The sequence below is a fragment of the Pseudorca crassidens genome, chromosome 6 (genome assembly GCF_039906515.1).
Source record: "Pseudorca crassidens isolate mPseCra1 chromosome 6, mPseCra1.hap1, whole genome shotgun sequence".
Lineage (NCBI taxonomy): Eukaryota > Metazoa > Chordata > Mammalia > Artiodactyla > Delphinidae > Pseudorca > Pseudorca crassidens.
Window position 1 is genome coordinate 90001263 of NC_090301.1, and position 288358 is coordinate 90289620.

At 37.2% G+C, this 288358-nt stretch overlaps 1 long non-coding RNA gene across 1 annotated transcript; it reads right to left on the minus strand.

Moving 5' to 3' along the window:
• Positions 1-25129: 25129 nt before the first annotated feature.
• LOC137225888 (uncharacterized) lies at positions 25130-199693 on the minus strand. Its single transcript, XR_010944073.1, has 6 exons — positions 199567-199693; positions 196351-196479; positions 175724-175825; positions 28356-28582; positions 26195-26326; positions 25130-25267 (listed from the first exon to the last, which is right to left on the minus strand). It is a non-coding gene; the product is annotated as an uncharacterized lncRNA (long non-coding RNA).
• Positions 199694-288358: the final 88665 nt, after the last annotated feature.

Here is a 288358-nt window from a genome sequence, read left to right on the forward strand (position 1 = left end):
ATACAAATAGATGGAGAGATATACCATGTTCTTGGATTGGAAGAATCAACATTGTGAAAATGACTCTACTACCCAAAGCAATTACAGATTCAATGCAATCCCTATCAAACTACCAATGGCATTTTTCACAGAACTAGAACAAAAAATTTCACAATTTGTATGGAAACACAAAAGACCCCGAATAGCCAAAACAATCTTGAGAACAAAAAATGGAGCTGGAGGAATCAGGCTCCCTGACTTCAGACTATACTACAAAGCTACAGTAATCAAGACAGTATGGTACTGGCACAAAAACAGAAACACAGATCAATGGAACAGGATAGAAAACCCAGAGATAAACCCACGCACATATGGTCACCTTATCTTTGATAAAGGAGGCAGGAATGTACAGTGAGGAAAGGACAGCCTCTTCAATAAGTGGTGCTGGGAAAACTGGACAGGTACGTGTAAAAGTATGGGATTAGTTCACTCCCTAACACCATACACAAAAATAAGCTCAAAATGGATTAAAGACCTAAATGTAAGGCCAGAAACTATCAAACTCTTAGAGGAAAACATAGGCAGAACACTCTATGACATAAATCACCTTTTTGACCCAATTCCTAGAGAAATGGAAATAAAAGCAAAAATAAACAAATGGGACCTAATGAAACTTCAAAGCTTTTGGACAGCAAAGGAAACCGTAAACAAGACCAAAAGACAACCCTCAGAATGGGAGAAAATATTTGAAAATGAAGCAACTGACAAAGGGTTAATCTCCAAAATTTACAAGCAGCTCATGCAGCTTAATAACAAAAAAACAAACAACCCAATCCAAAAATGGGCAGAAGACCTAAATAGACATATCTCCAAAGAAGATATACAGACTGCCAACAAACACATGAAAGAATCCTCAACATCATTAATCATTAGAGAAATGCAAATCAAAACTACAATTAGATATCATCTCACACCAGTCAGAATGGCCATCATCAAAAAATCTAGAAACAATAAATGCTGGAGAGGGTGTGGAGAAAAGGGAACCCTCTTGCACTGCTGGTGGGAATGTGAATTGGTACAGCCACTATGGAGAACAGTATGGAGGTTCCTTACAAAACTATAAATAGAACTACCATATGACCCAGCAATCCCACTACTGGGCATATACCCTGAGAAAACCATAATTCAAAAGGAGTCATGTACCAAAATGTTCACTGCAGCTCTATTTACAATAGCCAGGAGATGGAAGCAACCTAAGTGTCCATCATCGGATGAATGGATAAAGATGTGGCACATATATACGATGGAATATTACTCAGCCATAAAAAGAAACGAAATTGAGATATTTGTAATGGGGTGGATGGCCCTAGAGTCTGTCATATAGAGTGAAGTAAGTCAGAAAGAGAAAGACAAATACCGTATGCTAACACATATATATGGAATTTAAGGAAAAAAAAATGTCATGAACAACCTAGGGGTAAAACAGGAATAAAGACACAGACCTACTAGAGAATGGACTTGAGGATATGGGGAGGGCGAAGGGTAAGCTGTGACAAAGTGAGACAGTGACATGGACATATATATACTACCAAACGTAAAATAGATAGCTAGTGGGAAGCAGCCGCATAGCACAGGGAGATGAGCTCGGTGCTTTGTGACCACCTAGAGGGGTGGGATGGGGAGGGTGCGAGGGAGGGAGACACAAGAGGGAAGAGATATGGGAACATATGTAGATGTATAACTGATTCACTTTGTTATAAAGCAGAAACTAACACACCATTGTAAAGCAATTATACTCCAATAAAGATAAAAAAAAAAAGGACACATGCACCCCAATGTTCATTGCTGCAAAAAAAAAAAAAAGAAAAAGTGGTGGAAGGGAATGGAAATATTTTAATTATTCCTATTTGTATCTTACATTAGGCACACTAAATGTATGTGTAGAGAATATATATAAAAATGGTTTATTGAACCTTGACTTGGTATCTGCTCAAATTTAAATGATTTCACTTTGTAAAGATAATTTTGTGGTCTATCCTTCTGCCCTCTTTCTAAAAATAAGGGCTTGCAAATAAAATCCAAGTAATGGGTCAACTTCAGGAAAGTGAAACAAATTGAAGTGGTCTCCAGTATTTAGAGAACCAAAAAACATGTGACAAATCACTCAAAAAGTTACTATACAATCCAGAATAAAATTCCTTTGCCTTTTTGTAGTACCAAAACTCCAGGGAAAGGGAGATGAATCCAAACCAGCCAGTGTCACTTTCTTAACCTCTGGCTGTCCATGAGAATACTCACGTTGTCTGTGTAAAATTGAGGATGTTTGTATCTTTAGTGAGAAAAAAAATTGGTGAAGGAACATACATACTAAACTCATTCCTTATCTCCTTCTTTCATATATTATGCAAAGACCTTCTCTACTGTAGAACTAAAATTTTTAATATGAATTATTTAGAGTCATGTATTTTGCATATTATTTCTTGACATTTGTGTGTGTGTGTGTGTGTGTCTGTGGTGGGGGGGAGAAAGGAGAAAGAAAAGGAAGGAAGGAAGGGAGGGAGAATGGAAGGAGGGGAGGAGAGGGGAGGGAGGGAGGGAGGGAGGGGAAAAGGGAAGGGTAAACAGTTATTTTTTAAAGATATTAAAATAATTTGGATGATTATTTATCTCTGGGTTTCCCACTAGCTTAATAACTATGTTTGAATATAGGGCAATGAATTATAGGGCATAGAATTTAGATAATAAGGATAAAAAGGGGGCACATCTCTCATTTTGAGACTAAAATATCATTTGGTGGGTTTCCTCAGAGTAATGAGACATTTGCCCTCCAAGAACTCACTACCGAGATTGTAAAGTCTGGTGCCAATTACGATGTGGGTACCTGACTATAGGAAATGGTATGATACCACTAACTCATTTCACCTGGGCTAACAGGAAACTGTCATACAAAAAGAGCTCTCACCTCAGGTTATATCTAAACCAGTTGCCTAGAGCTGAAAGATTAAATACATCACACTACTGATAATTTCACCCATCTCATTTCCCTGAACTGAACTCATTCCAAACCATGGGGTTTGAAATAACTTCAGTGACGTCTCCAAAGAAAGTAACAATGGTCAAATTTTAAAAGAATAATCCAAACATCCTAGGAAACTTTTTCATGTGTCAGAACTTTATAGGATTTTATCTTAAAGATTAATGTCAATGGCAAAGGAAATATTCTGCATGCCAATGTATATAACTAAATAATAATTTCACTAGAAAATATGAAGGCTGAAAGTATGAATTGAAACCAAGGATAGTCTAGTAATGTCCTTCATATTAAAAAGAAGTAATGGGCAAAATGAAGTATTCAGGGTAGATATACTTGAAAATGGGGAAACATTTAAGCGAGGACAACTCGTGTATGTATGTATGGTGTTAAGAGCAAAGACTCTAGAATCCGACTAGTGGACGTGAATCCCAACTTCACCACTAACTACCTAGCTAATTTTGGATAAATGACTCACTATCCGTGCCTTAGTTTCCCCGTCTCACAATTGGCAGTGCAGTGGTACCGATAATACGTTCACATAAGAATTGCAAATAAAATACTTAGAGCAGTGCTTGGCACGTAGTGAGTGCACACACACACACAGAAAACAGTATAATTAATAAGACACAAAGCATCGATTTTAAAGAAGAAAAATTTCTATACATTCATGTGGTTTTAAATTTGTCAAAATATGGTTTTATTAGAGTTTAGTCATATTGCTTGCTTCTTTTTGGCTGTCACCATCAAATGACAACACCAGTTATACTTAGCTCTAAGGATAAACTAGAGTTCTCCTCTTCTGTCCCGACAAAGCGAGAAAATTCAGAGAAGGCTTGCCTGTATGTGAGTGTGAGTTTCACACACTCTGGGCATCTGATGTAATGCTGAGTCCTTGTCTTTGAATTCTAGTGTTTGTCAATTAAAAGAAACCATCATTTCTTTCACCTATAGCTAAAGTTCATCAGGCAATAAAGGTGATGAGAAACAAACAAAATGAAGTAGTAATAAGGGAAGGAGTTTCTTACTGCTATCTGCAGTCTAAGAGATAAACTAGGAACAATTTTATTTGATTTCATTACACATTATTTACTTTCTGAGAACCAGTGGGATAAAAATTATTCCCCAACATCAGTATTAAAAGTTTTTATGCTTTCCATGAGCAATTTTTCCCCTTCTACAACAAGAACAGTTCTGGGAGCCAATATTTATTAATTACTTGTCTGAGTTAACAGTTTCCAACTACCAAAGAGTTATTTTCAGATTAAAGAAATTATTATGTCACCTAACTTTTGGAAAAACATGCTAAAAGTTGTTAAAATAATATATTAAATGAAAAAGAATAAGATTTTGCTATTAAGAATAAATGCTCACATACATAAATATGCTCTAATTTGTGGATTTTTCTTCTATTTTATTCAATGACCTAAGAAGGTAGCAACTAAACAAAATTATGATTGAAGAACATAGAGATGCAGCTCAATATTTTAATAATAGTTGAGAAAATATAAGCGAATTGAACAACTGGCTACTAGTTATGTTACTTTAGGGCAGGTTCAGTGATTATAGTAGTGAAATCTCATCCTTGGTTCTGTGCTTATGTCTCAATCCTCTAGAAAGCCATCAATTACCTATTGCAATTCCTTGCAAATGATACCAAATATTTAGAACTTGAAGAAAATAAGCGTGAAATTCTTAGAGAGTTGTAAGGAAGACCAACACTTTGGGTTATCTGCCTGTTCCATGAGAACATTCCTTGTCTGTTCTCATCCACATGGTCACAGGATGAACTAAGAACCTGCCATATCACTTTCTCTTTCTTTCCCCTGTTGTTTTTTTCGGTTACTTTTGTGCATTCTCCAAGTTCCTATTTTCCTTTCTTCCCTGAGCTCCTCTCCTCCTTGCTCTCTCTCGAAATTCCTTGTTTATTTTCTTCATAGCACATATTACAATATAACATCCTCTTCTTTATTTGCTGTATACTTATCTATTTTCTGCTTATACTCTCTCTACTCTTGAGTGTTTGTGGACAGAATCTATCACCAATAAGCTATCCATAATATCATTTTTGAATGAAGGAACTAATAAAAGTACTGATTAACTCTCCAGATGGAAAAATAAAGCAAGTACCTTTTTTTTCCCTATATAAAGGAATTATTTATGAACTAAGATGAAGACTTCAGTAAAATACAATAAAAAGGTAAAAATAAAGTGCATAATTTACGAATACAAGATTTTAAAATTTATAGACAATTACATATTGCACTTAAAAAACACCAGCTACTTAAGGAGCTAAGACATATTCATGAGAAAGGCACACAAGAGCAACATGGGACCCAATGATTGCTTAAATCAAAGATAATAGGATAAGAATTACAACCAAAGTTCTACTTGGAAATACTTGGTGTTCTTACTTTTTAAATAATGATAAATCAAGAGTATGAACAAGTTATATGAAGGACAAGGAAAGGCCGTTATCCTTAACTTAGATATTTCCAGTTATATTAAGTAATGTATTCTAATCACTGCTTATTATCCTAATCTTTATGATGTACTGAATTTCAAAAACCTTTAAAAAAAGAAAAGAACCATTGATATCTGCTTCTCATGCAGATTTCTAAATTTTACCTTCTTCGAGAGATGACAGACATGAGTCTAGGACTTGAAGTAGCCTGTGATTTTCCCTTTAGTCAATAAATGTGCATTAAGTGAATGTTTAACACACTTCGGCCTCTCTGGCCTCTGCTTGACTTCCCAGTTCTCAGACTCTCCTTTCTGCTGTTGCTAATAGAGGCCTGGACCTCCTAGCCATCCAGAATCTTGATCTCTTGATTTCCAGACCATTCCCTGAGCCTTGCTTTCTCCCTCATGCCACACCCATCCACCTTTGGTCCATACAGACCCTGAACTTTGCCTATGAACTGCTGTCCTACCCTCCACCCTGCTTGGACTAGCTCCTCTGATGTCCACTCTAACCTTTCACCGTAAAAAACATACAGCCTTTTCTGCATAGAGCTTTTAGCATCTAGTCTAATAAACAGCCCAACTGAAACTAGATGAAGTGTTTGACAAAGGTCTCTTGAATCAATCTTCTAGCTGTTTAATTTCAATCTTAGGTTTGTTGGTGCCATTAGCAAGTGATGATAAAGGGTGATTTCAGTAGATTATGAAGGATTCCAGGATTCAAAATCAGTCCTTTTCAATTGAAGGATGTCACACAGAGATATTTCAGTCCTGAGTCTAAGGATGCTATGAGTGAGAGATGGAGTAATTTGCTAATATGAGCCATGTCTTTTAGACATGATAGACTGATTTGTTTCACACCCCCCCCCTTCTACTTGACAGAGCATATATTTACATAGCTTCATTTACTTATTCATTTACTTTTATTTCTTTATGGCATAAATTAAAATTATGTGTAAATTATAGAGTTTAAAAATAGCCCCTATAAACTCCAAACCAGTTTATATCTTATCACTTGATTACCAGTGTATAAAATATGTTTGTTGTGTTGAAAAATTTTTGACAGAAAAAGTGCTGAGAAAATGTACCTCAAATCAGTGGTAAGTGAGATCAAGGTTATTAAGTACTATAATTTGATTGGAAATGTTTCGGGGAAATTGACACAGTGCTAAATTAGAGAGGAAATGCTTCTCTCTTCCTCTTCCATCTTTTGAGGTGTCTCCGAACTTCATGTTGATGTAAACTAGTTATGGTTTTCCCCCACATATTCTAACATGATTGACTGAACAAAATCATCCCAATCATCTCAAACAAGTGAGAGGTTTTATCACAGAAAGCTAAAGTGTCAATATTACTTTCTAGACACTGCACCTCAGGTCAGCTCCTAAGTCTGATTTTTGGTCTCCCATTCACTGCACCAAAATATTCTAGGGCTGCCCTCTGTTAGTCCTTCCTTCCTGTATATTTCTTAGCATTGTTTCCTGCACCAGAACTTCCTTCTTCCATAGTCAACATTTGCCTTTTGCAAGCGTCATTTATGCAGCCTACTCAAATGACAATTTAATTAGAGTTAAAGTGGTAACAGGTAAAAAGGATATTAAAACCACTTATTGATAACAAAAATAAATATTAATGTGATTCTTAATAAATTTAATATTGATTCAGTCTTGAAAAATGCAGGCCATGTGACAGGGTGGTTTGCAATTCTTCAGGATCTCTCTAAACAAACCATTTGAATGAATGCCTTCAATAACCATTATAAGACCTAGGGCCACCAGATACAGTTGTACTGGTTGTTCACTGCACAACAGCATCCAACTGAGGGAGCAAGTGGGGACTGGAATTTAGACTACACTCTGCTTGCCAAGTACACTCCCCAGCACAGGCCTACATCAGGCTAGAATACGGGGAACCTTTTCTTATTTCATACAAAGAAACTTAGCTGTTTGCCAAGCAGTGTATTCCCAGAGGAAAATCTGCTCAGAGAGGATACTGAGTTTTGTTAAATTTGCATAAAGGCTCTAGTAGTGACCCTGTTAATACCAGGTCTGCTGCTCCTTTGTATAATGATTATTTCTTCCATTTTGTACTTCTGTGGATATCATCAATATGTACAATTCTCCTAATTGTTTCCTGCCGAATACTAGATTTTGGAATCTTTACAAAGGTGTTCCTTACTACTCTTTTTAATACTTTATTTGAATCATTCCATGTTTTTAAATATTTACTTCATAATTCTGAACACTTTAGGTTGTTTCAGCACAAAACTTTCAATTGTTAATGGATTTGGAAACATTTTAAACCTGTACCTAGACTACATTGCACATTGAGAATATTAATTTGACTTTATGAGTGAGAAAGAGTTCTGTTTTAAAAAACCACTGCCAGGACAATACATATGTGACAATTATGAAGTCTAAGATATGAAAGTTCTGTGATAAATTTTTAAAAGTTTATGTTATAGTTCTCATACTGGTATGGGTGTTATCTAGAAAATGATGTAGAAGTTAAATTTTTTCAAATCCTTCACTAGTCTTACCTGATATGGTTGGTATTAGATATATGCCTATAAGAAAATGTGCCCACAAGACTATAATCTGTTAAATTATCCAACTTCTCATTTCATCCGAAGTTAAGGAAATCCAGGTGTAATAAAGTCATTGAAATAACTGACATCAGAACTCCAGGAAAGGTTGAACTATCAGCCTTAGCTGATATGCTCTTTCTCCACCAGTATAGGAAATACTCAGAGTGGAAGCTGTGGATTGGGACACTCCTCCACTCCCCAGGAGGGTTAGTTGCTAATTACACGGAGCTGAGTCCCTTTCCAGGAGTTGCTCTCTATCAGAGGAAGCTTGCCCCCTCCTAGAGGGCAACCCACACCCAATTACTGATGAGGGGAATACAAATGCCTCCATTAAGGAAAACTATTGTATAGCACAGGGAAGTCTACTCAATACTCTGTAATGACCTGTGTGGGAAAAGAATCTAAAAAAGAGTATATATAACTCCTGTTATAATCTCAGGGTCATCGTTAAAACTTTCACCAGTAGTGAAACTGGTACTGGAATCCAGCAGAAGGAAAGGCACTAGGAGGTGATGCAGTATTGTAGGATTTGGGAGGCCCAAGGGAAATTGTATGCATAAAGATTATGGAATCAGATAGATGGGAGCCATCAATGGACTGGTTAATCAGCAATATAAGGTGAATTAGAAGGGGGTCTCCTTAGCAGTGAACCACAGGATTCTCATCTCATCAGCCGAGGACAAAACCTGTTGATGTTCCATCCCAGGACAGAATCCTAAGATTAGCAGAATTCCAGAAGAGGATGAACCATCAACCTTAACAGATCTGCTATGCTGATTCAGGGCCCTGATGGTGAAGGAATAGGACCCGGAGACTTGAAATGGTTACATCTGTGTGGGAGAAGCTGGAATTCCTGAATTCCCAGATATGTCTGAACACGATAGGTCACCACTAGCCTATTCCTCTCTTGTTTAAAAGCTTTAGCATTCTCTCCTTGCTTAAATATGATGCAAAGCATTTTGTTGGATAATGTGTGCTCCTTTCAGGATCTACTGCCATCTGCCTTCTTATATATCAGACCACTAAACAGGTCAACTCACAACATAACCCTGCCTTGCCAAGGAGTCCGGGGCTTGCTAAGGAAGAAAATGAGACAGTGTGTGAAGGGAGCTATGGGATCTGGTCTATACATAGGGGCAAGAACACGGAGAGTGTTTGTGGTATTGGATGCTGAGAACGTTCGATCAATGGAAGGCAGAATGCAAAGTAAAATGAAAGAGACTATCAAGATGAGAGCATTCACATGTAATACAAGATTTTTTATCCTGGAGTTATAACCTATAAAAAGTCCCCTGGGAGATAGTGCTCATACACCCTGATTGGTTTTTAGAAGCTTGGATAAAGAGATGGCAAACACTAAGAGAAGTAGAGATGCTGCATCTATCATGGGAAAGAGTGGAGGAAAGGATCAAATGTCTCAGATGAATGAGCATTCTAGAGTGGATGTACTATCTGAAACCAGAACACTAACTAGCTGACTACAATGGGAGACCCAGAGGACACTCTATTTACCAAAGTGCTAATGGATGTGTTGCCCAGATAGACACCAACATCATTAATAAACCCAGTGAAGTTGTCCTCTGCAGACCAGAGATACTGCTGAAGGACTGGGCAAGGTCCTGAGAGCAATGTGGGAGTACACTCCCCAAATCCTAGAGGCTGTGTAGTAGCACTTGACCGTTAGAAACAAGTAGGATGCAATTATCCCCATGAGTATCATGGCTAGACATAAAAAGCAAACCTGTATTCCCTACTTCTAAAAATATAAACTAGGAACTTTGTTTTTTCATCATCCCAGTTAACAACCGTGAAGATTCAGAACTGGGTTAGTACAATGAACCACATTTTTGCTAAATCATTCTTAAGAAGGCAATAGAAATTGAATAAAGGTTACATGGATTCCAGGACCATGTCTTTTTCCTTGATCTATAAGATGTAATTCAATAAAGCCTATGCAACACACAGAAGGTAATACTCCAACAATGACATCTGTGAAAAGCAACTTTATTTCTGCTAACAAGAAGGTAAGACCATTCTTCTGATCCTTCTAACAGATTTCATCTTCCTTTTGAAAGACTGACATGTACACACAAATTCTTAATTTGATAGGATGCTCAGAAATGGGAAATAAAACTTCTATAACCATTATAGGAGGTAGGTGTGGAAAGATTTATATTATCTTAACAGTGGATATTTCTAGGTATTAGGATCACTGGTGTGTTGGTAATTCTCTGCTCTTCTACATCCGTTCTCTACCCTTCTTTGTCCTGACTGGTGCTTGGGTGTTGTTTCCTGTGGAATTCATCTCTCAGGCTCTCTTGCCTTCTCTTGGTTCAGCCAGTGAGAGGCAATCTCAGAGTCGAACAGTGCAGAAAATGAAGGTTGAGTGATATACTTTCCTGCCTCCCGTTCTGGCCGTAGTTTTCAGTTCTATGTATGAATTCATTTCCTATTGGATGGCCACTCTTCCAAGGTTATAATTCTAGTCCAGTTTCAGTAATACTCTTCCCTCCCTGTGCCCTTGTAAACAGAGGAATTGTAATCATTTCCCAGGGATATTAGGCTCTGGGTGTGTAGGGTCCCTTTTCGGTTCCCTTAACCCTGCCCACACTCCTATAAATAATCCCATTGTTAACTCCTTTCCCTTAAATAAACCCTTTGAGTATACCATCTGTTTCTGGGATTCTGACAGACAAAGCAGGTAAATTTCTTTTTGTTCTTTATCCATATTTGTTTTTACTATAAACATGTGTATTTGCAATGAAAAACCAATGAAATTTCAAATTTCATATTATCATGCTAAATTTACCTCTCACCTTGAGGGGGAAAAATGAGAAATTTGTGACAATAATATTTTTCTTGAAAATATTAGTCACATTACACAAGCTGATGCAATAGCTATTTTTGGTTTGGCTTTAATGGTTGATTCCAAGTGAAAACGATTCAGGGAGGTGGAAGTAGGGAGTGGAGGGGTTACATCTTTAGGTTTTGCTTTGTTATGCCATGGATCACAGCGAAGTTCAAGTTTGTTTCTTTCTTCCTTCCGGGGTTTCTGTCCAGAGCTAAGAGCTTATATTACTGACAGTCAAAGTTATAGGTGAACTAAGATGAGCAGGGCAGATATCAAAAACTGAACACATTAAGTTGTTTAGTTCTTTAAAAAATAAAAAAGGCAGCACATGCAGGATGTTTGTTCTCATAAGCTTATTGCCATATCTATTCATCTGCTTCATCTCGTTGCTTATTTGAGGTAGTGCTTAAAAATACCCCATTGTCACATAATAATATACATAATAATGTATGCAAACACAATCTCTTCATTTTGATTTCAAGCATTTTACTAGAAAAATAAAAGTGCTGGCTATGTTTAAAGTTGCCTAGATTAGGAAATACTTGTCTAATTCAAAACCCTAGCTTGGATTTCAATACCTAGAGACACTCTTTCTCCCCCATGTTTTATTATGAGAGAAGTAATTAAGTTCCTGTATTTAGAAAGAATTGGTTTGCTGTTTAGACACATCATTTACTTTTTACTCAGCTGCTCCCTGGGAAGGCACAGGTAGAGCTTCCTATGCCTGCCTCTGCATCTGTGCAGCGTGTGCAAAACAAACACCCAAACTCTTTGGGGACCCCTCAGTTAGAAAGGGAAATAATGAAAATATTTTATCAGGAGAGAAGTATCAGTTTCTGACAAGCTCATCTCTGTGGTACCCCTTCAGCTGACATATTAGAGAAGAAAATACATGGGCATATATCTCATACAGAACCCTTAACATTATGATTCTCCCATCCAAGGATGGTCTGAAATGAGGTATCTCCCCACTATAGGATAAGACATCACTATTTAGCGTTGGAAGAGACGCAATAGGGATCATGTTGTTCAACCTCCATCCCAACACACACACATTATGGATGAAGAAAATGAGACTCGGGTTAAGAACATTCTCCAGGGTTACACAGCTACTTAGTACCAGCACACTTGTCTCTCTGACCAGTTCACCCAGCACATCAAGCTGCCTCCACTGCTGTAATTTAACTTGGTTTAACATCTTCTTATGTCCCATTATGCATCCTTTTCAGTTTCATTCAATACACATTTATTGAGAATTTACCATGAGCCCAACGCTGTGCTTAGTGCTAGAGATTTTATGCCAGACATTGGAAACTTGGGCTGAATGACAGGCAGTATTATTAGGAAGGCAAATGTCAAAAAGGAATCAATATCTCTTAACTCAGATCAGTAGGAAGGGTGTGTTGAGAACTGCAAATGCATATCTTTTGAGATGAATGAATTCTATGTTGAGTGGCATTCACTGGTCAGTTACACTCTGAACCATCTAAATGTTATGGACAGGAATATAATTGTAAGTAAATATTGATGGCATGGCAAAAAGTTCTCATCAGTGACACCTGAAGCCATAGTTGTTGGTAGATTACCGAGGGAGCTTTATAGAATAAGAGAAGGGAAGGAAGAATCATAGAACTCTGGGAAACATCAACATTTAAGATGTAGTGTCAGGAAGAAATGCCTCAAATAACACCAAGAAGCCACAGCCAGGAGGAGGGACTTAGAAATTCAATTGTGAGTGATAGATCCCAAGCCACAATTAGAAAAGGGCTTTTTGTTCCGTTGGTTTGGTTTGCTTAGCAGAGGGACTCAACAGCATCGTTAATTATGCAAGAGATTAAATCATCAAAGGACTTACTAGTGTCCTCCAATTTCAGCATTTATAAAGATATCACGGGACTTCCCTGGTGGCGCAGTGGTTAACACTCCGTGCTCCCAATGCAGGGGGCCCAGGTTCAATCCCTGGTCAGGGAACTAGATCCTACATGCATGCCACAACTAAGGAGTCACATGCCGCAACTAAGGAGCCCACTTAACACAATTAAGATCCAGCCCAACGAAATAAATATTTAAAAATAAATATTTTTAAAAAGATATTGTTTATATGGACAAGAGTAACTTCAATGAAGTTGTAAAAGTGGAACTACAGTTACTGTGAGATAAGGAGTTAAGAGGAGGTGAGAAGGTGGTGGCAGGTATTCGTCATCTCCTTTTTAAAGAAATTAAGCCAGAGAGAAATGTGGTTGAAGGAAAGTATTGTCTGTAAGAAGAAAGAGGTCTGGGACAAGTCCTGGATTTAGAGGCAAAAGCATATTTCTTTCTGTTCTGTTCTTTTTTGCCCCTAAACATCCCTAGTGAGATAGTGACCAAGGAAATATACATTTCTTCTAAATAACATATAGACAAATGTGTGTGTGTGTGTGTATGTGTGTGTGTGTGTGTGTGTGAGGGTACAATGGAGAAGGGAAAAGTAGTTCTTAACTCAGTCTGTCATGTCACGGCATCATCAGTACGGGCGCATTAGGCTCGGTGATTTTGGGAGTCAGTTGTGCTCTTACATCGCGGCTACCACAGATGGGAGTATTACCGAATGTAACCATGGTGATTAGCCCTGACAACTCAGTCCTGACAGATTCACTCAGATTTGCTGTTGTGAAATGATTCAGAGCTGAAGAGAGAGATTTATCAACAGAAAACTGCCGAATGACACTGAGGGATTGAGGTTAAAAAATAAAGCACAGCTCCTTCACCTGAGCCACCCATCTCAGATTCCTGCCACGTGAAATGGTCACTCTGAACCGCCTCCAGACAAAGTAGAAGTCTGATAGTTTCCCCAGTATGTCTCCAGTTACTGTAAGGCACCCCCCTTCCAGGAAGAGAGTCACAGTATTTCCGTAAGAAATTAAATCATATACCATTTTAAATCATACACCATTTTAAATCAAAATTAGTTGCATACTCAGGAACACTAAAATTTTCAATACACAGTGAAAACCCTCTCAGCATGGACACATTCCATGCAAAGAATCAGACTGTCTAAAATTAGCTCACATTATTATTCAATGATGTGTCAAATGAAATGAGCTAAAATAGATGCATGTTGCTACCTGGTCACTGGGATGCAGCAAACTGCACCACAACAGAATCAGGTGGTGATGCTAAAATAGCAACATTCAACGTGTGGTGTCAGTGGCAGAGCAGTATCTCTAGCGATTATGGACACTACCCGCCATATTCTATGCTTCCCTGCCCAGTATCAACCTACCACCCCTCAAAATTTAGGAATCCCTGGAGTTCCCGGGGCTTCAACTGAGATGTTGAAGGTCTTATTCCTAATCCAGTTGCAGAAAAGAGAAAGAATGTTTCACAACTTCCTTGTGTGTTCAGTTCTTCAGGGTTGAGTGAGTACTAGTTTAATCCACATTGCCTAGAAAAAGTAACAAGGGTGAGTCAAATTTTTCTTGAGATCTTTGGAACTTCCTTCCTGCCTCCCACTATCCCAGAGACTCTCCAAACTTCTGGCCATCCCAGTCCTAACATGAGCCACCATGACAAGGAAAACAGAGACTGAAATGGCAATGAGCCAAGGTCACTCCCAGGTGCCAAGGACCGTTCTGCTTGTCTATGAAGTCACTCCTGGCATCAAAGTCTGACCTGTTCAGTGAAGAGATAGAAATGGAATAATAAAAGATAGCTGCTCATCCTTCAGCCTTACCGTGTATCTGGGCTTCTACAAAGCAGTCTTTTCACTTGAATTCTAGCATTGAGAGAGCCAGACAGTTTTGAAGCTTGCCACATTATCAGGGATCTGAACAAACCCCAAGTCTAGAACAATAAAGTTAAATTTGGGGTTAAGGAGAACATTAATGCAGTTCTTTATTACTTACTAAATATGTAATTCTGGCTGGATAGTAGGACAGTAGAGGATGCTTTGATGCTCTGCTCTGATCCACTGTATTGGACCACACACCCAGCACCAGGTGCTATGAGTGGGAGGTTTTAACAATTTACTATCCATCCCCCTGCCCCATGGGCAGCCAGTGACTGACTGAGTTAGGGACACGAAACACCAGTTCCCTTGTGTCAAATTGGGAACAACTCCGCGCACAGCACTTTCTGTGCTCCAGCATTTCCTGTGGAATCAGGCTGATACGAGCCACGAACAGACACCATGTTTTGCTTAGTTTTTTGTCCCTGCCCTGTCCTACTTCTTTCACTTACCTTCTTTGAGAACATTCCCTCAATAAAGTCACTGTCTCAAGAGCCCCTGCCTCAGGCTCTGCTGCTAAAACTCCCAACCTAAGACAAGTACCTACTCCATAGGATTAGTTAAAAAATAAGCAAGAAAACACATGTAAATCCTATGCTTTAGAAAAAGGTTGCATATTATTAATAATAAACAGGAAGATAAGAGTCCAAGGAAGCAAGTGCTAGAGTGAACATTTGTACAAGGTCCAAAATTCTATGCAATCGACGTTGGCCAGTGTGCCAGGAGATAAAAGTGCATATGAAGCAAGGGTATTTTCTTTTGAGGGGGAGTCCCTTAAATCCCCAGGGGGAGCAAGAACTGACAGCAGGCTCCGGGGCCAAAAAGCTCTCTGGATTGGACTGGCTAAGGATGGGGAGCAAAGCAGGTAGGACCTGCTTACTACTGACAGAAGTATTTATTATTTAGAAACCATAGATAATATGCCATGAGAGTCCTGAGAGATACTGATTACATAATAATATAAATCATATGGTAAGTAAATTCTGATTTCGAAATCTGCATTAGGAAGATTGGGCAATTATATTTTATAAAAGAGGAAACAAATTTTTCAGTCTTTCTTTTTTTGTTGTTAGAAATTGTACATGGTAAATATATTGATACATCCACCAAGAGTAATGATAAATCCTACAGTGAAAATAATTGTACTTAGGCACAGGCTCATCAGAGTTAAGCGATGTAGACATCATTTCTCACTAATTTTGCGTCAAAAGAAATTAAGCTTCAGGCTGTGGAAAAGAGCTATACATTTTAAAAGTTTTATTTGAAAATGATCCTAAGTTAAAAATCTCCTCATGTAGACTCGTAATAGTTATAATCCTAGGTCCTAAAATCTCTGATCAGATGTCAGTTCCTACAGAGATAAAACCTTCTTTTAACTGATTCACTTTGTTATAAAGCAGAAACTAACACACCATTGTAAAGCAATTATACCCCAATAAAGATGTTAAAAAAAAAAAAAGAATTAGAATATGGTCATAAAAAAAACTTTCTTTTGGAGGTTTTTTTTATCATAGTTGATATTCACTAACTGCTTTTTGATAAGCCAATGAATAAATAAGAATTAATTAATGTAGGATTTCAATTGGGACACTTTTCCATCTTAGTGAAAACCCTAGATATTTAAGAAGTTTCTCAGTATTTAATTATGTAATCCCATATTTTAAAATATGGGGAAAAAATCCCATATTTTATTTAACCTATCTTCCAGAGATAAGTATTTGGATCTTTTTCTCTAATTTTTTACCAAGAAATATTGTCATGAATAATTTTTCATATATTTTTATAAATCTCAATTTTCTGTAGGATAGATCCTAGAAGATACATCTCAAATCGTATGGATATTGTTAATTTAAATAGTTTTAAACATAATTTCAAGTGTCTTTTTAATATTCTGTTCTCTTGTTCGTGTCTCCAGAGAGTTTATGAGACCACCTATTTCCTTCTACCTTCCACAACTTTGAATACCAGTTATAACAGTCTTCAGAAAAGTACTCTAACAATTCCTCTCATCCGTTTCCACATATGCCATCCCTCCCGTCAAGAGGGGAGGCTAATTCTCTCCCTTTGAATCTCCACTGTTTGACTTGTTTTGACCAGCAGAATGCAGGAAAGGAGGCACTGTGCCGGTTCTACGCCAAGCTCCGAAGCGACCAGCACCTTCTACTTTTGGTCAGGAAAGGCAGCCGTGATGCTTTAAATAAAAACAAGTTCAAGACTGCTGAATAAATGCTATGATATCACATGGAGAAAGAGAAAAGCCACATGAAGGAGCATAATGAACCAGATGTTACAAGTGAAGCCTTCTAAGACTTTCCAGTCCAGCCCAGCTGCCAGCTGAGTTCAGCAGCATTGGTGAGCCCAGCCAATGCCACTGGAGCGAATTAACTGATCCCCATTCAAATTCCTGAAGTACAGAGAGGAGGAAAAATAAGTAGTTGTTGTTTTAAGCCACCATGTTTTGAGAAGATTTGCTGTGCAGAAATATATATGTGAAAAATTATTTAATATTTACCAATATGATTGTCAAAAAGAATCCTTTGTATTAATTTTAGTAACAGATATCAGTGAAGTTAAATATCTTCTCATATCTATTGGTTATTTCTATTCCCACTTTCGTACTCTGCCAATCTCAAAGTTTTGTCCATTTGCGCTCTGCCAAAATTTGTATTATATTGTTCATCTTGTCATTATGGAGAAAATAAATCTCTGTAAACTTTTATACTAAGGATTTAATTTTCTGTTATGACTTTTGCAAAAAAAATCACATATTTTCCTCAGTTGGCACGTGGTACGTGTGGTGTGTGTGTTTATATGAATGTTTTGCATACATCTTTATCATATATTTCCTTTATGATTTCACATTTAAAAATGTGGTATATGATAAGACTTTTAAAATATTCAACCAGTTTTATTCCATCCATAGTTTTATTCTTAAAGTTTATATTATGTGATACTTAAAGCTAGCCAAATATCTCAGTGCCATCTAATTAAAAACCTATGCTTTCTCCATGTTTAGTAATAAAGCACTTTTACGTGTGGCTAATTCTTATCATTACACCTTAAAAAATTAAAAAATAGAAATATTCTAAGTATATTTTTATTGGTATTATATTGGATTCATAGACCATTGTAGAATAACTTTTTAGGATATTGGGTCTTTCTAGAAGATTCTTTTGAAATGTCTGGGATTTGTTTGTTTGCTTTTGTTTAATTATGTCCGTTTGAATGAGACATTCTCTTTTTTTTTTTTTAACCACTTGAGGTATAACAGACATATAAAAGGCTGTACGTATTTAATTTACACAACTTGATGAGTTTGGAGATATGCAGATTGTCCACATTTCTTTTAATATTTATGCCTAAAGAGTTTATGTTGTTTACTGATGTGACTACAATATATCTTTATAGTTTGTTTTCTAAATGATTATTGGTTTAATACAGGGAAAATCAAGCATCGATCTGCAGAAGAATATAGGAAAAGGAAATTTGAGGGAGTAATTTCAAGTTTGGGAGGGTGTTTCTCTAAGAGTTATTAAGGAATGCTCTCAGGGGAAAAAAGGAAAAAAGACTTCAGTCTGGGGAAGAGCCAAGTTCAAAAGGAAGGAAAAGTGAAGCCTGCATGAAATTGAAGGAATAAAACCAGGATAAGTACCAAGGTCCTGGGATTTAGTGAACCTAAAGAGGCCACAGGAGGATGGGAAAGAGTTAGACAATTCGTGATTTAAGTCCATGAGTTCTAACCCTGTACCTGAATGATCTTTGATTCAAGGAGTCCCATGGGTCCTGTCAGAGCTGGATGAATCCTGAAATATGGTAAACTGTGTTAGACACGACTTTGCTAACCAGTCATGGTCCTTAAATTAAACTGAGCAACCAGTGAGATGACTCAAATAGCAGTCAAATTACCACTAACATATCCTGGATCATCCTTGTGGATTACTCCATCCTTGTGGAGTTAGAATCAATTCTGAAACAAAGACTCTAGGTGATGATACATTCCCTGACACTAGCAGTGTGAAAAGGATACAAAATGTCAGCACTTTCATGAATACTTAAGCACAAAGGATAAGAATTTCTTCCACACAAATTTAGGTTTGCTAGTTTTCCTAATATTTATACATTTACAAATGAGAAAATTGAGGCTACAAGGGCAAAAAGTTACCACTGATTGCTATTACTCTTTACAATAACAAGGTATTCATAATATGAATTCCAGTCCCTTTTGGAACAGGAAAGAATATAAAAATAAATACATTAATAACAAAATGGAATAATCAGAAGTATTGTGAATACTATAAGTACGTGGGTGAGGGTAATGTGTGCTCCCACAAGTGTCTCACAAGGAATTGCTGGAGGTTGAAGAAAATGGATAAACATGTAGCAACAGTTTGATGAGGACATTTTCAAGAAGCCAGTCCTTAGACTCCATCCTATCTGGGCCAATGACCTCTTGGTAGAAAGTTCTAAATAAATGAACAAAAAGAAAGAAACTATAATTAAAAACATATACATAGTTTATGGAAATCAAGGTAGTAAGCGAATGAAAGGCTTAAAAGCCAAGTGAGAAATCACAGATGTGATCTGTTCTGCCCAATCAAACCACCTGAGGGTTCCCAGAGGTTTGGTAAGACATTTGGCTTATTTTAGAGGCACTGGATGTGAGTGGAATTTTTTTATGCACAGCTATTAAAATAATTTTTTAAAGCAACGGACTAAAATAGTAGTGTTCCCCAAAAAGTTTGCAGGTGATGGGAAGCTTGAGAAGACAAAGTATCCTAAAATGAGGAATCCAAATGAGCCTCAGCTAAGGGGACCTGCATCCAGGTCATTGCCATGACGAGACCTCCAAATTCCATCCGTTTGTGAAGACAATTCAGCCTGACTCCCAAACACATCCAAGAAGAGAGATCTTCACATTTCTCTGGGTCTCATCAACTCCTCTAAACAGAAAATTGATTTCCGCTATTTAACTGCGTTTAGAGATCACAGGACCAAAGCTAGCAAATAAGTCTAGAAAAATGATCATATGCTGCTCAGGAGAGCCCCTAAATCAGGTGGTGAATGTGAAGTCTCAGAATGAGATGAACACAGAAAGTAATCAGGAAGTGCCAAAACAAATTAACCTTTTGGGCTCTTGTTACTAATGGAAAGTTGAAGCCTCCAGCACTGTGTACACTTGTCAGGTCGGACAGGTGCCCTTTCCTAAGTCATAACCAACAACAGCCTGGGAGGAATTCTTTGACTCAGATGCTCTGAGCCGAGCAATATTCTTGAGAAATAGGCAGCTGTGTGCCCTGATTCTCATTTTCTCTTCCTCTCTATAAAAAATAATTTAAAATACCCGCTTTCTACTTTTCACAACAACCCTGCCTCAGAGCAGATGAAACAAGTGCGGCCAATTCCCCTAAAGCCGGTCAACCAAGCAGAACTTCCAAATGTCGCTGAACACCAATACTCTGTTCTCTCTCTGATGAGCAGGTTTTCCCAACAGTCAGTTGGCAATTATTCAATGGCCCCCAGGACTGTCTAAGCACAGCTCAAACTCCAATCTTATTTCATCAGAAACACATGAAAAATTGACAGCAACTAGAAATGACATTCAGTAAAAGCAATCCTTAATATATATTGTATCAGCGTATGAAAATAGAAAAGGTTTCATAATATTCAGTCCACTGACCAGAAACCCAGCACCAGATACTTTCTACAATTTGCATGTTTCAATACCTCTACCTTCATAGAAAGAGCCTAACTAGAAGTGATTTCAGGTAACAAAACAAAACAAAACAACAGATTTAGAATTGGAACACCAGGGATTATAACTGTCACCTATTGACTCATAAAGTCATTGAACTGTTATGAACAAAGTGTTGAGCCCAGAAATATAACCTCTTTGATGCAACTAGGGTACTTATTCTAAAGTGCAAATCATATCCATCCACAGATTGTCTACAGGATAAAGAACACATTCTTAATATAGTTTACAATTTGCTACTAAAGGTGGGTGTATGAGAATCTGTTAGAATTGCAGAATCTGAGGCTCCACCCCAGACCCCCAGAAACAGAGTTTTCATTTCTACCCAGCTCCCAAGTTATGCTGAAAGTGCCAATCTGCTGACTATACTTCAAGAAGCTCCAGTTTATAAAGACTTGTGTGACAAATTTTGATTTCTCCTCCCGCCTCATCTGTGTCCACCTCTCCCCTTCCCAGGTATGCTCCAAGCCCCAGACACACTTACTTACTTGAAGTTCACCCAAAGCAGGGACTGCCAGGATTTTATTTCTTTAAAAGCAAGTCTGATCCCACTTCTTCCCCGGGCTTCTGCCCTGTATGAGCTACCCTTCCAATTCACCCTGTCTCATTTTCAAATAGCTCTCCTCTTCTAGGTGTCCAGTTAGAAGCCACTCCTTTCAAGAAGCTTTCCTTAATACCCCAAATTGGATGAGTTCCCCTCCCCTTTCACTCCCATAACACCCTCTTCTTACCTCTATTGGAAAAGTAGCCCTATCTCTGTGCCTGCTCATGTACTCCTTTACGTCTGCCATTAGTCTTTAGGTGCTTTTGCGCTTTTTGTCTTGTTTATATCTTTATCATCAGGACTTGATAAAGTCCCTGGCAATACAGAGTGGCTAAATAGTTAATTGTAGAATAAATGCTTAAAAGATCTTTCAAGCATCTTCTCTAGGGCTATTTGTGTGTTAAGCATTTTTAAGTCTTAAAATAAATGAAAGAAAAATTTCTCTAAGGGAATTTAAAATATTGAGAAACAGGGGAGGAATATGCATGGGGAAGGATGGATTCGGCAGGACCAATTCTGAGGAAAATCTGGTGATACTCATTTCGATGAATTGCTACCCCAAGTCTCTGGTGTAGAGAGGTGCTTCCTAGGATAAAACCACAACTACTTTAGAATACGCTGTATTGTATTTTCTGTACCAAACAGCAGATTTTAAACTCACAGACTTATTTTCTTCTGCTGCTTTATGCTGCTTGACCGAGGACTGCTTAAACCTGGCAGTTTGCTTTGGATAGAAAAGTCTCAGCAAGGGGGATATTCCAATAGCACAACATAGTTTTCAGCGGTTGATATAAATGCATTGAGCTCACAGGGGCAGAGGTATTTAGATAGATGTGTATGTTTGTCTTATTTCTCATGGAGAGGGTTAATGTACTGTGTCTTATCTTTTTCAGACCATACGAACCTCTATTATATTTCTGTGTATCTTTATCGAATCATTTATCTAGATTTCAGTGGCAACCTGGGTACCTCACATAGCGCCACAAAAATATATATCAAAGTAATAAGAAAGTAGTTTCCTTTATTGTTTAGAAACTCAAAAAAAAAAAAAAAGAAAAGAAAAACAGCTGTGCCTAAGGTAGAAGGAGAGCCATCTCTTTAGAGATCTGATTTGGATGTGTGAGCCTGTTTATCTGTTATAAGTTTCTTTCAAAGTGACAGTGGTATTTTAACAACAGGGAGCAAAAAGTCTTGGGTAAGTATGAGAGAACAGAAAAAGAAATACATAAACTTCCAAGTAAAACAATTTCTCCATGTGAATTATGACCAACACACATCTGTTATTTTAATCTTTTTCTCCTTTGCCACAAACTGTTGCCCAATCAAAACTGAGAAAGATCCTCTTCCAATTTATTAAGTCCATATGAAAGCATTGATCGATCATGATAATGGCTCCTGATTTGCTATTCTCGTCAAATCTACTTTTCTTCTAACCCTAATTTTCTTTCCTTATTAAACCTTCATGTCTTCTAAGAGTCTTAAATGAAGGATTAAAGGTAGTTTCATGTATTTTCTAATAATCCTACAGAATTCTTCGTCTCCCCCAGACCAACTTTTAATTTTCCTATACAAAATATAGAGTCAAGGATGTGGTTTTCAAATTTAATGACAACTTCAACACCACTAATATTTACTGAGCTTTTAGGAATTGATGTTCTAGCATTTGATTTAGTTGCTCTGACATGTTTATTTACCCTGACATATAGTTTACAGAAATACTGACATTTTTAATCTGAGAAAACTGAGGCTTAGTTACTAAGTGATTTGCCCAATTTAAAAACTAAAACCATACGCAGAACACCCTATGACATAAATCACAGCAAGATCCTTTTTGACCCACCTCCTAGAGAAATGGAAATAAAAACAAAAATAAACAAATGGGACCTAATGAAACTTCAAAGCTTTTGCACAGCAAAGGAAACCATAAACAAGAGCAAAAGACAACCCTCAGAATGGGAGAAAATATTTGCAAATGAAGCAACTGACAGAGGATTAATCTCCAAAATTTAAAAGCAACTCATGCAGCTCAATATCAAAAAAACAACCCAATCCAAAAATGGGCAGAAGACCTAAATAGACATTTCTCCAAAGAAGATATACAAATTGACAACAAACACATGAAAGAATGCTAAACATCATTAATCATTAGAGAAATGCAAATCAAAACTACAATGAGGTATCACCTCACACCAGTCAGAATGGCCATCATCAGAAAATCTAGAAACAATAAATGCTGGAGAGGGTGTGGAGAAGAGGGAACCCTCTTGCACTGCTGGTGGGAATGTAAATTGATACAGCCATTATGGAGAAAAGTATGGAGGTTCCTTAAGAAACTAAAAATAGAACTACCATACAACCCAGCAATCCCACTACTGGGCATACACCCTGAGAAAACCATAATTCAAAAAGAGTCATGTACCACAATGTTCATTGCAGCTCTATTTACAACAGCCAGGACATGAAGGAACCTAAGTGTCCATTGACAGATGAATGGACAAAGAAGATGTGGCACATATATACAATGGAATATTACTCAGCCATAAAAAGAGACGAAAGTGAGTTATTTGTAGTGAGGTGGATGGACCTAGAGTCTGTCATACAGAGTGAAGTAAGTCAGAAAGAGAAAAACAAATACCGTATGCTAACACATATATATGGAGTCTAAAAAAAAAAAAGGTTCTGAAAAACCTAGGGGCAGGATAGGAATAAAGATACAGACGTAGAGAATGGACTTGAGGACACGGGAAGGGGGAAGGGCAAGCTGGGACTAAGTGAGAGAGTACATGGACTTACATATACTACCAAATGTAAAATAGATAGCTAGTGGGAAGCAGCCGCACAGCACAGGGAGATCAGCTCGGTGCTTTGTGACCACCCAGAGGGGTGGGATAGGGAGGGTTGGAGGGAGACGCAAGAGGGAGGAGACATGGGGATATACGTATATGTATAGCTGATTCACTTTGTTATAAAGCAGAAACTAACACACCATTGTAAAGCAATTATACTCCAATAAAGATGTTAAAAAAAACCCCTAAAACTAGCAGAACTTGATTTGAATTTGGGTTTCCCAGTGTCAAACCTCATTCATACCATTGCAATATCTTAATTAAATATGCCAGTGCACAAGGAGACCCTTGATGTAAACTGTGTATTTCGTTTACCATATCAAATGTATTTCCCATGAAGAAATAATGTGAGCTTATATTTTACATTCAGAGAAAATATTGTTTAAAATTAAAACTTTGTCCAATTGTAGAAAGAGAAAAATTACCAACAATTTTTCCCTAAGACCCATAAATCAGCAGGTGATGCAGACATTTCCCATTTAGTATAAATCTCATTAGCTCTGTAATTTGTTCAATAGCACAATAAAAAGAAAATTCCAACTCATTAAAACCTTCTCAATCCTCACTGCTACAAGTGCCTGATGAAATAAGTAAACAATTCAGCCTGCTTGGAAAGAAATTTTTTTTACTCAAAACCACAATGAATTTAACATCATACAAGGTCAGAGCCAATAACTGTGTGTCCGTACTTTGAAGAAAAAAAAAGAAATGGGCCATATATGAATCAGTAGTGGCTGAAGCACAAAGCATGAAGATACACCCCATGGGAAAAAAAGAAAACCTTATTGCCAAGGTCTGTGGTCAATTATCATTATATAAGGTGTCATAGGTCCTGATGGTGATTTACACTATACATTCCAAAGGGAAATGACTAGTCATTTCCCTTTATTTTGACAGGTCCACAGGGAGCATTTTAATATAATGGAGGGAACACTCTATATCTATGTGTTGATATGACTTAGGGCAAGTGACCATCTTCCTAGGGGCAGTTTCCATATCTACCAAATCATCTGTGAGAGCATTCTCAGTTCCACATTATTATGAGGCAATGATAGTATATCCTTCAACCTACAGTTACTACTAAGATGCATTTTTGATGGTAAGATATACTTAGAATAAAAGGTGAAAAAATGTCTTTAAATCATTTACATATAGTTTGAAGGTATAATCAATTACATATCACATTACTGTGTGACATGATTGTTTTCCATGATATCTATTTCATTCTTAAGTTTCCTGTGTATGCACATTGATTTTAGCACAATACACAAAATCAGTGTACTGAAATGAGGAAATAATCTTACCTTTTTATTGAATATGCGATGCATTCTGAAGTCATCGGTGCAATAGCTTCCTTGATTCTCCTACTGACATCTCAATATTCCTCGTGTCCAGGTCCCACTCACAGGTCCCAAACTGGGAAAGTCTATTAAGTTGAGTTCTAGGGACTAAATCAGATTGGGTAAGATATTAATTTAAAGAAGTGAAAGTAGAGTTAACAAAGGAATTGACCCATGCATAGCATCAAAGAAAGGAACCAAAGGAGAAGAATCCAATGCCAGGTCCGTGTGGTGAGGCTAAATCCTTCCTTCCTTAAACCATTAATTGTGGTTCTATTGTGTTCCAGGTCTGTTAGTTATTACGTACCCAGTGGTAAAGAAAACAGATGTAACTCCTGCCTGCATGGAGCTTAAAAGTCTAGTAGATATGGGCAAGACAGTAAGCAAAACAGCAGTCCCAGATCAATCTAGTGCATAAAATCCATGAAAAGGCAAACAGTTCAGTCCTTAGTAGCCAGAGAGGTCAGCAGGGCTTCAGGAAGTGTAGCACTGAATGGGAATTGTTGATACAAATTGTTCAGCAGGACATGGGTATTAAAAAAAGGAAGAAAGGTTTTGTTCTGATCATTTACCAGCCACGTTAGAACAGAGGCAGCCGGCCCTTTAAAGCATTGGGCCAGGCTCTACCCACCAGAGCTTAACTCCACTCTTGCCTCTGGGAATAAAAAGAATAGTAGCTGATACCTAATGCTTATATTTTATATTGTGCCAGACACTGTTCTAAGACCCTTACATTTATTATTATGTCATTTGATTCTAAAAACACTCCTTTGAAGGAGGTGCTATTATTATCCTCATTTTACAGATGGGGAAACTAAAGCAAAGAATAGGTTTAAAACTAATAAAACAGGTCACACAGGTGGTAAGTCGCAGAGCCAGGATTTACATCAGACCTCTGGCGTCAGAATTTGGCGCTTAATTGCTGTGCTGTTTTGCTTCTCAGTGCCATTTTATTCAGGCCAGATTATAAACAGCAAGTTCTACAGGATGAATAACCAAGCATCAAAGTGTTATCTTTACTATTCCCATGCTTACCTTCTGTCCCATCTGGTGTGATATCTTGGCATGTGCCTCGTGGCTGGGACCAAATGCTCACTTTCAACCACAGTTCTGGTACTTGGAGGGAGCCCTGCTTCTTCTGCATTCGAGCTACTGCTTTGAACCTGTCTGGCACCAAGGTGTCACAAAACCAAGACTCAGTTAGCCTCGTTCTCACAAGCGTTCCAAAATCACATGTCCTGTCTCTGAACACAGAGTGGCTGGTGGGACTTGCAATCATCATTTATTTACTTACACGTTAAATATTTTGTAATTGTTTACCATCTAGACATTACCTGCTTGCCTTGTTTTCCCCACACTTACATCCCACGTGGCTTCTTATCAGGGTCTACCTACCTTACTACTGTAATAGTGCAGAGTTTTGGGAGATGAACTTTTCAGAATATTCAGGAATAGATGTCATCAAAAATCTCAATTTAACATGTATGTCTGCTAGTCTGAGCCTCTGACCATTGCCCACAACCAGACCTGTCCCCTGATGCATGGGGTCACACCAGTGGAAGTATCAAGTGTCCAGATTATGGTTCTTCCACATATTTCTCTTGCCTCATGCCCACCATCAACTAATATAGAGCTTGTACACTCAGAGAAGCAACCACCATTAGGGACAAGCAGAGAGCAGTGGGTGGCCCACATTTATTTCTCAAGCTGTAAGCCTTAGGATCTGTGTTTCCCAGAGGAGGAAGCCTTATCTACTCCTTCAGATTACACCAGGAGGCTACCTTTCTCCAATTTTCATGAAAGTGCTGAGTAAAGATAGGTTAATGTGCCAGTAGCTTGGGTAACTGTGCAGACCTCCAGTGATGCCCAGGACCATGGCACTAACCCTTGGCCAAGATAGGGATGAAAGTTATCAGCTAGTGATCTATAATGTGATTTTTAAAGACCAAAACCCCTCCGAAGGTACCACGTACCCATGTGTTTACATTGTTTATTGAAAAGCTGTAGGTTGATGATTTGCACCTGATATGTATAGTTACACAGTCTGGATTGAGCTGCATTTGGCAGTACTTTGGATCCCCTGAGACTAAGGTAACTTGTATGTTTCTTGCAGGTTCATGATTTGAAAATAAAGCATTTCCTGTGTTACTGAGAAAGGTCCCAGGAGCTGTGCCTGGAGGTCTTGGACCTCTGATATATGCCTAGGCTTTCTTTCTCCTGTTGTATCCTTCATCTTAATTAAAGCCTTATACGGAGTCTTATGGGTCCTTTCAATTATTTGATCTCATATAATTGCTATAAGGTGCTACATATGCAAGCTGTACAGCCCAACAATTATTCTGATGATTTCAAGTTTTTATTCTAGTTCTGTTTTTTGATATACAGTAAGAATAATAATATCTCCCATTTATTAAGCAAATATCACTTGGTAGGCACTGAACTATCTGCTTTACAAAATTATTTGATGATTAAAATATATATTGAACATATCTGATGTGTCAGACAGGGTGGTAGATTTTTGGGGAACAGTAGCTACAAGAAAGTTTCTCTGGCATCTGCAGAACTTCTAACCTACCAATCAACACAGATGATACTACTTTCAGACTCACTTTCTGACCATACAAAAATCACTCACACAATACCTTTCTCAAAAAAACAAATTATGGTTAATTTCACAGGTAGGTCTGTAGTAAATGCTTTTCCTTCTACTATACAGCCTGAATGCTGATAAATTTACTTCAACAATATTTTTAGCGATATCACTCTATTCTCCATATGGATGCATTTCTAATTACCTAGTTAAAATAGTTATTAGGTCATTTAGATGACTTGCTTTTTGTTATCTAGCTTTGATATGAAAAAGCATATTCCCACAATTTCAGAGCATGGAACACTGTCTCTGATGGCGGTGGAGGGATACTTAGCTATGTTATCACTGATAATACCATAACAGCCCGAGGCAGGGATTAGTAGGTATAAGCCTTAATAAAGCCAGCAGAAACATTCCACAACCCTGTTTTGGAGGTCATCCAAGAATAGTAGTTATTACCCTTCTATTATCATCATCTCTTGAAACTCCCCACTAGTTTATCTCGGAAAACTAGCAGATTTTAGTCATTAGATTGCTTGGTGGGGAGAAGGAGAATGCCTAGACTTACTTCCCAGCCTGAAAAAAGTTCTAGAGGATTCTACCAACCTGTTCCATCTTTCCTGATTTAAGTCTTGAACAATCCATGAAAACTGAGGCAACTGAAGCAGAGTATTGCACAAATAAAAATTAAAGAGAAAAGTGCAGAGGATAAAACTGACTCCCAATGGTAATTCTGACTGTCTTCCCAAAGATCTTCTATTGTGAAGACAAGAAACAGTTCCAAAAATGGCCTTCCCTTTGGGGATCTTCTTTTCTCTCTTCATATTCTTCACCTATAAGCACAAAGACATATGAGTCTGTGCACACACACATACATGATCATCTTTCCAGTAACAAAACCCCAAAGTTAAACATTCTACAGCCCACCCTCCATATCCATGGTTTCTACATCTGTGGATTCAACCAACTGCAGATCAAAAATATTTGGGAAAAAATTTAGAAACTTTCAAAAAGCAAAACCTAGATTTGCAAATATTTATACAGCATTTACATTGTATTTACAACCATTTACATAGCATTTATATCGTATGAGGCATTATAAGTAATCTAGAGATGATTTAAAGTATATGGGAGGATGTGCTTAGGTTACATGCAAATACTATGCCATTTAAAAAAATTATTTTATATTGGAGTATAGTTGATTAACAATGCTGCGTTAGTTTCAGGTGTACAGCAAAGTGATTCAGTTATACATATACATGTATCTGTTCTTTTTCAAATTCTTTTCCCATTTAGGTTATTACAAAATAGAGCAGAGTTCTATGTGCTATACAGTAAGTCCATGTTGGTTATTTGTTTTAAATATAGCAGTGTGTACATGTCAATCCCAAATATGTGAAATCTAAAAAAAAAAAAAAAATGATACAAATGAACTTATTTACAAAACAAAGAGACTCACAGACTTAGAATACTATGTCATTTTACATAAGAGGCTTGAGCATCTATGGATCTTGGTATCTACAGGGAGTCCTAGAACCAATCCCCCACAGATACCAAGGGATAACTGCAATGAGCTTTGTGACCCCAATATAATACCTAAAGTTGCCACGATGGGAAGAATTTGTTTAGGTAATTAAAGAGATGAATAATTCCTATTTGTGAAGATCCAATCTAGGACTTGACCTAAGCAATCATTCTAGGATTTGCTAAGTTGCTAAGTACTCCCAATTCTAATGCTATATTTAGCAAATTATATACATTCCATAATAGAAGACCAATGAAGCCCAGGCTATAAAATCACCAGGGAACAGATTAGGCTGTATGCCACGAATAAAATTTAAATTCAATCAGAATATCAGGTCTAAGTACATATCCCTAACATAGTGTTTTTTTTCCTTCTACCAATTATGAATACCTCCTGACTTTTATAAGGTAATAATAAATCTATTTCCAAATAGTTGTGCAAGCAAAACAGCTGTTAGCTTTTACAGTTACATGACTAGATTATTTTCCTTTATGATATTCACATTTTTATCAAGTGCCTTGTAAACCTGATTTATTTCAACTAATATATAATAAAATCCTCATTACCTCAGATTATTGGCAGAATAAACTGTTCAGAATATGTACCATTTATAAGATAAAAAATTAATGCATATGACTGACATCTTTGTAGCATGTAACATCTTAAAATAAATGAGTTGAAAACAATTCAATGTTTTCTTTTTTTAAAAAAAATTTATTTTATTTATTTATTTTTGGCTGCGCTGGGTCTTCATTGCTGCGCGTGGGCTTCCTCTAGTTGCGTCGAGCGGGGGCTATTCTTCCTTGCAGTGAGGGGGCTTCTTATTGTGGTGGCTTCTCTTGTCGCACAGCACAGGCTCTAGGCACATGGGCTTCGGTAGTGTGGCATGCGGGCTCAGTAGTTGTGGCTCACGGGCTCTAGAGCGCAGGCTCAGTAGTTGTGGCGCACGGGCTTAGTTGCTCCGCGGCATGTGGGATCTTCCCGGACCAGGGCTTGAACCTGTGTCCCTCGCATTGGTGGGCGGATTCTTAACCACTGCGCCACCAGGGAAGCCCAATGTTTTCTTTATTGGGGTAAAACCTAAGAATTTCCCTCAAAATTCATTTTCTACTTCTCTGTTCTATACATTTAAATCCCCCAGTGTCTGTATGCTTTCTTCTACTTTTACCTCATTTCTTTTATTTCCCATCTATTCCCACTACCTAACCATAAAGTATTTATGTTTGTCTTCAATCTAAGATATTGCCCACCTTCCAAAAGTATGTACTTTATTCCTTGAGAGCCTTTTATTCACTAGATAACAGTTAGCCAATCTAGTAAGTTTACCTTGTGATGATGTCGAAACTACTTAGTTTTCCTGTGTACGTGGTATAATGGGAACTTTCCAAAGTCACTATGCAACCCAAAGATGGGAGAAGGAACTCTGAAATCTGGGTTCCATCTGAATTTTGCCATTGACTCCGCATTTAACCCTCAAGTCTTTTTTTTTCTTCCTTCTTGTTGTTAAAATGAGGGAATGAGACAGAGAAAAAATTTAGTTCAAAAATTTAGTGATTAAATGCTAACAGGAAAATTAATTTGAATGTGAGAAAAATCACACTGTTGATGGTCACTGACTGTAACTTTGCACACAGGCAGAAGCATACTAATATCCTGAGATACCAAAGTGTGCAACACACCTGTGGTAGATTTAAGGAGGCCACATTTGTTTACACTTTTCTCACTGAGAGGTAGGGTCAATGTTCCTTTTCCTTGGGTAACAGTGGACTGTGGCTTCTTGGCCAATATCAGTATGGTGAAAGATGGCTTCTGCCAATTTCCAGATCTGTAAGAGACTGGCAGCTCCCACTTCCTGTCTCCTGAAACACTCACTGCTTAAACCTATGTGTTGAGACAGCAAAGGCAGTACCATGGAGAAGCCCGTGTGGACAGGAAATAGCCCCCAGCCAATATCCCTGACTGACCTCCCAGTTAGAGCCAGTAGCAATTCACCAGGCTTGTGAGTAAGCCATCTTGAAAATGGATACTCCAGGCGCAGGTGAGAAGCCCAGCTGATGTTTCATGGAACTGAAATGAACATCTCCACAGAGACCTGTCCAAACTGAAGATCTGTAGCAAAATAAATACTTTTTAAGCAACTAACTGCCTCAGGGCAGATGGATGATTGGGATATCACACAAGTACCCTCCATAATTCTCATTCCTCTCAATATACAATATAGGGATATTGTCCAATGCATGTTTTTGTATGTATGTGGGTAAAGGGAATTAGCTTTGGAAGTAAGAGATCCAGAAAAGTACCAGAAACAGTGGGGCAAACAAGTAAAAAATGACAAAGAGATTCAGTGGCATTTTAAACAGTTAAAGTATAATCTTGGGGAAAAAAAATCACAGGAAATCCATTGCTAATTTTAACATAGTTTTTCATCTTGTATTTTATGTCTCTTACTTCTCATTCAACCAAAGTTGATAACGGATAGTTACGCTGACAGAATATGCTATCACATGTAAAGTTAAAAAGCAAAACATGAAAAAAGTCAAGGATCCAATTTCAAATACATAAAATTAATTTTAAGGACAAATGGCTATTTCTATCTAGCATTTAACAACCAAAAAAAAAAAAAAAAAAGATACATAGTCTTAAAATTCATAAGCACTTTACTGTGCTCAACTTTCAGCAAAACACAATGTTTCAGATTATGTTATCTCCCCAAAACAGTGAACAGCTAAAACGTTTAAAATACTTTTGGAAATCAAGTGCTCAGACTAAATAAGATAACAGTTCAATGTCAAATGCTTTATTGTTATTATTGTTTTAATTTCCACTGAACTCAGCCTAACAGTTTTGAGTCTGTGGGACAAAATTAGCAAGAACACTCTAAGATTGTTTTCCCTTTGCCAGAAATACCTGGCCAGAGGCAAAGGCAAGTTGCCAATGGCACCTCTGAAGGGAGAAACCCAACAGTCATCACCTGGTCACTCTTCATCTTCTCCTCATGTCTATCTCTCAGAGGCTCCAGATCCCCCAAACTGGATCCTCCAGGAAAACAAAGTCCATTGTTCATCACAAGAATGTCAAAAGTCTCCTAGACTGTGATATTCGCAAATATGAGTCCCTAACAATTTCACTGGCCATTTTGAAGGCAAAATTCCAATCCCAAGTCTCCTGATTGGCTGTCAGTGGATCAGGTTTACCTCCATCTTACAACTACACACCATTGATCTCCAATGTACACTAGCAGAATAATGCTAAATTTTAACTTAGGTTTTTTTTTTGAATTTTATTATTTATTTACTTATTATACAGCAGGTTCTTATTACCCATTTTATACATATTAGTGTATATATGTTAACTCGGTTTTACTTAGTTGAATTTATTAATTAATAGAGATGGAATTCAAAGTTTGAGCATTTTTGTGGTTTGTACTAAAATAAATTTTTAGCCTTGCTCTTTTACTTTCCAACATATAATGCTATTGCTTAGGAGTTAGGGTAAGCTGAAAAGAGGTGTTGATATATTCTTGCAAGGTAACAATCATTGCTGATTTAGTGGCTGCACACAGAATTATTTCTTCCTAAAAGAACTCATCTATTGTGCTGTTGCTACTGTATTCACATATTGTTATTTTCTGGCAGTGGCCTTCATTTATTAATGACTAGGATTTAAACTATTCAGTCCTATAAAAAACCCAACTGTTACTGATCACTCCAAATTTGGGCTATATTGTTTTCTCTGTTTGGCACAGACCCAAAGAGATTTTTAGGAAAAGGCTTCCAAATTGATGAAAGTTCATCTCTTCTCTCTCAGAAGTTCCTAGATTTGTCTCTAACAAAATTCCGAATTTTGTAGAAATTGGAATAATTTTTTATTGTGTTAGAGCTGGGAATTCTGTCTTTATCTTTCAAATATTTAAGTACCAACAAATCAGCAACAGATTTGAAATGTATTTAGACACTATAGGAACATTAGAACCATTTTCTATAGTTATTTTCTCCTTATGCTATTTTTTCAGAGAAATCCTATATCTTTAACAATTGCAAATTCTATTTTGCAGAACAACTGAGTCTGTCTCATTCTTTGTTCTTTTTTAAAAATTCTGTTCTTGAAGAAATTATGTGACAATTATAACATTTTGAACACAAAAATTACCTCTGTGATGTATTTATGGGAAAAAACAAATGACATTTGTAATGAGATATAGGTCTCCTACCTACATTTAATCTAATGTGTTTTTGTAAAATAATGTGATGGAAGCATTATTTTCTTTAACATGCATAAAAATTCACTGCCATGTTTAAATGTTAATTCTAATGGCTTTGGAAAACTTTTTCACAACTTTTCTGGAAAAATAGGTAGATTTTCATGTAGGACAATCTGGGAAGGAGGTAAAGCTCTTTTATCATTCCTATCATACAACACTGAATCATAAGATGGTACTCTTACATACAGGGGCTCTCATATCTAATGTCACCAACCAATAGATAATTTTTTAAATAGGAGAAGTCATAAAGAGTGAAAAATTAGGAGATTATTTTCTAACGTAATTTTGATTCTTATTATGAAATTTGACTTCTGCAAAGCACTAAAGTCCACTGATCAAATACAAAGCCCCTTGTTTTATGAACTACATTTGATTCCTCTCTTGTGGAATCACCATGATAAGTGCATGCCACATTTACTATAAATCATTGAGAACCTTGAACATGACATTACTCAGATCCCTATATAAATTAACATAGAATCCAAAGAAAATATAATATTTTATTTCCTGAAAAATTTGGTGGGCTTTGTCATTTCTGATGACAATCATAAAATCAATAATGACTTCTATTTTCTCTGGTTGCTAGGAAGTTCAGGATCAAATTATCCTGAACTTTATGATAGGTGTAATTGTATCCTTTTCTTGGATCACAATTTTTACCTTTTTATATTACTATTTTATTATTAATCATCAATGATCCAGCAAAAAAAGCAGTTTTGCATTATCCTGTTTCTGATTATTCTTAAATTGTTATACACTAAAGATTGTGTTATACTCCAACCACTGAATATATTTAAATACATTAAATTTTATTTAATAAGTTAAAATCCTTGTATTAAATTATATAATTTAAGTTAAGTAGGGTCCAACTTAAAGGATACAGGAAAGCTGTGGAAAAGATACTATGTTCTGGGAAGATAGATATGCAGTAAAATAATCTGCCTTAATATCTCAAGGCAGTTTTTTTTTGAATTGACTTTTGATCTGAGACCCTTAAGGCTGGAAGTTGTAAGTAACATATTCCTTTTTATTCTGTGATGTCAATTCTCTTTATAACCTTTCATGAAGCAATTTGATTTGGGGATGCAGCTCACATACAAAATCAATACAGGAGAGTACTATTTTCTCTAAATCCTTATGCTTGATTGTATTGCAAGAAGAGTGTCAGGGTGAGGAATCATTTAAACAAAATCAAATAAGAAATTGAATATACATTTATAATAAGGTTATTCACTCGGCATTTGTTTCTGTGGGTACAAATCAGCTCTATTTCCTTTTCATTATAATTTATTAAATTTATATTTATAATGAATTTAATTAATTTATCTTGTCATTATAACAGAGAGGCAAATGATTTCTTGAAATATTATTGTTATCTTAACATACTGTATTAGTTTTGTATATAGTCATATCAAGTATTACTTGAGAAAAAGCAAACAGGTTGTCCTTCCAATGTGTTCATGTGTCCCCACTGTACTCTTAAGATGTCCCTGAACTGCTGACGATTCATTTTTCTGCTTGGAATAAGAAGGATAACTCCTCCATCTTGAGGGGGCTGGGAAATGAAGTAATAATCCTTCCTGTTCTACAAGTGACTCTTCGATGCTAGAACAAAAGCCCATGAGTACTCCAAAAGTCTGCCCCTGTGAGCAGAAGGATAGCATATGAGTTGAAGTTGCCTGCCTCTTGCCTGCCTATAAAGAGAAATTATAAGTCAGTGATATTTCAGGAAGCTGGTAGCAATTTCAATATTATTATATCTGAAAAAGAAACCTTAAATATTAAACAAAAAAGTATATTAAATTGGAAAGTGGCTTCCAAATGAGGACACTAGAAATGAAGGGCTTCCCTTGGCATATGTCAGGAAGTTACCATCCATGGTACTATTTAACATCGCATAGATAGCGTCACTTTAGATAGATACACTAATTTGAGGTTCCCTATTAAATTTCTATACTTTAGTGGTGTTAATTATCCATACAGCTTTACTCTATTAAGGTTCTCCTTTGCTCCCAATGCTGCATAAATATAGCAAGGCAACCAGTACCTGGACTTCCGATATTTGTACTGAATTGGCCTTCCACCATACCCACAAACTGTCTTCTCTCTGCTTGCCTCTCCCTGCCCAAGAGATTTCATCTCTTTACTCTTTGCCATTCTGGTTAATCTACTGCTTGATTTTGTGTGGACCTGTTAAGTTTCTAGTTAACGGCTCATCAACTCTTCTCTAAGATGACTTTTGTTTGGGCTGCCTACACATTATCATTAACCTGACACCTGACCTCAGCCACCCTCCTGGAGTTTTTCCTCCTGGAGTTTCCTCCTGGAGTCCTACATAGCCTCTTTACCAGGTCCAAAGGCCTGTGGTCCAAGTGAAATCCTAAACAGAATCTCCCTTCTTTTGTCCTTTTGTTTGTTTGCTTTGATCATAATCCTTCCCTGGGTGTCCTTAGCAGAGCATCACACCCCAGCCTCACTTTACTGGACCTGAGCCCTATATTCACAGCCTACTTTTCCTCTTTCTCAGAAATAGTTACTTGCAGTCTCAGTTGTATGCAGGAGCCACATCTCATCGACTCAAAAGAGGTGACTGTTCAATATTCAGAAATTTTACAAGATGGTTGTTAATCCATCAGTAGCTTGCAGTCAGCCATGGTAAGAGGATTTACACCACAGAAACTGTCAAATGCTACAGAACAAGGCTTTTCCTCCAACCAATCCCCAAACGCACTACCCACCTCCCCCCTTCAGCCACTTTATCAGCACACCGCTGGTCTTGTTCTCTGAGGGTAATCCTATGAGGCAAAAATAAATTAGAAAAAGTACTTCAGTCAAGCACATTAAAGTATAACAGTATCTTATCTCCAAGGGTCATTTCTGTTTAACATGAATCCACTAGAGAATCGCCTGAACTTAGTATTTCTCAAACTATCAGAATCACATAAGAAGCACATAAAATTGCAGAAGTCAAGGCTCAATCCCAGACTACAGCTGTGAACAATGCAAGGGTTAGGCAGTTGAAAATTGGTGTATAATTTATAGTTGGACCTCTGAGTATACACAGTTCCTCTGTATAGGTGTTTCCTCTATATCCTAGGTTCAGCATCCACAGCTTCAGATACTGTAACACCGTAGTATTTACTACTCAAAAAAATCCATGTGTAAGTGGACTGACCCAGTTCAAATCTGTGTTCTTCAAGGGTCAATTGCACTTGCAAACAGACTATTCTGCACGTGGGCCTTGGGTATTTTTATTGTTAACAAACTTCCCAGGTGAATCAAAGTCCAATGAAGTTTGAGAACCACTGAAAAAATAAGTCTCAGGTGGTGAAATTAACACTATCAAAATGAGGAACAGTCGGACTTCCCTGGTGGTGCAGTGGTTAAGAATCCACCTGCCAATGCAGGGGACATGGGTTCGAGCCCTGGTCTGGGAAGATTCCACATGCCGCGGAGCAACTAAGCCCATGAGCCACAACTACTGAGACCATGTGCCACGACTACTGAAGCCCGTGCACCTAGAGCCCATGCTCCACAACAAGAGAAGCCACTGCAATGAGAAGCCCACGCACCGCAATGAAGAGTAGCCCCTGCTCGCTGCAACTAGAGAAAAGCCTGTGCACAACAACAAAGACCCAATGCAGCCAAAAATAAATAAATTAACTAAAAAGAAAAAACAACGAGGAACAGAAGAGTCTTTCAGAAGAGCCCTTCCCATCACAACTTGAAGATGAACATCCGTTCTATTCTAACCACACACACGTGCATATAAAGTAAACAATGATTTTTTTTTACAGTTCAATGAGTTTTAATAAATGGACTCAACCAGGCAACTACCAGCACAATGATGACAGAGCATTTCCATCACCCCCAAAACTGTCCTGCCCTTCTGCCTTTTTGCAGATAACCCCCTCACTGATTCCTTCATCCACGACCACTGATCTGCGGTCTATCACTCAATGATATTGAGCCTCTACTCAGCATAACAATATTTATGTTCTTTAGTGATTTATCCTATAAGGAATTCCTGAAGAGTGACAAAAGGAATCAACACTCTTATTTTCAAACTTGAAGAACCTCCTTTTAGATTTTAATAGCTTTATTAAGTCTCTCTACGTAAGTGAGAAGTTTCAATTTTTTAAGACTCTCCTAACTGAAGACCATATTATGATTATTTTGCATAGATATAATCCACAAAGAAAATGCTCCTAAAGATATAAATATTTCTATGTCGCCTTGTTTATGCAGGGACAAATAATCACTTTGATTATTTTCCCCAAAATTTGGGTTTAAATGCTGTTCTTTAAAGGTATTTACCCATTTTTTCCCTCCTTATGACCCTCATTTTAAAAGAAAATGAATAGAGGAAAAAATAGGGGAAAAAATGGTTAACACTGAAAAGGAATATGGATGCAGTGATCCCTGAAGTTTAAGTAACAAGGCTCTTTAAATCAGTGCATTTTTTTTTGCCCTTTTTTGACACTTTGAATAAGATGTATATGCGAGTGGATGTCTCAAGTTTTAAATGATGAACCAAGGAGTATCATATATCAGAAGAACATTCCTCTGAAGACATTTTTCTGAATGAGGAATGTGCCACCCAGAATGTGCTACAAAATGTTAATGGCTTCGAGGGTATACACATTTGAACTTTATTGAAATGTGCTAATAATGTGAAAGATCGTGAAATTATATACTGGGTTGTAGAACAGTAGGATTATGGCAGAGAAAGCACAGGGAACAATGCATCATCTTGCCAAACAGGAGGACCCCAGGCATTCAGCAATCACGGGATGGGTACCACTAACCTTTCTCTTGCTGTGATTTCTAACAAACCTTAGCAGCAAGGGAATTTAGCGTGACTTCGATAATGAGATTAACAGCTAAACCAAGAGGTAGGAATGGCCAAGGGGAGCCAGTAGTTTAAAAACTCATATTTTCTTGAGCGCTAATGTCAATGGGCTAGTCACTTTTAACCACCCTGGACCCCTCTCATCTTCAGTCCAAATCAACAGAATAACCATGAAGAGGAGGCAGGGATAAAATATTTTACTTTCTACTCCATCAAGGTTTTGAAAGTCAATACCTGTCATTTTTTAGGAAACTAGAAAGAGCCTTACCCCACCTTGATGGTGTAGGTATCACAACTGGTTATGGTGATGCCTCCTTCTGGCTTCCTGCCCAGAAACCAAGCATGGTCTATATGTTTTCAAGTTTATATTTCCATCAAATTCTATTCTTTTGGACTCTGACTTCCAGTTTCATCAAGAAAGCACTCCTTTTAAGTTTCCATTCATAACTATATTTGAAAAAAGATTTATTTTTGTTTCACTTTCAAATTGGATATTACCTTCTGACAAAATATAGTAGGGGTTTATAGGGATGGTCTACACTCCACAGAAATCATAGTTAGTAATCCTTTAGTTGATTCTCATATATTTAGGTTTTGCCAAAAGTAAGCTTAATGAATGGGATACCACTGAGATGGCAATAACAGTTAAAAATAGGAGATATGATTTTAGACAGATGGAGCAAGCTAAATCCCTGTTCCCGTTCTGGCTTTTGTTAAGATACCACCTTTGCTTTTAGCTATCCATTATTCACCCTCACAGAAATGTTAAGTTGGAAAACGAACCCTGCCATTTATCTCTAATGTTCACTTAACAGAAATAAATGCAGCTACCACCTTCCAACTCTGTATTATATGAGATGGAGTGTCTGAGTGACTATAACCTTGACAAGGTGTCTCATCACTTGTCTGAGAGACACATTCAGTCAGCATCTAATCACACACTGGGATCAGAAATAAATTCTTGAACACTTCGAATCCAGCGTGGAGAATGGAGTTCATATTTGGGGAGCAATTCGATTGGTTGGCAACAGATCGCAGATTAATGCAACAGAACTCTTAAGGACTGGAGAGAATTACTGACTTAGACTCCTGATCACCTATTTCCATAATATTTTGTTATTTTGCTGTTAATAATCACCATCCTGACATCCAGCTAACAGCATTTCATTCAGGCTTTTTCCTTTCTTCCTGCATGATCTTAATCTCTTTCAAGGGGGATATATGAGGTCAGATGTCCTGGGGAACACATAATGAATTCAAAATTTTACTTAGCTTAATTCAGTTTAAATACACAAAGGACACCATAATTTAAATTAAAAAAAAATACTCATCTAGATTGTAGACCCATAAAAAAGGTAGCTTCAGGCCAACATTGTGAAGCAAAACTAATCAACCTTCTAAAATAGTATTTGTTAAATATCCAAAAGCTTCCACCTCTGATTACCTCCACAAGATGTGGAATAATTATGTCTGTCTGAATCAGAAATCAAAAGTATTGGAAATGTATGTGACTAAAATATTACCCAGTCTAATCCATTATTAGAGTTTAAATTAGCAATACATTGTGAAGATATTTGTTTAATAAATACCTACATAGTGCTAATTATAAGTCATTGCTCTAAGAAATCCATAAATAATCACTTTAGTTTCACAACAAGCAGTGAGAATACTGTTATTATGCACATTTTACAGATGAGTAAACTAAGACATTAAGAGACATAAAGCAACTTGCCTAGAATCACCAGTTGGTAAGTGGCAGATACAGGATTCAAACCCTGGAAGTTTGGCCACAATGTCATGCTATTCTGTGACTCATGAGAGTTAAAACAAGAACTTTTCATGCTCGGTAGATGTCTTACTGGCTGACTTCAGAGGGCTGGTGACAAAAACTCAATTTTCCTAGGTGCCATTATAATGATCTAGCTCAGAGAGGGATGATTGCTAATCTTAAGTAACTACCACCATTGTTATATGAAAGGGATTTATATGTTATCTCATTTAATCTTTCACAGCCAACCTGCATAGGCATTTCTAATTGTATTTTACAATTAGGAAACTAAGAATCAGAGAAGTCAAGTAACTTTCCCAAGGTCACAGTGCAAACAAGTACACATTCCAGTCTGCCTGACTCCAAATTTTCCTCTCTGCCACATACTGCATTTTCTGAAAATTCTGTACAACTGGATGATATGATCTGTGGGCTTCTTTAGGAAAGTAACTTATACTTTTGTTTTTCCCTAAAGACACTAACTACTGTCTTGTACTTCACACTTACCCATGAGCTCAGGTACTGAGGTACAGATTGACCACAGCTAGTCACTAAGAAGGGCGAAAACCTTTAGACGGGGCCATTGAGAAATGTTCACTAACCAAACATACCTAAATAATATATTCTCACATGTGAAGATTTAAAGCAATTGAACAAATTAACATTGTCATCAGTTCAAATAACCATACAACTTATTAAAAACCTTCAATAATTTGGGTCAAAACAACAACTCTTACCTTTGTCCTTAAATTTTGAGACCCACCATTTTGAGGACCTACTGCCCCTGTGCTCAGGGTGATTGTCTCTTGTTCTACGCAGTCTAAGGGAAATGGGACTTCTAGGATGTAGAGGGAGAGAGGTAAGTTCATGGACTTTATAGCCAGGTGGGCTGGTTGTGAATCCTGACTCACCACGTACTTGAGCAGCTATGCAAAGGCTCAGTGCCTCAGTTTCCGTAACTGTAAATGAAGATAATAATACTGCACCCCTCATAAGGCTGAAATAAGTGTTAAGTGCTTCATGTAATAAATAAAACCTGACACGTTTTGTTTGCTACTATTATAACTGATATCACAGTATTTTTATCTTATTTCCTACCAATTTTGCTCTCGCTTAGACGGATGCAGTGGGAAACATTGAGTTTATAGGGATTGAATTGTTTCCCTGACACTACCTGATACACCTAAAAAGTCAGTATCCCTAACTACCTGTACACAACCTAACTACCTGTACACAACCATGACTGAGTATCTAGCTTTAATGTGTGTCACACGCATAAGTTTTTACAAATCTAAATTAAAAGCCCTTATTGATATAATATAGAGCTATTTGCTTTTAATTTCAGTAAATTACTATCTTAAATATTAGTTGTCTTTTGTCTGTTTGAAAGATTATTTAAAAAGGAAAACTGGATATGAGTGAAATCTCTATGTGCCTTTGATCGACATTTGTTTCATGTTCCATAGTCCTTTGTCAGGCACGGACTAACTTTATTTAACACTGTTATTAATAAGAAAGTCACATATCTCTCATATTTCAGGATTTCTGACCACTTGGTCCAGTGCTAAATAACATTTCAATGCCTCTACTATAGAAAATTCTTAAAGACTAGCATTTACTCAGTTGTAAAGACACCTAGGCAGTTGCTGTAAGATCCTAAACAATGGGATAAAAAGTGAATGATCTCTGTCGCTCAGCTTTACCCAGTAGTATACCATCTTAGCATTCATAATTCAGCATGATCACCTGGAACTCTCACTTATGTGGCAAAGTACTTTATCTATCTATCTATCCATCTATAATCTATATCCATCTTCTATAATTTCTCCTTTTGCTTCTCTACTTATCCATTATTCCTAAATTAAAGCATTGAGGCCTTTCTAGACTCTCTGCCCTAAAAGAGACATTTGACGGATTAGAAGGCAGGGAAAAAATTTGTATTCTGAGATTTTATCTCTACAAGCTTTGATTCTTAATATAAACTGAGAAGACACCAGGTGTATAAATTAGGAAATTTTCAGCTATTATTGGCAAGGCTTCTATTATCCCTGGCACTATAATGGCCTCAAAAGACCCAGTTCAGTCTATTTCTAGTTGCTGTAGTGGTCTAACAAAAGTCAGTCCCATGTTGAAGGACAAAGCAGAGGAGAAGTTTAAGATCCTAGTGGGTCCTCAGACGGGGCATCTGCACTGGGAATTCCTGAAAGAACCTTGGGAAGGAGGAAGCCCTCCCAGAGCAATTCAGGATCCACTTACTGCCCGAGGAGCGGGTCTAGACTAATGAGGAAGAGATGGCCCCACTGAGATTTCTGCTCCGCAGGGAAACAGGTCATGGCAAGGTAATTCCCATGACTCCAAGTATGTCACACGTGTGTCACTTAGAGCAGTGAGGCACAAAAGGGCTGGCTGAAGAGCAGTAAGAAATGACCTGGCATTTACATATAAGGTCTGAGGGTCAATGCCCAGGCAGGATGATGGGCATCTCATTTGAGTGAAGAAATGATAACAGGGTCCTCTCACCCTTTGGTCCTCCATAAGGCTCCTGCAACTCAAACCCAGGTTTATGGATAGAAAAGATCTCTGAGAAATGTTTACTTCCGTTTCTTCCATTCCAGTTGAATGAGAATGAAAAAGAATTAACAGAAAATTGAAGTCATCGTCCTTAATATACCTGAATTCTGTGACTTGTACCAGCTATACATATAATCAGAGTTATCTTTGTTGTCCTCTTTGCTATTACCACTACCTCTGCCATGGCAGACTTCCTGTGCTCGTTTTTCTCCTCCTTCACTGTTACAACCAGTTTGTTCTAAAGGATGTCCCACTGCAGAACCAGATCACAGTGTCATATTTCTTTTATGTATATCAGTTTCCTCGTTCCCAAGTGTACACACTCAGGAAGAGGACTGGGAAAGAAAAGCGTGTGTGTTTGTGCATTATGGATGTGTGTGTGTACGTGTGTATCTGTCCTTGAATGGCCAGATGGTTAGACACAGTCTCACACCTTGCCATGACCCATCACTCTCGGCCTGCAGGACTTGATGTGGCCCCATCTCCCATACTTCCACTTCACTCGTGTCTATTTTTTTTCAGGGAGCCATGTTCTCTCCCTCCAGTTCCACCCCTTGAGCAAAACCTTGTCCATCTGCCTAGTCGATATACTTCTGATTCACAATGTTAATTTCTAAGTCTCTCCCAAGCGTACCTTTGGACACACAGCAGGGGCAGAGCTGGGCACCTGTCTCAGGGTGCTGCTCAGTTAGTGCAGTTTAGTTAATGAACACTCAGAACATTCTACAGCAGTGAGGGAATGGACCTGCCTATGGAACAAAGAGGATCTCTTGGGGTTTATGCGGCCTCACTACAAAAACCAGTCTGACTGACTCTCATGGCAAAACACCAAATCCTGTGTTTCATGAAACATTTTAATTCCTTCATTAAGGTGGCTTCCGTCTTTCAGAACCACAAAAAAGAAGTGGATGAGAGAATAATTTGAGGTTTTACCATTATAGATAGTTTGCATCTTACAATGTGTAAAGTTACTTCTTTTCTCCAATGAGTAACTCAAACACAAACTCAGGGTAAATGGCTATTTTCTGATAAAGGAAAAATGCCCTTGTGTCAAGGTCATGGTCAAGGTCTGGAGATTAAGTGCCCTTCAAATACCTTCTGTCTTCCCTAGTAGTGTTTTGATCCGTGAGCTGACCTTGCTTGTGTGGTTAACCGGGCTGATTTCTTACAAACAGGACAGACGATTCTCATCTATTAAACTAGCGAAAGCTCCCCGATGAAAACATAGTCTTTCTGAATATACAGTTTAAATGGATTGTAATCCATTAACTTTCATTATTAAGTTCTTTATTCTCTTGTGTTTAAGCCCTTCAAGATGTGAATTTATTATCATAACCATAATTTAGTTAAGAAGGGTTTACGATGTGAAGAATCTGAGTCTTTATCGCTACAGAAGGGATAGATATTAATTCTCTAGTTGGTTGCTGAACATAGGCACACATGAATTAAATTAATGCACATTCATACAGATTTCAATATTACATTTCCCTCAAAATGGTACTACAAATGCTTACTTTGGAAGAATTCCATTTTACAAAGATCAGCTTAAAATGAAGCTAAGATACTTATATTTCCCTATTTTTCCCAAGTCTCTACAGAGTTAGTTTGTAGGTAAAAAAATGCTTCATAACCCAAATTATTTTCGTTCTTAATTCATGACAGCCTGGTACCAAAAAAGTAGTTACTTTTCTTTACATTATGACTGACCAAGTCCCTTGAATAAATGGCAACATTATCTAAGCTCTGAGATTTCTTCTTAGGGTAGTTTTCTATTATGCTGTTGATTATTCCTATAACCTATCAAAAAATATCACAGTTGGTAAGACTCTCAGAAGAAAAACCTGGCTTTTATTTTTCTCATAAAAGCTCATCAGAACTTTGTAATATTTTTAAAAATATAAGAACCATGGGAATCACCATAATAAAACCCCTCCCAGTGGTGGATTAAGTACCAAATTCTTTAGGCTTTGAGGAATTTTCTTTTTCAAGATAAGATGTTATATTTATTATAGTATTTATGTATCTTTTGACCGCTTAACAAGTGTAAAACAGTGCTAATATTTTAATTATGTTTCTATCTTTTTATGGGTCACCAACCAAGTTTTTGAAGGCATTATGCTAAGTGAAATATGCCAGACAGAGAAAGACAAATACTGAATGATCCCATCGTATGTGGAATCTGAAAGGATAGAAACTTATAGAAACAGAGTAGAATGGTGGTTGCCAGGGTCTGAGAGGGAGGGGACAATGGGGAGATGTTGGTCAAAAGGTACAAACTTCCAGTTATAAGACAAATAAATTCTGGGCATCTAATATACAGAATAATGACTACAGTTAACAAAAAATGTATCATATCCTTAAAAGTTGTTAAGAGAACAGATGTTCAATGTTCTCACTACAAAAAAAATAGTTGTGTGAAGTGATAGATGTGCTAATGAAACTTATTGTGGTAATCATTTTACAATATATATGTGTATCAAATCACATTTACACCTTAAACTTTCAGAACATTATATATCAATTAAACTTCAATAAAGTTGTTGTGTATACATATATGATCCTATAATGCTACTCAATTTGGCATAAAATTGAATTTGGCATTTTGTACATATTAAAAGCATATATGGATTTTGTTTTATTTTTCAGTAACTGACAAAAGCTCAAGCTCTAATCCATTTCTTTCTGAGAATCTGCCTTATCTTTTCTAACATTTATTGTGTCACAGTGATCTTCAGAAAGCAGTCAAGTTGATCTGATAAACAAACGTTTGAGACATGACACTGCTCATTATTGTAAGAATATTCTAGTACCCATGCTTACAATAAGCACAAATAGAAAAAGAATCCTTCCTCTCTCCAGCCTCCTTAGAATTTATATAGTGGGTCAGGCTGCCCTAGATGGCCAACTGCTATCTATTTAGTAGTCTATATTTTCACACAGTTCTAGTTAGAGAATTGATTAAATCTTAAAAGAAGGTAACTGCCAATCCCTGGAATCACTCCTGAGGGTCCAAGCAGAATAGAGATGTGCCCCTCAGTTGTTGGATAGTGGTCTTCATTGGAGTGGCCTTTGTATAAATGTGAAATAGGCAAAAAGAAGCTGTAGGGCACTCAATCACGCCTCTCTGTATTCTTTCTGCTTCTGTGACACTCCTCTCTTTTCAGTTATTTTTCTTCTCTATCCATCCCTTCCTCAGAAAAAAATGCTCAAAGAGATCTAATACTCTCCATTCACTTTCACATAAATTGAAGTCCATATATACTCTCTTCCAAAGTATTTACCTTTCACACCTCATCTATGATAGAGAAATATGTAATTCCATTGTACTAATGGAATTTCAGGTACTGGTATACAGAAGCTGCCGTGGAGGGATCATATAAAAGGTCACGCTTACTATACTACTACAATGTAGCCTGAACGTATTTTATACATTCTGAATTTTAAAATATAATATAAAGGTAAGAAAAGGGGTGTGTTACATTGAAAATTAGCACAAGTTTGGTTTTCTTTTTTATAGTGTTTTCATAGCATTAAAATAAGTTAAATGTATGTCAGGGTTCTCCAGAGAAAAAAAGAACCAATACAAGACATATCTTCACTTTCTCCAGAGAACCCTGACTAATACATTTAACTTATTCATATATGTATATTATTTACACAATACAATATAGGCTTATATTACATAAATAGTATATACCATACATATTATGTGTGTATAATTTATATTTATCATTAGGAATTGGATCATGCAATCATGGAGGTTGAGAAGTCCAGACCTAGGAAAGCCGATGGCATAGTTCCACACCAAGTCTGACCTGAGAACCAGGTGAGCTGATGGTGTAAGCTCTAAGTGTAAATCCAAGTCTAAAGATAGGAGAAGACCAATATCCTAGCTTAAAGACTGTCAGGGAGAAAAAATTCTTCCTTACTCAGCCTTTGTATTCTATCCAGGTCTTCAGTGGATTAGATGAGGCCCAGACACACTGGGGAGGGCAATCTGCTTCACCAATCTGAATGTTAAACTCACCCAGAAATACCCTGATAGACACACCAGAAATAATGTTTGACCAAATATCTATGCACCCCATTGCCCAGTCGAGGTCACAAATAAAATTAACCATCACATTATCAAAAATCTTTTAAAAGCTTAGTACCAAATTTGGGCGGGGGGACTCTTAGATTTTTATGTCGTTACATAGCACACCATGTATATTAAGTAAGTTTTCACTTCTCTGCATTTTGGGGGAGGGGTGAAGCAGGGGAAGGACTTCTTTTCCTATAAATCAATTTCAAATTGATTTTCAATTTTCCTGTAAATCAATAAGTTACTATCTTATAAGATGCTTATATATTTATGATTCAAATTAAATTAGAAATTATTTTATATGGACCCATTTCTTGACAATGCCCTTGTAATTATAATAAATAATCAAAATTAAAGATTTTGTTTGCCATTCTTATGCACTCTTGGAAAAAAGAGAAATGATAAAAAAAATTCTATTATAAGAGCTCTTAAAATCTCTGGTGGAGAAAGTCAGCCTTGGGAATACTATTGTTGTCTTAGATAAAACATTAAAAATACTGACTTTATCAACAGCATTTTATGTTTTGCCCTGATTTTCCTAGTAAAGCCCATATTGGATAAATCCCACCATCATAATAATCTGGACATCGGAGACACACTTGGCATTCCTAGTTTAAAAAAAAAAAAAGGAAGAGAGATGGCAGAAACAATTAACACCACAACATCATGAAAATGGACCATGAACACGTGTGTGTGTGTGAGTGAGTGTGTGTGTGTGTGTGTGTGTGTGTGTGTGTTAAAAATAAAACTTTTCGGTGCTTCCCTGGTGGCGCAGTGGTTGAGAGTCTGCCTGCTGATGCAGGGGACACGGGTTCGTGCCCCGGTGCGGGAAGATCCCACATGCCGCAGAGCGGCTGGGCCCGTGAGCCACGACCGCTGAGCATGCGCGTCCGGAGCCTGTGCTCCGCAACGGGAGAGGCCACAGCAGTGAGAGGCCCGCGTACCGCAAAAAAAAAAAAAAAAAAAAAAAAAAAAAGAAAAGAAAAGAAAGAAACCTTGACAAAGGATGGTTTACAGTTATCTTGAATTCTTCTGAGATAAAGGCTTAAAAAAAGGAATGCACCCATATTCCTGTTCATGTCTGCATCATCAAGATTACATACAATATCCAATCTAATGAACTCTTTACCAACAGACTTAAAAAAAACTTTTTTTGTATGCAGGCATTGATTTCAACTGTATTCAGCACCAAATCTAAACCTAAATTGTGCTGTTTTCAGAAAGAGGCAATTATTCATTTAGTATCAGGTTTATTACCTTTTGTAAATTATTCCTGCTAATAAACAAGAAAAATGAAGTAGAGAAGAAAAGCAAAATAAGATATACTTGCACTTTTGTTTCCAGTTGCCCTTTGATTTTCTATATGGCTTTCTTCAAAGAAAAACAGATGGGAAGCTTTCAAGGAAGTCACAAGATGGTAGAGAATTTACAAAATAAGATCTATGTGCGAAGGTTAAGAGAACTGTGCATGCTCTGTTTGGAGGATATAGGAAGACAGAGTGAAACACCAAAATTGTCAACACGTATTTAAAAGGATATCAGGGCAACATGTTGTTGCCATTGACCAGAACCAGGAGGAATTGAGTTATACGACAGCCGGAAAAATTCTGGAGAAAGGCAGGCCTCACTCCCACCCCACCTTCAACCCATCCTAAATCAGTGCTACCAAATTCTCATGCAAAGAAATGAAAAGGATCAAGCCATTATTCATATTCGGTAAGTTCTGAAATAGTTCAAGTCCAGTGATGACAACCAAATGAAAATAGATAGCCAACCCGAGAACTTGTTCTAAGTGCCTGGCATCCATCTCCACGTACGGTTTGCTCTTCAAATTGAAAGTTAGGTTGAAAGGATACTCTGGATGTGAAGGGGCTGAGGGGCCAGGACTTCTCAAGTCTGTTATATTAACTAGTCTGCAGTTACTAAGAGCACATCCTTCTGCACAGAGGCCCCTGGAAAAGACAAAGGGCCTTGGCCTGGCCATTGAGAGAACTGAGCTTTGGTTCTGATATGTAGTTAAACAGAGGGTCCCATCAAGAAGTGCTATAGAGGGATTTCCCTGGCAGTCCAGTGGTTAAGACTCCGTGCTCCCAATGCAGGGGGCAAAGGTTTGATCCCTGGTCAGGGCACTAGGATCCCACATGCCCCACGGTGTCGCCAAAAAAAAAAAAAGAAAGAAAAAAAAGAAGTGCTAGAGAGTCACTAACTTTCCTTCCAGCTCTGCTGCCCAGAAAGAAGGTAGTTGTTTGGAGAAGAGCCTCTATTTGTTTTATTTTATTCTCCTCTTATTAGAGCAGTTGTGAGCTGCTGTTTAAATATAAAACCTATATTTTATAGCCCTTTGAATTCTATAAATTGCCCCTTTCCTATATATATTTTTTAAATTTAATTAATTAATTAATGTATTTATTTTTGGCTGTGTTGGGTCTTCGTTTCTGTGCGAGGGCTTTCTCTAGTTGCGGCGAGCAGGGGCCACTCTTCATCACGGTGTGCGGGCCTCTCACTGTCGCGGCCTCTCTTGTTGCGGAGCACAGGCTCCAGATGCGCAGACTCAGTAGTTGTGTCTCATGGGCCTAGTTGCTCCGCGGCATGTGGGATCCTCCCAGACCAGGGCTCGAACCCGTGCCCCCTGCATTGGCAGGCAGATTCTCAACCACTGCGCCACCAGGGAAGCCCCCCTTTCCTATATTTTATTTTAGTGGATTCTTACAACTTTTTGAGGAAGACATTATTATCCCCATTTTAATGACTCAGAGAGTTTCAAATAGAACATTATCAGTAAGAGCAGGTGCAAGTAGAATTATAGAGTAGAAGTCTTGAGTAGCTGTGCTAAACATGAGAGTGCTGAAACCCAGGAGAAGTGAAAAGAGAGAAGAAATAACAGACTTATGAGAAAGGTGGAGGTGACGGAGTTGTTGAAATAATGTGCTTACATATATAATTTAATCTAATTTTATATTCTCACAACCGTATCAGCTGCTTTATCAAGATATCAGCAGAGTCATCCTGTCCCTTGAGATCTCCACAGAGTCAAATGTAAAATAGCTAGTGGGAAGCAGCCGCATAGCACAAGGAGATCAGCTCGGTGCTGTGTGACCTCCTAGAGGGGCGGGATGGGGGAGTGGGATAGGGAGGGTGGGAGGGGGATGCAAGAGGGAGGAGATACGGTGATATATGTATATATATAGCTAATTCATTTTGTTACACAGCAGAAACTAACACAACATTGTAAAGCAATTATTCTCCAAAAAAGATGTTAAAAAAAAATCCTATTCATATGGAAAGTCCAATGCCTTCTCCAACATTTCCACTAATCCCTGCAGTTCCAAATTTGCTTGCATGCTCCTGATGGATTCTTAATTTTCTTTTTTGTAAATATATATTTCTTTATTTTTTATTCTTTTGGCTGCGTCGGGTCTTAGTTGCAGCAAGCGGATCTTTCGTTGCGGCGCACGGGCTTCTCTCTAGTTGTGGTGTGTGGGTTTTCTCTCTCTAGTTGTGGTGCACAGGCTCCAGAGCGCATGGGCTCTACAGTTTGTGGCACGTGGTCTCTCTAGTTGAGGTGTGCAGCTCAGTAGTTGTGGTGCTCAGGCTTAGTTGCATGTGGGACCTTAGTTCCCTGACCAGGGATAGAACCCTCGTCCCCTGCATTGGAAGGTGGATTCTTTAACACTGGACCACCAGAGAAGTCCCTCTTAATTTTCTATATGTATCTAATTGCTTTTTACTTATTGACTTACTCTTAGGACCCATTCTTCAACTCTTGATTCCATGTTCCCTCACCCCCAAACTGCCATTCGTAGGAGATACAGAGTTTGTTATAGACTTTTACACAGAAGAGATTCAGGGGATACTGGAGCCGAGCACTTCATTGCAAGACTATATAGCAGATGATTTAAAATAGAGTATTATTCTCCCATGTTACACAAAGTCCCTTGGCAATTTTTACCAACTTATCTGAATAGATGGGCTCTCACTTTCCTCGTTTCCTACAAACTTATGTGCTTAAAATTTCACTATCTCTACCCCAGTTAGAACCTGTTCTTAAATAAAGACATTCATTCTTTAAGAGAAATCCTGGTGTCAAGCAGGGAAATAATTTTAACTAGGCTTACTTCACAGATAAAGAATTTCACAGCAGGCATAGTTAATTAGCATGTTTTAGGTGTTCTCACTTACGAAGTACTGTATTCTCACTTACAAAGTACTAGAAGAAACATATAAATCCAACTCTTCCAAACTTTTTTATGTATTTTTTTGCGGTACACGGGCCTCTCACTGTTGTGGCCTCTCCCGTCGCGGAGCACAGGCTCCGGACGCGCAGGCTCAGCGGCCATGGCTTACGGGCCCAGCCGCTCCGCGGCATGTGGGATCTTCCCGGACCGGGGCACGAACCCGTGTCCCCTGCATCGGCAAGCGGACTCTCAACCACTGCGCCACCAGGGAAGCCCTCCAAACTTATATAGCCAAGAGAAACATATTTCACCTTATGCATAGCTCACTCTAAACAAGCCTAACTCATGTTTAAGAAACATGTTGTAGTAGAATCTCTATTACATATCTCCTCTATGGAACACACTAGGCATATGGAAAATCTTCTAATCCTTCTCCAACTATCCCGACCTCAGCCCAGTGATTCACTAGTTCTGCAAGGTTGACATGAGGATCTCCATTCAGTGCACATATATTTATAATTCCTTCTTTTTTGCTTGAATGCTCTTTGGAGGTAACTTATCTCGGACTAACTTGGGCCTCACTACAAGTATGTGGAATTACAGGAAGGATAGCGGTCTGACTTTTTGAAAACTTCCTTAACCCCATGACTGGGCAATAACACCTGAGCTTCAAGGGCATCCCCTCTCCAAGGGCTTATCTAGACCTTTCGCACTGTTCTTCTAGCATTGGTGAGCTATCTGTGTGATCTGTGATGGAAGCAAAGGATTTTGGAACATACCAACCAATGTGCCAGAGTTCTGACAGAGTGTCCTTGCCTATGCCTTACTCTAAAGTCCTTTTTCTTTAGAGCTTTTTTTTTTTTTTTTTTTTTTGGTTACACTCTTGAGAGACATTCGTGTAATGTGAGGGAGAAAATAGATATCAGGTCAAAACTACCGTGGTATCACTAACATGCCCTCATGCCTTTTAGTGGCCCTTTAACACTCTAGATCAGTAAATAAATGATCGTTAAGAATCCTGACCTCATGTTTTTTTCTTTTTCTTCTTGTAACTTAACCAGCAATTCCAACGAGGTGACCCGATAAGAAGGAGCATGTGCCTAAACATCCTTTTAAAAAGCAAGGGCAGGGGCTTCCCTGGGGGCGCAGTGGTTAAGAGTCCACCTGCCAATGCAGGGGACACGGGTTCGAGCCCTGATCCGGGAGGATGTCGCAGAGCAACGAAGCCCGTACGCCACAACTACTGAGCCTGCGCTCTAGAGCCTGCGAGCCACAACTACTGAGCCCACATGGTACAATTACTGAAGCCCGCACGCCTAGAGCCCGTGCTCCACAACAGGGGAAGCCACCGTGATGGTAAGCCCGCGCACCGCGACGCAGAGTAGCCCCCGCTCGCCGCAACTAGAGAAAGCCCGCACGCAGCAACGAAGACCCAACGCAGCCAAAAATAAATAAGTAAAATAAATATATTAAAAAAAAAAAAAAAGAAAGGGCAGAGGCAGGGCTCAGTAGAGAAGGGCTTATTATCAGAAATGAGGATGAATTAAGTTAAGTTTTAAATTATTTCCCTTTTCTAATTTCTCTCTAAATTATAATGAAAATTATTCATTAGCTTTCCAATGGAAAAAAATGCCTATTTTGAGACATTTACTAGGTACCCTCTACATCATTACACAGTGGAGAGAATCTTGAAATATGCTGTGCACAGTCACTAAAATTTTTCCCGGAATATTTTAATAGCATTTCTAGAGTATTTTGGGATGATGACATTCTGTAGAATGATTACGAACTGCAATAATAATCCTGAAAAACAGCTCTGATAGTAAAGTATCTTTGAGTCTAATTTCCTTACCCAGTGCTCTCTTCCACTTAGTTAAGGTCAAATGGGACTTTACAAATGATGCGAGCAGAATAAGGTTTTGTTGTTTCTCCCACGTAACACTTTCCCTTTTTCAGAAAGAATCATTTCTACCCTTCTTCCTGGTGACATCCTGCTGCCCACCGGGCAACAAGGACCCAAAAAAGCAGCAGCCATTCAAGAAGACCTGATGCTCACGTGAAGGAGTAATCTAAAATTCCCACCCGAATCACAGCAAAGAACACCTACATGGGAGATGCTCTGCAGTATGCACACACCCCTTCTAGACTCTTCAAAATACAAGATAATTCAAAGGACCTCGTGAGAGATTAAAAAGTTGACCACTCCATTTTCAAATAATGATACATAATCCATGGTCTACTTTTAAGAATGTTGAGTTTAAAATAGAATCCTGAAGTACGCTGCACACAGTCACTGAAAACTCTCTCATCTCTAGCGTCTTCCTACAGGATGATCTTCTGTAGAATGATTAGAAACTGGAATACAAGTTGTAAAGCCTCTCTGATTGTAAGAGATCTTTGAGTCTGTTTTCTCTCTTGCAGTACTCAGTTCCACTGAATCAAGGTCAGTTAGAACCCTTAAAGTATGTACATGCTGGCTGATCAGTTAACTTTAAAGGCATTAAAATAGCTATAACATGGTGGGGAAAAGGTAAGATAACATACATCAAGGTGGTAAAATGTAAAATAAGGTCTTTCTCCCCAGGAAGGTACAATCTCCCTGGCAGAATTGAGAATATAAACCAACATCACTCACGCTAAAAAAATTTTACTTTTCACAACTGCGACATCAAGGAACTCCTGAACTATTTTTTTCAATTACTCCCCTCAGCCCTTCCCCACCTTGCATTTTTAAATTCCTTTGTGGATATTCTGTATTTGTAAAGGAGTCTGACTAGTTTTATTCTGACGTTTATCTCATTAAGCTCCTGTTAGCAAATTCAAACTTTCTAGGAATTTAATTAGCAGACTCTCAACTCTCCTCCGACTATCCATAATGTACAAGTTCTAAATAACAAAACAAAACCATCAGAAGTTCTAGTACAGTTTACCACTGATGACCAAAGACTACATGAAGTCATCCAGGGGTTAAATATCATTTAACTGAAGGTGGGAGGTGCTTCACTTTTCCTAACACAAATGCTAGAAATGGAGGTCCTGTCAAGTAACCAGTTGGAAATGATCGATTATGAAAATGTACTGCTGGGCTGACAGCCCTGGAGAAGATGAATTAATGACTCTTTGGTGAACTTTGTCTGATCCCTTCCCTCCAAGATGGGAAGCTGTATGCTATCTCAGCAGTTGTAATCACACCTCAATGGCCTTATTCTAATGGCAAGAAAAATTAGTTCCCAGAATTTGTTTAGTTGTCTATTGCATACAACTTATTAGGCACATATTACAAACGATGCTACTTGAGCAAAACCTTTTGAAAGAACACCTAAATATGAATATATCCCCATAAACAATATTCATATTTTGATCAATTAATAGATTATCATCAGCTTCTATAGTGAAGGAAAATGGTGAGGACATCTGTCAACAGCTCCAATAAAGCCTTGCTTCCCAACAGTTTACACTTGGTGCACATGGAATGTGTTGATATTTGTATGCCATACTGCAACAAAGGACAGTGCTCATGGCTGGAGCTCTTAGCCCCCAAGTTCATCACACTGAAGACTGATTGGTTATCATGAGCGTCCCTGGATGCAATATAGCACTTATCTGAGACAATATATTTAGTCCTGAAGAAGAATTGGGTCTACAGATGACAAATGGCTCTATTTTATGGGTCCCACCTCTTTATAATATTTTTTTTAAATTAACAAAGCATTTTATAAAGTAAGATATTCACTTTCCTGCTCTTATTAAAAAAAAACACACTAAACACTTCTTCCGTGATGAGACCTCTTGCTGACAGAAGTTCTCTTATATCTGTCAATCCTCAGGCTTTATAAATAGTAGATTCTCCATAAATTTTAGTAGAATAAATAGAAAACAGTAACTTCAATAAGCTCTAATATAGCAATACCCCCTGCATCGATGTGCCGTGTGGACTAATGCTTTCTCTCTTCCATCATGGACGCCTCTGCCTTAACTTCTACCAGCCTTATCTCTGTCTGATTCTTATTATTCTTACACCACTTCTCGTCAACTCTTTTTGGTCTAATCTGTTGTCTCTCTGCTCTTCTGAGTTTTTCTTGTTCATTTTTATTTGTCCTCAATTCTCTTCTTTCCTATTTCCAGTAATTTCTTATGAAATAGATAGATGATAGATAAATGGATGAATGGATTAGATAGATAGATAGATAGATAGATAGACAGACAGAGAGATAGAAAAAGACGATATAGATATCCTCCAGGCACTGTGAACATTCTTTTTATCTAGTTTATTAAAAAGCCTGCTCCCCTGAAATTCCGAGTAGGCTTGGTGGTACAACAAGAAAGAAAACCATAGTTAACATGTTTAAATGCTTACTATATGCCAAGTGCCCATCTAGTGTTTTTCATGAATGAACTTAATCTACCCAATAAACCTATAAAGGAGGTAATATTATTATCTCATTTTATAGATCAGGCAAATGAAGCACAGTGAGTCTATATAACTTACCCAAGGTCATACAGTTAGTTAGTGGCAGAATCAGGATTCAGGATTATAGAAATGTGCAACTGTGAGTAAGCGAGAATTTTATCTTATGTAAGTTAGACTTGTGAGTGATGAAATGTTCCTCCCCACATCATGGTCCTGGTATAAGGAGTATTTAGCATAGTGAGCCTGTAGTTCTAGACCCAGCTTACCAGGCAGGTTTCTCTATCCAAATGGGCTGCTGAGGATTTAAACCCTGGGATACACTTCAGTAAGGAATAAGGGAGGCACTGGGGATCCCTTTCTCCTCTCTGCAACACGTGTCTGTGATTTCATGCACGCCCTTCACATTGTTTGTGTCCTAAATTTACAGGAATTGAAAGTGATTTCAGCCAAGGTCAACTCATTCCTCTCAACAATTCTCAAACCTTGACCAGGCTTTGCAGTCTGGCCTAACTCAAACTTTTTTTTAACCCATGGTTTGAATCTTTTACATTAATGTATTATTTGCTACATTTAAACGGCTTTGACCAATGAGGACCCTCTCTGAGTGTCCCTGACTGCATGTGAATTCACCTTCTATAGCTCACTAACTGGGAACCTAGACATAAAGATCCTCCATTTACTTCCTACATTTGCTGTTGATCATGTATATCCAATCATGTCAATAGTATAGACCCTTTGCTGATTGTCCAAGTTCAAATTCTTGGACTCATGTTTAATCCCTTTCTCATTTTCTCTCCACATTCATAAAGGTTTTATATTTTATAATTTCAAATTTAAAAACTCACTCCGGTCTGTTTACTTCTATTCATTAAAGTACTTTTATCCATGGTTTTCTTTCTCTCTCCTAAATACCATTAAATAATATTTCTGCCTTCATTTTTTTCCCCCAGGATATGGAAATATATTTTAATATAAATTATAAAACCATGCACGTGTATTGTAATATGACAATTGAAACGTAAAGGCAGAGCCGCAAAATATCTCTGTATTTCCTTGAAATTCAGTTTTCCAGGAAAAGCTGCTAAAATTCTAAACGTGAATTACTGGTAATTTGTGTCTCTGATAAACCACCAAAATTATGACGTTAAATTATAATAAAAAGATAACCCACTTTCATAACTACTAGTATAATCTCAAGAATATCACCATTTAATAATTATTTTACTGATGTCACTTGAAGTATGACATTTAAGAAAGTGAAGAAATCATATTTGTAGTAAAAGCTAATACAGAAATTGCCCATAACAGCTAAGCCTGTGCGTTGTTGTAAGCTTCACTTATAAACAAATGTATAATAAATTTAATTAGACTAAGCGTGGATACATCTACATTATCCTTACTAGTTTCATTAATGAAGCAAAAAATGCTTAATGTTCTGATCTTAGTTTAATATCTTTGGTAATATATCTTTAATAGCAAGTCAGTGGTAGGAAAATGCCACTATTAAGACAATATGCAATATCTCTGAGTATAAAAATAAATATGGGTTGCGTTAAGTCCACTTTTTTCACAAAATAACATGGGAAAGGATGAGGAACTGTTAAAATTCAATCTCTGTATCTCTGTAAATTTATAAAATGGAGAAAAGCCATTCAGTAAGCTTTGTCACAACGAGTATCATTCACAACTGAGCAATACAACCACTTTTATGTGACTGGCAAAGAAAAATAAGTATAATAAAAATATAATAAAACACAAATCAATTTCTTGAACCAAAGGTAAGAGAAATTTTTCTTATTAAAAAATGTGATTATCTATGCATGCCACCAAAACATATTGATGGAAAATAGGATAAAATAAGTAAATGCTGTTTGCTGAATGATTATTTCTGCTCCCTCAGACTAGCTTCTCCATCATAAGCTGAAATTAGTTTAGTCCAGCATGACTTACACTTAAAAGTGATCACTGATTTCATTTCTAAGTGCACATAAATCATCCCTTTAATAATATTTGTTAAGATCTTTTCCAAAACTAATATCAGGAGTTGCAAACTCAAATGTCTAGAGACCAAGAGGACGACAGAAACAAAAGGGCAGGGGATTGCATGTCTTTTTAAAGGTAACAGAAGCGACTAAGCTCTGGCCAACGGTGGAGATGAAATCTGATTTCAGATGTCAGCAATACTTTTGGTTGTTCACTGTTTTTGTTATGTTTTCGACATTGGGAGAGCCTAATTGCTTTGATTAGCCAGATTCCCTGACACATGGCTTACACCAAGAGTCTGTTTTCATCAAAAACCTCCTTACAACGACCCCTCGTGTGCCCCCCTCCCCTGCACACACACGTACACACGCTGCCAACAGGCAAGACAATCAATGAAAATAGTCATGAAAATTACATACAGATGGCATCTGACATTGTGATACTCTGAAACAATCTGCATTTGGAATTCCCTATAAGGGTGTAAGCTACTGAGAGACAGTCATTCAATTAAGAAGTGAAAAATTACTTACATTTACAGAAGAGGACACCAAATAATTAAAAAAAAAAAATCCTTATATTTGGGCTCTATTTTCACAAGCTCAAAGCCACCAGTTAGTGGATTTATTTAAGGAATTGATTCTTCTTCAACAAGCATACAATTATTTCATATTTTACATACTTCATTATGGTAGGTGTTTCTAAGTGAAAGATGAATCAAATAAGTTATCTGACTGAACTCACTGGCCAATTTATTCAGTTCTTTAGTGGAGAACTCTAATTTATTAAATAATCTAATTGCTGTACCACAAATGAACAATTTTGTTAATTTCACTGCCATAAGCATCCTTCCTCTGAGCAATTTTATGTTTAGCCTACTTTTATTGTTTAGAAACTTTTGATTCTTTCACACTACAAGGCAGAAAAACTCTCACTTTCCTCTTGAGCTGTATTTTCTACATCATGTGCTTACCCTCCTGAACATGAGAGAACTAATCTTATCAGTAATTTTTTGCTCATGACCATATGGATTCTAACTGTGAAAGAGAAAGACAGAATGGAGGAGTTTATGTAAGATCGTTTTGATGTTTAACTATAAAACACAAAGTAATTTAGACAGTCAGGGTAGAAACCGGAGGCATCTTTATCTTTCCATCCTGCCTCGATCACCCTTGATTTCAGCTTTTCAGCAATGCCATCCTTTTCCTCATATGGGCTCAGATATCTGAGTTGCACCTAAGATGACTGTAGACCATGACCTGAAATAAAAATGTTCTGACTGCTAAAGTATTTCTTCTAGCGCAATCTCAGTTCCATTCACTCTCTGCACCCACCTCCACCCCACCCTGCCAACCACCCTTCACAGTACAGATTTATTTTTTTTTAAGGCTCAGTGTTAGGCTTCACTTCAGTTCTTTTCTCCAAGGCTGTATTGCAAAAATTGCTACTCCAGCTACAACATCTTCTCCGTCTCCTCATCTTTCTCCTCAATTACCAGCTTTAACCTTTCAAAAGTATTTGTAATAGTTGTAAATCTCAGAATGATCTGCACTCTGACTTGGCTTTCTGGAGAGATCATAGGATTTTTTTGAGGCATTCATAATGTGTTTCCATGATTTCTTTTCACCTAAAGTCTGTTTGTGAGGATGATAGCTAAGGTTAAAGAGCTGAAGGGACCAATGTTAGCTGATCCATAAAGACACTGGAATGATAACCTTCACACTGCAGTGCCAACTTTTCTAAACAATTTTTCTAAACTTCTCTAAACCAACCCACCTGTGGTAGCCAAAGCCATCTGTCTAAGAATACTCATCCAAGATATCAAAGATGTGCTCTTAAGTTGTAAAGGGGCTCAGTAAATGTTTCTTGAATAAATAAATACTAATGTTTATTCATTTTCTGTCAATGAACATTTTCACTTGCGCTAAATAGTTATGGTGAAACCAAAATCAAATTCATGTTTTCTTCTTTACTTCATGATTTACCAAATATTGTGATTAAAGAGAATGGGGAAACCAAAGCGTTACATTTTAGATTATAAACTGGCTAATCTATTTTTCAAGGTACTTTTCTTTCTACAGCATATGTGTATTATGCAAAAATATACACATACTAAATCAACATTTGTAGCATAAAAGCACCCATGGTAGAAAGATGCTATTTGCGAAAATGTTGGTGAGATTCAAAGGCGTGTGGGTGAATTGGGTGATGCTAATTTGGAGAATGCAAACATAAGCCACTGCCAGGCCATTAAAATGCATGTTGGAGTACAAAGGAAAGTGGTGTCAATACATGTAGCAGCAGAAAAATATAACCTTCATCATCTTTATATTAGTTGATTTCCAAAACATACATTACAATTTTATTACTGCAATGCTTTCTTCTACTTTAAACGTCAGGCTGTTCATGACAGGAGAAAAATATCAACTCAGCTCTGCAAGTAAACAGTTTGAATATTTTAAAGTTTTTATTTTTCCTAGAGAGTGCTATCAAAACTTGATAGACTGGGAACTTTTAATAATATTTAGTAACATTTTCATAGTCCGGTTAGGAATCCCAAGGTATGACATTTCTATACTTTTGTCATTTAGAATTTGTCGGAAGTATAACAATCACAACATTAGAAACAGAAGAAAATGTTAAAATAGAATGCATCCCTTCTTAAGAAACGAACAGATATTTAGGTATTTAGAGATATTTAGAGATCAATGTTGATCTCTCCATTTGTGATGACTTACAGTAATCATGTCATATACTCTATATTTTGATATCAATGATATTCAATTTAGTGCTTTAGTGTTTACCCCTATGATAATTATTTTTTTTGTAAACTTGCTTTTCTCTGTGCATGACGGCTCCACCAAGCATTTAAAATTTCCTGAGGGCAGAGAGTTTCACATAATTCAATTATATTCCCCCTGCAGAATCTAACACATCTCTGGTCAAACACTAGGAGTTTAATAAGTATTTGTTTAACTAATTTGTTGAAAAATTGAATAATTTATTCATTTATAAATTAATAAATTTTATAAATTATAAATTTATAAATTAAAATTTATAAATTATAAATTCATATTATGAATTAATAGTGTAATTATTATATATGAAGCACTATACTAAAATTGCTTTTTCCTCTCCTTAAGAATACAAAATATATTTTTACAGTTAGCTTCACAGTATTCCTTTGAAATAAGAAATTTCTAGAAGATTTTCAACTGATGATTATTCATAAGGTAAATTCTTCTGAATACTGGTTTCCTGCCTCAAAGATAATGTTTCTGTAGAAATAATGTTGTTAAAATATGCATGCTCTATTTTCAAGACATTTGTAGCCTAATGGAGATTTATTTTAAGCTATTGTTACCCAATTATTCACAATAATCAATCAATGTTTAACTTTAAGGATAAAAATGCATTTTCCAAGTGAGCATTAAAAACGTATGAATTTAATTGGCTGACTTTCTCAATGATACTGTTTTTTTGCATCCAAAAGCCCAGTTGTCTTCCTAGGTTCAAAAATCTGTATTTTTTTCCTAGATAAATTATTCCATTTTCCAAATATGTTCCCAATCTCTAACTTTTACAAGGACACATATCACCCACTTATATGCCTTAGCCATTTATTATAACAGTCATCAAGGTACTAGTATGTTAACAACACATTTCTCACTAGCTGCAGCTTCCTCCAGTAAAGATAACTACACTGAACTCTTAGTGGATACTCAACTTTGGTTATAACTGGTTATTAACTGCTTTCTTATCAGATAGTTGTTTCACAGAATACAGTTATTTACAAGGTGTGTACGTGTGTGTATGTATGTTCATAGATACCCCCTCTTTAGCTTTTCAAGTTTTTCCCGCTTCGTAAACTGTCACATATGGGGTGGAATCAGCGTCCCTGACAGGCTTATCGCAGGTTGAGTCAAAGGAGCATGTCACATCTGAGGAGGCCAATGTTATCGTCAAGATGAAATTGATTACAATAGTTATGACTCAAATGGCTGAGTGCGGAGTCTTAACCACAGCTTAGTGGTTAAGACTCCACGCTCCCACTGCAGGGGGTGCAGGTTCGATCCCTGGTCAGGGAACTAATGCAGCACAGCCAGGAAAGAAAAAAAAAAGAAATAAATGGCTATTGTCAAGGATGAGTTATGAAAATATGGGTGTATTTTCTAAAGCAATCATCTAAAACTCTCATGGTCTTTGAAGGAATGGTGGTAGAGGGGAGAGAGGCTGTGAGAATATATGCAAAGGTGGATTCAGGATACAACAAATAAATGTCGATGGATCAGATGATTGATTGTACAAAGAATTATATGAGGCACTGAGGCACAAGTAATATACGCTAGCCTCCACTTGGACAACTCTTTCCCTAAAAGATAAAATAGCACATTATAATATTTCTTCTAGTCTCCTTCTCTTTAGCTGTTCCAAAATTAACCCTAGTCATCTAGATTTATCAGAAATAGTTTAGCAAATTACTCAACATTGTCTCCAACTTTCTTCTAAACTTGAACATGCTAGCATATTTTTAAAATCGTTACACAGCGATACAAGATATCCATTTTCTTCTGTTAACAAACTGAATTAGGCAAGTCAGGGCCTATCTATAATATCAATTTATTCATTCAAAAAGTTTCTGTGACATTTGAGGACTAGACAAGTTTCAGCCTTGGACCTTCAGTGAGGAACTAGGTGACCCAGTACCAAATACAGCATGAGCTAACACATCTTTTTCTTGGGCATTTGAACAGGAAAATGTGGAGAAAAGTCAGTAAGCAGCAGATACTGAATTTTAACCCAAATTATATATGAACATTAAATGCAGAGAAGAGCATATTATTTTGGTTCAGAATTACACATAACTTCCATTTTTGAATATTGTGGTCAAAGTCTATGCACTCACTGTCTGAGCTCACAGTTTCTTCTGAGTCACTCTTGGTCACAGGCATCCATAGATAGTGACATGGTGACACTGACTGTTACAGTGCAAGCTTATGGTTTTTATCTCTTTACCATTCTTCAGATGACAGTACAGATTTAAGAATTTTACTGTTTCATTAAATATAGTTTCATTTTTTTCCCCCTGAAACTTAAAAAGCTTCTCTTGAGAACCATTCAGAACATCCAATAGATATATATCCAGTGGCCAAATGTCAGGACTTCATGACACACTGATTGGTTGTTTTATCTTGGTTTATTCTTGAGACTTGAAATCTCTCCCTATGTTGTTACTGCTTGGCTTAAATTGAATACCTTCTTCAAGCACAATAACCCTTTGACTTTTATTATTATATTAAGGAATAATGCTTTTCAAGGCATCTTAAAAAACAATTAAGGATTCAAATTCTAGTTTAAATATATGAACACTGTCTTTATCAAAGCAACTAACATAACTTAGATGACAATAAAGGAACAGCTGTCCTTTCTGTTTGGCTAAGATCACATATGCACAGGAGGCCAGAAGTTGTTTTCTCTTTTTTGTCATTTTGGATTTCCGGAAGATTTGAATTCCATGAGATTGTTTTATGATCTCACTCTCTGTACATATCCCTCACCCTACTTACTTAACTTGAGTGATCTTGGCATCCAAAAGATTTTAACAAAATTTGGAAATAAATTCGAGCCCTTCATACAATTTCTAATACCACGTTAAAAAACAGCATCACATAATTGTAAAAATGATATCGTCCTGTGCTTACCAGTATGTTAGCCACTAGCTTTGTGTGACTAAATTGACTAAAAATTAAATTAAATTAAAAATTATTTTCCTTAGTTACATTAATCACTCTTCAAATGTTCAATAACTACATATCTAGTTGCTATAATTTTGAACAGGGCATATTATAAAATATTGGCTTCATCACAGAAACTTCTCTTGCTCAGTTCTGACTTAGACAAGCACAACCATTTTACAATTAGGGAAACCAATACACCTTAAATGATTTGCCCGAGTAATTCAGCTAGACTGACTGAGAACCAGGCATAAATTCCACATCTTTGAAGCCTGAACCAAAGTTATTTCTCTTGTACACGGATCCAAACCATTTTCAAAAGCAGCTCATGCATACACATTCTCTCTCTCTCTCTCCACACACACACACACACACACACACACACACATACACACACACATCCCTAAAAGCATCAGGTCTTCCTTTTCTGTCATGCAGTGTGAAGTTCACATCCAATATGCAAACTACAGATGGTAGATTCGAGAGGAATGTTAGACTGTGTTCATGATAGTGAATCAGTAATACCAACTGTTGCAGTGAAAGTGCAACATTTTTTCGAGAACACTGGTGGGATGGGGCACTGTTGATCAGCATTAGCCTTAAAGAGCAGAAGAAACATAGAATGTGCATGATTGATATTGTTCATAAGGGTCAGTTTCAGGTACTCTATTTTCCCAGAAAATTGTTTTGTTATAAACTCACATACAAAGACCCTAAGCTACTTAATATATTCTGTAAAGACTCTTTAAGTTTTGAATTAATTTCAAACATACAGAAAGGTTGCAGGAGCAGTACAAAGAACCCTTCATACCTTTCACCCATATCAGTTTTTTTCTTCCTTTTTCTTTCTCCCTCTATACCTCTCTCTCTCCTCCCCCTCCTTTCTCTCTCTTTCTCTCTCTCTCTCCCCCCCTTCCCTCCATTCCTCCTCCATATATTTTTCCTTTTGAAGATAAGTTGCATAAATCATACCTCTTCAATACTAAATACTTCAGTTTCTGACATTATCTTACATAATCACGGCAAAACTATCAAAATTAATCTTGAAGCATAATTTTTATTATTCTAGCTCTTATTTTTACACAATAGACTCTATAAACTCCCTACTGAGCAAAAGAAAGACATCCTTTGAAAGTCTTAACTCAATGCTACTTTTCCCACATAGGCCTTGTTTATATAAAGTATTTTTTTCATGACTATAATTTTTTAAATTGTATAAATCAACAATATTATCAGCAAATTTTCCTTTTTTTTTAAACATCTTTATTGGGGTATAATTGCTTTACAATGGTGTGTTAGTTTCTGCTTTATAACAAAACTGAATCAGCTATATATATACATATATCCCCATATCTCTTCCCTCTTGTGTCTCACTCCCTCCCACCCTCCCTATCCCACCACGCTAGGTGGTCACAAACCACCGAGCTGATCACCCTGTGCTATGCAGCTGCTTCCCACTAGCTATCTATTTTACGTTTGGTAGTGTATATATGTCCATGCCACTCTCTCACTCTGTCACAGCTTACCCTTCCCCCTCCCCATATCCTCAAGTCCATTCTCTAGTAGGTCTGTGTCTTTATTCCTGTCTTACCCTTAGGTTCTTCATGACATTTTTTTTTCTTAAATTCCATATATATGTGTTACCATACGGTATTTGTCTTTCTCTTTCTGACTTACTTCACTCTGTATGACAGACTCTAGGTCCATCCACCTTATTACAAATAGCTCAATTTCGTTTCTTTTAATGGCTGAATAATATTCCATTGTATATATGTGCCACATCTTCTTTATCCATTCATCCGATGATGGACACTTAGGTTGTTTCCATCTCCGGGCTATTGTAAATAGAGCTGCAATGAACATTTTGGTACATGACTCTTTTTGAATTATGGTTTTCTCAGGGTATATGCCCAGTAGTGGGATTGCTGGGTCATATGGTACTTCTATTTGTAGTTTTGTAAGGAACCTCCATACTGTTCTCCATAGTGGCTGTACCAATTCACATTCCCACCAGCAGTGCAAGAGTGTTCCCTTTTCTCCACACCCTCTCCAGCATTTATTGTTTGTAGATTTTTTGATGATGGCCATTCTGACCGGTGTGAGATGATATCTCATTGTAGTTTTGATTTGCATTTCTCTAATGATTAATGATGTTGAGCATTCTCTCATGTGTTTGTTGGCAATCTGTATAACTTCTTTGGAGAAATGTCTGTTTAGGTCTTCTGCCCATTTTTGGATTGGGTTGTTTGTTTTTTTGTTATTGAGTTGCATGAGCTGCTTGTAGATCTTAGAGATTAATCCTTTGTCAGTTGCTTCATTTGCAAATGTTTTCTCCCATTCTGAGGGTTGTCTTTTGCTCTTGTTTATGGTTTCCTTTGCTGTGCAAAAGCTTTGAAGTTTCATTAGGTCCCATTTGTTTATTTTTGTTTTTATTTCCATTTCTCTAGGAGGTGGGTCAAACAGGATCTTGCTGTGATTTATGTCATATAGTGTTCTGCCTATGTTTTCCTCTAAGAGTTTGATAGTGTCTGGACTTACATTTAGGTCTTTAGTCCATTTTGAGTTTATTTTTTGTGTATGGTGTTAGGGAGTGTTCTAATTTCATACTTTTACATGTAGCTGTCCAGTTTTCCCAGCACCACTTATTGAAGAGGCTGTCTTTTCTCCACTGTATATTCTTGCCTCCTTTATCAAAGATAAGGTGACCATATGTGCGTGGGTTTATCTCTGGGCTTTCTATCCTGTTCCATTGATCTATATTTCTGTTTTTGTGCCAGTACCATACTGTCTTAATTACTGTAGCTTTGTAGTATAAAGTCAGGGAGGCTGATTCCTCCAGCTCCATTTTTTGTTCTCAAGATTGCTTTGGCTATTCGGGGTCTTTTGTGTTTCCATACAAACTGTGAAATTTTTTGTTCTAGTTCTGTGAAAAATGCCAGTGGTAGTTTGATAGGGATTGCACTGAATCTGTAGATTGCTTTGGGTAGTAGAGTCATTTTCACAATGTTGATTCTTCCAATCCAAGAACATGGTATATCTCTCCATCTATTTGTATCATCTTTAATATACAAAGTATTTGCCAAAGTTTTCCAAGACCTCGTCATCATACTTGTTTTATCTCAGGAGTAATCCTCAGACTAAGCAAATGTTTAGCCATGCTAGTCATTAGCATATTCAATAATCTTCTCCAAGGTCAATCACCATACATATCAGCCTTCTAATTCCATCAAAAGTAGACTATGGACATTTAGAAATTAAATTAACTGATTCTACTCTCTAATGAAAGAACTGTAAGTTTCCAAATCCCCCTTTTTTTTCTTGGTCTTTTCTTTTTTGTTACTGTGGTTTAAAATCTTGTTGCATTGATGTTGACAGTGGAAAACTGAAGATTGAGACAGGAAATGTAAAAATAAAATGTCCTATCATCACTTGGGAATTATGCAGTGTGGCTTCATTTCGTATTCATATATATATATATATATATTTATTTATTTATTCATACACATATAATATTTAACCAGACATTAGTTTTATTTCTCTAACACACATATTAAATAGAATATTTAGACTGATTTAAGGTCTAATATTCTGCTTCCATACTGTGGCACATAAGTCAGCCACCCTTACGCAAAACACAAAGCCTCCCATTTTGGAAGCTGTGCTTACCCTCTCCACCAGTAGGTTAGTGCAAATACTCTTCTGCTAAGAGTATGTTCAGGGTAAATGACATATTAGGCCTACGTGCTTAACTGTATTTAGGTTGACTATTGTGTCTGTGCCCATAGTTTAGAAAGTACTGTTAATTACACCCTTATAAATTCATTGTGGGAAAACAGAATTAAATATATGTCCTAAAGGATGTTCCCAATACTAAATACATGAAAGTCAGCAGTTCTTCACTTAAAAAAAAAAAAAAAAAATTGCCTAAGCATTCACTGCCTATGCCTCTTGCCTTTTGGAATCACCGTCTGCATTTGAAATTTTGTGATCTTGGCATTGCCAAAGCGTAAGCGTGCGTTTCAATGTTTGACATTCTGTGATCCATGAAGTCCACTTTGTACCTGGGAAAGAGTTAGCGAGCTCGTACCTGGCAAAGGAGAGCTCCCCTTGGCAGAGAACAGCTACACATTCTCACAGTTCTTGTTTCTGAAGACTCCGTCTCAAGAAAGTTTTCTTTTTTAAATTGTAGCAAACCCAAACATACACATATTGTAAGTAGATATAAAAATATAGCTTTTTGTCTCTTAACTTTTTTGAGGAAAAAAAACCTTCCCCAGACTTGAGATCCTGCTTTGTCTTCCTGACAGTGGAGGTGTCTCATTCTGTGCAGTCCCCATGGGAGCGCTGTGAAACCTTCCGGTAGAAATTGGTTGGAGGGGCATAAAATAACTACTAGGTGCCCAGTTTTGAGATCTGGGGGAAAGTCTCATTTCCAACTCTAAACACTCTTACACTGAAAGAGAAGAACAGCGGCAGAGCAATTCACAGTGAAACAAACAAAGGGATATTGGTCTGAGTCATCTTGCTGCTTCTGCCAATGTCCCTTTCTCTCCATTTACTACAATTCCTTCCCACAGCTCATTTTCAACACTTTTAGAGCTTGCTCTCTCGTATCAACTGCTTTGCAAAAGTAGCTTTGATTTGCCCATGAGAAAGGATCCCAATGCAAGGTGGATATTTGTGTGTACGGCAACAGTGGCAATGCCTCTGGTCCAACTTTCCCTGATTGCCCAAAGTCTGTCTGGATCACCAATGATGAACAGCATGCATTGTGGTATCTGGGACACTGTTAGAGTCTAGACATGTAAAGCTTGAAGGGACTTAAAAGTTTGTCTAATCTAATTTCTTCCATAAGATTTTAACCACTTAGGGGGCTTCGTGCCTTGTTTCTCATTTTAATCTTCGCACCCAGTATAGTGCCCAGCTCACAGCAAGTACTTAAAAAGCACTGACACTTGATGGTATAAACCAAGGCCTTTATTGCTTTTATAAAAAGGTAAACTGAGATCCAAAGAGGAAGTGATTTCTTTCATTGACGCACAGCCTGTTAACGAAAGAGCAAGGTGTTAGAAGGAAACGGGTCGGTATTAATTCCACTGTGCATCCATTCCACTGCACAACGTTGTTTTAAACACAAGCAACTGCTACAATCACCCTCTAGCAACTCAACCATTTTTACTAAGTATCACTGTTCAGAGAGTGTTAGTTTTTCACTCCAAAATGTGAAATAGCACCGTATTTGGAATCAAAATACCAGTTTACAGATTTGCCCATTAATAGCTACGTGAGCCTTAGCTTCTTTGTCTACAAAATAAAGATAAGAATTCTGGCAATAATTTTAGGACGAGTCTGAAAACATTCTTTCACATGTGATCATAGATGTCCAACTATGTGAGCCCTAGAGTGCTCAAAAATACTCTACTAATGAGAGATTAATATTTATTTTATAATATTAAGCGATAATATTACATAAGTAGTCTCCCCAATAAGAGAATGATTATTATAATTTATATAATGTTACAGATTTTATATAACATAATATAAACATATTATATATAATGTAAATTTATAAATTCTTAATTTATCTTTCAGCATCTGAGTCAAAAAAGGGACTGTTAGTCTTATAAACATAAAGAAATCACTGCTAGAAGTTTGAAATATGGCTTAGTATGTGGGTATACATTTGCTCACAGGCAATGTCAAGTAAGTCTAATTAACACTAAATAGAAACCTCCTTCTGATTTTCTTTTTGCTCCTCCGCTTTCCTATGGTGCCTTATGCAGCCTGACTTTCCATGCTTCACCACCTTCCCCAGGCCCAGACCTCGTGAACCAGGAGAATATTATATGCTAAGTTGTGAAAGCAAAAACTCCTGGTGTGAGACAAAGAAGCACAGCACTGGGAGCCATTTAACAAATTATGTCTTCCAGTGCCTATACTGACACCGTGGTACCCCCTGAAGCTCAATGTTCGTATCACTTAGCTGAGGAACTCAGTCCCAGAGGTCGTTTCCTTCATGCCCACTCAGGCCATGAACTTCCCTTTAGAACCAGAAAATGAGCAGACCCAAAATAGGCAGAAAAGTTTTTGAAGCAATTTCTTTAGCAGAGAAAAGTCATATGCTTAGAAACTCTCTAGCTGTTTCAGTGTGGCTGTTTTCAGCTGTTTGTGCCATTTACTTTTTAATTTTGTGTGTGTGCGTGTGTGTGTTTATATGTGTGTATACATATATATATATATGTATTAAGTGTATATACTGAGTGTATATATATACACATATATATACACACATACACACTGAGGTCCCTAGTGTTTGCTTCTAGCCCCTTTAACATATTTTTGCAGTAAGAATAATAAGTAACTGCACAATAAGCTTTTTTCCTTAATATTTATTTATTTATTTAACATCTTTATTGGAGTATAATTGCTTTACAATGTTGTGTTAGTTTCTGTTGTATAACAAAGTGAATCAGCTATATGTATACATATATCCCCATATCCCCTCCCTCTTGCATCTCCCTTGTCACCCTCCGTATCCCACCCCTCTAGGGGGTCACAAAGCACGGAGCTGATCTCCCTGTGCTATGTGGCTGCTTCCTACTAGCTATTTATTTTACATTTGGTAGTGTATATACGTCAATGCTACTATCTCACTTCGTCCCAGCTTACCCTTCCCCTCCCCGAGTCCTCAAGTCCATTCTCTACGTCTGTGTCTTTTTTCCTGTCCTGCCCCTAGGTTCTTCATAACCATTTTTTTTTTTTAGATTCCATATATATGCACAATAAGTTTTGACTTCAAAGATTCATCTCCTGCTTTCCCTCTTTTCTCTGCTTTTGGTGACCTCTGAAGTCTTTTCTAATCCTGAGAGTGTCTGACTGACCTAGTTATTAAACTGCAAACTGGGAAGAAATTTCTTATAATGAGAATTCTAAAGGAGGAAAATAAAATAGGCAAACTAGAAAGAAAAAGGAAAGCAAAAAGAGAAAAAGAGAAGGTTTGAGGCAGCTAAAAATACTCTTAGGGAAGTGTACAGAAATAATAAACACATTTACTAAAGTCCTGGGGTGTTTTACGGCAGCATGGAGTGTTTTGTAAGAAAAAAAAAACATGACATGGTACTTTCTATAAATACAGCACTTTTCTTTGGTATCTCAAAGAGTAGTTTTTCATTTATTATTCAGTTGATCCTTTCACAATTTGTATAACGAGAATCTGAAATGATAAAAGATTTTCCCTAATTTTCCCCTTGTTCCTGTGTGGGAGGGTGTGGGGGATGAATATGGGTGGGAGATAGAGAAGGCAACTGATCAACAGTTCTGTGCCCAATAACTTCCTCTGGGGCAAGGGACAGCGCATTATAATTACAGGCATCTTGACCTCTTGAATAACTGAGACCAATGAGAGGCGTGATAAACAAGGGTTACATCAAGTGAGGTTCCAGCAAACTTCATAACTCCCAGATTTCAGGAGAAAGCCTTCCCTCCCATATAACATTCAAGCGTCCAGTGTCCTTGTCATGACCACTTCCTCTGGTTTTCTTCTTTTCCCCCCTACTCTCAAGCAATTCTTATTTCTGGCACAAAAGAAAGGATGCATCTTAGAGGGCATACATGAAATAAACAGACACAGAAGAAAAAAAAAAAAACACCTCACAAATCCCCCATGGCAAAGGAGAAGAAGACATTTCAAGGCAAGTATGTACTCCTAAAGGAGCAATTGGTCTGGCCTGATGATGGAAGGGAGGATGTATAATTCCTGGAATTACACAGTGTTTGTGTGGGGAAAACTGGAACCGGGAAAAAAAAAGAGAGGCAGAGCAAAAAAGGGGAGGGAACTTATAAGGCATTCCTCCTCTTTCAGAATTCTGGCAGACTACCTGGCTTCACAGACCTTGTCACAGTCAACATCATGAAACATGTTGGCTCTGCTAACGTGCTTCCCTTCTACTGTCTTATTGTGGCTAAGATGATGTGAGGCTCAATTATACATCTGATACTCAGATCAAGTTTTATTTTCCAGTCCTAAGAAGATAGATTTATACCTTCAAGGAGTAGATTCTTTCTTGGCCATTCTATGCCCAACACTCTTCTCAGTTATTCTATGTCAAGGTCATACTCTTGAATATAGGAACCAAAAAAGGACAGGAAAAAATGGAAAATAACAAATCTTACAACACTTTATGCAAATGGCTTTGTACTATTTTCTGATCCTAAATCTGAGTCAATAACGTCTCCCAGACAATTGGGTACGGGGTTGAATACAAGAAGTTTACTGAACTCTAAGGAAGCATTTTAATTACTTTTGTGATTTATTATTTACTGGGATAATTCCTGAGAGTCAGTAGCGTTGCTCACGAGAACTCTGAGAAATTGCTGGTTGTGAGTTACAGGTGAGCCACATTAATCATTGCTGGGGTTTTGTCAGTGTGGGTTTTCACCCCACGAAGCTTCTACCCCAAACGCTAAGCTATACTATGCTAACCCTGCATCACATCACCCTTCCTTCAGACCAGAAATGAAGTGAACTTTATTCCTCCCACCCCAGTTACACTTTAGAAAGCAAAATTATCATCATATGAGACTGATGTGGCTAAAAGGCAATGAAATGGGTCAGATAACGTCTATCCTAAGTTTGAATACACTTTATTAATTCGTTTATTCAACAAATGAGTTTTGTTTTGTTTTTAGTGCTTACTCGTTTTTTGGTTGTTGTTTTTTTTCTTTTTTTTAAGTGCACTATTCTAGGTGCTGGGGCCACAGTAGAAAATAAATTCAAGTGCCCACTTTCATGGAGCTTACATTCTAGTCGGGGGGAGACAAAGATAAGTACATTTATAAAATCCATTGATGATAATAATTGGATAGAAGGTAAGAGCGAAGTATGCTATTTTATATGGTGTGGTCAGGGAAGGTTTCTTCGTTTAGGGCCTAATTGTGCAGAGATCTACAGAAACTGAGGAAAAGACAATGAGTGAGCATGGAGAAGAGTTCGCTAACCAGAGTACTGAGTACTCAAAGGGCTTGAGGTGAGTGTGTTTAAGGGCAAACAAGGAGGATGATGTGGCCAGAGGCTAGTGATCAAGTAAAGGAGTGCTAAGAAAGGGAGTCAGAAAGTAGGCTGGAAGAGGAAACATAGAGGGACAAGAACATAGTCAGTTGAAGGTTTAAAAGGGAAGTGGTAAGATATGTGTATTGTGTTAGTACCATTTTAGCTGAGGCAGGCAGAAGATATAATAGGAGGATTTAGGGATGGATTAGGGAAATTATTTGAGGAACTACAGCTAATAACCATGTGAAACATAAAGGTGAATGGAAGTGGTGAAGAGTGGTCACTTTTGTGTACAATTCAAAGGCATATTTAAGGATAGATCAGCCTCAAGTGTAGGAGAGAGTAGCCATGATCACAAGGTTTTTAGCCTGATCAAATGGTAGAATAGAGATCCACCCAATGGGATAATCAATCAGGGAAAGAGTAGGTTGGGTACATTTTGAATTAAAGTTTATTTTTGAGCATGTTAAATGTGAGGCTCTTTATAGAAATCTAAGTTGAGATGTCAGGTTTATTATGTATACGTAAGTCTAGATTTCATTAAACAGTATAGATTAGAGAAAAAAAAAAACTTTGGAAATTATCAGGTAGAATGATGTCAGTTATGGAGAGAGAATAGAGAGGGAAAAGTTAGCAAGACCAAAGCCTGTGGTACTCCAACATTTAGAGTCCAGGATAAAGAGGCAGTAAAACAAACAAACAAAAAATAAAATGGAACAAAAGAAGCTGGTATTTAGAGGAGGAAATAAACCAAGAGTTTTGTGTGAACAAACTGCTGTGATTACAAATGTGCTGTCGAAAGGTGGGGTGAGATGAGGGCTTAGAACTGTATTTTGGATTTGACAACGTGGATGTCATTGCCGATATTTGGCAAAATTCAGAGAATCCTCCTCATCATTTATCTCAAGAAGCAATCAGCCACATACATTTCATTTCCTATTAAAAGCCCAAAGCATTTTTTTAGAAAATGTGGTATCAGAAAGCTAGCTAATACCAGCATAAAAATTACACCCACGTAAAATTGACAGGAGAGGAAATAATAATAAATCAATGAATTTTTCTCGTTTGCAGATAAGGTCATTTTAATTTTGCAATCATATAAAGAAGATGAGGCTTTTCTCCAGCTTTTCCTGTGAGAGGAAAATATACATTAGTAAGTAAAATTATTTCAATTTGGTTGAATTTGTGCCAAATCTAAGCAAGTGAGTCAGGCATCCAAGAAAACTAATTTGAATGGTTGATCATTCAAAGGAGTTATTTTTCAGCATCTGAATCCAGTGTCACCAGTTGAGGGATGTCCTTTTCTCTTTTGTAATGATGCCGGTGGCTTAATTTTGAATATGCTCTATTTATTTTGCATTTTTCTTCCAAATGAGTTGTAATTCAGTGATTAGATCAATACAAATTATAGTTAAAATCTTTTTCTTGGTAGGGTTTGGTTTTCTTTTTTGAATTTTATTTATTTTTTTAGACAAGAGGTTCTTATTAGTGATCCATTTTATACACATCAGTGTATACATGTCAATCCCAATCTCCCAATTCATCACACCACTACCCCCACCCCCCGCTGCTTTCCCCGCTTGGTGTCCATACGTTTGTTCTCTAGTTCTGTGTCTGTATTTCTGCCCTGCAAACCAGTTCATCTGTACCATTTTTCTAGGTTCCACATATACGAATTAATATACGGTATTTGTTTCTCTCTTTCTGACTTACTTCACTCTGTATGACAGTCTCTAGATCCATCCACGTCTCAACAAATGACCCAATTTCATTCCATTTTATTGCTGAGTAATATTCCTTCGTATATATGTACCACATCTTCTTTATCCATTCGTCTGTCAACGGGTATTTAGGTTGCTTCCATGACCTGGATATTGTAAACAGTGCTGCAATGAACATTGGAGTGTATGTGTCTTTTTGAATTATGGCTTTCTCTGGGTATATGCCCAGTAGTGGGATTGCTGGATCATACGGTAATTCTATTTTTAGTTTTCTAAGGAAACTCCATACTGTTCTCCATAGTGGCTGTATCAATTTACATTCCCACCAACAGTGCAAGAGGGTTCCCTTTTCTCCACACCCTCTCCACCATTTGTTGTTTGCAGATTTTCTGATGATGCCCATTCTAATTGGTGTGAGGTGATAACTCATTGTAGTTTTGATTTGCATTTCTCTAATAATTAGTGATGTTGAGCAGCTTTTCATGTGCTTCATGGCCATCTGTATGTCTTCTTTGGAGAAATATCTATTTAGGTCTTCTGCCCATTTTTGGATTGGGTTGTTTGTTTTTTAATATTGAGCTGCATGAGCTGTTTATATATTTTGGATATTAATACTTTGTCCATTGATTCGTTTGCAAATATGTTCTCCCATTCTGAGGGCTTTTTGTTTTGTTTATGGTTTCCTTTGCTGTGCAAAAGCTTTCAAGTTTCATTAGGTCCAATTTGTTTATTTTTGTTTTTATTTCCATTACTCTAGGAGGTGGATCAAAAAAGATCTTGCTGTGATTTATGTCAAACAGTGTTCTTCCTATGTTTCCTCTAAGAGTTTTATAGTGTCCGCTCTTACATTTAGGTCTCTTATCCATTTTGAGTTTATTTTTGTGTATGGTATTAGGGAGTGTTCTAATTTCATTCTTTTGCATGTTGCTGTCATTTTTCCAGCACCACGTATTGAAGAGACTGTATCTTCTCTGCTATATATTCTTGTCTCCTTTGTCATAGATTAGTTGACCATAGGTGCGTGTGTTGATCTCTGGGATTTCTATCTTGTTCCATTGATCTATGTTTCTGTTTTTGTGCCAGTATCATACTGTCTTGATTACTGTAGCTTTGTAGTATAGTCTGAAGTCAGGGAATCTGATTCCTCCAGCTCCATTTTTCTCCCTCAAGACCGCTTTGGCTATTCGGGATCTTTTGTGTCTCCATAAAACTTTTAAGATTTTTTGTTCTAGTTCTGTAAAAAATGCCAGTGGTAATTTGATAGGGATTGCACTGAATCTACAGATTGCTTTGGGTAGTACAGTCATTTTCACAATATTGATTCTTCCAATCCAAGAACATGGTATATCTCTCCATCTGTTGGTATCATCTTCGATTTCTTTCATCAGTGTCTTACAGTTTTCTGCATACAGGTCTTTTGTCTCCCTAGGTACGTTTATTCCTAGGTATTTTATTCTTTGTGTTGCAGTGGTAAATGGGAGTGTTTCCTTCATTTCTCTTTCAGATTTTTCATCATTAGTGCATAGGAATGCAAGAGATTTCTGTGCATTAATTTTGTATCCTGCAACTTTACCAAATTCATTGATTAGCTCCAGTAGTTTTCCGGTGGCATCTTTAGGATTCTGTATGTATAGTATCATGTCATCTACAAACAGTGACAGTTTTACTTCTTCTTTCCAATTTGTATTCCTTTTATTTCTTTTTCTTCTCTGATTTCTGTGGCTAGGACTTCCAAAACTATGTTGAATAATAGTGGTGAGAGTGGACATCCTTGTCTTGTTCCTGATGTTAGAGGAAATGCTTTCAGTTTTTCACCATTGAGAATGATGTTTGCTGTGGGTTTGTCGTATATGGCCTTTATTATGTTGAGGTAGTTTCCCTCTATGCCCACTTTCTGGACAGTTTTTATCATAAATTGGTGTTGAATTTTGTCAAAAGCTTTTTCTGCATCTATTGAGATGATCATATGGATTTTATTCTTCAATTTGTTAATATGGTGTATCACATTGATTGATTTGTGTATACTGAAGAATCCTTGCATCCCTGGGATAAATCCCCCTTGTCATGGTGTATGATCCTTTTAATGTGTTTTTGGATTCTGTTTGCTAGTATTTTGTTGAGGATCTTCGCATCTATATTCATCAGTGATATTGGCCTGTAATTTTCTTTTTTTGTAGTATCTTTGTCTGGTTTTGGTATCAGGGTGATGGTGACCTCATAGAATGAGTTTGGGAGTGTTCCTTCCTCTGCAAGGTTTTGGAAGAGTTTGAGAAGGATGGGTGTTAGCTCTTCTCTAAATGTTTGATAGAATTCACCTGTGAAGCCATCTGGTCCTGGACTTTTGTTTGTTGGAAGATTTTTAATCACAGTTTCAATTTCATTACTTGTGATTGGTCTGTTCATATTTTCTATTTCTTCCTGGTTCAGTCTTGGAAGGTTATACCTTTCTAAGAATTTGTCCATTACTTCCAGGTTGTCTAGTTTATTGGCATAGAGTTGCTTGTAGTAGTCTCTTTGGATGCTTTGTATTTCTGCAGTGTCTGTTGTAACTTCTCCTTTTTCATTTCTAATTTTACTGATTTGAGTCCTCTCCCTTTTATTCTTGATGAGTCTGGCTAATGGTTTATCAATTTTGTTTATCTTCTCAAAGAACTAGCTTTTAGTTTTATTGATATTTGCTACTGTTTTCTTTGTTTCTATTTCATTATTTCTACTCTGATCTCTACGATTTCTTTCCTTCTGCTAACTTTGGGTTTTGTTTGTTCTTCTTTCTCTAGGTTCCTGTAGGTGTAAGGTTACATTGTTTATTTGAGATTTTTCTTATTCCTTGAGGTAGGCTTGTATAGCTATAAACTTTCTTCTTAGAACTGCTTTTGCTGCATCCCATAGGTTTTGGATCGTCATGTTTTCATTGTCATTTGTCTCTACGTATTTTTTGATTTCCTCAGTGATCTCTTGGTTATTTAGTAATGTACTGTTTAGCCTCCATGTGTTTGTGTTTATTACGTTTTTTCCCCTGTAATTCATTTCTAATCTCATAGCGTTGTGGTCAGAAAAGATGCCTGATATGATTTCAATTTTCTTAAATTTACTGAGGCTTGACTTGTGACCCAAGGTGTGATATATCCTGGAGAATGTTCTGTGTGCACTTGCAGAGAAAGTGTAATCTGCTGTTTTTGGATGGAATGTCCTATAAATATCAATTAAATCTATCTGGTCTATGGTGTCATTTAAAGCTTCTGTTTCCTTATTTATTTTCATTTTGGATGATCTGTCCATTGGTGTAAGTGAGGTGTTAAAGTCCCCCACTATTATTCTGTTACTGTCAATTTCCTCTTTTATAGCTGTTAGTAGTTGCCTTATGTATTGAGGTGCTCCTATGTTGGGTGCATATATATTTATAATCGTTATATCTTCTTCTTGGATTGATTCTTTGATCATTATGTAGTGTCCTTCCTTGTCTCTTGTAACACTCTTTATTTTAAAGTCTACTTTATCTGATATGAGTATTGCTACTTCAGCTTTCTTTTGATTTCCATTTGCATGGAATATCTTTTTCCTTCGCCTCACTTTCAGTCTGTATGTGTCCCTAGGTCTGAAGTGGGTCTCTTGTACACAGAATATATACGGGTCTTGTTCTTGTATCCATTCAGCGAGCCTGTGTCTTTTGGTTGGAGCATTTAATCCACTCATGTTTAAGGTAATTTTCAATATGTATATCCCTATGACCATTTTCTTAATTGTTTTGTGTTTGTTTTTGTAGTTCCTTTTCTTCTCCTGTGTTGCCCACTTGGAGAAGTTCCTTTAGCATTTGTTGTAGAGCTGGTCTGGTGGTGCTGAATTCTCTTAGCTTTTACTTGTCTGTAAAGCTTTTGATTTCTCCATCGAATCTGAATGAGATCCTTGCCAGGTAGAGTAATCTTGGTTGTAGGTTTTTCCCTTTCATCCCTTTAAGTATATCATGCCACTCCCTTCTGGCTTGTAGAGTTTCTGCTGAGAAATCAGCTGTTAACCTTATGGGAGTTCACTTGTATGTTATTTGTCGTTTCCCTTGCTGCTTTCAATAATTTTTGTCTTTAATTTTTGCCAATTTGATTACTATGTGTCTTGGCGTGTTTCTCCTTGGGTTTATCCTGTATGGGACTCGCTGTGCTTCCTGGTCTTGGGTGGCTATTTCCTTTCCCATATTAGGGAAAGGAAATATATAATCTCTTCAAATATTTTCTCTGGTCCTTTCTGTCTCTTCTCCTTCTGGAACCCCTATAATGTGAATGTTGTTGCATTTAATGTTGTCCCAGAGGTGTCTTAGGCTGTCTTCATTTCTTTTCATTCTTTTTTCTTTATTCTGTTCCGCAGCAGTGAATTCCACCATTCTATCTTCCAGGTCATGTATCCGTTATTCTGCCTCAGTTATTCTGCTATTGATTCCTTCTAGTGTAGTTTTCATTTCATTTATTGTATTGTTCATCTCTGTTTGTTTGTTCTTTAATACTTTTAGGTCTTTGTTAAACATTTCTTGCATCTTCTCGATCTTTGCCTCCATTCTTATTCCGAGGTCCTGGATCATCTTCACTCTCATTATTCCGAATTCTTTTTCTGGAAGGTTGCCTATCTCCACTTCATTTAGTTGTTTTTCTGGGGTTTTATCTTGTTCCTTCATCTGGTACATAGCCCTCTGCCTTTTCATCTTGTCTATCTTTGTGTGAATGTGGTTTTTTTTCCACAGGCTGCAGGACTGTAGTTCTTCTTGCTTCTGCTGTCTGCCCTCTGGTGGATCTAGTTCAAATTTTGATGGTTACAATCTACAATTTGTTTTTAATTATTTCAGTTATTTTGGTGTATGGATGACATATTTTGTCTTATTTATGCTTTTAACTTATGCATTTGGTTTTATGTAGAGAATAGTCACAACACCTCGTGGTGCCCAATAAATATCTGAAGAGTAAATACTTAAATGGTTGAATGAATAAATTTCCGAAGTCTATTCCCTAAATTTCAGGTAGACATGACAGAATTCTTGGCTTACTCAATTTTGATGCAAGAAAAAAGCTTCTAGGTAAAACAAATATTTTGACTCCATGTTTTTTTACCAGAAAATAAAAATTCAAACTCCCTAATGTGAAAATTGTGTTTAAAAATTAGTTATGTGGAATTACATTCACAGAATATTGCCAAAAAATATATGAAATTCTATATGGTCCACTAGATTTTATTCTTGCTATTATTAAATGTTTCCTGTAATTCCTTAGGACCCAACCCATGCTCTTCAGAAGTCCTTCCCTAATCTACCCATAAGGCTCAATCCACCATCCATCAAGTTTCCCATCCAGCAGAACACATTACACACATTATATTTTCTTATATCATTGCACCTAAACCACATTATTGATATAATCTGTTTTTTTTTTTTTTTTTGCGGTACGCTGGCCTCTCACTGTTGTGGCCTCTCCCGTTGAGGAGCAAAGGCTCCGGACACGCAGGCCCAGCGGCCATGGCTCATGGGCCCAGCCGCCCCACAGCATGTGGGATCTTCCCGGACCGAGGCACGAACCCGTGTCCCCTGCATCGGCAGGCGGACTCTCAACCACTGCGCCACCAGGGAAGCCCCAGAATCCTTTTTAAATTTTTTTCTCATAAACCTCCAGAGTGTTCTTATTAGCTCATTTAAAAAAAGAATAGATAGACTACCATCTAAGAAGGCTTGGATATTCGTTTGTTCTTAAAAAAAATCTTTTGAGTTTCCTCCCAGGTGTGTTATGCTAGAATGTTCTTATTCCTTATGCTGATGGAAAGAAGTTCTAAAGTTTTGGACCAGTGAAGAAGAATGAAGGCTGTGGGAAAGTCACTGTATTTAGAATTGTTTGTAAACAGCAGTAAGCCAAAGAAGACTGCCTTCTCATCTAACCCCATTATATACATTTTCCGAACACTTTACAAATTTAATTGTAGAAATCAAAGGAAAACACTCTGTTATGCCTCTCGTTGTAGCCAAGGGTACTCTTAAAAATGCTAAAACAGGACAAAAGGGGACAACTGGAATATGAGCTCTAGTTTACTTTACAGTGAAACAAATTCACGTAGAATTGAAAAGGATAAATATCAGAGAGTAAATACTCCAAGGGCATACAGAGGCTTGAGGGGCATTTTGTACATGAAGTCAAAAAGTTGGAAATATCCACAGTTAATCAACAGATCTCTAAATATACCTCAACGGCCAAAGTAGTCTTGACATTTCAGCTTATCTTTAGGCTTATTTTTAACTATTTGGGTTAACTTTACATAAAATCAAAATACATCACACAATTTCTGTATCATAGAGAGCAGAGGAAGATACAAAATCTATTGGCAAGAAGCATGTGTGTTCAAAATTCCTTAGCATTCTACGTGTGATTATCTCACCTTGAGAGATAAAGGCACATGAGCATCCAGTAGCTTCTAGAATTGCAAGTTCCATAATCAGAAATCAGTTGTAACTATCTTGTAATCATTACTGCCTATCAGAAAAAATGTGTTAGTTGCTCAAGCTGCTGAATTTACCTATACTAAGAAAGAAGAATCAGATCAATGTGAAATAAAACCTTGGTTCAATGAAACAGTTTTAGGAGATAAAGGAACAAGGAACAAGCCCATGCCTCTGGTGAATGGATCTGAAGGGAAACTTCTCTGCAGGACTGAAACTTGGTCACAGCCTGGGGCTCATGCTATATATGTCTTTGTTGTTTCCAATGATGCCTTGAGATTCTGTTTGACTTCTCAGCTTTCCCTTAAACAAGCAGCCAAGTTGGGAGGGATCTTAGCAATAGCCAGTGCAAGATTCAAAAGTTATATTTATCAGTATATCCTTTAGCAGCTAAATTCACAATTGTGAGAGTATATTGCCTTACATCCAATGGTCACAAAAATGGGAATATCACAAATTGGTACCAGAAGTAGACATCTGTCATGTTTTTCTGCCCAATTTACTTTTATCCATTGGGGAGCTACCTCTTCCTTTCCTATTATTGCTTGCAAAACTGAAACATTTTAGGCTTAATAAATCCCCTGGCCAGATGGATAGGCACATGACCCAACCCCACTAATCATGATACTCCTTACCCCTCTGCAAAAGTGACTGGTCCAAGAATTAAATATGAACCCCATGGGAGCTAATTAGGGTCCTTCTATGTGATTTGATAATTGTTTCTAGAAAAGAAAATACTTTCCTCTCTTGGGGTTATCTGCCGTTAAGGTTGTTGGTTTGGAAATATTCAAGGCCATCATTCTTATTCTGTGACACAAGCCTGACTGTGACAAGGCTAAAATGAGATCAATAAACAAAGAGAAATAGAAATGAACAAAGCTAAAAAGAGAGAAAAAGAAAAATTGTAGAGACAGGATCCCAACATCGTTTTTTCAGTCCTTAATTCTAATAGAGAATATGATCAGCCCTTAGGTTTCCTGGAAGTGCTGGCAAGTAAACATCTCCCATCATTCTTAATCTAAGTCAGTTTAAGTTAGGTTTCTGGAGTTTCCAACCAAAAAACACATCAATTTTACAATGCCACTACTTTCTATTTTTTGAATTTTATCCCTAAGAAGTAAACCCCTGCTTCTAAGCCTTGGAGAATTTAATTTCATCCATCTAAGTAGATGGCTTGAGAAGGACTGTGATAAATGACTCATTCCCTCCTCAGTCTACTATATAAGTCAGTTCCCTCCCAAAACAAGTATGCTAGTTCCAAGTCCTCATTTCTGTATGTAATGGAATGTCACTTAGTAAGAACACCTGTATTTTTTCCTTGATTTCTCTTGAATGGTCAAGAGCTCAGACCACTCTTATGCAGATATCCCTGTAAGATCTCTTCTGATCTTCATTCTAGTACCTAGAATAGATTAGGCTGATTGGAGAAACAGAGTTTCTTTGATACTTTCAGACTAACCTTTGAAAATCCTTTTCAGAGAATCCCCAACTTGTTGTGTTATGGTCATTTCAGTCTACTATGGACATTCAAAAGAAAGCCAAATTTGGGTAAGAAATGGGAAGAAGTTAAAAGGATACCAATCCTACTTGGAATTGGCTTCCTTTCATAAGGAGCCTTCACAAAAAGAAAAGTATAAATACTGACTTCCTGTTTAGGACCCAAATACTGAAAGTCCTTTAACAAGGCTGAGCTCTAGAAAGAACACAGTAAAATTTACATGATCCGACTGTATATGCTAAGTTGAAACCTAAAATAATCAGGTAGCTGTTCCATTAACTGGTGGTTCAAAAGTCAACAAGACGTATGCCATTCATCGATCATCCCAGAATTTCCTCAGGTCAGACCTGACTTTTCGGCAATAACCCTTTAGCAGATATATATCCAGTTCCAAAGACTGAAGAAACTGTATCCTTAGAGACAGGACATACAGCCTTCAAAAAAATTAATAATAGTCCCTATATAATATACTTCTGTTGCCATGAATGTGTGTGTGTGTGTGTTGAGTACACTGCAAAATTCTGGAGATCACTTTGCCTATCACTGCAAATTACTCACAGATTTTGCCAATAACTGATTCTTAAGGTGTGAATATTTAAGGTTGGATGAAGAATTCTGCTCTGTCACGTAGCATCTGACTCACCCAATTCTTTCCTCCATTTCATGACTTAAATTTTATTTTTATTTTACTTTTTTTTTTTTTTGGCCACATTTTGTGGCTTGCCGGGATCTCAGTTCTCTGACCAGGGATTGAACCAAGGCCCCCGGCAGTGAAAGTATGGAGTCCTAACCACTGGACTGCCAGGGAATTCCCACTAAGTTTTATTTCTGGAGTCACACTTTACAAGACATCTGACTTAGTTCATTTATTTAGGGCTTTGGTTTTCAATTCTCCATCTATTTGACCTAAATTATGAATTCTTGAGAGAGCCGTCTATTTGAATCATTCAAAACTTTTTTAATATGAGAGCTTTATAATCATCACATTATATAGTGTAACTCAAGCATGTATATGTTCAAGGACCCCTTTAGATCAACACACACACACACACACACACACACACACACACACACACACACACACACACATTTTTAAGTGGAATGCAAAGGTTCCCTGGGATTGATAGAATAAAATTGCTCAGAACTGTTATCTCCCATACATAGAGAGTAATGTCTGGCCTGGGTATGATTTTCTTTATTAAACCTAGAAGAAAGCACTAACATAGTCAACATACATCTCTTGATCTGGATCTAAAACATTGATCGCAGCAATCATGCTCCTGACATTAATTTCCGATTGGATACCATATAATTATCATGCTCCATTACCACTCATAAACCATTTGATTGAACAAAAGTTAAAATTTTTCTCTTTATTAGAAGATGCCAAAGTCATTGGCAATTAAAATATACTTATGCTATAGATACTGCAGTGACACTTAGGCATAAATTATTTGTCACCCACTATCATCAGTAACTCCTCAAAAATCACTGAAATGCCCTTTTGTCATTTCCCCCATGGCTATTAGCCTCTCTCTACCCAATTACAATCATCAGTACAGATTTCCATGCACTCATGTTCTGCACCCTTAACCCCTCACTTGGTTGTACCCTTTTTAAGGGCAGAGGCTACATCTGTGGGCAAAGCCTAGCACGGTGACTCTGACTTAGAGTCATACTTATTTCTTTAAACTGGGAATCGTTGACCAACAGCAGAGTAAGATGAGTGTGCTTCACTTTGGTATTATAGAGGAAAAAAGTTTTATTATCAATTACATTGGTGAAATGTTAAATTTTTAAAAAATATAATAGATGCTTAAACTTCAGAACTTTCAGTGCCTTAATAGATGAATATCTCATGTGACTCACAAAGGTGGAGTGTAGGGGACAGCACAGGTTAGAGCTTACAGTATTTCTCTAATTTATTAGAGATATTTGTTCAGACTGCTTTTAAGGACCTAGTTCTGCAGACCTCATTTTGGGAAATGGTAGTGCAGTTGTCAAGAGTATGGGCTTTTGAGTATGGGCTGCATTAGGCCTTTATCTCTGCCATTTACTAGCTGTGGAATTATATATATATGATTCCACAGCTAGTTTTATATATATATATATATATATATATATATAAATATAAAAATATATATAAAAATATAAATATATATATAAATATAAAAATATAAATATAAATATATATATATATATATCACTGAACTAAGCCCTAATATAGCTCTCATCAGATTCCTAATGTGTAAAATGGGAAGAATAGTAACTACATGATTATACTTTAGGGGCCAAATACAATAACATACGCAAAATGTTTATCATAATGCCAAATATTTAAAGTATTACTAATTATAACAAAATTAAATTGAATTGATTTGCATTATAGATCATCTTAGTATTATTTATTGCTGGCTATTAACTTTCTTTTCTACTCAGCCATTCTTCAATTTACCCTCCTATGGTAATCTCTTTCTTTTCCCGTAAGTCTAGACCTGTTTTAAAGGACCTTGTAAAATATCTAAGCTCCAAGAGCATATATGAATCAAGCCCAAGCCAAAAGGCTTTACCATGGTGAATTTTAAAATATCCTTGGGGAAAAGTAGCTCTGTCGAGCTCATGATATTTCAGTTCTTTACGCTGCTGACCAATCAAGCTCCTTTCCCTTATAGAATAGTGTTTTGTTTTCCTTATGGGACATTATTTACATTGTTTGACCAAAGTTCACCTCATTAATTTATCCTTGGTCAAAGAACAAATCCATTGTCAACTATACATTCCAGTGACTCTGCAAGCTCTGCTCTTTTAAGAGCAGCTCTCTCCTTTGCAGAAGGTTTTGAAGAAAATGTGCTTTTTCTCTAGCTATTTTCAGAGACTCTCCTTTTGTTTCAGAGACAATTCTGTTTAATTTTGGCCTTCTGTGCACGTGCAATAGCAGGTTTAATCCAATCAAGGGACAGCTTTCCTTCAGGAGGTTATCAACTACAGCCAGAGTGAAGGGCTATTGTCTGGCCATGGACCTGACTTACACGATTTGCATGCTGCCTAATTACAATTCTATTCTATCGTACTGCTGTACTTTACCTTCTCAGCTGTAAGAAAAGTCAACCAAATGCGGCAGTGTCTCAATCAACGCAGACAGAATCACAAAAACATGCCTAAACCAAAGGTTATAATGTGAGCTCAGAAGCTTTGAAAGTAATCAGCAGAGGAAAACGAAAACATACATAGTATTTTCCCCTCCTATTGCTGCATTCTCTTTTACCCTATCCTCCTCACACAGTAACCCTATTCATGAACAAAGTAGTACGTACCCATCAGCATGATGACTTTCCATTTGTGGCAAACTGAAAACTAGCAACTCCAATAAAGAGAATAGTCACAGAAGAATATACTTCAGCAGGAGAATAAAAGTCTTTCGCAAAATGAACAAGAGGTGCCCGAGAAAGAGATAGATGCTGTATAAAGAAAAGAAATATGTCACGAGGTCTGTTTCTCTTGCCCAGGATCATTTGACACTGAGTTTTTTCTATTATAATCAACATGTAAAGCATACAAAAATAGATAAACAGCAATACCCTGGGAAAGGAGCATTTGTTTGCCAAGGAATAGATTTTAACCCCAGCGGCAGCAGCTGAGGGATCACTTAATGGGGGGCAATAGAGACATGGTCCAGTTGACACTCAGTCTAGGAAATGACAACAATCAATTTTTCCCTCTGCAATTACATCTATCATTTACAGGTGCTTGTAGGCAGAGTGCCTTTTACACATTATTATCACATTGAAGGAAAGTGAAACAGCCGACATGTTCTGTGTTGCCCAGAAACTGATATAGCAAAAAGGAGTGAAAATACACAGTAGGCGCATTAGAAACAATTCAAGAATATGATTTGGGGTCATAAAACTCCTGTATTTGAAAGCCTCAATTTTGAATGCATCCAGGCAGTAGTGGCAAAAAAAACCCAAACTTTATAATTGATATTCTAATGCAAAAGAATAAAATGTAAAATGATTTGTCTGATGTATAAAGGTAGACCAATGTAAAGTATTGGTTCTAGAAATATATATTGAATGCCTACTACCATACTAAATGCTAGAAAGTCAATGTGTGTTCAGCAGGATTCGAATCAGTACTTGGAGAGTTGGGTAGATTTCCTAACCACTTGACTACAAATTCTGGTCAATATTAGTGGATGATGCCAATTACAATGGACCCAGAGGAACCTGAGTCAAAACAAAGACAGTTTTACTGACACCATAGTGTGGCAGGTTTGGTCCTTAACATCAGACACGATATAGTTATATCCACATTTTATTTTTATAGACAGGGAAGGAGAGGGATAGAGACAGAGAGAGAATTATGCTTAAGCTAATTATTTACTCTATAAAAAGGATTGATATTTTTCTGGTATTAATTAACTATCCTATGATTATTATTAATACATCAAGTTAAAAATAATTCTCATTGGGCTTCCCTGGTGGCGCAGTGGTTGAGAGTCCGCCTGCCGATGCAGGGGACGCGGGTTCGTGCCCCGGTCTGGGAAGATCCCACATGCTGCGGAGCCACGGCCGCTGAGCCTGCGCATCCGGAGCCTGTGCTCCACAACGGGAGAGGCCACAACAGTGAGAGGCCCGCGTACCCACCACCACCCCCATAAAAATTCTCATTGTCTCAATGAGATGGACTGAGAGTTTGGGGTTAGTAGATGCAAACTATTACATATAGAATGGATAAACAACAAGAAGGTCCTACTGTATAGCACAGGGGACTGTATTCAATATCCTGTAACAAACCATAATGGAAATGAATATAAAAAAGAATATATATATGTGTAAAACTGAGTCACTTTGCTGTACAGCAGAAATTAACACATTGTAAATCAACTATACTTCCATAAAAAAATTAATTAAAAAAATAATAATCCTCATTGTCAATATCCCTTGTGGTATCTTTCATCCAGGATAGCTGCTCCCAATTCCCTCCATCTCTGTATGAGCACCACAGCCTCAACACATCCCCTCAAATGAAACTGAGCTACGGCACCATCACTGACATCAAAACCTGAAGGATTAGATCTGGCTGTGATTTCTGAAGAATGCTACCACATGTCCTGTTGATACATACATCCTATCTCAAGATGAGCATCACTCGGATTTAACCTGGTTCTTCTAGTTCCAGCTTTTAGTCACTTGATCTTATTGACATAAAAATCTAGTGTGGAACCAAAGGAATGTTCCTTCTTCCCTTCCATTTTACCCAACAGATTTCTGCTATAGTCATCATTTTATTTTCAGGCTGCTTAACTGATTATATTCTAGTAATTTCCGGGTTATGGTTTTATTGTATCTCTAGTATACAATAAATATGCATACAACTCTTCAAGAAGCCAATATAAATTCTGATCAAATTGTATATACTTGTCCAGTTTCAATCATGTCAATACTTCATAGACAGTAATTAAATTGGCTGAAAGTTTCATTTTACTTTTAACAGCCCTGTCCATATGCTGTCCTTCTGAAAATATGCTGACCTTGTGAACCCACTAGTTTCTAGTTCCCCCCCGTCAATTCTTGTAGAAGAAACATGAGACTGGGTCATTCACCTACATAAATCCCTTCTATAGTAGGGCTACCTCAACCTCTCCCTAGGAATCTAAAACTTCACAATCTAGCTCTTTAGCCTTCCAGGCATGTAAAACCAGATAGATACAAGCCCATACATGGCCTTCTCTCTTTTTTTTTTTTTTTTTTGTGGTGGGGGCAGTGCCGCATGGCACGCGGGATCCTAGTTCCCCATACAGGGATTGAACCCGTACCCCCTGCAGTGGAAGCACCAGGGTCTTAACCACTGGACCACCAGGGAAGTCCCTGGCCTTTTCTTCTTTGTACTCAAGTTTTAACCTATGTGTTGGCATCCCTTTTTTTATTTGTTCTTTTTAAAGATACAAATTCAAAACTATCCTCTATAAATCCCATTTCCTTATACTTCATTGTAAATCCCTTTTACAAAGGGACTATCATTCAGTACAATAAACAGACGTCTTATCTATGCTCCTGTCCAATGTAGCCGGTATCTTTATTTAGAAGCTGTATGTTCATGTAATCTTGAACAAAGACCCGGTATGGTGTGAGAGGGACTTGAGTGAGGGATTTGAGGTCCCTGAAGGGCTAGAAATCCATTAGACAACAAATAAATAAACGAATGAATAACACACGAATGAACACATACGAATACTATTAACATGTTCTATATTAGATTAACTAGCTCACAACCACTCACAGAAATAATCCACCTTAACTTTTAATTTTGAATAAAAGGTAAACACATCCAAATGACAAACCAACAGAACAGTAAAACCTATGCAACTCTCCCTGTTATCCTGGCTCTTTCTGTTTGCCATGAATCAGTTTGTGTGTCCCTGCCATTATTATCACATTATATCTTGCATAGCGCTTTAGAGACCAAAAGATGATTTTACTTATGGTATCTCATTTATGCTTCACAGCCAATTTCAGAAACAGGGAGGCATAATATTACCTTTCATGTTTTACAAATGAAGAAACTGAGAGAACTAATTTTTTTTTTTTTTTTTCCTGAACTCATCCTATTAAGATGGAAAGCATACACTAAAATCAAGTCTTCTGATTCTGGGGTTAGTGCCTTTCACCTAATTCATGTCATTGGCAGAGAGCTAAAGGGCAAGTTCAGTGGGCTTGGACAGCCCTGGATACCCCCAGATCACCATCTGTTTGCAAGAATGATATCTTTAAAAGTAAATGTACTCAAGACCAAAAATTGGACCTAGAGATGAGCCATGAAAATGGCCCAACATATGTAAGGAGTGAGATATAGCATTCCAAGAAATCATTCATATTCATTTGTCATGAGAAGACTAGGCTGGCAATTGAGGAGTAAAGGTTGGATGGCATGAGTCCCAAGGTCTAAAGTAAAACTGACCATTACTGAACACAAAGACAACACAAATTAATAAATCAAACTGACTCAATTTATGAGGTTTATAAATTTTTAAAAATTGCATGTACCTAAAAACAGAAGTGTCTCTGATTTTTGGTCTTGGCAGTGCAGTCAAGCTTGCGTGACACTCCCTTTGACCCTGGAGCATAGGCGCTATTGCTTGGGGCCACTTAACTGCTTTATCTACTGGGGACTATGTCAGCGGGCATATCTCCCCACACAGAGTAGTCAGGATGAGCAAGCCCCGGGCACATCCCCTATTTTTATCTCTCAGTCAGCACTGCACTGTGAGGCATGCAGCTCCCTTGTCTCCAGCCAGTGGTGGAAGCACGTGGTGGTGACAGGTAATTATAACAGTTAAATAGAGTTGGCATTGTCATTTTCAGAAACTGCTTGCAAGGCACACAAACTCCATTTGCTGACCTCCTCCCACTTCAACATCCAAGACAAATTAAAAGGATTTTTATTTAGAGTTTCATGTTCCACAACCATTTTGTGGTTTCTTTTTTCCTCCCTACAGAGAACTTGCATGTGCTCTGAGTAATCGTTCTTGTTTTGTGTTCTGTTTATTTGTTGGTTTGTTAACCAAACAATTTACTGTGGCTGACCAACAGTCCAGATTCTTATAACCAATTAAGAATAAAAGATGGAGAGGCTTCAACCCCAGTGATGCAAGAGATAATGGAAAAGTTTCCATTCAACATGCTTTCAAAGTTTTCCCGTGCAGGACTTTGTTTCTTAGGCTGCCATGTTAGATTTGGACAGCTTTTCCATTTCCTGAGGTCTGTTGATTTAGATAGCAATCCAACACAGTTTTCTCTATTCTAGTATTGGGGGGAAGGGGAATATTATTTTTGTAAAATGTTTAGGAACATATGGTTCAATTTAAAAGAGCAGAAATGCTCTGTACTGGCTTGTCAGTTTATTTATATTAAGGGAAAACATGTTGGTTACTTACATGCCTTGGTCCTGTTAGGATTCTTCTTTTTATTTCCTGGCTTTTACAATTTTAACTTGAATCATAATGAAAGAACTGTTTTCTTACGCCCTCCAAATCTTAATCAAACTTTGAAATGTACACATCTCAGAGCTGTCAGTAAACACAGATTTTTGCTTGTTTGCAAAGACAGAGTCAGATCCTTCCATTCATAATCCTTGCCCTTTGTTCCATCTCACTTGTTTTCATCTATTTACCTGCTCAATAGTTTTATCATATAACTCAGTACTCCAAGGTGGTGAATGCAAATACAGCAATGAAGGCATTGTCAATTCTAATTTGGGGACAGTTGCTGATCTTAAATCTTGAGGGTGTCTGCATGGCACTTAAACGTGTAATTGAGTGTTGAATGCCGTTTTTCAGGTTCTCTGATAATCCAAGTCTGGGACATCCAGTGATAATTATGTATACTGATTCTGTGTGAAAAGACTTATAAATTTGACTTGGTGTTCAGAGGTCAGTTCAATAGGAGAGTCAGAGAAATCAGAAGATTGTCAAAGTCAGACATATGCCTGCGAGGATTCTGGTAATTCAGTTTGCTGCCTGAGCACCTGATCATTTATTTAGCTTCCCTGAGAGATTTGGTAACGTATTTACCTGCTATTTTGCAACTGGGATTTTTCCACAGAGCTTGTGGAGGGGGACGGGAAAGATCAGAATTAGTTAGTATCAACAAATGCTGAAGCATCTCTTTAGGGTACTTAGAATAAATTGCATTCCAAAACAGGAAAGGGAGGAGGAAAAGAGACACAGGACACTGAATGAGAAAATGGAGAGATAATGCTGTATTCCTTTGCATTAAGCCGTTGGTTTTCCATTGTGTACATCATAACAAGCAGGGCAGAGTGAGACAATTAATGTAATAGAGTTTCAGGGACTAACAAAGGCCAAAGTCTAAACCTTTTGGAATTTAAATGGACTAGAGTATGTATTCTCCAGCAGATTAAAATAGCAATTTATTGATGCCAGATCTACTAGAATAATGCCAACGGGGTCAGGTAGAAGAACTTTCATTGAAAACGTGACCTACCCTCATGGAAGCCAGAGAACACAAGGGTGACTGACTGCCTTCAACGCTACCAGACAGGAATCTCTGGGTTGTGTGTACTCTACACTGAAATGCTTGATTAAAAGAAAACCTCCAAATCAATAATGGATGGGCCATTTTTTCTGCCAAACGTTAGGTTTCTTGGAAAGTATCAGACCACAGGCCTCCACTGGGATGCAGATGGAGTCTTGGTGAATCTGCTCTCAAAGGCCAACACTCTCTCCTTCAAGAGCAGAGATGGCAGCTGCCTATGCAGGGGGTTTGAAGGACACGAAACATCCTCTTCTTTTGAAAAAGACCTCTTATGATAGTGTCAGAACATCTCACACCATCATTTCATGCCCAGTGCATATTTCTTTTTCTCCATATGCCAGGGAACTGTTGGCAACCTGACTCATCCAGAAGTTGCTCTTATTACCTCTAAACTGATAATCCAGCCTTCTACTCATAGCTCCAAAAGTTTGTACCAACTGTCTCCTGGCCATCTTTCTTGACAGCCAGCAGAACCTCCATCCCAATACACCTAAAACCCAAGGTATCACATGTCACACAAAATCATTCATCTTCTGACTTCCTATTTGCTGTGGACTTGGGAAAATGTGCATTACCTTTTGATTCATCTTTCCCTTCTGTAAATCATATCTAATAAGTCCTCAATGTCTTCCAGTTTTACCCTTTAAAGAGAATTATTCTTATCTCCACTATTCTCCCATTGCCTGTGTGGTAGAGGAAAAATAATTTCCCCCCTACCCTTCTAGGTTCTTGACTGAGACGCCCCTGTAATAAACAAACAGATCAACAGGAGACGAACAGAAGTTTAATAATATGTATACCTCCCGTATACATGGGAGATGCCCAGGAAACCCGAGTAACTCCCCCAAATGGCCCAAGCCACCACCTTACATACCATCTTCAGCTAAAGACAAAAGAAAGATCTTAGGGGGTGAGGTGAGGTGGGGGGGGCACTTATGGGAAGTTACTACGAAAGCACAGAAAACAAGGGTTTAGTTTGCAGATTTGTTGGTACCTTCTCCATTGATAAGAGTTTCTAGAGATTTGGTCATCCCTCTCTTCCTGGTACAGCTAGACAGACACACTTACAAATGGAAATTTCTCTTATACATGTAAATGTCTCTTACAAAAGGGTCACTTCTAATCAATTTTCAGAGCTTCTCCTGTGTCTGCTGTTTCTTAAAAATTACCAGCCTAAAATAATCCTTATGCAAAAGAGGCATATTTTGGGGTGATTAATGCTGCTCCCCTTCATCTGATTTAACTTTCTAAAGTACTGTGGAACTCAATGATATAGATGCTTTGCTCTAAATCCTTGAACGGGACCTACAGAGAAAGTCCAGTCTACTTAAATGTTATTAAACTCCTATCTTGCCAATTTCCAGGCTTATCTATCACTACAGCCCTCACACGCTACTGTGGGCTGGATCAAGGTGCCCCCCCAAAAGTTTATATGCTGTAACCCTAATTCCCAATACCTCAGAATGTGATTGTATTTGGAGATAAAACCTGTGAAAAGGTGATTACATTATAATGAGGTCAACAGAGTGGGTCCTAACCCAATCTGACTGGTGTCCTTATAAGAGGCAATTTGGCCAGAAACACATGCTCCCACAGAGGAAAGACCACCTGAGGACACAGCAAGAAGGTGGTCACCTGGCAAGCTAAGGAGGCCTGAGGAGAAATCAAACCTGCTGACACCTTGATCTTGGTCTTCTGGCTTCTAGAACTGAGAGAAAATAGACTTCTGTTGTTTAAACCACCCAATCAGCGGTATTTTGTTATGGCAGCCCTAGCAGACTTAAGACTCACATTTTAAAATACGTAAAACAAAAAACTATACTGTTCTCCCGTTACAGAACCACCACTCCAACATTTCTTGCTCAACATTTTGTACATCCTTTTTGGTATTCAATGTCTTGCCTTATCCCTAGACTTGCTGTCCTCAATACTTAGCTCAAATGCTCCTTTTTTTCTGGAAGATATCCTAGATTTCTGAACTTGGAGATCCTCCTTCTACTGGTCACCAATGGGGCCTGATTTGTAACTCTAGTGAAATAACTACCACAGCCTGACACATACTATAATCATGTGTTTGCCATTTTCCCTAGTGCACTTCCAGTATGGAAAAGCAAGCACCTTGTCTAATAAACTGTGAGCTTCAACAGGACCTTCAACTGGGCTCTGTACACAGGAGGCGAGAACTGTAGGTTCCATCAGGAAGGGGCCATATTTACCTTTCTCATCATCTAGCCTTCAGCCTCAGCACAATTCCTGTAGGAAATAGTACTCGGCACATATGTATGGCATGAATATATGCTCAAACAAATTGATTCAGAGGAAGCTTAGAAACCACGCAGTTAAATTTCCTCATGTGACAACCAACAAAAATGATGTATGTGAGTCAATGCCTTTTACTCTTCTAGTTAATTCATTGTCTAGCTAAGACCACAGGTTGGAGTTCCTCAATTCATGGCTGTGTTCATAACTCAGTATTGCCCTCCTGCAATAATATGACCCTGTTAAAAAGTCAGTGTATCCTCAGAGTAGAAAAACAACATGAAGTTGTTAATACGCATGATATTTTGTTTATTTTATTATCAGTTTATTAGAGTCCAAGGCCTTGAGAGAAGAAGACCTGGCTAATCAGATGTCTAAGGAGTGACGTGCTGGATGATAGAAAATGTAGGTTGAAGCCTGACCATTTTCTCAATTATGATTCCTCATGGAGATGCCACAGTTTGTCAGGAGTTGACATTAAGACACCAGCATTTCTGTGTGTGCCTGCACACATGCATGCATGATGCCATGAAAAGAAGGACTGAAAATGGAGTGCAGAAAAACAACAGGGGGTTGGGAAGTGCTCTGATGACAAACTCAAATTATTTGGTTTGATTTAGCAATTGTTATGGTATAATAAGGACTCATACCATAAAGAATGTTCTAAATTTTCAAATTCTATTAGGTCAGCATATTTGCAATAGAAGTCACGTTAAGATAAAGATAATGTGTTTTTCAACAGCTAATAGTTAATGATGAGACTGACAACTTCTCTAATGCTTACCCTCATAATGCAAAGCTTCTCAGCCTCGGCACCATTTGCATTTACATTTGGGGCCAAATCGTTCTTTGCCGGGGGTAGGGGGCAGGGGGCATCCTGTGCATTGTAGAATGTTTAGCAGCATCCCTGGCCTATACTCACTGCATGCCAATAGCATCTCTCCCCAAGTTGTGACAATCAAAAATGTCTCCAGACCTTGCCAAATGTTCCTTGGGGAATAAAACTGTCCCTGGTTGAGAGTCACTGTCATAACAGAAAGGTGTTTTTGAGGTTCTGTTATTTAAGGCAGGTTAACTGCTGTTCCAAAAACAAACAAAAAACAAAACCCACAATTCCAGGGGCTGAACATAGTAGTTTAGTTCTTGCTTTAAGACAGGTTCATGTGGGTCTGGACTGGGAAGGAGTAAGATGTGGGCTTGTCTCATCCAGCAACCCAGGTTTCTGGTGACTCTGCAAAGTTTAAGGTTACCCTGAGTTGATACACAGTCAGCAGATGGGGAAAGACTTGGGAGGATCATGTGTGGTAGATTTCCACCAGCATGGCCTGAAATTGGAGCATAAATTACCCACTCACATTGCATTAACATTTGAAGAAGTCGAAAGTCAAAAACAAAAATGGATTCCAATGATGGATAGCCCTTTGTAAATACAGTAGACATTTATGTTCTCAGGAGGGCAGAAGGTGGAATCTCTTTTCTAGTTTTTGCTTTGGTTTTCATTCGTGGGAAATACATATCCATTCCTCCACTGAAAACAAATACATAAAAGAGTCAGCTGGAAAGGAGAGAGTCTTGTCTGTAACTGTGGAGCAGGACCAAGCCAACAGATCACACAAGGATCAAATCTGTGGCCCCAAGCCCATGACATCTGTATTTTTACATGTGTATGAATGAGCTGACCCTAGATGAAATATCTTCCTTTCATATTTTTGGATAAATTCTCCCCTCAGGAGCTTTGTACCCCACCCCAGGGCGTTTTTTTCAAACTGTTTCCTCTCTGTCCAACATACATTATCAACAAAAATCTATTCCAAAGCACATGCCTATGCCATGGGGTGAGGCAAAAACACCAACTCTGCTCTCTAGAAGAGAGTTGTCCTGCAAACATCTAACCATGTTCAACATGACAGAACAGCCTAACTATAGCAGCTTTCACATACTGTAGAGTGCAGGTGATGGAGTAATTAGTTTAACTGGGGGACTACTAGCAAACGACTCAGAGAGAAAAGTTTGAGTGGAACTTGAAAGGTATATAACTTTTAATAAGCTGGGGATGGAGAAAAGATAATCGTAGGCTGAAGGAATAGCTTGAACAAAGGTGCGGAGGTATTTTTATATATTTGGTGTGCTCAAGCAAGGCTAAGCAGTTGGCAATGGAATTATTAGTACAGCCAAAGTCCTGAGCTAAAGACGATCCATGGACTTCTTTCACTCTAGCTGCACCATTCCTACTTAGCCTCACATCCTCTACTTCCAGAAACATTCCCTAAATGTACTATTGCCATAGCTTTCTTTTTCATTTCCATAACCTTCTTCATGCATTTTCACACCAACCAAAAATGTGCTACTTCTAAAACTACATTTAATCTCTCTTCTCCTTGAAGTTATGCCCTTTGATACCGACTTGCTCCTACTGACGCCCACCCCTCACGCCAACCCTAATTCACACGTATTTATTTCCTTCTTCCTGGACCAGCTTTTAACATCTAGAGACAAGTAAATTCATGCTGCATATGCTCTCATTTCTGCAGCTGTGGTATGTTTCCATCTTTAACTGAGCTGTAAGATTCACGTGGGCAAAAGCCATGGCACATTTATTGGCAGCATCCTTCACTTCCACGAGTGTAATTGCCATATAATTTGTTCACAGCAAATTTTCAGTTAAATGGGTCAGAATTTTGAGGTGATAATAGGATCAGTTTTGGCTTTTAATTGTAACTTTAAAATGGTAGCCCAGAAAGGTTAGATACATGTGGCAAACATTTACCTTGCATTTGGTAGTTAGTATAATTTAAACTCATCACTAAATGTCCCTCTGCCTACTGTGTATCTTTTGTTGATCTAACAGAAGAGCTTGCGTACTTAGTCCATTTTCTTTGCCCCCAGGAAGAAATTCTGAGAGCAATGTTTCTGCGTCATCTAACAAGGAAGAGAAGATGGCATCTCCTTCAATTCACGGAATGTATCTGAAAACTCTAAAATTACGGCAAGCAAAGAAGGTTTTTTTTGAAAAATAGAACCCAGACTGGGAAAGAATTAAAAGGACAAATATAATTTTTCTAGTTTTGTTTACATAATAAGCCAAGTTTTACATGCAGAGGAAGATGTATGGAGGGCAATTCAAGTAATCAGATTAAGTCAGATTAAATCCATAGACTTGAGAAGTGATCTACTGGAATTTGAATCTTGCTTTTGTGGTTAGCAATTTGCCTGTGCTCTCTGTGCTCAATTTGTTCACCTGCAAGATGGGTTATAATAGATGGTAGAACTAAACTAATGAACTTGAACTCACTGAACTCTGAACTGAGTTAATACGTTCAAAATGCTTAGAGCAGAGTACAGCACAAAGGAAACGCTTTTTAAGCATTAGAGGAATCCCTGGGCCTATAGGATTCCTTCAGGAAGAGTTTTCATAATTCTAAAACAGAATTTCTCTGCATCTTTCCTTTGACTGCTTGGTTCCAGTGAGTTCCATGTTAATAGCAAATAAACCATGCTAAGATTTGATGTGAATAAAGGACTGACATGAATAAATGTTTGATGTAGATAAAGAGTTCAGGGCAAAGATCACAGAATTTCACAATTATGGCGTGGCAAAAGATCTACTGAAACATGTAGAGAGCTCACTAAGGACAAAAATAAATTTCAAATTAAAATTGTTCAGAATCAGACATAACAGAGGTTTGGTCTGCTTGATGTAATACTTCTATTTTAAAAAACAAAAACTAAACATTGCACCACCTTGGGAATATTTGATTAGTAAAATAAAATATATAAACTTTTCTAAACTTGTATGGCCAACATCTATTCTCAGGTTCCTTGTATATGTCACATGTACAGAGCTGCGTTTTTCCAATCACAGAATAAATTCCTTAATGGGCATTTGGCAATTAATGGTAATATTTGGGGTGGGTCCACTCTGAGCTGCCTCCAAAGATTTCTTGTCTGCATCTGTGAGAGTAATTGTAAATAATGTCTCCTTTAGTTCTCTAGAGAGAATACTTTTACTGAAGTGTCCTGAAAAAGGTGACTGAAGGACTGAACTCAACATACTCTCAAAGGATTTAGAGACATCGTCATAATCCAGGGATTTAAGAATATAATCCAGTTACTTTTCTTCTCCTTACATAATGTAAGAAAATAATACATTAGAGTTTAATTTCCCTAGTGCTTACAGCAAGTGCTTAATTCTTAAGTAAAGACTAACTCTCCATTTTCAAGCTGTTTCAGAAAAGCTTGTTTCCAAAGAAAATGGCAGAAGTCAATGTGCTATTTAAGGCCATTTTAAAACTACCTGTTGCTTATGTGAATATAGTCGATGAAATTTTCAACCAGCATATACATGGCTATGATGAGGGCTAAAACCTGTAGCTTTCTTCACACAGAAGAGAAAATGACTGTATTTAATTCATCTATTTAGGACAATAAAAGATGAGCTCAGTTTATTCGCCAAGACTATCTACAACATTGTTATTCCTTTCAAAAGTAGAAAACAGTAACAAAAATATAGTGCTGTCTCAGTAGCTTTAGGAGGAAAAAAGGCTTCATGTACAAAACAAAAACAAACAAAAAAAACAAACTCAGAATGATAGCAGCATTTTATGTTTTACCAAAAAAACTCTCTGTTTTCCTATCTTCAGCATCCATATCTCTATTATGCATATTTTATGGAAATTCATTTTTATAGTATTAAACTTGAAGCATTGATTTTACATTTTTAATAGCCACACATATTTTGTTATATTTTACATGAAAACATAATATATTTAAAAATATAGACCTATTTAGGAGAGGCACTAAACCCTTCCAAAGCGATATATTTTCAAGGTTATCAGATACATCTTGATGCATAATTTGGAGACGAGTGTGTTCTCTGACTGCAATTCAACTACATTTGGGCTGTGGTTTACATAAAAATACAATTTTTAGAGAAAAACCATCATCTTATCAAATGTTTCTGGGGATAGCTTGCTACCCAGTGATCCATTCCCACAGATGATGACAGATAAACTGAATACATTTAGAGGCAAGGAATGACACCCTCTGCTACAAGATGAATTAATTTGTCAGGTTTTCGCCTTAGGTGGTCCACTGGTGACTAGATCTTAGGAGCTGGATCTCTTCATTGCATTTATGCTTCAGGAGAGCAATCTTCATCATTTCTCTGCTACTACTTTCAAATTACATAGAGCTCTGTTCAAGAAAAAAGTGTAATGTATGGCTGTGGCCCTAAACATGTGTATATAGCTTTACCTCATGTCATAAAATGAGAATCCTGTGCAGGCAATCATTATTTAAGCTGCTTTACTATTGACAGAGGACACATGCTACATCTAGATTTTTAGCTCTTTTTTATAGAGATATGCAGAAACATTACTGAGAGTTAACATGTTTCTATGCAGGGGATGGATTAGTTATTTAAGGGAAGATACTATAGTGGATATAAGTTAGCACACTTTAAATTCAAGCAACTAGACGAAAAGACTTTCATTACAAATAATATTGGGGTGTCTGTTAATGAGGAAGAAGGGGAAAATTATCCCTTGCATAAAATCTACAGCGTCCACCAGAAATAACACCAAGACAGACCTGAGTACACAATTCAAACAAACCATGTACTAATAACTTGATTGATTAATGGCAAATTATCGGCTCTTAGAACTCATTTTTCATCTGCAAAATGGGAATTACAATGCCTTCTTCCTAGCACGGTTGTGACGATGGAAAATAATATATGGGTACCATTTAGCACAGAGCCTGACACTTATGTAGATACAAAAGTACCTGCTGAAAAAAGGTAGTGAGAAGGAGACATTAGTGGTTTTTTGTTACTAAAGTCATAGACTTTAATTCGGACACTCTGATTGCAGGCATACAGCTAGGAGAGCAAGTTTATTTCAAGGAAAAACCAATGTCACTCTCTAGAATGTGCCTAATTATCTTGTAAAGATGTTCATCAGAATCTACTGAGACTTAACCATTTAGAAAATAACTATATAGATCTAGTGCCAGCAGATGTCACTTCAGAAATGAGTCAGGGACTCCGGGGTCCTGGCTGTTACAATGCCAGCCATCATCCTGGCTCTCCATCCTGCCTGGGATGGGAGGGATGCAGAGGTTCAATATCTCCTGTGGGCCCCAAAGTTAAATAAGGTAACATGACACGATAATTTCCTTAGGGAGTTCTTCTGAGTTACCAACACCACCACCGCTGCCCAACATAAATATATTATATATTATAATATATATTATAAATATATTTCATTATATGTTTATATATTATAATATATAAATATATATTATATTATAGATATATTAGATATATTATAAATATAATTTCAACTGATTAATTTGGCTTCCCTCTTATTTCAGGGAAAAAGTGATTATTGACTATCTCTTAACTGATACATTTACTAGTGTTGTTTAATGCAGTTTTAAATCTGTGAAATGTATTCTAATGATATCCATCTGTTCTTTCCTTCTTCAAAAGTGTTCCCTACTTCCCATTATAGAATATAAATATCTTCCAAAAACCTTTCTGTTCTTAGTGCAATAGGATGCATTTTATAATTGATTCCTATGCCAACAAGGTACAAGTTGATACTTTAATATAAATTATTTCCCAGACAATGACTCACTCATGGCTTAATTCAATAGATCTAAAATATATTTAAAGCCTGTCTGGCTAGCTTCCTGCAAAATGCTGTAATGAAACTTCTAACCCCTTCCTTTTATACTTTCTTATTTTTATCTCTTTATTCATATTTCAAAATGCAACAGTGCTGTGCCTCCTCGTCACTCCCTATGTGATATATGATATACACATTAAAAGGTAGCCATCGACTGCAGGTGCATTGATTAAATTAGACCCTCATGAGGAAGAGCGGAATGAATTTTACATCTATTTAAGTTTCTTCGTCTACCAATTCTGCCTGCCACTGTCTTTCATAAGATGTTTGTTTTGGTTTCAGGGCATAAAACATACATTTTGATTTATAAATTAAATACTTGAGAGAAAATAAAATAGTTTATAATTGTTTCTTGAAAAATAGAATTGCCACATACTTGGCCTATGGAGCAGAGCAGATATTTGAGTTTAAAGGAGTCGTTTTTGAGCATTAATAAATCAAAGAAGGAAATTAAAATATATTAAAAGTACACTTAGCTTACTTTTTAAAAGATTTAAAATTTAAGGTACCAAAAAAACATAATTGATAAAAAGTAAAAGAGAGTTCCACAAAAAAATAGAAAGGTAAGTATGTCAAAAATCTAGATGAAATATATATTTAACCCTTGTCTTACATGCCTTATATATAGCTCAGGCTGCTGTAACAAAATACCATACACTGGGTGCTTAAAAAACAGACACTCATTTCTCACAGTTCTGGAGTCTGGGAAGTTCTAGATCAAAGTGTTGGCAGATTCAGTTCTTGGTGAGGGTCTTCTTCCTAGTTTGCAAATGGCCGGCCTCTGGTTGTATCCTCACATGGAGGAGAGAAAAGGCTCTGATGTCTTTTTCCCTTCTTATAAGGGCAGTAATTTTTATCATATATATTCCACCCTCATTCAAACCTAATCACCTCCCAAAGGCCCACCTCCCAACACCATCACATTGGGGATTAGGGCTTTGAACATGAATTTTAAGGGGACACAAACATTCATTTCATAATACCACGTGACATAGCAATCTCATGACTAGATGTTTATGCAAAAAAAAAAGAAAAAAGAAAACATGTCCACACAAAGATCTTTACATGAGTGTTTATAGCATCTTTATTAATACTCATCAAAAACTGCAACAACCCAAAAGTTCTTCATCTGGGAAAGAGATGAACTCTTTGTGATCCTACTATAATATAAAATACTAATCAGCAATGTAAACAGCAAACTATTGATCTATGTAACAACATGAGTGCATTTCGAAAGCACTGTGCTAAGTGAAAAAAGGCAGACAGAGAAGCAGCTACTGTATGATTCTGCTTATGGGACATTTCAGAACAGGCAAATTATAGGGACAGAAATCAGATCAATGGTTGCCAGTGGCAGGGGTTAGGGAAGGGGATACTGGCAGGGGTTAGGGAAGGGGATGGACTACAGGGGTGCGTTTAGGAAATTTAGAGTTTATGAAAATATTCTATATCTTAGTCATGCCGGTGGTTACACAACTATAAACATTTTTCAAAATACATAGAACTGTACATCTATATGAAAATTGTACCTCGAAAAAAAGCCCACATTAAAAAAAAAAACAAAACACCCTAGACTAGCATAATCAAAGGATGCCCTTAGAAAACTCCTTTAAACAGACATCAACTATCACCCCAGTAAACGGAATATTAATTTTTGAGAGTTGGGATGACCAATATGATATACTAGTTTCTACTTGTGAGAAATGTCACTTATTACCTTGTTGTCTCAGAACTCCAGAACTACCTTAATGGACGCAAGGGATTACCTAGGCAGAGGCAAAATAATTCTAACTGTATGACCATGTATTTAAGAACATCAGGCCCAGCCTGTCCAAAAGTCTTCCCCCATGGCTTGCCATTGGACATGAAATTTTCATCAGTATCTCTCTTTCAGATTAAGATACTAGAGCAAGAAACTGGGATGGGAATTTTGTTGGATGATACCAAGGCTAACATGACTCATTAAGAAGCCACAAGAATTAATGAGACATTCCATAAGATGCACATTAAAGGAACATTCTAAAACACATCTGTCCTGCTTCTGATCTGCTCTTTTCATAGAAAAACAATATAAGATAGAAGTGATATAGAAGTGATTAAGAAGGGGGATTTTAAGTGCTGACTCTGCCCCTTAGAGCTCTGGCATGTTAGTCAGATTCCTTAACTACTTCAGGTCTCAATTTTCTCATCTGTAAAAAGGAGAATAATATTTACCATTCAGGATGATTTTTAGAGGACACCCACACATACATGGTGACATTCAGTACATATATATATAGTAATTCGCACATAGTAAGTGCTCAATAAATGTGAGCTGTTGTGAATAATTATTACATCATCCCTTCCCCCCTTAAGTCCTTTTAAACATTACTCAAGTGTATAATATGTTAGTGTTTGCCAAATAACCTACCACTTCAATACTTAATGGCTTAAATCAAAAATAATTTATTATTATTTACAAGCCCATGGGTCAGCTGGGCAGTTCTATGGCTATGTGCCAGGCTTCACTGGTCTAAGCTGGGTTTGCTCTTTTATCTTTGGTCAGCTGACAGAGTATCTGGAGACAGGCTCTCATCGGGGGTGACAGTGGTTAGTGGGCCTCCTGTCTCACTATCCAGCAGGCTAGTTTGGGCTTGTTCACATGATGGAGGCAGGTTTCAAGAGGGTTGATGGAAATGGGCAAAGCCTCTTGAATTCTAAGCTCGTAGCTGGCACAATATCATTTCCCCATAGACTAGCTCCTTCTTTCCTAATGCTTACTCTTATTCTTTAGCCTTGAGATATTCCTTGTTTTTTTTTCTGGTTCTCATCAGCTTCATAACATATTTCTAAGCATATCTAATACTGTGCAGGCTGTAGTCCTCACACACAGCTGCTCCAAACAAAAAATGATGCATAACAGATACTAGCATAACAAAGTCACACATCTTACATATTAATTGATTAGTGGAGATTGCACTTCACCACTAACCTCTCATAATTCCTTATCTATCATCTTCTTTTTCAGTATATTACAGTTGTTTATTGTATGGCATGACACATTATTTATGGAAGACAGTGAGTGATTCAATTTAATTCTCTTTGTATCCCCATTGTCTGGCACATTTAATATGTAGAGCATATATTTGTTAAATACACACTATTAGAGCCACCACGTAGCAAGAGAGAGAGATGACTTTGATCAGGGATTATCAAGGAATATTCTAAGAATGGAGGTGAACCACAAAGCCTGAGAAGTAATTACGTTTGGGGAAAAGTTTTAGTGAGCAATCGAGCCAGCAAGAAGAAAGCCTAGTGTGGTTAGTAGGCAATGTGGGTAAAATGGGCAGAGAAGACTCATTTATTTGGTTGGAACAAAGTGTGTGCCTAGAGCATTGATGGGAGTTGGGGCCGAAAACAAAGTCAGGAAAAGAATCCAAAGAGCCTCAGGTTATAGAGTTTAGTTTCAATCCATTTATTATTTAATTAAGGAGAGATAATTAACACATTAATTAAATAATGAGAGATAATTAAGCCATTAACTCTCGTTGCCCATTAAGCTTTATGAGACTAGTTAGTCCTTACTTTGATAAACAAGGACATGGACAAATTTAGCCCAGCTAATTACATTCCGAAGAAGGAAGGTGGCGTTGATGGAAAGGGTCAGAGAATAATGTATTATATGGAAAAATTAAGTTCCTTTGTATTATGGGAGTGACTAGGAATACCTAAGAACTTCAAAGACTTGAAAAGAAAGTGATGTTGAAAGAAAAAGAAGCAGACTCATAGATACAGAGAACAAAGCAATGGTTACCAGTGGGGAAAGGGAAGGGGCAGGGGCAATACAGGGGGAGTGGATTAGGAGATACAAACTATCAGGTATAAAATAAGATATGAGGATATAACGTACAACATGGGGAATACAGCCAATATTTTATAATAACTATAGAAGAAGTATAACCTTTAAAAATTGTGAATCACTATATGGTAGACCTGTAACTTACATAATACTGTACATCAACTCTACTTCCATAAAAAATAATAAAATTTAAAAAAAAATTTTTTAAATAAATTTCATGAAACTCCAAAAAAAAAAAAAAAAGGTAAGTGACAGATTGTGAAAATCCTCTGTATTGGTGCCCTCTACTGACAGTCTCTGAAGCACAGAGGCAGAGTTACGAACATACTTTATGGTGCACATAAACTCCCTCTCTGTTCCATTGGCCCAGAACCTAGTTGCAAGGCCCCAATCTCCTGGAAGGGAGGCTGGGAAATGTACTCCTTATTTGGCTCATACAGTTATGATTGCTTAAGACATTACATAAAAAGTTACACAACACGGCTCAGCCTTTTTAGCAGGGCACAGTGTAACAGTTAGCAAGGTATGTTCCATACACCTAATATGCACAAAAACATATCATTTGACATTTATAATTTTGAATGTCTCAGATGGAGCTTCCACTCCAGTAACTCGTTATTTATAGTTGGGGAAATAACATGACTGTCAGTGAGTCCTAGGAGAAAAAGAGGGATGTATGTAAGGAAAAAATAAGCTAATAGTTTCTAAATTTAAGCACAGATTCAAATCATTTGGGGATCCTGTTAAGCATGCAGATGCCAGGGTCTAAGCCCAGAGGGTCTAATCCATTTTAAGAAGCTCTCTAAGGTCATCAGTATATATACACTTTGCAAAACACTGTCCTGGACCCTTCCATTATTGGATGATTCACGGAATGTAACTCCCTGATTCCTCCACGTCTGCTGCTGAAGCTCGTCATCATGGTAATGACATTGGCCAATCTAAAACTTGTCCCGCTGCCTGAAGGCAAACAGATCACTGACTTTGTAAGCCCATACCTTAGTTCTCATATTTTGCTTTACTCTGGAGGCCGTGAGCACAGTTTCCTCAAAGGAACTGTTGAGAGAGAACCTGACATTCTATAAAGCTTGAAATGAAGACCCACTCTTATCTAACACATAGTGTCCTCTTATTATAATGCATTTTTTTCTTTTCTGCCAAAAGTAATAAATACTTTTTCAAGGTGTTTGGGGTTATCAGGCTTACTTTTGACAAATACCAAAAGAAGGGAAAAAACTTATCTTATAGGGTTTAGAAGACAGGGAATAGGATAGTACAAAAATCAAGATTCCTTTAGTTGCCAGGCTGGAGTTATAGGGATGGATGGTCACACCATTGAGTAACCATTCATTCATGGGTCGCTAACAGATGCAATAGCATAGTTCACTCAATCTGTCATGCAGAGTAACTCCTGGCTCACAGTATATCACAGTAATTTAGCATATCTTAACTTACCCCTTTCTCTTTACCCTTGTTGCCTACTTCATCATTAAAGTTTTGCGTTTTGTTATTTATTCTTTTAATTTTTATTTTATATTGTAGCATAGTTGGTTAACAATGTTGTGTTAGTTTCAGGTGTACAGCAAAGTAATTCAGTTATACACATACTTGTGTCTATTCTTTTTCAAATTCTTTTCCCATTTACGTTATTACAGAATATTGAGCAGAGTTCCTTGTGCTATACAGTAGGTCCTTTTTGGTTATCTGTTGATAGTTGAAATATAGCAATGTGTACATGTCAATCCCAAACTCCCAATCTATCCCTCTCCCCCATTTTCCTCCTCCCACCAGGTAACCATAAGTTCGTTCTCTAAGTCTGTGAGTCTGTGTCTGTTTTGTAAATAAGTTCATTTGTATCATTTTTTAGATTCCACATGTAAGTGATATCACATGACATTTGTCTTTCTCTGTCTGACTTACTTCACTTAGTATGATAATCTCCAGGTCCATCCATGTTATTTATTTTAACATAAGAGTTACCTGAGGGCTTTAATAATCTCAGAAGAACAGGATTTATATACTTCTGAAGGACTTCTTTATTAATAAAAAACTAATAGAGGTATGTTTTCATATAACAAATCCTGAATATAAGCTAAAACCTAAGTGTATCTTCAAAACTTTTCATTGTCACGTCAACAACCGAAGACAGACTTTTTTCTGATTGAAAGAATTATTTCTTAACTGATATCACAGTCCTTTGCACCTTTAATATATGTTATATACACAAGCAGCGGCATTCCTAAAGCCCTCCCTGCCTTATGCTACCTCTCTGCTCAAAAATTTAATGGCTTCCTATCTCCTCAGAAAGAAATATTAATCCCTTAGCCTTCCCTTTAATGCTCTCCAAATTCAGACCCTAAATTTGTCATTGCCTAAGTCTTTTAGCCAGGCAGGTTGATTCATCCCCAGACATACCTTACATCCCTTACTCAGCCTTTCCCTTTGGGTTTTACAAGCCATGCAGTTCTTCCATCTTCTTCTATCTTCCCACAAAATCTAGAAGTTGACGTAGACAGTGGATTTCTCACTAAATCAGGGCAACCTCATGAATCACCTTTCAGTAAATGAGAATTCAGCCTCTCTCTGTTTCTGCCTCATTGCTAGTTCTAGAAAAAGCAAGCTTCCTTGGTTCTACAACTGATTGTATCCCAGTTCCCATTAATCTTCCCAAATGAAGAGAGTGGTTTATTCCTGTGGATTTCTCCCCAGGCAAAACCTGGAGTCCTGATGCTGAGCCTTAGTGTATTTCCTGAAGCCATCTTACCTACTGTTTTCAGACTTTCCTCCCATTGACTTCCAGCGGAGAATGATGAATGCACTTGGACTGTCACAAGTGCATTCCCCCCCTAACCGTCAGGTCATCCATTACTGCAGGTAGGAACCCCTGATGCCAGCAACTTCTTTGATTAATAATTCTTTAATGGAGCTTGCTCTCTGGGTGGAAACAGAGATGTGATAAGTTCTGCTCTGAGGCTAGTCGCCAGGGGAAAGAATTTCATGAAAATGTTGTAAGCAATAGGTAAGATCTAGAAGCTCAGACCTAGACAGTATTCCATGGGAAGAGGCAGGAAGTTTGGATAGGGCAAGTGTGATGTTCAAAAAGAGAATATAAAAGAATGGATTCTAGAAATAAAGCTATAGAAAGAAACAGTGCAGAAATAACAATAGCTAACATTTATTGAGGGTATACTCAATAAGTGCCTTAGAACAGGCACTTACAAGCTCTTTACTGCATTAATTCACTTAATAATCACAACCATCCAGTGAGGTAGGTTCTGTCATTATGCACATTTTATGGATAAGGGAGAGGACTCACAGACATTATATAAGTTGCCCAAGACCATACAGTTCATAAATGGCAGAGCTAGTGTTTCAAACAGGGGTAGTTTGATTCCAGAAACTTCATCCTTGAACATTATGAAATACTGCCAATATGTGGAGTGCAATTTCCCAATTTTCTTGAGCACAAAACTTGGCCATATTATGCCTATAATAAAGATCCCTGTGATGTCTGTTACTGCTGTTGCCTATTAAACAGTAAATTACGGGATGGATCAGTTAACATTTTAAGGTAAAGTTTCACTTTAGCTCTATTAAGTTGTATTCATTTTAAAGGAAACATTGTGATGCCTCTTCTTAAGAAATTCTTCTGATTATCCTAATCCCCAATTTTTTACGAGAAGTAATGGAGCATTAGAGAAGGGAACAAGAATTTATGGAAAACTCATGTTTTAGGTGATTTTAAAATTGTGAACAAGGCTGACACTGCTAAAGCATTTATTGAGGCTCCTGAGCTTGGAGGGGACCTCACAGCTGTGTCCACTACGACACGTTTGCAGCCAAACGTGGCGCAATGGAACCCAAGCTGGAGCAAATGTCCTGGCAGCACCTTCTCCCCCATGTTCATCCATGACTCTAACTTCCAGCCAAATGATGAAAAATTCCTGGAAGAGAGAATCGTGGAGGACAGAGGAGAGGAAAGTGAAACGGTCATAGGACAGAGGTGGGCTTGGAGCAGTGGGGATCTCAGCCTTATTATGATCCTGTTGGAGTCATATTCAAGTACACCTTGAGCCTAACTCTCCAGCTGCACTGAGAATCCATGGGAGCCTATTAAGCAGCTCTAAGAAATCACCCACATTCTGTGCTTCGCAGGGCTAAAGGAAGAAGGTCTTTTTGTTATATGAGCAGATACCTCCATCGTTAGACTCTATAGAACCTGATTTAGGTTGTTATGTAACTGATACTATGTCAGGAGCTTTACACAAGATTTCTCACTTAATCCAATAACTGCAAAGCAGAATTTATCATTTCCCCATTTTTAGTGGGGAGAAGAGCAAAGCTTAAAAAGTTTAACTTTTTTTTCCATTCATTCTAACATTTCATATCTGGTATAAGTGGCAAAGCGAAACTTTGAACTTAATACTATCTGTCCAAATCTCGTGCTCTTTCTGCTAAACTGTGCTTCTTTTTGAGAAAAGAAGTATCATTGTATTCTGTATGCAAATCCTGCTTCTACTCTCTGCAAAGAAGTTAAATTGCTTGTGGGGAAAAAGAGCAAGCAGAAAGTACAGTCCTCTGATTAGGGGTGACAACATAGGAAGAAGTTACCTTCTCTGTGAAAAACTCTTCTAGTATCCATTACTACTGCCTTGAGGAGAGAAACAAAGTCATAACCTATCTATGAAGGCATTCCTTGTCGCAAATGGTCCGGGTAGTATTCATAAATAATGAGTGTGGGTTGTGTGTATGTCTGGGTGTATGTCTGTGTCTCTGTGTTTCCCTGAGAGGAAAGGATAGAGAAAAATACCCACGTACAAAAGAAAAAAGTAAGAGTATGAAGGTTCAGAGTTACCTGGATACTGTACTAACTCTTCATAATTATTTTTACATGCAGAGTTAATTTCAACGCTTTCTGTGGACTGAATCTTTGGTAAGGTTACAAAAGAGAACTGGGATATAGGTCAGGTGAAGAGAAGATAATTGACATTTTTGGAGTATCTTTTCTGCTCTGTACTATGTTAGCCACCTGGCAATGTATAAGTTTTATGTCCATTTACAGATGAAGAAACGGAGGTTCAGAAAAATCACTTTCCCAAATTTATATAACCAGAAAGATTTAAATCTATATCTGAAAAAAAAAGTCATGTCTGTCTTCCTCCAAATTTCATCCTCTTGCCACTAAAGATACTTTAAGTTAGATCCTTATACATGTTGCAGAGGGACAGGGCGTGAGAAAATATTCACATCCCAGGTCTCAGGATGGGCCGCCAAATGAGGGTCCTTGGCTTTGAGAAGGAAAGAATTCCAGAGCAAGCCGAAGTAGAGTGAAAGCAGATTTATTCAGGGAGATACACACTCCACAGACAGAGTGTAGGCAGTCTCAGAAGCCGAGAGGCCCTAGGGTACGGGGTTGTTAGTTTTTATGGGTTGGGTAATTTCATAGGCTAATGAGTGGGAGGATTATTCCAACTATTTTGGGGACGGAGTGGGGCTTTCCAGGAATTGGGCCACCACCCACTTTTTGACCTTTTACGGTCAGCCTCGGAACTGTCATGGCGCCTGTGGGTGTGTCATATAGCTGATGTATTCCAATGAGCAGGTTACGAGGCTCAAGGTCTACTGGAGGTGGAATCTTCCACCGTCTTGGGCCTAGTTGGTTCTAACCAGTATTTGTCCCATTCTCAACGGCTGTGTCATTCTTTTAGCTGTTGTGCCCTGCCCTTTTTCCCTTCTGTCTCATACAGGTATCACTTCAAGTAGACCTAACTTTTTTTTTTTTTTTTTTTTTTTTTTGCGGTACGCAGGCCTCTCACTGTTGTGGCCTCTCCCGTCGTGGAGCACAGGCTCCGGACGCGCAGGCTCAGGGGCCATGGCTCACAGGCCCAGCCGCTCCGCGGCATGTGGGATCTTCCCAGACCGGGGCACGAACCTGTGTCCCCTGCATCGGCTGGCGGACTCTCAACCACTGCACCACCAGGGAAGCCTGAGACCTAACTATTAATTAATTGCAAAATTACTGAAGAAATCTCCTGTTTGCCTCTAATATTCTTATGCTTCAAACTTTTCCTCCTCTGTTTCCAAATATAAATGTTCCCAGTTCTCCAAAGATAAAATCCACAGGTCCGAATCTAGTCCCATTGCAGCTATCTAGTTGTATCTGCCATCTCTTACCACCACAACCTCCTCATCAACTGATCTCTTGAACTGTTAAACACAAACCACACACTCTTTCCTTTGAACATTTGTTCTCTCTCCCTCCACAGTCTGGATTATCTTTTTCTTCTCTCTCACCTTCAAGTTCAGATGAGTATCCCCAACCTTGGCACTTACTGTCTTCACCTTTTATAAGTATTACTTTGTTTGCTACTTCTTAGATATATTTATGTTTTGTTCTGCCATCTGACTTCCTGCTCATAGAGACAGTAACTTTAGTTTACATTTTAAGTGAATTTAACAAACGCCTTTTGAGAATGAATTATGAGCCAAACCATATGCTGGATGTTTTCTATAAAAAGATACAGCATCTGCCTACAAGATTTACCCATATACTTGTCCCACATAGTGTCTAGGGTCATGGTTGTTATATAGTAAGTGCTCAATAAAGATACTTACGAAGGGAAAGCTAAAATGACATCAGGAATGATCTTCTATTCTGAAGCGTCTCCAAATTGATTTAAGTTTTCATATATTTAAGTACCCAGATCATATATGCCATCGATGTCACTCAGCTGATTGCATCCTTGGCTCATTAGTTCCTCTGTGTAGTACTCTATTTTGTGACACAGGTTTTCATCAAGTTTAATGGGTTAACATTATTAATTTCCTTCGTGGTATGCTTCTGCTCAGGTGGTCTGAATGACAGTTTGCTTCCTAAATGTGAATTTGACTCCACCAGGCTCCTCCCCTCCCATTTCCTGTCTTCTCTTTTTTCCTTTTATCTTTGCCACTAAGGATGAACATTTGCCTAAAGAGAGCCATCAAAGCCAAAAAAGAACATAACTAACAACAACAACAACAACAAAGGCAGATTGGGCCTGAGTACTCTTGGTTTTTAACAGTCATGAGGATAAATCATAGCTATCACAGCCGGGGGTCTGGATACCCAAGACCTATTTGTTCTCTTCCTTCTTAATTGTTAAAACTAAAATTAATAGCCTTGTGATTTCCAGATCAAGTTCTTTCACTTCAACTCCTGAACTTAGGCTTGATTCCAGGACTCCTCTGCAAGACTTTCAGATACCACCACCAAATGTTTTAGAAAAGGACATTTATAACTCCTTTTACACTTCAGAAAAATAAAAGTTCTTTAGGAATAATTATTTAAGAGCCATTTCAAAGAATCTCAGCTTAATAAATACACTTGCTAGTAAATCAGTGCATAATAACAACACCTAAATTCTATAGTTTCAGAAGTTTAGGACCTCCCTTGGGGGGAAAAACATGCATGGGCACGTGCACATGTGTGTGTTTATGCATATATACATGCATGTACATGCCCACACATGGATGGGGATATACACACTGCACATATGTGTGCATGTACAGATATACGTATGTATATACGTCTGGTGCACATACTCATACTACATATATTTATATTAGGGTGTCGTATTTGTAGTATATTAATACACTGTGCTATATTCAAACTCTATACCTGTTTGCAATATCAACAGTAATTATCATTTATTGAATACTTGCAATTGCCAGACACTACGCTTGGGATTTTACAAACACTCTCTCAGTATGTTCTATGAGAAACATTATGAGTTTATTATTCCCCAGTTTGCAAATGAGGAAACTGAACTGCCTCAATATTTTGCCTACAAAATCTTTCTCAGTTCAGCTTTTTCCTTTGTGCTTACCTCACTTTTTATTTCTCATCATCCCATTATTTTCTTCCATACCCTCCTCTTATATTAACGTCCTCTATATCTTCTTTCCATTTACAGAAACTCATTTCACCTTCTACCACTATCAAGTTTGCAAACAACTCAGGGACAAAGAGTAAAATTTGGTAGTCTTAAAACTAAAAATACAGTACTTGTGCTTATGTGAAGTGCTTTTAAAAAACCTGGCATCAGGGTTTCCCTGGTGGCGCAGTGGTTGAGAGTCCGCCTGCCAATGCCGGGGACGCGGGTTCGTGCCCCGGTCCGGGAGGATCCCACATGCCGCGGAGCGGCTGGGCCCGTGAGCCATGGCCGCTGAGCCTGCGCGTCCGGAGCCTGTGCTCCGCCACGGGAGAGGCCACAACAGTGAGAGGCCCGTGTACCGCAAAAAAAAAAAAAAAAAAAAAGAATCCGGCATCAGTAACTCTACATTCTATCTATTTATGCTGCTTGATCTAATTATTTTTATTGTTATTCCTCTTTAAAAGTCTACATCATCCATAACTTGAAAATAAACTATTTCAGTATTGCCAGTCTAAACAGGTTGTTCTTACCACTCAAATATTGACACATGCATAATTAATAATGTGTAAAGAGAAGAAAAATAGGGTTTATAATTTTGTTAGGAAAAAAAGATTTTTAGAATAGTAAATTTGCAAATGTTGATAAAGTTCCTTCTGTGTGTGGGACAAAAGATTCAATGAAAAAGAAAAAAAGAAAAAATACAGCAAAGCCCCTCACCTTAAGGAGGCTTAGAATATAGTTAGAAGAGGAAAAGAACATTGTGATGTGGATGGACAGCAAAGACCTTTAGGAGCTGATGGGATTTGCATTAAGGCCTTAGCTGATCTGATGAATTTAAATAAAGGAAAGAGGAATGTGTTTTTATCCCAGATGACTATTAAAATGTAAACTAATGTTTGAAAATAGTGATGAGCTAGGAAGATTCAAAGAATAACTAATAAATTTGTTTAGATGGTGCATATTTTATGTATATGTTAACCAGGAAAAAATGGAAATGTAAATTAAACCCATATAACATATTCCTGCGGATGTGAAGCTAAGGAGTTTGGACTGTCCTATGAATTAAAGAAAAAAATCATTAAAAGAATTTGTATAATGAAGTAACCTAACAAATAAAATGTTTAAATGAGACTTGTCTGGAACGCTGCTCTAAGTCAGGGAAAGAATAGAAGGATCCCATTAAGAAACTATCATATCATTTGCTTTCAAAAGGGACCAAAGCCCTTTAGAGAAATGGCTGATTCCATATTTAGGCAGGAGGTATATAGTATGAAATATGCAACATATCTTGACATAAGAGAAAGCAAGAAAGTTCAAAAAGACCACTGTCTTCATGTCAGAAGGATTCAGAAACCATCCTGAAGATGCTCCCTTTATCAAACATGTGACAATTTGAACATCGATAGAGAAAATAAGGGCAATGGATCGGAATACATCAAATATTTTAAAATCTATTTATATGTAATAATACTAAATATTTGGGGGATACTAGAGAAACAAATTATTCTTTTTTTTAATTAATTTTAAAATTTATTTTGGGCTGCATGGGTCTTCGTTGCTGAGCTCAGGCTTTCTCTAGCTGTGGAGAGCGGGGCTACTCTTTGTTGTGGCGCGCGGGCTTCTCATTGCGGTGGCTTCTCTTGTTGTGGAGCACGGGCTCTAAGCGCGTGGGCTTCAGTAGTTGTGGCACGCGGGCTCAGTAGTTGTGGCTCACGGGCTCTAGAGCACAGGCTCTGTAGTTGTGGCGCATGGGCCTAGTTGCTCCGCACCATGTGGGATCTTCCCAGACCGGGGCTTGAACCCATGTCCCCTGCATCGGCAGGCGGTTTCTTAACCACTGCGCCACCAGGGAAGCCCCCAACTTATTCTTAAAATAATAAATAAAGGGAAATAATTATTATCTCTATTTCATGGTAACTATTTCATAGTGGATGAGGGAAGTATCTCTTTACAAAGTGCTTCAGCTAACAAATGGAGAAAAAATGATAGAATTATAATGCTGCCATTTTGAAAATCTAACCAATTAATGGAATCAACAGTTTCTAACATGACTAAAAGAAAAGTTATCAGAAATGATACGCCTCCTGACTAAATTACACCATGTCTATGAGGTGGTCTTGCCAAATAAATTGAATTTGCTTACAAATTTAAGGTGCATACAAATCACTTGGGGATCTTGACAAAATGCAGATTCTGATTCAGTAGGGCTGGCGGCATAGCGGAGATTCTGCAGGTAACACTGGGGCTATGAGTCCCAGGACGCACTGACTGATCCTGTTTCATGGAACATGTCATGCTTTTTCCTAGTTCTGAACCTGTGCATCCTGTACTAGTATTTTATGCCTGGAATGCCTTTATCTTCTCAACTCTTCTCCTGGCTCACTCCAACTCATCCTTTGAAATCTAGCACAGGAATCAGCTCCACTGAGAAATTTTTTTCTGTCTACCACCTCTACATTCCCCTTCTCTAGGCTCTCCTAACACCTTCATTTCTCTATCCTACATTTTACCATACTATCTGTTTATTTTCTTCCACTGGCTGTGATCTCCTTGAGATTAGCTTCTCTTATATACATATTTTTTTAACTCCAAGATCTTAAACTATTTCAAAAAAACTAGGTAGCTTTGATTAATGTTTTTGAATAAATGATAGACTTTGTTGACACAAAATCAATTAGTTGTTCTTGCAGAAAGTCAATGAATAAAAAGATTATTCTACCCATCTATGCACACATAACCTTTTTCTTATCAGTAGCTGCGGCTATCTTAAAGTCATGGGGTAACTTAAGGAAAGCCAGATATCACTGCAGATTTCAGAATCTTAAAGAATAATTTCCTCAGGATGCCAGCCAACAGTGTGACAGTAGGTGATGGAAACACTTAAGGAAAGGACAGATTTGAGCAAAATTTGGCTAGGTTAGATTATTAAATGAAATATTAACTCTCACCTCCATGAGGAGAGTGTTATACATGCATTAATAACATATTCAGAGAAGTATCACCTCTGTGTTGCAACCTGAGTATAGTCCTTTCCCATCGCCCCTCTTCCTTCCCTGTCAGCAGCTCTGTTCCATCAGCATAATAAGCAGCAAACTACTTCGAAGAGAGGCAGGGCAACTACAGCCATCTTTCACCCCCAAACTGGGAATGTCTGTCCTTAAGTGGTATCGTAAGGCAATCTTGCCTTTCCTTTCATAGGCTTTGGGCTGAGATAAATCTGAGTTCTGTTCACATACTGGTGCCAGTTGAATCAATTAAATACTTATAAAACAAAAAGCATAATAAATCCCAAGAATTTCAGCTCAAACTTCTTATCTATATTCCAGTCATAAAGGAGACTGTAAAATGCTGAATGATAAAAGAGAATCAAAATGATAGAATGATAAAGTGATATTTCTGAAATCATATGAAAGCAGAATTCTGGTCAAAGCAGGCCAATTTCCATCTTCAACTGTGTATCAAGTAAAGCTTATCTGATTTGTTTATCTGTTTTTAAACTCCCACTATAACACACATTGCTTTTTGAATAACAAGGTTGCAAAAGAAATGGAAAACAGAAGTGAAAAAAATCACATGCTAATATGGAAGAACCTATAACATGTGAGAGAATATGGTTATAAAATTGTCCAAATCTCTGTACCTCCTGAGATCAGTGAGGAAGATCCCTTTAGTCACAGCAAACAACTAATTAGAAAGAATTCTCTCTGATGCTGTCTGAACATGTGAATGAAGAAAGCTGGTTCTGAAATATAAACTGCATTTTGACATACAATTAATATTCACATTATGAAAAAAATCAGCACATTTACTATGCATGTCCCTATTTAAAAAATCCTCTTAGACAATGCTAATATGTACAGATTAACCACTTTCAATTTCCATATTTTTTTCATTTCCTAATGAATTAAAATTCCATTTTTTTCTTAGCTTGAATTCTTTAGGTAACCTAAGAGGAATTTATGCTTGCTCTTGTTTATAAAACTGTGTTCCTTTTAGATACTTATTTCATAATTAGACAATTGCTCTAATTTTTCTCATTTTGATAACAATATATATTTGTATCATTATGTATGTTTACATCTCCTATGCAAGTTCATAGTTATTTTCTACTTGCCTTAAACATTTGACTTGAGGGCAGGTTCTACAGTTAGGCTCTGTCCAAGCCTAACAACACTTTGAAAATATGTTTTAAAAGTTGTTTCTTCTCCATCAAATCTGGTATAGAAGTCATCCGCCTGTCTCAATCACTTGTGGGAAGAGGTGAAATGTTTTGGCAATAACTAATCAGGAGGTTCAGCTCATGAGATCTAATTAAAATAATAACCTGACATGCATGTTCCTCTTGGATTAGCGTCTTATGAATTGCTTGTTCACTGCTTTCCAGTGCCAAATCAATACTGTCAGAGCACAACTGCTAATTAGAATGAGAAACTGGCTAATTCACAATCAGAAAACTGTTGACTTAAAAACATAAATGTCAAGTGTCAAGTGTAATGATTCACTAAAAGATAGAGTAACGTTAACTCCTACAATATTGGAAAAAATGTTTTGCAATCATATGAGAAGTCTAAGAATAATATGAAGAAAAAAAAGAAGGTGAAGAATGAGGAGGAGGAAGGAAAAGAAGAAGAGAAAGGAGGCGGAAAAGGAGAAAGAAGAGGAGAAGAAAGCAGACACGTTATAAATGCATGTAAATGATATCTGCAATCAATATATTTCAATGCCCCTATGTGGAAACTCTCACCAAACTATATGAGAGGTGAGCCTTAGAAAGGCTGAATAACTTGCTGGGTAACACACAGAAAATGAGAGAGTGACAGAATCAGGAATAAACCGTACATTTACTGACATTATTATTTTATATTTCAATATTGGTTCCTTTATACATAAAAGGAGTCATACATCTAGATAACTAAAAGGTTGCTATCAGGGGACAATATTAAAATAGAATTTTACTTTATTTTCTGGACAATGAATGTCTATATAATAATTTCTACTATGAAATGCAGCACAGAGACTTTGGAGAAAAAAAATGTGTGTTTTGGAATTAGACCATGATCCTAGATCTAAATATTAGCACTTCTGCTTACTAATCAGAGAAATCCTTAACTTCTTTAAATCTCAGTTTCTTCAGCTTTAAAAAAAAAGAAAACTCCAACTTCCAGAAATTTTTTCAAGTGTTAAATGATATATGTTTCATGACTACTCAAAAACTATTTCTGAATTGTACTTATTGGAGATATTCTGCATTAGCTTTGCTACTTTCTTGTCTTCACTTTATTACTACAGTTGCCCAGGCTTCCCCTTTTAGCATTTGGTTATATCACTGTGTAATAAATTTTCTGGGCTGAGTCCTTGCAGCTGGCTTTCATTTCAACAGCCAGTCCATCAACAATACTGATTTGAAGGCAAACTAAGAGAACTTGTAACCAACAAACTAATCTAAAAGAATGATTAAGTTTTGAAACCAAAAGGAAATGATAAAAAAAAAATAAATAAATCATGGAACATGAGGATGGAAGAAAGAACAATGGAAAGAACAAAAACATAGTTAAATAAACAAGCTTTCCTGTTTTTGGTTTCCTAAAACATGTCTCAGGGGTGAAGCAAAAATTATAGCATTGTCAGATGTGGCTCCTCAATGAATACAGAATATTTAAGAGAAGTATATTATACATGAGGGAAGGCAAAAGTATTTAAAGGGATTTCTATACTTTACTGGACCTGGCAAAGTATTAACAACAGTAGATTGTGAGAAACTATGTCTAAATATACATAAACTTTGTAACACCTAGAGCAGTTACTAACAGTTTATACTAAGTGGTGTACACAAAATCACTTTAGACAAATCAAAATGTGATTTTTTTAAAAAGTTCAAGTAACCCACAGAAAAGGCAGAGAATTGAAAAACAGAGGGAACAGACAGAAAGCAAGAAAAGAAATGGCAGACTCAAGCTCCAATACATCAGTAATTACATTAAATGTAAATGTTCTAAATACATCAATTAAAAAGCAGAAATTGGCAGAGTGGATTAAAACAACAACAACTTTATGTAGCGGCGTTAGCTTAAAAAGAAGCCAATCTGAAAAGGTCACAAACTCTATGATTTCATTTATATATCATTCTTGAAATACTTAAGTTTGGAGAGGGAGAACAAGGTAGTGGTTGCCAGTGGTTAAGGATGTTTGGGAGAAGGGAAAGTGGGTGTGACTATAAAGTGATAGCATGAGAGAGAGCTTTATGGTAATAGATTACTGGTATACTTTGATTGAAGTGGTGGTTACATAAATATACACAAGTAATAAACTGACATAGTGCTATACACAATTATTGTACCAATGTCAAGTTCCTGGTTTTAATATTGCACTATTATTATAGAAAATGTAACCAATGGGGGAATCTGGACCAACACTTCATGGGGACCTCTCTGTCATATCTTTGCAAATCCCGGTGGATCTATAATTTTCAAATTAAAAAAAAATTAAGAAAAAAATATCAAAAATTTAAAAAGAAGAACATAAATATTTTGGCTTCAAGAAACTTGGGGAGAGGGGAATTCAATATGGCAGAAGAGTAAGACGAGGAGATCACCTTCCTCCCGACAAATACATCAGAAATACATCTATATGTGGAATAACCCCTACAGAACACCTACTGAACGCTGGCAGAAGACCCCACACCTCCCAAAAAGCAAGAAACTCCCCACATACCTGGGTAGGGCAAAAGAAAAAAGAAAAAACAGAGACAAAAGGATAGGGACGGGACCTGCACCAGTGGGAGGGAGCTGTGAAGGAGGAAAAGTTTCCACACACTAGAAGCCCCTTCGCAGGCAGAGACTGCTGGTGGCGGAGGGGGAAAGCTTCAGAGCCGCGGAGGAGAGCACAGCAACAGGGGTGCGGAGGGCAAAGCGGAGAGATTCCCGCACAGAGGATCTGTGCCGACCAGCGCTCACCAGCCCGAGAGGCTTGTCTGCTCAACCCCCGGGACAGGCGGGGCCTGGGAGCTGAGGCTCGTGCGTCGTTCAGATCCCAGGGAGAGGACTGGGGTTGGCTGAGTGAACACAGCCTGAAGGGGGCTAGTGCGCCACGGCTAGCCGGGAGGGAGTCCGAGAGAAGGTCTGGAGCGGCCAAACAGGTAAGAGACTTTTTCTTGCCTCTTTGTTTCCTGGTGCGCGAGGAGAGGGCATTACGAGCGCCGCTTAAAGGAGCTCCAGAGACGGGCATGAGACGCTAAGGCTGCTGCTGCAGCCACCAAGAAGCCTGTGTGCAAGCACAGGTCACTGCCCACACTTCCCCTCCCGGGAGCCTGTGCAGCCCGCCACTGCCAGGGTCCCGTGATCCAGGGACAACTTCCCCAGGAGAACGCACGGTGCGCCTCACGCTGGTGCAACGTCATGCTGGCCTCTGCCGCCGCAGGCTCACCCTGTACTACGTACCCCTCCCTCCCCCCTGCCTCAGTGAGCCAGAGCCCCCGAATCAGCGGCTCCTTTAACCCCGTCCTGTCTGAGCGAAGAACAGATGCCCTCAGGAGACCTACACGCAGAGGCAGGTCCAAATCCAAAGCTGAATCCCGGGAGCTGTGCGAACAAAGAAGAGAAAGGGAAAACCCTCCCAGCAGCCTCAGAAGCAGCGGATTAAATCTCCACAATCAACTTGATGTACCTGCATCTGTGGAATACCTCAATAGACAACGAATCATCGCAAATTGAGGAGCTGGACTTTGGGAGCAAGATACATTATTTTTTCCCCTTTTCCTCTTTTTGTGAGTGTGTATGTGTATGCTTCGGTGTCTGATTTTGTCTGTATAGCTTTGCTTTTACCATTAGTCGTAGGGTTCTGTCTGCCCATTTTTGTTTTTTCTTTCTTTTTTTAGTATAGTTTTTAGCCCTTGTTATCATTGGTGGATTTGTATTTTGGCCTTGGTTGCTCTCTTCTTTCTTTCTTTCTTTTTCTTTTTATTAATTTTTAATTATTTTAATAATTATTTTTAAATTTTTATTTAATAACTTCTTTATTTTATTTTAACTTTTTCTTTCTTTCATTTTTTCTCACTTTTATTCTGAGCCGAGTGGATAACAGGCTCTTGGTGCTCCACCCAGGTGTCAGGCCTGTGCCTCTGAGGTGGGAGAGCCAAGTTCAGGACATTGGTCCACAAGAGACCTCCCAGCTCCACGTAATATCAAATGGTGAAAATCTCCCAGAGATCTCCATCTCAACGCCAAGACCCAGCTCCACTCCACGACCAGCAAGCTATAGTGCTGCACACCCTATGCCAAACAACTAGCAAGACAGGAACACAACACCAGCCATTAGCAGAGACGCTGCCTAAAATCATAATAAGGTCACAGACACCCCAACACACCACCAAACATGGAAAAACCTACAACAAAGATTACTCTACCCAGCAAGGATCTCATTCAGATTTGATGGAGAAATTAAAACCTTTATAGACAAGCAAAAGCTAAGAGAATTCAGCACCACCAAACCAGCTTTACAACAAATGCCAAAGGAACTTCTCTAGGCAGGAAACACAAGAGAAGGAAAAGACCTACAATAACACACCCAAAACAATTAAGAACATGGTAATAGGAACATACATATCGACTATTACCTTAAATGTAAATGGATTAAATGCTCCAACAAAAAGACATAGACTGGCTGACTGGATACAAAAACAAGATCCATATATATGCTGTCTACGAGAGACCCATTTCAGACCTAGGGACACATACAGACATAGGGACACATACAGACATAGGGACACATACAGGGGATGGAAAAAGATATTGCACACAAATGGAAATCAAAAGAAAGTTGGAGTAGCAATTCTGATATCAGACAAAATAGACTTTAAATTTACAAGCAGCTCATGCAGCTCAATAACAAAAAAACAAACAACCCAATCCAAAAATGGGCAGAAGACCTAAATAGACATTTCTCCAAAGAAGATATACAGACTGCCAACAAACATATGAAAGAATGCTCAACATCATTCATCATTAGAGAAATGCAAATCAAAACTACAATGAGATATCATCTCACACCAGTCAGAATTTCCATCATCAAAAAATCTAGAAACAATAAATGCTGGAGAGGGTATGGAGAAAAGGGAACACTCTTGCACTGCTGGTGGGAATGTGAATTGGTTCAGCCACTATGGAGAACAGTATGGAGGTTCCTTAAAAAACTAAAAATAGAACTACCATATGACCCAGCAATCCCGCTACTGGGCATATACCCTGAGAAAACCATAATTCAAAAAGAGTCACATACCAAAATGTTCATTGCAGCTCTATTTACAATAGCCCGGAGATGGAAACAACCTAAGTGCCCATCATCGGACGAATGGATAAAGAAGATGTGGCACATATATACAATGGAATATTACTCAGCCATAAAAAGAAACAAAATTGAGCTATTTGTAATGAGGTGGATAGACCTAGAGTCTGTCATACAGAGTGAAGTAAGTCAGAAAGAAAAAGACAAATATCGTATGCTAACACATATATATGGAATTTAAGAAAAAAAAATGTCATGAAGAACCTAGGGGTAAGACAGGAATAAAGATGCAGACCTACTGGAGAACGGACTTGAGGATATGGGGAGGGGGAAGGGTGAGCTGTGACAGGGCGAGAGAGAGTCATGGACATATACACACTAACAAACGTAGTAAGATAGATAGCTAGTGGGAAGCAGCCGCATGGCACAGGGATATTGGCTCAGTGCTTTGTGACAGCCTGGTGGGGTGGGATAGGGAGGGTGGGAGGGAGGGAGATGCAAGAGGGAGGAGATATGGGAACATATGTATATGTATAACTGATTCACTTTGTTATAAAGCAGAAACTAACACACCATTGTAAAGCAATTATACCCCAATAAAGATGTTAAAAAAAAAGGAAAAAAAATAAAGACTATTACAAGAGACAAAGAAGGACGACACAAAATGATCAAGGGATCGATCCAAGAAGAAGATACAACAATTGTAAATAGTTATACACCCAACATAGGAGCACCTCAATACATAAGGCAAATGCTAACAGCCATAAAAGGGGAAATCAACAGTAACACAATCATAGTAGGGGATTTTAACACCCCACTTTTACCAATGGACAGTTCATCCAAACTGAGAAGAAATAAGGAAACACAAGCTTTAAATGATACATTAAACAAGATGGACTTAATTGATATTTACAGGACATTCCATCCAAAAACAACAGAATACACTTTCTTCTCAAGTGCTCATGGAACATTCTCCAGGATAGATCATACCTTGGGTCACAAATCAAGCCTTGGTAAATTTCAGAAAATTGAAATTGTATCAAGTATCTTTTCTTTCTTTTTTTTTTTTTTTTTGCGGTATGTGGGCCTCTCACTGTTGTGGCCTCTCCCACTGCGGAGCACAGACTCCGGACATGCAGGCCCAGCGGCCATGGCTCACAGGCCCAGCTACTCCGCAGCATGTGGGATCTTCCTGGACCGGGGCACGAACCCGCATCCCCTGCATCGTCAGGCGGACTCTCAACCACTGCGCCACCAGGGAAGCCCTCAAGTATCTTTTCTGACCACAATGCTATGAGACTAGATATCAATTCCAGGAAAAGATCTGTAAAAAATACAGACACATGGAGGCTAAACAATACACTACGTAATAACCAAGAGATACTGATGAAATCAAAGTGGAAATCAAAAAATAGAAACAAATGACAATGGAAACACGAACACCCAAAACCTATGGGATGCAGCAAAAGCAGTTCTAAGAGGGAAGTTTAGAGCAATACAATCCTAGCTTAAGAAACAAGAAAACTCTAAAATAAACAACCTAAACTTACATCTAAATCAATTAGAGAAAGAAGAACAAAAAACCCCCAAAGTTAGCAGAAGGAAAGAAATCATAAAGATCAGATCAGAAATGAGTGAAAAAGAAATGAAGGAAACAATATCAAAGATCAATAAAACTAAAAGCAGGTTCTTTGAGAAGATAAACAAAATTGATAAACCATAAGTCACACTCATCAAGAGAAAAAGGGAGAAGACTCAAATCAATAGAATTAGAAATGAAAAAGGAGAGGTAACAACTGACACTGCAGAAATAAAAAGGATCATGAGAGATTACTACAAGCAACTCTATGCCAATAGAATGGACAAGCTGGAAGAAACGGAAAAATTCTTAGAAAAGTACAACCTTCCATGACTGAACCAGGAAGAAATAGAAAATATGAAAAGGCCAATCACAAGCACTGAAATTGAAACTGTGATTAAAAATCTTCCAATAAACAAAAGCCCAGGACCAGATGGCTTCACAGGCAAATTCCATCAAACATTTAGAGAAGAGCTAACACCTATCCTTCTCAAACTCTTCCAAAATATGGAAGAGGGAGAAATACTCCCAAACTCATTCTATGAGGCCATCATCACCGTGATACCAAAACCAGACAAGGATGTCACAAAGAAAGAAAACTACAGGCCAATATCACTGATGAACATACATGCAAAAATCCTCAACAAAATACTAGCAAACAGAATCCAACAGCACATTAAAAGGATCATACACCATGATCAAGTGGGGTTTATCCCAGGAATGCAAGGATTCTTCAGTATACGCAAATCAATCAATGTGATACACCATATTAACAAACTGAAGGAGAAAAAACATATGAACATCTCAATAGATGCAGAGAAAGCTTTCGACAAAATTCAACACCCATTTATGATAAAAACCCTCCAGAAAGTAGGCATAGAGGGAACTTACCTCAACATAAGAAAGGCTGTATATGACAAACCAACAGCCAATATCATCCTCAATGGTGAAAAACTGAAACCATTTCCACTAAGATCAGGAACAAGACAAGGTTGCCCACTCTCACCACTCTTCTTCAACATAGTTTTAGCCACAGCAATCAGAGAAGAAAAAGAAATAAAAGGAATCCACATTGGAAAAGAAGAAGTAAAACTGTCACTGTTTGTAGATGACATGATACTATACATAGAGAATCCTAAAGATACCACCAGAAAACTTCTAGAGCTAATCAATGAATTTGGTAAAGTAGCAGGATACAAAATTAATGCACAGATATCCCTTGCATTCCTATACACTAATGATGAAAAAACCAAAAGTGAAATTAAGAAAACACTCCCATTTACCATTGCAACAAAAAAGAATAAAATACCTAGGAATAAACCTATCTAAGGAGACAAAAGACCTGTATGTAGAAAATTATAAGACACTGATAAAAGAAATTAAAGATGATACAAATAGATGGAGAGATATACCATGTTCTTGGATTGGAAGAATCAACATTGTGAAAATGACTATACTACCCAAAGCAATCTACAGATTCAGTGCAATCCCTATCAAACTACCAATGGCATTTTTCACAGAAGTAGAACAAAAAAATTTCACAATTTGTATGGAAACACAAAAGACCCTGAATAGCCAAAGCAATCTTGAGAACGAAAAACGGAAGTGGAGGAATCAGGCTCCCTGACTTCAGACTATACTACAAAGCTACAGTAATCAAGACAGTATGGTACTGGCACAAAGACAGAAATATAGCTCAATGGAACAGTATAGAAAGCCCAGAGATAAACCCATGCACATATGGTCACCTTATCTTTGATAAATGAGGCAAGAATATACAATGGAGAAAAGACACCCTCTTCAATAAGTGGTGCTGGGAAAACTGGACAGCTCCATGTAAAAGAATGAAATTAGAACAATCCCTAACACCACACACATAAATAAACTCAAAATGGATTAAAGACCTAAATGTAGGGCCAGATACTATCTAACTGTTAGAGGAAAACATAGGCAGAACACTGTATGACATAAATCACAGCAAGATCCTTGTTGACCCACCTCCTAGAGAAATGGAAATAAAAACAAAAATAAACAAATGGGACCTAATGAAACTTCAAAGTTTTGCACAGCAAAGGAAACCATAAACAAGGCAAAAAGACAACCCTCAGAATACGAGAAAATATTTGCAAATGAAGCAACTGACAGAGGATTAATCTCTAAAATTTACAAGCAGCACATGCAACTCAATATCAGAAAAACAAACAACCCAATCTAAAAATGGGCAGAAGACCTAAATAGACATATCTCCAAAGAAGATATACAGATTGCCAACAAACACATGAAAGAATGCTCAACATCATTAATCATTAGAGAAATGCAAATCAAAACTACAAGGAGATATCATCTTACACCGGTCAGAATGGCTATCATAAAAAAATCTACAAACAGTAAATGCTGGAGAGGGTGTGGAGAAAAGGGAACCCTCTTGTGCTGTTGGTGGGAATGTAAATTGATATAGCCACTATGGGGAACAGTATGGAGGTTCCTTAAAAAACTAAAAGTAGAACTACCATACCACCCCGCAATCCCACTACTGGGCATATACCCTTAGAAAACCATAATTCAAAAAGAGTCATGTACCACAATGTTCACTGAGACTCTATTTACAGTAGCCAGGACATGGAAGCCACCTACGTGTCCATTGACAGATGAACGGATAAAGAAGATGTGGCACATATATACAATGGAATATTACTCATCCATAAAAAGAAACGAAACTGAGTTATTTGTAGTTGAGGTGGATGGAACTAGTGTCTGTCATACACAGTGACGTAAGTCAGAAAGAGAAAAACAAATACCGTGTACTCACACATATATATGGAATCAAAAAAAAAAAAGAAAAATAAGTGGTCATGAAGAACCTAGGTGCAAGACGGAATAAAGACGTAGACCTACTAGAGAATGGACGTGAGGACACAGGGAGGGGGAAAGGTAAGCTGGGACAAAGTGAGAGAGTGGCATGGACATATATACACTACCAAACATAAAACAGATTAGCTAGTGGGAAGTAGCCGCATAGCACAGGGAGATCAGCTAGGTGGTCTGTGACCACCTAGAGGAGTGGGATGGGGGAGTGGGAGGGAGGGAGACACTAGAGGGAAGAGATACGGCAATATATGTATATGTATAGCTGATTCACTTTGTCATAAAGCAGAAACTAACACACCATTGTAAAGTAATTTTACTCCAATAAAGATGTTAAAAAAAAAAAAGATAGCAAAATTAATCTACAGGTCAACATAATCTCTGTCAAAATCCTAGCTCGCATTTTGGCAGAAATTAACAAACTGGTCTAAAATTACTATGAAACTTCGAAAGACTCAGGATAGACAAAACAATCTTGAAAAAGACTGAAGTTGGAGGATCCACACTTCTTGATTTCAAAACATAGTAGAAACCTACACTACAGTAACCAGGACAAAGTGATACTGGTATAGGATAGACATATAGATGAATGGAATAGAATATAGAATTCAGAAATCCACCTTCACATTTATAGTCAATTGACTTTCAACAAGGGTGCCATGACAATTCAATTCGGAAAGTATACTTTTCAACAAATGTTACAAATCAACAAATGGTGCTGGGACAACTCAATATCCACATGCAAAATAATAAAGTTGGACCCTTTTCTCATACCATACACAAAAAATTAACTCAAAATGTATCAAAGACCAAAATGTAAGAGCTTAAACTGTAAAAATATTAGAAGAAAATGTATGTCGACTTGAGTTTTTTTGTTTGTTTGTTTTTTGGGGGTTTTTTGGCCATGACACATGGCTTGGGGGGATCTTGGTTGCCTGACCAGGGATGGAACCCACACCCTGGGCAGTGAAAGCACAGAGGTGGACTTGAGTTTGGTAAAGGCTTCTTAGCTATGACACCAAAAGTACAAGCAACAAAACAAAAACAGGTAAATTGGACTATATCAAGATTAAACCTCTTTGTGCTTCAAAGGACACCATCAAGAAGGTGAAAAGATAACCCACAGAATGGAAGGAAATATTTGCAAATCATTTATCTGATAAGAGAACTGTATAGAATATATAAAGAACTCTAACAATTCAACAACAACAGGAAAGAAAAGAAAAAAGAAAAATAACCCAATTAAAATTGGGCAAGGATTTGAATAGACATTTCCCCAAAGAAGATATACAAATGGACAACAAGTACATTAAAGGATGTTCAACATCCTCAGCTATCAGCAAATGCAAATCAAAACTAGAATGAGATAACACTTCATACCCGCTGGAATGGCTGTTTATAAAATACAGATGCTAACAGTGTTGGTGACGACGTGGAGAAATTGGAACTCTTGTACCCTGCTGGTGGTAATGCAGCTGCTTTGGAAAACAGTCTGCTAGTTCCTCAAAAGGTTATACATAGAGTTACTATATGACCAAACAATTCCACTTCTAGCTTTATACCCAAGAGAAATTAAAACATATGTCCATACAAAAACTTGTACATAAATGTTCACTGGAGCATTATTCATAATAGTCAGAAAATGAAAACTCAAATATCCATCAGCTGATGACTGGGTAAACAAAATGTGACATTTCCATATACTGGAACATTATTTGGCCATAAAAGGACTGAAGTACTGATACATGATACAACACGGATGAATCATGAAAATATCATGCTAAGTGAAAGAAGCCATTCACAATAGATATATTATATCAGTTCATTTAAGTGAGAGGTCCAGAATAAGCAAATCTATAGAGACAAAAAGTAGATTAGTGGTTACCTAGGGCTGAAGGCTTGAGGGGAAGTGGCGAGTGACTGCTAATGGGTCTAGGGTTTCTTTTGGGGTAATGAAAATATTTTAAAATGGACTGTGGGGAATTCCCTGGCGGTCCAGTGATTAAGACTCCGTGCTTTCACTGCAAGGGACCTGGGTTCATCCCTGGTCAGGGAATTAAGATCCCACATGCCGCACAGCACGGCCACAAAAAATAAGAATAAAATAAAATGGACTGTGGTGATGTTTGCACAACTCTGGGAATATACTAAAAACCACTGGATTTTATACTTTAAATGGGTAAATTTTATGGCATGTAATTTGTATCTCAACAAAGCTGTTATATTAAAAAAAAAATTGGGTAAAGGATCACATAGCACAGTGCATGCTAGGAAAAGCAATGTAAGTTTAAGATGACCGGTAAGAAAAATTATTGGTTTGAAAGGGCATGGTTGTGAGTTGTGCCACATTTATGGAGCCAATAAAAATTATATTTAAAATATCTGTAAAGAGAAATGTAGTGTGTGTGTGTGTGTGTGTGTGTGTGTGTGTGTGTGTGTGTAAGTATCAAGCCATGGAAAAGAGTGAAATGGAAATAATATAGTGTCTAATTCTTTAGAAAAGATAAAAATTTGTGTTTTTTAAGTTTCATTTTTATATAAGAGAATATATTGAAATTTATCAACTGAATGACCTGTTCACTTCCTGAGAATAAACATTTTCTTCCTGAAGGGCTTTGAAAATATTTTGTGATCCATATCAAAGAGTTTAGTACAATTAAAAGGATTTTTGTAGTATCTCTTAGTTTATCCCTTGAGATCACTAAATCTGCAATACAGCCTACTTCTAAGAGATACTCAGCCTTTGAATTTCAATTTCCATCTACACTTTGTCTTTGCAATTAAGTATCCTTCTACCACTTTGTCGGTGGTAAAAAGAATAGTGGAGATATAGAAGCAGCCTAAGGGTCATGGTAATTTTCTGCTTGCATAAGATCTATTTTAACAAGTGAACTGAATAGAGAAAATAACTATAGCATTTTTTAAAGTATATCAGAGCTTAGTTTGACTTCATGAACAGGAAAAAATTGTTGCAATTCTATTGAGATAATTTTCAGAGAACCACTCAGAGAAAATAGAATATCCCTTCAAAGGAAAAAGTTCACCATTTAGTTTTTTTTCTTCAATCATCATCAAAAATATAATCAGTACACCTATGAGAGCAGCTTTGGCTATATAAGGTAAAGGAAATTTTAAGAACATAGTTTCTAGCGTAGAGGGGTTGAACATATCAAATATACCCCCCCCCAAAATATATATATATACATACATACACACCCAGACCCAACTCAGCTCAAAAACGACAGACAAGCAACCAAATGAAGTTGATAGGTTATGGATGTCACTTAATTTAGTGATGGGAAATAAAGGTTTAAAAAATTGGTAATAGAGGATAGAATAGCAATATCCATTAGAATTCTACAAAATGGAAAACCATGGCTATTTTGAGGAATTATATGACTGCTTGAAATCTCAATTAACAGTTGCAGGACTGAATGTCTAGACTTCTGGTTTTATCCTGAATCACATCTCCATAGCAATACATTGGTTTATTTTGAGCATATCTCATCCTCAAGTTTATTACTTTTTTAATTTCCCTAATCATTTTTCTCTGAGAAATTTTTTACAGTACTTGCTAAAATATTTTTATTAATCATTTTATTTCTCTCTTTTCCTAGAAGTATGGTGAACTCTCCCAACACAAAAAGTATATTCCAACCTTCCATTCTCTGGCAATGAGCTAAATAATTTTTCTGAGTCTCCCCCCTTACTAAAGACTCAACAATGTTCACACATGCATACACGTTAGCTAAGCAACTGGGTCCTCCACACCAAATAAATAAATTTCAGAATTACAGTATGCTGAACTAGATCATTATGTTTGGATCAGAGATACTCTTAATTCAAAGCAGACAATGGAAAAGATTATATCATATCCTTCTGATGATTTCTGACTAACAAGATAAACCTCATAGTACAGACAGGATATAGTGTAGTGAGTTACGTAACAAAAGTCTTGTTCATTCATTTACAGGCAAAGTAACTAAATGCAATTTCATTTAAGTATGTCATAACTTAGTCAAATAAGTAACAATTCATTATAAAAAATAAGTTTTACAAAATTCTTTGGTTATCGCAAATTTCCAGGATTTGTATGATATTCCTGGGAAACCTGTCTTTCACATAAGTATAAACTATCACATAGTTTGGGAGAGAAACAAAGATTTCATAACATTTCCTTCACCACGGACAAATTAAGAACAAGTTTGAAACACTGATTTCCACATGCTATAATAATATATGCTATCAGCCTTTTTTCCTCACTTAATAGAATTTCATGGTTTTGCCTTTTTTCTCTGTTCTGAACTTAGAAAAGCCTGGGTCACTTCTTTCCCAGAATAACAGGTTAAATGACTGTCTTTACTTAAAACTAATTGCCAATCTCATTGCCCTTCTCTCTCCATTAGAAATATTCCCTAAAAATCACATCCAATGGTGCATTCTAAGTAGCTCTTCATGCCAGAACTTCAGAAATAAACCAGCTTGAACAAAGAGGAAAGTGAAGCATGCTATAAATTAATAACTAGTATTCTTTATGGTTGTGGGAAAATGTACAGAATCCATGTAATTTTAGGCAAAGAAAATATACCCACAGTTGAGCTTGATGATGGTCTCTTTGAAAGAATATCATATAATTATTTGCAACTGAATATTGTCCTGATTCCATTAAGGATAAATTCTTATTATACATTTATTATGCATTTGAAGGGTCCAAAAATGTCACCTTGAAGTAATAAACCAATTGGTGTAACTGCAGAAATGGATGCCTATATAGTTCAGTATTGTTCAGCAATTTTCCAGAGGGACAGATTTCCAAGTCTAGATGGGCTATGTCTGCATTCAGGTTAGATTTATGTTTTTTTAAAAACTCCCTGCAACTGTTCATCCCTCCTGCCTCTGACCACATTAGAAAAGATACAGATTAGGTCCATACCAGGGAGAGTAAGCTTGGAAGTTCAGGAGTAGGGTCCCAAGAGATCGATAAGACCTAATCAGTTACAAGTCACTTGTAACAAATGCTCAACATTATTTCCCACTGGCACTCATCACATATTTTTTAACTTAAACTAACACAATAACTGAAAAGATTCTGTCCTGGAATTAAGAAGTGGAGGTGGGGAGGAGACAGATCTATGCAGGCGATTCCACAGATGTGTGTTTCCATTCTGCTCTTGTCAGATCCATCTGTTCTTGCCTGCACTTGAAAATCTAGGGTGTTCAAAGAAGCGCTCTCTCTCTCTCTCTCTCATCACATATATATATATATATATATATATATATATATATATATATATATATATACACACACACACACACATCTGTGCACCTGAACATGGGATCCTAAGCACAGACATTTGCCTTTTTTTTCTTTGCAAGTTTTGAATAATTTATTCTACCTCTAGTTATGCCTCAGGACAAATTGAGAAAGGTAACTGTGCTCCCTTGCTTACAGTTTTCTTTTTTTTTTTAATTAATTTATTTATTTTTGGCTGCGTTGGGTCTTCGTTGCTGCGCACGGGCTTTCTCTAGTTGCAGCAAGCGGGGGTTACTCTTCATCGCAGTGCGCGGGCTTCTCATTGCGGTGGCTTCTCTTGTTGAGGAGCACGGGCTCTAGGCACGCAAGCTTCAGTAGTTGTGGCTCACGGACTCAGTAGTTGTGGTGCTCGGGCTTAGTTGCTCCGCGGCATGTGGGATCTTCCCAGACCAGGGATCGAACCCATGTCCCCTTCCTTAGCAGGCGGATTCTTAACCACTGACTGCACCAGCGGGGAAGCCCTTGCTTACAGTTTTTACATCCTCTCTCCCATCTACCCAGGGCAGCACCACCCCCACGTACTTCATTGTGTTTATTGCAACTGAACTGAACAGAATACATTTCCCAGGACCCCCTCTGCTGCCCTGCTCCTAATCATTTAGATAAAGTAATATACTAGTTTAAATGAAAGTATAAATTGCTGAGTTGCCAAGGGGACAAATCAATAAATATTTGTTATTATTATTAGGTGGTGAGAGATCACCTTTTACCTGGCCCAGATTTCATATGTGGAGCCAGGAGACTCTAATTCTAAAACAATGAATAGAAAATAATATACTTTTTGATTGAAATGGTAAAAACATCTCTCACAATGGGATTTCTCATACCTGTCTAATACTTAGAATCACCTGGAGAGTTTTACAAACGTAAATAAGTCCCCCAAGACTCAGTGAATCAAATCTGTAATTTTTAAAAAGCCACACATACAATTCTGATGTATATCTAGGGTTGAAAACCAGTGTTCTAGACTCTTGCCACTGAAAGTGTGGTCCTGCACCAATAGCAGCAGCATTACCTGAAAGTTTGTTAGGATTTCAGAATCTCAGACTCTAGCCCAGACCTACTGAATCAGAATGGGCCTTTTCACAAGATCTCCAGTGATTTGTATGTATATTAAAGTCTGAAAAAACACTGAGGTAGAAGCAGCTACACCTGCTAGACCTGATGAAGTAAGTAGCTTTGACTTAAAACAAGCAGACAGTTCTGAAAACGAATCTACACTAAGAACTCTTACTATGGCAGCTGAATCACCTTATATTCCTGCTAAGTGAGTTCTAAATGAAGGTCTTCCCTTAATGGTCTTTTCTCTAAAAACAGGCAGTTTCAATGTGAATGTCATCACATGAGTAAAGTTATTCCATTGAGCTATAATCAGCTCATTCAAACAATGTATCTATTCCAAGAAAGAGAGGGCCACGTGGTTAGCAGTCTCAACTTAGTTTTTGAACTTTTCTATGTTCACCCAAACTTAAGCTCCAAACTTTTTCTTTAATATGCAATGTGACTAAGTCACACAGGAATACAGAAAATTAAAATATTCAACACATTAATATGCATAGCACATCGTATTGTTAAATATTTATTAAGCACTAACAAGGGCTAACTCTACAAAACAGATTTAGATTCTGCTGGGAAGGACAGTACTGAAGACGATGCAAAACAGTAACACCTAGGATAACAACCTCAGCTCCAGCTCACAAAGCACACAAATTTAAAATGTGTCCTTTGGACCTGGGCATCCTTAAGCAATTGATTTCGTCTCTCAGGCGGTTTATGTTCATACAATGAAGAGTCTTTCTCTCTATAATGAGCACCCTTGATTTCACACTGTATACTTCCGAAAATAATCAAATAGTCAAATATTGTGCTCCTAATTCTGAGATAATGTTTAATTATTCTCTCTCTCTAGAACTTCAATATCTGTTGTTGTCTAACCCTAAGAAATCTGTTCAGAAAAACACTCTCTTACGGTAAAACAAAATTGTTTAGTGATTACTATGTTAGGAATATTTATTTAATTCTAAATTAAGGCATAATAAAACTAATAGGATACAGATAATTTTCAAGGCACGACTTTGTTTTAAAAAATCCTCTTTTCAAAGTCTGATCAAGAACAAGTGATACAACGTAAGGAGGTATTTGTAGTAAGTCTCAAACTTTTAAAGATATTTCCATGGTTTGAAAATAACAACTGCAACAATAACAACAACGAAAGTTGTGTTGAAACGAAACATTTGCTTTTCCAAACAAACACTTAAAGACTTCTTTTCTGAGCTGATTAGTCCATCTGTACCTTCTCTGTGAAATTTCATCTGTCTGCCAATCTTGATATTTGCCAACACTCAGTCAGAGTACGATGCATGAATTGATTTCATTTGCTGTGACTCTACGTGGTGGAATTTCTTTTGGAACATGGCTGGCACCTGGATATATTTATTTATATTTGTACTGTATTTCAAAAGAAAATGAAATTAGGGTGAGGAAATTAGGGTGAGGCTTGCAGTATTTGCAAGAATGATGAGTGTAGGGAATGCCCGCATAAATTCTATCATCTGTCTAAATGCATACATGATTAAAGTAACCAGATTACCATTCATTCATTCATCATTCATTTAGTAATGCATTTAGCAAAATGCCAGTCCCTGTCCTGGTGCTAAAAATACTAACTTAAAACATACCTACCATTCAAGGAACTTGAGCTCTAGTAGAGAGCCAAATTAAACTTGAATACTACTTTAAAAACTAAAAGTCTCCATATTTTATAATCTGGAATGCAGTCATTCATTCATTCACTAGCATGAATCCATTGTACTTATATAGGACGATGTCTTTCTGGTAGAACTCAGTGCTTGTGAATTAAATAAGATGCTTGCTGTTTGCTTTTCAGGATGGAAGATTGGTGAGGGAATCAAGAGAGGAGGATTAGAGAACAGTGCATTCTCATTTCACACCATGTCTGCCACGACAGAAAACTAAGAGAGTTAGTAACATCTTCTGATGGTCATACTTTCATCTCTAAATCTGCTGCTGCTTTCAACTCTAAATCTGAAGCTGCAATCAGAATACTGGGTTTCCTTAGTAACAGTGTTACCATTTCTCATAATGCTTTCAAATCTCCTTTGCTTGGTTTCATTCTGCCATGTCCATCACAGCCCAGCTCCAACTTTACTTTATCCACAAAGGTTTCCTTGGTTGTTTCAGTCTGTGTTGTTTTCCACTTTTGTTGCTCCTCAACTTGTGGTCAAACGACATAAGAGGTTAGGTCTTATTTGTATATGGACTTGTAAATAACTACTTCACATATTTTCTTTATCCAATTGAGTTTAAGCTTTTAGGAAGAGCCAATGTCATTACATCTATGGTGTCTCCTGGTTGTGCAAGTGAACGCTTACTGCACATACAATAAAAACTCTAATTACTTATTGATTAGTGAATGGATCGATTGATTAATTGCTAAGTAGCTGCTCTTGGGGTCCTGCTTCCTTTAAATATTCATCACATAAAGAAACAAACAATATCTACTGCTACTGCCACCTCCTCCACCTTCATCCCTCCCGGCATCTATTGCTGCATATCTCTAGGTCCTTGATTTTGATCCTTCCAGGAGACACTTCTCCTAAGATTTCTGTAATTTAAAATACTGTCTCTGAGAATAATGATTACTTTGGGTTTCTGAGGAAGGAATAATTTGTTTTATCTGCTCAAATACTCCCTCGTTTTTCTTATCATGAAAGTTTTTTTATTGTTTCTCAATTTCTATAAATGAAACCAATAATTTTGATACGTCACTTGACTCAAATGATCATAACCCTAAAACGGTACCTTGTTCACTCTTCTCCACCTTTTGCCTCCCATCTCACCTTTGTGAAGCAGCCCCCCGATCCAACCCCCTTATATTAGTGTTCTATTACTGTATAACAAATTACCACAAACTTAGCGGCTCAAAACAACACACATGTATTATCTCACAGTTTCCATGGGTTGGAGGCCAGGCCCCACCTAACTGGGTCCTCTGCTCAGGTTCTCACGAGGCTGTAATCAAGGTGCTGGCTAGGGCCAAGGTTCTCACCTGGGGCTCAGGGTCCTCATCCAAGCTTACGGTTATTAGTAGAAGTAATTTCTTTGTGATTGGAGGGCTAACTCCCCTGCCCCCATTTTCTTAATGGCTGTAAACAACTGGCTATTAACTTCTAGAGACCTCCCTCAATTCCTTGCCCCACAGACTCCTTCTCTCACAACATGGTAGTTGGCATCATCTCCTAGGCCAGAAGGAAAATGTCTCTCTGATCCTTCACCATCTTTTAAAGGCCTCATGGGATTAGGCCAGGCTCACCCAGGACAATCTCCCCCTTGATTAACTCCCAGTCAACTGATACGGACCTTAATACCCTGTAAATTCCCTTCTGCTGTGTAATGGGAGTGAGATATCATTATATTCAAAGGCCTTCTCCAAACTCAAGGAGAGAAGATTATACAGGTACAAGGTCATTAGGGGGTCATTTTAGAATTCTGTCTACCACACTCTCTTACCCTGTTTAATTTTCCCCCTTTTCCTCCATAATATTCCTCACATGGTATAAGACACACATATTTATTATATTTATTGTTATTGTCTATCCCTACTGGCATATAAGACTCTTGACAATAGGAATTATCTTATTTTTACACACATACCACAAGACCTAGGATAGAGCTTGCTCCATTTTAGGTGCTCAATAAAAAAGTAATAGATGAATAAATAGAGGATCATGAAAGTGCTCTACAATCAATACAAAATTATCTGGAGGAGATATCTTATTCAGATAAAGACAGAAAGCTCTTCCTTTGTTTCCCAGAAAGCAAATGTTTAACCATTGTGTTTATATACAACATTAAAGAAACAATTAAATAAGCAATACACAGCCCATAAAATTCCACAGACATACATAAATAAAAATTTAACTGTAGTTTGGGGGTGAGGTAATTTGTTTCCAAACATTTGTCCTTGTTTTCATTTTTTACCTACTTTTCTACAAGTCAACATCACTCTTAGAATTGTGAAAATAAAACTTCCTGTACTAAATCTTTAAGTACTTGTTTTGAAATACAAACTTCTTCACAAATGTCCCTTTTGTTATTTTGCCACTGGCTGTATTAACAGAGTAAAACTTGTTCTTCAATGTCATTTTATTATATGAAGGTGAAGTTGATTAGTAGTTGCTCTTCAAAGGGAACTTAGTAACAGGTTCTATACAATAAAAATGGGAAAAGTTCCCCCAAATGATGAAAACTGAGGAGCCAAAACATTTTGTACCTTATAGAAGTTGCCAAGTGATTCTGAATATGCACCTGCTATCCAATGTGGTGTCCGGTGACCTAGCACTACATAACGTTAAGGAAAGCTCGTTAATTAAAAATGGACAGTGTCTTTATCATCGCTACCTAAAGGAATCTTAGGAAAATGACGTGCTCAAAACAAAGAACTCATTCAGCCCATAAAAAAACAATGGAAGTTACTTGGAACAATGGAAGTTAAGACTTGGATATTGACTAGCTATTTGACTTAACAGCAATTTTCTTAACTTTAAATAACTGCTTTAGTACTTACTAGATGTGGACTCTTGTGAGATATTGAACCATGCCTTGTTCTTACCATGTGCAACGCAAGCATAGGAATGGTACATCTCTTGTGTCCTGAGGATAGAACTGAATGTGAACATTTATGTGAAGTGCTAGGACAGTGCTGGACATAGTATAAATGTTCATATCTTATTTTACTGTGATAAATATAATAATAAATACTATCAGTATTATACTTCAGTGCACTTATAAAATTTTGAAGAAACACTGACATTTTTATATGGGAAACTGAAAGTTAAAACAATACTGGGTTTTGTTATTATTACAAGAAATAACTACAATGAATTTGCATAAAGAATATTTTGAAAGCATTCATTTTATATTTTCAAAAGGAATTAAACATTATTTTTTTTCTATAACTAGTGTCTATGAAATGACACAGGGTTAGTTTTCTATCTCTTTCTATTCAGGTTTAAGCAGGATGTGGTTAGGAGAGTTGACTAATTTTGCTTTCCTCCAATCATGTAAAAGACAGACGATTCCTGAGCTCACAAATATTTTGGTTGTAATTCTTCACAGGAACTCACTTGATTTTCTTATGATATCAGTAAATCACAACCTTAATGTATTTTCATGAGTTTCTGTGATTAAAATATGCTTTAAGAGAAAAGCACTCTTACAAAAACGTTTATTTCCTCTGCTTTTACTGAGAATTCAGAAAACTTGATACAGTGCTGTTCACTCTCTCATCTCAATTTCTATCTCTAGCTCTATGTTTCCTAGCATACTATCCAAGGTATAGGAATATCTTTCAACTTTCAACTTCAGTTGGTAGCTCAAGCAAGAAATCATGACATTTTCTGCTTAAATAACTATTAGTCAATTAGTATATACTGGTAAATATATACTTTAAAGCTATAAATGTAGATATAGATACAACTATAATGGATTATATATAGACTCACCATGACTGAGATAGTTGAACACATACTTCCTGAAATTTCAAATATATTTCTAAGTGGAAAAGCTCCAAATGACTGTCTGCGTCTCTGAGACGAGTCCAAGCATATCCAGACAAATGAAAACATTCAGATGGACAATAACAATACTATTATTTTGATAATGCTACCATATAGTTTTGATGGCCTTTTTGCAAACTCAAAGAATTGTCATAAATGTCATCTAAATTTTTGCTGCAATTATTAGCTAACTTTTAGAGATTTACATTACTGTTACATATTTTAAATATGTAAATATCAAAGAATTTCCCAAGCTCACAAAGTAAGCAAAGAATCCTCCCTCGTCTTTTTATTTCTAAAGTCTTCTAGGAGACTACATTAGTGTAACATTTACTCTCAAAAGTTAAACATCACCTGAGTCACAGAAGAGACTATACGAAGCCTATGCAGAAAGAATTGAGCTAATGTGCTAGTGATCCATTACAGCCATCATCATTGGCTTTCACATATTTGACATATTTCTCAAAAAAGTAATAAAATTCCAGACAAATAAACAATAAGTTTGAAAACATAAAAGAGAGGTTAAGGTATAGAGGACAGAGACAGTGTTACAGACTGCATGTTTGTGTCCCTCCAAAGTTCATGTTGAAACCCTAATCCCCTTGTGATGGTATTTGGAGGTGGGACCTTTGGGAGGTGATTAGGTTTAGATGAAGTCATGAGCCTGGCGTCCTCATGATGGGATTAGTGCCCTTAGAAAAGGAGTCCAGAGAGCTAGCTCTCTCACTCTGCTTTCTCCATCATGTAAGGAAAAGAAGGCAGCTGTCTACAAGCCACAAACAGGGCTCTCACCAAACACAAAATTGTCTGGCACCTTGATCTTGGACTTCCCAGATTTCAGAACTTTGAGAAATATTTGTTGTTTAAGGCACCAGGTCTATGGTATTCTATTACAGCAGCCCAAACTGACTAATACAGACAGCTAGGCTTAATGTATACCTAACCTGATTTCCCAAAAAAGAGGCCCCAAAATATGAAAAGAGACAATATTCAAAGAGATCCTAGTTGTGAAATAAGAAGCATAAAAAAAGGAGAAAAAGAAAAAGAAACCTATGTAGTACTAATAAATCAGAGACTAAGGGTAAATAGTGGTCAACCCAGAATTGTATGCCCCATAAACTTATATTCATGACTAAGTATGAAATAAACACAGTTTAGACAAAATTCCCTATGGACATAAATCAAGAAAAAGGAGAATGATCCCAGAAGGGAATTCTGAGACGTGAGAAGAAATAATGAGCAAAGAAAATCATAAATATGTTCCTGGATCTAAAAATAAATGAATGAATAAATGAGTGAATAAACAAAACTTATTGTATAAAAATAGCAATGACTAATGTGAGTCATTAAAAGGATAACAGTGCAATTTTTAGGTTACATAGCAAAATAACAGAAATAGAATGTATAACCTCCAAACTACTAAAAGGATCAAATGGGATGAAGAAAAATAGAGGAAAAAAATAATCCAAAAGAAATACAGATAAAACAAGACAAATAGAAAGCACAAAATTAGTAGCAGAATTGAATCCAAATACATGAATAATAATTGTGCTAAATTCCTCAGTTTTTAGAATAGTTAAAGAAATAAAAGATAACGTTATACTGTTGACAAGAGATGTCTCTAAAATGAAAAGCCACAGAAATGAGACTGGAAAAGATTGGAGAAAAATTATACCAGGAAAATCTACCCAAAAGACTGCTATTGTTGCAGACACACAGGCATGAAGGTAAAATAGCATGGTTGAATTAGAAAGGATCACCACACACTGACAAAGAGTTCAATTTACCATGAAGATACATAAATTCTAAAGTGGCATTACCTAATAGCTTTCAAACAACTATATAAAGAAAAATCAACATGGAAGTAGCAGGCAAATCCTCAATCAATATCAGACATTAAAATACCTCTCTCAGTAATTGAGAGATCAAATATACTAAAAATAAAGCAGAATTAATAAACTTGCTTTTATGGATATATAAGACACTGAACCCAATAAATTAAAACCTCATTTTTTAACCTCACATGAAACATTTCAAAAAGCGTCTAAGTATGTGGTATTAATGCATGTCTAACAAATTGCTAATGATTGATGTGTACATATATATTATACATATATATTATTATACATAAATATATTTTCTAACCACAAGCAATTAATTTATAAACCAATATCCATAAATAACTAATTAACACAACCATATTATTAAAATAATGAGTATTTATCAATAACGATAATGAGAATTTATCAAGGGTGTCAGATGCAAAATCAGTACATCAAGTTGAATTGCATTTCAATATGCCAGTTTGAAAGAAATCAGAACATAAAATTTTAAAAAGAATATAACTTATAACAGCAAATAGTAAGATATACAGGAATAAACCTTTCTGGAGAAAATTATGAAAGTCAATTAAAAGACACTTAAAAAGACCTAAATAATCTAGAAAGAAGTAACATTTCGATAGATTAAAAAGACTGAATATAATTAAAATTGTCCATTTCCTTTAATGTATAGAAACACAGCAAGCTTATTTTTTATACCACCAGGGTATTTTGTGGAACTTGATAACCTGGTTCTAAAATGTATAGGAAAAAAGTTAAGATAAATGAAATGAATAGGAGAGAGCAAAGACTCAAAAATATTCCTGAAGCAGAACTAAGAGCCTTGCTCAGTCAGGAAACATGATTTATTACAAAGCTGTAGTGATTAAGATGCTGTTGTATTGGTATAATGTTGGACAAATAAAACAACAGAAGAGAATAAAGAGCCCAGCAACTGATCTATATGTATTAGGGAACATGAAAATATTGCCATCGCCAAACATTAGAGAAAGGGTAGATTACTGAAAAAGAAAAATGGTGCTAAGCCAATTATTCATATGAGAAAAAAATACCAGATCACAACTTTCTGTCACATAAAAGCATATTATGGAGAAGAGTACGGAGGTTCCTTAAAACTAAAAATAGAACTACCATACAACCCAGCAATCCCACTACTGGGCATATACCCTGAGAAAACCATAATACAAAAAGAGTCATGTACCACAATGTTCACTGCAGCTCTATTTACAATAGCCAGGACATGGAAGCAACCTAAGTGTCCATCAACAGATGAATGGATAAAGAAGATGTGGCACATATATGTAATGGAATATATAAAAGAAATGAGCCATAAAAAGAAATGAAATTGAGTTATTTGTAGTGAGGTGGACGGACCTAGAGTCTGTCATATAGAGTGAAGTCAGTCAGAAAGAGGAAAACAAATACCATATGCTAACACCTATATATGGAATCTAAAAAGAAAAAGAAAAAAGGTGAATAACCTAGGGGCAGGACAGGAATAAAGACGCAGACGTAGAGAATGGACTTGAGGATACGGCGAGTGGGAAGGGTAAGCTGGGACAAAGTGAGAGAGTAGCACTGACGTATATACACTGCCAAACATTAAGTAGATAGCTAGTGGGAAGCAGCCGCATCGCACAGGGAGATCAGCTCAGTGCTGTGTGACCACCTAGAGGGGTGGGATAGGGAGGGCGGGAGGGAGGCGCAAGAGGGAGGGGATATGGGGATATATGTATACATATAGCTGATTCACTTTGTTATACAGCAGAAACTAACACAACATTGTGAAGCAATTATATTCCAATAAAGATGTTAAAAAAATTAAAATAATTTATTTAAAAAAAAAGCATATTATAGAGCTTCAGAACCAACAAGATTTAGTTATTTTAAAGTCAAGATCTTAAACTTTACAAGGAAATATAAGAGAATATATTTATACCTCTGGGCAACAGACAATTTTTAAAACAAGACTCAAAAAAGATCTAAGGAAAGATCAATAAATCCAATTAACTGAAATGAAAATCTGCTCATCAAAAAGTACTGTCAGTAAGTTAAAAGGCAAACTGCAAGCTGGGAGACTATATTTGTATTCATATAAGCAACAAACAATTAGCATTTCAAATATATAAAAACTCCTTTAATCAATAAGACGTAAGTCCAACAATCCAACTGAAACATACCCAAAATACATGAACAGATAATTTGCAGAAAAGAAAACACAAATTTCCAATAAATAGAATGATTGTCTGATCTTTAGTAATCAGAAGTAAATCAAAAGCAAAATTCAGTATTATTTCAGCACCACCAGATTCACAAAAATTTAATTCTGACAATTCCAAATATTGTCAAGGGTGTAGAGAATTGAGAACTCCTACATATTGATGACAGAAGTGTAAACTGCTACCACTTTTGAAAGCAATTTGTTGGTATGTAGTAAATGTGCACTTGGATGTGCCCTATATTCTAGCAACATCATAGTAAAGCAGGGCTTCTAGCATTTTTCAAGTCCATAGAAAAAGAAAATATTTCCATAGCATACTAGGGTAATGAACAAGGCTGTCTGCAGCCCCAGGACTGAAGGGACCAATAACCCTGCACATCTATAACCCAATTACTAGTGGGGAATACTGCCCTAAAGAGGACCTTGCAATTTGCATCTAGAGACCTGTATGTTTAGAATGGTCATGGCAGCATTTGTTTTAGTAGAAATATAAAAATTAAACTAATGTACATACCAATTGGTAGTAGAATGAACAAATAAGTTATAGTATATGTATACAACAGAATAAATATGATACAAGTGTCAACAAAGATGAATCTCAAGAGCATAATATTGAGTAAAGAATCAAGTCACCAAAAATGTGTGCTATATGATTACGAAAACCAAAATCAAAACTAAAGCATGATTTTAGCACAACGTACATTTGTATTGCTATGGGTTGAAATGCGTCCCCCCAAAGTTTCTATGTTAAAGTCATAACCCCCAGTACTTCAGATTGTGACCTAACTGGAAATAGAGTCACTGCAGATTTAATTAGTTAAGACAAGGTCATACTGGAGTAGAGTGGGTCCCTAATCCCACATGGCTGGTATCTCTATAAAAAGAGAAAATTTGGAAGCAGTCACACCTAGAAAGAGAAAGTTGTGTGAACATGGAAGGAGAGAGAGGGTGATGCATCTACAAGCCCCAGAATGCCAAAGTTTCCAGCAAACCCCCAGAAGCTGAGGAGAGCCATGGAACATATTCTTCCTCACAGCCCTTGGAAGGAATCAACTCTGCTGGCACCTTGATCTTAGACTCCTAGGCTCCAGAACTGTGAGACAATAAATTTCTGTTGTTTCAGCCAACCAGTTTGTAGTACTCTGTTACAGCATAATATATATAATTATTATATATAATACATAATTACATATCTTGTATTATATAAATATGTATATGTTTAATATATGTATACATAATAAACATATATCACATATAATATATATTATATATCTAATATAAATATAGTAATATTATCTACCTTATAATAAATAATACATGCAATTTAAAATATATCATATATAAATATGTAATTAAGTACATAATTTTAATATATAATTTTAAATCTCTGATATATTTGATGACCGTTTTTTCATCCAATGTACTTCTGAACCTTATAATGAGTAACAAGTTATTCATAACTGATTTTTAAAAACTAGTGATGTTATAGGAAACTTTGCTCTACACCACAAGAGAAAAAGTTGAAAAGTAATATAGATGTCTGTGTAATTGAGATAATTATATCTATCTCAAAGGATTGTTTGAAGATTAAATCAGTTAATGTAAGTAAAATACTCAGAAAATTGCCTGAAGGTCATGATGATTGTAATGATTATTAGAACAAAAACACAAAATATATTTTTATCTAACCCAAAAAATCCAATACCAATTTCATATCATATAGTATACAATTCACATTAAAATTTACCCAATTGTGAAAGGATGTCCTTTGAGCCTTTTTTTTTTTTTCAGAGGGGAAGAGTTTGAAGACTTTTGAATGCCTTTCAATAGCCTTTCAGTACTTCTTTGTCTCTGACACAAAAAGGTGTTTCAAGCTCACCTTCTACCTTCCACATGCTAAATCTGGAATCTGTTATTGTTCCATGAAGCTCTGGCTCCTTTTCCTAGGAAGAGTAGTTAGAAACCAAGATAGGGGCACTAAATTGGCCTATTGCTGCTGGAATGCCATAACTTCGGGGTCCTTTTTGTGGACAGAGCTATAAAAATATTTTTTTAAGTCCTGACTGAGTTCCATTCCCAGCCATCCTGAAGTAGCTAGTATTGGACTTAACCCTTTACCTTAAACAACTGTAAAACTGGACAAAATATATGATATAACTGCTTTTAAGCTTTGGACAACACACAGCATCCATTTGTGATTCCATGAGACAAGGGAAAAGCCTGAAGTGAGCTTTCTGCCCAAGGGCACTTTCCTAATGCAGACAGCAGAATTCTTCTGGCCAGAGGCAGCAAAGTGTAGTGCCTGCCAAAGAGAATGCATAAATCTTCATATAATATAATGAAACTCTACTGAGTAAAGATGAATGAACTTTGATAAGGAGCCAAAAATAAAAGAACATATATCCAGGATTCCATTCACATGAAGATCTAGAACAGGCAACACTAATCTACGCTTAAATAAATGAGAAACAAACTATATCATATGCTACATTTCCATATGTACTAAGGTTCATTTCTAAATTCTCCATTCTATTCCATTGGTTCCTGTGCCCATAACAGACTATACTTGCAATCACCTTATAGACAGCTTTAAGCTCGGATAGAGCTATTTGTCTCCCAAACCACCATTGCTCTTCTTTTTCAATATTTTCCTAGCTCTTCTTGATGTTTATATCCCCATATAAACTGTAGAATCAACTTCTCCAGTTTAATAAAAAGTTATTGGCATTTTATTGATTCCTTATATTTATATATTAACCTGGAAAGACTGACATCTTTATGATAAGAAAAAGAGGTATCTTTATATTCAGATCCATTTATGTGCTTTAGGAGTGTTTTAACATGTTCCTCATACAGATTTTTGCATATTTATTCTTAAGCATTTTATTTTATTTTTTGCTATTATAAATTGTTTTTCCTACTATATCTTCTAAGGAGTTATTGTTTATATATAAGACGACTATAGAATTTGTGTATTCATTATAGCATCTTGCTAACTTACTGATTTCTTTTTTTAATTATAAATTCTCTTAGAATCTTGACGTATACAGTCATATCATCTCAAATAAAGATGGTTTATCTTCTTTTCTTCTACTTCTTATATTTTTAACAATTTTATCTTACCTGATTTCTTTGTTGGATACTACTAATACAGTGGTTCTCAACTGAGTGTAATTTTGTATCCCTAGGAACATCTGGAATTATCTGGAGACATTTTCGGTTGAGAAACGCTATTCTAACACAGTATAGTATTAAACAGTAGTGAAAATACCGAATGTCCTTATCTTATTCCTGACTCCACGGGAATGCCTCTTGTGCTTCTCCATTAAGTAGAAATTCTGATCTCATTGCTGTTCCTACTATTTTTGAAAGTTTTTTTTTTTTTTTTTTCCTTTTCTCTGGAACAAGATAAGTGCCATCGGGATTATCTGAAACTAGAAAGTTTAGTAGAATTGCCCAGTGAAACTCTCTGGGTCCATGTGAAGTAAACGTTATTTTCCCTTAGACATGCTATCTCTGGGAAGGAGAACTGTAGGGGAACAACTGGGAGCAACTTATGATTTTCAACATTTAAAAACATAATTTTAGTTTAAAAAATGTGACCTGGAGTTTTCCTAGGCCCATTAATTCAAGAATATGTGTATGTGTTTATACATGTATATATGCAAATATACGTATGCCATTTAACTCTTTACAGAACTAGTGTGACCAGTGTATGCACTGGCAGATAGATATGTGTCTTCTGTGATTCATGAGTGCTAGCTAGGAGAGTTTCCTCGTTTAGGATAATGTACAACTAACCTGTTCATTTATGCCTAAAATGTAATCCAGGAAACTCAAGTGTCTCTAGTATTTTCCCATCAGTGGACTACCCCTTTACAATCACCAAACGTAGCCAGATTCATTATCCAGTTTGACTAGAGGAAGTCTGATCTTTTCACCAAGCGTTTCGGAGAATCCTCTAGATGTCTTTCTATATCAAACTGTTTTTCTAAAGATGACACATATTTTTAAAGGTAAAAAATTTTAAACTCCATGAGTCTATTCCAACTATTATTAATGTAACTCAACCATTGTAGTCATTGCTATGAAAACATTTAAAAACCTCGAATTAATTTCATCTAAATTTTGTATATTACAATGAATACTGATAGGATGAAGGCAATGGGATATCAAAATGTCTGCTAAGTTATCAAAGAAAGATTTGATTGTGCTTAAAAGAGTTTATGTTTTAAAACATTTTTATATTAACTGTTTTAATTGTTGGACATGGCAAGTTATACGTGAGAACTCCACACAGAACGAACGAGTATCCTATTTTTAAACCGGGCTGTACAGCTAAGTGTTTTCATCAGTTTTTTAAAGCATGATATGTACTTTGCAATAAATATTTTCAATGATTTTTCAGTAGTCATGTACTGCAAAAGTTAGTAGAGAATATTGATGTGCAACAATAATATGAATGCATAATAGATGTTATTCTGTTTTATTTTAGAACTTCTTTCTTTGGCAGTTATTTGCCATATCTTCATAACGATGCAACAGCATGAGCCCAGAAAAATCTCCATCTACATTTCATGTATTATTCATATTAATTTAAAAAGCAACTAGCTTTCAAAGGGTTAGCTCCAGAGAACAAAATTTTATGGTCACCTTTAAATTACAGTAACATGGCCAGGAACTAAGGACTTCAGTTGTATTAAACACAACCTAAAGCAAATTCAAATCGATGTTTGATAAATGTCTCGTTTTCTCAGTAAAAGCCTTTTCTAAATCTCTTATGATATCCTAGAATGCAGACGGGTTACTATGCCTGACTTCAAAATGGATAAAGGGTTGCCAATGTCCTTTTATAATTTTCCTCTGAACATCCAAAAAAGGGATAAAATCCTAACCCAGTAATAGTTTTAAGTGACCAAAATATATAACAAATCACTAAACTGCAACTATTTAACTTACTTTGAGAGAGACTATTTTGAAAAGTGTACCATATAAAATCATGTTTTAAGGAATCTTCCTCACCTTAAATGGTATGTGAACATTGAATTGGTAATATTTCATTTGGTCGCATCCTGTTTTGCTAAAGCAAATAGCTAGCTGGAGGTTTAAACATATGCTGTGCACATACGTTAGAGTCACTGAATGAATACTTGCTTATTAATGGATGAAGACATTTTGGGGTGTGATGTTCGGTTATGAGTTTAAAAACTGGCACTAATATACCATTTATAACTCTTCATTGCAGATGATAGAAAACTTCGGCAAAGGAGAAGCCTTAAGCCAAAGAACAGGGCCAGCTTTAAGAGGCTTGATTTGGTTTCAAACAATTTTTTTTTCAAACAAGATTTCTGATAATGTTTCTCCTTCTGTGTGGTCTGGGCTTTTTTTTTTCCTATTTTTCTTTCTTCCTCTTTTCTTTTTTTATTTTCTTTTCCTTTCTTTTGTTGCTTTTTTTGGTGCTGGCCCCATTCTGACAAAGGCTTTGCCTCATGCTGCCAAGATGTCAGAAGGGACAGCCCTTCACTTTTGTTGGATTTTATTCATCAGAAGTGAGTCCGTGAGTCCAAAGGCACACAAGCTGAGGGTATTACGCAGAGACATAATAGAAAGCAGAAGACTTTGGGAGCCTTTAAAGAAGCTAGGCAGCCACGAAATAACAATAACCCAGAACAAACAGGGCAGGCAGCAAGCTCTCTGAACTGGCAGGTGTATCTAAAGAAGGTGAGGGGTGCGTGTTTTGAATTTGCTGTAGGTTGTGCTTAATACAGCTAAAGTCCTTAGCTCCTGGTTATGTTAATATAATTTAAAGGTGAGCATAAAATTTTGTTCTCCTCTTAAGTGTTGAAAGAAAGAAAAAGGAAAGAAATCTTAAAAAAAAGAGGAAAATATCTTTAAATTCCTTAATTGTATCTGTTCTGGCAATCCAGTGATCACTTCTGCATGGAATACTGGTGATTTTCTTCTTTTCATGTACTTGTACTTTCCAAATGCTACATAATGTGTATGTCTTATGTCTACTTATACTTTCAGAAAAAATACTTAAAACCTTGAAAATAATATTTAGAGTTCAAAAAATTTTTACTTTGTTTCTCAGACGCTGGGAGGCGCTAATTTATCTTTAGTAGTTCTGCTGTTTTATTTTATAGACTGTTCCATCTTTTATTGTTTTCAGATGGTTTAAGAGCACCGTACCACCTGTGGGTGAGAGAGCTTATTATTCCATAATCTCCTCGACATTGGGAATATTAATATGTTAACAAAATACTTTTTACAAAATACTAAGAGATTCGAAAAAAACATACAGTGATGTTGAGAAGCATTCAGCAGTAGCAGCTGAAACATCTTTGCCAGGGGTGGAACTGGGGGAATAGGTTTGGTAGATATCACCGGAAGTGCTCTGGCATAGAACAAATGGGAGAACTGATTTCACCTCTACATCTAAGAAAAACTTCTAGGGTTCTTTGGTCTTGATTTTTTTTCCCAATAGTGCTTAATAGCATTTCTTGTGACTACAGCACTCAACGGCACTCCAAAAAAATAACGCATACCTGGAAGCCTCAGTTTAGACATGCAGCATCATTGAGCATCACACATCACATTTTGAGAACATATATCTGGACAAAAGTTTAGTATAAGAAGCTGCTGGATCAGTGTAGACAGCTGGGACCAGCACATTGTAAGAATCAAAAAAAACAATCCTGCCCAGATGACATCTATTTTCTTAGTTATGCTGGTTAAGGAATTAGTTTTCAGCAAGGAAAAATTAATAATCATCAAGTAATTAATAATTAATTGTTACATAATTAGCCTTCTCTATATGCATATATGAGCAATGTGCTATACTTTTCCATATGTTTTTACATTCGATGCCTACAAGACACTTTTTCATCCCTGTGTAAGGAAACTGAGACCCAGAGTGTTTAAAGTACCCTATGGTCACAGGTAGTGAATTGGAATTTGGGGTAACAGATTTCTCTCCTTCTTTCTCCCTCTCCCTCATCATTGTAGGCAGTAAAGCAAAATATTAAGAGCATGAACTCTGGACTCACAATGCAGGGGTCTCAATTTTTTTTCCAGTGTTTGTTATCTTTATAAATCTGGGCAACATACTTAACTCTCTATGGTTTGGTGTCCTCACCTATGAAATGCAGATAATAACAGGACCTTTTGTATTGATTATACTAAAGGCAAAACAAGACAGTACTAATGAATACAGAACACTAGTATTTACTAAATAATAAAATACAAGCTTATTTTAGGACATTATACTAAGGGCATTTATTTTTCTCATTTAAAAATTATAAAAACACTTCAAGGCAGGTGCAATTATTATTAACATTTTAGAGATGAAAAAAAAAAGAGAGAGATCATGCAAATAGCCCAAGATTGTACCACTGGCAAGTGGTTAGCCAGGATTTAAACCCATACAGTCTAAGTCAGAATCCTCTATACTAACCACTGAGTTCCATCTGCCTGAGGTCAAAAGACCTACTCTTTTTTTTTTTTAAGCCCTGTTCTTTTCACCCTATTCCATTGCCTTGTATTGGTATACTGCTTTCACTTGCCCAAGTATTCCATTATGTGTCTCACTTAATTTTTAAGATGTTTTATTAATTATTATATTTTCCCACATCTTACAGATAAATTGAGACTCAGTTAAATTAAATACTTTCCCTGCTAACCTAGTTCAAAAGTGGCAGAATCGAAGTCTTCTGACCCTACAAAATGACATCCCTGGCCTCACAGCCTCATGTTCAAACGTCTGCTGAGGCTTCACCTGCTTGCTAACAGGAAAAACTCCTGGCTTCTTCAAAGGGAATCAGGCTGAGTGGGAAATAGATCGGAAGAGACAGACTGACATGCAAAACAAGGCAGACTGTGACTAAACACAGAATCTATCATTTGTTCTGTCTTTCAAATGCCCCCTGGAATTTATTGCATTATAGTAGTCTAATTGATTTTTACACTGATGGTTGAGTTTTATGACTGGCCAATCACACAAAATAAAGGATGAATTTTGGAGAGGCTAAGAGAAAATGCTCAGAGAGAATTTTTTAAAGAGAGAAAAACCCCCCATCTTTCAGAAGGTGGAAGAAGCATTATTTGACTTTACTACCTTTTTATTAGAATAACCAGTGGAGATGGCTCCCGTTTAGGAAAACATTAACACAGGTGGATGTTACCCAGGCCCTCCTCTACAGCCCACAGATATAAGGACAAGACTTTCGGCCACTTCTTTTATCTCTGCAATGCCGATACCTTGAATGGTTCTTATCACACAGTAGACACCTAAACAATTATTAAATAATTGTTAATTAATTAGTCTGAAAACTGTGCACGCCTTCACTGATTGTCCTATGGTTAGTGAAGATTTCCAAATACCAGTGCCTTCCTGTTGTTGAATTGGAAGACTAGGGTTTGCTCTAACTAATGGATTATGTATTCACTGATAAACCAAAACCACATAGAACAACTCCCTAAATGTCTGTTTTCATTACTTTACTGTTATGAAATTTTGGTTAAGGCATTTAAGTTCTCTGTGTCTCAGTTTCCCACTTTATAAGATACTAAATATTTTTATGTAGATTAAATATGAATAAACATATTATAAAAAGAAGATAATGACAGCACCACTTCGTAGAGTGATTCTGTGATTCTGACTATTAAATAAGCTAAAACAGGTAGAAGCGTTTAGGTCATTGACTGGCAGATAGTAAGCACTCAATCCATGTTAATTATAATATTATGATCATCAGTACGCACGGAAAACAAAGGATGTATCAGTTAAGCTGAACTTTTAACATGAAAATATTAAAAAGCAAAGATTCATTTATCTGAAAACATTGGGGTCCAGATATGGATTTGACGCCATGGATATTATTTTGTCTTATCCTTTGTCCCACATGTGTCCTAGAGTATTTTCTCCTCAAGGAGATATAAACTTTTGCTATATCCTTATAAGTAGATATTCAGTACCTACTTCCTATTTAGCCCCTTAAGCAGAACATGAATCTAAAGTTAAGTGATCAGAGAGACAACATTTTGACTATCCTAAACGGCAGCTAGCACCATATTAGGCACATGGTAGGTTTTCTATATATTCTGGTTCACTTACCTTCTTAAACAACTACCCCTATGTGGACTTAATAAGAATTAACTTAGCTATATTAGAAAATGAAAGAGATCTAAAAACATGTTTACATTAAGTAATCAAAAGAATCTGGTTCTAATGAAGCTCTACTAACTGTCAGTGGCCATACTGATGGAAGTATGAAGGGAAAGAAAGTGAGCAGCCATCAGCTGCTTACTGCTAACTAGAAATTAGCATCCGTGGTCACTTTGGTAGTCAGAGGGAAAAGAAAAAACATCAGAGCTGAGGAGAGCAATGGGCACCAGACAAGCTCTGAAAGATGAAATGTACAGTGGCAATTGTGTCTTCCTTCAACTTAGAGTCAGTAACACAGGATTCCCATTACTCTATGCCATAATGTTAATGAGAGTCAATACTAATGAACCAAAAGCGCTTGAACATCCAGACTTTGCAACCTAAAAACAACTGGTAACTCACAGTTCATGCAGTTCATTTGGAAGGAGAGGTGGTGAGGAATACTTACTCTATGTTATAAGAGTCTTGAGCAAAAAAAAAAAAAAGCTGTTTTTCTAAAGCCATAGATACCTACACGTTTAATTTCAGCAGGTGCTGAACCTAACAGCATGTGAGATGCTACATATTTCGGGGTCCATTAATGTAGTATATCCCAAACTATCTATTGTGAAGGATCTTTCTTTTTCCTGTGTGTATGTATATGTGTGTGTATTTCATCCTTAATCCAACATGGGCCTATATGTTATTCAACTGTCCGTGACTTGTTCATAGCTTGCATCGATGCAACTCACTATGCAATACCCAAAGTAATCTGCACCCAGATCAATGGGACAAGTGTGAGGATCATACATTTGGCTATCCAGGCAATGCCAAATTGTTAGAAAAATTTCTAAATTCTTTATCTCAGTTTCTGTCATCTCATCTCAGTAAGTAACAAAGAATTTGTGTGTAAGCATTCGTTGGGGAGCATACTTTCAGTGTGCTCAGTGTGCTCAGAACCTCCAAGCCATAACCCTGACAGGAGAACTGTATGACAGAAGATGAAACAGAGAAAGTCAGAAATGTTTACAGCTAAATTACCATGAATGAAACAGTGAAAAACAACCTATAGAAAATCCTGTGGGTAAAAGATAAAAACTCCAGTCTTTGGGTAATAAGGAACCTCAAGTTTATGAAAGCAACAAAAAAAAAAGGCTGATGTTCAAGATTTAAGCTAAGGAAATTGTGCCATAAGTAAGCACACTGAAAGACACAGGTCACCCATTTATTTATATACAAACATATTTTGGGGGTCCATTCTGTGCAGAGCATTGTCTAATTGCTAGGAGAGCTATAAAGAAGCACAATACTTAGTGGTGGTCCTCAAGGAACTTCAAATAGAAATGAACCATAGAATATATATAAATGAACATCTGAATAATAATATGAACTAAACATTAATATTATATTAATCAAAAATATAAATTCAATTGACATTCAATATGTCTTTCAAGATTACTGTTAGACATTTCAGGGTGAGATTGAGAGAGGAAGCATAATCAAAGGAGCAGAAATGTGTGTAAAATGACTGGCAGATCATAGTGATAATTACAATAATCATTATTTATTGAAAGAATATTGTATGTTAAAAATACTTATATATAGGTACTGTTCTAAATACTTTAGAAGCATGATCTTATTTAATATTACAATATTACAGGAGAAAGATAAGTGTTATCAGCCTCATTTGATGCTGAAAGAAGATAAGTAACTTGTTCAGGGCCACACAGTTAATAAATAACAGACAGGAATTGAACCCAGGTCTGTTTGAATCCAACTGAAACACCTCTGCTAAATAATGACTGGTATAATGTTCCATTTAGAAAGGTTAGCTCTAGGCTATTATCATTAGCTATTAGCTATCATGTCCTTATGTGCCTTATAAACTGTGGGGTGCTATACAAATGTTAGCTCTTATTGTCATTATGTCTGTGAAAAAAATTTTCACAGGAATCAAAATACATATTCTTACTGAAGATAAAAAGAATTGAAATGATAATTCTAAGAGCATTTGTATTTTTATATTTATATGCAAATATGAGTAGTTATATATGTAAAATGAAAACCTAACAACAATTATATAATAAAATCATGGTATAAATCTTAACCCAAATAAAAAGGGAAAGTCAAAGAACCTAATCACACTTTCCTTTTCTTTTGACTTTTTAATAGTTAGAATCCATCTTAAACATTATTCAAATATTTATCTCTCACATAAAAGAAGTCCGGGAGTAGATTTCTACTCCCAGAATGGTACTGTGGTTCCATATCTATTGCAGATCTATCAGTCCCCAAGGTCCTCATGGTCCAAGACAGCTGCTAGAACTCCAGCCATCATGTATGAATTCCAGGAAGCACAAGGACCTCAGTCAGCTTCTTTTTAAATGCTTCCCAAAGCCCTACCCATTATATTCACTTTCATTTCGTTTGATAAGCTAGGAACACAGACTCACATTGCTAAAAGGAGATGAGAAATGTGTTTTAGGTGAGCATAGTGCTGTCCTGAATAAAATCAGGATAAGTAAGGAGAGGAAAACTGATACTCGTAAGCAACTAGCATTTTCTAGTTCTCTATTTCATGGAGAGAGGAACAGCATTATAATAAAGTATCCAGGCTCAGGTGGACACAGGTGTATTTACAATCTACATATTTGTCAGAATTTGGACAGCAATGTTGTTCCCATTTAAATTTTGGGTGTGATACAAAGTGAAGAAGTCAAATTAACAAAGGATGGTATTCATAGGAATATGATTTGCCCTTCTAATTATGTCTACATAAAAATAAAAAGATTAGCACAGGCTTATTATTCCCTGAGTGACTGAAAGCTTTTTGTGCTGCCCTTCATCCCATGAGAAAAATTAATAAGATTATCTGATGCACCGAACTGCATGCCTTTGTAACAGGAATACTTTAAGTATTAAGACAGCAACATTTTAGTTATATAGGAAGATTTTTGTCAGGAAAGGAGAGGAATTTATTTGTAATTTACAAAGATGAAAGGAAGAGGTGGCAAATTTATCAGTCAAAGGCCTAGAGGAAGAAGCTGTTGTCCATGTCAGGGAAAATGATTTGAGGCTTTGAAATAGTGCCTGTGAGTTGTTGAAAAGCATTTTGTATTAGAAATGGTTTGAGAGGTAGATAGTCCAAGATCTATGGCAAAGACTTTCTCTGAACTGTCACAAATACTAGAGAAGAAACAGCCACTGTGTGCAACGACAAACATACTGAAAGATCAAAACAGTTTTAGAGGGAACGCTATCCACCAACAACACGTGATTTACACTGTTGTATATCGAAGGGAAAAATAAAACTGTTGAAATGCTAAGAAAAAAAGATATAGAAAGAACTTGTCCTTTGACTCCTCTTTTATTCATTATTATTCTTGTTAAATATTTAGGAAAATAGGACTGTATTACCTATTGCCATAAAAATCTAGAAACTCTATTTGCATTTTTGAAAAAAATGGGAAAGGAGTAAAATAATACGTGAAAAGGTTAAAAATTATTAAGGTGTAAAATAGGTAGATTCATCACAGAAAGTGCTAGGTTAGAGTGGCAATAAGGAGGCAATTTAAAAATAGTAAGAGCATATAATTATTTATTTCTAGGAAAATGAGTGGGCCAATCAAACATTCATTTTAAATTTTGCCTCTTTAATGGGTAAAGTACTATTTTTGAAGGACTGTCTTCTACTTAAAGATAAACTAGACATAAAAGATAAAATTGCAACATCATTCAATGTATTTAAATGTGCAATACATTGCAAAAACTATTTAAAATTTCCTCCTACCAAATAAAACACAAAAGCGAAAGGAGCTGAGACTTTATACATGGCATTCTTAATGAGCAAATTATTTAAAAGGGTGTCTAAATTTGTTAGAGAAGGTAATCTAGAGGATGTGACCACTGGTTGACCTTTGGTCTGGACCAGGGCAATTGGAGTTCCTCACACCCTCCCCTATTCTTGGAATGTAAGTTCTGTCTACTGTTCCCATGATGGGAGCTGTTCCAAGGACACAGCCTTGAGAAAGCAATGTGTCATTGAGACCATCTGGACGGTATAAGTGACTGAATCCAAGTAAGGCCTCTATATCAACTTTTAAGATTCTGGCAGGTAGATCCAGAAACCTACTTGTCTTGCAGCTGTCTCTGTGTAAGTTTCCTTCCTTATTAAACTTGCCACCTATCAATGTGAAAAGGTCTCCCTCTTTCTTCAGTCTCTCCTTGCTCTGTGTGTACAGGGACCAATTTGCAAGCCAACAAAGGTTAGTTGTCACAATTCTATATAGATAAGAACATATTAAAAATATTCACTTGCTAAAATTTAACATAAATTAGAATTTTTTTTAAATATGGTGTTAACTTTAAGAAGAAAGACTTTTATGGAATGGGGATAAAATGTAAAGTCCAACAAAAAATACCATAAGTCCAAGCCATCTTAAAAGATGCAGCACGTAATGTCTGGGATGACTTTAAAACAGCTGGGAGATTTTTAAAAAGAAAAGAAACATAGATAAATATGAGAGAAAAAGAAGACCAAAATAAGTATTAAAGTTAAAACAATTGTGAAAGCAGAGTATTCTATTAGCTAGTGAAAGTAGGACATTGTATAATGGAATCTGAAAGGTATTTGGAAATTAATGAATGGTATTACGAGCCAACATGTCCTATCCTGAATTCTAAATCTTCTACAAAGAAGATAGCAACCACTGAGGTTCAATTTAGAAGTAAATTAAAGAATAAGGTCAAAGTTCAAATACCAATGAACTTGGTGGTGTCAAGTTCATTGTAAAAGAACTTGATTCATATGTAAAGGTTACTCAGGCTAAGGTGCCCAGGGTCACCCAAGAAAAAATGACAGGTTGTTTTCTTCCCTTGTTGAGGAGAGGAAGATCTTTTGTTTGTTAGCCTTATTTAGTGATTTTGAGATGTAAATCTTTATGTGAGTAATCTCAAGATAATAGTTCCAACATATTCATCATCAACTAAAAATTTTTTATTTTCAGTGAAAGAAAACAGTTATGTTGAATAGCAAATTCATCTTGCTTTCGAGGGAAAAAAACCAGTATCCACTGCAATTAACAAGTATAAAAATACTTTTAAAATAACATAAGAAAACATAGCATTATCTCTGGAAAACTATGAAAGTTTCATTTCGTCAATGAAACGTAGTTAGGTGGCAGATAAGTGCTATAGAATTTTCATTATTTAAGGAAACTCTTCCTTCCTACATAAGTAAAAACAGGAGAGAAAGGTAATACACCAAAGTCTATTTTTCCAAAAGGAAAATTTAAATGCTACAGATGCTTAACCTACGTGCAAAATATCTTAAAGTTTTTTCATGGAAACATTTGGCAGTGAGAATACATTTCTGTATGATAACTGGTAAACATTTGGGGAAGAAAATGAGAGAGACTATGATGGGAAAAAGATCAAGAACATCCTTCCATACTAAAATAATAAATATTTCATCCTTTTTGATGATTCAATCGAATGCTTGTTTCTCTAGCAGGCTACCAGTATTCAACTAATTATAAGAAACATCGATAGCACCCGGACTCAAACCCACTAACTCCTTTAAAGCTATAACAGGCATAACACTTTAGGCACAGTATGTTCTAACACCTGGAAGGCTTTGATATGAATATATAATCTTGGCATCAGAATTTTTCAGATATTGTTCACATCAGGCATGCATCACTTTTGATAAAAGACAATATACTAAAACAAAAGAAAACAAAAACGACTATAATACCTTTAATTTAAAAATTCAGACAAATTGTTGAACAACGTTAACAGAGAGATGGATTTGGAGAATGAGCATTGCTCAACTTGCTAGTTCTATAGTTTCAGGCAAGTCACAGCTCTCCAGCCTCAATTTTCTCATCTATAAATAGCAGCCTTAGCACTCACTGACAATCTCATATGATCATTTTGTGGATCAAAAGACAAAATAAATATGAAAATAAATAAACTAAAATATATGGCTTAAAAAGGATATATTGGACTGTAGGCAATCAGAGAGAAGAGAATCTACCTGTCTCATTGTTAAATCCTCTGCAATGTTTATTATAATGCCTTACACATAGTTGGAATTTTAAAAGTAACTGTTAACTTCAATTGTTCCAGACACCCCCTTAAAGCTATGTGTCATGTGTTGCAAAAGCTGGTGCTTACTGGTACGCATTTGTCTAAAGGCCTAGAGGAGCAATAATGAACAAAGAAATCTGAGTCACAGGCCACTCTACAGCTCCAAGAAGACCTCTGTTGACTCCTCTGCAGGCCAGCTGGCTAAAGCACCATGTCACATTAGCACACAGGGATCCTGTCTGGGCCCATGTCTCACTCTGGATAAATCAGGGCTGACTATGAGGAAGACTTCCTGAAAAGCTTAAGCCATGCATAAGTGAATATCTGTTCATAAAGTGTGTCTTCTCTGAAGAAATCCTACAACTGTAGAATGTAGCTTTCATGTTATTTTAGGCATGCAAATGAGGGTGACTCAGGAATTGTTAGGGAAAAAAAGCATCCTGTGCCACAGTGGTTCTAATACTGTAATTTCTAGGATACAAGGACTCCATAAAATGTGGTAATAGAGCTCCAAAAACCAGGCCCAGCGACTTTTAAAAGCCTAATGAAAATTGGACAATTGCTATTCAACACTTTTATTACATGTTCAGTAATATGTGGCCCTGAAATGTATATATGGAGAATTAAATAGCTTAATATATGAGATCAAAGGGGGAAATGTCAAAAGGAAAAAAGGTTAGGAACCGTTGGACCAGACACTATTTCTAATAGCTAAAAATTCAGTCTTCAATTAAAAATGTGGAAAAGAGTAAAGCTCTTATGACATTATTTAACAGTAGCTGATAAAGACTTCTGGTTCCCTTGAGACAGTGAAGAAGAAAGCTTAGTAAAAAATTATGTCACACAAACCCAGAAAATGCCCCTTGTATTTAGGTTAGATGTCCCAAGACAGCTCAAAATTCAACTGCTTATCCAGGCACAGCTCTGCAGCTGGTAGTTCCACACCAGTTACTTGCAATACCCAGATTGTCACTCGAATTTATGACTAAGGGGAGGCATTTACCTCAACTGAACTAAAGGAATTTGTGGGCAGGAGATTTTTTGGACTTTAACCATTTGTCTCCTTGCCTTTAAGGACGTGGTCATTCTAAAGGGATGGAGCAGATTGCCCAGGACGCTCTGAAGCAGATGCCTGAGGAAACTTGATCTACTAAGATTTACCAGGTAGCTCCATGTGCAAATACATCCAATACAATGAAATTATTTTAATAAGGTTAAAATGTAAATTGTGAGTCAGATATGTAATATCTGCAATATGCAGCTTTACGTTTTAAAACTGAATTAAACTTTGCTCTCAAATTTCCATCCATCTAAAATGGTTAACTTCTACTATTTCATTCTTGTCTACCCAGTCCAACCCAGTTATGTTTTAGCCATACTCAGGTAGTATTGTTTTAGAGAGTGTCCATATGGCTGTTTAATCACTTCTTGAAGAATAGTGTCTCAGAGTTTCTTCTGTTTCTTCCTAGCCTGGCCCTTCACTCTGGCAAAGATCTGAGTTTAGGAATGTGTGCAGAGCATGGGTTTGCCCACGTTCTAGGGAAGGAGCACACATCAGGTGCTTCCCGGTCTCACTGAGGTGTCTCTTCCTGACTGAGCTGAGCCTGTTTACTGAACACTCTGCTCTGGCACCTGCTGAGTCAAAAACTAATCCTGCCTGCACTTTGGGTTATTGTGCTAACTAACACTTACTACTGATGGTAGAGGAGACTGCCAAAGTCTACAGTCTTGGGAGGTCCCTAGAGTCTGTAGGCTTTTTGTATTTACCTCTTTGTGGAAACAGTTTATCACCAATGACTGTCAATATCTTAGACTATTGTTAATGGAAATTTTGGAGAAATAGCCAAGAATTCACATACACCTGTAAGAAATCATTCAGAGGGATCATTTGTACATTTTTTCATAGTTTTCCTCAGGAATAAAACTTTTGCAAAACTATAGTATAATATGATAAACAGTATATTGCTATGAATATAATCCACCAATCTCACTGAGTTCCCCAGTTTTACTTGTATTCCACATGTGTGTAAACATTAAGTTCTATACAATTTTATCATCTGTGTAGGTTCATGTATCCACCCCCAGAGTCAAGATGCTGAACAGTTCCAATATCATAAGGGTCCCTTATGCTGTCCCTTTAGGTACCACACCCATTTCCGTCTCACCCACACCTCCCTACCTTTAGCACTGTGCGACCTCAAATCTGTCCTCCATTTCTAAAATTTATTATTTCAGAAATGTTATAAAGATGAAATCAAACATTATGTGACATTCTGGGTGCTTTTTGGTTTTATTGTTATCTTTTTTTTTTTTTTTTAGTTTTTGTTTCTTTGCTTTTTTTTGCTCAGCATCATTCCTTGGAGAGCAATTCGAATTGTTACATGCACCAGCATTTCATTATTTTTCACTCCTGAGTAGTATACCATCATATGTATATACCGTCATTTGTTTAACCAGTCACATCAGGACATCTGGGCTAATTGCAGTTTTTGATTATTACTAACACTTATACAAAGTATTTGTGTCAACATAAGTTTTCATTTTTTCTGGGATTAATGATAAGGAGTACAATTTGTGGCTGTTACTGTATTTTCATATTTAGGTTTTTCTTAAGAAATTGTCTTAAGTATTTTCAAAAGTAACTATACTATTTTACATTCCCAACAGCAGTGTGTAATTCAATTTTCCCATATCCTCACCAGCATTTGGAGTTGTAGCTGTTTTACATTTTAGACATTTGGAAGGTATGTACACATGGCTTACTGCGGTAACTTACATTTGCCTAATTTAACTTACATTTAACTTACATTTAACTTACATTTGCCTAATGATTAATGATAACTTACATTTAACTTACATTCGCCTAATGATTAATGATAATGAACATCTTTCCACATGTTTATTTTCCATCTATGTATCTTCTGCAGTGAAATATATTCATGTATTTTTTCCATTTATAGTTGGATGGTTTTATTTTTACTGTTGAGTTTTGAAAGTTTTTTTATATTCGAGATACTAGTCCTTCGTCAGAGATGTGGTTCTCCTACTCTGTGGCTGCCATTCATTCTCTTCACATGGGCTTTCACATAGCAAGGTTTTTAATTTTGTTAGGATCCAATTTACTGACTTTTTATTTATGGCTCATGGTTTTGGTGTTATGTCCAATGTTTTTTCTAAATTTTTACAGGTTTACATTTTAAATCTATATTCCATTTTGACATAATTTTTGTATAAGGTGTGAGATTTTGGATTTTTGAACCACAGATATCCAATTGCTCCAGAACCATTGGTTGAAAAGTCGATCCTTCTGGCACTTAATTGCTTTTGCAATTTATCAGAATCAGTTGGGCATATTTCAGTGGTCAATTTCTAGTTTCTCTCTTCTGTTCCACTGATCTGTGTGTCTAGCCTCCTGCCAATGCTATACCATTTTGATCCCTTCAAGTACATATGAAGCTTTAATTAGCAATGCAAGTAATTGTTCTCACTTTATTATTTGCCAAGATTGTTGTTCTGACTATTTTATTGCCTGTGCCTTTCCATGCGCATTTTAGAATAAGTCTGTCTATGTCTTTAAAAAATATTTGCAGGGAGTTTGATAGGAATTGTTTTAAACCCATAAATGACTTTGGTGAGAATTGACATCTTTACTATGTTCAGTGTTCAATCCATTAAACACATACATCTCTCCGTTTATGATCTTTTGTTAGTACCTTGTAATTTTCAAAAAACAGATTCTGTACATGTTTTGTTAAGTATATTACCTAAGTATTGCATTCTGTGGAGAAACTATAAATTTGTATTGTGTTTTTAATTTTGGTTTCTTCATGTTTATTGTTAGGATACAGAAATGTATATGTATTAATTGTGTAATATGTGACCTTGCTGAACTCACTTAACAATTTCAGGAGCTTTTCGTAGAGGCTTCCTAGTTCTCCTTCCTTTTCTAATAGGAACTGTGATTATAGTATAACCTTCTTCTTGAACGGCTGATAGCAAAAAGGTCCAAAAATGAGGCTGGATTCTTTATTTTTACCTTGTTAAGGCTTGGAGTCATAAAAATTTTTAGTTTAATGCAGAGCGGGATGCAGGATGACAGAGCGGGATGACAACTCAGAATAATTAGTGGATTACTGAAAATGAAAATACTTTGGTTTAATAAATTCCTATTATCTCTGTGACACACTAATGGGTCTTGCAGGAACATTTTCCATTCATCCTTATTAATTGAAATGTGCAAGACAAACAAGAATGGAGACTGCATTTAGACTTTATTTTTATGACACAAGCTAGACTTATCAGAAACTTCAGAACTGAATCACATTGCTTTGTCATATAATCATGCAAGATTGTGAGCAGACTGACCAGGGTAGTATGTAGGTTGACTGATCGTGTATTTCTCCCAAGATAAATTGACAATGGAAGAAGCACTAGAAGCATGTTTTCTAGATGAAAGATTGGCAAATTTTCTGTAAGGATTCAGAAAGTGAGTATTTTAGAGTCATGGGCCCTACTGTTTCTGTGAAAACTACTTAGCTCTGCCACTACAGCACAACAGAAATCACAGACAATATATAAATGAATGGCTAGGGCTGTGTGTCAATATAACTTCATTTATAGGCACTGAAATTTGGATTTCATATAATTTCCACATGCCATGAACATTATTATTCTTTTGATTTTTCAACCATTTAAAAATTTCAAAATCACTCAACTCCTAAGCTGTACAAAAACAGATGGTGGGCTGAATTTGACCTATGGGCCCTAGCTTGCCAACCCTTGGTCTAGAGCCATAAGACACTGAGTCTCCCTGAGAATCCTTAACACTGTATTGCAAAAAAAAAAGCAATGAATCTTCTGTTAGTACTCTAGCCAATATTTTTTCATCGCATTAAAATACAAAGGCACGTGTACATGAAAAAAACAAAAACATGTCTCTTACTAGTTAAAATATTTTGTTAACTCACTGCATAAGAATATTGTGTATATCAAGGGACACTGCAATTCAGTCATAATGGTTTTATCATTTTTACACTATTTTAGTGATTCTTTCCTTTTAAATTCTGAAAATAATAAGCTACATAATTTTTTGATAAGAAACAGGCAACAAAATTAGATTTTGCCTTAATAAAGAGTGGCTGTTCCAGGGCTTCCCTGGTGGCACAGTGGTAGAGAGTCCGCCTGCCGATGCAGGGGACACGGGTCCGTGGCCCAGTCTGGGAAGAGCCCACATGCCACGGAGCGGCTGGGCCTGTGAGCCATGGCCACTGAGTCTGTGCGTCCGGAGCCTGTGCTCCGCAACAGGAGAGGCCACAACAGTGAGAGGCCCGCGTACCGCAAAAAAAAAAAAAAGAATGTTTGTTCCAGCAATCTCAATAAAACACAGATGTTCAGTAATCTGCTTCCTTGACAAGTACACCTTTCTCTTTAGTGAAACCAAGCAGAATCTGTTAAACCAATTTTTCCATAATGTACTTCTGAAATTTAGAGTGTTTAGTTTTAATTGGTAAACCTATCTAGTGATTACTGTGTGTTAGACACTGTGCTAGGTTCTTGAATTCAAAGAGGAAGAGGAAGTGATTTCTGCTTTTACCATAATGTGCCAACCTAATTATTTGTTATAGTTATGAATACATATAATCAGAAATACAAAGACTCACAGTCAGAAGCAGATATAATAGAAAACGGAGATACGGTAGAGAAAGTGGAAGAGGGATCATGAAAGTAATGCCCATGCAGAACTGTGAAGAAGGAATAAATATTCTTCAGAATGAACTAGAGGAAGATCCCTTCAGGCATAGAAAACTGATGGACCAAGCCCTGGAACTGGGCCACCTGATGTCCTCAGGGAATACAGAGGATAGACATAAGTGTGCTGGTTTAACATCTTCAAATTTCAAAATCCAAGTCCATTCAAAATTTTAGTACACAAGGTTTAAAAATATTTTCAGAACTATTCAGGATAAATTTCTCCTTTTTCTTAAGAACACACATAGTAGCACTGGTAGCTCAGGGTAGATATAAGTGAAGTCAAGTAGACTGACTCTCTAAGTGAAAGTCATCCTGCCTTACAGTACTTCAAGAAATCTCAGCACTGGTGAAAAGACTCAATTAGTATATAAAATTTAAAATAATATTGTTCACAGTTCTTGGTTTCACTGGGCTTCTGGATTTGATTTGGAGGTATTAAATTAGCTTAAGCTCAGGAGGAGAATGCACTAATACAAGTACCCACTTAGACTTCAAAAATGTCAACAAAGATATAAAATATGGTCTTTGTTAGTAAACTGTCAGCAGAAAACAGTTACATATTGCTTCAGTTGGAAAAAAAGAAAATTCTAGGAGGAAACAAAACAGTTTTCTAGAAGGTAAATATATTCAACTAGCATAGTATGGTCTTAACAGTGAGTAAACCTGGGCTGGAATCCAGATCTACAACTAATAAATGTGATAAGCAACAAGCATGATACTTAGTTTCTCTGCACCTTCCTTATCTGCAGAAACACCTACCTCATAAACATGTTGTACAAATTAAACGGGATTGTGTTTATAAAATAATTAGCACAGGCAATGTGGTCAAGATGGCGGAGAAGGAAGACCCTGAGCTCATCTCCTCCCACAGGCACACCAAAATTACAACTATTTACAGAGCAACTATTGATGAGAACAATCTTAAGACAAGCAGAAGAGATTTGCTAGGACTAAAGATATAAGAAGGAACCATAACGAGATGGGTTGGAGGGGCAGAGACAAGATACAACAAAGACCCACACACTTGAGTAGGCGACCAACAAACAGGAGGATCATCACAATTACAGAGGTTTTCCCCGAAGAGTCAGGGGTCCAAGCTCCGCATCAGGCTCCCTGGACCTGGGGTCCTGAACAAGGAAGATGAACCCCCAGAATGTCTGACTTTGAAGGCCAACAGGGCTTGCATATGGCAGAGCTGAAGGGCTATAGGAAACAGAGACTCCACCCTTAAAGGGCACATGAAAATCTCACGTGCTTCAAGACCCAATGCAAGGGCAATAATTTGAGAGCAACCTGGGTCAGACCTACTTGCCGATCTTGGAGAGCCCTCCAGAGAGGCAGCAGGCAACTGGAACTCCACCTAAGGATACAGACTCTGGCAGCAGCCATTTGGGGTAGCTTGTTCTACCATAAAAACATTGGTAATGGTAACCACCATTTTGGAGTACTCCCTCTAGTGAATGAGCACAAAGGGATTATCCACACACCAGCTGGTTGGCACCACTCCTGGGACATGCCAATTCAAGAAGCCAGCCACGCAGGGACCCAGCCCTGCCCACCGGTGGGTCAGCAACAGCTATAGGCCCAGCCATGAGCTGCTCAGCCAGCTGCCCCAGAACCTAGCCCTGCATATCAGTCGGCTGCCACCAACTCCAGGATCCCCAGACCCCACAGTCAGCCATGCTGGAATACAGCCCCACATGCCAGTAGGCTGGCACCAGCCCCCAGATACTCAGGAACCAGCCCCATCCACCAGCAGGCCAACACCAGCCCCTGGACCAATGACCAGTGCTGGGACTCCCTGGGACCTGCTGCCAGATATGTTGGGAGCCCCACCTACCAATAGCTGGCAGCCTTCCCACAAGGCAGGGCCTGGCAGCCAACTAGGGTGGGGGCCAGCCTTGACAACCAGCCCACCCACAGTATCAGCCCTAATACAATAGAAGAGCCCATGCAACCTGTATGGGGGCACCCCTAGAGCATATAGTTCTGGTGACCAGAGAGGAGTATGCTGTGGGGACCCACAGGACATCTCTTACATAAGGCCACTTCTTCAAGATCATGAAACATAACCAATCCACCAAATACATAAAAATAAAAACAGAATTAGGCAAAATGAAACAACAGAAGAATATGTTCCAAATGAAGGAACAAGATAATCCCAGAAGAAAAACTAAGCGAAGTGGAGATAAAGCAAAGCTACCCTATAAAAAAATTCAAGTAATGATAATAAAGATGCTCAAGAAATTCAGGAAAAGAATGAATGAAGAGAGTGATAAGTTTTTTTTTTTTGTTTTTTTTTTGCGGTACGCGGGCCTCTCACTGTCGTGGCCTCTCCCGTCGCGGAGCACAGGCTCCGGACTCGCAGGCTCAGCCGCTCCGCGGCATGTGGGATCCTCCCGGACCGGGGCACGAACCCGTGTCCCCTGCATCGGCAGGCGGACCCTCAACCACTGCGCCACCAGGGAAGCCCGAGAGTGATAAGTTTAACGAAGAGTTAACAAGAAGAACCAAACAGAGCTGGAGAATACCACACTGGAAAAAAAAGTTTACATCAACAACAGAAGGCATCAACAATAGATTAGATGGTACAGAGAAACAGATCAGTGAACTGGAAGACAGAGTAGTGAAAATCACCCAAGTGGAACAGAAAAAAGAAAAAATAATTTTTTAAATGAGGACAGCTTAAGATACCTCTGAGACAACATCAAGCATACTAACTTCTGCACCTTTTCCAAAAGGTGAAAGAGAGAAAGGTGCAGAAAAATTATTTGAAAACATAATAGCTGAAGACTTCCCTAACCTGGGAAAGGAAATAGACATCCAGGCTAGGAAACACAGAAAGTCCCAAACAAGATCAACCCAAAGAGATCCACAACAAGACACACTGTAATTAAAATGGCAAAAATTGAAGAGAGAATCTTAGAAGCAGCAAGGGACAAGTAAGTAGTTACATAAAAGGGAACGCCCAAAAAACAATCAGCTGACTTTTGAGTGGAAACACTTCAGGCCAGAAAGGAGTGGCATGACATATGCCACTGTGATGAAGTAAAAACCTACCAACCAAGAACCCAGCAAGGCTATCATTCAAATTCAAAGGAGAGATAAACTTTTACAGAGAAGCAAAACCTAAAAGAGTCTGACACCACTAAACTGGCTTTATATGAAGTGTTACAAGAACTTGTCTAAGTGGAAAAGGAAAGACCATAACAAGAAATACAAACATCAGAAAAATCTCATTGGTAAAGGCAAGTATATAGTAAAGTAGTAGATCAACAACTATATATGAAGCCGGTAAGAAGGTTAAAAGACAAAAGTAGTAAAATTATCTATACCCACAATAGTTAAGAGATTTACAAAACAGAAAGATGCAAAATATAAAGTCTAAAACATTAAATGTGGTGAAGGAGAGCCACTATGGAAAACAGTATGAAGGTTCCTCAAAAAATTAAACTAGAAGTACCATACAATTCAGCAATTCCACTTCTGAGTATTTTTCCAAAGAAAACAAAAATACTAATTTGAAAAGATATACGCATCCTTATGTTCACTGCACCATTACTTACAATAGCCAAGATATGGGAGCAACCAAAACGACCGTCAGTAAATGAACAGATAAAGAAAAATTGTATATATATATATATATGGTATATTACTCAGCCATAAAAAAGAATGAAGTATTGCCATTTGTGACAACATGGATGGACCTAGAGGGTATCATCCTAAGTGAAACAGTCAAACAGAGAAAGAAAAATACCATGATTCACTTATATGTGGAACCTAAAAAACAAAACAAATGAATAAACATAACAAAACAGAAACAGACTCCTAGATACAGAGAACAGACAGGGGGTTGTCAGAGGGAAGGGGGTGGTGAGGGGATGAGTGAAATAGATGAAGAAGATTAAAAGGTATGAACTTCCAGTTACGAAATAAATGAGTCATGGGGATGAAATGTACATCATAGGGAATACAGTCATTGATATTGTAAGAGATTTGAATGGTGACAGATGATAACTAGATTTTTTGTGGTGAACATTCTGTAATGTATAGAAATATTGAACCACTGCCTTGCGTACCTGGAACTAACATAGTATTGTCAGTCAAGTATACTTCAATAAAAATAAATAAATAAAAATAAAAATAAAATAAAATATTTAGTTCAGTAGGTTTTTAGTAAATGGCATTTACAACCACATAATTCCCTAAAGTTGTACATCCCAGAAAAATCAAGGATTAACTAGTTCTGAAGAAGAGCTCAGGCTCTTTGGCCTCCTATAAGCCATGTAGGATTGAAATGAAAACAGCATATATTCTCAGCTAATTAGGAGGGTCTGTATTAGAAATTAAACAGTAGAGAATTGCTTAGAAAACTTTACAATTTTCCTTTACAACCCAAGATTCCACAATATTCCAGTGGCAGAAAATGAGGAGTCTTTCACACTTTTCCTCACTGTTACATCTTTGCTGCATTCCATGTTTTGCTGCAGCAAAGATAGAGAGGTTAAAGGCCTGGTAACGCAATTCAGATTGATAACCAGCCCAGGCGCAGAAGTCAGCCTTGTCAGAGACAATGCTCTCACCCTTAGTTTTGAGATCAAACTCAAGTCTCAACGTCTTGATTTAAGAGAGATCAACAGCACCTGGGAGGGAGGAAGGGAAACATATTTCTCCTTAAGATTCTCCTTCTCTCTCTGGAGTTACTGAGTTTTCATCTTGTGTGTATTTTCCAGTTGCCAAACTGTTTGTACAAAACACAAAGCAGGTGAGTAAAAGCAACCACCTCTTGGAGTTCTTTCCATGGAGGCTGCCTCTGAAACAAGCTGTCCATAGTTGAGTAAAAGGTTATTAAAATAATTCCATCACCACCTCTCAATAAGAGGCCCTAGCCCTCTTCAGCACTAACCCGCACTGCAGAGTGACCCATAGAAAACCCGACTGTGTGGCCATGATGCCTGCACGGAGTAGGAGAGTTACATGTCTTTCTCTTCCAGCAAGGGTCAGATGACTACTTCATTCATGTCTCAAAGAAATTCCAAAAACGTTAAAAAATCCAACACCCAAGAACTAATTACCCAAGAAATAATGTTTCTGGGTAAACTTCGACAACATTATAAAAATTAGAGTCTAGTAGAAAAGTGGTCCACTTCTCAGCTTCACCAGCTAAATGACCTTAGCCAAACAAATTAAAAATTGAAGTGTCAGTTTCCTCAGCTGTAAAACGCAGAGACACCATGTTCCTACCTGTTAATACAAACTACAAATTAGAAAGGATATTATGATTGGTACTTCCTCATGAAATATAAAGGACAAGAAATCAAGAAGGTGTACTAAGCAGAAAACCTCTGTATTTCTTCACATACCAGTTACACCGTCAAGCTGCTTAGTTGCAAAGAAGCACATGCATTCTACAACAGATGAAATTGGGCATTTTTTGTTGTTCTTAAGCTTTTCTTGGCAAATCAATATTTCTATCCACATGGCTGGTGATAGGCATTTCTCTCCTAGGCTTTGAGTAAAACAATGGAAAACTCTATTGAACTAAAATGCTATCTCCTCGAACTGATAGACTCCCCCAAAGAAGTTGTACCTTCACAATAATATAATGTATCCAGACGAGTAATGAAAACTTCATCATTCAGACTTGCCTTAAATGACATTTGATCTCTGAATAAAACTACTGAAAATATTCAAATTTTGCAGCTCTTTGGAGGGTGGAAGTATATTGAAGAATATGTAAAAATCAAATGAACTGCCAGAAACATCCCAAAATATTTCACACACTGGATAAGTGGTAAAAATGCAACACTCCTGACCATTTAATAAAACCAACAGTGTCTTGGGTCTGTCACATAACCAGCTGGTCAATGAATATTTTCCAAGTGTCTAGGACATGCCTAGTACATGCGATGAAATATCGAATGAATATAATATTAATTCTTGCTAACAAAATATATAAGCTCTAGAGGACAAAGAAATGTATAGCATGTTTCCTGTGATACTAAAGAAAGACCTAAAGAACAAATAATTTTGATTATGTGACAAATGCAAGCAAACAGAGCTAGCTCCCTTATTCAGGCCAAGGCAGGAAATTTGGTGGCCAACTAAACCTGACCCTCAACTATATTATTAGTATTATTTTCCCACAAAATAGCCACAAAAAGTTCCTATGACCTTGTCACAATTTCTTTGTTAAAGTAATGGAAGCATCCTTCCCAATGAAAACCCCATGATATCTGCTTAAGGGGAAGATAATTCTGATCTGCCAGCTGCCTATCATGTCTCATCTAGATGCTGAGTAAGCAAATGAAGGGAAACTGACCCTGGTGTCTCTGACACAAGTAACAAAGCTCAGACTCCTGCTGCCATGTCTGCGTGATTAGATTTATTCATCTAGAGCAGTGAGACTGAGTCACGGGTACAAGAGCCTCCTCTCCTCAGTTTAATAATACCCTACTTCGTTAGACACCAGGGTGTCCTGCAGAGATAACCGGAGGACAAGAGATGCCAGGAAATTATTGTTTTTACTGGGGAGGACAAAGAGTGATTATTATGACCTAAGTGCCCTACAGGATCATAAAAACACTTTCAAATTGAAAGACTGCATATATAAGCCCTACACAAAGGCATGTGCAGGACAGTTAATCAAGGTACTAGAAGAAGGAGGCTTTGCTTTAATGAAAGCCTATTAGCTGAGACGTATATGCCTCAGGTTTCCTTCAAAATGGAAATAGGTATATGTAATACACCGCCATCGTCAGAGTAATATAACTTTGTCCCTTTTCCCTTTGCATTTTAAGTGCTGCTGTCAAACATGCCTGAACTGGGCTTGTTAGCTTTTAATTCGCTTTAGAGACCATTGGCAATCTTAACCATTTTAAAGACATGCTATATCACAAGTACGGTTTTCCAATTCGCTGGGATGCTGGATCAGATTCAGGAGTCCCACCCAAAATCAATTTTACAATTGCCAAAGCCAAGTGCCAGGGGCAAAAGAATCTGTATGATTTAAAGACTTTATAGTGTCTGTAAACCCTAGAACGTTTACAGCTTCCTCTAATTGGACAACCTATACAGAAATCCCTCTTGTCACCAACCTGAAAATGATACATTTAAAACATGATATAGAGCATTTTCTCTCCAAAATAAAATACAAAAATTAGCTAAATAGATATACCAACCATACATATTTTTTTTTTAAATGCTAACTGACTGGGAACATCTTCAAATTAACAAATAATAGATGAAAACTGGTTGGCTACCCTGTTAAAACTAACATGAGCCTAGTATTCTTCCACGCGGTAAGTTCTGTGATTAAAATTCAATAGTGTTTACTATTGTATTTCCAGGAACTATAACATCTATAGAATGTTAATATACTCTAAACATTTATGTTGCAATTATATTGAATTTGACTCATTTACTTAAATCCTCAAAGTATTTCATTGCTAGGAAAGTAGGATAAACCTTTAATATTTTTTTTATTTAGTGATATATCAGGTGGCCTAATTCTCACCTAAAAGGATTTTTACATTTTTCTTCTATTCCTTGACTTTCACCATTTCAGCTAAACTTTAGACTCTGCCTTGCCCAATACCACAATTTTCATTTTGACCTATGGAAACCCTATTGAATTTCAATGCCTAGCTTAAATTTTTTTAAAAGTGCTTTTTCGCAAGAAAGCTATCGAAGTAACTACTAAGGTTTAGCCCATATGGTACTATTAATAGCCATTTAGAAAGGAAATTATAAATCTAAAATATGAATGTAATTTTTTTTTACTCTCTACAAAACTCACTTTATTATTTTTGTGTAAGCTAAGTTGTATAATAATGATTTGATATACGTATATTTTGCAAAAGGATTACTGCAACAGGGTTAGTTAACCCCTCCATCACCTTACATAATTACCTCTTTTTTTGTAATGAGAACATTTAAGACATACTCTGTTAACAACTTTCAAGTATATAACACAGTGTTGTTAACTACAGACACCATGGTGTACATTAGATCCTCAGAATATATTCCTCTTTCAACTGGAAGTTTGTACTTTTTGACCAACATCACCCCCATTTTCTCCACCTCACAGCTCCTAGAAAATTATGTGTGCATGCCTATTACTCACCATAGGTGTGAGGTGTATGGTGCTGATGACGGAACCAAAGCCAAATGAGGCTGTAGCTGGGTCACCCAGGGGTACAGAGCTGTTTCTAGGTTTGTAGCTGGGACAATGGTAAGCAAATCAGCTGCCTGGATGCGGATCTCTCTTCTCAAAATGACTCTTCTCGTTGCAGCCTCCTTGGACTGCCCTGAAGTTTCACAGTTTCCTACCTCAATCCCACAGTTGCCACAAAAGCACTTCTGTCTGTGGATGAATGTCAAGTTATTGTTGTTGATGGAGGGATACAAGCGAGAAATGTCTTATTCAGACAATTGGCTGACATCACTCCTCAGATGTGCTACTTCTAAATTGAACCTCCAACAATATAAAAATGAGTTACTGTCATCCCAGAGGCTTGGTACTAAACTGTTGGCTATTAGGACAAAGAAATCTGAGATGTCAATGAGGGTCATGGGTACCCTTAGCGGGCCCCATGTTGCTCCCCAAGCTTCCACTTGACTTATTCTACGTAGGGTTATTAATAATATGAAACATCCAAATAGAGTATTGGAAACAGCACACTCTCCCATTGTCATGACTACCATCACTATCTATTCAGCTTAGTTAAGTTTATAAATAAATACTACACAAAACTTTTCTGATCAAACTAAATCACTGTATTGTCAGAGACATGACTACATAGAATGAGAGGAGTCGTCATAGTTACTGGATCAATCAATCAATCATGTGGTGAGTTATGAAAAGATTGACTGTGAACTAATGTATCTCTTCATGAAAAATGGCACGGCTTAGTTATACACAAGACCGCAGCCTTTCAAAGAGTTACCTTATAAAGCTATATTCTTATTCCGATGTAATTTTCATTGTTCAGAATACCATCCTAAATCTCTTCTTGGCTTTGCCTCCTAAACCAGCCCCATCATGTTTTAACCACATCTAGATATTCAGTCACCTACTTCCCAACTTGATCTCCTATTTTATAAGAGTGAATCTAAAAGATTTTGGCAGTTTCCTACAATCAAATTCACTTTCACTTATTAAAATAATCTGGCATCCCTGATCGTGTGTAAAATGCTCTTTGCTATATATCTGCTCCTCTCCTAAACAGGAGGTACGTGAAATTAAGGACTTTAGAGGATGGAGCAAGAAAGATAAATGACAGTGTGTCAGTTGGACCTAAATGTACACAGGTCACCCTCAAGGGTCTGGAATACAAGAGACAAAGATTTAAGCAACACTTATTTTTTTTTTATCAAAGACAGTACCGAAGGAAGCACCTGCTCTGACTTGTCATTTAGAAAATGAAAACTTGGAGGAATTTCTTTTTATCTCTCCTAGATCTATTATGACCCTGTCAGTGAAAAGATGGAGTGTTGGGGAGTGTTCCTCAGAACACTCAAAATCTCTTGGGGAGTGTTCCTGAGAATGCCCCTGAATGCAGCAAATGCTTATCCCACACTGAATTGAAGACTGAGAGTTTAAATGAGAGAGAGGGACTCAAGGCCTCAGCTGTCTGCTACTACAACAGACGACAGTGTTTAAGAACACAGAATAACTCATGAATTCCAATACACATAGTTAATTCTTTTACAGAGAAAGTTTTTTAACCTAAACTAATCAGGTCTTCTTCTATAAGTGCAAACTAGTTCTTGATTATTTAGAAAGAGAATCACTATTCAGAGAGATAATGCTTCCATATAGGACTATGCTGTTTAAATTTAGCAAAACATCTTGCTTTTATCACTGAACATATTCAGGCCAACAAAAAAATTCCAACATTTTCAAGTACACAGTTATTCTAAAAGTGGAAAAAATTTTGATGCAGTAATTGTGAAAAATATATTCAGTAGAGGCATTTTCAAAATGTTCAGACCCATAGAAACCCCATGGGACTAAATTGATTTCTGAGGTAACGTTTAAGGGCAGTGAGCAAGTTGGTGGTTACTTGTTATAAAATATGTCTTATGACCTCATACTATATCTTTAATTACATTCATTCTTTGGTTAAAGACACTACTTCTAGAATCTCAGTCAGGAGCAGGGAATTGTTTTGTGGCTTCCTCTTTGGCAGCAAACATGGTCACACTGAATAAAAGTCATCACTGACTGGTTAACAGCATCAACTGGGAGACACGAAACTAAAATGAACTATTTTTGGTGCTATTCTTATATAAACTTGTAACACTGAAGCATCAAAATTTCCTAAGGAGATACAAAACAAATTTTAGAAGAGATGAGTTTTGGTTCCACAATATCTCCTGAAAGATGAGAGAGGAGAGATGGATAGATAGATGATAGATAGATAGATAGGTAAATAGCTTGATAGTCCATCAACACCAGTGTTCCACTTTATTATATCATAAAATATCTGCAGACTTGTGCTTCCTTCCATGGAGTTTTTGCCTCCCCAACTACTTATTAGTTGCTTATAATCATGTGCAGGCTCTAAAACAGCTTGTTGTATAAAGTATACAGAAGTGCAATAAAGCAAGAATGTTTTTGAAAAATAATATAAATGGGTACAAAGTTGTGGTGCAAAACACATGCCTAAGAGCTTGAGACAAAGCAAAGCAAATGACTGCAGAAGCAAGTTTAGTCTTACAGAGAAGGAGATGGGTCCTTCGCAAAGTTCCTCTTGTCTGACTGCAGACAGTTCTCTTTAGAGAACTGGCACTTTCCTTTCCTTCCAGCCACCTTCATTTCCTTGTGTCCACGTGAAGTCTAAGGATAGTGTCATCATTCAAACATCATTATTGCTCCCCTTATTGCTCTTTACTAGACTTGACCTAAGTTCCCAATGGTGGAGGATCAGTGTGAGAATTTGGAAAGCTTGGGTTACTGTATCAGAAAAATGTAATGGCTATATCTGTTACCAAACTCATCTCCCCACTTAGGGATATCTGTATATAAACAGAATAGCTTACATAACCTTGCCTAATAGCTGCCTATTGAGTGGGCTTTATACAGAAGGAACTAGAGAAGGAATACTCAGGAAAAGGAGTGTCTCTTTGAACTTTCAAAAGTATTTCCATTTCACAAACACAAATTCAAATACAAATTGTGAGTTGGTCACTTCTGCAACTGAGACAAGGGTAATTAGAAGAACAGAATACATTTCTGGGCTCATCCCTTTAAAACAGTAACCCAAACACAAAGCCATCATGGATGCAACCCTGTGCCTGTTACTAAACCTGCCTGGTCATCCATTCCCTCTTCTGCAAAAGAGAGGTAAATAGTATTACCTAAAGCATATGTTTGCGTTAAGGATTCAGTGAGTGAATCCAAATAGGGCACTTTGTCTGGCACATAGTAAGGACTCCACACAGGACAGAGAAAGTGAAAAGGTGGAGGAAGACACCAGCAGAAGGGGGAGAAGGAGGAAGAAGAGGTCACTGGCAATTCTACCAGAAAAGAAGGAGGCCTTGAATGCCTCCACAAGATCCCTGTCTGTCCCACTCTCGATCAACGTGCTCTTCTCCCTCGATTCTGATTCCAGCAACTCACAACCTTAGCTGTGCGTTAGAATAGCCTGGAAGACTTAAAATCCTGCTGCCCAGGCTGCCCTTCAAACCAGTGAAATCAGAAACCCTGGGATGCAACCCTGGCAGCAGGAGTCTGTAAATCTCTATAGGTGATTCCAACATGAGCTAAGGTTTGAGAACAATTACTCTGTTCCAGCCTCATCTTCATATTCCTAGCCAACGTTAGTTGAGTTCTCATTGGCTCTGGTGTAGCACTTTAAGCCCAGTAAGTCTAAAACACGCTGGAAAGAATTATTTTTTTAATGAATATATTCTTTTAGCAAAAGAGAAGTGTATGTATGAAAACACATAACTTTAAACTTCTTGGCATTGTTAGCTATGTTAGGCTTATTTTTAAAAAGAGGAGCCAAGTTAGCCCATAACATATTGACTCACAAATAAAAATGTCCTTCCTTACAGGGAGAAGAATATATAATAGGCTGTGGAGCTCAATGTCAGCCTAATCTTTAAGGTTTATATGCATTTCCAGGAGAAGAAGTTTCAAAGTCCGGACCTATAGGGATTTTTTCAAATGCTGCTTCAATAAAACCTTGCCCTGGACCACTTAAATGCTTGAATGGAAAGCGGCTATGGTAAAATTATGTGCCGTAAAACGTACTCGTAAAATTACATGATCAAGCAAGAGTTCTCAGAATCTCCTCTCAGAAATATCATATGCAAATTTTTGTTTTGCTTGATGCTGATTTGAGTAAAATTTATTTCTATCATCAATTAGAGAAATGCAAACAGATCTGAGATTTGAAACCATGTTTAAAAAGAAAAAACATTACCTACCTGAGCATGACAGAAACAAAGATTTATCTTTCCATTACGTTACCACAATGGGCAAATGGTTACAATTATGAGCAAGCCCTTTAAGGTAATAAATGAATTTTTCATAAGACATCAGTTTTTACTAGCTGTTATAATCATTTTATCCTTATTGTGTTCTCCAACTTGCCAATAACATCATTTTAACATTCTTATGCAACAAGCCATGTTCTACTATGTGGCCTAATATTTCATTTTAATATCTATTCATCTTCAACAGCTCGGGCTCTCCGAGGCCTTGAAGAAGCACTCTGTCTCTGGTGAGGTGTCAGTTTAAGTGTGATGTATTATTCAGCTTGGCAAAGGAGGTGTAACCTCTCAGTGGCAATCATGAGAATCACAGGGAAAGAAGTGTACAAACATCTGGGACCCAAAAGTCATTTCACTGGCTAATAGTGTCTGGGCTTTGCTAATGGATCTTATTTAAAATGCAGGACACCATTTACACATTTTTAAAAACCCTATACTATACACCTAAAAAGACATTCCATTTCAATTACAGTATTGTACATAGTGCAGAAAGCAAGGTCCCCAGTGTGACTTGCTGATAGCTCTGAGGCTAGCATCTCAGGGGAGGCAGCCGGGAGCACGACCCAAATCCCACTGTCTTCTCTTCTCAAGACCAAATGCTCAGTATTCATCCTAACAGATGTAGGTGAGTGCCCTGGCTGTCGTCCTCATATAACAAGACAGTACAGTAGAGGGTTAAAAACACAGGCTGTGGACTCAGAAAGACCAAGGCAAAAATCTTACTTTGTGACCATGGCCAAATCCCTTCTCTATGCCTCGGCTTCCTCATCAGGTACATGGTATTATTGCTCAAAATATTTGCTGCTCCATCCTGGGGGAGAATTATACTCTCTTACCTCATTGTCTTCAGGCTTGGATGTGTGTCTTGCTTCGGCCAATGACATGTGAGATAAGGTGGCATGTGCCATTTTAAAGCAGTAGCATTAAGAGCCATAACACAGTTCCACCATGATCTCTCTTACCTGTACCACGAGACTCGGGATGTCCTGGATGGAAGCTGCTCCCTTTACCAGGTTCCATGGAGCAAGACTGCTGCTCACGGTATCTTAGACACGTGATAGACACTGTGTGAGACAAAAATAAACCTCTGTGGATACAAGCCCAGACTGAGTTATACATCTCATATATGATGAGGATAATGATAGTACTTAACAAGCTAGGCTGTGTGAGCACTAAATGAGAAAATACCCATAAAGAAACTATAAAGGGTCTGGCACACGGAGAGCATTCAATATTACCCATTGTTACTACCGGCATACCTCAGAGGTATGGTTCTAGACTACCATCAGAAAGTAAATATCACAATAAAGTGAGTCACACAAATTTCATGGTTTCCCAGTGTACATATGTTATATTTACACTACACTGTAAATCTATTAATTGTCAATAGTATTATGTCTAAATAAAATGTACATATCTTAATTTTAAAATATTGCTAAAAAATGCTAACCATCATCTGAGCCTTCATCGAAGTTATAATCTTTTTGCAACAGTAACATCAAAGCTCACTGATCACAGATGACCATAACAAATATAATCATAATGAAAAAGTTTGAAATATTGCCAGAACTACCAAGATGTGACACAGAGACACAAACTGAGCAAACGCTGTTGGAATAATGGACCCAATAGACTTGCTCAACACAGGGTTGCCACAGACCTTCAGTTTGTAAAAAACACAGTATCTGTGAAGTGCAATAAAGTGAAATGCAATAAAACAAGCTGTGACTGTATTAACATCACAAATATATCTAAGTCAAAGATGAGGTTGTAATGATCATAATATCTGCCCTCTACAAGTATGAGACTTTTATCCCTTCTTCACAAGAAGTCACAAACTTCGATTATGTGTTCTGTCCTACTCATCCACATGAGAATTGCTAATCCAATTACATTCATTCACTGATTAAATCATCTGTGACTGGGTAGGACTGCCAGATTTAGCAAATTAAAATACAGGATCCTCGGTAACATTTTAATTTCAGGTAAACAAGGAACTTTTTTTTCAAATAAGTATATCCCATGTAATATTGGGGGCATACTGAGTTTTAACAAATGTGCTGTTTATCTGAAACTCAAACACAACTAGTGTCCTGTACTACGTCTGGTAACTATAAACTGGAAGAATGTGCATTCCTGGGCTGATAGTCACAGTATGTCCTTCTTTCCCTCTTTTTCTTTAAACTTTTGGATCCTGAAATATGTCAGAAAAAACATTTGGAACAATAGACACATTTGGTTGTAGAAATGTAATTGTGTCAGTACTGTGCACCAAAAGAAACAATAGGCCAAAGATCAGAATATTTAGGTTTTAGTCCAAGTTCTGTGACTAACTAGTTTTACATTCTTCAATACATCACTAATACTTCTCTAAGCTTCAGTTTTCTCTAATGAGGAAAGTTGGATTTTAAATTTTCTAAGATATCTTTTTGTTTAAAATTTTAACTATCTTCAATGGGATATTTACAATGAAAACTTTCTATTTAAATTATAGGATTCCTTATAAAGCTTTCTAAAAAGAAGGGGATACAACCATGCCGATTAAGTCTTAGACCATTAAGGTCTGTTCTCCTTCCCAATTATAATTAACAACTGATTACATGGGCTTTCTCCATGACAGACACTTTATAAACATTAACTGATTTAAACCTCATAATTGTTCTATGAAGCAAATACTATTAATGTATCCATTTCACAGATGAAACTGAGACAAGATGAAACTGAGACTAAATAACTTGTTAGGATCCCACAACATGTGTGGAAACCTGAGAATGTGAATCCAAGTAATCTGCCTTTACCTTCTCTGTAAGATAATATCATATACATAAGCATAAAACCAAACTAATAATAAGGGCAAGCCTTTAATAATAATTGTTTTTTGGAGAAGAGCGGGGAAGTTCTAGATTGAACAACTGACCTTCAGTATAACTGAGTCACTTTGAGTGATAAAGAAGTACCCAGACCTAGGTGTTAAATAAATGCTGACAGATGAACATTTCAATTAGTTAATAAGGAAGCTTATAATGAGTTGATTTCCCCTTCAGAGTTTTTAATATTTTGACTAAGTTGCAATAGAAACTTTGAAATTGTATAGAAAAACTTTGCATGGCAATTACAGTGTATCATATGTAATAGTGATAAAATTGAGTTTTTGAAAATTCTCAAAGGGGCATCTATTTAGACTCAGTCACCATCTTTCATTGCATTTGAGCCACAAGCAACTGAAACAGTGGCCACTAGTGAATAGTTCTGTTTTCTGCCTTGGCCTTTGAGACGAGTGAAACAGACACTCAGAAAAAGAAACTTAGAAGCTGTCTGGCCCAAGGTCCTTTTGGCTAAGGGGCAGAGTCAATATTTGACCCCAAAGTTCTGAAGTCCTTCATCTTTCCCCTATAATCTAAGGCAGGAGTCAGCTATGGGCCAAATCTGGCCCACCATCTAGTTTTGTATGACCTGCAAGCTAAAGATGATTTTTACATCTTTATATACTTGTACTTTAAATGGTTAAATGACTGCATGCATAATATCTGTGATTCTTTTCTCTTGATCCACAAAGTCTAAAACATTTACCATCTGGCTCTTCACAGAAAAAGTTTGCTAACTCCCAATTTAAGGCTCCAAGAGCTTTGCACAGTGCTGCCATTAGGAATATTAATGGAAGCCACATATGTAATGTACAATTTTCTAGAAGCTGGATTTTTTAAAGGTAGACAGAAACAGATGACAATAGAAAAGATCAATAAAACTAAAAGCTGATTCTTTGAAAAGATAAACAAAATTGATAAACCTTTAGTCAGACTCATCAAGAAAAAAAGGAAGAGGGCCCAAATCAATAAAATCAGAAATGAAAAAGAAGTTACAATCGACACCACAGAAATACATAAGGATCGTAAGAGATTACTATGAACAACCATATGACAATAAAGTGGACAACCTAGAAGAAATGGACAAATTCTTACAAAGGTACAATCTCCCAAGACAGAACCGGGAAGAAATAGAAAATATGAACAGATCAATTACCAGTACTGAAATTGAATCAGTAATTTTAAAACTCCCAACAAACAGAAGTCCAGGACCAGATGGCTTCACAGGTGAATTCTACCAAACATTTAGAGACAAGTTAACACCTAGCCTTCTCAAACTATTCCAAAAAATTGCAGAGAAAGGAACACTTCCAAACTCATTCTTTGGTGCCAGCATCACCCTGAAACCAAGACCAAAGAAGCCACAAAAAAGAAAAGTACAGGCCAGTACCATTGATGAACACAGATGTAAAAACCCTCAACAAAATGTTAGCAAATCAAATCTAACAATACATTAAATGGATCATACACCATGATCAAGTGGGATTTATTCCAGGGATGCAAGGATTCTTCAATATACACAAATCAATCAATGTTATAAACCACATTAACAAACTGAAGAATAAAAACCATAAGATCATCTCAATAGATGCAGAGAAAGCTTTTAACAAAATTCAACACCCATTTATGATGAAAACTCTCCAGAAAGTGGATATAGAGGGAACATACCTCAACATAATAAAGGCCATATACGACAAACCCACAGCCAACATCATACGCAATGGTGAAAAGCTGAAATTAATTTTAATAATATATTTAATTTAATCTGATAGATCCAAAATGTAATTTCAACATGCAATCAACATAAAAAACTGAGATATTTTATAATTTTTTCATAGGAAATATTTGCAATCCAGTGTGTATTTTACTCTTATAGCACATTTCAACATGAACTAGCCACATCTGAAGTACTCAGGGTCCATGCAAACCAGTGACAGCTACATCAGACCACAGAGGTCCCGAGGTTAATAGCATTTTGTCCTCACAACTCCTCTTTTTCTCATTAAGGATGTTTTATTAGTTTCTCCATTAAAAATTTAGCCCCCAATAGGAACCAAATTTAACATTAGAACTTCTATATTAGCACACTATTCTCACATTCTCCCCAATGGCAAGTGTTTTTGTTATTATTCCTTTAGTGTCAAATTTAATTGATGTTAAATGGATGAAAATGATTTTATTAACATTCTTTAAGTTGATATTTAAGGTATTTTAAAAAAAATAATAAAATTGGGTTATGTTTTTTGTTTTGGGGTAAGATTTATAGAGCCCATCAACCACTCTCCAGGTCTTCCCCCTATTTTATTATTATTTTTTACATCTTTAATGGAGTATAATTGCTTTACAATGCTGTGTTAGTTTCTGCTTTATAACAAAGTGAATCAGTTATACATATACATATGTTCCCATATCTCCTCCCTCTTGCATCTCCCTCCCTCCAACCCTCCCTATCCCACCCCTCCAGGCGGTCACAAAGCACCGAGCTGATCTCCCTGTGCTATGTGGCTGCTTCCCACTAGCTATCTACCTTACATTTGGTAGTGTATGTACGTCCATGCCACTCTTTCACTTTATCACAGCTTACCCAACCCCCTCCCCATATCCTCAAGTCCATTCTCTACTAGGTCTGTGTCTTTACTCCCGTCTTACCCCTAGGTTCTTCATGACATTTTTTTTTTCTTGGATTCCATATATATGTGTTAGCATACGGGATTTGTTTTTCTTTTCTGACTTACTTCACTCTGTATGACAAACTCTAGGTCCATCCACCTCACTACAAACAACTCAATTGCATTTCTTTTTATGGCTGAGTAATATTCCATTGCACATATGTGCCACATCTTCTTTATCCATTCATCCGATGATGGACACTTAAGTTGTTTCCATCTCCTTGCTATTGTAAATAGAGCTGCAATGCACATTTTGGTACATGACTCTTTTTGAATTATGGTTTTCTCAGGGTATATGCCCAGTAGTGGGATTGCTGAGTCATATGGTAGTTCTATTTTTAGTTTTTTAAGGAACCTCCATACTGTTCTCCATAGTGGCTGTACCAATTCACATTCCCACCAGCAGTGCAAGAGTGTTCCCTTTTCTCCACACCCTCTCCAGCATTTATTGTTTCTAGATTTTTTGATGATGGCCGTTCTGACCAATGTGAGATACCTCATTGTAGTTTTGATTTGCATTTCTCTAATTATTAATGATGTTCAGCATTCTTTCATGTGTTTGTTGGCAATCTGTATATCTTCTTTGGAGAAATGTCTATTTAGGACTTCTGCCCATTTTTCTATTGGGTTGTTTGTTTGTTTTTTTGTTATTGAGCTGCAAGAGCTGCTTGTAAATTTTGGAGATTAATCCTCTGTCAGTTTCTTCATTTGCAAATATTTTCTCTGACTCTTAGGGCTGTCTTTTGGTCTTGTTTATGCTTTCCTTTGCTACGCAAAAGCTTTGAAGTTTCATTAGGTCCCATTTGTTTATTTTTGTTTTTATTTCCATTTCTCTAGGAGTTGGGTCAAAAAGGATCTTGCTGTGATTTATGTCATAGAGTGCTCCACCTATGTTTTCCTCTAACAGTTTGATAGTTTCTGGCCTTATATTTAAGTCTTTAATCCATATTGAGCGTATTTTTGTGTATGGTGTTAGGGAGTGTTCTAATCTCATACTTTTACATGTATCTGTCCAGTTTTTCCAGCACCACTTATTGAACAGGCTGTCCTTTCTCCATTGTATATTCCTGCCTCATTTATCAAAGATAAGGTGACCATATGTGCATGGTTTATCTCTGGGCTTTCTATCTTGTTCCATTGATCTATATTCTGTTTTTGTGCCAGTACCATATTGTCTTGATTACTGTAGTTCTGTAGTACAGTCTGAAGTCAGGGAGCCTGATTCCTCCACTTCCGTTTTTCGTTCTCAAGATTGCTTTGGCTGTTCGGGGTCTTTTGTGTTTGCAGACAAATTGTGAAATTTTTTGTTCTAGTTCTGTGAAAAATGCCAGTGGTAGTTTGATAGGGATTGCATTGAATCTGTAGATTGCTTTGGGTAGTAGAGTCATTTTCACAATGTTGATTCTTCCAATCCAAGAACATGGTATATCTCTCCAGCTATTTGTATCATCTTTAATTTCTTTCATCAGTGTCTTATAATTTTCTGCATACAGGTCTTTTGTCTCCTTAGGTAGGTTTATTCCTAGGTATTTTATTCTTTTTGTTGCAATGGTAAATGGGAGTGCTCTCCTGATTTCACTTTCAGATTTTTCAACATTAGTGTATAGGAATGCCAGAGATTTCTGTGCATTAATTTTGTATCCTGCTACTTTACCAAATTCATTGATTAGCTCTAGTAGTTTTCTGGTAGCATCCTTAGGATTCTCTATGTATAGTATCATGTCATCTGCAAACAGTGACAGCTTTACTTCTTCTCTTCGGATTTGGATGCCTTTTATTTCCCTTTCTTCTCTGATTGCTGTGGCTAAAACTTCCAAAACTATGTTGAGTAAGACTGGTGAGAGTGGGCAACCTTGTCTTGTTCCTGATCTTAGTGGAAATGCTTTCAGTTTTTCACCATTGAGGACGATGGTGGCTGTGGGTTTGTCATATATGGCCTTTATTATGTTGAGGAAAGTTCCCTCTAAGCCTAGTTTCTGCAGGGTTTTTATCATAAATTGGTGTTGAATTTTGTCGAAAGCTTTCTCTGCATCTATTGAGATGATCATATGGCTGTTCTCCTTCAATTTGTTAATATGGTGTATCACATTGATTGATTTGCGTATATTGAAGAAACCTTGCATTCCTGGAATAAACCCCACTTGACCATTGTGTATGATCCTTTTAATGTGCTGTGGGATTCTGTTTGCTAGTATTTTCTTGAGGATTTTTACATCTATGTTCATCAGTGATATTGGCCTGTAGTTTTCTTTCTTTGTGACATCCTTGTCTGGTTTTAGTACCAGGGTGATGGTGGCCTCGCAGAATGAGTTTGGGAGTATTCTTCCCTCTGCTATATTTTGGAAGAGTTTGAGAAGGATAGGTGTTAGCTCTTCTCTAAATGTTTGATAGAATTCGCCTGTGAAGCCATCTGGTCCTGGGCTTTTGTTTGTTGGAAGATTTTTCATCACAGTTTCAATTTCAGTGTTTGTGATTGGTCTGTTCATATTTTCTATTTCTTCCTGATTCAGTCTTGGCAGGTTGTGCATTTCTAAGAATTTGTCCATTTCTTCCAGGTTGTCCATTTTATTGGCATAGAGTTGCTTGTAGTAATCTCATGATCTATTGTACTTCTGCAGTGTCAGTTGTTACTTCTCCTTTTTCATTGCTAATTCTATAGATTTGAGTCTTCTCTCTTTTTTTCTTGATGAGTCTGGCTAATGGTTTATCAATTTTGTTTATCTTCTCAAAGAACCAGCTTTTAGTTTTCTTGACCTTTACTATAATTTCCTTCATTTCTTTTTCATTTATTTCTGATCTGATCTTTTATGATTTCTTTCCTTCTGCTAACTTTGGGGTTTTTTTGTTCTTCTTTCTCTAATCGCTTTAGGTGCAAGGTTAGGTTTTTTATTCGAGATGTTTCCTGTTTCTTAAGGCAGGATTGTATTGCTCTAAACTTCCCTCTTAGAACTGCTTTTGCTGCATCCATAGGTTTTGGGTTGTCATGTCTCCATTGTCATTTGTTTCTAGGTATTTTTTGATTTCCTGTTTGATTTCTTCAGTGATCACTTCTTTATTAAGAAGTGTATTGTTTAGCCTCCATGTGTTTGTATTTTTTACAGATCTTTCCCTGTAACTGATATCTAGTCTCATAGCGTTCTGGTCAGAAAAGATACTTGATACAATTTCAATTTTCTTAAATTTACCAAGGCTTGATTTGTGACCCAAGATATGATTTATCCTGGAGAATGTTCCATGAGCACTTGAGAACAATGTGGATTCTCTTGTTTTTGGATGGAATGTCCTATAAATATCAATTAAGTCCATCTTGTTTAATATATCATTTAAAGCTTGTGCTTCCTTATTTATTTTCATTTTGGATGATCTGTCCATTGATGAAAGTGGGGTGTTAAAGTCCCCTACTATGACTGTGTTACTGTGGATTTCCCCTTTTATGGCTGTTTTTATTTGCCTTATGTATTAAGATGCTCCTATGTTGGGTGCATAAATGTTTACAATTGTTATATCTTCTTCTTGGATTGATCCCTTAATCATTATGTAGTGTCCTTCTTTGTCTCTTGTAATAGTCTTTATTTTAAAGTCTATTTTGTGTGATATGAGAATTGCCACTCCAGCTTTCTTTTGGTTTCCATTTGCACGGAATATCTTTTTCCATCCCCTTACTTTCAGTCTGTATGTGTCTCTAGGTCTGAAAAGGGTCTCTTGTAGACAGCATATATATGGGTCTTGTTTTTGTATCTATTCAGCCAGTCTATGTCTTTTGTTGGGAGCATTTAATCCATTTACATTTAAGGTAATTATCGATATGTATGTTCCTAATCCCATTTTCTTAATTATTTTGGGTTTGTTATTGTAGGTCTTTTCCTTCTCTTGTGTTTCTTGCCTACAGAAGGTCCTTTAGCATTTATTGTAAAGCTGGCTTGGTGGTGCTGAACTCTCTCAGCTTTTACTTGTCTGTAAAGGTTTTAATTTCTCCCTCAAATCTGAATTAGATCCTTGCTGGGTAATCTTGGTTTTAGGTTTTTCTCCTTCATCACTTTAAATATGTCCTGCCAGTCCCTTCTGGCTTGCAGAGTTTCTGCTGAAAGATCAGCTGTTAACCTTATGGGGATTCCCTTGTGTGTTCTTTGTTGTTTTTCCCTTGCTGCTTTTAATATGTTTTCTTTGTATTTAATTTTTGATAGTTTGATTAATATGTGTCTTGGCGTGTTTCTCCTCGGATTTATCCTCTATGGGACTCTCTGTGCTTCCTGGACTTGATTAACTATTTCCTTTCCCATATTAGGGAAGTTTTCAACTATAATCTCTTCAAATACTTTCCCAGTCCCTTTCTTTTTATCTTCTTCTTCTGGAACCCCTATAATTCGAATGTTGGTGCATTTAATGTTGTCCCAGAGGTCTCTGAGACTGTCCTCAGTTCTTTTCATTCTTTTTGCTTTATTCTGCTCCGCAGTAGTTATTTCCACTCTTTTATCTTCCAGGTCACTTATCCGTTCTTTTGCCTCAGTTATTCTGCTATTGATACCATCTAGAGTATTTTTAATTTCATTTATTGTGTGTTCATCATTGTTTGTTTCATCTTTAGTTCTTCTAGGTCCTTGTTAAATGTTTCTTGCATTTTCTCCATTCTCTTTCCAAGACTTTGGATCATCTTTACTATCATTATTCTGAATTCTTTTTCAGGTAGACTGCCTATTTCCTCTTCATTTGTTAGGTCTGGTGGGTTTTTATCTTGCTCCTTCATCTGCTGTGTTTTTCTGTCTTCTCATTTTGCTTATCTTACTGTGTTTGGGGTCTCCTTTTTGCAGGCTGCAGGTTTGTAGTTCCCATTGTTTTTGGTGTCTGTCCTCAGTGGCTAAGGTTGGTTCAGTGGGTTCTGTAGGCTTCCTGGTGGAGGGGACTAGTGCCTTTATTCTGGTGGACGAGGCTGGATCTTGTCTTTCTGGTGGGCAGGTCCACGTCTGGTGGTGTGTTTTGGGGTGTCTGTGGACTTTTTATGCTTTTAGGCAGCTTCTCTGCTGATGGGTAGGGTTGTGTTCCTGTCTTGCTAGTTGTTTGGCATAGGATGTCCAGCACTGTAGCTTGCAGGTCGTTGAGTGAAGCTGGGTGCTGGTGTTGAGATGGAGATCTCTGGGAGATTTTCGCCATTTGATATTATGTGGAGCTGGGAGGTCTCTTGTGGACCAGTGTCCTGAAGTTGGCTCTCCCACCTCAGAGGCACAGCACTGACTCCTGGCTCAGCACCAAGAGCCTTTCATCCACACAGCTCAGAATGAAAGGGAGAAAAAGTAGAAAGAAAGAGGATAAAATAAAACAAAATAAAGTAAGCTGAAATAAAGTAAAGTTATCAAAATAAAAAATAGGGCTTCCCTGGTGGCGCAGTGGTTGAGAGTCTGCCTGCCGATGCAGGGGACACAGGTTCGTGCCCCAGTCCGGGAAGATCCCACATGCTGCGGAGCAGCTGCACCCATGAGCCATGACCACTGAACCTGCGCGTCCGGAGCCTGGGCTCCACAACGGGAGAGGCCACAACAGTCAGAGGCCTGCATACCGCAAAAGAAATAAATAATAAATAAAAATAAAAAATAATTATTAAGAAAAAATAAGTTTTTTAAGTAAAAAAAAATAATAATAATGACAGATAGAACCCTAGGACAAATGGTGAAAGCAAAGCTATACAGACAAAGTCTCACACAGAAGCATACACATACACACTCACAAAAAGAGGAAAAGGGGAAAAAATAATAAATCTTACTCTCAAAGTCCACCTCCTCAATTTGGGATGATTTTTTATCTATTCAGGTATTCCACAGATGCAGGTACATCAAGTTGATTATGGAGATTTAATCCGCTGCTCCTGAGGCTGCTGGGAGAGATTTCCCTTTCTCTTCTTTGTTCATACAGCTCCCGGGGCTCAGCTTCGGATTTGGCCCCGCCTCTGCATGTAGGTCTCCAGAGGGCGTCTGTTCTTCGCTCAGACAGGATGGGGTTCAAAGGAGCAGCTGACTCGGGGGCTCTGGCTCACTCAGGCTGGGGGGAGGGAGGGGTGCGGATGCGGGGCGAGCCTGCGGCGGCAGAGGCCGGCGGGACATTGCATCAGCCTCAGGCACGCCGTGCGTTCTCCCGGGGAAGGTTTCCCTGGATCATGGGACCCTGGCAGTGGTGGGCTGCACAGGCTCCCGGGAGGGGAGGTGTGGATAGTGACCTGTGCTTGCACACCGGGTTCTTGGTGGCGGCAGTAGCAGGCTCAGCGTCTCAGGCCTGTCTCTTGGGTCCGCGCTCTTAGCCGTGGCTTGCGCCCGTCTCTGGAGCTCCTTTAAGAAGCACTTTTAATCCCCTCTCCTCACGCACCCGGAAACAAAGAGGGAAGAAAAAGTCTCTTGCCTCTTTGGCAGCTCCAGACCTTTTCCCGGACTCCCTCCCGTCTAGCCGTGGTGCACTAACCCCCTGCAGGCTGTGTTCACGCCGCCAACCCCATTCCTCTCCCTGCGCTCCGACCGAAACCCAAGCCTCAGCTCCCAGCCCCGCCCGCCCCCGGCAGGGGAGCAGACAAGCCTCTCTGGCTGGTGAGTACCGGTCGGCACTGATCCTCTCTGCGGGAATCTCCCTGCTTTGCCCTCCGCACCCCTGTTGCTATGCTCTCCTCCGCGGCTCCGAAGCTTTCCCCCTCAGCCACCCTCAGTCTCCGCCTATGAAGGGGCTTCCTAGTGTGTGGAAACCTTTCCTCCTTCACAGCTCCCTCCCACTGGTGCAGGTCCCATCCCTATCCTTTCGTCTCTGTTTTTCTTTTTTCTTTTGCCCTACTCAGGTACGTGGGGGGTTTCTTGCCTTTTGGGAGGTCTGAGGTCTTCTGCCAGCGTTCAGTAGGTGTTCTGTAGGAGTTGTTCCACGTGTAGATGTATTTCTGGTGTATCTGTGGGGAGGAAGGTGATCTCCGCGTCTTACTCTTCCGCCATCTTCCTCCTCTCTCCAGGCTGCATTTCTATACACTAACAATCAATTCTCACTACCCACAGGTGCTTGGCATTTGAGAGAAAAAGCAGCCTCCTATTGAGAGCCACAGGAAAGCCAGGTCTTGCAGGGCAGAGTCAGGCTTCAGGCTTCAGGCCAAAGCCTTGTCACTCACTCCTTCTGTAGCTCCTGGGACTCCCGGTGTCTGCTCTTGCTTCTATCTGCTGAGGACCCTTCAGCCTGCTGGACCCATCTTTAGGAAAGGACAGCCAGGGCTCTCATCACTCAGGTGATCCACGGACTTCAAGCTGTGAACTCCATCCAAGGTCTTCCAGACTGGCAATGCCGCCAAGCTCCTGGCAGAAGCAATTGCAGTCCTTCTCTGCTGGTGTTGAAGGGTCTGCTGCAGTGGCGGGGGCTGGCTTGGCTCACCGTCGGGACAAGGACATTGGCAGCAGAAGTTCAGCGAAGTACTCTTTGGCGTGAGCCCTCCCGGAGTCCGCCATTAGCCCCACCAAAGAGCCCGTCCCCTCTTTTAATTTCTTCATAACACTTACCATTTAGTCATGTTCATGTATATTATGAAATCTCTTTGTGTATTTTCTGTCCACCATTAAAATGTGAGCTCCAATGCAAGAGGGAGGGGATATGGGGATACATGTATACATACATACATATATGTATACATATATACGTGTATATATGTATACATATGTGTATATATGTATACATATATACAAAGTGCTGATTCACTTCGTTATACAGCAGAAAGTAACATAACATTGTAAAGCAATTATACTCCAATAAACATGTTGAAAATAAATAAATAAATAAATAAAATGACCAACGGGGGGGGGGGAAAAATGTGAGCTCCGTAACGGCAGGGACTGTAAAGTCTTGTCTGCTTCTATATTTCAAGGGCCTAGAACAGTAGCAGGCATATAGTACATGTTAAAAATATATATATTTTGGAGCAAAGGAATGATAAAACTATTCACATATATAAAGCAAGATAAACAGAAAATGTCTCTGAAAAGAGCAATACAGTAAAAAGGCTTTAGCACCCTGGTGTGAACTGCTTTACTCAATCAATTTGGGTGAAACACTGGATTTATTGAACAGGAAAGAATTTTGAAAGGAGAGAGAAAAAACTGACCTTGGTGGATATCTTCTTGGTAATTTTTTTCTACAGCTAACTAGCAAAAGAAGTTGCAAATGTAAAAGATTCTAAAAATACCACTGGTCTCTCATTTTTATGGATGGCTACATCTATTTTTAATTAGATTAACAATATTTTCTACCACCAGTTCTTTCAGTGGAACAGCAGGTGAGTGAGAAGAGAGCCCTATTTTTTAGTTTATTACATTCACCAGCTATTTCTCTTCCTAAAATTTCTGCCAGCACTACGTGGTGAAGTTAGACTAGCAATATGGAAGTTACGTTTCCATGCCCATGAGAAAAGCCTTGAGATAACTTCACAAAACAAAACGTTAGTTTTCATTATATCCACCAGGCCTGCAGGTTCACCTGAGATTCCCTAAGATCCTTAGAGACCTTTTAAATGCAGTAAAATGCCTGCCTCAGGTAAAATTGGCATCACTTTAGAACAAAGGTTTTGTAAGTGGTGGTTTATAACGCACGTAGGAATTGAAAAATACATTTTTCCTTGTCTTGAAGATATGTCTTATTAAGATGGTGTACCCCCTCGAAGACAATATTACTTTTTCAAAAGCTCAAGCTTGCAATAACACTATTTCTTTTGAGGAAGGCGATTTGAACAAATATTATTTCAGGAGATTGTAGATTTATAGGTAGAAAGAGCTCGTCAGATTTTCAGTGTAGAGCTGTGCTAAAAGTGGAGTGAAAGCAAATTGTCAGCCCATAGACAGCAACACTCTATGTGAAAGTCTCTTGAAAATGGTACCCACATCAACACTAAACCTCCTTATTTTAACACTTCCTTCAGGATTCTCCTCATTGCAGCTATTAGGGACATGTTTATATTCTTCTCAAACAACAGATGTTAATCACATGATAAGTAAAAATTACCAAGTGTGTAGGCAGTTTGTTCAGAATGCCATAGACTCACTCTATTTAGATAAGCATAGCAATTTTTAATAATCTGTGAAGCCAAATTATATATATATATGTATATACACATAATATACAAAAGTATTTATTCATCTGAAGTTTCTATCTTAATGAGGTAAAACTTTGAATACTGAATCAATCAATGTGTGTATTATTTGTATACATTATATTATGCATTTACATGAACAGAACAATACTAAAATATATATAAAGGAGTGAATGTTAATAAGTCCTGGCAATGAAAACAAATAAGACCACTTACTGGATTATATTTATAACGTTCTAATCTTTTAGGACAGACACATTAATGAAATATTCAGGTGCAGCAACCATTATAGATGCATACAGAAGTGTTTTGTTTACATTGTAAACCATCACTACTGTTGCTGAACATTTCTTTCAGATGTACAAGTGATTGGTTTTCTGAATAATCCATGGTGTTTCAAAATCCCAGGTCATTTCACAAGTATTCTACAGCCTATACCCAGGCTCTCAGTCCCCTGATGTGCCTGATTTCAATAAATATCTCCACTCCACTTCAGTGACCCCTTGGACCTTGTCAAGCACTGGAAATACTCCACCTTAGGAATCTTAATTTTGAATTTTTAGTATCAGAGCGTAATTGGAATGCATGTAATTCATCAGGAAACTATGCAGTTAATTTCTCTATTTCATCACTGCTAAATCTTTCAAGAAACTTATGGTTTTATTTTCTTCTCTCTCAAGTGAGGATCCTACTGTAAACACCTGTTTCACCAGCACCTTCCATTCCCTCCTACCTCTCTCCTTCCATTGATCCAGACCTAAAAATCCTAGGAAATGGTCAATCCACTCACTCTCCTTTTGCAACTATACTTGTAGTGCTGTGCATAGCTGGAGGAAAGCACAGAAACTGGGTGATTCACCCTACCGTGACTTTTGGTATCTAAAGCCCCCTGGGTGTCCTGTGCCAGTCCAAGTTGTCCATGACTGGCTCCATTTTCCATTATCCCAAAAGTCATTCTAATCATTCATCTCATTTCTTTAAGTCCCTTGCCTTCCAATCTTACTCTTAGCATGATGCTCCTTAATTTACAGAGAGAATAGATACTATCATATAAATGCTCTCAACTTCCTGCCCCTCGTTTCCTAATAGGTTAACATTTGAATGTGTCTATACATCTTTACCTCTGATATTTTCTACACAAAGTGAATTGTTTTGTCTATGTGCTGAGACCTCTCTTTTTTCCATGCCATGATTTTACATCTCTTTCTTTCCTTCCCCATTGGCGCCATATCCTTCAACCTACAATATAAATGTATTTATGCTTCTTCCATCACTTAATAACAATGTTGCCTTTATCTTGCTCTGATCCCAGGTACTCATTTATTTCTTCAACAAATATTTACTGAGAACCTATAATGTGTTAGACATTGAACTCTTATTAACCTTTTCTTCAACCATGCTTTCAAAGGCTGGACTATCTTGCATATCTTCTCTTGCATCCAGCCATTTGTACATCAACCCCCTAAAACTACACCTTGACCCCCACCACATCACTGAAACAGCTCTGACAAAGATAATCAATATGCTGAACACATTTCAACTTGTTTGTTACATGCTTTGCTGAGTTTGACAATAGTAACCACTCATTTATCAACATCAAGAACAATCTCTTTTCTCTTTCTAATTCTCTCTTCACTCCTTCTCAAGTTCCTTTAAAGTCTCAAGCTCCTATACTTCTTTGATGCCCGATGTTACCCTGATCTTTGTCTTCCATACTTTTTCTCCTCATCATTGGCAAAACTTTTGTACCATATGTGATTAGGATTTCCAAAGCTATGGCTCCATCCAGAAGCTATCTCCTGAGTTCCAGGTGTGTATTTTCACTGTTACAGCATTCAAACTTAAAACCAACACTTAAAACCAACATTGTCCACTTTTTCCCCTATTTTGTTTGATGCCCAAGCCAGAAATTTGGGACTTTCTTTTTCCCTTGAATTTACTCTTTTTCTACAAAGAACAAGTCGACAATTTTTGTGGATTCTACTACCTAAGCTCTACCTTGAATCCTTTCTCTTATCTCTATCCTCACTTCCTTGCTTTAGATTTTCCTCATCATTTGTCTCCTAAGTTACATAAATTGCATCCAAATTGGTCTCTCTACCACCCATTTAGCTCCTCTTAATCCAAATTCTATACTATTACAAGATAAATAGTTTTAAAGTGTAAATCTAAGCATAATACTTCTCTGTTGAGAGACCTTCAGAATGAAATCAAAATTCTTTATCATTCTTTTATTCATTCACTCACTCACTATTTATGAATAGTTATGGACCAGAAAATGAACCAGGCACGATGTACGCAATGACATAAAACTGACCTGGTCCCAGTAGAGTTTACATACTGGACCCTGTAAAACTCTTCATTCTGAGGTTCCCCACAGAAACAAGCTCAGCTTTTATTTTCCAAAACTATATTAAAAACAAAAGAAAACAGAGCTTTTGGTTTTAGAGACAGCTATCTTAATCTACTGTCTTCTTTCAGCAGAAATTAACTTTTAGTTTCTTCCCTAAATCTCTCTGGATTGTTTTTGTTTTGCTTTTTTACATTGAGCACATATGCAATCAAATGAATAAACAAACCAAAACAGAATATGGGTGTACCTACATCCATGCGGATACACAACAATCCTTAATGTCAGTCTATAGTTGGTGAGTCAAAATAAGATAATATATTGAAAGCATTCTCTTCATTGCCTAAAGTTGGTCTGTCCTTCTTGAGAAAATGGTACAAAATGCTTTATAAATGCTACGTTAGAAAGTAAGTCTGTATGTTCCATTAGAGACAGTCCAAACATGAGATGAATCATTGAACATCATGGGAATAGAAGCAAATAGCAAGGGGAATAAGTTACATTTGCCAAGGGCAGAAGGTGGGATGTTCACAAAAAGATGGAATTATGTGAAGGTGAGGATGATAAGTCACATTCTGTGACATCTTTGTTCTAAAATCTGCTAAGATTTGGAATTTGTTTGAATTCTTCAAAATTGACACCATACTTTTGTATGAGTACTTATATGTATACTTTGAAGCCTAGCATGTAGATCACAAAATGCAAACCCACATATATATTTACCACATGCTTAAAAATTCTTTATCTCTTCATGAGGGTAAAAGACTATCTTGAATAAAACATTAAAATGATAAGTCCTTCAAGGAGCTAATTATTTAAATCCTTTCAAAAACTACAGGACCTGGTTCACCACTGCAAAATCCAATACAGAACAAATAAATATCTAGAGAGCAATCTTTCCAGCCTTAAAAATCTGTGTTTGTATCAACTACTGACATCAGGCACCTTCAACACTTCATTACAGAAAGTATTCATTTCTGTGCATACTGATCTCTGTCAAAGGGTTTTCAGTTCTTCCTTTAGGATAAAATACAAATGATAATGAATCTGATGCAAGTCCCTAAGTTCATTCATTATGAATGGGGGGCGGGGAAACAGCCTTAGAAAGGGGGGCAGGGAAACAGCCTTAGAAAGAAATGCAGACTGTTGTGACTACAGATACTCTTTGTTCATCTTCCCCTGGTGGTGTATTCAAGAACAGAGAGCAGACCTTCTCTAGAACTGTCTACATTAAAGGATGAATGCTGTCTTTTATTATAGAAAAAGATTAAGTAGATAGATTAGGTAGATGATGATGATGACAAAAATGGATGGATGGATAGACAGATAGATAGATAGATAGATAGATAGACAGAGAGAAGGAAGGGAGTAAGAGACGGAGGAAAACGATGAAATGAAAACTATCCATATTCCTCCTGTAGAAGCTTATAATGGTATTATCACTTTCTGTAACTTTTATTTACATATTCAAAGCAACTTTATAAGTTTTAATAAGGCTATAAACTTCCTGGCCAGTTTTTCAAGTGTCTTTGGTTTTAAATGGGTCATTAAAAAGTTACTTTTGCTTTAATAAAGTACTCATTTTATTCTTACACGAACTTCCTGGATTTTCAATTAATTATTTATGCATTAAGCTTGACTGAGTTGCTATGCTAATGTGCTTTTATCATTTTGCCAAAAATAAACGTGACTGGTTTACAGGAGGATGGGATGCCTCCGACTTTCATATGTCTCCTGTCATTGGATTCTGAATATAAGTACAAGTTCCACTGCTCAGTAAACACCATTAATCTGCAACTTATGCAAATCAGAAAGCTATTATTTTAACTGTTTTAATAAGCAATGAAATCAGGGCTATTGTTAGCCCACTAATCTTGAAGAGATATATTCGGTAACTGCAAAATATTATTCCACTATTGTGAATGGTACTGTTGTTACTACACTAATAAAATATTACGTGATATATAGAGATTTCTGGATAAAGTAAGGTTACATCTGAGACAATTTTCTTTTTCAACAGCAATGGTAAAAAGGTTATAGTGATAACACCACAAATATTGTGTTTATTTAATACCGTACTGTTTATGGTTTATAAAAAAGATTGTATTTATCTTTTTTCCCTTCCTCATTACTTCTGATTCATTTCATTTTAGCGGTGGACAGGAAAAGAAAAGATGGAAGGAAAAACTTGAGTTAATTTTTCTGGGGAGGATAATAAAAAGAAAGTATTGCATAAAACAAAGACATTGGATCATCAAGAGATTTCAACTGCTGTATTGCGAAAATAACTGAAGATTTCCTGAGCTCCAAAACATCACTATCCTTTTATTAATGAAGAACGTAACAGAAAGTGATATTCCAAAGATGCCCATGTGTGGCCTATAGACCCCTAGAGCTCAAGACACTCAATAAATTATTGCCATTGAAAACAAAATCATTTCTCTTACTCAGAATAACATGGTGAATATTTGGTTTATGCAAGTCCATGAGTACGTGTTTCAACCCTGGTTTTGTGTGAAGTATTGAGTCTGACTGTGCTGGTATTTACTGTTTCTGGCACAGCACCTAGAATACAGGCACTCAATATGGGGTGAATTTACTGAAATATTAGTTCAGATTAAAGTTCAGGTCCTTGGAATTTCATGGGCCCCTTCCAAAGCTCTCACTGAATTGTATACTTGTAATTATATATTTGTGTTTTTGTATTCTTTTCTTAAGGGCCACAAAATTGCATGTGCTTTAGGCCCCACAAACCTGGATCCACTTTTATCTATCTACTATTTTAATTTTTCTACTTTTCTTGAGATATAATTTATATACAGCACTGGATAAATTTAAGGTGTACAGCATAATGACTTCAGTTATGTATACTGTGAGGTGATTACCACAATAATCTTAGTTAACATCCATTACCTCATATAAATAAAAAAAAATCCTTGTGATGAGAACTCTTAGTATCTACTCTCTTAACAACTTTCAAATTTATCATACGGCCGGGTTAACTATAGCTATCCCATTATACATGACATTCCTAGTACTTATTTATCTTGTAACTGGATGTTGGTACCTTTCGACTGCCTTCATCCCATCAATTCCCCCTCCCACATTCCCCACCTCTGACAACCACAACTCTGATCTTTTTTCATGAGTTTCCTTTTCTTTTTTTTTTAATTTATTTTTAGATTCCACCAATAAGTGAGATCATACTGTGTTTGTTTTTCACTGTCTGACTTATTTCACTTAGCATAATGCCCTCTAGTTTCATCCATGTTGCTGCAAATGGCAGAATTTCCTTCATATACATATATATATTACATATATATTCTAATATATAACTTCTTTATTCATTCATCCGTTGATGGATACTTAGGTTGTTCTTATGTCTTGGCTATTGTAAATTATGCTGATATAAACATGAGGTGCAGATACAATTTCAAGTTACTGTTTTTGTTTCCTTCGGATATATTCCCAGAAGTGGAATTGCTGAATCATATACCATAGTTCTATTTTTAATTTTTTGAGGAAACTCCATACTGTTTTCCATAGTGGCTGCACCAATTTAGAGTCTCACCAACAGTGCACAAGGGTTCCTTTTTCTCCACTTTTTCACTGTCATTTTTTATCTCTTGTCTTTTTGAAGCCAGCCAACTCTAATTAGGTGATATCTCATCGTGCTTTTGATTTGCGTTTCGCTAATGATTAGTGATGTTGAGCAGCTTTTTTTTTTTGCGGTACGCGGGCCTCTCGCTGCCGTGGCCTCTCCCGCCGCGGAGCACAGGCTCCGGACGCGCAGGCCCAGCGGCCATGAATCACGGGCCCAGCCGCTCCGCGGCACGCGACATCCCCCCGGAAGGGGGCACGAACCCGTGTCCCCTGCATCGGCAGGCAGACTCTCAACCACTGCGCCACCAGGGAAGCCCTGAGCACTTTTTTATGTACCTGCTGGGCATTTGTATATCTTCTTTGGCAAAATGGCTCTTGAGGTCGTTTGCCCATCTTTTAATAGTGGATCTACTTCTAGAGTCAATAAATCTTTGGTGTCTAATTAAATGCATGGATGAACAAATGAAGAAACCAGGCAATCATTGCCTGAAGATAATATTTTATCTGTAATCTACCTCACTTACTGATCATCAAGGTACATATGGAATCTATCTTTTTCTCTGAAAATATCTGATATCTAAAATTCTCTAGCTCTAAACAACTTCTACTTATCTATAACCTCCTGGGTCACTGCCCCCATTTTTACTCAATCTGATACACCCCCTCATCCGCTTATCTCTTAGAGAGCTATAGGCTGAAAACCTTTCCTACGTTCCTAGCTTTTTGTTGCCTTTTTAATTCATTTCTTCCCTGAGCAGCCTTGTTCCCACAGTCAGCAATTTTAGAAACATTATGGAGACACTTTTGGCCCCTCTATTAAGTCAGTCTTAGGTGGCTGAGTCTTGCTGAAGTAAACTATTTGAGAATCTGTCTTGAACTTTAATATATCCTTTTATCCATATCTTGTTAACCACCTAGCTAATCCCCTACAATACTTTTCTAAATCTTTTCCAAATGTTTGAGACTCCAGCATCCTCCACTTACCCCTCACCCTCAGCTCGTTTACTCCTCTCACCTTGCAATAGGTACTGTAGCACTTTGAATGGGGAAGGACCCAATATCTGTAGACGAAAAGCTGAAATTCCTGAGTCTATGTCCACTTGATGGGAAAATCTTCAATACAGAAATCTTCAGATGGCACTAACTGTGAAAAAAATAAAACAGAAACCCCATTTTCATCTTACTGGGATTAATTAATACCATCTCCATAAAGAAGAGTCTTTAGTTAAATTAAAAAGAAATGTTAAGGAGACAGGTCACTGAAATGTTACCAGAGATTACTTTTTAAGAAGTTAATAATAAGATTTAAGTGTTCTTCATAGAAGTACATAAATTATTACTAACTCCTCTGGCTTTGAATTTCAGAGTATATTTCATACAGTGTTGTTATTAGGTATATTTATGTATTCATGGCATTTCAATATAAATTTAAATCACCAGTAAGAAGTTCAGTGCTGATGTCAGTAATGAAGACGGTAAAACACAGGCACTAAAATTCTAATGGGAACTTTAATTTTAGAAAAATAATAAAAAAGTTTGTATTTCATTCAAGTAGACAGGAATCTCATTAAAACTGTCATATGCCTCTTAGCTTTTCACAAATTGAAGGTATAAAAAATGTTTTGCTATAAAAAAGCACAGCTGCTAATTAGAAAGGACTTTAATTAACAGACCCACTTAGAAAAAGGTAAACAAACTGCATTTCGCAAATTTGAGAATTTTGTTGCCATATTAAATACTAAATATTTTGTCAATTATAGACCAACTGATGCAAGATATTTCCATATGGATCATTTGAATAACACTAGCTAACATGTATTAAGCTCCTTACTAAGTATCAGATATCATTCTAAGTGCTTTATACGTATTTGCTAATTTGTATCACCAAACTAATCAAGGAAATATTACTTGATCTTCATCTTGTGGATAAGCAAACTGAGGCTCAGAGAGGTTAAGTAACTTGTTCATGGTCACACCAAGTTAGGTTTTGAGCCCCAGACATTTGATTCAAGAGTTAGTTCTCTTAACCACCCCTCTGTAAGCAAGCATGCAGAATTAATTCTGTAATTTTTTTTTTTTTTTTTTTGCGGTACGCGGGCCTCTCACTGTTGTGGCCTCTCCCGTTGCGGAGCACAGGCTCTGGACGCACAGGCTCAGTGGCCATGGCTCACGGGCCTAGCCGCTCCGCGGCATGTGGGATCTTCCCGGACCGGGGCACGAACCTGTGTCCCCTGCATCGGCAGGCGAACTCTCAACCACTGCGCCACCAGGGAAGCCCTAATTCTGTAATTTTTATTGTCATAAATCAAGGATGTTACTGGAGTCCCTTACATTGTATGTAATATAGAAAAGGTATTCATGACTAATTGCCTCATCACAGAAAGCTCAGTAGTTGGATTGATTTTATTGGCAGCAGCAAGACCCAGTGGAAAGCTCAGAGTGTTTGGAATCAAAGAGTTTCAGGTTTCAAAGTGCACCTGTCAGTCTCTAGCTGAGTGACTGTGGGCAAGTTTCTTAGCTTTTCTAAATTTTAATCATCTTACTCGTGAAATATGGAAAATAATGTCTACTTTTCAGGTGTTGCATAATGATAGATGTTAAGACATCTATATTTTATGTAAGACATAAAATAGTGTTTCTGTATATTTATGTGGTACCTCATGACATAAAAACAGATAAAGAATTTTTCACCATCATGGAGGAATGTTTAGAATGATCTGATTTAAAGTAGAGTATGGATTGTATCCTTGAAACTTAGTTTAATGCTTCCAATTCTGAAGTAACAAGGACCCACCTTCCTCTTTCTCAAAGAGGATGAATCCTAGAAAAAATAGTTAAACAGTAATAAAAGTAACAATATTAATACAAGTTCTATAGCACAACAAACAAGCAAACAGCAAACAAAGAAAAAGAAAAGAAAAATGAAATCCCCTCATGCCAGAAGGGAAGGAACCTGGAAAGTCAGGCTTCTTCCTAAAAGATGGGCTCCAAGACTTTGGCTACCTTGCTTGGGGAAGTGACAGGGAATTGTTAAATTTATACACTTGATGGTGGATGGCTATGGAATCAAATACTTCCTACTGACATGAGGAAGGAATCCCAACTATGAAATTAATGTAAACTCTGTCCTGAAACAATGAACCCCTGGGTCCCAGAGCAAAAGCAAGAGTTAAACTCGGCAGGGAAGGTTCTACAATGTGGAGCACACAACACTCCCACAGAGGAGAGTAGGCTCTGCTGAATGTGGGCTCACAAGGAAAATCTATAAAGCAAGTGAGAAATAATCTCACCTGAAGGAAAGACAGCAGACACTAATTAATATTTTCTGAATCTTTATCTAGAAAATACTTTTTAAAAATGCACCATGCAGGGTCGACACCCCTATTCAGCCTTGAAGCAGTTACAGGAGATGAACCATCTCCCCTCTGCCTCCCATATGGTAGTAAAATCTGAGGGGGGAATGAAACAGGAGGGGAGGGGGCAGGGCACAACCTTTAAAAGAATGAGATAGCCGTAGACATGACAAAAACTGATCAGAACCAACTAGGTCCAAGATGGCAGATCAGACTTCCAGTGGACCTTGAGCCTCACTATATGCTCATTGTAATACATTAACATAAGCTAAGTGACACACCCGACAGTTCTAAGGCCAACCATCAAAAATCAAAAAGTAGGGCTTCCCTGGTGGCGCAGTGGTTGAGAGTCCGCCTGCCGATGCAGGGGGACACGGGTTCGTGCCCTGGTCCGGGAAGATCCCACATGCTGCGGAGCGGCTGGGCCCGTGAGCCATGGCCGCTGAGCCTGCGCGTCCAGAGCCTGTGCTCCGCAACGGGAGAGGCCACAACAGTGAGAGGCCCGCGTACTGCAAAAAAAAAAAAGGAGGTGGTGGCCCAGTTCCTGGAAATCTCCGCTCCTTCCCCAAAATAGTTGGAAAATCGTCCCACTCATTGGCTGAAATTACCCAGCCCGTAAAAACTAACCACCCTGTATTCTGGGGCCTCTCGCCTTCTGAGATGGCCCACACTCTGTCTATGGAGTGTGTTTCTCTCTAAATAAATCCACTTCTTACCTAAAAAAAGAATAAAAGAAAAAAAAGCACCATGATTTTGTATAGTTACATAGTATTCTATTGTATGAATACACCTATATTAGTCAGTTTTCCAAAGAAACAGTGCCAATAGGATATGTACAGGGAGAGAGAGAAGAGATTTATTATAAGGTATTGGCTTACATGATTATAGAGGCTGAGAAGTCCCACTGTCGATCATCCACAAGCTAGAGGCCCAGGAAAGGCCAGTGGTGTAGTTTGAAGGCCAGAGCTGATGGTGTAGATTCCAGTGTGAGTCTGAAGGTCTGAGAACCAGGAACACTGAGGGCAGAAGGAAGATTAATGTCTCAGTTCAAGCAGTCAGGCAGAGAGAGGGCAAAACTTTCATTTCCCCACCTCTTTGTTCTCTTCCAGTTCGCAACAGATTGAATGATGCCCACTCACGTTGGAGAGGGCAATGCACTTTATTCAGCCTACCAACTGAATTGCTAATCTCCTCTGGAAACATCCTTAGAAATACACCCAGAAATAATGTTTAACCAGCTACTTAAGCATCCCTTGATCCACTCAAGCTGACACATAAAAGTAGCTATCACAGTGTCATAAGTGCTTCACTCATCTGAATGTTCTTTGATTCGCAGGACTAATGGTTTCTGTAGAAAGAAATTACGATTTCAGAGATGTAACTAGAATAAGACACACTGTACAGAAGAAATGCGAAGGTTTTTTTTCCTAACACACAATACAGTTAAGTAATAGCATCTACAAAATTTTCCAAATCATTATTCTCAATCGTATAATTTGGGTCCCCCATGTCTCACATTCACAAGAGAGTGTAATTTAATTCCACGTGAAAAAACATATTTGTAAATAACATATTTTTAAAACAGATTGTCCATGCCACTATTGACATTTCAGAAAGCTAAAGCATTCTTATCTGTCTTAAATTAACAGTGTAAAATATTGACATTTCAGGAGTTATCAGAATGTTTAACTAAATTGATGATCCAACATGTACCAAAATCTTAAGACGTCTGAATGGGATGGACTTCAGGATCTATTATACTGTGGCATCTGCATTTATTTCTCTCTGTATTGTGTTAACTCTAAATAAAGCAGTGTCTCTAAGCTTCAGTAAAATAAAGTTTGACTTCACTAAAACACAATTTAATGACAAATTGCCTGTTTTTTCAATATAACAATAATATATATGATCACTCTAGAATAGCTGCATCTTTTGAAAATTGACATTTGAACCTTTTGATCTCTATACTGGTCAAAGTCTCTTATTTAAAGATTCACATGAAGAACCCAGAGTGACATGGCAGGAAAGAGGCATCCCTTCAGACAAACCGAGGTATATTCATTTTGTTTTCATTTTCTGGTTTTACTTCTTAAATTTTCACACTAAATCTTTCTTAGATCATAAATAGTTAAGATTTAACATAATAGCTGAAGAGCTGGTGGACATTGTGAGTATATGCCTTTGTCATTATCCATATCTATTAAAAAGAGAATAAATTGATTCACAACAGAACAAAGAAACATACAGTGTCACTAAACAAAGTCAAATTTCAAAAACAAAACAAAAAAAACCTCACTGCTAGCATCCTGAATATTAAAATATCTACATATTCCTTTTCCTAACACAAATTTGCTTATGTGGTATACAGCTAGAATGTGGAAATTCAAAATATGGAACTCAAATCTTTCAGAACAGAAATAAAATACAATTCATGAGTGATAGCTACTGGTTTTTCCCCTCTTGTGTGCTGTCTGCCTGCCAGTGTCTCTCATCAGTCTGTGATTCAACTAGGATGCAGAAAGAGGCGGATGCAAGTAGACTAAATCTTTGACAGTTCCTGTCTGGTGTTATATTCTTTTAATAGAGCTTCAAGAGGCAGCAGGCACACACAATGCATGCCATGTATGATTGACAGAAAGTGTAGGTTTGCTTACCTAATGCTTGGCAATGAGGAGTAACACCTCCTCTGGCATCACAAATTTGAGCATTAACAGCCAAGGCAGGTACAGCCACCTGCAGACCTTCAAGCCAAGCACAGGTTTAATTCTCATCCATCCTCAGAAACATGTATTTCTCTGAAAAACGTGAATGCATCTCATTTTGTTAACACATGATGAGTTTGATAGAATCTGTGTTTTTCTTTTTTTTCTTTCTCAAACATGAAAGCCGGTTGTCAATTTTAATTGAACAACTAATTAAAGTTGGAATTAAACTAATTAAAGCCTCTGACTTGCTAGACATTGTTTCAAGCACTAAAGAGATACATTAATGAGTTCCTGCCTTTCCTAGAACTTTTAGTCAGGGAGTGGGTTAGGGTGGAGATAAAGCAAGTGTAAATATCACTAAAATACAAGACAGAGCATAGCTGAGTTTCAAAAGACTGTGGGTTCATCTCTAGTTAAGGCAATGGAGAACATCTTCATAGAGGTTATCTTTATGTGGTACACAGCAATAGCTGTACATTTAAAAAGCAGTAATCGTTTTACACTTATGTACATGTTTTCCTTGCAAAAAAAAAAAAATCACTTAAGGGAGGTAAAGGACTCCATCTTACAAGTGGTGAAAACATATTTCAGGAAATAAAGCAAGAAACAAAGCTAGAAAGTTGTGCAACTTGTATGAAGGCTGTGACACCAAATTCTGTTGCTTGAAAAATGCCATTGGTTCTTCTAGCATGGATTTGGGAACCCTGATCTGGGTGTTAATGATAGAAACTAGAATATGGAAGTGAGACTGATGGAGGCTGATTACTGAAATATGGGAGTGGGTAAGGTATCAAAGGAGAGAACCTAAAAGAAAAGAGAAGAAAACTGAGGAAGCGTGGAAGAAAGTTATATTCAAAGAGAGTGAAAATTAGGAGGGCAGGAAATAACAAAAACAGTCGTCAGAGAACATGGGGAGAGAAATAGAAGAGGCTCATGATTACTGAAAAAGAGGCAGCATCACAAGAAAAATCAGTAAGCCATCAGTGAAAACTGCCAAAGTCACCACAGTGTCTAACACTGAGTATATACTAGTTAAATGAAAGAATGACCCTGATCTACATACACTGACTTTCTCTCTTCTCTTTACTATTTAAACTTAAAAACTTAAACATGAAACACAACATTTTGCCCTTAATTTCATCCTTTTAACTCATGGCAACTGTACATCCTCTTTATACACAAAACACCACTCATTCCAAATCATGATCTTGAGCATGTTGGCAGCTATAGCTGTACCTTCCCCATAGCCCTGACCCTACTCCTAGTCTGAACACATCCTGACCTTACTTGCTCTTATTCCACTTTATCCTAACTAATAGGAAAACAAGTTATGTCAACAAAGGGAAATATATTATGTATTTAAAAATAGAAATACTAAAGAATTATGAATCCATACTTCCAACTTACATGGTAGAAAGAAAACTATGTGAGCTATCCAAGTTAGAGTTATTTAGTAGCAAAACTGAAGTGGAAAAATATTCTAAACCAAATATTTGAAATTTATTTTCTTTGTACATAAATAGTCGAACCCAACTAAGTTTAATTTTTGACCTTCAATTTTTATTGAAAAGCACTTTTCTCATCCCATATCAGCACTTGAAAAGAGAGACTTAGGCTCAAATTCACCAGATTTGTCTTCATTACAGTACCTTTTACTTTAATTCCCTTTTCAGCTGAAATCCACAAAATCATATTGCATTATTTTATAGCTAGGAAGTTGTAGTGAGACAACTTAAAATGCATACACCATAGTTTGTTATAAGTATTATACACAGTAAAGATTTTGGAAATTCAAGATATTAATTTTCTCATGTTTTAGGCTGTCTTTACCCACAAATCTAGAAGGACTGTTCACTATTTTGAATGTCTACTCAGTCATATCACAGTTTAATTTTATCAAGTTATTTGTTGTTTCAACTCAAGAAATGACTCAAACAGATCAGTTTTGGATCACCTGGATTGAATGAAATGGTGATTTTTAGGGTACTTGTGGAAAATGAACAGTCTTGCCTTTGAAGTAAAATAGATACAGTAGACAACTAGGAACAGGCATAACCAGCAAGGTTAGAAGGGGAACACCTTTAGAACTTGTGACGGAGATCCATACACTATGCATGAAATTAACAATCCAGAGGCATTCTCGGAGGCAAACACAAGATGGGCTATTATTGAATGTTGAGCTATTGAATATTGTAGAAGTGTCACACAGTTGTCACTGTGTGGTGGAAATATGGAAATGAGAGGTGAAGGTTAACAAACAGTTTAATAAATGAATTCCGTGAGTTGGTTAATAACTAAAGGAGAAGTTTGATTTTAGAAAATAAATTTGTGTGGTAGGGCTAGTAGCATCCATGCAGTGGGGAAAAGTAAGTTTTCGGGTCCAAACATGTAAAAAACATATTTTTAATCTTCCCCCAAGTATATGTGATTATAGCTCCAATAAATATGGTATTTAAAAAAAATTTTATTGAAGAATAAATGTGTGTTAAGCAAGCAATTTTCTGATTTGTTATTTGGTTTACCGAAGGGACCTAATTCCTAAGAAGGATGAGCCTTTTATGAACTACAGCTTCAAAAATTGAGTAATCTGATAACCTAATCACAATTAATAATTATTTTTCCAATTACCATCATTTTCACATTAAGCCATTAAGAACCTGTTATAGGCTGAATATTTGTAAGCTCTTCAAATTCATGCATTGAAATTCTAACTCCCAGTGTGAGCAAATGAGGCCTTTGGGAGGAAATTAGGTTTAGATGAGGTCGTGAGGGTGAAGCCTTCATACATGGGATTAGTGCCCTTATAATTCGGAGAGTTTGTTCCCTCTCTCTCTCTCTCTCTCTCTCTCTGTGTGTCTCTTTCTCTCTGCTCTGTGAAGATGTGAAGATACAGTTTGCAAACTAGGAAGAGGGTCCTCACCAAACACCAGATCTGCCAGTGCCTTGATCTTAGACTTTCCAGCTTCCAGAGCTGTGAGAAACAAATGTTTGTTGTTTGTGCCATCCAGTCTATGATAGTTTTGTTATAGAAGCCCAACCTAAGACAGAGCTTTTGTTCCCCTCAGGACACGATCATACCCAGATAAAATCACAACCACAGTTCAAAGATCACCCTCCCCTGGGACTCTACCAAGGGCCAGTTTATCTCATAAGGGACTTCATAACACTATATATTTGGATAGTGTCCTTAAAAGAAATTATGCCCATAAGTAATGCAAAATCAAATTCAAACATTTACTATGTTAATATTTTTAGCTCATAGAATAAATTCCAAACTAAGAACCTAACACTTAACATTAACTCTCATTCTCTTACTCCAAACTACATTTCTAGCACAGTCCTTACTCTTCATGCAAGTAAGACCTAAGCTTTCCTTCCCATGTGTACTGGTTCTCAAAAATGCATTCCCTAGTAGGATGACCAATCTTTCCAGTATGCCTGGGACTAAGAGTGTTTCTGGAATGTGGGAATTTCAGTGCTAAAATGGAGACAGTCCCAGGTAAACCAGGAGGAGTTGTTAACCCACCTTCAAGGATGATTTTAAATGCCACTCTCATGAAGAGTCTTTCTTTGTTTCATCATACAGTCTCACCACTATCTTCTACCCTCCTCTTATGACACAACATAAACTTTTCCTCTGCTATGTGGTTCTCCTTGCTCTTACCCGAAAACCCTAATGAATTTCCTTTACAGGTCTTATTCACTCCTTCTGATCATTTTTGTACAGAAATACTTTTTATTTATTTTTATTTTTTGGTTAATGAGGCTGAGATTCTTGCTAAAAAGTACTGCAAATATACTTTTACTTCTGGTTCTATATGATTAACCAGACACACATATTTATGCTTTTGCTTTTTCTAAAGACTCACTTAAAAATAACAAAAGACATATCCAGAAGAAAAACACATCTCCCAAAGCACTGGATAACTGGGCAGTTTTCAGAAGGATCAGTGGAGCAGAAACACTGAGAAATAGTTGCAAGATAAAGAGGAAGTTTGTAAGAAAACACAGAAGCTCTATACCTGTAACAGAGGAGACCACTGAAAAGCAGAAGAAAAGAACATCGTCATAGAAAACAGGTTGTGGAAACAGAGTGGGTCTCACAAAGCCATTGTAGGGTAGTTGATTAAAACACTAAAGAGTAGTTGGACTGATCATCAAAGCATCTAAAAGTAGTATTTGCTCTCAGGCTAAAGGCAGAAGAAAAACTTTCTTAATCAGACACATCTACATAGAACAGGTGAGATGAGCCCTGGGGGACAGAAAAAAATTAGGTGATAAAAGGTAGGTATCTTCCCAAGAAGAGTTTCCATCTCTCCTTTACATTACCCATCCTTGTATGTTGTATACTTTTTCGAATACATCACTTAACATGTTAATTATAGTTATTTTCAATTCCCCGCTTGATAATTCCAACATCTGTGTGATATCTAAGTCTGGTTCCGAAGAAATCTTTGTCTCTTCAAAGTGAGCATTTTCTTGTCTTTTAACATGTCTTGTAATTTTCTGTTGAAAGCTGGACATGTTGTATCAGGTAATAGGAACTGAGTTAAATAATCCTTTAGTGTGAGGACTTACATTTATCTTGCTGGGAATGTGGAGACAGGAAAGCCAGAGGGGGCTGAAGTGGGGAGGGATTGCCTTTCTTCAGCTGGGATAAGGTGTCAGAATTGAGTTTTGTCAATGTCTTAACTGGAGAATAAGTCTTTCTTACTCTTCTCTTTCCCCTGCCAGAGCCATGAGGGGATTTTTCTCAGATCTTCATGGAAAGAACCCTATAGGGTTCCTGGAAGAAAAACTCATGAGAGTGTACAGACCCTCCTAAGATTCAGCTCCTAAGAGAATGTCATTCTAACACTAGTCTGCACTAAGCTTCTGGGAATTCACCAATATTATCATTTACATGTTCCAACCAGCTTATGGCTCCAGTAAATTCTGATCCAGGTAAGTAAATCTTGGTCTCTCTCTCCCTATCTTTCTCTCTCTCTTTCTCTCTCTCTCTCTCTCTGAATGCATCTATTTCTCCAGATTTCAGGGTGGCAGATGCCCTGTGACCTCGGTTCTCACATGGGTCTTGATTTTCAGTATGTCTGCCTTTTTCTTGTTGTGAAAGTAAGAGTAACAAGTTTCAAGCTTTTTATGTCAAAGCTAAAGCTAGAAGTCCCAGCAGTGAGATTTTAACAACTTTGTTTTCATTTTTTATGTTATTCTATTTTACTTTTTAAGTAAATTTTAAAAATCATGCTTGAAAATGGAATTGGTGTTTGAGGAGGTAAGCAACAGTTGTCTGGAAAATTTATGTATGCACAAAACCTTATTCTCTAACAATGCTGAAATGAAAAACGATGTGCTTAAAGTATAAAGATTTCAGTAATATAGCAGGTTACCTTCTCCAAAATTATTTATCACTTTCACACTTGAAAGAATCACTTCAACTGAAGAATGCTCCTCAGATGTCTTAACTTGCTGTTTTTACTCATATAGAGTACACTTCCCAGTCTGATTTTATCAGAGTAAACAGTATTTGAGTGTATCTACTCCATGAGATAGTCTGAAATTGTATCTGCATTCCCTAGAGCTGCAAACACAGTACTTTTCACATACTGGGTACTTAATAAACATTTAAAAAATTGAATTGAAGCCAAAGACAAAAAGGACCATTTTCCACATAAGTAATATAGTTTACAAAATGTAAAATAATTAGCACATTTTATCCCAAATTTCTTATTCCTAGTATGCAGAATAAGCTCTACAAATGATTTAGGGGCTCTTAGCCTGATTTTCAGAAATACCTGAAAATTCGACCCCCATTTAAAAAAAACCTGAAAACTTGACCCAAATTCTACAATGCTCATCAGGTCAACAGAGACAATAGATCCCACTGTTTTGTCCTGGGACAGTTGAGAATGATAAAAACTTTGTTCATTTCTGAGTATACTGTGGTTTTAACTTCTAATCGTATGAAGCATTTGTGTAACTCTGAGATGGATGAAGTAGTCTTGGCCTGGATGTGGTCCTTGTCACCTACCCAGAAAACCCATGTGCCGAAGTGTTTGACTTGACTAAAGAGTCACCACTGTTTTTCCAGAAAGTCTAACTTGACCCTCAGCTACCCAGATGTTATCATCTGCATCCATGTGTCCACTGAGTTACTAAAACAAGAAAGCTTTTACCATGTGAATTTGGGGGGAACATAAACATTCAGGCCATAACATAGACGAAATTTTATTTCGAAATTTTCTCTTGAAGTGGTACCTTACGTTTTGTCAACTTTTCCTTCCTATACATCTTTTCTTAAGAGTACATAAAATTAACAATTCCCATACATGAAAAATCCAATACTTTCTCCCTAATTCCTACACGTAGACCATTGTCTCTCAGTCTTAAAATAGGTCAGCATACAACCTGCCTCAGAATCACCAAGGGTGCTTGTTAAAAATGTAGACATTCTGCCAAACTCTGACCCATTGGATCAGAATAAATGAGAATATATCACAACCCAAGAAATAAGCATTTTCACCTAATTCCCCAGTTTACTCTTTCTTACACTAAATTTTGTAAACCACAATTTAGATTTGAGAAATAAATGCAATCAGAATTATTTTTAGAATATTATAACTGCTTTCAAAACTATATTTTAAAATTTCCATTCATTTTTTTCATCCTTTCATGCATTTATCTGTCCTCAACAATTTCTAGGAGCCCTGAACTCTCACTGCATCCGTTTCTGTATAAAGATATTCTGTATAAACTAAACATATTTTCACTGCTAAAGGGAGCATCCTCATAATGTGTCTCATTTTCCTTTGGATCTTTTGACAGCTTCTTTTCTCTCATTTTGTGTTAAAGGTGACTTAAGTGGAGATTCTTTTTTCTAAGTTCAAAAAATATTTAGTGAGTACTTACTAGGGACTATGCTAGGGACAGTTTCTTTACCATCATGGGAATTTCTTGGAAATAAATCTGAAAGTTATTGTAATGCCTTATATCTGGGTGGAGTTCAAAGCAACTAAGGTCATCTCAAACAACTAGGAAAAAATAAACATCATTTTGAGACGCCGTTCTTCACGGATTTATATAAAACAATATACTTAAGGAGTATTCTGGTAGATTATATGCTCTCATTTGCCAGAAACAGTCAGTCTAAGGTGCAACGTCTCAGGTGTTAAAAGGTCTGTGTTTTGAAACAAATCTTCACTATGACACTCTCCTAATCCTGTAAATTACTGACACTAGAATCATGACGTTATACTACTGCTGGTTATCTTCAAATCACAGTGGTAAAAATACCAATATGCCTCTCAAGATGATTTGACATGGAGATGCAACTCAATTTGGATGTTTATCACCAAAGACAAACATGGTATTATTTTAACATTTTTGCCGAAGTCTAGCCCTAGGCTTTGCTTACAGCAGCACTGAGAGCACATCCCCACTGTCTCCTCATGATCACAGACTTCCTCCAGGCTTCACTGATTCCATTAAAATTGATATTAATCAAAACATACAAATTAAGATTGTATGAGAAAAGACCAGCCTCCATAAAGCCTATCCTGCATGAAACTAAATACCCACTATCATTTTCCAAGAGTGTGCCTACTGTAAATCTCAGAGTAGTAAAATTGAGTACCTGGTAGAGTTTGCAAGACACTCAATTGTAGAGTACAGTATGCACATTTTTACATTTGAGACCAAATTTAGCTGGGAGCAAGTTTCTGTTTCTAAACGTCATGCTTTCCAAAACAATAGGCATCCTTTGTTTAGTAAATGAAGCGAGAATCACAGAACTATAGAGATATAGATTTTTGAGATGATTTATTCCAGATTTTCCAAAACTTTTGTAAAACTAGATAAAATTCCTAGGTATTTATCAAGTATGATTACACTTAAAGTATCCTATGAAATTATTAATTCTTTGAAAATTAGAAGAAAGATTATTTCTCTCTCCAATTATGTTTTGTTTTTTACATCAAAAATATACTTTCATTTTAAAATATTTCACAAACTATTTTCCCTAAACAGACATATTTGATCCCAAATGCAATCATGTTACTCAAGGATATAGAGCATATTCAGAAAGTAAATGATAAAAAAGTGAAAGTGCTTCAACTTATAAAAACTTATAAATTATATAACATTTGTTTTATGTATCTAGGAGGCAAAAAAAATGGGAAAAAAAGTTATATGATAGTACTTATTATATTCATGCTTTACCTTGCTCACCAATATTTTACCATCATTAATTTTATAAGCCATGCTATTTAAAATACATCATTGGCAAAAAAAAAAGTGTCTAATTCTCATCTTCATTATTAACTGCTTGTTAGATTTTATTAGATTACACCAATTACCTTTTCCTTAATATAACCACTTAAAAATTTTTTAGTTAAAAAACATTTTTTAAAAATTCCAAATTCCAAATCCAGTTTGTTTCCTTCCTACTAAGATATTATATTGGGTTGCTGACCCAATATTCATTCTATCCCCTTCCTCTTACTTAATTAAATTCACAGTCACCCACCTCCACAAGGACATATAGGTCAAGAGAACATGATACCATCTCAGGGATTCTAATGCTGGCTAATGAGGCAGTAAAGTTAGTCTTTTGGGGGGCTTCTAGGAACGTGACACAAGAAGAGATGACTTCTCTAGGCATTGTTGTGCCTTAAGATATCTGGAATCATCATAGCAATCTATACACAAGTTTTAGTACTTCTGTATAGTACATGGTGTAGGGCATATCCAAGAGAATGTGGAACCCGCCCTACCTCTGTCCTTTAGCTTAAGACAGTGTAAAACAGGTTTCTTTGTTACTTAAACCAAACATAACTGAAACACCAATTCTCCTTAAAAACATTCAGACAACTGTACAATATTTAAAGGCATCTAGATGATATGCTATTTCTTTCAGAGATCAAGAACCATTTACCTAAAACAAATTCTTCATGGCCTCTAGCCTAATCTTGCCTAGTGCTACAGGTCACTATTGTTATTTTTGACAACCGGATGGAAAGCAACTAATATTCTATTAGAGGTAATGCTGTTTGACTTTCACAACATGCTAATTGGGCCAGAAGCTAGCAAAAATAAAAACCCAAGAGGTTACTGCTTTTTTGGGTTTTTTTAAGCCAGGCTTTTTTTTTTTTTTTTTTTTTAATAAAAAAAGAAAACATTATTGGACTTAAATACAAAAGAAATGTGTAGTCCTTTGGGAAAGAAGCACTCTTGGGCAGATTGCTTTGTACTGTTTACAGTTTACTGACACAACGAATGCCTTAGTAGACTTTTAGTATTGTGAATTCAGTAATTTTTTAGAGAAGATAAAATCATACTGATTGTCAGAGTAAGTAAAAGCACTTCAAAACATGTTTTTCACCAGTAATCTTATAATCAAGATTTTGCCTCCAGAGACTGTGCTCATATTAAATGTTGCAATGTGGATGAGATCAAACAAGTATCTTTGCTAAAACAGCTAAAAATAAAGTAAGATAATGGAAAGGCGAACTTAATAGTGGACAGGCTTAGCCTCCCCTTCAATTTCCGACACAGAAGAAATATAATCACATAGTTTCCATATCTTATTTATTTGCTGCTCCCCTCTGTCACGTTCTGGTATTTAATATAACTTTCACCTTTTAAACATTGATTTCAAAGCCAGCCTGTACTTAACAAATACCATGAAATAACATGCTGAATTATAAAAAAAGAAGAAAATCAATAAGAGGAGGGTTAACAACAGAGAGAGCCATCACCAGAACAGAAAGTTCTTGAAGAATTGTGGAAAGATATAACCCATGAAAAAACAAACACTTCAGAAAACCATGATTAGAATGCTTAAAAATATTTTATGTAAATAGGGGAGGCTCAGGGACTTCTTAACTCAGAATGTGTAAAATTAATACCAGAAGAAGAAAGAGTTGCTGAGAAATCTGTCACGATGATTAATTAGGGGACTGCATTTGAAGCAGCTAGGTCAGGTAGCCTTGCCACTTCCACTTGTGATATTCAGAAGGCAGCACTAGCCTTTGTCCTTAGGCTGGAGCAGTGAGAGTTAAGATGGAGAGGCAGGGTAGTGTCTATGACAACAACTGACCACAGGAAGGTTGGGAAGTCCCCACATGCTTTTCATGCATGCTTGATCTGCCACTGACAACTGGCAGAGACACTTTGCTGCAAACTGTACCGCCAGACCTACTAGGATCTGGAAATCAAAATAGATAGATATAGATAGATAACAAGTATTCCAAAATCATCACTTAGACCTAGAAAGATCAATCTCAACAAACAGAATCTTTATTCCCCAAAGAAAGAAAAACACTATGGTGAAATTTCAAATCATGAAGGAAAAAAGAAAGCCTAGAAAGTTTTCAGAGATTAAATAAAGAAAATCAAATTGGTATCGAACATTTTTATTATCAACACTGGGTGCTAGAACACAATGGAGCAACATCTTGAAAACTCTAACAACAACAAAAAAGATCCTCACATAGCAATCCTATACTCAAGTGAACATACAAATAGGAGGAAAAATTAAGAACATTTTATAAGATACAAAGACTGTGTGTAAAGAAATTGCTAGAGAATATACACAAACATATAAATTATGGATTCAAGGTAATAAAAAGTATAAAATACTAGAGCTTTTAGTGGAAAAAATGAGTCTTCTAATAAATTTATGTTGAAATAATTCTTGATGAATAATGCGAAGAAGTAATAACTGGGAAATAAAATTCCATGTGACCAAATAAGTAGTAAGGGAAATGAGATGGAAAGGAAAGTAAGTGTATAGAAAACCCTGTGAAGTTTCATGAGTGCTTTCAATTGTCTGACCCTGTGGAATTGCTAAAGGTGCTCACACATCTTCAAATCCAGATCAAATGTGTGATTTCCTAGAAGAGTAAAAATTACCAAAACTGCCTAGAAAGAGAAAGAAAATATGAAAAAATACAATACACCTGGAGGAAAATGGAGATACAGATAAAAATCCATCCCTCATATCGGCATTAAGCTGAATCAGTTTTATTGTGTTTTTCTAACAAAAAGATTACTCATTTTTTAGACAAACCACTTTAGAGAATAAGGAGTAAAAAGATGGAAGGCATTCCAGCATAATCTGTGAACTTTCTACTATGATGCCAAAAGAAGCCAAACACATATATAGCACAAATATATATATATATATATATATATATACTGCTATTAGTTCTAAACACAAATATAAAAACTTAAATAAAATATTGAAAATCATACCAATGAGTTCCTAAGAATTTCAAGGCTTATTTAACATAAAATGACTTAACAAATTAATTCACTGCATTTAGACATTAAAAGGAAAAAATCATTATCTTCATAGATGCAAATATCTATTCCTCACTAAATAACCATACTAAGATAGGAATAAATGGGAACATTCTTATTTAAGAAATATCCACCAAAAACCACAGTAAATATCAACCTTAACATTGGCATATTAGAGACATAACGAAAAGGAAAGGTACGAGACCATTATAATTTTTTAAAATTTAATTTTTATTTTATATTGGGGTATAGCTAATTTAAAATATTGTGTTAGCTTCAGGTGTAGGGCAAAGTGGTTCAGTTATACATATATCCATTCTTTTTCAGATTCTTTTCCCATATAGGTTATTACAGAATATTGAGTAGAGCTCCCTGTGCTATACAGTAGGTCCTGTTGACTATCTATTTTATATATAATACTGTGTATATGTTAATCCCAAACTCCTAATTTATTATGATTGTGATTAAAAAGAAGAAAAATGTAAGAATATGTATTAAGTACTACTACTATTTAACATTTCCACTCTGTGTTTAGTGTGGTAAATAAAATGAAAGAGAATAAGATAAGAAATATAAATATTGAAAAAAGACAAGGATCTCACTATTTGAGATGCTATTAACGCCTTTGAAAATCTAAGAAATGAACTGAATACCTTTTAAGATAAAGGAGAGACTTTATATGATTGTGAAAGGATAAACTATTTACATGTGACTTTGTGCAAATGGGACACATTTGAAAAATAACAAAATTTAGACTTCTACTTCACACCAAAAAAAAAATTATGAAGTTAAAAATAAGGGGCAAACTTAAAACACAAACTTGGAAAATATTTAAGATTAAATAAAAACATACCAAAACCAATTTTAAAGATAGGAAAAAAAGACAGCAGAAGAAAACGGCTAGAGGATATGACTGGGTAATTCAAAGAGAAGAATTTAAAACAGCCAACAAATATGCAACAGAATGGTAAATATAGCTTTTCTGTCTCAAATTTTTCAGAGAAACTCATTAAATTAAGACCAAACAATACGTGTTAAGTGTTCCTCATTCTAAACACAACTGCTATAAAGAGATCTGTAAAGGTGCCAGCCAAAGATGTGTTCTGCCACAGTAGCCAAGCACCTGTCTCCAGTCTACATGAGACATGAGTCTGAAGAGGCCTTAGGGGAAATGTATCTGGACAGCGTGTCTTATTTTTACCTCAGATAGGTTGGGGGGCTTCCAGAGTTCAACAGAAATAGATCATGGGGGAGAGACTCAGACTGGGATTATCTTAAAAGTAAACCTGTATGCTTTCAGTTAGGCTAGATTAGTAGTAGACCATTAAACTCATCACGAATAACTAGAACTGAACGGGAGAAGATACTTGCAAACGATGCGACGGACAAGGGCTTAATTTCCAAAATACACAAACAGCTCATACAACTGAACAACAAAAAAACAAACAACTCATCTGAAAAATGGGCAGAAGATCTAAACAGACATTTCTCCAAAGAAGACATACAGATGGCCAGTAGGAACATGAAAAGATGCTTAACATCACTAATTATTAGAGAAATGCAAATCAAAACTACAATGAGATACCACCTCACACTGGTCAGAATGGCCATCATTAAAAAGCCTACAAATAACAAATGCTGGAGAAGGTGTGGAGAAAAGGGAACCTTCCTACACCGTTGGTGGGGATGTAAGTTGGTGAAGCCACTATGGAAAACAGTATGGAGGTTCCTCAGAAAACTAAAAATAGAATTACCATGTGATCCAGCAATCCCACTCCTGGGCATATAGCTGAACAAAACTATAATTCAAAAAGATACATGCACCCTTATGTTTATAGTAGCACTATTCACAATAGCCAAGACATGGAAACCTAAAATGTCCATGGACAGATGAATGGATAAAGAAGATGTGGTATACACACACACACACACACACACACACACACACACACACACACACAATGGAATACTACTCAGCCATAAAAAAGAACAAAATAATGCCATTTGCAGCAACATAGATGCAACTAGAGATTATCATACTAAATGAAGTAAGTCAGAGAAAGACAAATACAATATTATATCACTTATATGTGCAATCTAAAATATGGCGCAAATAGAGCTAGCTACAAAAGAGAAACAGACTCACCGATAGACAACAGATTTGTGGTTATCAAAGGGTAGGGGGTTGGGGAAGGATGGACTGGGAGTTTGGGGTTAGTAGATGCAAACTATTACACATAGAATGGATAAACAACAAGGTCCTACTGTACAGCACAGGGAACTATATTCAATATCTTGGGATAAACCATAATGAAAAAGAATATAAAAAAGAATGTATATATGTGTATAACTGAATCATTTTGCTGTACATCAGAAATCAACACACTGTAAATCAACTATACTTCAATAAAAAGTAAATTAAAAAATAACTAGAAAAGCTGAACAAAATACAAAAATCACCTGATCAAATGCATCAAAGAAATATAAAGTCAGCATAAATGTGAGGTGCTGAGATTGCAAATAGAAAAGAAACTCACTGAAGTCGACCATACATTCCAGGCTACTTTTCACCTCTATCAGCAATGAAGGAAGAAAGACTAAGAGGTGAAAAGAGAGAGAGAGTGGAAGGCAGAGAGAAGCAGATGTTTTAGGGTAGGAAAATCTTTGCAGACCTTTTAGAAGTACTATGAGCAAGAAAAACAAAAAATGGAGTTCAGAGATACCAACAAATCAGGACTTGTAAGTGCATGATCCAGAAGTGAAGCCAAGTGCAGATAAGGAATCCCAACAGTCTGATCCTCTTTCTCCTCAACACATCACTGATTCTTAGGCAGCTCAGGTTGAGAGGCAAAGAAGCTGAAGAAGCAGCTAAGAGGATGTGAAGTTAAGCAGATTTACGGGCAATCTCACCTGGTGAAGAGACAAAAATTGAATAAAGATCCAAGATGGAAAGACCCTTGTGAAAATCTCAGGTTTTCAGTTGGGCTCACTTAAGGATGACCCTCTAAGAATAAAATCAATCTAGAAATAGAAAAGTGTTTACAGAGGTTGAAAACTAACTCCAAATATACTTTATCACTGCTTGTATTAATGAAATGTGATCCTGATCTAACTACCTATTAAGAAATACAGAAAATATTCTCTGACGGAATAAAGCACAATTTAGATCCTTTATAGTTACTAATTTATAACGCCTGACATTCAATCCAGAAAATAGCAAGTACGTCAAAAGACAGAATGAGACAAAACCAGAAAATAGAAAGAGCTCTTCAGGTGATTCAGATGTTTCAGTTATCAGATATGGACCTCAAGAATGATTAATATGTTTAACCAAAGAGATGGTAATAATATAAAGACTTTTTCCAAAGAAATGAGAACTATAAGAAAATATTGGTTATATTAGAAGTGAAAAATATTTGACTGAAATTAAAAATGCAGTTGACGGGATTAATTAACATCTGTAAAGAGAATTAATGCTCTAGAGGACAGGCCAATGGAAAATATCCAGATTGAAGCACAAAGAAGAAATAATGTGGAATATAGAAAGAGGTTAAAACTCTTAAAGTCTATAAGACAAGACGAAAGGATCTTACATAGATATCATTGGCGTCTCATTAAAATTCTAGAGAATGGTAAGAATATTGGAAAATACAATAGCTAAGAATTTGTAGAACTGATAAAAGATATCAAGCCACAGATTCAAAAAGCATCATGCACTCCAAGGAGGAGACAAACAAAGCAATCATATTAAAACTACACAAAACCAAGGAAAAATAAAAGAAAATACATTTACCTTGAAAGACACAACTTTACAACTAAAAGCTGACTTCTTAAAAAACATGATGGAAGCCAAAAACAATAAAATGACTTTGCTAAAGCCTGAATGGGAGCCAAATAAAAACATTTCCAGATAATAAAACAGAAATAAATTTTCTTGCCAGCCAATGCAACTAAAAAAAAAAAAAAAAAAGAAGAAAGGACAAAAAGGATTCTTTCAGGCAGAAGGAAGATGATACTTGGCCGAGCATGGGAATTTAGGAAAGAATGATGTAACTGCTTAAGAAAAATGGTGAATATGTGGGTAAGTACAAGTAAATATTAATTCCATTAAATAATAATATACTGAGGGATGTGAAATAGAATTAAAATCTATGAAACCAAAACCACAAGGCAGGAGGGCTTGAATGGAATTAAAGTGCTTTAAGATAGTTGCATTATTCAGAACGCCTAAGAGGTAGTAATTTATAAAACACTTGAAGGAGTAAAGTTTATGCCTGCTGTAATCTCAAAGGTAACTAGCAAAACAATAGTAGTCAAAGAATATAAAACTAATGACATAATAGAAGAGTAAATGGAATAACAAATTAACTGAGTAACCCAAAAAACAGAAAAGAGAAGGAAAGAGATAAGAGAGGAGGGAAATTTTAAGCTAACAGTAGGATAGATTTAAGCTCAGTAGATAGACAACTACATTACAAAGTAACATTCTGAATACTATAATTGAAAGACAAAAATGGCAAGACTATTAAAAATATGACTATATGTTACTTTATAAAGATACACGTTGAATATAGGGGTACAGAAGGTTGAAAGTTAAAGTCTAGAGAAAGATGTGTAATGCAAATAGTAACCAAAAGAGAGCTGGTGACCCTACACTAAATGAAATAAAGTAGGCACTAAGATCAGAAGTGTTATTAGAGATAAACAGGCAAGCTGTTTATAAGTCAAGGCAGTGATTACTTTGAGGACTGATGGTTGCTGGGTGGGAAAGGGCACAAAGCAGTCTTCTTGCTCAGCTGAAAAGGTTCTATTTTGTGATCTGAGGGGTGAATATGTGGATATATTCACTTCGGGGAAAATCCTGACGTACATTAAGTATGTACTTTCCTATATGTCTGATAAGCTTTAATAAAATTTTATTTAAAGGAGGCATCCTACTATTTGAAAACTATTTGAAGCTACAAAAGGGCTCCAGCACAAATGTGGACCACTGGAAACCCAATACCTGGAAAAAAAAATGTGTCACTGGGGTTCTAGAAGCTGGAGCAGGGATCCCTCACAGGGAAATATCAAGGATATGAAAAAAGCCTCTCACAGAGAAAAAACAACAACTTTATACCTGCTACCAAGAGGGCACACGCCAGAAATTATAACTCTCCCAGGACCACAGGACTGTGTTCTTTTTCCTAACACTTTCTCTCACTAAGCCCAGTCCTCAAAGGGTTAGAAAAGTAGGTGGAGAGTAGGGAAGAGAGAATGAAAAAATGAGTTCACAAAATATGTCTCTTTTCACCACTGAAGTTTACCAGCTGGGAGAGAGGAGTAGTTTCAAAATGAACCACAAGAATTAGTTTTGATCTTACACTGCATAGAATTTCTCACACTACTGAGATGAGAATGTTCTGATGACTGAAATGACTGAGAAAAGCTATGACACCTACCCCTGATTTGATCCAGCGGCAGAAAAGAATGATTCCAAGCAGTAGTTTTGAAGGTTGGCAGGGAAAAAAAGAATATAATTGGTTTCTGCACTGCATCATCTATACTACAGTTCACTCGACAAACTTTTTATGTTTGAAAAGATGAGGTTGCATAAGAAGGAATCGGGAAAATGTAAATTAATGCACTGACATCATTTTTCACACTTCAGACTGGCAAAATTTAAAAGACTGATACAACCTGTTTTTGTAAGGATGAAGGGAAATGGGAACTCTACCACAGTGTTGATAGGAATGTCGACTGATGAAATATTTTGGGAAGGCAAGTTGGTATTTTTCATACATTTTAAATGCAAACCATTTGATTCCATACTTTCAGTTCTATGAATTTACCTTATAAAATTCTCATATGTGTGAAAAAGATATTTACATAGAGATGTTTAAAAACTGTATCCTGGAATCCATCTAAATTTTCATCAGTAATTAATTAAATTAGAGTACATATATTTATGAAATATTATGAAGCCATTAAACAAAATAAGGTATGCACAGAGAGAAACAGGTGGAGACAGAGACAGAGATGGAGGGAGAGACACAGACATAGACACAGAAATAGAAGAGATATGCAAAAGTCTTCAAAGCAAGTTTTGTTTTGTACAAGAACCAAGACATCCTACAAGAGTGCTTGGAATGTGGGAGGCATCTATAAGTATTTGTTGAATGAATAATAATGTCCTATTTATTTTAAAAATGGAGGAAAAACAGAAGTGCATTTAAATACTTCACTTTATACAGTTCTGTACATTTTTACATAAATTTTTGAAATAGAAAGTTTACTCAGGTAGTACTCAAAGTACAATAAAAAAAGTTTCTCAAATTAAAAGTATATACTTCCTATATACTGGTTTTAACATTCTCTAGCTTACTGACCTTGGACAAATCTACTAACCTACTAATTTACTAACGTCTTTGGACATCCTAAAACAAATTAATATAATACCACTTATGGGATTTTGTTAGAATAAACAACACGTGAATAACAATTAGCCAATTGCCAGATGCATAGGACATAGTCATTAAATTTTAGTGGGACATTATTTATCACTCTCCTCATCTCCAATGTAATCCAATGTCCTAGGCTGACCTTCTCTTAATCGAAGTTTCTCAAATGTGGAACCTCACCCAGGTCTGATATAACCAGCTATGCCATCACTTTAAAATATTCTATTATTCTAGTCTCCAGAACTGTGAAAAATATGTCTATTGTTTAAGTTAACAAAAAAAAGACATTAAGACATATTGGTAAATACTCAAAAACAATTTATATTTTCTGGTTTAATTTTTATTAGTTTCTCCACCATTTGAACAATCCATCGGTCCTCACTGGTCATCACCAAAGTGCCTGGCCCTGAGTGAGAAGTTGAAGGAGAGATAAAAGAATTAGGAAGATAAAAAGAGGGCCCTCCCCATTACTAGAGACACTGAAGCAAGCACTGGATGACCAATAGTCAGGAATTTTATTTCCTTCACATTTTCATACGTGCCTATTTACTTTTCTCATCCTAGGAAACGAATTCATCTTCTCCTAGTTCACACTATCCTTCACAGACAGTGATAATTTCAGTGAATGAGAAGAACAGGCCAAAGTGTTAAAAGCTGCATTGTCTAGTGCTTCTCAAACATTAATGTCCATAAAAATAGCCCGGGTATCTCGTTTAAATGCAGATTCTGACTCAGTAGCTCTAGGCTGGACCTGAGACTATTTGTTTCTGACAAGCTCCCCCGGACGATGCCTGATGCTGATGCACTGAGTAGCAAGGGGCTACACTGTAAGGTCTCTGAGTGCAGTGTCTTTCACACCTCATTCTAGACCAGTGTCTGGCCCACTGCTTAGCATGCTGTAAATGCTCAACAGATATCTTTGATATGAACAATTAGTTGTTGAACAGACATAATTAAAGAAGAAGAAAAGAATATAGGGAAGAAGTACATTCACTCAACTCAATTTTTATCTTGTATAGCGTTGGTCAAATCATTTTTAAATCCAACTTTGCATCCTGGCCATCAAACTGATCCATATTTGAATATTCCTCTCCTTCCCCTCACACGAGGCCATTTTCCCCACTGCATACACATAAATGCATGCTCATCTTTTAAATCATGCCGTAATCTGTTCCTCTTCCCTCATAAACCTAGGGCCACCAGCCTCTTCAGCTCAAGTCCCACTTCTTCCAGGAAGTTCTGCCCAGCTTCTTCAGCCATAACCAATACACCTTCCCAGGAGGAAGGGTCCTCACAGTTCTTTTTGGACAATGAGAGTAGAGAAAAATGACACATGAGCAGCTCCATAGCAGAGACATTAGTCAGATTGATGGCAAAGTTGTGAAATGCCCTTTTGTCAGAGTAGAATTCACTGAGAGAGCTGTTTTGTATTTGCACAGTCCCTGCTAAGTAAATAAAGAAAATTAATCATAAATAAATAAAATAAAATACCCTCTTATTCATTAGAGCTATTATTAAAAGCCTGTTTAATAGAGAAATAAAAAGATCTAGATCCCATACATACCTCAAGCTATACAACAAAATATATTACAGGGAGATCAAAGGTTAAATGTAAATATCTTAATAATAAAAATAGAGAAAAGTATAGACAATATCAATATGAACTCTAGACGTGTACACATTTTTTTTAACTAAAGCAGATCAATAGAAGACAATTAATAGACTTGACTATACAGAAATTGAAAACTATTTACATCAATGCCAAAAACAAAATTCAAAGCAAACATTACACCTAAAATGTTTTAACAAAGATGACAAACACAGGTATAATATACTTTTTAAATGGTCCTGTATATCTATTATAAAACATAAAGAACCTTTTAAAGATCCTTGGACAAAAGACAATATAATCCACTCCTCCCCAAAATTCAGATACTTAGGTTTTAGAAAAACATTCAATACTTTTTAATATGAAAAACATTTTACATACCACATTTTCCCAATGAAATTAGCCAATATATTAAAACGAAAATATCCAATGTGCCCTCATTCATTGTCAGTATTTTGTTACAATCCTTCTGAGAAAAACTTGGCAAATTGTGTGTCAGGATCATTACAAAGAGCTCTAATATGTGACTATACCATTTCACTTTTAGGAATTTATCCTAAAGAATTAATCTTAAGGTCATCAAAATATTCACAAAAAATATCTTATGAGGTACTATTTATTATAGTAAAAGCAGTAGATAGAGCATAAATTTCAACCACTAGTGGAATGGAAAAAGAATATTACAAAACCATTATGAAAGATGTGGGGAAATATGACATAACATTGAGGAAAAAATGGCTGCAATAATGCATACTATAGCTCAAATACCTATTACAAATGCAGATTGATATGGAGAGGCTGTATTCCAGAGTGAGAAAGCATGAAAACGGGAAGCAGATATATGGCCTTGAATTCCAGTACCAAATTCTGGTACTTTGAGTAAGTTACTGAATATTTCTGAATATCAATTTCATCATCGGCTTAAAAAGTGCATATATATGTAATTTGTCATTCTTAGAGTATCTGTGAACTAAAATATGTAAAAGAATCTAGTCTAATTTCTGGCATGGAAAAAGAATAAATATTAAGATTTTTACTTTCTTTATAAATTTTTATATTTTCCAACTTTCCTACAGGTTACTTTGTAATTTTTTTTGGAATTAGAAAATTTTCTGAATGCTAATTCTATTTCTACCTGCTCTTCTATTGCATCTAACCTAAAACAAACAAAACTCCTATACCCTGGCTTTACTAATATTAGTTAACAGCTCAGTAAGAAAAAAATATATATATATAAGCCAATTTATATGATTGCTTGTATGTTGCATAAATCTTTTAACTCTCTGGAAATACATAATTTAAAAGACTTTGCTTGTAAATTTCTGCCCTGTAGGCCAGGAAGAAAGAACGCGATTATTCTACTTTACCTCCCAGCTCATAGCACAGAGCCAGCACGTAGATAATCATAAAAATCTATAAAATTAAATAGATATGCAGTTATGAAATGCCAGACATTTATAGCAGATAATGGGAAATAGTTCGCGGGCAAGGGTCTTTCTGCTATGCTATATTTTAAACCAAACAGGAGGCCACTTAGTCAACTGTATCAGTCAGGATCCAATCAGCAGACAGAAACCACACGGTAATTTAATCAGGGAAAGTTTAATATAAATGTTAATAAATGTAAACGGAGAATGACACACCGAAGGGTTCTTCTAGTAATAAATGAGGAAAACCCCCAAAACGCAGGAAGAGCATATATAAGGAGAATATGCAAGGAAGGGACACACACACACCGCCACCAACACCTTCAGGGCTTGAGACACAGATGGTAATATTTACTAAGTTGCCACATGCTCAGAACTTAAAATGCCAGGGGAAGTCCTCCATGGGAAAAGAATGCACCTGGGAACTTGGGGCAAAGGTGTCCAAAGGAATGAGGAGGAAAACTGCTTGCTACTGGGCGCTGATCATCACAATGTCCAGCAGGACCCAGGGGAGAAACCACCTCACTGCAGGAGCCTGATGCTCTTGAATCCACCCACACACAATTCAAGAGCCTGGAGATAGAAAAGCAGTGCACCTTGTAGGAGCCTGTCAGGAGAAGCACATCAGGGCCTCTTTCTTCCCCAGTGCCCTCTATTGACTGGCCTTCTCATGGCAGCTGCAAAAGAAAAATACTTACAGGGCCCATCTCTGTTCTCACACAGTAAATAATGAGGGTGACTTGGGAACTGGCAGACAGTAAATTGATAACTGGCACAGTCCACAATTTAACTCTTCAGCTTCCACATTCACCTTTCTACACATATTTTACTTCTTAACAATAACAAAACAGCTTTATATTTTCACCTAACAAAATAAAATTAATTCTTTTTAAAAGTAAAGAAGTTCTTACTTGCTCCCCCAAATGAGGAGAAACACAGTCCCAACAGTCATTTTATCAGTTACTGGCTTTAATAAATACTCCTCAAATACTACCACAGTTCCAGGGAATATTCTGTTAACTAAAGACTAAATTTTAAAGTTAACTTCCAACAACTTCTATATGAAATAAAAATAAGAAGGAGGTGGGAGAAGAAGAAAATTGTAAGTATATACCAATAAATGCATATGTATAATAAGCAAAAATTTGTATACGAAGCTACTATACTCCTCATCTCTGTAACTGATCACAAGGACATAACTGATAAATTCTTTCCATTCTTCCACTACCCATTTGATATTTCCCCTGCCTTCAGCTAGAGCTTCTGCTGGTCAGGGTTCTTTGTCTGCTGGAGTGAGGCAAATCTTTCTGGAAAGACCTGAGTTCTCAATTAAGCTGCCGCATTTAATGTTTTTCACTACCATAGTTTCTCATTAACCTTTATCACTGAGCATGGAAGTACTAGGAAACACCATAACAGATCCTCTGGTTTTCAGATTTAGTCCTGTATATCACCACTGTGTAGCAGCAACCCAATTCCCCTTTGGCAATCTGGATAAAGCATTCCAACAAGTACAATAACACCTATTTCTGTCTATTGATTCAGTGCCATAAAGATCGCAAATGGGCCAGGTAGCAGTCACACCTTCCAATTCAATGGAACCATCTGGTGTCCCATAGTTGAAGCATGCCTGGTTTAGAGACTAAGATTTCCAAACCAGCACACTTCAAGGTGGTTGGGACTGGAAGAAAATATTCTGCAAGAGGTTTATTGGGTATAATAGTGAGAAAATCCACTTTCATGGCCATCCCTTGACTCCCAGGTCCATGTCTTTTCGCTCTGGCAGGGATAGCATCATATAATGGTCTCTGCTTCCAAGTATATACTCATCCTGTATAACAGAACCTCATCTTCTCATGGTGTTCTCTCCCAACTGGCACTGAAACTGAGTCCTCAGTAAGCCATTCCATATATCTATTAATGCTGTAACTTCTGGCTGATAAATTACGGGGAAAGACCAACTTATTACATGGTGGTGAAAAAGGCTATCCACAAAATGGATCATTCTGTCCACCTGATTATTAAGAACCTCCTCCGGAGTAGATGAACTTTGATCATCATTCACATGGGTCACAAATACCTTCACAATCTGTGCCCATTCTGAGAGGTCCATCCACCTCTTCCCCAGATTTACCTATTGCTGACTATCAGATCATGTTTCTTTCAAGTCCCTGACCATCCAGACAGATCATTAGCAATTATGCATAAGTTAATGAAAATCTTTACCTCTAGCTATCCTTCATTCTAGGCATAGTGGACAACCATATGTATTGCTTGAAGTTTTTTCAACTGGGAGGAACTCTTCACTACTGTCATTCAGAGAACACCCCTGAGAGGAGCTGTAGTATAGGCATACATCATTTTATTGCACTTCGCTTTACTGCATTTTTTATAAATTGAACGTTTGTAGCAATACTGCACTGAGCAAGTCTATCAGCGCCATTTTCCCAACAGCATGAGCTTGCTTCGTGTCTCTGTGTCACATCTTGATAGTTCTTGCAATATTTCAAACTTTTATTATTATTGTTCTATTTGTTACGGTGATCTGTGATCAGTGATCTTTGATGTTACTATTGAAAAAAGATTATGACTCGCTGAAGGCTCAGATAATGGTTAGCATTTTTTAGCAATAAAGTATTTTTTAGTTAAGGTATGTACTTTTTTTTAGACATAATGCTATTACACACTTAATAGACTACAATGAGGTATAAACATAGCTTTTGTATGCATTGAGAAACTCAAAAATTTGTGTGGCTAGCTTTATTGCGATTTTCACTTTGTTGTGGTGGTCTGGAACTGAACTTACAGTATCTCCAAGGTACGCCTGCACTATAGCTGCCCACTTTTGAGTGGTACCAGCATATGCAAATCACTCATACTTTCAGGACCTATCTGAGTTCAAACTCTTGTAGACCATTTTCATTTTATGATGTATTAATGATGAGCATGCCCAAATTTATGGCCAAATGTGTCAGACAACACCCAGCTTATGACGGAAAGCTCAGGCCACATGGATGGATGTCCCATGGTTAAGAATTCAATTGCTATCAAGGCCCAGTAGTAATTCAGTGGCTCTTTCTCAAAACAGCTATAAGAGACAGCATAGATTTTCTCCAAAATCCTAGAACACTGAGCTATGATTCTTCTATTAGTGCTTGTCAGAGATTCCATACAGCATCTCCACTTGCCATAAACATTTCAAATACCATCGGATCTGCTGGACCATAAGGCCCAAGTGCTAGTGTGGCCTCTACAACAGCTTGAAGTTGTTGTAGATAAACTCTGGCTTTTCAGACTGTGACTTGAGCTTACAGTTAAAGGAGATGACCTTATTATTTTGTTTCTGTACATTCTCAAGGATACCCAAAAAACTCCATCTTACACCACAATTCTTACAGATATTATTACTGAAATAATAGTTATAACTGGCACATTGGCCAAAAAAAAAAAAAAAAGCATTTTAGTATCTTTATTTTCTCCTGATAGGTAAAATCTTTACTGTCAAAACTCAAAGCTTTTTGATTTAACCCAATTTTATGTTTTTGATAAGGCCTAAATCAATTTAAGACAATCAGGATGCTGTTGGTGATTTCATGTACATTGAATATCAATTAGGCCCATTAGTTGTAATTTTATAAGAGTCCATATCCCACTTTTGAATCACAGGTTTCATAGAACAAGGATCCCAATAGTTACTGTACTATTTATACTTCAAAAGCACAGAGACTTGGAAGCCATTGTGTGTCCAGAACTTTGGGAAAGTATTTTTTCTCAAATTCTGAATACAAAAGAAAATTATTTAATACAATGCCCTGGATGTCCTTGCCTCCTGTTCTTAGGAAGTACTGCATCACTCAGCGAATGTTTAAATATTGCTCTCTACTCCCAGCCATCTAATACGACAGGGTAACTGGCTTTACTCTGGACTAACATATTCAACAAGGACAAAATTTCTTTTCCTTCTTTTGCACTAAACGAAAACAAAAATCCTTCCTTTTGACAGAGAGAAACTGGGGCACAAGAGGAAGGTGAGGAATTGTTGCCCATTTGAGGACAGATATATCTATTTCACTCATCTTCTCACTGAGCTGAAGACCAACAGGAAGAAAATGATTATAGCTCCATCTGGACCACTGAGAAAGTAGAATCATTAATAACAAGGCAATGTAGCAGGAGACTCAGCTCTAAACCTGACTCCTGGGAAGCACCACAGAAAAAGGAAAAATATTAGAATTAAGAGAGGCATCTTCTCTTCATCTGTTTTTTATGGTATTAAAAAAAAATGCTCAGTGTAGCTTCATCTTACAACAAAAAAACTCTTAAATGTTTGTCCTCTAAAATAACATGCTCCTGTGCTGACACAAGTATTCATGAAATGTCTCTCTTTACCCCAGTAACATTTCCTTTTCAGGGTGTAAATTAAAAAAAAAAAAAAACTTCAAAACTGTTTGAACTGTCCTACCTTTGTACATCCAAAGAACAGGCTGTGAGTAATCTATGCTATTGCTAACCCTGAACCAAAAGAACTTCTAAAGCAAAAACTACCCAAGTGACATCCCTTTGTTCAACATCTTCTAGTTGGAATAACTATATAACTCAGTATTGCATAGGAAAGGTATAGCTTAATAATGAGAAAAGCAAGTCAGTAATAAAACTTTAAACATGGTCATCCTTTACAATTGTTATTTGGCAGGTAATAATAAACTCTTATTACTTAATAAGTGCTTTTACATTTAAATTCATTTTTCTACAAAAAGTGAAAATACATTGCATGTTAGCACTGTTTATTAAATATTGCAGATGAGCTGAGTTGGACACAGTGACTGTTTAGAACTAAAAAGGTTAGATAACCTCACAAGGAGAAATGAATATAACCAAAGGTCAATAGCGTTTCAGTTTGTTTGCTCACATAGGCTCTAATCTAATTTAGAAGCAGAATCTCATAGCTGAGAAAGAGAGACAGAGAAGAAAGCATAAGATATATACTCATTTTTGTTTGTAGGAAGATTCTGGGGAAAAAACTATTTTGGAAGAATTGGATTTACCTTAATTTGATTTTGTCAAGATAATAAAACACAGAAAGAACAAATCAGCTGTATAACTCAGAGTTTAAATTACATGCTGACTGTAGAAATGTGTGCCCTTAATAATTTTTGTTAACCTCCACAATGCCCCATTCTATATCTGAACATCATAGGGAAGTCTCCAGTACCCATGAACCTAGTTCTCAATACCAACCACATAGACTTCTTGTCTGGGATGGCATATTTCCTCACTCCAGAGGCTGACAATTTCAAAAATCATTCTAATTGGTACATCCACCAAAATGCCCTTATTGTCTTTTCTTCTTAACATTTCTTTTTTTTTTTCTTCTTTTTTATTAATCATATAAAAGTTACCTTTTGGGGGTGATGTCACTGAAAATAACAGAGTAGGAAACTCCAAAATGGTTTCCACTAAAGCAATGATTAAGCTGGTAAAAACAGAATCAAGTTTGGGAAAATCCTGGAACCTAATAAGAAAATTTAAAAAGAATCAAGGGAGTGCTGAATGAAGAAAGAAGCTTTTGAAAGTATGTAAGAAAGTATTGCGGTATTTAAATTACCTTCTTACCATCCCTCACCACCACCCCCAGCTGGGTGGTGGAGATAAAGTGGTAACCCACATTTCTGGTACCACTTGCTGATGTTAGAGGGAGAAATACAGACCTTGTCCTCAAAGAATTTTGGTTGTATATTTTGACTTGAGGGATCAGCTCAGAAATTCTCCTTTGTCTTACATTAACTCAGAGCTTGCTCAAGAATGAAGGATACTCCCAGGAGCTGTTTATTGAAAGCACTGAAAGGCACATATACTAGCCACATTCCTTAGAGCAAGGGATAAAAGCCATAACAAGCAGTAAACAGACCAAAAAACATGGGAAGGAAAAGTCTGAGAAAGGGAATACAGTGGGACTAAAATCTTTTAAAAGATATTGCACATACTGGAGAATCTAGAAAGCCACACACATGCCCAGGACCAGACACACGCTCAGTAAAGACCTGAGAAGACCATAAGCTTTCACCTCTGGCTGACATTTAGGCTCCATGTCAGCAGAAAGTGAAAGCTAAGGCAAAGTGGTAAACAAACTGGATAAGCACTGAAGGAGTGCTCCAACACAGGGTTAATCTGCAAAGACCAGGAGAGGTTATTTTGTTGTAGTAGTTGTTGTTGTTTTGGCCACAGGCATTTAAGGAAATCCCTGTAGAATTACTAGCTAACTACTAAGTTAACAGAAAAAAAATTAAGTGGCTATGAATGATAAAGAAAGCAGTCTTTACAAAAATACTTTAGAAAAGTCACTATACAATCAAACTACAACCCACAACTAGTAGCAACAAGAAGCTCTAGGGAGAGGGGAGAAACTGAGTTCTAGAGTTATCATGATAAAATATTCAAAACAATCAGTTTTTTAAAGAAATAATAAGGCATGCAAGAAAAGTATAGCCCTTGCACACACATACACACACACAAATTAATTAACAGATACTCTCCTGAAGGGAGCCTAAACATTACATATGCTAGAAAAAGACTTTTAAATCAACTCTCTTAAGTATGCTCAAAGAGGTAAAGGAAATCATGCACAAAGAACTGAAGGAACAAAGGAGAGCAATGTTTCACCAAATCGAGAATATAAGAAGAGATAGAAAGTATATGAAGAAACCAAATAGAAATTCTGGAGCAAAAAGTATAATAACTGAAATGAAAAATTTGCTAGAGGAGTTCAGTAACAGCTCAGAGCACACAGAAGAAAGAATCAATGAACTAAAAACAGGTCAATTTAAATTATCAAGCTGGAGGAGTAAAAAGAAGATTGAATAATGAAAACTGATCAGAGCCCACGAAAAACTCTAGCATACTATTGAGTGTACCAACATACACATAATAGGAGCATGGGAAGAGAAGAAAGGAAAGAGAAAAAAGTTCAGAAAGACTAGTTGAAGAAATAATGGTAAAACCCCAAATTTGAAGATGTGAATCTGCAAATTCAAGAAGGTCAATGAATTCAAAGCAAAATAAACACAAACAGATCCACACCTAGACATATTATAACCAAACTGTCAAAAGTTAAAGTTAGAGAATCTTGAAAGAAGCAAGAGAGAAGTGATTCATCATATACAAAGGATCTTCAATAAGATGAAAAGCTGATTTCTTATCAGAAAAGATGGAGGTTAGAAGCAGTGGGATGACGTATTTAAAATGCTGAAAGAAAAAAAATCATAAAACAACTTAATATTCAACAAAATAATTCATCCAAAATGAAGAAGGTCAACAAAGTGCTGGAGTATACAGCTCTATGCTCTCAATCCTCACAGAAACATTGAAAAACAAGTAGAAACTATCACAACTAACTTTGTCAGACTCTGGAAAATAGTCAAAGGTTTATAGCAACCAAGTGAACACTGAATCAAGAAAAAAGCAACTTAAAATGCTCCTGACATTCAAGAGAGTTTTTGACCATATCTGTCAAATATTGGCTAATCATGAGCTAAAGGAACAGAGACTTCATTGACCACACATAAGGAATACAGTCTTTGCAAAAATAGTTTGGAAAAGTCACTAAATAAAAGGACCATCATTGCCTTTCAAAATTAAAATAAAAAAACAGGAAAACCTGAGGAAGGAGTGAATTTTATTTCCAAAGTAGCCACATTATAATACTAAAATGCCTAGTTTTCAACAAGAAAAAATAATCACAATGTACACAAAGAAACAGGAAAGTATGGCCCATTCAAAGGAACAAAATAAGTTGACAGAAACTACCCTTGAGGAAGCCCAGATTTTGGCCTTACTAGAAAAGACTTTAAAACAACTATCTTAAGTACACTCAGAGTTTAAGAAAAACATGGACAAAAACTAAAGAAAACCAGGAAAATAACATAGGATCAAAATGGAAATATCAACAAACAGGTAGAAAATATAAAAAAGAACAAAGCAGAAATTTTGGAGCTGAAAAGCACACTAATTGGAATGAAAATTTTAGTAGAGGGGATCAACATCAGTTCTGAGCAGGCAGAAGAAAGAAAAAGGGAATCTGAAGATAGGACAACCGAAATGATCAATTGTGAGAAATAGAAACAAAAAGATTAAAGAAAAGCTATCTAAGCCTAAGGGAACTGTGAGACATCATCAAGAACACCAGAATAGCCATTATGGGAATCCCAGAAGAAGAGAGAGAGAAAAGGACAGAAAAAATATGTGAAGAAATAATGACCAAAACTGTTTCAAAACTGATGAAATGCATGAGTCTACAAATCCAAGAAGCTCAATAAAATTCAAGAAAGATAAACTCAGAGACTCACAGCTAGACACATTGTAATCAAACTGTTAGAAAACAAAGACAAAGGGAGGAGGTTGAAAGTTGAGAGAAGCAACTCATCATGTGTAATAAGAGATTTTTCATTTGAAATCAGGGTGGCCACAAGGAAGTGGAAAGACATGTTTGAAGAAAAGAACTTGTTAACCAAGAATTCTATATACAGTTAAACTCTCCTTTAAAAATAAAGGATAAATTAAGACATGCTCACCTAAACAAAAGCTGAAGGAGTTTTATAATACTGGACCTCCCTAGAACAAACGCTAAAGGCAGTCTTTCAGGCTGAAATTAAAGGGCACTAGACAGCAGCTTGAAGATCTCTGGTATAGGTAAACACATATGTAAATATCAAAGCCATATTATTGTATTTTTTGTTGGTAACTCCACTTCTTCTTTTGTACATTATTTTAAATAAATTCATAAAAATAATAATAAATTTGTATTACTGGGAAAACAATGATTAAAACAAAAACACAACATACCAAAGCTTATGAAATGTAGTGAAGGCAGTGCTCAGAGAAAATGTACAGATAAAATGCCTACATTAATAAAGAAGATCTCAAATCAATAACCTAATTTTACAACTTGAGAAAAAATGTTTTGCAGTCCCTCAGTATAGCAGCAAGTATTACCATATACCCAGCAGTGCTACTCCTAGATATATATATAGATACAGATATATAGATATACTAAAGAAATGAAAATAGGTGTTCAACAAAAACTTGTATATGAATGCTCACAGCAGAACTATTTATAACAGCCAAAGATGGAAACAACTTAAATGTCCATCAACTACTGAATGGATAAGCAAACTGTGATCTATACATTCAATGCTATATTTTCAGCCATAAAAATGAATGAAGTACTGATACACGTATCATATGAATGAATATTGCTAATTGAAAGAAGCCAGACACAAAAGTTCACATATTGTATGATTCCATTCATGTGAAATCTCTATAACAAGCAAATTCATAGAGGAAAAAAAGATTAGTGGTTACAAGGGTCTGGAGAGAGGGGAGAAATGGGAGACACTGCAAGATTTCCTTCTAGAACTAGATAACGGCGATGGTTTCACAACATTGTGAATGCGGTAAATGCAAGTAAATTTACGCTCAAATAGTTAAACTGGTAAATTTTATGTTATGTGAATTATACCACAAAAAACCAAGCATCTTTCCTCATTATATAGCACTTTTTACATTTTATAGTTTAATTTTCTCTAACTCCATGACCCTTCTCTAGTGCCAATAATTTTCTATCAATATCTGCCTTTTCCAGGACAGCCGTCATAAATCAAAGTTCTTTACCTTTAGGAGACAAACACTACAGGAGAAAAAAAGTTTGATTGTTACATATCCAGAAACAATTAAACCAATGTCAATGTCATCTTCTCTAGTTGTATGATGCTGATTCACATTTGCTTTCAAACTCATTTTCAAAAAGACATTATTTATGAAAGATGGGAACTTTCTGTTTCTCTGTTGAATTGCATATTACTTGCAAACCGCTTCTTGTTTATATGTCTTACATAAAGAGGGGTCATATAAGCATAAGAAATACATGTGTGTATACATACAGTCCTATGTTATATATATATAAATATGCAATATATATACATACATATATATATATACATACACATATATATTTACACACACACACACACACACACACACACACACACACATATATCTCCTCTAGTGATTCATAGGGAGCCCAAACCGTTATAAGTAGGTAGATTTCTACTAATGGGTCATAATATAGACCAAATATTATTTATCTCTCTTTCTGTATCTGCTGGTCTATTCTTTATAACTCATTTTCCTTTATGCCCTTAAGGTTCAAAATATAATGCCAATAAGCAGCATTTTACAACATTTTGCAGCTGTATTTTTGTATTTTGCAGCAATTTACAGGTTTCTAAATATTTTCTGGAATCCTGCCTAGCCCAACACATTTCCTTTCCTTATCGTTTGTCTTGAAATGTGTAGAAAACAATTAAGTGGATGAAATGATTATATATGTGCATATTTGTGTATGCATACACACATTTATCTTTCACTCAAAATAACAGGTGCTCATTAAATATGTTTGTCAAGGATGGAGGTAGAATTTGATAAACTGTGAGTATGGTGCAGTCACACTTAATGAATTTTAGTAAGAAAAGTGCTGTGTTCAAAACCGTGTGATAAAAGCTTTAAAGAACAAAAAACTAAATAAGATATAAGATCTTTTCTTCAAGGAACATAGAACCAGATAATACCAGGAAGCTTCAATAAGGGTCACAGCACTTGAGCTAGGTATTGAAAGAAGTTAGTTATTTTACCAAGTAAAAATCTCAACCCAGGTAAAGGAAAAAGTATAACTAAAGTCCTCAAAGCAAAAGAGCAGGTGCTGGTGGCAAGAAACGGATCCCAGAAAGAAGAGTTAAAGTCAGCAATGGGGGTGGGGCTAGAATTTTTAGGCTTTGGGGAATTTGGTATCAAAAAATTCCAAAGTTGTTCCAAAGTAACAGCTCTAGAAATGTGGAAACCGAAGTTTGAAACTGCACCTAATTTCTCATGTGTTTTGTATTTAAGCTGCAGTGACTTTGGGGCATGTGTTCATAGTCACCAGGGATATGAAAGTTTGGAGAGTCCAAGCAAAAGTTATTTTCTGCCTTAGGGATGTTTAGGTCTATGCTCAGCTCGGATAATTTAAGTGCTTAACTTTTACTGGTTCACTTAGTAGAAGTTGCTGTTAAAAAAAAAAAAAAAAAAAACGGAAAGAAAGAAAAAACCCACTGAATCTCAATTATTATATGACCTTTTGGGGATTTAAGAGATAGTCTTGTCACTGGGTTCAAAAGAATCCCTTGCCCTTTTAGGAAACTTTTTCTTCATAGAAGGAAAGGCTTCCCTCTCTTTATTCACAGTTGTGTGTTCTCTAATAAGTGTGCCTTTTCCTTTAGGGCTGACCTGCTTTCACTTCAGTGCATGTTGTTTTCAAAGAGCCATTTGATGTACAAGAAACTTTTTGCTTAAAAATAAAAAAGGAAGCCGGAAGAGTGAAATAGAAAGAAAGGGATGGAGGGAAAGAGAAAGAAATTGTTTTGTCATGTTTATTTTTGTATTTGAGGATGGGTGGAGAGATAAATATGAATGCAAACTTTTGCACTAAAATGCTCAAACTTCCAATTAAACTGCAAACTTCAGGTATGTATTATTTCATTCTTCTGTAATTCTGTGCCTCACTTTGACCAAGCCAGAAGGATATAAACAGGCAAATTCCGAAGAAACTATTCTTTCTTTTAAAATGCAACAAGAAAGGAAGAGAAATTATCTCTTTATTGTCTATTTATAAAATTCAAACCCTTTCACACGACCTTTGGAAATCCCCAGGTATGCCTGTGCCCCACCCAAATATATTTCCTGTATCTTGCTCTGTGAATCTGGCAACCCTGATTTCTGGTATCTCTGCTCCAGTAGAGTTGATATATTTATTGTAGATACATGGCTTGCTTTTGATATTGCCATGGCTACTGTATAAACCATTCTCAACTTCAAAAATATTCTCTCCATTTTTTTCTATTCATCTAATTCATCTACTCAAGACCTATCTTGTCCAGGAGACCTTCCTTATTTTACTTTCTCTCTGTAAACTAACTTTATTTTCCTACATAACAGAATTAATGAACTCCAGATTTCATATTCTATATACTATAAAGCATATTAAGTATTTTTAATTCATATTACATATTTATTTCTTTAATCAGATAATAAGTTTTAAGAACAGAAACAATGTCATGTCCCTCTCCCATCTCCCTTCCCTAGCCCCTATTTAGTTCATAACTTGTTATTTTAAATTGGTGTCCTTCCATGCTATTAACAGGAGAGAAACTGGTTAATACTTTTTAAAGGCTTAGAATCAACCAAACATAATTCAGACACAAATACACACAGACCACTGAGCTTACTCCAGGTCTCTATTTCCTTTGTGCTTTCAAATTCTTCACTTAGTGGGGCTTCCCTGGTGGCGCAGTGGTTGAGAGTCCGCCTGCTGATGCAGGGGACACGGGTTCATGCCCCAGTCCAGGAAGATCCCACATGCCGCGGAGCGGCTGGGCCCGTGAGCCATGGCCGCTGAGCCTGCATGTCCGGAGCCGGTGCTCCGCAACGGGAGAGGCCACAACAGTAGAGGCCCGCGTACTGCCAAAAAAAAAAAAAAAAAATTCTTCACTTAGTGTATGAGTTTCATACCGTGATCCTTTGCAAAACTGTAATCAGGATTCACTTACATAGACACTTGTATCCTCTACCAAGGACAGTATATTAATCACTCCTCCCATCACTCTACACTGTGCTCTTTGCCAATAAACTTACAGGCAGCTTCAGAATCATTTTCAACACAGCAAAGTGCATTGTAAGGTAGGCTCCAATAATTAACTGAAATTGACTTGAGAAACAAAACCTATTTTTAATTTCTGCAAAACTGCCAGCTTCTTGAGGTCAAACACCATGCATGGTTTTTTTTTTGTTGTTTTTTTTTTGTGGTATGCGGGCTTCTCACTGTTGTGGCCTCTCCCGTTGTGGAGCACAGGCTCCGGACGCGCAGGCTCAGCGGCCACGGCTCACGGGCCCAGCCGCTCCGCGGCACGTGGGATCCTCCCGGTCCGGGGCACGAACCCGTGTCCCCTGCATCAGCAGGCGGACTCTCAACCACTGCGCCACCAGGGAAGCCCACCATGCATGTTTTATTCACCATATCAGCCTGGATTGTATTTGGCTGCATATAAGAGACACTTAAGCAAGAAAAGCTTTTTTTTTCAGACAACAAAAAATCTGGAAGTAAGTAGTCCAGACATAGTCCAGATACTCAAGGAAGTAATGAAGAACCCAAGCTTCTTTTCATCTCTCTGTTGTGCTATCTTTGCCTTTTACCTTTATGATCACAATATGGCTGCTACAGCCCCAGGCACTGCATGCCAGTTCTAGGCAGGAAAATGGGGAAAGGACAAATGACAAAAGCATGGGCCAGCTGAATCTAAACCTTTAAGCGGAAAGACCCTTCCTGCAGACATTCACTTCCATCCTATTGACCACTACTATATCACACGGCCAACTGTAGTTGCTAAAAACCCTAAAAGATCAAGTTTTCTTTTGCTTTGATCTAAGCACATTACCCTAAACACATTCAGTTTTTGGTTAGTGAAAAAAACAGGAAAAAATCCATCTGGGTAGATAACCAATAGTTTATTTCACAATGCTGAACTTTGAGGGCATAGCACAGTGCCTGTTGCAAAGGACACAATCAAGAATATAATGAATGAATGAATCAGTAAATTATGAACACATATAGTGGTTATGGTACATTTAACAATAGGGTTTTTTTTGTTGTTTTTTTTTTATCCACACAAGGTTTATTGAATTGTGTCTCTAAGTTGTTATGGCTCAGATATCTAGAGCGCCAGGTATTTTATGTACCCTCTTCATTCTTCTTAAACAGTATTTATTATGGGATTTAAAAAAAATTTTTTAACATATTTATTAGAGCATAATTGCCTTACAATGGTGTGTTAGTTTCTGCTTTATAACAAAGTGAATCAGTTATACATATACACATATCCCCATATCCCCTCCCTCTTGTGTCTCCCTCCCTCCCACCCTCCCTATCCCACCTCTCTAGGTGGTCACAAAGCACGGAGCTGATCTCCCTGTGCTACGAGGCTGCTTCCCACTAGCTATCTATTTTACCTAACAATAGGCTTTTAAATGTGTTTGTCTACAGTGTCTCAAAGCCCAATTAAAAGATCCCAAATGACAAGTACTTAAAAAGTTGTTTAAGACTTTATTTTTAGTCCATATAGCACAGTATCACACATGATTAGGCCTTTTTTTAAGTTTTCTGAATGATTATAATGGTGAAAATTCTAAAAGAAATTGTTTTCTTTCTCTTCAAACTCACCTCAGTAGCTCTAGACTGTATCTATTAGGAAAAGCATACTTTCTTTTTCTGTCCTGTGTTATGGATTCATTTCCAGTTAAAAGGACATACTTATTTCTTCACAGAAGTGTTTCAATCTATGTAATGATTACTTGTGTTTCAGGAAAGGACACTCATTATCTAAATGTGAAAGTATCGTTTACTCAGAGTAGGCAGGTGTAAATCTATTTGCTGATATGACACATCAAGATTCTTTAGTCTTGAACAGTTTCATTACTTTATGTTATCTCTTTGCAAGCAGGAATTTTTCCCATTGAAGGGAACTATGTCCCTACTACTAAGTACAAACTGATTTAATTTAGATTATTCTTTTAAAATTCTTTTAAAAAAGAAAATGAAAAAGAAGTTTTAAAAAGACATTGTTTTTAAAATAGAGAAGACATTTTCTCACATGCACACATATTCACAGCAAAGGAAGTTACAGTAAAAATAAAGCATAGAAAAATCCAAGATCTCTGGGAACAGATCCAGAAGGATAAGGCAAAAATCACGTGTTTTTGTATAAAAGTAAGAATAGGCAATGAATATAGAATTTACTGAGTAAGATAAAATAGAAAAGATAAGACAAAATTATTTCCCATGTCCCTCCACACTGGACCTCCAAGATACCAAAACTGCTGCCAGTGTATCTTTATCATTTTTTCATGTCAATCAACTAATGAATGTAGAGGACACGGGGTTCCATGGGTCTCTGTCACTCCTGAATACACAATTTCAAATGACATATATATCAGCAGGCACTGTTTCAAGTGATTTACGCATATCACCTCATTTAGCTCATATAACCTTGCGATGTAGGTATTTTGTTATCACCATTTTACAATTGAAGCACTGAGGCTTACGTCATTTGCCCATCTGCCAGATGGTGATGTGGCATGTAAACGCAGGAGTCTAGCTCTAGAATCAAGGCTCCCAACCACTATACTGCACTGCCTCGCCATACCTGCAATGATGCAATGCTCTTAGTCACCATATTTGAAAAGTCATTCTTCAGAGTGATTATTAATACTTTATGATAAAAAGTATAATATATATACTTTAAAGCATTATTAATACTTTAAGGCTAAGAAAGAAGAACAAGGCAAAAGCAATAACAACAGGTGTTGGCTGTGGACTGTTTCTAAGGGTGAGCCATAAAGGATATCATGATTCTCAGGAAGCAGGGACGTTTAGAAATTCTCTTAATCATTTTTCAAGTATGTACTATCTACATTTCAATCAAATAGACACCAATTCCATTTACTGCATAATAAAAACTGGTCTCCCTGCTTTTCAAGTTTATAAAGCTTGAAAACACTACTCTATTCTTTGAATCCTAAGAGAATATTATGGCTAGTAGAAAGTCTAGAATGAATACTTTAGGACAGAATTGAGAGTGTGTGAATACTTGTATTACAAAAGAATAATATAAAAGGGTCTTTAACAATCACATCGCAGCTCTGAAGCTGTAAACTCAGTTTTTCTAACCCCAGATAAAGAGCAGGGGAAGTCTCTTTACCACCCCACTAAGTGTTTAGCCTCTACATTTGTGTGTGTGTGTGGGTATGTGTGTGCATTGAGTGAGGAGCCCTCCTCAAATTAATTAGAGACAGAGGAAAGTCTAATGACAGAAATATTCAGGCACACCTTCCTGGACATTAATAGTGAGGTGTAGACATGGAATGAACAATTGTCCTTGCACCACCTCAGTGCTGGAGAATTGACTAGTAATTAGTAGAATTAGAACTGATTGGCACAGGCCCTAGGTGGAAATGATGAACTACGGTTGCTCTTGTGAACTCTGATGAATCAGGGGTGAGCACTCAGCTACACGCAACCTGTTGGGCACTTAAAATAGCTCCATCACTAGATTCACCTTTCTGGACCACATCCCCTCTCCTTTCTTCAATAAATACTCTGGAATAAATTGTTATTTGGGCACCAAATAGAGCAAGCTTCTATAATCATTCGAAAGAGATGGATTCCAAGATCAAAAGAGTTTGAGAACTGCCTGGAATCAGGAATTACAAGTCTCCTGGTCACAAATCCACCAGAAAGAAGAAATGGAACTCCAGTTACCAGGAGTCTTTGTTTTTCTCCTTCATTACATAAATGCGACACGTAATTTTCTAGTGAGAATGTGTTGGGAGCTTTTATTCACTTCCACCAGACCACGGCAACGTGAGAAGGAATTTTCTAAGGGGTGAATCTTGCTGTGTAAAAGGAAGACTCATGGTCATAAGTGAGTTAGGGAAATCAACTTGTGCCAGTTGGTCTTGGATTTTTCTGGTTCCAGCACAGGATGTCCCATATACCAGGTAACCCAGTTTCAGACAAACTGGGATGGTTGGTCACCATAAGGCTTGCTTATACACACTAACATGTATACACATACATCTCTCACACACACATACACACATCACATACACACACACACACACACACACACACCAGAATCTTCCTTGCTTTCCCATCATTTCATTGACCATCATGCCATCACATAAAGTCTTTATAACGCTGTATTTCCTTCTTTTCCTAACACAATAAATCCTGGTGGATTATAAAACCAAAAGCCTGAATCAGTAGCAGTCCTCCCCCTCCAACAAAAGAAAACAAAGGCTTTCTTTCCTCAAGAGTAAGGAAAGCGTATTTTCAAATACTCCATAAGCAGCAGAGAGCAAAATAAAATTGCCTATTGAAGCAGGTTGAAAGTTTCTGTCCTATCATACACAAGGGAAGGTCCCCAGGAATATATGGAATCACGAGTACACACACCACAACTATATCCTTAAGAGACTTCCTATTAAAGAGTATGATGTTGACCATATTTAAAATTACGCTGCCAAACAAAAAATACACCATTGTTCTGAATTGTGCATCCAAATGTGACAGAGAGTTCTTTGAGACCCAAGAAACCCAGGGATCTCTATCTTCATTAGTTGATTGACATGAGAAAATGATAAACTAAAGATACACTGGTAGCAGTTCTGTCTTGGAGGTCCTGCTAGAAAGCTCCAGTGTTGGAGAGACCCAGGAAGTTATCTTATTTTCCAAATTAATATTTTAACATTAAAAAATAAAAGAAGAATTAAGACATGAACAGACTTTCTAGTTGCACAGACTTTTCATGTGACAGGATCAAATGAGCATAACTTCTGGTGTCAAATTACAGACAATACTGAGTCACTTAAGAAAACTGGAAAACAGAAGCTCCAGGTTAATTTTAGCAAAGGTAGGAATCCTCCTGCAAGTTGCCTAACACTAAGCCAGGGGCTTAAAACTAAAAAGACTACAGGGACCAAGACACCAGGGTCACAGCCAACTGGAAACTCCATATCATATCTAAAAAAGAATATTTTCTACTCAGCCCCAGCTAATGGTTGCCATGGTCCAGTATGTCAAATTTTCTTTTCTTTCCTTTCTTTTTTTAACTGTTTTTACTGATTAATTCTATATAAAAAAAAATGTGAAAGTAAATTGAAATTGGTGATATTTCTAGTGTAGCTGAAAAATTCAGCTTTTTTGTGAAATCATCTGATATGTTAATTTTAGCAACTAATTCAACACTTGCAAAAATGTTGTGAATGTCAAAACACACCTGCAGGCTGTACCTGACCCAAAAGTCACTTTTGCTATTTCTGCTTCTAAGGCTTTATTAGTTTGATTAAATAGAATTAGAGGAGAAAGGAACCCAGTGGAACATCTAAGAGTATCCAAGGGCTCATGGAGAGTGATGGGGAAGCTAGAAAGATATACTCCACAATCAGCCTTCTCTTCTAGATTCTCTCAGATGATTCCAATGACTGATGTCTAGTGGTTACACACAATTTTATTATTAAACCATGGTTATACAACTGTAATAAATTAAATAATGATTTACTTCAACACAATACTTCATTTTACTGTTAAAACAACTCAAAGTTAGCAGCACACCTTAGAATATAACCCAGAGCTCTTGTCTTTCATTCCAGTACCATTTCCAATAATTTCCACAAAATTAGGATTATCACCTTCCTATACCAAAGTCTCATTTGAGGGACAAAGTAAGATAACATATATTGAAAATATTTATAAACTGCCAAGTGCTATGCAAATTGTAACTTACTGTGACACCAGGAAGATCAGAAATAATGTGGCTTGTCATCTAGAGCATTTGGATGGAAAAGCTTAAGTTGATGTTTTAGGAGAGAAAGTCCTCAAAGACAGCTATAAAATCAGGCATGAAGGTAACCGAGATGTGTAGCCTAAAAAAGAACCACTTTGGGAATTCCCTGGCGGTCCAGTGGTTAGGACTCCGTGCTTTCACTGCCTAGGCCCTGGGTTCAATCCTTGGTCAGGGAACTAAGATCCTGCAAGCCGTGCAGCATGGCCAAAAAATATAAAAAATAAATAAATGAAAGGACCACTTTGTAAGCCTCTGCAAATATGGACAATGACAATACTAAGAAAAAGAAGAGCACATAAATTTTCACACAGAAGTAACCAAAGGGCATTTTAGTAAGGAAGAGAATAATTAAAAATCATTGTCATTAGGGCTTCCCTGGTGGCGCAGTGGTTGAGAGTCCGCCTGCCGATGCAGGGGACACGGGTTCATGCCCCGGTCCAGGAGAATCCCACATGCCTCAGAGCAGCTGGGCTCGTGAGCCATGACCACTGAGCCTGCGCGTCTGGAGCCTGTGCTCCGCAGCGGGAGAGGCCACAACAGTGAGAGGCCCACGTACCGCAAATAAAAAAAAAAGTCATTGTCATTAGAAGGCAGCCATACAGAAATTAAATTGCTCAGACTTAAATATGAGACAAGAACTCTCATGGTTTCATTTAATTCTCTATTACACCTCCTTTCATTACAACAACAAAACAAGACATTCAAACTTATTTCTAAATATCAGCGTTCAGGAGGGGAAACAAGCCAGGGCTCAGGAGCTCTCTGAAACAAAGCCACGGTCGTCCAACCACACTGCAGGTGAACTGTTTCCTTAACACATACATTTCTAATTCAATGAAATTACAAATTTTTTTTTTATTTCTTCTTTTTTTTCTTATACAGCTGCACACTTTCGAAAACACAGGTGCAGCAGAAGAACAAAATAAATATGTAAATGGTATTTCTTTTGGTGAATGTTAGACATGGACCTAAATAATTTTCTTTACAATTGATACCTATATAATTATCACACCTATTTTTTTTCAAGCTGCACCATGCATCTGGATTTAATTAGATAAGCAAGAAAACAGCATCTGGAGAGAATGAGGCCAGCCTGTTCTTTGGTATATTAGAAACATTAAGAGTGAAAATTCCCTTTATGCCAATACACTACTTCAGAAACAAGACTTAAATGAAGTTATAAAATGTTCCACTCTGGCTGATATGATATTCATATCTTTCCAACGATGGCTATTATAACCTATAAAAGCCTCTATTATGAGTTTTCACAATTCTGTTTAAGTGCTCAAAAATGTCTTCCTTAGAAACTCAAGTCTGTGATCATGTCAGAGCCAAGTGTCACTGGCCTGTGGGTTGAAATAGGACCCCTCTGTTCAACTCTAATCCTGCCACCGGCTCCCAGCCCTGCTCTCCATCTCTTGCTCTTCTCTTCGCCAATTATCTTCTTCTTCTCCTTCTATTAGCAGGTTCCCCATCTCATTTTTGAAAAACACAGTACATAATTATTTTCAAATACTCACCATTAAAAAAATCTTCATCTCCCCCTTTGTTCTACCACCCTCTTCCTCCTCTCTTTCCTTGACAAGCTTTGGGAAAGACCAGTCAACACTCAATGTGTTCATTTCCTCTCCTCCTCTCCTCAGCCTGCGGCACCTGACTTCTGCTATCACCAAGCAACAAAACTTCTCCCGTAACATGGCTAATATTCTATGTATTGACCAAATTCAACAGTTAGTTTTCTGACATTTTTGAAAAATCTTGGTGGCATTTGAGACTATTTTTCTTGATAATCTTGATCGAGATAACACTATTATGATTTTCCTCCCATTTGTCTTGCTATATTTTCTTCCTCGCACCAAATCTTAAATGTTGATATTCCTTAATATTCCATCCTTAGCCTTCTGCTTTTGTCACTTTACATATAGGCTGTTGACTCTGTAAAGTTTTCTCTAATTCATATCTCAACTTCTAACTACATATCGTCACTTGAAGACATCCGAAGGATATAAACAAAACTTCCTTTCCTATTCAAACCTGATCTTCCTTTGCTTCCATATTCCATTTTTTTTGATGGGGGCAGGTGGGATAGTATCAGCAGACACTCTCTCAAGAAAGAAAGATGAGCATTATTAAGGATTCTCCATTTTCTTTACATTCACTTGTTTATCCATTGATAACAATTTATTTTCTACCTATCTTTTGTTTCTGTCTCTTCTCCAATGAATTATCGTCATAATACCAATCATGTAAATTGAAACATACACCCCCCCCCACCAAATCTTTCAACGGGTCACTTTATTTGAAAGATGAAGTTCAAACCCCTTGCTGTTACATAAAAGGCACTTTAGAATCAGGCACCTGCTCACGTTGCTAGGTAAATACCTGTCAGTTTCCCACGTGCACCCAAAAATTTAACTACATAAAACTGTTTGAAGGCTCCCAACCATAGCTTGGTCTCCCATGCCTTTATTCTTCCTTACTCATGGACTGGTCTTACCCCTTCTCCATCAGTGTATCTGTTTCAAGACTCAATTCAAAGCTCACCCCCTCAAAGAAACATTTTCTGATGTTCACTTACCCTCCTCAGAGCTCTCGTCACCTTCTAGTGTTAGAGCTGCCTATTATCATTCCGACAGTAGTTATAAAAAGTCTTTTCATGAATCCCGGCTACTGGGATCTTGAAAGCTGGTTTAGTTGCTATCTATCCTTGTAAAATCCTGGTTGTTCATCTCTTTCTTGAATATGAGCTACCTGGTCTCCTTGCAATAAATTTATTTTGGCTTAAGACAGGCAACCAGCAAAGGCTGTGTAGTATGACTGCATGACTGCACTAATGTTATTAGTGTGATCTTGAAGGTGATTGAACCTGTTTAAGATTTAAGTACAAGATAGTTAGCCCAGCTCCTGGGCACCTCAGCACCCAGCAGGTGAGACGCTTGTGATTCTCCGGGCAGAGCACATTGCACACTTATCACATTGCATCTCATGGCAGATTTTGTTGCCTGCCTCGTCTGCAGCCTAAGCTCCTCGTTGCCAGCAGTGCTCATTACGTAGTACATACTCATTCGATGTTTTGATGAGAAATATTCACGAAAAAACTGACTGTCTTAGTGTTTGTCTGTTTTGGGCTCTCCTGTACCTATTTCTCCCTCTTTATTGAAAAGTTTTCCTAAATTTCCATTAGACAATCATCTCTCCCAGATCCTGAGTCCACGTCATTTTATCCCACACCTCCGGCCCCAGGGAAGAGCCCTGATTGGATTAAAACTATGGAGTATCATTTCCCTGATTGCAGTGGTTAATTCATAGAGCAACACATAAAGAAACAAAGCAAATCAAATATGAAGAGACATTTATCAAGGAATTCTGGGGTCATTCACTTCCACAATGCTACCATTCCCTCCCTGGCTCTTTTGGTATGAAATAGGAAATTTAAAATTAAAAATTCATTGTGTTAACATCAAACAGGATGTCTGGAGCTGCCAGGGCCATGCAAGACCAAGAAGAGACGCAGAGAAACCAGATCATTTCTGAAATCTTTAGAGCTGTAAGATCAAGTTTTGCCTCAAACTAGTTTTTGTCTTAAAGTTTTGCCTCCAAACCAACTTATGAACTTTTCAGTTATGTGAAATGATGAATTTCTTTTATTTAAGCCACATTGAATTTTTTCCTCTTATCTGCAACATACAGAGACATGACTGATATAACTTATTCACTCATTGTCCTATCTCTGTAGTTTCTGGTAGACTCATTTTCTTTAGAAAATACCTCTGCCTTTAGCAAGTCACTAAACTCTGATCCTCAGCTTCCATATTAATTTGTTTAGTGGCCTGTATTTGACTCATATAAAGAACACTTTAATAAAACCTCTATTATATTGATATTCAGGGGTACATTGCTACTTTCATATAGTCTGAGATGCATTCTTTCTCTCTTTATGGAATCGTATTTTCAAAGCTGGAAGGTTTCTTAGAGATTACTTTATTCAGTGATCTTATTTAATATGCAAGGAAACTGAAAATCAGAATGTTAAGTATTTTTTCCAAAGCCATACAAAATGCCTCAGTTAAGAGAAAAATGTCTACCCATATTTATGCTAACTAATCAACTGTTTGGCTTGAGTACACTGGTTATTTCTTACAAACACCTAATTTATTTTTTCCACGCATTTCTCTACCTACATCAAAGAAAGCAATGCTATTTATCTGGAGCTTATAGTAGAAAAGGAATCTGAGCCCAGTGATGACAGCTAGAAATAGATGAGTGGGTGGTTCAAGCTTTCAGGAGATATTTCCAACACATACAGAATAGAAGCACCACAGCTGGATGCCATAGGTGTTACCCTGACCACGAACATGTGCCACTCAGCCAGGTCCTGTTCATATAACATCTCATAAATACTCACAACTGTACTATGAAAAAAAGCACAAATTCAATATATAAACAAAACCCAGATGGGGCAAGAGAAGTATACAAGCACGTGTGAACTGTGATATATTCTCAAATTTCCAACTCTTTTACTAAACTCAGGTGAAACAAAAGAAAACTAGGTACTGACCAACTCTTCTTTATCAAAGAGTTAGGGTTGGGAAATGAGGCTTTCTACCAGTAGAAAGAAAGATCAGACTTTCCTGGGTCCTGAAATTGACAACATTGATGGGTTGTTGCCCTCTTGTACATTAGACTAAATGTACCAGAAATGCTGCCACTGAGACAAATTGTGGCCCATTCAATAGTGGTGTCTGTATTTCTTCTGTCATTCACTTCGAGGGCTGGCTAACATTTTTTCAGAGAATACTGAACATTGTATCAAGGGTACCATCAATTAGAGCCTTAATCATCATTTTGCAAGACTCTGCTTATAACTTCAGAGACTATTTCATACTTATTGCCTTTTCATGAAGACAGTGCTAAGATGACGCCTTGATGCCTGACCTGCAGGGAACACTGGCAAAGAAGCATCACATTACAGCAGACTTGAGAGGAGCAAAGCACACTGTGCCTAAAGTTCAATAGAAATAACAAGATGACATTTCCTGTCATTTAAAGCTGAAAAAACGGTAGGGGATCTATAAACAGAAAAACATCTATATACAGTGATAGTCACCCATGCTATAATGTAACAAATTCACATCCCTGCCATTTTCAAAACCTGTTAAAAGACATGAACTGTGAGAGATCAGAGAGCGTATACATGAAACCTTGGAGAATGTGACCAACAGATTGCACTGACACACACTAAATTCACACCAGCCTCCTCTATGACAATCCACAGATGTGGCTCTCTCCACGCTGCTAAATTAATTGTGGCTTCTCCACTCTCTCCACAATCCTTTCCTCACTTTACAATCCAGTCCCATTTATAATTTCAGCCAAATAATATTAACCTCAACATTCTGAAAGACAAAATTCTTTTCAATTAAGGAAAGACTCTAAAGTCTGCATGAAAATGTCTGAAAATATTTTGGTTCTAAATTTGGATCTCAACAACACAGCAAAGATCCTGTCTCCCAACAAGACAAATGTCTTCCAAAAATTTAAAGAGAAATAATGACAATCTTTTGTATTTGTTCACTACGTGACAGAGGCTGCTCCAGCAGAAGGCTCTATAATTTCTTTGACAATTAAAAACATACAAATACCAAGCTACTGAAAGAAGATTACCTAAGTCCAGTAATTTGCTGTTCTACTTAGCATACAGACTGTTGAAGGGCAGGCATATCACAAGAACATACAATTTGTCGTATAATGGTGGTGACATTTTCAGCCATTATTATTTCTATAGATAAAAGTCAACCAAATGTATTATGTCAAACACTAAGGTGGTGATGGTCTGAATTTTAAAATTATATTTAAATAAGAACTGGTGAAATGATCATGAAGAAATCCAATTTTTCCCCTTATTTTAACAGCACCATATTTGAGTTAACAAGCCAAGCTTAACATTTCATAGGTACTAACCTGTGAATTTATTTCTCATAGATGGATAATATAAAATGTTTTCATTTCACATTTATCAAGCATCCATATAATTATACTATATGCTGAGCTTTTTGAAGATATGAAAGACAATTTTTAACATAATCTCAGTAATTCTCTAAGTTCACGCTGGTAAAATTTTAGAAAACTTGATGATTTTTTCCTATCATTTTTGTTAACATCAGGATTTGGGGCTTACTGCCTAAGAGAGGTGTGTATTAACACAATAAAATATCTTGGAGATGATGCACTTATTATGATATCACCTATAGTATACAAGGAATATAATCAATTTCTCTTCATCAAAAGGAAGAACAGGACTTCCCTGGCAGTCCAGTGGTTAAGACTCCATGCTTCCACTTCAGGGGGCACGGGTTTGATCCCTGGTTGGGGAATTAAGATCCCACATGCTGCGCGGTGTGGCAAAAGAAAAAAAAAGGAAGAACAATAATAGCTAACATCAATTACGACTTTGTCCTAAGTCAGACACTATACTGAGGACGTCACCTCACTTAAACCTCAACACAACCATATAAGGTGGTACTATAGTTATTCTCATTTTATAGGACTGTTAACTTAGACACAGAGATGTTACCTATCTTGTCAATAGTCACACGGGTGCTAAAAACTTAATCCAGATAAAGTTAACCCAATTACATTACGTCAAAGGAAGCATACACATACTCACTCATCCAATATTCTCAAACAACTTCTATGTTCTACACAGAACCTTTGGTGTCACTGCACCGGGCACTGAGGAAACACCATTTTAAACAAGACAAAGAGTTTCTGCTCCCACAGAGCTTAAGCTCTACGGGGAGAGAGACTGATAACTAGGTGATGTCGATACCAACCATGCTTTCATTTATTGTACTTATTATAATTGAAGGAGTTAGTTAACATTGTTATATCTGGCTTTTACAGTTGAAGATACTACAGCAAAAATCAGACCTTGCAAGCTCCCTTTTAAACATACTGTGGTGTATTTAAGGAAACTCTGTAACGGTATAACTTTTTGTTCTGCATAAAGTTTGGCTTCTGACACTGGAAATCTCAAAAGGGAGCCAAGGAAAAAAATATATGGGAACTTAGTCTGGAAATCCGTATGGATCTCTCCTGTTTTGCCTCTCCAAAAGCATTGGTTTCTACTGGGCGAATTTATTTCTGTGTTAATTTTTATAGCCATAATCTGGTTCTGTCACGTGATTTGTGAACAAAAGTGACTATGCAGAATTAATGTTGATTTGATTTTTTGGAAGTATGTGAAGAAGAGTTTTATCTGTTTCTTTGTTTTATTCTAAGCATGATTAGTTCAAGTCAGAGTTCAGGAATAAAAAGGGTCTCCAATGTTTGCAGCAAACCATTTTATAAGTCAGAGTTTTGGGAGACTTCCCTGGCGGTCCAGTGGGTAAGATTCCATGCCTCCACTGCAGGGGGCGTGAGTTCAATCCCTGGTCGGGGAACTAAGACCCTCATGCCACATGGTGTTGCCCTCCCCCCAAAAATAGTCAGAGTTTTGGGTATGCCTTTTCTCCATCCTGCATGCCAGATCTCCCTAATTCTGGTTCTCTGTCAGTCTATGCCTAGCATCAGGGCATCTACCACACATATTCTCTCATCTTCTCCATCCCATCAACCACCTGTGTATTCCATTCACCTGGAAGCATATTCAGTAACTATCAGTTACTTGACCAGGACAACACATTTACATTCCATCACAGACATCCAGGGCTTTAAGGCCAGGAACCAAAAACATTATTAATTCTAGCTCAGGAGAGAATCTGGAAGATAATTTAAAGCAGAAAAACCTCAAGTCTTTTTTTTTTTATGTTAGTAATACTCAAATCATCTTCTATGAATGTACACAGTAGTACGCTAGTGGCAGCTTATACCAATTTATGGGAGCCAACCTTTAAGCTTTCAGGAATACTGTTAGCCTGTTCTTAAATACAGCCATTATTAAAAGTAAATAAAAGCAAATGACATAAACTCATAATTGAGTAATTTATAAAAGCAAAATGAATACTCAAAATTCAAACTTCCTAAATACCTTACTATTATCTATACTCAAGATAAATAACATCTATTGTGTCTGTATAGTGTAAATACTATATTACTGGTGTGCTACCATGCAATTCTTCCCAACGTTGGTAGTTTGAAACTGACCATGGTAGAAGGGTGTATTTAAACCCCCAAAATGGCAAATACTAAAAATCAGAGCTTTTTGTTTGTTTGTTTTTTCACAGAGTCTGTTGTTAAACGTTTACCATCACGCCACTGAATACAGGTTTCTTTTACCTAGACAGACACTTACTTTAGGTGGGGGAAGAGTCTGAAATTAAGTGCTAGAGGAACAAAAATCCTTGAAATAGATGTTTTAGTACCACCGGTTTTTAGTCACAAGAACCAGAACAATCACTCTATCAGGCAAATACAATTAAGGAGTATTTTGGATAAGATTTTAGAAAAAGAAATGAATAACATTTCTTTTTTTTGCTGAGAACCTTACCTTGACCAACCCTCACTTTAAGAAACCAATCAACTAATACCCAGCACTAAGAGCTTCTGAGCCCAACCCATAAGCTATATAAGCCGTACATTCACTTCACATAACAAGGTGCCATCTCAGAACTGTGTGATCTTCACTCTTGCTGTGGTGAGTCAGTAAAACTCAGTTTGTTTACACCATAACAGGTGGGATTTTTGTTTTGTTTCTTTTGTTTTGATTTTAGAAGATGGCTTTCTAATCTCCAGTCTGTGGACGGGTTTTACTATGGAGATGTGTTACCATTAGTCTGTGGGAATTAAGGTCATAATCAAGATACAACCTGACAATTCAATCCCAGGTAGGACGTTTAGCCCCATATTGAATGTTGCCTTCAAAATTCCTCCCTGTCAATGCTGCACACTCCCCGTATCTGAAGGTTTCTTTCTTCTTTCTCTATTGGCAAATCAGAATGCTCCCGTTTTACACATTATTAAGACTTTCACTAATAAGATCCCTTTCCGGTTCCATAGAAGTTTATATGTCTGTTATTCCTTTAGCAGCCTCTGGTTTCACTGTGTATTAGCCATGGAGCAGGACCCAGCATACGGTCCCAGTTCCCAAAATCAAATAAGCTTCACAAAGCATTATTGAATACTATAGATTCAAATTAAAAATTGGGGGTGGGAGGAAGGAGAATATTACAATGCATACCACATGGTGAAATAATCATTAGAAAGTTCTGTCTCCCGCAAAGGCCTAATTTCATTGAAAATCTCAGTCTTCATTGTTTTAAATTGACTCTTCTTTCATCCAATCATCAGATCTTTCTACCCCACTGCCCTTCTTTATCCATCCTTTATTATGCAGACATTTCAACTAAAAGGCCATTTCCTAAGAAAAAACTTAGTTATATCAACTGCCAAGAAAATACATTCCCCATAGTTTACACAATATGACCTAGATCAGAGCTCCCCAAAATACACCTTGTAAGATATAACTAAGGAACAAACTTATTCTATGGTTAATTCAGTTTGGGAAAAAATAGGTCCAAAAATTTTTTTAATGATAATCCTTTCACTTTTTTTACTGTAAATTTCTTGGAGTCTTTACTATACTAATATACATGGTGAATCTCTAAGATAGAAAATTCTCAAATTTGACTTTAGAAGCCTGTTTTCTGTTTTTAAAGATCATATTTTGTGATACTTTTCTTGCACTAAATGCACTTTAAGAAATGCAGTACTGACATTTCTAGGCTGAAGAGATAGCAAGGGAGCTCTGTGGACTCAGGTGCTCTCTCTGATACTGGAAATAATGGTTTCACTAACATTCCCCTTGACTGAATTATACCTTTGACCCCTTTCATAGGAGTGAAATTCACGTGGAACAACCTAACTCCCAGACAGGAGAAAGAGTGATGTGGCCTTAGAAAGGACAGGGGAAATGGGAAGTAGGCAGTAACCAAAGAGGCTGGCCTGTTAATGAGAGAACAGCAGAACATGTGGATCAAAGGGATAGGGAGAGACAGAGATTTTCAGAATTGTCTTTACTGTAAAAAAAAAAAAAAAAAAATCTGTGAGACTTTCAGCATTTCTAAAAATGAATACAGAAAAATATAACTTTAGACCAGTCCATTAAAAAAAAGCTTATAGTAAAGAAGTATATTATTCTTTATGGTTTCTGGAATACGATTTGAATTTCATTTTGACTATGATTCTGACAAAGAAGTAGGACCCTGCTTTATTTAGACTATCAGAAACATTTTTGAGTGTGTGCAAAAACAATCATTGATGAGTATGCTTTACTTAGTGTATCACATTCAATGCTTGAAATAAAACATTTTATGAGGTTGATATTATTATTCTAATTTTAATTGAAGTAACTCAGAATCCGTTGTCTGGGTCACACAGCTACAACAGAGCAGGACCAAGATTCTGCCTGGCAGCACTAGGTAAGAGTCAAAAACTCTGGTGCTAAAGAACCTGACAGCAAGAGTATATAAGGCCGGCAATATTGTTTTAATTTCTAGGAAATTTTCTAAGTCTTATTTTTGAGCATGTGGTTGCTGTTGATTTTTCTTTGTTTACAGTTCCCAGGTTAACAGAATGGCATCAGAAACACTAATCTGCATTTATTAAAATCTTTAAATTTTAAGAGCACAGGGAACACAAAGATATGGTCTACAGCTGGACAAAAAAATAAATATATTAATTTTTTTAAGTACCAGAAAAATATAGTAATGTGTCAAAACAACAGTAAAAGAAATGACTACTACAGGAAACAAGCCAAAATAAAGCTCTGCAGTGGAAGAGACTGGGCATGCGTTGAGTCTGAAGAATGTGTAAAAGAGACAAATGGAGAAGAGAGAGGAGAATGTGTACAAAAATTAGAAAAAGAGAGTAATTTGGCACAAACCTATGTTTAACTGAAAAATGCATTCATAGCCATAAAGCTAATAAACCATGATCTTAGAGGAATCCCAAAGAAAGGAAACAATGATAGATCTGCTTGCATGAGGCTATCTGGGCCCCAGCTAGAACGTCAAATGCCTGTAATTGTCTTTTTCTCTTCTCATCCCCTGGGCTGCATATCTCCTGTTTTCTCCCCTTTATTAATTCTCTACCCTTCTGCAACTTGCTCTGTGGCAGAAAAGACTGACCTCAATGGACAATATATGCCAGGCTCCCCCCCATGCTTGTGGCTTCTGGTTGAATTCAGTCAAGGCCCTGGAAGAGATCAGAAGGTGAGGAAAGAGAAGGAGGGCAAAGGTATTTACCCCTGGCTCCTTCCTTGAAGGCTGTGGTTTGGCAGTGACAGGGTTCCTTTGCCTAAGCCTGCAGTTACCATAGTTGGTCACCTCCTACAAGTATGCTTTTCACTGGTAGGAAAATGAAAACCACTGAACAAATTTGTGAACTTCTGTTAGAGCAGTCTCTTTTTTTTATCCCTTTTCACAATTGCCTCTACCATGTATACCCTTGAGTATAACTAGATCTAGATCAAGTAAAAAGTGAGGGTGAGGGAACAGCTGAAGGAAGAGAAATGGCACAGAAAAGAAGGATAATGGAAATAAATGAAAGCAGAATTGAAAGCCAAAAGTGCAATGTCACTGACTGACAAATGAGGTGGAGAAAACAGAAAAAGAAAAAATTTCCCATTCTGTAGCCTCTTTCCAACCCTGCTCTCCTGGCTTAGCACAAAGAATAATCAAGGCAAGAATGAATTTCAAAACCCTGAGCAAGGTGCCCCCGTTGAACACCCACTTGAGTGTCCATTTGTCTCTTAACAGAAGACCCGTCATTCATCTGGAAATGGAGGTTATCAGACTGCTAAGAGCAAGGAGAGTTATCAGGCCAACCGAAGCCCAGGATGCCCAGGAGGAAACGGAAAAGGAAAGACGGATACATGTGACAGACAGGTTAAAGGGAGGCAGTATAATTTTATGTCAAAGCCAGCCACTGTCTCAAACCTCCTTCACCCTCACCTGGCCTGATAATCACTCCTGTCCCTCTAAGCAAGAACACAAGTTTGACCTACAAACAGAGTTCAACTCCTCCACTCTCAATTTTGTCTCCACACCTTCAATTTACAATATTTCAGAGACATTTTTTAACCTTACTACCATTCAAAATCATCAAGGAGATTTTGTTAAAATAACCAAACTTGAAATACTTAACATTTATCTCTTTTTAAAATCTGATGTCAAGTACAGCCCTGCAGTACCCCAATGGAAAGAAGAGTTATACTTAATTTTTTTTCCTGATCTTAACCAACTCCACACTTTTTTTATGAATGGGTGTCTTCCCCTCTCGAAACCTCAAACAACCCTAAATCATGAAAATAAGAGAATTAGGCTAAAGAGGAAAGTTCAATGCTGGTGAGAAGTCTGGCAGAAATAGGACAAAATTGATCCAACTCCCACAAATGAAAGGGAACGAAGGACGGTGGAAACAAAGGGCACCTAGAAAAGCTCTGATCTGTGAGGAAAAAAATCATCAAACGAAAATAGTGGTAAAATATTATACTCCTGTGTTAAACATCATCAGGGTTACTTGTTCCAAGCATTCATTTGTGTCCAGTTTTCCATATATCTGCATAATGTGTTGACAAGCCCCTAAGTCCTAGTATGAAATATCAAATCAAGTGCATTAATTAGTGAAGCTGTCTAGGGCTGCATCCAGAGCCAATATGGTTAGCTCTCAATTACCTGCTTTATTGGAGAGAAACAGCACCGTGTGGGATAATCCCCTAAGCATTTCTTCTTGGCTAGGGCATGTAATACATACTGGAGTTTTGTTGGACGATTTCTTATTTGTTTTTAACAATGGTTTCTTCCCAGTAATTTTTACTTACGTATAACGAAGTAATTCATCTTCCCAAAGCACAAGTTGGCTGACTGTTAGCAAGGGCATGAAAGCAGGGCCATGCTCAGAATTAGATATGGAGAACATCTGGTCAGATTTACCTACACCTCCTTCTAGTGCTACATTCTCCAGCTCATGAAGCTGAATATTCCCCCAGATTCTATAAGGGACACACTGTTACTTCCAGGACTTTCAAAGTCTCTCTAGGGTGGATGAGACCTAACTGTCTTCCCCGACAACTTCCAACCATTACGAACTGTCAAGGCAAGCATTAAAGTTATTCTTTAGTAAATATGCATTCAGTTTAAATCTTCTTTCAACTAATCTCTTTTTTCTCTTTCAGTTATATTAAGATATAACTGACATACGGTACCGCATAAGTTTAAGGTGCACAGCATAATGATTTGACTTACATACATCATGAAATGATTATCACAATAAGTTTAGCAAGCCTCCATCATCTCATATAGATATAAAATTGAACAAATAGAAAAAATATGTATTTTCCTTTGTGATGAGAACTCAGGATTTACTCTTAAATTTCATATATAACATACAGCAGTGTTAGTTATATTTAGCAGGTTGTACATGACATCCCTAGTACTTGTTTATCTTGTAACTGGAAGTTTGTGCCTTTTGACTGCCTTCATCCAATTCCCCCTCCCCTAATCCCCACCACTGCTAAACACAAATCTGATCTCCTTTTCTATGATTCTGTTTGATGTTTGTTTCTGAAGTATCATTGACTTACAACACTGTGTTAGTTCCTGTTATACAACATAGTGATTCAATATTTCCATACATTTCAAAATGATCACCATGGTAAGTCTAGATACCAACTGTCACCATACAAAAATACTACACAGTTACTGACTATATTCCCCACACTGTACATTTCATACCCGTGACTCATTTATTTTACACCTGGAAGTTTGTATCTCTTAACCTCCCTTGCCTATTTCTTTCCTCCTGCCTCTCCCCTCCCTTCTGGCAGCCACCTGTTTGTTCTCTGTTATCTTTAACTCAACTCTTTTTATCTTCCTTATTCCTGAAGAGTACTAAGAGAATACAGTGTGCATTAAGATTTCTGCCGGGAAAGACGGATCTCGTCCAGACGTCCTTACAACAGGTGAATCCTCTACCTTGATATTCATGAAAAGCCATCTATCCCATACTTGTTCTGTCAATAATCATTAATATGATCCATGATAATAAATGGCCCTTTCCAGGTAGAATATCAACATTTTAATATTGTAATAGGAACTTCCACAGATCAAGCCTTAACCAAAAGGGTGATAGGTTATATAATCTTATAGAGGAGATGACTGAAGGTGCTGTAGGGGGTTAAAATAAGTTTCTAAAATTATTTTTTTATTTTTATGTTTTCACTTTGTATACAGGGCTCTTCAGTACTCAGACAACTCTACATGTAGCTCCCCATTTCATCCATATGGTGGTCCAAGCAAGAGAAAAAAGGGGAAATTGGCTTGCACTCGAAGGGCAGATCTTTATTTCTCAGTCATGGACAAGTGAGGCCTGATGTTAAACAAACAGTGGACGAAGCTCAGTGATAAATATGGTAAATCTTTCTAGGGAACTGTTCTTATTTAAAGATTTTAGAGGTGAAGTAATTGACAAGTCATTTAAAATCTTGTTTATATATTAAAATACATACAAATGTTAAAGATAAAACTCGAGTTAAAACACAAACATAAAATGACTTTGCCCTGCTTTAAAAACTTTAATGGCTTCCTGATATTAAGGATAACGGCCAACGTGCGTAACATCACCTAGAGTCCCCTGAATGCCCTGTACACCTCTTCATCAGCTCCCAGCTCTTCCTCATGCTTATTCTTAGTCTTTAATTCCTAGGGCCTTTACACATGCTGTTTTTTTTGCCTGGAATATCTTCAGCCTCACTGTAAACTTATTCATACCACTTATTCATACCCATTCAGATCTCAGGTCAAACATCACCTACCCAGACACTTGAGACAGTGTGTCATCTGAGGCTAACTCAGACCTTTCTGTTACCTCTGCCAGAGCATTCTGTGCTGTCACTTCATAATATTTATCCCAGTTAGTAATAATAGAAATAATGATAAATTTACATACATATGTGCATATGTGTGTTTTTGACAATGTCTTTAATGTCTATATCCTCCACTAGGCAGAAAGCTTCTTGAAGGCAGGCGCCATGTTTGTTTAGATTACCTTTTTATCTTGTGGACTTACACTTAGTAAACACACAAATAGCTGTCAAATGAATAAATGTAAAGACACCAGAATGCACACCCATTCTTATTTCCCAAAAATCAAATCAAAGTGCATGTCCTATTAATAAGGGTTCAGAGGTATCTTTCTCTCATATAAGTTACATCCATGAATCATACATCTCATGTCAGTGTAAAACTGACAGAGTGAGACCCACAAGTTCACTGTATTAATGCGGCTAGGGCTGCTGTAACAAAGTATCACAAACTGAGTGGCTTAAACAACATAAATTTATTGATACCAAGGTGTCAGGAGGACCATGCGCCATCTGAAGGATCTAGCGAATGATTCATTCAGGTCTCTCTCCTAGCTTCTGGCAGTTCCTTTACTTGTGGCAGCCTAACTCCTATCTTCACATGGTCTTCTCCCTGTATGCATGTCTTTCTCTTCATAGGGCATTCTATTTATAAGAACATCAGTCATATTGGAGTAGAGGCCCATCCGATACCATTATGACTTGTCTAAACTAATTACACCCATAACAATCTTCTTTTCAAATAAGGTCATATTCTGAGCTACTGGAGGTTAGGACTACAACACAGGAATTTTAGTGAGACACATTTCAACACATTACATCCACTGATAACCATTACACCCAGAACTTATCATAATGTTGAACATAAATTAAAGGAATTTCTTTTTCTTCTAGTTTACAATGTTTTTCTCCATGATTGAATTATGGATTTTATCTAAAGGGTTTTTTTTAATCTATTGAGATTTTGGTATGATTTTCACAGTTTTGTAGTAATGTAGCTAATTATATTGACTAACTTTCAAAGGTTAAATTAATCTCACATTTCTAGAATAAAAACAAGATATATCATCCATCATGGATTCCACTGGCTAATATTTAATGTAGAATTTTTGTATCTGATTATAGGAGAGACTGAAATAACACTTTCCTTTCTTGTAAAGCCAAGTTTTTTTTGTTTTGCTTTGTTTTTTAATTAAGAATATAAATCTGTTTATTATTCAACTGTATATATATATTTTTTAGCATCTTTATTGGAGTATAATTGCTTTACAATGGTGTGTTAGTTTCTGCTTTATAACAAAGTGAATCAGTTATACATATACATATGTTCCCATATCTCCTCCCTCTTGCATCTCTCTCCCTCACACCCTCCCTATCCCACCCCTCCAGGCAGTCACAAAGCACTGAGCTGATCCCCCTGTGCTATGTGGCTGCTTCCCACTAGCTATCTATTTTACGTTTGGTAGTGTATATATGCCCATGCCACTCTCTCACTTTGTCACAGCTTACCCTTCCCCCTCCCCATATCCTCAAGTCCATTCTCTAGTAGGTCTGTGTCTTTATTCCTGTCTTACCCCTAGGTTCTTCATGACATTTTTTTTTCTTAGATTCCATATATATGTGTTAGGATACAGTATTTGTCTCTCTTTCTGACTTACTTCACTCTGTATGACAGACTCTAGGTCCATCCACCTCACTACAAATAATTCAATTTTGTTTCTTTTTATGTAAAGCCAAGTTTTGATATGAAGGTTACCCTAGCATTATAAAACAAATTGGAAATATTTTTCTTATTTATTCTCTGAAAGAGTTTGTGTAAATCTGGCATTCTTTCTACCTTAAGTAGTTGGCAAAACTCACCCATAAAGCCATGAATTTAAATTTAAATTCATAATTTAAATAGACATTTCTCCAAAGAAGACATACAGATGGCCAAGAAGCACATGAAAAGCTGCTCAACATCACTAATTATTAGAGAAATGCAAATCAAAACTATAATGAGGCATCACTTCACACCGGTTAGAATGGGCATCATCAGAAAATCTACAAACAACAAATTCTGGAGAGGGTGTGGAGAAAAGGGAACCCTCTCGCACGGCTGGTGGGAATGTAAATTGATTGATACGGCCACTATGGAGAACAGTATGGAGGTTCCTTAAAAAACTAAAAATAGAATTACCATGTGACCCAGCAATCCCACTACTGGGCATATACACAGAGAAAACCATAATTCAAGAAGACACGTGCACCCCAATATTCATTGCAGCACTATTTACAATAGCCAGGTCATGGAAGCCACCTAAATGCCCATCGACAGACAAACAGATAAAGAAGGTGTGGTACACATATACAATGGAATATTACTCAGCTATAAAAAGGAATGAAACTGGGTCATTTGTTAAGACGTGGATGGACCTAGAGAATGTCATACAGAGTGAAGTAAGTCAGAAAGAGAAAACCAAATATCATGGAATCTAGAAAAATGGTACAGATGAACCAGTTTGCAAGGCAGAAATAGAGACACAGATGTGGAGAACAAATGTATGGACACCAAGCGGGGAAAGCAGGGGGGATTGGGTGTGAAGTGGGATGAATTGGGAGATTGGGATTGACATATATAAACTAATTTGTATAGAATAGATAACTAATAAGAACCTGTTGTATAAAATAAAATAAAATAAAATTCCAAATATATATATATATATATATGAGTCATCATAACAGCACCACACCTTCCTCATAAGCCTGTGGTGGTGAATGGCACAAGTTGGTACATCCACCATCCTCCACAGATGCTCACTCTGATTATTATTGACATTGTATATCCTCAATTCTGAGATGTATTTTTCCACTCATTCTCAAATCGGATCGTGTCTTACAATTGACAGACACACACAATGAAGTATTTTTTTCTTGAGAAATGTTACTAAATATTAGTGTGAATTTCAATAGATATTATCTTATAATTGAGAAAATGCTACATTTTTTATTATGTACATCTAAGTGTTTTTTTCAATGAGCATATACTCTGCATAATCAGAATAAACTAATAGAATTTTTAAAACACAAATAAGTTAAAATATAAAGAGTACAAAATAAATACATGAAGAGACTTTTATAAGCAATCTATAAATTTTTTCTAGAAACAGTATGAAATTGCTATTCAGTGGATAAAAATCAGTTTTTGCAAGCACCCAGTGGCCTGGAAACATTCATGGGGAAAGAATTTTGCAAACATTACATATAATATGACTCATTTTTAAACCAAAATACTAACAATGAAGGGTTATGTTTTGCTTTTTTCTTCTGGCTTCTCTGTATTCTCTAGAATTAATATTTTTTACTCATTCAAAAATATTTATTGTTTGTCTCTTATGTACCTATCACACAGATATTAAACTAATAATTTCTTTGTCAATGTTAAAATGAGTGAATAGATGAATGAAAGTGAACTTTTCAAAAAAAGAGTAGCTCTCCTGGATGTGAGCTACTTCATCCATAAAATATAACTCTATTCTAGCAAGTTGTTTGGTAAATTTGTCCCACCTGCCCCTGCCTGGAGTCTTGGTCTTATCTTTGAAAGGTCCTACATTTGATAGATCCTTCACAGGACCTGCTTACTTGCTCTAGTTCCCAATTTCGAATTAGCAGCTGAGGTCAGTTTTTTTCTATAATATTTCTTTCTCAATGACTGTAACTATCTTTTATGTGTAAAGAAGGGATAAGCTTTCTCAGTGCTTCTTCCTGATTCTCAAAATGTTATGCCCACAATGGTCTCCCTCATCCCAAATCTGGCTCAGCTGCTTCCCATGTTGCCAAGAGAAAGTCAGTGGACCCAACATCTTTCAAAAACAAGCAAGTATAGACATGTTTTCTCCCCTGAACTTTAAATAATATGATTTTTGACTGCACGGTAAGCTAAAATCCTCTACACTGAAATATTTTCCTGATCTTCCTGTTGGTTCCATACAACAGATGTGGGTACTCCATTGTAGGAGACTCTGCTTCGGAGCCGAAGGTTGGTGAGAAATTTCCTTGTCTAGCAGACAACATACAGACATGCAAGTCTGCATCTTTCCTAAGTTTCAATCCATGTGACTGTAGCGAACCATGCCTAAGATAATTCTCTGAAATCTGTTATACCTAAAACATATGTTCTCACTTACGGAGAGTATAATTTGAAATGGCAAGGATCCTGTGCTTCCTCTCTGCATACCATTCTTTTTTCAATGGCATCATGGCATTTATTTCAAAGTGATTACAATACAGAACTTTCAAGAAATTCAGAGTTCAATTTAAATTAAAAGAAAGATATTCAGATGAAGAACATTCCCTGACCCTCAGCCTATAGCGCTTATAATTTCTACACAGCTAATTCACTTATATTCTCATTTATCAGTTTCTCCTGGGGCAAGTAAACAGACAAGAATCATTGGTCATCTTCACCCCAATAATGTTGGTTCCATCGCCAGCCTGAGACAGTTCTTGATCCACTGGTATTTTAAAAGGGATTACATAAAACTCTTTTATCACTTACTTTGTTTTATCTCTCTAATGAGTGCCACCTCAAATTTATACCCATGCCTCTCTGATGATGAGAAATATAGAACTGAAAGGGAACTTAAAAAGTACCTAACTGAGGACTTCCAAACTCAAATGCCCTAAGAGCGAGGTAGAAAATATAAATGTGTGAAGCAGAAAGTTAAAAAGAACAGAATAACAAGCCTGTGGAAACTTGAAGAACAAACTTCTCAGAAAGCATTACAAAAATTAATTAATGCTATTCTGGTCCCAAAATATCCACATTTGTTAACTAGATTATTCCCAAAGTTAACTTTTGATTTAATATAATCTCTCATTATAGAGTGGAGAAAATAATACCCAATGATGATAAGTGACAAAACCACCATAAGTTTAGTAAAATGACTATAAAATGAGAAGGCTTCATGAAGTGATTATTTTTTTAAAAGGCCGGCAAGACCTGTACTGTCTGGCCCCTTCTTACCTGTCCAGTCTCATCTCTGGCCATGTGTACCCACTCCCCACCCCCTACCTTTGGCCACCCTGGCCTTCTTCTAACCCCATACTCTGTTCTTGTCACCTGCCTCTAGGGCACTCTCCATGCTACTTGTCTTAGGTGGTATCTTTTTTTTTTTTTAATTTTCTAAATTATATGAGTTTAGGAAATTATGTGTGTATAGTAATCTGACTGCATTGACAGTATAATTTTTCACCTCATCCTCCATCTACACCCTTAGTGATGTTACTTTACAGACCCTCTTGCTAAAGCACCAGTCTATTTCCCCACTCCTTGATTTTGGGTTGACATCAGTGAGTTCTTTCAGCCAATGGATATTTATTAATAGATATGATTCAAGGCCCAGGCTTAAAAATCATTCTCATGCATTTTTGCTCCATCTTGTCCTCTGCTGGTACCACGAGAACATGCCCAGGCCAGCCTGCAAGATGAAAGATACACCAGTTTTCCCAGGAGAAATCCTCTTAGTGCAGCCCACAGGCAGCTGACTTGTGAACAAGTCCAGCCAACCTTAACTGCTCTGCCTTGCAGAGTCACAGCAGGTCACAGTTGCATGAGCAAGCATAGATCAGCTCCCAAAGAGCAGACCAGAGCAGACGAAGCCCACGGACTCAGTAACTAAATGATTTATTTATTGTTGCATGCCACTGGTATTTTGCAGTTGTTACTCAACATAATTGTGTAAATAGATAATAGATACACCTACTTCACAACTTCTGAATACTCCATCTGTGACTGCTTTTAGTTGAGTCATGTTGACAGAGGGGCATTCAGATAGGTCTGCAGCCAGGGAGATACAGGTGTAGCACAGACAGCCGGTGAACCCTTGCTTAGGTTGTGAATAATTGTGGAGCTCAGATGGCAGGTGTAATTTGTTCAGAAATGGCTCCTAATTGATAATTATATAAGATCAGAAGGCAAACAGACTCAAGACCCAGAGCAGGCTTGGAATATGGTCAGACTGATGCCAACCAAATGATGAGAAATCCTAGTCAAAGGCAGCACGATAAATAAAATAGAGAGAAACATGTTATTCCTATAGGTAGTATGAGCGACTGCTGGTAATAACTGGTTATAACTACAATGAGCTAGAGCAAAAAACTCATTTTTATCAGATAAACTCAGGATAGGATTGCCAGATAAAATAAAGGATGCCAACTTTTTTTCATAGAGAGGCATTTTATTTTAAATATAGCAGTGTGTACATGTCAATCCCAAACTCCCAGGCTATCCCTCCCTCCCACCCTTCCCCCTGGTAACCATAAGTTCGTTCTCTAAGTCTGAGTCTGTTTCTGTTTTGTAAATAAGTTCAATCGTATCATTTTTTTTAGATTCTGCATGTAAGTGATATCATATGATATTTGTCTTTCTCTGTCTGACTTACTGCACTTAGTATGATAATCTTGAGGTCCCAGGGATGCCAAATTTAATTTGACTTTCAGATAAACAGCAATAAACAAAATGAGTCCCAAGTATTGCATGGGATATACTTATACTAAAAATTTTCTGTTCATCTGAAATTTAAATGTAACTGGGCAACCTATCTTTTTGTTTTTTGTGTTTTGGGTTTTTTTTGCCAAATTTGGCAACCCTAACCTGAGGTCCTCCTGAACGATGCTTACCTTGAAGCCTACTAGATCTCAAATGACCACATGTCATAACTCTATTTCTTCCAAAACACTAGCAGAGGCAGAGTTCTTCCCTGCAATCAGTCAGTGGATAATCTAATATATTCCAGATGAGGGCGTCAACTCCCACGTCTGGGTGTGTGTCAATATACTATTGTTGTAGTAGTGATGTCATGTGTTTGTTTCCAGGTTCTTTCCTTCTATTCCTGTGTCCCTTTCTCCACTCAGTATCTTGGGCATTCCTTGTATAAAGGAAGTGATGACAGCAGAAATGATGAAGGAAAACAGACAACGGAATGGAAAAGATTTAAATTACAAAAACAAAAGATTAAAGAGAAGTGACCAGAAAGAGAAGTTTTCTGCTGTCAAGAAAAAAAGGAGAAAGATCCCTCATGTCTGAGATAATAGGACAGTTGGATGGGTTACAGCAAAGTCAGAAATGAGCTGGTAGGTCCAGCAATGAGGGGATAAGGCCTGAGCAGACGCCACAGAGGAGCAAATTCAGAACCTATAGACAACTGGGTCCCCATGCCTCCAAGAGGCACACGGGTGATGACAGTGCTTACAGTATGTCATCTATACCAAAGAGCTATGGGAGCTTTACTTCTTGTTGGCTTTAGAGAGAGCCTTCCTTTGGCATCATCACTGTTCATCAGTCAGGCTACCAAGCTGTTTGTGCCCTGAGATCCTGCTTGGCTTGCAACCAGCCTACCCCATGTGGGCAATTCCCTGAATTTCTGAGAGCTGTCTCCAGATTAGAGCTGGGTGCTCTAAACCTGGAGGAGAGCTAGTGATTTAGAAAGGAAAGTCCACCAGCACCTGTCTTAGGAGGAACTAAACAGAATTTAACAGAACTAGCTGGAGGTCACCCATCTGAAACAAGAACAGTGGTAAAATATATCCCAGTTACACAGGGTGCCCCCTTGGGATGCTTCAGATTTTCCAGGACCCCAAAGAATCCTGAAACTACAATTCAGTTTCTAAGACCTGGATTCAAATCCTGGCTCTGCCACTTACCATAGTTGTATGACTATGGGGAAGTTTATTCATCTCTCAAGTCTTAATGGCCTCATCTATAAAAAACAATTCAGTGGATAATAACCTCACTGAATTGTTAAATAAGATTTTATATATATATATATATATATATATATATAAACAATTCATAGTTCAAACAATGCCTGGCATATTGAAAGTGCTCGACAAATGAGAACTAAAAATAAAACCAAAACCAGAGAGAAACAGACAGAGAAAGCTTGAGATCCTAATACTGTGGCCAGAATTGCATCAATGTAAACCTCATGCTTTTATACCAAAATAACACCTCATGTAGGTCAGTCTTCTCAAACAGTTTTCTCCACAGTGTTTTCTTTCTCTAAAGGTAACCGAGTGGAGCCTGAGACCAGCACTTGTGGTATAACTGTAAGGAAGTCTCTTGTCTTGACATTGTCTTTTTTTCAGTATTAACATTCAATAACCATTCAAGAAACGTTGATGACATGACTTTTTCGTGTACATTTTTAAAAGGGACAAAATGCATCACACGTGGTCACTTTCTCTGAAGGGTTCACAGGCCTGTGGAAGTAACAGATGGGTCCACAGGTAACAGGTCCTTGGTCCTACTTGTCCACTATAAACCATGGTGGAAAACATGCCCACCACCACTGCGACCCCCTTCAAGATTCAGAAGTGTGGTGGGGATCCTGACGCTAAACGCTTTGCAATACGTGGGACATTTCCAAATAAGCAAGGATCACACACCCCAAATGCCAACTGCGCTCCCTGTGAGAAACACCAAGAAAGCAAGCATTTCAGGAAGTGCTGTGGAACAAGCACTGTCGTAGGATTCAGACAAGCATAACTGTACATCTAACTGTGTGACCTAGACCAAGTTACCTTAACTTCTCTGAGCTTTGTCTGATTCCCACCATGAATATAATAATACCCATCTCCTAGGATTGATGTGAAAAATTAAGACGATCTATGCCAAACATTTTCTAAAATATCAGTGACTACGTAAGACTCCATAAATGATGGCTATTATTAATAGTTTCATCATGATAAAGTTACGTAAAATAAACTAAGGAAAAAATATAATCTGTATAAATGAAAATCTTCTCAGAGGAGGAAAATTAGAAGGCAGAAAAAATAGCTTGTTAATTGGAAAGCACAAAGTAAATATAAGATCCCATATTGTAATTGTAAGAGAGACATAAACAGAAATATTCGAATGTGTATTCAACTCTCTGCCTGCAAGTCATCCTTCAACCAGCATTGTTAAGAGAAAAACATTAATAAAGGTCTTTGCATTTATAATGGGAAGCATGTAAATTCTATGAATACACATAATAGGTATTCTTATTGTCTTTTTTTTTTTTAACCTCCTCTATCCATCCTTTTGGAGACATGTTTATGGATTTCAGTTTCTTTTGTCAGCTAATGAAATCCTCTACTCTCTGTTTTGGACTTCTTGAAATAAGAAATTCCTCCTGGACCCTTGAGAAAAAAACGTAAAATAGATTCCAAAAACATTTCCATTGTCAGTTATGTACTGAGAAAGGGTAGATTAATCCCCACGGACCTCATAGTTGACAAAGTCCTCACTTAATGTGTTTAGCTACAGTACTACGAGGAATTTAATAACAACACTCTGGGTGCCTCATTGCTGTTATAGGACATAATTACCACCCTGGGGTATTGAAGGTAATCAGATACACGGGGTCTCCTCTCACCTCAGGGAAGAGGAATGGGCAAGTGTGATTATCTTTCTATAATACTTACAGCTATTATGTCTCATTTTTTAAATTCACCTCAATGAAATGACACTGTTTTGGTTTTCCTTAATTGACTATTATTTCCCTAGTCTCTCCTTTTTTGTTTTGTTTTGTTTTCACTATGAAGAAAGCCAATTTGCTGTTCACAAACTTTATTGTGAAAAAGATAATCATGGTGAGGACAAGGAACAGGAGGAAGTCGCCTACGCTGCTGGTGGGAGACCAAGTGTTAAAACAATTTTGGAAACACTTTCAGATCATCTAGTAACGTTATGATATGCATATCCACTCCAGTTTTTTCATATCCTAAAAAATTGGGTGTACATGTATTCCAAGAGACAAAAATAAGAATAAGGATAGTAGTTTTATTTATAATATCCCCACATTGGGTAAAAAATGTCCATAAAGAATAGAATAGATAAATTGTAATTATATTCATAATTTGGAATGCTAGGTTGAACCCGAAAGGAATATTGCAGACATATGCAACAATGCAGATTCCCAAATATACAATTTTCAATAAGAGAAACTGAACACTCAAGAATATATACCATCTGATTCCATTCATACAGTGTTCAAAAACATGCAAAAGTAAACTACATTTGACCCTTCAACAACACAGGTTTGAACTGCAGGGGTCCACTTATACGTGGATTTTCTTCAATAGTAAATACTACTTACTGCACGATTTGTGGTTGGTTGGTTGAAGCCCCAGATACATGGATATCTGGATACATGGATACAGGGGAACCTCACATACAGAGGGCCAATTAGAAGTTATAGTTTGATTTTTGACTGCTTGGAGGGTCAATGCCCCTAAACCCCTGTTTGTTCAAGGGTCAACCGCATAGTGTTGAGGCTTGCATTCTCAGGTTTTAAACTCTCAGAAGAGAAAGGGTAAGATAACTATGGAAGTCAAAATAGTTCCCCATTTTGGGGAAGAGGAGATCTGTGACTGGGAAGAGATCTGCTGGGGACAGGGTTTGGGGGCACCACTGATGTTTAATTTCTGGACTTAGTATTCAATATATTAACTTGTTGGTCAGTATATAATCCATTAAGTTATATGGTTATGTTGTATTCACTTTCCTATATGTGTTTTATAGTTCACAATAAAAGGGTTTAAAAAGAAATCTTTTTTGTTTATTTTTGTTAAACAATTTTCCCTAAACAGAGGAAAAAGGATTGACAATTATGGGGTTCTTACTAAGCCCTTCATATGCATAATCTCTTCCAATTTTAGTAATAACTCAGTAAGTGAGTTATCCTCCCCATTGTACAGATAGGGAAAGCAGTTCAGGGAGGTCCAGGAACTTGCCCGAGGCCACATAACCAGTGACGGTAGATCCAGTAACTGAACTCAAATGTTTGACCCAAAGTCCATGCTTTTTATACTCCATCACGCTGATTATATCCACACTCAGAATTGCTTTATGAATAGAAATTCTGGATATTTAATTGGGAGCCTAACTAAACACACACTCAGGATCTGTGCATTGATGCACAAACATCTTCAAATATTTTAAATGAAATCTAAGAGACAATTATTTAAAAATATACATAGCTAATTCTGCTGTAAAGCCAGACCATTCTATTGTGTAAATGTGTTATTTACTAGGCTAAATTATGTATTGTTCCTTCGTTCCTGTTTAAATGGTAAAACAATGTTGTCAGTCATTGGCTCACACAAAGAGGGTTCAAGAAGGAAGAGCACAAAGTCAAAATCCCAACTATAATTCCAAGGTCGTTTCTCTTTTTAGTTATTGGTCACAGAAATGAAAGAAACAAAGACAGAAGGAAAGTGCTGACCTAAATCAAATTGACTGCCAGCTATTTTTACAGCAAAGATGAATTTATTCAGGATCAGCAGAGAATTGCAATTTGGGGTCTGCAATCATGGTGAGCCATGTGCAAGTCCCCAGACAGCAAGGCGAGAGGAAAGCTTTTATAGAGAGGAAAAGGAATTTGGAAAGGCTATTGTAAACAAAGAGTTCATGGCTCTTCAGTGGCTGAGTTCTTGCCAGGAAAGGAGTCTTTCTTCTTCCTGTTGTTGGGTGCTGCTATCATCACAGGGCCTGAGAGCTCCCCATTTTGGTCTCCAGACTCTATTTAACTGAGGTTTCTGTTTATTGATTTTTTTTACAAAAGGTAATAAAATCTTGTACCCTTCTAAGGCTAGGAGAGGATGCAAAAGAAGACTTCATTCATTTATTCCATTCATATTTATTGAGTGCTTACTGTCACAATTTTTTCTAGGCACTGGGGATAAGATGATGAAAAGATACACAGGGTGTTGATGATTATGTTCTATGGAAAGAATGAAAATGAACAAGTAAACAAATGAGGTATCTTCAGAGAGTAATAGAGGAAGGCTCTAAAGCAAACAAGAGGTAATAGGATGGAGAGAAATTAGTGTCACAATGAAGGTGGGGTCAGTAACGTAATCCAAGGACTCAATCAACAGGTGATATATAAGCCAAGGCCAGAAATAGGGCAGCCACACAACCATAAAAATCAGGAAAAGATACTTCAGGCAGAGGTAACAGCAAATACAAATTCCTACGTTCGAACTGTACTTGGCATTTTCAAAAACAAACGAGCACAGTATGACTGAGGCATAATCAGTGTGAGGCTGTTAGCAGTTAGGATTTGATTCAGCTTCAGATAATAAAAATTCTAAAGTAACTAGCTTAAATAGAGATTATTAATCTAGAATTAGAAAGGCAGCTTCACAAAGCCAGGTTCTTTTTATATTGTGGCTTCATCATCCACCTTATGATCTAAAATGGCCACGTGAGCTCTATCCCTCACGACTGAATTCCAGCTATGGGCAGATAGAAGGGATGAAAAAGAACTCTCTTCTTTTTTTTTTTTTTTTTAACATCTTTATTGGGGTATAATTGCTTTACAATGGTGTGTTAGTTTCTGCTTTATAACAAAGTGAATCAGTTATACATATACATATGTTCCCATATCTCTTCCCTCTTGCGTCTCCCTCCCTCCCACCCTCCCTATCCCACCCCTCCAGGCTGTCACAAAGCACCGAGCCAATATCCCTGTGCCATGCGGCTGCTTCCCACTAGCTATCTATCTTACTACGTTTGTTAGTGTGTATATGTCCATGATCTCTTCTTTTAAGGATGCTTCCTGGAAGCCAACACAACACTTTCATACATATCTCACTGACCAGAAAAAAAGTCAGGCAGATAATCCAACTGCAAAGGAGGCTGGGAAGCTTTCCCAGCAGGAAGCTAAAAACCTGTTTTGCTTTGTTTTGTTTTTTTTTTTTACTCAGGAAGAAAAAGGAAACATATAGTTTTGATAACAAGCATTTTTGTCACAGGAGAAGAAGTAGGAGTTGAGTATGGAGAGGTGGATATGGGTAACTCATTTAGGGAGTTGTAAGCCATAGTAATTGGAATTTTATACTTGGAAGCTAGGACCACACAGTCCTAGGATAATGCCTTGCTTGAATAGAGGGGTTGCTAGAGAGAGCATCTCACCTATGTACTCTGCATATAATCACTTCTTCAAGCTTATCTCAGGGACTGATGATGCTTTTAGGGTGCTCACCATAACTTGAAGTCATTTGACTCTTCATTTCTTTATCTCCACCTTTTTCAAATTAGTCACCATGTCCTGTCAATTCAAGATAGTGTCTCTTGCACAAAGAATGGAAAAGCTTGACAGAATAGTAAAATTTTGAGTCCAACTCTGGTAACCTTCAACCATGGAAGAGAAAGGACAAATAGAGCATTGTGCTGTGGGTGTAAAAAGATATGTTGACGTTCTAACCCCCAGTACCTGTGATGGGACCTTATTTGGAAATAGGATATTAAAGATGTAATGAAGTTAAGATGAGGTCATACTGGATTAGAGTGGGCCCCAAATCCAATTACTATTGTCCTTATAAGAAGGTCAGATAGATGACACAGGGACACAGAGACACACAGGAAGAATACCATGTGATGACAGAGGCAGAGATTGGAGTGATGTAGCTGCCAGCCTAGGACGGCCAAGGATTGATAGTCACACCAGAATCTGGGAAGACACAAGGAAAGATTCTCCTTCAGAGACTCCAGAAGGAACCAACCTTGCTGACACCTTTATGTCGGACTTCTCCAGAACTGTGGGAAAACACATTTCTGTTGTTTAGGCCACTCACCCAGTTGGTGGTACTTTGTTATGACAACACTAGCAAATTAATACAGATTCTGTTCCCATGAAGTGGGTGCCCCTATAACAAACATCTAAAAAGGTGGATGTGGCTTTGGAACAGAGTAATGATTAGAAGCTGGAAGAGGTATGAGATGAATGTAAAAAAAAAAAGCTAAATTCCGTTGAAGAGACTGTTGGCAGAAATATGTTAATATGTTTAAATGCACATGTGCAATATATTAAAGGTACCTCTGGTGAGACCTCACCAGAAGTGAGCATGGTACTGGAATAAGGAGCATGGTATTGGAAACTGGAGGAAAAGTATAGCCAGGTTTCTCTTTGCTGCTTATAGTAAAATGTGAGAGGAGAAAGATAATGGAAGAAAAAATGTTTAAGCAAAAAGGAAACAAAACTTGAAGATTTAGAAAATTATCAACCTAACCATATTGCAAAAAAAATGAGAAAGTGTGTTCTGGAGAGAACACCAAGGGTGTGGCTGAACACCTTTTGATAAAAAGATTAGTATGAGTGTGACTCATAGATTGATCCAATCAATTATCTCAGCAGAAACTCTGCCAGCTTATTTTGAAGGGGACAGAGAAAGGACAAAATGAAGGAAGGCTGTCATATTTCTGAGATTCTACAGGACAGGACATCGAGCTATCAGCTATTAACATGTGCTATCCTTCAAGAATAGAGAACACTGACCTCAAAGGTGATTCAGAGGTCAGCAGGGCTGTCATTGCCACCGTGAGCCCAGAGGGCATAGGTCCATCAGACAAATCTGTCTCCTCCTCAGTTTAGGGGTAAGGTGGGGTACCACCTCAGTTTCAGCAGGCTAGGCTGCCACCATTCAGGGCCTCAAGGGAAAGACTGCCATCCAGAGCTACAGGGGTAATGCTGTTACCCCGGCGGGCCCAGAAAACAGAGCACTGAGCCAAAGAGAAATATTTTCAAGCCTTTAATCTAATGAAATTTGCCGTTGTGTTTTGGGCCTGTCTGAAACCTATGACGACCTCTTTCTTCTTTCCAATTTCTCCCTTTTAAAATTGAAATGTCTATCCTATGCCTGTCCCTGAAATTGTATTTTGGAAGCAAATAAATTGTCTGGCTTCAAAGGTTCAAAGGTGGAGAGGAATTTTGCCTCAGGATGAATCATACCTCAGATCTCACCTATATCTGATTTAGATGATGTACAGATGACATTTTGGACTTAGAGTTGATGGTGGAATGGATTAAGACTTTTGGGCTGATGGGATGGGGACGAATGTATTTTGCATGTGAGAATGATGAATTTTGAAGGTCCAGAGGGTGGAGTGTTATGGACTAATTTACGTCCACCCAAAATTCATATGCTGAAGCCCTACTCCTCAGTACCTCAGAATACAATTGCATTTGGTAACATATACAGACACACCAAGAGCTCCCACACAGAGGAAAGGCCATTTGAAAATACAGAGAGAAAGCAGCCATCTGCAAGTCATGGAGAGAGGTCTAAGAAGAAACCAAACCTGCTGACACCTTGTTCTTGGTCTACCAGCCTCCAGAACTGTGAGAAGACAAATTGCTGTTGTTTAAGCCACCCAGCCTGTGGTATTTTGTCATGACAGCCCTAGCAAACTAATACAGGATTTGAGAGAAATCTAGGCTGAGAATCAGATTCTATATTCTACTTTATTATTTGGTAAGATCTTCCAAGTTATCTCTTAGCTCTAATGGAAGGGCCTAGCAATTCAGAAGAATAATCTGTGTGTGTAAGCTTGAGTGGATCCTTTTCTGCATCACAAAAAGAAATCCTCATCACAATAGTTTCTGGTCAGGATCCGCTCAGCAGTGGCTTTGAAGGGAAATCATACAGTATATTCAATCCGAGTTCTCCATTCAAAGCACTCTAGGTCTGAAAAACATTAACACTGTAAACGGTGGATGAAAGAGGAATCCAGAGCTGCTGAAACAGAGAGGCAGACATGCAGGTCCAGCTCAGGCCCTTCAGAAGCTAGTTTATTGGCCCTGCATTTAAAATCTTGACGGAAATGTTAACACTCCACTCAAGTTGTTTAACCTCCATCATGAAGATCACTGGGAAAACTTAAGTGACTACCAAGAGTTTTCCAGAAGTGGTCCTCCAAAAGGAGGCTAATTCACTTTGGTTTTAAATGCTGTGAAATGTCCAGGCCTACTTCTCATGTTAAAAGGACAGTAACACTCACCCTAAGTTCAATTACAACCATGATTGGAATCATGCCCCCGGGTACATACAAGATACATAATATCTCTCACACAACATTAAAGTTCACCATTACTGATAGAAGCAGGAAAAATTAACGATTAGCTACAACTTGACATGTTCTTTGTTCTCTCATCCCCATCACCCTCCACAATACACAAAGTATGTTGACACGTCCAGTCTTTGTTTTCATCATTATACCTCTCGAAACTGCTCTTTCCATCTCACCTACTAACAACTTTCATCCAAGCCCTCATCATATTGCATCTAATTATGATTCTGATCTAATTGGTTTTGAAAAAATATTATTCCCTCAAATACCTTTTCATTCATTTTCCTATTGCTTTTTATCCATCAGTTGAGTTTTGCAGACCCTATCTCCCCACATTTCCAATAACAAAGTCAATACATTCTATGTTTGGAAAGCGATACCACTTTTTCCTTTCAGTTACTGACATGTTTTATCCGTAATGCCTCTGGGGACTAGAACAGGACTGCGTAAGTGCCACCTATGGTGGCTGGGGCCAATGTTCTGAGGTCCAGTAAGAACAAATGTTAGTTAGTGAGAGTTAACCTTCATTGAGCACTTAATCTGTGCCAGAAAGTATGCTTGGCATTTCACATACATTCACTTGTAGTTTTTATAAGAAATCTATGAGCTAAGTCCTACTGTAATTCCTATTTTACAGATCAGAAAATCAAGATCCAGAGAAAATAAATAAATTGCCCCATTCACAAAATATCCTCAAATTCAAGCCTTTTATTTGAGCTTATTTACTTGAGCCTTTTATTGAAACTTGTACTCTCTGGTTCAAAATTTAAAACTTTCACAAGCAGACAATGGAACAGGAATTTTCCCAGGCAAATATCATATGTCCTCGTAAATCTTTAAGATCACGTGGTTAGCTACACAGGGAAGACGTAGGTAAGAGCCCTGGTCTAGGAGTAAGGAAATGTCTTCTGATTAGAAATCTGTTGCTGTGTTACTATGGGCAAGTCCCTTCTCCTTGCTGGGCTTCAGTACCTTTATCTGTGAAATTAGGGTATTAAACTACAGTATCACTAAGGCACTCTTCAGTGATTCTTATTCTCCCCTCCTCCAGTAATATATATATCCTCTGCTACTACTAAATCTATGTTAATTTGTACATGTCCGTGCGTGTGTGTCTGTGTGTGTGTGTATGGGGGGTGGGGGGATTTTAAGAGAGAAAGAGGAAATTTTTTTTATAACGAGAAGCAGAAAGCTGGACTAATGATATGTAAAAAACATATTCGTTCCTTTTCCTCCCATAATGGTGTGTAATTATTAGTATCTTAGTGCCTTAAGGTTGTTGAGAGCCTGCATCAACATCTCTACAATGATTTTGGCCACCCAGTCATGATCCCAAGATGGATGCAGCAGTAAGTAGGGGTAGGAGGGAAACATTTTTGGGGAATCCCCTGTCAAGCCTTCAGTTAACATCTTCTTGGGTACCACTAGGTTATATGCTTATTCCTAAACCTGGAGTTGGGTTTGGCTTCCTTGAAATCAAGGAGTTGCTGAATAATCCTGTAACAAAATAGTAAGGCAGTGGCTTTGGGGAGGTATGCCTCAACCAAACATATGACACAGTCTATATTCTCACATACACAGCTGCCAGAGAAGTATTTCTCCAACACATACATGGAAAGGTCACTTGTTTTAAAGCCATTCTATGGTTACTAGTAAAGAATCAACTCTTAGAGAAACACAGAATACTTTATGATGTAGCTCCCTTCTTTCCAATTTTATCTTGGGAACCAATGGAAACATTCTCCTCAGTTTTCTAAACATTCCATATGAATTCCAATCTCTGTTCCTTTGCTCACCCCATTGCTTTCCTGGAATGCTCAACTTTCTCATTTATCAAACTTTTACTGAGCATGTTCTGTATGCCAGGTACACAGTAGGTACTAGGGCATGCACGTATCAATGAAAAAAAAGATTCTTTTCTTCGGATTCAACAGTCCAATTGCAAAAACATGCATATACATAATCAATTATAAAAAGTAACACAAGTCATTAGAATAGAATAAACACAGTTTCCTCTGAAGTTACTTCAGTTCTATGCAAACTTCTGACTCAACTTAAGTCCCAACTTCTCTAAAAAGTCACTGATCTCAGTTTAGAGTGATCTCCTTTTCCAGCTGGACTTTGTAGTATATTTGTGCTAGAAAATTCATGTAACATTTCATATATAAGTTACACAAATATAACTTTTCCCATTTTAAAAATACGGGCTTCGTAGCTCTTCTAAATTTTATCTTTTTAAAGTACAGAGATCTTATCTTAAATTTCTTTATTTCTCTAGAACTCATATATCACTCATTTTTTCATTCGCTCAATTTATCACTCACTTATTTAGTTGTTCCTATGAACACAGCAAGATGCCAGGTACTGGGCCGAGGTGACAGGAAGGAAAACACAAAAATAGTGAAGACACAGTCCCCAGCCTTAATGACATTTTAATCCAGCAGGGAAGAGGAGGCAGACAAATAACCATAATACAAAGCAGTTTTTAATAAGTACAGAAATAGAAATACAGAACTGCATCCTACAGAAATGCAAGATAAGAAAAAGGTGCAAGAAATAAAACAGTTTGAACACCTGGGAAATGACTGTAAAAGTGTCCCGAAGTGCCTTGTGGGTAGCCCAATCAGGATCCCACAGCTGAAGAGCTACTTCTGTTATCAGGCAACAGGAAAAAGGCTTCCAGGGACTCTTACCTTCAGACAATTGAGGAAATTGAGGCATTTCCTCAGGACCTCAATGAGAATCCTACTACTGAAGATCTAGTTCAGTCATCAGGCAATAGCAAAGAGGCTTTCACGAATTCTTTCTTTCCAACACTTGAGGGCACTGAGGAGTTTCTCCAGGACATCAATGAGACATACGACACAAGAACCCCAGCTGCACCAGAGCCAGAGCTCTATGTACCACTGACTGCCCGTGATGAGGACAGCCAAAAGGAGTCAATCCAGAACGAGGTGACCTCCTCTCAAGAGAGAAACCCTACAGTGGCATCCCAGATGACAGATGGCAGTGACATCCCAAAGACATTGATCACTGATTGCCAAGCAACAGACGCCAATGCAAACAAGATGACAATTCCCATCGAGGGTAGCCAGATGAAGACCCTCAATGACAACCAGAGCCTCTATGGAGGCAAAATAACTTTCAGTGAGGACCAGACCCTCTATGGGGGTCAGATGAAGAGCCCCAGTGAATGCCAGACCCTCAATGAAGCCCAGATGACCTTCAGTGGGGACCAGACCCTCTATCGGGGTCAGATAAAGACACTCTGATGAAGACACTCCCCATGGAGTCTGTATGATGCCACATTCCTCGTCATCATTGCCATATCCTGGATTTCTGTACATTTCTGGTTCCCATTTGATCCAAGGACAACCTCTAGAAAAGCAGAATTGGAATCTCAAGATTCAGAGATGTACATTGCAGAAGAATTCTGACATTCTGAAGCCCTATATTTGCACATACCAGGACTGTGGGAAATCGTATTCAAAATCTTCCCACCTGCCAGTGTGAGTGCCAACACACTGGTGAGTGAAGACTGAAGGATGGGAGTGTCAGGAAAATAACTAAAGATTTCTGCCTTTACAAAACTTTGGGATCATTTGAGATCATTGCCACCTCCCTCTCAGTCTAGGACCCAGAAGACCCTAGAAAGTGTTGGCAAATCTGAAAGGGTATAAAAAGCAGTCCTAAGAACAGACTCTAGTTCTGGGCCAGAGGCTACAGCCTTTTGTGGTTGACTGCCTGGGATGATGGAAGAAGTGGAGGGATTTGTTTGACCTCTTAGGATGGTCTTGACCCTACCTCTCCTGGGACTTCTCTTCATGAACTCCTGTAGGCCAACAGATAACCCCCTTCCTCAAACTTCTTTACTCACCAATGACCTGCGTCTTCCCCTCCTGGTTTTCTTTTTCTCTTCCTCTCCCTCCTTCACAGTTTTCCTCTCAGCCTTCTAGCCCATCCTGCCCTCCTTCTCTTCCTTTCCTATGCACCTCTTCCAGTCTCCTGTCTGTCTCTCCCTGTCCCACCGCAACAGGCCCAACCCCTTTTTCTTCTCCATTCATTTCCAACTTCCCTGTCCCACGCTATCCTGAAGCATGACAAGTCTCCCCTTCTTTCGCGGGTCCAGGAGGAAAGCCCTACAAATGCAACGTGAAGGGATGCACGTGGGCATTCTCCCATTCGGATGAGCTCAACAGACACAAGAGAAAGCACACTGGAGAGCGACCCTACCTGTGTACCAAATGCAAAAGTAACTTTGCATGATCTGATCACTTAGAGCAGCATCAGAGGGTCCACAGATAAGTTTCTTCCACAATGACAAACCCATCAGCCTATGAGGAAATGAGCTGAGCTGCATGATTCTCCCTGCAAGGCTTTGCTCGGTACCTAGCTCTGTGCCAGCACATAGTAGATGCTTAATATTCGCTGTAAACTTTTAAGGTTTTCATTTATTTTTTTCTGAAACATACAAAAACACATGTATGCATTTCAGCAGAATCAGAAGCACTCTTCAGTCACTTTCCTGTGCGTGGTGAATGTTTTCATCGTCAGTGTGCTATGTATGAATCCTTGTAGATCACTGCCTGTGCATTTATTCTATGTGGACATCTAAAGATGTTTATATGTAGACGATTGTAGTGTATACATAGTTCAGATGTGTAAAAAATGTAGTATTTCATATCTGAGCTCATGTTTCTTTGGAGGTCTATTTCTATGGCATTAAGAGGAGAGGGACACTTGGTCACTTCTAGTTTCAAGTGGTCTCAGAATAAACGAAACTAATTTGGATGAACTTAATCTATTAAAAAAAGAAAGAAAGAAACTGTGAAACAAGCTAGGGAAGGCTTAACATAGGAAAGATAAGTCGATAGCAAACCGTGAAGGGATGTGGGAATTTGAGCTTTAATCAGTGGACTTTAGACTGGGGGTAAAGGCCAGGGAGGGTGATCAAAGGTTTTCAGCCAGGCAGTAACATGGTCAGTTAAAATGATTAATCCAGTAGTGGTGGGACATGGGTAGAAGTGGGATGGAAGAGACCACCACTAGAGAGGGATTTAGGAGGTTCCTGCAGCAAATTAAATGGAAGGGAAAGAAACTTATTCAGTTCCCTGGCCAAGCCCCCTTTGACACCTGTAACATAGATGGTGTGTGTTATTTTCATTTAGCAGAAGTTACAAAAAGAGAAGAGCAGGTGGGGATGTTGGATTCCATGACTGGACATGGGCAACATGGAACCAGAGACTCTGAGATGAATTCCATCTCTTACTGGTAGTTGTGACATCTTCCCTACACCAAAATATTTCCCCTGTCCACTGTCTCTGTTTCTAAAAATACACAATTTGCTCTTCCTCCTTTACTTCCTTTATTCCCTGTTAACTCTCTCCTTCTACTTTTCTGGATCCTACATAAAAATCTCATGCAATTGCCCTTTTCACATACTATTCAGCTGGGGATCATATTGCTTAATCATGCTAAGCTACGTTCTAAAGTACAATCTTCTTAGGAATTACAGTCACATAATATCGATCACAGCAAGGAAACATCATGTCCCCAACAGTGATGACCAAGAACCTACACAGTGAAGGAAAATCTTATTCAAAACCCAGAAAACAACAAGTTCATAAGAAGGCTAGTGATGTCAATTAAAAGTTCATTCATCAGCACATACAATTGCCTTTATTCTTTGATCTTCCAGGGCTCTGAAAATCTGGCTTAAACCACAGCACTTGTCAGCTCCAGGACACAGGGATTTGACAGCTCCCAAGTCCATTACAGCTTTGTCTCAGATCAATGAGATGACCTTAAAAGAAACCCACTTTCCAGTGCTCCAGTTTCCTTGCAGACAAAATGGGAATGATATCAAGTTTTCATACTTGACTAGAAGCACGAGGGCAAAGCCCACTGAGGACACAAGGTGTTAAATAACAAACAAACAGAATGGAATATGTAATTCAATCAATCATACCCCGACACTGACTGTGCCCATTTATTATTACTTTTCAATTTCTAAAGTGATGGCAAAATGGAATTTCCACTAATTTTTCAAGAACTTGAATCTGATTCTTATAATCCTGGGCTTTATGTTGCTGATATATTGTAGATATAATTTTTGTGTGCTCCAAGAGGCTTTCTGCTTGCAGGGCATTGCTGTAAGTTGTGGATAATTTATTTTCTCCTGCTATTATATTGTGTAAATTACCATGTTGGCAATATTTTAGCCTTTCACACTTTGAATCAGTGCCCAGAATAATTCTAACAAGATTTTGATTCTCTGGAAGCAACCTCAAGGAAGAAAGCCCTTCAAAACGCCTGCGTATTCATTTAAACTACAGCTGCGAGAAGAATCTCCTCCAGGTCAATTACAAGGTGCATCTGAATGGTAAGTGATACTTATCTCATCTCCCTGCTGATCTCTACATCCTCCTTTGCTGCCAGAAACAATTGCCAGTGGAGCACACATTTCCCAGCCTTTCCATCTTCGATGGAAAGATGCAAGTTCTAGAACTGGAACCAAATTTGAAGCCCACCAGAAACCTCAAAAAGGAATTTGATTCCAGAGGTCCAGCCATATAATCAAGTCTGTGGTTTCATTTCATCACCCAAAGAAGATATTTTGGTTTTCAGCCAGGAAATGCCTCATTTCTTAATATTAGGAGTAATCAGGAACCGTCAAAAATGGGCGTTAGACTGCCGGGTGAAGACAGACAGGTGCAGAAACAGACACAGTGCCATGTGATCATGGAAGGCTCAGTAAGGACACGGTCTCCACACAATTTTTGCTTTGATTCTGAACAGAGCCTCACATAGCAATAGGAAATGAGGAAACAAAAAGTTTCTATATTTTTTTACCTCCCCCAATCCCACCACTACCCCAGTTTAATAGGAAAAAAGTTTCTAGAACTCACTCCTGCCTCTACCAAAATCTGCAAGCTCAGATGCAGGGCAGAGAAAAATGTACTCCCTCCGTAGATTTCTAGCATGTTTCAACCCTGACTACCTGATTGTCTTGGGAAGGTATTCTTTCCTAATATTCTTGACAGTAACAAGGTAGTATGTTGTTAGTGCTAACTAACTCCATAAGGTTCTTATAAGAATTCAATGAGCAAATAAATGCCTGTGTTCCTTGCCCAGCATATGCCACAATAAAAATTTTCAACTGTCACCATCCATAAGGTACCATCATCATTGACATAATCTTAATAATAGGGATCGTCTAACAATATAGGGAAACAGGTTACATCTCAATATCGGTAGTTGTTTTTTCCTTAAGAACCTCCTGCTCCAAGTCAGGATTGGGTATGGGCACTAGGGAAGGACAGGCCCAGCTATAGGGAAATTAATGGATTCATTTCCCCTCACACGCTCCTCAAAAATGCATATTAACTTTTATTTATTTTAGCTAAGCTGTCCTTTTATCTATTTATGCCTCTATCTAAAACTGCAAAAGTAGTCTGAGAAAGGGAAAAAAAGGCCCTTAGAAATACTTTTAAATTTCTTCCAGTTTATCAATGAACTTAATAAGCTCCCCAGATACATCTTACAAAGTAAAGAAGCCTTCAAAAATATTATAGTGATTTTGTTTTCTCCAGGGGTACAGAGCATTCTAGGTAACTGGTAAGATACATCATCATCAATTTTACAAGTGTCCAGTTAACAGTGAAAGGAAAAATTACAAGAGAAAACACTTTCTTTTTGATGCCTTTTAATATATTTGGATGGAGTTCCATTGCCAGATTTTTCACTGGAGCAGAGTTTTCACCTCAAATTGCAGCTGAATGATGACAATCCCACATGTTCTTCCTCTAACTGCCTGGCAGACCAAGCAGTTTTTGACAGAGCCAGGAACTTGCCAAGATTTTTGATCAAAAGAATAATTCGCTAAATTGAGATCACTGTCACTCTTTTTGCTATCTTTACTCATTTAGTGAGTGCTACCGTAAGAAGGGTTCTGCCATGTGCACCAGGAATAGGAAACAAGTGAAAGAGCTTGAGTTTTGCCATCAAACTCATAAATCTCCTCTGAACAGCAAAAGAAACATCAGACTCTAGGACAGAAGAAGCATAAAACCTGAACCACAGATCCACAGTCACGAACAATATCTAAGGTGGAGTACCCCTTAATGGTCATCTAGTTCATGTGACTGTTCTTAATGTTCAGTTGGCTTTCTGCAGACCAGATTTCAAAAATTCCTTATCCCAAACTTGTAACAGGCAGGAATGGCTTTCTGTTTCACAACCGTCCAGGCAGGGCATAGTTTTATTTACTAGGGCGGCATTTCTCTAATTGCAGTCCAAGGACCCCTTGCACAAGTCCCATCACAGCTGCTTGCTTAAAACCCAGATTTGGGGGCTCCACTTCTAAATCATCTCAATCAGAATCCCTGTAACAGGTCCTGAAAATCTGAGTTTTTAATGAACTATCTAGGTCAATCAGAGGAAAGCATGTACTTGCAATGAGAACTGGCATCGTGACCCAGAAACATCAAACCTACAGGTATTCATTATGTATAGAATCATTTCCAAGGCAGTATTGGGGGATTCCAAGAAAAAGAGGTCATGCCCAGCCCCCCTCAAGCAACTTAAATGCAATCTGATATGAATAACTACAAAATAACAAAACTGCTTAGCCCTGAAAGAGGTGAAAGCAAAGTGAGGGTCTTCACTAAGGAAGTGGCCGGTTGCCTGGTGAAGAGCTGCGTCACCTGTTCCCTGCTGAGACTGTTGCCTGCTGTGCTTTTCTAGTGAAATTGAAGAGCTGTACCACTAGCCTCTGTAGGCAATGGAGAGCTGCAAAAGTGAGGCTGTTTTCCCCTTAAATGTCCTGGAATTCATGTTTGTCACATCCACAAGAAAAGGAATGAGGGTTAGGCTCCTGTGGAATGTTAAAACTTTTCCACAAGGAGATGTGGCTGTCTGGATAGCATAGACGCCAAGCACCATCTTCTGCTCGTACCACCCTGCAAGCCTGCCCCACGTCTCCAGGGTCTGGAGCAGAGGCCCATCTACAGCTTCAAGCAATGTAGAGCTGAGCGTACAATTTAGATGAAGTGCGGCGTAGATAAAACAAGTCTATCGAAACGGATTCTGCTGCCTTCTAGCAGACGCTCTAATCAGTTTTTAAGCTGTTCTATATTAACGAACTACATGGACATCATCTCTTAGAGCTTACCTTCTAAGAAAAAATTCCAACATTTAATATGACTGATTCATAAAATTATGATTTCCTGGAGCAGGAAAGAAATACAGTCAGCCCTACATATCCACAGTTTCTGCATCTGTGGATTCAATCAACCAAGAATCAAAAATGTTGAGAAAAAAATTTCCGGAAAGATCAAAAAAAGGCAAAACTTGAATTACATTGTGTTTACACCTATATACATAGCATTTACATTGTATTAGATATTACAAGTAATCTAGAGGTGATTTAAAGTACATGGGAAGATGTGTAACTTATATGCAAATACACCATTTTATATAAGGGACTTGAGCATCTGTGGATTTTGGTATCCTGCAGGGGGTCCTGGAACCATTCTCCCACAGATACCAAGGGATGACAGTATAGGAAATTGTTCATAGCTTCAAATATAAGCTTTAAACCAGACGCTAGCTTGTCTGAGCTCATTATTTCATACACATTAGATGATCCAGAAAATTGGGTTTGATACATTTTTATTTGGATTGACGGATGGATTATGGGGACAAGAACTGCAAAGCACACTTGGACTCCAGAAATGGTGGCAAATACTTGTCCCCACATTATTCACTAATAAAACACCTGGCAGTATTCAGTAATAAAACACCTGCCCCAGGCAGGTGTTTTCCCAAACATTGATCACTGAGCCCAGTGAGAGAAAAACTGAGTTCCTTCTCTCTGGAACATAGGGAAGTAGCTGAGGATAATATTTCTGCTTCATGGATTCTTAGAGGTGGTATCAGTAAATGTTTAGGTAGGTATCTGATCCAGCATTCTGTAGGCAACACAGGAGTTAATGTACGTCTGTATTCCGTGCACGGGTTTTCATATCTATAGATCAGAACATAGAAACTAAGCTGGGATCCCAGAGCTCAGTGGGAGCTGCAGGGGCAGTCTGACATGCGGAGACGAACACTGTCTGTCCCTGCCAGAGCAGTCTCTCACTGAGCCAAGCTCCCATCATCAAGTGTCATTATCTGTAGGAAATGAGGCAACAATTCTGTAAAAAGGGGATATTTTGAACCATGTCTGCAAAAATGTAAAATACGAAGAAAAATCTTTCCAAATAAACACATCTTCAGCATAAGTAAAAACTGAATAATAAGACTGATCCTGGGATTGATACTGAGAGGAAGACAGAAAATGAGAAAGGGCTAGATCCTGCTGGGGAACCCCTTTTGCAGATTAAGCTGGAGGGTCAGAGTCTTTTCTCCCCACCTCTGAACCATGGTTTCCATGACATCCACTGCACTCAGGAGCATAAATCCTACCCAAAAGGAGACGATCATAAGGTTGCTACCTGAAGCCACTACAAGTACTACATTTTCTAATTAGCTTGAATGATAAGCAGAAAACACCATGGTGTGGGAAGACTTAGACTAATAAATATGCCCATAGCTCTTGACACGATCCAAATCTTGAAATTATTTGGTCAAGTTCACACAAGAACACTTTTTTCAGTCAGACTGAGACTGCAACTGTATTCCATTTCTCTAAATTTTAAGAGCATTAGTGTTGATTAGTCTAATATCTCATATAGTCTTTACATTAGGATACAGACACCCAGCAAAAAGATGCGTGCACCAGTGACTTACAATCTTTTAATACAAATACAGATTATCTTTCCTATCTGAAGGTCCTAGTAGCCCACCACCCCTACTTTCATCCAGGAATTTTTTCGGCAGTAGTAAGGTGAATAGCCTGGAGCTATCTGTGTTCTCCTTCTCTATGCCCCTGATTGCCAACGGCAGGAGTAGTGAGCTGCTGCCTGTGTTAAATGGTGTGCCTTCTGGCTAGGGAACAAAGTTTACCTAAGTGGTCAAGGCAGAGATCAAACGTGCAAATGAGTCCTAGCTTAGTAGTGAAGCTGCCATAACTAAAATAAGCAGCCAACATAAAGAATCCTATGAAAAGTATGTGAGTGTATTAAAAACCAACGTTGTTATTAAATACCTACTCGCAGAGGCCATCATGCTGTTCACTGTCAAGTAATTAAACAGGCACTAACATTAGGGGTGATTTTCAGCTCATGTCAGAGGCATTCCTCTCATTAAAGTCTGCCTAATCACTACATCATTGCCCAAAAAAGTGAAATTCAAACTTGCTGAAGGCATAAAGAAATCTATTTCCATCTTGCCTAATTATCAGAGGTGTAAATGTGTCTGATTTCAGGATTAGAGGAACAGAATCCCCATGACAATTATATACAGCAAATTTCTTTTGATAACTGTGAAGGAAGTTTCCCAAATCTAGGGGAAAAAAATATTTGTTAACATCTGTATTCAAAGTGTTGGGAGTTCATTTATGCAAGGTTTGCACGTAAGTCCTGAGCACATCTTGTTGCTTTATCCCAACCAAGACTACTCAATTTTTTAATCTTTCATTTCCTTTAAGACTCCTCCGTTTTCTTGGTTAAAGAAATGGTTTCTGAATGTAACGTTTCTTAAGCTCAATTTCACCACACACGGCAAGCAGAATACCTATTTCAGAAGCTTTTAAATTTCCCCAAAATGGCAAACAAGTTCATCACACTTGGTTTGCTGTTTAGTTCTGCATAACTTTTTGTTAAGAAACATAGTAGAAAATTACAAAGTGTAGAGTCTTCTAGTAATTTAGCAATGAACTGCATTTACTGAACCACAAACGTCTAACAATCCATCATTCAGCAAGAACTTAAATCCCTCACCTCTGTGCATCCTAATCCTAGGCATTAGAGGGCAACCAACAATCCTAAACTGCCCCTCTTTTTCAAGATACTATGAGAGTAAAAAGTAATGTATCAAAATATTTTTGGCACCCTAGGTCAGAGAGGTTTTTATATATTTTATACTTATTTTCCACCAATTTCTCTTCTCTTCCCAACCTTGCCCTCCATATTTAAATATTTAGCTAGGCATACATGTTTATGACTTTTCACTTTACATATAAGAGGTGACAGCATTAAGAAGAAGAAAAATACATTTCTTCTTAGTTTTACGATTTTCTTTTTTTTTTTTTTTTTGCAGAAGATTCGTACACAGACAAAAGGTTTCGCCAAAATATCACAGGTAAGAATAAGCCTGAACTGCTCCCAACCCTCATCTATTCAGATTAGAATAGAATCCCCAGGACTAGGACGGGGAGAAAGAGACTGAAGGGAACTAACAAGAGCATAAATATTGATGCATCTCAAAAAACAGGATCCTATACCCTGCACAAAAAATAGAAAAATACTAGGAAGGCTTATGGGATCAGAAAGCAAAAGACCTGTACCTCACTTCTCAGTTAAAGACACAGGGCTCCTTCCCAGATAAAGACCTGGAAGATGAATGGTCACCTGCTATGATACACAGGCAGACAGGGCCTTCCACAGCCTTACCAGGATTTCTTCTCTTTTCATGGTGCAAGAGCACAGGATGGAGGCCATATGCCCAAAGGTGACATAGAGACAGCAGAGGGAGCAATGGCCTTGTGAGGGCCACATTCATAAGATACAGAGACATCTCCCAAGAACCCTAATTAGATGGGAAGCGTAACTGAATATGCCACCCCACAATATGACTGAAGGAGTTCAAGACTTAACCACCCCCAAATATGCTGCTTCGGTATATTGATTATTTTGAGCTGCAGACACTTGAAAAACAGCAAATGCAGGAAGAGGATTTTTCTGAACTCCCCTTATCTGCCTAAGGACAGATCCTTCGAAAAGAACTCAATTGTCATAAATCTCTCCACCCTGGGAGTTTTATCAACCAGGGAAGATTGATTTTTAACACAAGAGAGGAGATGTTGAAACCACACCTGGACAAACTTTGTCACAAACTATCATCCTTCCCATCTGTTCTTCTAAGGACCCATTCACCCTCCCTAAAACTCCAATACTCTCCCCTTTCCCTACTAAGATAAGATTTAAGCCTCAATTCTAAGCCACCTTGGGGAGTTACTCATTTTTTTTCTGGGTATCTCCCATGGAGACGTGAGGTACACATATATGTAAATAAACTTCTGCTTGTTTTTCTCTTGTTAATCTGTATTTTATTACAGGAGTCTCAGCAAAGAACTCAGAAGTCTAGAGAAAAAAATATTTTTCCTTCCCTACAATTGAATGCTCAAGGGCTCAATGAGGCACAGAGTATCTTAGCGGACTCGAGTTTTGACACAGAGCAATGAGGATCTAATGGCCCAACCAAAGTATTTTCCCAAGGCTTTGGCATCAAGTCCTCTAGAATTTGGACTAAACTGTAGGGAAAGAGACAGTATAACTCCTCACTGGGATTGTGTGTTGACCAGCCCAGTGAGATGATCAAAAGGGAAATTCGCTAGTTATAAGTGATGAAGAAAGTTGTACTTCTCTCCTATCTTAAAACTGTAGGTTGATATTCATAGTCAGCACTCTGGCATAAAAATCATTAGCACATAATCAAATCCTGCCTTACAGGTAGTAAGAGCTCTGGGATCTATCTCACTTTTATGGAAGGCCACCTACATAACGACATTGTGTTAAGAGTTAAACATAAGACACTCTTTAAGAGTGATCTGGGGGCTTCCCTGGTGGTGCAGTGGTTGAGAGTCTGCCTGCCGATGCAGGGGACACGGGTTCGTGCCCCGGTCCAGGAAGATCCCACATGCCGCAAAGCGGCTGGGCCCGTGAGCCATGGCCGCTGAGCCTGCGCGTCCGGAGCCTGTGCTCCACAAACGGGAGAGCCCACAACAGTGAGAGGCCCGCGTACCGCAAAAAAAAAGAGTGATCTGGGAGGGTTCACAAAGAAGAATAAAGCAGAGCTGGCCAATGGAGGGCAGGTAATGTTCATCCAAGCTGGTTGTCAAGGAAGGGAAATTAGAGAGGAACAGAAAGGGCAAAGAAAGGAAGAAAAAAGTGGGATTGGCATTACATGCCACAGAGTCAGGAGAGTGGCCAGCTAGGAATAGAATGTGTATGACGTAGAATAAAATGAAAATAATTGACAGTAAGGTCACATGGGCTTGAACAACATTGCATTTTGCATGACCATATGAGAACAGCAGTGAAAGACTCAGTCTATGTTAAGAATCTCTTAAATATGATCATTTCCAACATTAATAAGCAATTTTAAAGAAAGGGTTTTCTGAGAATAATTGGCACACCAGATGGTCTTCTCCTTATCCCAAGTGTCTGTCTGGCTGCAGGTACAGATAATAAACTGCAGAGTGAAACAGCATAATAGGCAAGGAGGGAGACTTCCGAGGAGGGTCTTTCATCACCAGCACTTCGAGAGAATGGCATTTACATGCAATTGATTTTCAGTGGTGAAATTATGCTTGTGATGTTCTGTTGTAAATACTGACAGCATTAAAAGGAATGTCTAAAAGACGAGCACTAAAATGTCACCAGAAAAAAGCTGACCAGTATTTATGCTAAGTTCCTCAAACTGCAACCCTTTTTTACATAAGTAGTGATGCCTCATGAAACAAAGCAGGTAAGTCTCTAGAGCTATGAAGTGAAAGAAAATAAGTATGCCTACCTTCTCTGTCATGTAGGAAGATACCCACTGCCTCTCATCATAATGACACAGGGGTTTTTCCCCCTCTCCTTTGAGGATTTTCAGATAGGAAAGCTTACATCTCTCCCATATTGAACTCAGAGGATGAATAGACAAAATAAATCACCATAAAAATAAAGGGCTATTAGATATATTAATAGATTCCTGCTATTGAATAGGGTATCAATTCTCGATAGGACTTTGCCATTTAAGCTTGAAACATGTTTATCTATTTAACGACAGATTAGACTGGCCACTTGATAGTGATGGGAGGAAAAAGAAATCAGAGTCTACTGCTTCTCTGTTAGTTGTGGTAAAACAGAGGCTAAACAGCACAATCTGAGAATTTTCATTCAGCTGAATTTCTGGAAGCTTTTAGTTGAGAACTTTATCATTTTCTGCCTTGACATCTAGCAGTTTCATTAGGGACTATTGTTAGCCTGTGTGCTAATTCAAAAAAATAAAGGCTGCAGTCTTTTGATCTCCAATATATTTCTTAGAATTATATGCAATTATCGTGAAAGAAGAAACTGAAGAATTGGCCATGGAATTCATTTTAAGAATATTATTACTCACATAGTACACTTATTAATTTAGATCAAAATATTTTATTGGATTACTAATTATATTACAGAACATTATATGATATTTTTGAGTTTGTGCTAAAATATCCTTGGAATGAACCATAATTCTAGGATTAATAGACTTATAGGTTTTGGAAAAAAAAAGGTTTTCTTTGAAATATTGCAATTAGTGCTTTGCACTGCTACCAAATTATACTTTCTTTTTCCAGTTATTCTAAGAAATGTAATTTAGAGTGCTTTGTGCGGAATCTTATTATAACTTTGAATTTTGACTGACATTTTCCATCAAAAGATAAATTTATTGAGAAACACCAAATGTGGTAAATTCTGAAGCTGTTACAGAGAGTTAAATACCTTCTGCTATGTTCAAAAACAAGCATATGCATAAAGGTACATTTGCCATCTCATATAAGAGTCTGGGAATCTCAGTAAGAATCACAATCAACCATTTATCTGGATTCAGCCAAGTAGTAAAGCTACTTTGAGTTGAGGATTTATGCCAAAGTGATGGAAGAGTTTATTAAAGCAGAATAATTGGCAGAAAATAGGCCCCCTCTTCAAAAGCCCTCAGAAAACTTTTGAGCTAAGAAACAGTTCAGTGTTCAGTTCCTGAGTATCTATTAGACTGTGGCTTCCTAACATGAAGAAGGTAGATGAAATCAATGAAAAACCAATCAAGCAAGTTGCTGGCCTCAGGGAGGGAGTGGCCATGACTTGGCCAAGGTCACCTGAGACAGACTAAGTTTTGAGCACAGGCCTCCTAACTCCAACCTCAGGTCTACACACTATGAGTCTCCTGATTTCCTCAGAAAAGAAAATGGTGGGATTTTGTTCACTTGTTTATTTGTTTAGTTGTCTATGTGTTTGCATATATGCCACGCTGGCAGGCTGGATCTGTATAAACTGGCTACTTCTTGGGAAAGGAGTTGAGAGCACAGGTTGGAGCTCAGGGTGGCCTCATAAAAGGAACCTGAGGTGAAGCCTAAAGCGCAAGGTTTAAAAGCAGGATCAATAAACGTTCATGCCAGTGTGAAAGAGTACGAAGTACACTAGAAAGGGAACAGAGATATGCAGGTTTCAGTTGCAAAATGAAGTCTCTAGTCTCTTATGACTAGATGTCTTTGGGCGAATAATTTAACCCCTAGATCCTGACCATGTAAAAAAACAGGAATCAGGCTAAAATCACTGTATATTGCAGAAGATCTTTTACATTTGTTCTATTTAGGAAAAAAACAAAACACGATTTTGACTTTTCTTCATTTTTTCATCAGTTAAATCCTTCAGATGTTTTGATTCATCCTTAGCCTAATTAAGGTATTGTGCCTCATAAATACTAAGTTCTCAATGCGTGCTTGTTCAATGAATAAAGTTATTCCTGAACAAATGAATAAGCGAAAGATTCCATAACATAGGGTATCATTTCATAATTAATAATGAAATCAATAGTAATCAGATTGATTACTTACGCTCACCACTGTTTCTTCATGACATACCTTACAGGTTTGTCTGAATATAAATGGGATATAGCTATTCTTCCCAAACTCCATTCAATCCTGAACTTCCTTTTGCCACTTATTTTAAACACTGTCATGTTCTGGGGCTGCAATCTATTTGTACCATTGGTAAAATCAGTGTCTCCCATACTCTGTCAGCTTCTGAAAGGTAGAAAAGGCATCTCTGTAGATATTCCT